The sequence below is a fragment of the Microtus pennsylvanicus genome, chromosome 22 (genome assembly GCF_037038515.1).
Source record: "Microtus pennsylvanicus isolate mMicPen1 chromosome 22, mMicPen1.hap1, whole genome shotgun sequence".
NCBI classification, from domain to species: domain Eukaryota; kingdom Metazoa; phylum Chordata; class Mammalia; order Rodentia; family Cricetidae; genus Microtus; species Microtus pennsylvanicus.
In genome coordinates this window covers 19,628,503-19,916,860 of record NC_134600.1, presented here as the reverse complement: position 1 = coordinate 19,916,860, position 288,358 = coordinate 19,628,503, and the positions used below count along the sequence as shown (strand labels likewise).

The following is a 288,358-nucleotide window of genomic DNA, read 5'->3' as shown; positions in this document are numbered from 1 at the left end:
TCTAGAGATGCATATTCCAGCCCTGAGAAAGGGGGTGCCTAATATTTTTGTCATTGATTTACAGTAATGATCTCTTTAGGTAATCTTCCATGAAAAATAATTGCACATCACTTTTGTTATGAAGCAGAAGGGTGAATGCCATCTGTAGAGCTTCGTTTAATTGGCAGAATGTTCCAAATGTTTAATTTTAAGCATGAAAAGTTTAAGAATTTCCAAAACGCTACAAACCATTCAGTCTTATTAAGAAATCACACTTTTGCTTATTTATATTTTTAGTACTTCTGAAGCGTGGCCTGTTGCATAAGAACTCGGGTGACGATCGTGCATTTTGTGTCGAAGAAGTTGCAGCTCTTAGGAAGGCATATTCTTAACGTGCTCAGATCACACCTTTTTAGTGCTGTTTTAAATTGATTTGCCAATATTGCTATCGTTTAAGAAGGTGCTTCCTCATATTAAGGAAAACAAAATGCAAAAAGAACCACTCATTCTTGAGCATCTCATAGTAAAATATTGCTGTAAAAATTCTTGTTAGAACATCTGTAATAAATGCTTTCCCCGATTTAAGTAACTTCATTTCCTGCTCAGATATGTGCTAAAGGTTTGGGAGTGTGAATGGCTCTTCCTGTTCCCTCATGTCGTTCTTGAAGTAGCCTTCTTGGGCACGGCTAGTGCCATCTTTAATTTTGGAGGACTGCACACTGCCTTTCCTCCACACCAGCTGTGCACAAGCACCCCACTTTCTTTAATCCTCAGTGCTTGTTCTGCTCGGTTTTGATTGGAGACACGGGTTTTGTGATGAGCAGGACACTTGTTTTATTGGTGGGAGCATTTCCAGACAGTGTCTCACTCTGTCGCCTCGGCTAGCTTGAAACTTACTCTGTAGCCTAGGCTAGACTGAAATTCACAGGAGTCCTTCTGCCTCAGTTTACCCCAGCTGGATTGTATGTCTAAGTCCCCATGCTCAGCTCTGACTGTGGATTTCATCTGCATTTCTTTCTGATAGTGGTGTTGCCCTTCTCAGAGCTCCTTAGCCACCTGTCTTTGCTGAAGAGCATTTACCTTTGCCCAGCTTTTAACCAGTGTCCTCTTTCTTGTCCCTTTTGCCTCCCTTTAGGACTGTGCTCCTGGGTGCCACAAAGGAAAGCTCCCAGAAAGTGATGGCTAGGGACCCTGCCCTCTGCTGGCTCCTTGTGTGCCCTGCAGTTGAAACAACCGCAGTGATGTCTGTGACCCCGAAACTGGGCAGTGTCTGGTATGTTTGCTTGTGTGGGAACGTTCACACTGAGTGATCAGTGAGACCTGAAAGACAGCCAGGAACCAGGCAGACCCTCCAGCTGGTCCTTGCCACATTGCTGCCACCATGCAGTCTCAAAGACATTGAAACCTCCTCCTCCTGTCACTGGGAAACTGGCAGGGTTTGTTTCTGTGTCTGCCTCAGCCATGGATGCCTCCCTCACTCTAGTCCTCAGTAGCTGGTCTTTGTTTCTCCGCTACTCCCTGGGGTGGCTCGTTCTGTAGGACAGCAGGCCCCAGGAAGCCAGGATCCATGGTCTGCTAAGGGAAGCACTTCATACTGGTCATGCTGGGATTGACAGTCATCAGGGCCAATGCCTAGAGCTGTTTCCATCTTAGCTCGTCATCTACTACTCGGCCCTTGTCTGTGTTGTGCCATGTTGATGAAACGAGTATTTATTACAGTTTATTTTTGAAGAGAGTGCAGATAGTTCTTCGAAAGGGAGATCTATTTGAGAGATCGAGCAGATCCTAATCATACCTATCTTTAGCAGATGAAGCAGGAATAAAACTTAAATGAAAGGGCTCGAATGTTTTCTATTTGCAAAGAGTCTATAAAAATAGGTTTTTTAAAAAATATTTATTTGGTAGCGATTTCTCGCTCTATCATTTCTTGCTACCAAGGGGGACTTGGTAGAGCAGGGGTCACCAGCTGCGCAGGGTCTCTGCTTTGCTGTTGTTCCTCCTTGGCTGCATCATACGCGGAGCCCTGTGCACTGCAGCCAAGCCAATAGTGAGGGAATAGCAAGGTCTCCTAAGAAGTGGGTATCAGGGAATTGGGAAAGGTTTTTACTTTCATTCTGTGACTGTTAGAAGCAAGCACGCCCCCAGGTGTGTTCTCTGCTGCTCTCTGCTGGAGGAGGAAGTACTGGCACACACTGAGACCGTGGGGGTGGACTTTGGAGGGGATACTGAGACAGCTGTAGCCAGGCCCAATTCTAGATGAGCCATGGCACTGTAAAGGTTCAAGTGGTGGGAAGGCATGATGCCTCGGCCACTCTGAGGCTCGGCTCCTCCTTTCCCTGTTGACTTGCTGAGTTTCCGTTACTATAGGAGAATTGCAGCTCCTCTGTGCCTGGAGTGAGAATGAGGTGTGTGGTGCATGGAGCCCCACTGTGTGTTCTCTTTATAACACCCTGACTCGGTCGCACAGTGTTCAAAGGCTATTTGTGTTAGCTTTTGTTTTCTCCCCGTTTTCTCTTCAAGCCTGCGATGATGAGTGTGTGGGCCCCTTGCTGAATGACCTGGATGCTATTGGCAACGCTGTTCTGTCTGTGAACCTCACTGGCGTCTCTTCTGCTCCTTATGGGATCTTGTCAAGTCTGGAAAACACAACTAAATATTTCCAGGTAGGTACTAAGGGTGTGGAGATGGTGGATAGAAACACCTGTCTCTGAGAGAGAAGGAGTATGGGGGTGGTCATTTGTCTGCCCTGCCTTTCGATCCCCCATGGGTGTCAAGTGACAGTGTCTTCATCGCAGACCTCACTGGGGTCTCTGGGGAGCTCTGATGGAGCTGCTTCATGGACACCTCCTTGGAATTTCTGCCCACGGATTTTGTCCCACTCTCTGGAAGTCAGCAGCAGCCCTCCTTCCTCTTTGATAGACCTTTGGGTATTTGAGAAAGCTATCCAGATACAAATACTAGGAGTAAATCTGTCCTGTATCCTTGTTAGTGCTGGTTTATGCCAAACAAGTATTTTCTGTTATGTGTTGCTATTTTAACTGGAGTTCAAGGATATAAAAATAGTCTTCCTCTGAAGATGGTTTAAGTCTCAAAGGGTTAATCTTTTGTTTGTGTTTTATCAGAAGATCTGACCAAAAGGAGAGTAAAGTTAAGAAATTGAATCATAGACAGTACCTTCTCTGGAATGTTAATTCAATTGGAAAATATTGCTAAATTATACTTTTTACCTTCACATTACAATTTACAATAATCTATCCACCATGACATGCAGTAGGACAATGGATGGTCGTTACTAAATAGTATTTTATAGAAGGAGGCTCTTCTTGTGCGTGCTCACCCCCCAACACACTTACACTCAAACATACACACACAGTCACACACATTATTACACACAAACTCAGTCACACACTCACATAGACTCACTTTCAGACACACTGATGCACATACACTCACACACTCACATTCACACACATTATTACACACACAGTCACACACATTCACATACAGTCATACACACACATTCATACATATACTCACTTTCAGACACACTGATGCACATACACTCACACACTCTCAAACTCACATACACACACATATACTCACACACATGCATATACACACACACTCACACATTACCATACACACACTCACACTGGTGTGAGGAGGAGCTTATGGACTCCAAGAAATATTTTTTTTCAAAGATTTATTTATTTATTTATTATGTATACAGTGTTCTGTCTGTCTGTATGCTTGCTGGCCAGAAGAGGGCACCAGATCTCATTATAGATGGCTGTGAGCCACCATGTGGTTGCTGGGAATTGAACTCAGGACCTCTGAAAGAGCAGTCAGTGCTCTTAACTTCTGAGCCATCTCTCCAGCCCTCCAAGAAATATTTTTATATTACTTTTTATCAAATAGCAAAATGTGCTTTTGAAAGATGGGTGATTCTGCATTCATTAAGAAAATTCTACAAAAAGAAAGGAGAGAAAAAGATATTCTAATATCTCCTCCAGCCATCATCTACACAGTCAATAAATGATGTGCCCTGCCAGTTAGGTCCCAGGGATAGTACTGTACTGAAGTGCATAGTTCGTTCAGACTGTAACTAACCTTGAGTGGTTTACTCTAATGTAGTCCATTCATCTATCCCCTTAACAATGCTTTGTGTTCGTACCCAATACTCTCCGGAGGGCAGGGATGTGAACTGAATTGTTTCTATTTTTTACCAACAGAGTGAAATTGGACAAGGTAAATACACTTTTCCTAAATAGTAATGTAGCTATTTCATAGCGCTGTGAAAGGTTTGCATAGCTAAACAAGAGGTTAGGTTGTTGGGATGGATTAAACACTTAATTACAAATAATCTTAAAAATCTTTTCCTTATTGAATACGTTTTAATTTTCTTAGTAAGTACTTTCTTGTGTATTGACAGTTATAGTTAATATTTATAATGTTGACACTGAAACCAAGCAGTATTTGGTCTATGATGCCATCTGTTCGGAGTCTGCTTACTAGACCAGAGTTTGAATTTATGAGAGCAACCCAGAAAGTGATAGCAAGGAATAACATTGCTGTCATTGACAGTTGGTGATGAATGAGTGAGCCCTTTTGCTTTTAAGTAACTATTAAAAGCAATTACAAAACCCAGTGCCATTGTCCTTGACTTCTCAGTCAGCCCTCATTGTCAGCCACATTCAGAGAGTCCGGTTTGAACACATGCTCGTTCAGTCCCAGTCTAGCTGGCCTTGGTGAGCTCCCATTAGATTAGTCCCGCCGTCTCAGTGGGTGGACGCACCCCTCGCCTTCTGGTCTTTATTTGGACCTTGAGAGCTCAGTCCAGTGCTCCAATGTAGGTCTCTGTCTCTATCTCCATCCATTGCCAGATGAAGGTTTTATGGTGATAATGCAAGATATTCATCAGTGTGGCTATGGGATAAGGCCAGTTCAGGCACCCTCTCCTCTGCAGCCCAAGGAACAAGCTGGGGACATCTCCTTGGACACCTGGGAACCCCTATAGAGTCAAGTCTCTTGCTAACCCTAAAATGGCTCCCTTAATTAAGATATCTTCTTCCCTGCTCCCATATCCACCCTTCTTCCACCTCAACCATGCCATTCCCCCAAGCTCTCCCCAATCCTCCCCTTCTCCCTTCTCTCTCCCAACCCCAGCCCCATCCCCGTACTCCCAACTTTTGCCTGGAAATCTTGTCTACTTCCAATATCCAGGAGGATAGATTTTACTGCATGGACTGGCTTTGTGGGAGCCTAGTCTGTTTAGATGCTCACCTTCCTAGACCTGGATGGAGGGGGGAGGACCTTGGACTTCCCACAGGGCAGGGAACCCTGACTGCTCTTAGGACTGGAGAGGGAGGGGGAGGGGGAGTGGAGGGAGTGGGAGGTAAATGGGAAGAAGGGAGGAGGTGGAAATTTTTAATAAATTTAAAAAAAGCAATTACAATGTCTTTCTGTAAACCAAAAAGCAATTAGCCCATAATTCTCTGAAGAATGGAATATTTTAATGTGATACAGTAAACAATGTAATATTGCTTCTTTTTTTTCCCCCTTAGAGGTATTTATTAAAAGAAAATGCTAAGAAGATTCAGGCAGAAATTCAGCTTGAAGGTGTTGCAGAACAAACAGAAAACTTGCAAAAGGAGGTAAGTTCTTTGCAAAAAAAAAAAAACAAAAAACCAGCTCCCCTCGAGCCTCTCAGGCAGCTCCCAGAAGCCTTTTGGTTCTCACCAACCTCCCTGGACAGCCCTGGGAGCCTTCAGGTCTTCTCTATCCTCCCAGGGCTGTTGGCTGCTTGTTCTTCCTGGCCACCCGGCTAGCTTAGACCCAAAATAATCACACAGAAACTGTATTAATTAAATCACTGTTTGGCCCATTATCTCTAACTTATTACTGGCTCTTAATTTAACCCATTTCTATTAATCTGTGCATCACCAAGAGGTCATGGCCTACCAGCAAAGTTTCAGCACGTCTGTTTCCTGAGGCTCCATGGTCTCTCTCTGACTCCGCTCTTCTTCCTCTCAGCATTCAGCCTAGCTTTCCCTGCCTACGTAAGTTCTGCCTTGCTATAGGTCCAAAGCAGTTTAGTTTCTTTATTCATTAATGGTAATCACAGCACACAGAGAGGACTCCCACATCACAGGGCAGCTCTTGGGAGCCTTTGGGTTCCATCTGGTGGGTTCCAGGAGGCCCCAGATGTCGATCATCAAATGGTTCTAACCCCATGATCCTCTGTAGAGAAAAAGGTTCCTAAGCAGATCACAGTTGCCATGCATGGTAAGGAAGAAACGCGTGGTTCACTTAGCTGCTTGCCTTCTCTCCTTAACCTAAGGGGAACTAAAAGATTGTTGAGGTTTTCTCCTTTTCCTAAATCCAGTCATCGTGGAGTTTGTGAGGTGGAGTGGCTTTGGTACTTAGTGGTTCTTGACCATTGAATCTGATGGTTTTAGGTCCTAGATAGAATTAGCTTGGTCTTCATGTCAGTAGGGAACTATTTATTTTGTTTATCTCATGGCAGGGTAAACATATTCTGATTTCTAGCGGGTGAGAGGGGCCTGTTATCAAATATATTTTATTATAGATTTCTCGATATGTTCAGACATACACAGCCATGCATGCAGAAAAAAGTACTGTCTTGACGCCAGGAAATTTGAAACCAAAGATGATATGAGAAGAACTTGCATGTTTAAGTGAGGACTTTGGGTCCCTCAGCAATCAGATACTGTCTAGAAAATAATCTGATTAAAATCCTTGTTCTCTCATTGTGAAAGAAGCTTCTCTTTGGTGTTAAGGAGAAAATGCCTGCAGGCCCAATCCTGTTATTTTATAGTCTTTGATATTACAATCACAATCTTCTTTTGACTTATGAAATTACCAAAAAGAAATGACAGCTGAGGGCAGTTATGTCAGCATCAGGGCTGAGAGTTTTGTGGTCACAGCCTCATTCCCACTCCTAAGGAGGTGCTGGTGTGACACACTGCCTTCTACCCAGCATCCTGTTCTGTCTACTCTGCCCACCTAATTTTCTGCCCTATCAAAAGGCCAAGGCAGTTTATTTATTTAACCAATGAAATTAACACAAAACAGAAGACCCTCCTACATCATTCTGTCAGCTATCTCGCCACTCTGATGCTCGTCCCCTTTGAGGTGCAGACACTCCTTGATTTCATGGTTAGTCCTTAACAATTTTATGACCTGTGAGAATGCAAAGTTAGAATGATCAGTTATCTCTAAATAGTCTATATTATCTATGTGATTTACTGATGAAATACATTGGAGGAGTACTTACTAAGTGTTATACAGTTATGATTTACTGTAGAGTAACACAGTATTCCCAGCATCAGCAGCTGTATAATACATGTAGTAACTACAGTCTCATTATAACTAGAAAGTCATAGATAAGATGACCATTATAGTAAAAATTTGTGCATACTCAAATGTGATTTTTGTGCAACTTTCATGTATCACAAAATTTTCTTCTTTGGGTCCCTTTTCAACTAGTGAAACAAGGTAACAATTATTCTACGTCAATGGGATGTATTAAAAACATGGGGCAGAATATGTTTGACTTGCATATACTATTTTATTAATTATAATTTAGAATATTGTGCCATAATATGGAAAATGTTCATAACACATTGAATGTGAGAACACAGGTCATAAAGCATGTACATTGAATGTGACGACATCTCTGTTAACAATATCCAACAAGATAGCCAGCCTTGGGTGATGGATGCTATATCAAAATATTTACAGGTCTACCTTGGTTAGATTATGGGCAAATATAATTCTCCGTGTGTTTGTATATTCTGAATTTGTATAATGATTGTTTATTGCCTTGTTTTAAAAATATTCTGATATCAGAAAATGTTACTTATTCGTTGTCACCAAATTGGTACTGAAACAATCTGTTTTGTTTTGCCACTGTTTTGTGTTTAGCCAACAACCCAAGTTTGGAAAAGCTGATTCCTATGAAAAACTGGAGAAACTAGGAGAAGGACTTTATGCAACAGTCTAAAAAGGGAGAAGCAAGTAAGTTAAATATTTTAAAGAACAAGTCAAGGGAGAGAGAGAGGGCAGCTGAGGCCTCGGAGTCGGAATGGCAGCACCTGGGATCGCGCCTGGATCCCACGCACCAGGCCTTGGGCCAGAGGAGTCGGTGGCTCTGATGCTGCATCGCGCCTCAGGCTGGGAAGTTGTCGCTCAAGTCTCCCGGCTGCCACCTGTGCTGCGGCCTTGCGGCTCTGCCTTACAAAGGAGGGCGAAAGAGCCTGTCCTTGTCTGGGCTGCGCGCTGGACCACTTTCACAAAGTTGACTGGACCCAGCGCCACCCAGATGTATGAGCCGCAGCCGAGCCAGAAGATCCGCAGGATGAAGAACTTAGTCAGAGAGTTTCAGCAGCATTGGTGAGTGTGCTTCTCTGTCTCCCCCCACCCCAGTGCACTGCCGGCTGTCCCAGGGCTCGCTCCCTAGGCTCAGTGCCTCCACCTGTGCTCCATGCTTCCAGCACCTTCCAGGCAGCTGCTACCTCTGGGCAAACTGTGGACCAGGGATGGAGGGGGACATTACTCGGAGAGCGGTCCCTTCTTCCCCAGGATCTGGGCTTCATTTGTAGACCTTCCCAAGCCTTTAATTTGGGTTCCTCCTCTCTGCCACTAGTATCTTTTGCACCCACAGTGTACTGCAAGGGGACACCCAGTCATCACCACCATTGGGGGTCCTGCGGCCACCACGTTATTTGTTATTTTTAAAGCGCTTCGGTATTAGGTGTTTAACTAGTAAGATAGCTTTGAGAATCGCCGAAACCTTGATGTGTGCCTGATGCTGTTTAACGTAGCCAACCTAAAGGAAGTGGGACAGATACCTTGAGACCTTTTGTTCAATACCTTGAGTACTTCAGGTCCTATAAATGGAGGTTTGGGTGTTCAGTTCTTAGGACGCTGAACCTTCCAGCTGCTGTAGAGAAATGTGAGCTATGAAGCTGTGGGGACTCTATGAATCAGTCTCCTGAACTGCTGCAGTAGTACTGTTCAGAGACGGTTGACTTTTTAAAAGAGCAATGGACTTAACAAAGAACAAACAAACAACAACAAGATCAGGGAATGTTTAGGATACTTAAAAAGAAAGATCCGTGTTCTAGGGAACAGCAAGATGACAACAGTGTCATGTGGAATGGGTTTGTTAATCTTGAGGTTTACTGGCAGGAAGTGCGCCTCTTAACCTGGAGGTGTAGCTGCCTCCTCAACTGTCACAACTTTCTTTGACACAGGTAACTGTGCCAAGCAAGGGATCCCCACAGAGTCTCAGACAAACCTATCAGAGCGTCCAAGCGTACCTTCTGTCCTTTGGTTCGCTGTGATCATGTCCATGAAAGTGTTCATTAATTAATCATAAACAAGCTAATTCCTTAAAACCCTGATGTGCCAGGGAATGTCAGCTGTCTGTCCATGCATGCAAACTGTCTTCAAGTGAAAGTAAATATTTAGTCAAGCTTATTATTGTTAATAATTATTATTATTACCATTATTTTGGTCCAATTCGTTAATATTATTTCTGAGAACACTAAGTTATGTGCAGAAGGCAGATTAACCCAGCCTTTCCATATTGTGTTTGAATGCACACAAACTCACTCTTCTGGATTAGGCATTCCAGTGTGGAATCTTTCATTGAAATCAAGTTTGAAGCCCAGAGGAGTGGAGTCCTGTGCATTATTCACAAGGATGTTTCCGTGCTGGGCCCAAATCACCGCCCATGCGGGTTCTGGAGTCCATTAGGGCCTGTGCTAAAGCACATCAACTAGATATTTACTAATGCTAATGATTCTGTTGGAGCCCCTCCAGTTTTGTGTTAAAAAATCCATTGCAGTTGAGACTCAGTAAGAAGCCAAGGGCATTAGTAGAAAAATTCTGTATGTCGAAATAATTTAGGGTTTGATGGCCAATCACTAAAATTTGGGGTAACTGCAATATTGGCAAATGGGTATTATAGTTAATTGGGCTTCCTAGATTATTGAGATTCAGTGATGGGAAAGCTCCTTTTGACTCGAACTCTTCCCACAAATGCCTTCTATGATTATGTGGTGATTACATCCAGGCTTCAGGTAATAACAGCTCAGTAAAGGAAACACGTCATGTCATGTATTGAAAGAGGACCCGTGACTCAGAAGAGAGTCATACTGTGTTATATTGTGGAAGAAATTATCGGCATTTTTAGTGATTTTAATGTTGGGTGTGCACCAGAGCCAGGGTGTTTATTAGAAACAGCACTGCCGAACGCGTATTGTTCTCCTCTGCTTTTCTTCACACTCAGAGGCAGTGAACTTTGGTCATTCTGATGTCTGAACGAGTTTTTGAGGAGCTGAAGGCAATAGAATGAGAGTTTGTGCAGGGAATGTGGTCTGTGTATCAGATGGGGTTCCTGGTGTTGCCAGTCTGAGCTCAGTGACCTTGGATAGGTCCCTTAACTTTTCTGAGTCTCAGTTTTCAGTTTGTTTGTTGGCATTTAGTGAAATAACGATTCGATGTCTTGTGTGACGTGCAGTGTGGACTCAATAAATGTCTGCACCGTGTTGTCGTCATCAGGCCCTAGACCATACTGGCGTGACTCTATAGAAAGCAAGGAAAAGAGAAGCGCTGACAGATTTGTCCTATAGCAGCCGGAAATTGGGGTAGAATTGGACCGAGCTGGGCCTGGCCATCTCTTGTCCCGCTCGACTTGGGCAACCAGTAATCCTCTTAAAGGCCTGCATTCTCATACATCATAGATGATGCTAACTTGGTTACCATCTTCCCCAAACATAACTGATCTGAGATTACTATATTATAAAAGGTCAGATCAAACACATTGGGTTTCAAGCCACAGGGCTCTAAGTATGCCATCTGCTAGGCAATGACTCTAGTCTAGGTGGAGTTCCTATATAAGACGAGTGTGATTGAATTCTACAGTCAACTGTCCATTTCACGGTGAGTGTTCACAGCTTCCTGCTCAGTGATGTCAGTGTGGTCACTATTTAGGAATCACTATTCTTGTCTAATACGATTCCCTCCTGTTTCCCACTTAGGACTTTTAGGCTAGCTGAGCAAACAGGAGCTTCAATGTTAGATAGCTGAACTCTGCTACAGCCTCTTTCCCATAGGTTCTTTTTCTTTTTCGAGACAGGGTTTCTCTGTAGCTTTGGAGCCTGTTCTGCAACTAGCTCTTGTAGACCAGGCTGGCCACGAACTCCCAGATAGCCACCTGCAGCTGCCTCTGGAGGTTGGGATTAAAGGCCTGCTCCACCACCACCAGACTATTTTTTTTCTAATGTAAGCACTTACAAGTTTTCCTTTTAGGACTGTGATTAGTACGCCCCAGAGGTTATTTTGCTGTGTGCTTTCATTAATTTACAGAAATACTTTGATGTTCTTCTTACGTTATCTTGTGAACCACCCTTTATTTAGTAGTGTGTTATTTCTTCTGCCAAAATTGCCTAATTTCTAAACCTTCATTGTTCCTTATTTCATCACGGTCATCTAATAAAATCATGAAGTCATTTGCATTTTTATTTGTGGAAAAAAATAGGTTGTAAGCAGACCAAGGACCGAGTACTCTGTTTACCAAAGGCCAGGGTAGTCACCTACAGTGATATCTCTGTCACCCAGAGACAGGACAGGGGGAACACACAGGAGTCCTGACTTCTGGAAGTTCCAGGGGGCAGTTTCAGCTTTTGCACTTGACCCCATTAAAACGGGGCCTCTCCCTCCCTTTGGAGCATTCGCTTTCTCTGTAAATTCAACTTTACCAAGCAATTCCATAAAGTCTGTCCTAAAGTGACCAGGTCCCTGAGGACAGCTAGCATAGGCTCGCACCCTCCCCAACCCCTCTGTACCAGGGACCACAAGGAACCCACTGCAGCAGGTGGGCTGGGTCTGCATGGCACCCAGCAAGGCTGGCCCTCCCTCCAAGGGCCTCTGTGGTGGAGTGAGGCAGTGGAGTCCAGGGGGTGAGAGGCTGCAGGGGCCAGAGCAGGACCAGCTGAGAAGGCACAGGGCAGGTCCTGGAGGGAGGGAGAGAGGGAGGGCAGGCAGAGGCCCAGGAGTCCCAGTGGCAGTGGAGTTGTGCTGGGGTCCTGACTGCCAGGATACCTTTCCATCTGAGCTGTAACAGACTTAGCCCACTGGGGGTTGTGATAACACTGGGCAGGATGCCCTGGGAGGTAGAGGAAGCTGGCTTGGTCAGTCAGTGAAAACAAGACTGTCAGCAGCACTCACTCCTCTGAGGTCTCCATTCCATTTCCTACCTCCTGGTCCCTGCCCTGGTTGTGTTCCTCCCTTGACTGCCCTTCAATGATGGTCAATTATAGTGAATGTTTTGTTTGGTTTTTAAAAATAAAGCTAGCCTGGAGATCAGAGGTCAGAGCCACCAGAGGCCAGGCAGTGATGGCTCACACCTTTAATCTCATTACTTGGGAGTTCATGCCCTTAAATCCATTACTTGCGTGTCTCCTGCCTTTAAATCCAGCACTAGGGAGGTGGAGATGGGAAGGGATGTGGCTGGGCAGAGAGAAATTTAAGGAGGGGAGGAGACAAGAGCTCACTGCAGTCTGAGGCTTGGTGGAGACAGATGCATTCTGTAATGTAGGACAGGATCTCCCTTCCTTTCTGAGCATAAGAACTCTAGGGCTTGGCCCCTTACTTCCCTGATCCTCAGCATTAACCCCTATATCTGACTCTGGGTTTTTATTAAGAACAACTAGAATTTGTGTTAGAGTAAATGAAAGGATGTGTGAGTCAAATAACCCTTCTCCACCCCAAGTTACTTTCCTTGGTGATGTTTGTGACATTAATGCAAAGTAACCTAGGACAGACGTGTTTGACCATTGGTCCTGCTCAGGGGCAGGGGATACTTTGGTGACAGAGAATGAAGGTGAAAGGGAGGCTGAGAGGCAGGCCCCATTTGGGAATGGCAGTTGGTGGGCAGAACTGTGGGGGATGGGCAAGTCGCAACTGCCACAAGCAACTCACTTTATGTGACCACTTCTGCAGAGGTGGTCCTCATATAGGAGGCTCTATCTCCTCATGACATTTCTAGTTTCTACACACATCTCAAAAGCATGAAGATAATTTCATGTCATTTCTGACTTTTAGGAAGGAGGTTTCGGAGGGGATGGGCAATAATAAACCTACCGAGCTTGGATGCCTATGAAGCACAGCAATGACCAGCACGGTCAGCTATCTTGCTCCTTGGGGAGTTCCTGAAATGAGCTTTGCTAAGCTGAAACCAGGGCTGGAACCGGCATCATGGGCTGCAGCTGCCCTTGACTCTCCAAAGCCGAGTCATGCTCAGGGGGCAGAGCTAGAAGTGGGGCTCTTCTTCTGGGGACCACACAGAGGCATGGAAGTGTCAGGACATCAGGCGGGTGCTGTTGTTGAAAAGGCTGGGTGTTGAAAAGGCCAGAAGTAGGGTCACTCACTGTCTCTTCGTTACAGGTGAAGACCAGATATATGAAGGAGCTATCAGAGAAGGTGGAGGTGCATGGCCAGCCCCTCATGTACCAATTCTTTGAATGTTAGTTATGACCTCATAATCTCATCCATCCATCTTGTCGGCAGCAAACCCATGGGGAAGGAGCATGTCTACAATTACAGGATCTGGGGGTTTGGGCTCATTAGGGATGTTTCCTTCAGGGTTCTTGACCCATGGATGTTGCTGAATATCTCTAATGGAGGGTCTCTTATTTAGGGCAACTGTTCAAATTTGGTTAATGAGAAATTTAGGTTGGCCAGGGATGTGAACTGGGATGTTACATGTGCCATTGTTTGTGTTCTTTTCGGTCTCTTTCAGGGTCCTTCCTCTGAAGGGGTGGGTGCCCCGTGCTGATAAAATAGAACAGTACAGAGTCCAGACATCTGCCTTCCTCCCATCGTAGCCTTCCCTAGGAACCAGTTCTGGGGCATCGCAGCTCTTGTTCTCACAGCACAGTGCCAGCTCCACACCTGGTAGTAAGGCCAGAGTCTCCCAGCTTCACATTGCCCTCTGCATCTAATCTAACAGCATGTTCTGGGACTTGCGGTCTCGCTGAGCGAAGTCATGGTCATGGGCAGCATTTTACGGCTGACGCTAGCTGCCCAAATATTTTCTGCACCTTTTCCTCATGGAGCTTGCCTTCTTCCAATATTTGCTCCTTCATATTTCCTCCTGACACATTCTCCATCAATATAAAAGTATAATTTTTCTGCATTTAAAATTGGAAGAGATGAATGATGCGTGGCTGTTGCACGGTTTCCAGTACCGCCATCTCTGATATAGTTAGACGTGGGTGCTTCTTCAGATTTTCGAAAACTCCCTGATTCTATCATCCAGGCTCTACACGTCTGCCATCCTCCCATCGTATTCTTCTCTCTGAAGCAGTTCTGGGGCATTGCTGCTCTTGGTCCCACAGCTCCCTTGCAGCTCAGGGCCAGCTCCACATCTGGTGGCTAGGCCCACAGTCTCCCAGCTTCAAATTGACCTCTGCGTCTAGTTTCAGGCCTTGGTGGACGATATCAAGGTCCTGGCAAATCTTGATGGCTTAAACTAGGTGCCTGAATATTTTGTGCACCTGTTCTTCCTGCAGTGTGCCGTCTCCCACTACAAGCTGGTACAAGGCTCCCCCCTGGGGTGTGTTCAGTCATAAAGAAGGAATGCACGGTTGGTGCTGTCGTGGAAGAGGCTAGTAACGTTCTGATTTTGCACTATTTACCCTATTGCCATCTCTGCAGGGATGAGCTAAAGGTGCTGCTTTATCATTTCTACAGCTATTATGCCACCTAGGTACCAGTGAGGACACGACAGGCCATTTCTAGAGATCCACGTGCACCCTGGCCGATGGTACATAGCACCTTGAACTGACTCTTCAGTCCCCTCTTTCGGGGGGGTGGGGTCAGACATAGGGCTAGGTGGTCACCATGCTCCTCCTATCCGGACAGGTTGAGGAGACGCCTCGGCTCAGCAACCATAATACTTGATACAAAGGTCCCCAAAATCAGGGTGTTTTCCAGTAGCAAGGACATTGCTCCTGGTAGTTTACCAAATCTCAAAAAGCCCAAGCACAGATGAACATGGGGAAGATGGGAATGTACTTTCTAGGATAACAGGAAAAAGAAAGAAAGAAAAAAAAAGCAGGGAGACGCTCTTGACCCTGTGACACGTCCTCAGACAGGTGCTCATCTGCGCGCCCGGATCGCCAGATTTCTCCCATTTAAAAAACAACCCGTGATCTGAAAAGACAGGACCTATGTCCATGTGGCCCTTTGCCAAGTCCCATCTTCAGAGAGATTCTAGGTCTAGGCATTGAAAAGAATGACCTGTGTCATAGTACACAGTGGTAGGGGGAGGAAGAGAGAGGCCGGCACCCATTTACCTCCATACTAGAGATGGTGATGACGATGCAGATGATGATGTCTGACCTAGCGATGACGGCCTCCTGTCCTGCACACAGAGACCATGGCTGCCAGGGGTCCATGTGCACCAGGAGGCTGAGGGAGAAGTGAGAGGGTGGAAAACCATGGGATGAGAAGGACGGTGATTCCCAAGAACCCTGAACATAAGCCAGCCCACACCTTCCTGAGGCCCTGACAGTGAACAGATAGATCCTGAAGGAAGATGAGGGCACAGACAAAGGGAGGAAATTATCCACACAGTGAGTCACAGGGGACAGAGTGCTTAGAGAGGACAGCAGAGACCGCACAGATGGCGTGGGAATATAGGCCCTCCCCATGTTCCTGGATTGGCAAGGCTTGCCCTAGGACCAGGCAATGGCTGTTCAGAGAAGACAAGGTAACTGAAGATGAAAGCAGAGAACACTAAAGTTAAAAGATGTTCACGAGGTCTTCACTGATGAGAGACGCAGCTGATGCAGATCCAGGTGTCCTGTCTGGCGCAGGCTCTTGGCATCAGGGAAGTCTAGCTGATCAATGCACTATGTCAGTGGGTTGTTTGCCCACACAAAACACCTCCTATGGAGAAGGCAGCTGGGACCCACAAGTTAAAGAGTGCGCTTATTTTTAGTGCAACAGCAGCAGTCTCCACACACAATCCCTGGTTGTCCTTATCAGTGCCCTGAAACACCCAATGTTGTGAGCCAAAGATGGTCCAGGTGGCAAGGGCACATTGTGTCTGCAGCCGACACATGGGACAGATGCAGCCTTAGTCAATGGGGCATGGCTAGAAGTGGGGATCTTCTTCTGGGAACACCATAGAGGCATGGGGGCCCTTCTGGCCATCATCTGCCCTGATAGGTCAAAAGTGGGCTCACGCGCTTTGTTCCAGGTAACGACCAGTTGTTGAAGGAGGTACCAGAAATGGTGGAGAGGCAGGGTCTGCCCACGTGGCTGAGGTAGTGGAGTGAAGCCTGTGGTCTGCCAGTTCTTTTAATATTCAATACATTCCCATTATTTTGTCACATTTCCTGTTCCTCAGGGACTCCAAGATGATGTTTCTTGGAAAGCCATGATTAATAGGTTGTCTATAATTTTGGATCTGGATGTTTATTTTAGGACTCTTGACCCATGGGTTTTGGATGATGGTTTCGAAGAAGGGTCTCCTCTCTGGGGCAACTGTTAGAATTTGATGAATTAGTTTTTCTTCATGTGCAGAATTGTCATCTGGGATGTCATAGTTGCCAATGACAATTGTTTTCCTCAACTTCTTTCAGGGTGCTTCCTCTGAAAGGGTGATACCCAGTGGTAGCAAAATACAGAACCACTCCAAGGCTCTACACGTCTGCCTTCCTTCCTTCCATCATATTCTTTACTTAGTACCAGTTCTGGGGCCTAATAGATTTTGGTTTCAAACGCCCTTTTAGCACAGTGCCAGCTGCACATCTGGTAGCAAGGCCGAAGTCCAAGTTTTATTTTGTTCTCTGCGTCTAGCAGATGTTATCAGGTTTTAGGTCTCTGTGGATGATGTTTTGGTCGTGGCAATACTTTAAGGCTGAAACTAGCTGTCCAGATGTTGTTCTTGCCTTTTCTTCGGGAAGCCTGCCTTCCAATATCTGTTCTTTCAGAGTTCCTCCCTGCGCATACTCCTGTACCAAAAACGTAAATTTCTTTCCATTTAAAATCTCAAAAAGATGAATGATATTTTTGGGTGGGAAAGTTTTGTGAAGACTTCAATTTCGAGGAGACGAAAATGTTTCCTTCCCATCATTTTTATTGCCACGAGCATTTGAATGCGTCGTTGCACCGCCAATAAAACAGTGCCAAATCCACCCTTGCCAATGGGGCACACCCCATGAATTGGCTGTGTAGGTCATCATACTTTGAACAGACGTCCATGAACCCCGTTGTTCACTGCCCTCCTTTCCAGAAAGGTCTATATATCTCAGATAAATAGCTCCAGTTACTGTGCCAGTGATGTGGTCTCACAGGTCACTGAAATCAACTCCCTAGTCTTTTGGGACAGAAATGTAGCCCAGCCTACAGCCTTTTATGTACAGGATACTTGTTCTTCTATCTTAGTCACTATTTTTGAGGTAAAAGCTTGAAATGTTCCAGTCCCAACAGGCTATAGCCTGTAGAGTGATTGTCTCCATGTTGGGCCACAGGCAGCTTTCCCCTACTTAGGAAAATGCCACTAGCGTCCCCCCGCTTCTGCTTAAGTGGAGCAGAGAGACAGACAGATGCTTATTTGTTTAGAAATTCCAACCAGCACATTGGCAGTGGCCTTTGTAGCTGGATCCTGAGAACCTCAAACCATGTCTGGCTTCTTAAGGATGTGTGCAGTTTGAACAGGCGTCCTACAAAGAAACCAAGTCATTAGCAGATTCTGTCAAGGCCATGTTTACAGTCTTCCATTCTTGGGGCCAGGGGAATAAAGGGCATGGGCATGGGGAGCTCTTGGACACTCTCTATCCTGAACCTGTTAGTCCTGGTCCTGGTCCAGGGGCCACTGTTGTGGAGGAAGGGGGCACTTTAAGTATGAATGCTCAGAAAGTAGGACGTGCCCCCTGGGGTCTCTTGGGCATGGGGTTGCTTTCTTCTTTAGGAAGCAGTGGTAGTTGGAAGAAGAGGGCCCTACGCTGTTTTTGTGCCTGTTCACCTCATGGCGTCCTGGGCAACCACTGTGGCGACTCAGCTCCTTATAGATAGGAGATCTTATTTCTCTCTTGTAATCCTGAGTGTTGATTGGCCTTCTGACCAGTGACCAGGGACAATCAGGACAGCTTCTAGAGCACGGTTGCCCCCTCTCATCTGCTTCTCGGGCCACCTCCAGCCAATCCTATCTCACAGTTCCTTCGAGTCTCTATTCTGGATCTTGCCTCTGAACCAGATTTTAATCTCTTGCTGTCTTTGAGACAAACATAAACTAGTTCATAAGGAGTGGTGGGAACCGAGAGACCAAAGTAAAACGTCCGCTCTGTTCCGACTCATCTTCCCAATCGTGAGCACACCTCCTCCTCCTGAAGGAAGGGACTAGGGCACTCCATGGCAGTGGGGCCAGCATTCATGTGCTTGCTGTCCCACACTATGAACAACAGCATCTTAGGGAGGAAAGGGTTTATTTAGCTTGTATATCCCAATCAAAGCCCATCACCGAGGAAAGTCAGGGTGAAGACTCAAGCAGGGGCAGAGGCAAGAGCCCTGGGGTAAAGTTAGCTTGCTCAGCTTGGTTTCTCATATGAAACAGGACCACTGCCCAGGGCTGCCCCCCCCCCCACAGCGAGCTGGTAGAGCCTCATCAATGATGAAGGAAATGGTCCACAGACATGACCACAGGACAAAGTGATGGAGGCAATTTCTTACTGAGTTTCCCCTCCCCTGTGACTCATTTGTGTAAAGTTGGCAGAACCAACCAGTGCTTCTGCCCTCTCTGTCAGAGACTACTTCCTTCCTGTTCTGCATACTGAGAAGTGGCAGTGACTCTAAGAATTTGGTGGCTCCAGGATCAAGATGTATTTATTATCCACACAATGTCAGCAACATCTTCCCGGGCAGGAGCTGACTCAGCTTGACTCTGCAGGTTTTCCAGATCATCCTTCTGTGCCCTCCCCTACCCTCGTTAAGCCCTCCCGTTTCTTGGCCTGAAGTGATTTTTGTGAAATTTTTTTCTTCCCTTTAAGCGCACCTTGGATTCCCAGACCTGAACCTGCTCTGGGTACTATGACAGGCTCTAGGTTTGCTTAAGAGGCAGATACCTGGGCACATATCTGAGGGTGTTTCTGAAAGAAGTGTCTCTGAGTTAGTAAGACCCACCCTGAAGATTATGTGTGGAACAGTTCCTCAGGCTGCATCACCAGCAGTGAAAATCCGAGAAAACTACTGGAACCTCAACAGTCAGCTGTCTGGGACTCCTGACTGTGACACACAGTATGACCAGTTGCTCTCACCGGAATCTCAGCAGTCAGCTGACAGGGACTCCTGACTGTGACACAGTGTGACCAGTTGCTGTCACTGGAACCTCAGCAGTCAGCTGACAGGGACTCCTGACTGTGACACAGTGTGACCAGTTGTGAAAATCTGAGAAAACTACCGGAACCTCAGCAGTCAGCTGTCTGGGACTCCTGACTGTGACACGCTGTGACCAGTTGCTGTCACTGGAACCTCAGCAGTCAGCTGTCTGGGACTCCTGACTGTGACACAATGTGACCAGTTGCTCTCTCTCCTTTGACCTGCTTTCCCCACCATGATGTACTGTGGCAACAAAGTCTGAGCCAGAGCATACCCTCCTTCTTGGGTTGCTTTTCTTAGGTGTCTTCTCATAGCAAGAAGAAAAGTAAGTCCCAGGTGTCCCCATCAAAGCTGGAGATGTGCTCTCGTCCTTCTTCCTTTCCCTTTTCCAAGTCACAGAGGGATCACCAAAGCCTCCCCAACTGTGTACAGAACCTCACCCTTTGAGACCACACACATTTCCACCGATTTTCCCTCCCTCTCCTTGTACTGACCCAGAGGCAAGTCTGCTGCAGACCCTTACATGGATCTACACAGATGTGGCTGAGCAGAGAAAGAAAGTTGAGGGAGGAGACAAGAGCTCACTGCAGTCTGAGGCTTGGTGGAGACAGATGCATTCTGTAATGCAGGACAGGATCCCCTTCCTTTCTGAGCATAAGAACTCTAGGGCTTGGCCTCTTACTTCCCTGATCCTCAGCATTAACCCCTATATCTGACTCTGGGTTTTTATTAAGAACAACTAGAATTTGTGTTACAGTAAATGATAAGGATGTGTGAGTCAAATAACCCTTCTCCACCCCAAGTTACTTTCCTTGGTGATGTTTGTGACATTAATGCAAAGTAACCTAGGACAGATGTGTTTGACCATTGGTCCTGCTCAGGGGCAGAGGATACTTTGGTGGCAGAGAATGAAGGTGAAAGGGAGGCTGAGAGGCAGGCCCCATTTGGGAATGGCAGTTAGTGGGCAGGACTGTGGGGGATGGGCAAGCCCTAACTGCCACAAGCTGGGGTTGGTTCAACTCACTTTATGTGGCCACTCTGCGGAGGTGGTCCTCATATAGGGGGCTCTAGCTCCTCATGGCATTTCTAGCTTCTACACACATCTCAAAAGCATGAAGATAATTTCCTTTGCTAGTCTGGGGGTTTCTTGAAGAATTTGCCAGTGTAGCATGCTGACTGCATTTGGGGAGAGGCAGGGAGGGGAGCAGAGAAAAATGTAGAGCTCAGTAATGAAAAAGAGTTAAAAGTTGGTTAGGTAGAGGATCTTTACCTCCTTTTTTAGTTATATTTCTAGATCATAAGCTTTACTAAAGCTATTGTGCACAGATGTTGAAATGATCACTTTCTCTGCATGCTTGTTGTTATAGGTATAAAAGTACTAATGATGTTTGTTAGTGATTTCATCTTCTGGATACCCTTCTGGATGCATTAATAATTTCTAGGGGTTTTAGTTTTTGATATTATGAATAATATAATATCATCTACAAATATAGATGGTACAAAATTCTTCTTTTGCTGCTTGGATCCCTTTAATTTGTTTATCTTCCATGACTGATGTTTCTCAGGCTCCAAGCAATATGCTGAAAATGAATGGGAACAGTGGACAGCTCTGTCTCTTTACAGATTTTAATGTAATTAATTGCTTTGAGTTTTGCTCCATTTAGAATGACAGTGTCTATGAGTTTGGGATCTAAAAACCTTTATTACATTAAAATATGATGACCCCTATATTACTACTCTCCTTGGGTCACTTATCATGAATCATCAGATTTGTCAAAGGGCTTTCCTTTCTCAGTAGAAAATATTGTGTAATATTCGCCTTTCAACTAATTTCTGTAATTTTTAAATGTATAAATTTAAGTATGTAAATTTATATTTCCTGGGAAAAACCAAAATGTTTGTGGTAGATAATCATTTTGATGTATGCCTTCCTTCAGTTTGCAAGTATTTTGCTGAAAATTTTTGCACCTATGGTTTTATGTCTTTAAGGATATTGGCTTATTTTTCCATTTTTCTTGTAATTTTTATCTTGTTAGGGTAGTGGAATTTTACTGGTATCATAGAAGGAACTTGAAGTGTCCAGCATGAGTAGGCTGATAGGGCCTCCATAGCCACCCACAGGGATGATCCCCAGGTCAAGGATTCCACTGTAGTTGAGGACATGAGCTGATGGGGGAGAGTCTTCTGTTTTGTGTTAATTTCATTGGTTAAATAAAGAGACTGCCTTGGCCCTTTAATAGGACATAAAATTAGGTAGGCGGAGTAAACAGAACAGAATGCTGGGAGAAAGAAGCTGAGTCAAGGAGTTGCCATGATTCTCCCACTCCAGACAGATGCAGGTTAAGATCATTCCTGGTAAGCCAGCTCGTGGGCTACACAGCTTATTAGAAATGGGTTGGGCTGACACCGGTGCGCAGACACGGCAAGAAGCGGCGGATGCGGAATAGTCCAAGCATGAAACAGTGAAGCCCACACTGAGAGCAGATCGCCACACTACAACTAAATCAAGTAGGTTTTTGGGGGCCTGGCCTGCAGAGTGGTAGAACGTTTATTGGCGAGGTCCACGGGCGAACGGGGAGCCTGGTCCTGTCCCTGAAGACCACCCTGAGTGGGGAGAGTGTTCTTGGCCCGTGGCGGGACACAGGAAAAGGAGCGGGGGCATTCCCCGACTCCCTTGATCCCCCCCAGTTAGCCTGCGAGAGCTGGTACTCTCTGCTGGGGCTGCTCCTCCTCTGCTGCGACCTCCCTCTCCCTGGCACATCCCAGCTTGCCCCCAGGGACCTCCTTCACTCCCCCTCCCTTCCGCAGGGCCGAGGGATCACCCAGTTTAGCCTGTTTGGGCACTGGATAGGGAGCTAGGGGCAGAGGGCAGTGGGAGTTCCTCTGTTTTGGTGGCTGGCCTGCAGAGGGGTAGGCCTTTTGTTGGCGAGGTCCCTGGCGAACGGGGAGCCTGGTCCTGGTCCTGAAGACCCTTCTGAGTGGTGAAAGAGACCTTGGCCAGCGACAGGACCCAGGAAACGGAAAGAAGGCATTTTGTAACCTTCATCAGGCGATGAAAAGAGACAGAGACAGAGACCCACATTGGAGCACCAGACTAAAATCTTAAGGTCCAAATCAGGAGCAGAAGGAGAGAGAGCACGAGCAAGGAACTCAGGACCGCGAGGGGTGCACCCACACACTGAGACATTGGGGATGTTCTATCGGGAACTCACCAAGGCCAGCTGGCCTGGGTCTGAAAGGCGTAGGATAAAACCGGACTTGCTGAACATAGTGGACAATGAGGACTACTGAGAACTCAAGAACAATGGCAATGGGTTTTTATCTTACTGCACTACTGGCTTTGTGGGAGCCTAGGAAGTTGGGAAGCTTACCTTACTAGACCTGGATGGAGGTGGGTGGTCCTTGGACTTCCCACATGTCAGGGAACCCTGATTGCTCTTCGGGCTGATGAGGGAGGGGGACTTAGTGGGGGAGGGAGAGGGAAATGGGATGCGGTTGTGGGGAGAAGGCAGAAATCTTTAATAAATAAGTTACAATAAAATAAAATAAAAAGAATCCCACAAAAAAAATGGGTTAGGTCAATATGTAAGAGCTAGCCAATAACAAACTGAAACTAATGGGCCAGGCAATGTTTAAAAGAATACAGTTTCCGTGTAATTATTTTCGGGGTAAAGCTAGCCGGGTGGCAGGACGCAGCCCAGCCCGCCAATCTTATTACAACAATGAGCACAATCGTAGTGAGATGCATTCCTGGGGATTCTTTAAGACTGGGTTCGGGCTGTACTCCCGGTAGTAGAAAGGAAAGAAATTTCAGGAAGCTGTAGTCACAGTCTGAAGAGGACAGGGACCCATGCACTGAAATGCTGTCAGAACTGGGGGGACAAGTGGGATGGGCACAAAGCCTGTCTACACTCAGAAGAAGCCTGCCAGAGGGAAAAATACATTGTCTGACTCTTCAAAACTAGCTTGGTCGTTCTCTCCATGGGAAATCCACTGCCTATAAAACATCCGGAAAGACTCCCGAAAGGCAGAAAATTATCAAGTGTCTTGAAAGCACTTTTCCTTCCTTGATGTGTCCTGGTCTTCAGCCCCTTAGTGATTGCTCAGGGACTAGAGGAAAATGCCTCGAAGCTAGAAGGCATCAGGTAACAGAGAGTGGGTCTTCAGCCCCTTAGTGATTGCTCAGGGACTAGAGGAAAATGCCTCGCAGCTAGAAGGCGTCAGGTAACAGAGAGTGGGCTCCTGGTGGGGACCCTTCCTGCTCTGCAGGGGCTGTTTCTCTCTTGGTCCTCCTAGGACAGGGACTTCTTTCTAGCTGCACTTAAGTGCCTGCTCAAATTCTTGCCCTCAGGCTGGAGAGATGGCTCAGAGGTTAAGAGCACTGGCTGCTCTTCCTGAGGACCTGAGTTTAATTCCCAGCAACCACATGGTGGCTCACAATCATCTGTAATGAGATCTGGTGCCCTCTTCTGGCATGCAGGCAGAACACTATACATAATAAACAAATTAAAAAAAAACAAAAACGTGTCCTCATCGCAAAAATCTGTCCCTGCCTCCCTCCTGAAGGCCCGTCTGGAAACTATTACACAGGTTGAGGGCCTGGCCATTTAATCCCGGAGGATGGCAGTACATATCCCTTTTGAGCTGCAGCAGCAGAGCTGTGAAAGGCAGGCCTTCATTCTGCAGCCCTCCTTCTGGAGCACCTTCAGAGGTGGAAGCAGATTGCACATCAAGGTGCTGCTCAGGTGACAAGGGCATTGCTTCTGAGAGTTGCTGCATCTCATGCAAAGGGCAGGCGCAGCTGAACATGGGGGAGCTGGGCTCTACCAGGGGAGAACTGGGAGGAATTCCTTCCTGGGAAAATAGAAGTAAATAAAAACAAGGGGACGCTTTTATGCAGCAGAGGTGCCCATTGCTGAAAACTCAGAGAGGATCCTGCCAAAACTCCACCCATCATTCTTATTACATCCTCGTCTTAGAATATGGGAGCAGTGAAGGGTCAGTTCTAGCATCCATATCTACCCTTAGAATTGAGTCCAATGTCAGTGGCCTTGAAATTGTAGTCTGTATCCAAGTGGGTGGTTTCAGCTTTGATCTGAGGCAGTATCTGATCGCTGTGATGATCTGTTGAGATTGGTTCACGCCTCTTCTTCCTGCAACCGTCTGGATCCTCTCTAACACGTTCAGTTACTAAGTGAAAATCGATACCACCGTGATGTGGAGAAGGCAGGCTTGGTTCAGATGCTGTGAGCTTTGGAGAGTGGGCGTTTCTGATGAAGATGTAGCACAGATCCTTCTCCGTGCTTTCTATTCATGCGTCCGACAACTTTTCTGGCCACCGGGTTGTCTCTTAGATGATAATAATGCAGACTGAAAAAGCCAAATGCAATTTGGCCAGTCATGCATAGAACTTTAAATTGATTTTTCAGGCTGTTCATTCAGGGGATGCAGGCCATGAAGCTAGATGGTCAATGTGGTCCTGTGCAGACAGGTCCTGGTGAAGTCTCACCCCGATATTATGGGGGAGCTGGAGTCAGCCTGATGAGTCTCCCTCTTTGGACAACAAAAGAGAATGAAAATTAAGGAGACACTTCCCACCCCTGTGACATTTCCTCTGGCACTCCAAGCAAGAATAACGCTTCAGTGGCCTTTTCAGTGAGAATCTCATGTCATTTCTGGCTTTTAGGAAGGACGTTTGTAAGGGGAGGTGCAATAATAGACCTAGACCTATCAAGCCTGGATGCCAATGAACCACAGCAATGGGCAGCATGGTACGATATCTATCTCCTCGGGGAGTTCCTGAAATGAGCTGTTCTAAGCTGAAACTGAAGCTGGAACAGGCATCATGGGCTCCAGCTGCCCTTGACTCTCCAGAGCTGACCTTGCTCGGGGCAGAGCTTCTTCTGGAGCCTGCACAGAAGCATGGAGGCACTTGTGGTCATCTGCCCTGGTTTCATATCAGGCGTGTGCTGTGGTGAACGCTGGTTCTGGAAAAGGTCAGAGTGGGGTCACTCAGTGACTCTGCTTTAAGTGAGGTCCTGACGTAGAAAGGAGGTACCAGACATAGTAAAGGCACAGGGCCAGGGGCTGCCGGCTCGGCTCTGAAAACTGAGAATGATACGGGAATGTTCAGGAGGGAAGAGTTCATAACCCCCTAACCCATACTCCCCCACACAGGTACCCCGATGCTCAAAGAATACAGAGGAACAAGAGGTCAAACAGGAGGGATTCGAAAGATCCCCAGTCACGGACTCAGGAATCCCTTACTGGGCTCCTCCTGCTGCCTCTCTCAGAGGGGCCACTCTGTGGTTGAACACACACACCAGGGTTGTACATTTGGCGCCCCCTGGAAGCAGCACAGTCTTGACAGGCCGGCCCCTATTGCCCTTCTCAGTATCCAGCAGCACCAGGTGTTGTGAGCAGAAGACGCTGTCTCAGAGTCAGGTGTGGGTGGCAGGGGCATTTCCGCTTCCAAAGTGCTGCGACAGACACACGGGGCAGATGCAGCCTCGGTCAGTGGGGCATGGCTCGAAGTACGGCTCCCCCTACGGGGACACCTTAGAGGTGTAGGGACCCTTCTGGTCATCCTCTGCCCTGATATTGTCAAAACATTAGGCATAACCCCTTCTGAAGACTCGGTGTGGAAAAGGACAAAGGTGGGTGGGCTCACTGGCTCCTCTTCTCAGGTGCTGACCACAAGGATATACCAGAGATGGTGGAGGTGAAATCCCAGGGTTACAGGCTTGAATGAGGTGGTAGAATCAAACACCTCATGTTCCCTTTCTCATAATAGGTATGTTCCAGTTATCTCATTATATTTTCTCACATATGACGGGTGAGTTATCTTTCTGATACCAAACCCGTACATAAGACAGGAGTTCTTGTACAATTACAGGATCTGGGTAGGGCATACTAGGGATGTTTTCCTGAGGGTTCTTGACCATAAATGTTCCCAAGTATCTTCCATGTTGGGCCTCCTCTCTGTGGCAACACTGAGTATTTTAACATAAGATCACAAAGGTGTTTGGAAATGTAAGCTGGGTGTCATAGCTTCCTTTTTTTATATTACTCTCAAGTCTCTTCCAAGGTCCTTCCTCTGAAGGGGTGGTGCCTGTGGTGGATAAAATAGAGCATTATACCCAGACTCCAGATAATCTGCCTTCCTCCCATCATACCCTTTCCTCAGAACCAGTTCTGGAGCATTGGAGATCTCAGTCCCACTGCGCCCTTGCAGCACGGTGCCTGCTCCTCACTTGGAAGCGAGGCCAGAGTCTCCCAGCTTTATGTTGCCCTACTGCATCGAGCAGGATGCTCTCGGGTTTCAAGTCTCTATGGACAGTACCATCCGTGGTCATGGCAACCCTCTATGGCTGACACTAGCTACCCAAACATTTCCTCACTCAGGCAGCCTGCCTCTTCTAGTTATCTGCTTTCTCAGATGTCCTCCCGTCGCATACTCCATCCCTTTGGAAGTGTAACGTTGCGTATTTAAAATCTGGGAGAGGCAAATGATATGTCGCTTCATAACCATTCCTTAGGGCTGCCACTTAAGTCATGACTAGATGACGATGTCCGTTTGTCTCCTTCCACTGCTCTTATTGCCGTTAGGATGTAAACGCCATGACGGGAGGCCAATGCCACAGTGCCAAGTCCATCCTGGCTGATGGTGCACACACAACACATTATTAAATTGCCTATCTAGGTCCTTATTCCTGGGGAAAGCAGGTCATGAGGCTTGTTACCGGCCGCCTGTCCAGAAACAGTTGTGCCAAAGCCTGAAACCCACAATTAGAATGGAGATATTTACCAAGGAGTCTCACTGATCACCAAAATCGGCTCACTGGTCTATTGGGACAGAAATGTAGCCCAGCCTACGTCCTTTATATACAGGGTATTCGTTCTTCTATCTCAGTGCCAGCTCCACACCTGGCAGCAAGGGCAAAGTCTCCCAGCTTCACGTTGCCCTCTGAGTCTAGCAGGATGTCTTGGGGCATCAGGTCTAGATGAACGGTGTGACCGCCATGACAGCACTTTCAGGCTGATGCTAGCTGTCGAAATGTTCTTTTCTTCACAAAGCCTGCCTTTTGTGATTATGTGTTCCTTCGAGTATCTCCCTGCGCATACTCCTGTACAAGAAATGTAAATTTTCCATGTAAAATCTCAGAGAGACGAATATAATATTAAAAGAACTGGCAGACCTCAGGCTTCACTCCACCACCTCAGCCATGAGGGCAGACCCTGCCCCTCCACCATTTCCGGTACCTTCTTCAACAACTTGCCATTACCTGGAAGGAAGCTGAGTAAGCCCACCTTTGACCTATCAGGGCAGATGATGGCCAGAAGGGCCCCCATACCTCTCTATGGTGTTCCCAGAAGAAGATCCCCACTTCTAGCCATGCCCTACTGACTAAGGCTGCATCTGCCCCATGTGTCAGCTGCCGAAACAACATGCCCTTGCCACCTGGACCATCTTCGTCTCACAACATCGGGTGTTTCAGGTCACTGATGAGGGCAACCAGGGATTGCCTGTGGAGACTCTGCTGTGCGAGGGTGCTGAATAGGCAGGCATTGCCTTTGACTAACACCAGAGTGGCCCCACTGGAAGAGGCAGCAGGAGGAGGAGCCCAGTAAGGGATCCCTGAATGGAAACCTTTCACATGCCTCTGGTGGGATCTGTTCTTTTCCCTGAACTTTGAAACTTCCATTTTCAGCCAAGCTCCCTTCCCCTCCATTAAAAATAAGTACACTCTTTAACTTGTGGGTCCCAGCTGCCTTCTCCATAGGAGGTGTTTTGTGTGGGCAAACAACCCACTGACATAGTGCATTGATCAGCTAGACTTCCCTGATGCCAAGAGCCTGCACCAGACAGGACACCTGGATCTGCATCAGCTGCGTCTCTCACCAGCGAAGACCTCGAGAACATCTTTTAACTTTAGTATTCTCTGCTTTCATCTTCAGTTACCTTGTCTTCTCTGAACAGCCATTGCCTGGTCCTAGGGTAAGCCTTGCCAATCCAGGAACATGGGGAGGGCCTATATTCCCACGCCATCTGTGCGGTCTCTGCTGTCCTCTCCTTCTGAGCACTCTGTCCCCTGTGACTCACTGTGTGGATAATTCCTCCCTTTGTCTGTGCCCTCATCTTCCTTCAGGATCTATCTGTTCACTGTCAGGGCCTCAGGAAGGTGTGGGCTGGCTTATGTTCAGGGTTCTTGGGAATCACCGTCCTTCTCATCCCATGGTTTTCCACCCTCTCACTTCTCCCTCAGCCTCCTGGTGCACGTGGACCCCTGGCAGCCATGGTCTCTGTGTGCAGGACAGGAGGCCATCATCGCTAGGTCAAACACCCTCACCTGCATCGTCACCACCATCTCTAGTATGGAGGTAAATGGGTGCCAGCCTCTCTCTTCCTCCCCCTACCACTGTGTACTGTGACACAGGTCATTTCTTTCGATGCCTAGACCTAGAATCTCTCTGGAGATGGGATTTGGCAAAGGGCCACCTGGGCAGAGGTCCTGTCTTTTCAGATCACTGGTTATTTTTTAAATGGGAGAAATCTTGGAATCTGTGCTCTTCACCCGTGCTTCAGTCAGCATGCTGGGGACAAGTTCCCTCAGTGGAATGGCGGTGAGAGCAGCAAGAAGAGGCTCACAGGCTTTCCTCTCGTTGTAACCGCTTCTCCTTGGAAGGTCACTACTGGAGGATGCTCAGGGCCTCTGAAAGCTCCTCCTTGCTGTCTCTTGTCACGTGCCATGCACTGACAGACATCCCTCAGCTCCTTGTCAGAATTCCTTAGGCTGTGTACCCTGGGTGCCACAGAGCCCAAGTTGGGAGCCAAAGCTTGTTATTGCCGGAAGTAAGAGAACCATCAGTCACCTGTTTTCCCTGGGTTGTCAGGGTGATGATCCGGAACAAAGCCATTCTATTTTCTTTGCCTTTGTGCAGATGGTGACTTACCCTTCCAGGTTACACTGCGTTATCACAGTGAGTCAAGGCACACATGCAAAGTGGCCACTCATCCCATATCCACAGTCAAGAGCAGGGAGAAGTTTACTTGCTTGTGCTGCCCTAGAGTTTCCCCTTCCTATGCAATCTGGGATTCTCTCCATATCAATTAAGATAAGGAAATCACTCCTCTTCAGGCAGGCTCATAGCTGAGCCTTTTCTTGGGAATCCTCCATGCCGACTGGAGTCCCAGGTCACTCTCAGCAGCACTATTGCTCCCAGTGAACTCCCCAGCTCCCAGCACTGAGAACTGTCAGTCAGTTCCATGGCCAGAGGCTTCAGCCTCTTGGTTTTGCCTGGCTCAAAGTGAACACCCAGGATCACGTCAATAGACATCACTGTGCTGTTCCACTTGGTCTTTGCCTGATGCTTCCTAGACTTAGATTTTTTTTTCCCACCAGGCTACACTGCCTTTAGGTCAACTCTTTCTTCTCTTTCCAGCTCTGTCTGGCCAACCTCAAGCTGTGACACACCTCCTTCCCGGAATGGTTAGCGACTTCAGTCCACACCTACCAGTACCCTGTGCTAGCCTGGACTTAGCAGTCAGTCGATTTCGGCTCCGTTTTGGTATGTATGTTGCCTCCAACCTTAGCCTGTTTCAGACAGATGGTTGAGCTCTGAGAGCCAGGACGCCTTGTCAAACACTTAAAATCGTTTACATTGTCTCACATATTTCTCTGTCTCCCCTCTTCTCCCTGCCTGTCTCTCCTGTCCATCTGTGTGTGCCCGCACCTATGTGCTATGTTTAGCATGTAAGGTTGCAGAACAACCCTATAAATTCATTCTCTCCAACCGCTTTGTAGATTGAACTCTCTTGCTTCCTCCCCCGAATGTTTTTGCCTGTGGAGACCCTGAAGGGTATGAAGCAATGCCAGAACTTGCTGGAGAAGTCCATGACGGCTCTGAAGAAAGCCTGTGAGGAGTGGGCCTTGGCCTTGGCCCGCACGTGTGCTGCTCTCCTTCCTCGGATGCCAGTCAGGACAATGAGACCGTCTCGGTCCCTCAAAATTGCCTTGCTTGTTGTTTTGGGGAATCCTCAACCTCTTGGCTTACTTCTCTGACTTTAGATCTTATTGAATCTTAGTGTCCTAGCCTACTTCTCCTTTTCTTTATGCCTAGTTTAGTTTTCTGTGGCTGTACCAGTAAGTATGTAGCATTTTAGGCCATTGCTCCTCGCGATAGCATACTCAGAGCCCTTGCCCAAGGGTGCTCTTGCTTACTGCTCTTATGTAAGCAAGAGTTTGTGTTGTCCAGTGTCAGTGCTGTGTGGTCCTTTCCTCAGAGACTGGGACATTCAAGCCGGCAGGGAAGCTCCTTAAACAGGAAGGTCAGCAATTCAAAACAGCTTCAGGAAGGAACTCTCTAAAACTGACCAAATTCTCTCTTTCTCTCCTCCCCAAGATTTTACAAGCCAAGCTTCTCAGAGTTACTCTCAGACAAGTCAAGCTACAAAGATGACTATAAGATCAGACCAGCTGCCAGGAAGAAGCAGAAAACAGCCATGGTGCTTGAAAGGGGCTTAGACCAGCTTGGACTTAAAAGGACACTCGTCTACCTGTGGAGCTGCTGGTAGGCTGTGCAGTGTGCTCCAGGTTCCGTTCCTAGCTCTTGCGAGCTTGTCACCCATGCCAGGGTAAGCTTTGATGGTGCAACTATCTTTGAATTTCCATGAACCTGTAAGTCACCTCTCACCCAGATTCCTGTAAACAATGCCCATAAAGCTCATTGGCTCACCAAGCTGGACGTGGTGGCATCTGTATTTGGTCCCTCGTGGGCTTCCTGTCTGGTGTGAGGAGCCATGTATGTTACATCTTCCAGGGAACGGACTAGTCACACAACAGGTGGGAAGGCAAGGGAGGATAGAAAGAGTGATTATGAGAGGGTAAAGAGGGTGGTTATGTCTGGGGCCGTTCAGGCATTCACCAGTCTGACAGTGAGATTTACTATGAAGAGAAATTTATTTAGATTCTTGTGGCAGATCTTCTTGGCACCAGGACTGACTGCATCTGAGAGGGCTCCGAAAATGCAGCATTTAACCACATTAGCCCAGGTTTTATAAAGGAAAGAAACCACAAAGGACCGATTTGGGGGGTGGAGTTAACTCACACCTGTCTGAATGTAGGGGAATCCTATCTTAACATCTATGTCCTGCAGTTGTCCTGGTCAGCTTGTTGAGCTGGAAGCAAGCTTGACTACGAAGCAGAAATAGCAGTTGGCCTTCTCATCTGTTATCTTGCAATAACAGTGAAATGGACAAGGTCAGCGGATTTCAGGAATAGTTTAGTGAAGTGTGCTGCTAGGGTACAGCTTGTACAACCTAGGGGCTTGCATGCTAATGGCATCTTTGCTTTTTGTCTCTCAAGCATAAGGAGTTTAAACCTTAAACATAATGTTCATCATCACAATGGGAGTATTTGGTGGAGAGGGTGATGAATATGGTCGAAATACATCATCTGAAATTCTCAGAGAATTAAAATTAGCTTTTAAAAGAAAAGAAAGCAGCTAATACTGGCAACAGGGGCCCTTACACAGTGCTAATGGGACTGTAACCTGGTCTAGCCGCTGTGAGAGTCCGTACACACATTTCTCAAAACAAAACACATGGGAAATAAATCATCCATATGACCCAGCTGTGCTCCGCTGGAATAATCAGGCAGAGGACCCTATGATACACAGAGGTACTTTACACCCATGGTCACTGCAACACTAAGTACAAAAGCCAATTAGTAAACAAGACAGCCCTGGACATGGACAGAGGCTTAGACAAAGAAAAGGTGCTGTCTATACAAGATGGGATTAGAAGTATGTTGTTTTCAGGAGAGTGAACCCAGCTGAGAAAGATCCCATTACGTGGTTAAGCCAGCTGCAGTCCTGGATTCTATATACATACACGAAAGCCCTACATACAGGACACAGTGCTGAAGTAACACTGTCTGTGGAGACAGTGGGGACCACAGGGAGGAAAAGGAGGGTGGATAGAGTGTTGTAGTTGGAGGCCACCAGAGAAAGAACACCACCAACTTTAAATTGAAAAGACTACAGAAGTCTCCTTCCTAGCACTGTTGCCACAACACTCCTCTGCCAGGCTGGGGCTGCTGCACGAGGGAGAGATGCAGGCTGCAGTTTCTAAAGGCACAGCGCACAACTGTCTCAATTCTGGGGATGTCTTCCTATGTGAGGCATTATTGTGGGTTTTGTTTGTTTTGTTTTTCCTATCAAGCAGCATTTAAGTGAGATCATAGAAGAAGAATGAGCGCTTGGTTAGTATTTTGGGATAAAATCACACAACAAGAGAACGAGGAACATTTTGGGAGATGAGCCTGGGGCTCTGAGACCAGTCAGCCCTTTAGATTGTTGTCAAGACTCAGCTGCTGATGAGAATGACATTTGGGTATGGCTCACTCATCCTGTGGTTAATAATCCCTAGGCTAAGCATGGGGCCCTACTAACTCCTAGGGTTTTTCTTGTTTGTTTTTTACACAGTAAGTTAGTTTAAATATCAGTTTACCCTAAGTCCAGTCAAAGAGAGGGAAGACCAATAATATGAGCAAAGGGATCAAGACCATGATGGGAATACCCACTGAAATAGCTAATGAGAGCTCACTGACTCTGGCCTAACAGCGGGGAACCAACATAGGACCAAACTAGGCCCTCTGAATGTGAGTGACAGTTGTGTGGCTGGGGCAGACTGTGGGGCCACTGACAGTGGGACCAGGATTTATCCCTATTGCTTGTACTGGCATTTTGGAGTCCATTCTCTTTGGAGGGAAACCTTGCCCAGCCTAGGTATAGGGGGGAGAGCCTTGTGCAACACTTTGTTGACTCCCCTTGGGAAGTCTTACTCTCTCTCTGAGGAATGGATGGGGAGTGTGTGGAGGGAGTGGGAGGAAGGGAGGGAGTGGAAACTTGGATTAGTATACAAAATCAGAAAAGATAGCTTTTCAAAAAAATTAATAAAAAAAGAAAATTCAGTTTAAGATGGAACTAGATTTTAACCATTACAATAGTGATATACAAGGAGGAAAACCGTCAACATATATATACACACACAAAATCTTTTATTAAACTTTGGGAGCTGGAGAGATGACCCCATGGGTAAGAGCTCTCATTGCATTGCAGAGGACCTGGTTTGGTTCCCTGTAACCACATGGTGACTAACAGTCTCTAACTCCAGTGGGGTCACTCATTAAGACTACACTGGAGGACTGGAGAGATGGGTCAGGAGTTAGGCCGCTGGCTACTCTTCCAGAGGACCTCCTGTTGGTTTACAGCCATCTGTAAATCCAGTTCCAGGGGATCCAGTGTCTTCTTATGGCATCCATGGACACTACCCAAATAGACCACAGACGTACATACTATAAAAAAAAAACCAAATCTTACTTTAAAATGAGTCTCCTAAGTAAGACCCCATGCCAATGAGGGTGATAACTGTTATGTAGGATGGCAAGGCAGGGCCCTGGCTGACAGGCAACTTTGGCTCTTGCTCCTGGCACAGTGTCTGGCTTGAACATGGCGGGTACTGTTGTTTCTCTGGCAAGAGTCGGGTGAGCTTGGGGAAGAGTCTGGGCCAGGTTGTCCTGGGTCGTGGGGATCACAGTTGTCTCTCGTGGTCCTGGATTCACAGTTTTAACATTCAGGAATAAACCCACTTAGCCACAGGAGAAATTCTGTGTGTTGTCATACAACGATGACCAGTGCTGTGATGGATGGAAATTCGCACATGCTCAGACCAGGCGGTCGGGACCCATGCCTGCCTCCCTGCCCTCCTTTCGTCTCACTTCCCTTAGCCCACTCTGCTCTGTACATGAGAGAATTCATTTCCTGGAAACTGACCACTTCCCCGTCTTAGCGCCGTTTACAAGAGCAGCGTCTGTTCCTGGAAGGCTTCCTGCCGTCTTCCCATGTAAAGATCTTCTCAGTGTTCAGTCAGAACCTAAAGAGCTCTGCTTGAGAAGAACTTCCTGACACAGCCATGCAGTTCAAAAATAACCACTCCTGAAGTAGAGCGTGAAGGGTGTGTGTGTGGTGGTCTGGAGCAGAACGTAGTGGGTAGGAGCATGGAGTGTTCATGCAGACTGGATCCTATCAGTCTAGAGACTCACGGTCAGCTGTAGATGCAGCTCAGTGGTGTTCCAGCACCCTCTTCTGGCCATGATAGGTAACTGCATCCACATGGGGGACCTCAGGTTTGGGCGCACACAAGCACAGGCACCCTCACACACAGACACAGAGAGCTAAAAGTAACGCTTTTAAAGAGGAAAATACTAAATGGACGTTTGCAGAAATAAGCACTTCAGACATTTTAGATTTTATGCCAATCTGAGTAGCACAGTTAGAACTCAGGCTTCCTATGTCCTTCCCTGGAGATCACTAGGAGCTACCATGTTTATCAGTTGGACGCACTCTTCGGCACAATGCAGGAAAACACATCATCAAAATGCCATCTGACAGCCCACAAGTTAACACAGCATTAGGGATTAGCCTTAATGAGATCATACACATGTTGGCACATGTACATGCAAGACAGTGCAGTGGTTTAGCTCACTTGCAGAGACCCAGGTTTGATTGTCAGCTCCCGCATGGCAGCTCACAACCCCTTGAAACTTCAGTTATGGAGGATCCACTACCGACTTCTAGCCTCCTCAGTAACCAGGCACTGGGGTGGTACACAGACATCCATGCTGGCAAAACACCGTTATACCCCAAATAAATCCCACGTGTGCCTCACAAGGCAGCTGTGACTAGTGGGAGGAGACCATAACATAACCACAGGCCTGTTCTGGAGGATTCTTGTCCTGTGCTCCCCTTCTTCTTGTCCCTGTTCATTCTTACCCGCAGAAAAGGCAAAAGCAAAAAGGAGCATCCAGTTCCTGAACCGCCCGCTGAGGAGACCGGCTTCTTCTCAGCGGCCCATCGGGAACGTCTGTGCACCACAGGAACCTAAACCGACAAGCAGAAGGTTGGCCTTTCCCTGTCTCTGTAATTCCTTAAACGTAGCATTGCACACGCCAAATTTTCTGTCTTAGAATCCTTATGTACCTATGGTGAAGTCTACAAATGATGGAATTTGTTGGTACCCACCTCACAGTCCCTGGGAGTGAAAAGTGGAGAAATGCAAAGGACTTCATCCTGCCCCTTGGACACGCTCTTTTGCAACATCAGGAAGCATTTGACAGCAGAACCGCTTTTGCAGTTAGAATAATGAATGGCCTGTTCAGTTTAGGTATTCCTCCCATTTTAAGTAGAATACTTAATTATACCATAGAAATATGATTTAAAAAGGACTCAGATCTAGAAACACTGTTTCTTTTTTTTTTTTTTTTTTTTTTTTTGGTTTTTTCGAGACAGGGTTTATCTGTGGTTTTGGAGCCTGTCCTGGAACTAGCTCTTGTAGACCAGGCTGGTCTCGAACTCACAGAGATCCGCCTGCTTCTGCCTCCCGAGTGCTGGGATTAAAGGCGTGCGCCACCACCGCCCGGCTTAGAAACACTGTTTCTAAACCCAGCGTTCGAGTACAGTGTGCACAGCATTTAATTGGCAGGAGTACGCAGTGTTCCTGCTAGGAAGGACTCTTCGGACTGTGCCGGACTAAAATGTAGCGAGCAGCATAGAGCCACACCTGATGGAGATGTATAATCAACTCCTATGGCTAAAGTCTGACTTATGCCTGATCACGCAATGATCATCAGCTGCCTGCATATGCGTGAACCTATGGGCAGTGCCCACCTGGCAGTTCGGGGTTGGCAGCCCATGCCTACTTAAGGGCTGGGAGAGGTTTGCCCGGGGAGAGAGGTCAAAGAGAGAGAGAGGGAGAGAGGGAGGGAAAGAGAATTGTAAAAGGTCCTGGAATAAAACTGCAGTGAGAAGAGCTCCGGTGTGTCGCGTCATCCTTGCGGGACGAGGGTGGGGCGTGACACTAAAACCCATGTTTCCCCTCAGTGACACACCATTCTATAGCAAACGTTTTTATTCTTCTGTTTGCCAGGCTAATATGTGTTTGCAAAATTCATGTGACATAAGAATATAAGTAGCAAAGGAGAAAGGATTCAGAAGTTCCTCTGCCTACTTCACAAACGATGACCAAGCTGGGAGTGTGCAGTGATAGAGTGTCCCCTATCATGCATGGGGTTCTGGGTTCCATGGAAGGCACAGAGTACAAATTAAACAGAAGTAAAAGTAATGGCTTCCAAGCAAATATTGAAAGACCCTCAGAGTGGTCCTTCCCTCAGGAGGAGACGCCTAACTCAAGGAACAGTCGAGACCACTGGCTGCAATTAGCAAGAGGTTTATTGGATGGGCACAGGTACCTGTGGGCGACAAAGTCCTTTCGGAGGACTTGCGCGCCTGCAGGCTGGGAGAAGGTCTTTTTATAGATAAAGGGTGGCAAAAGCAGGCATACAGAAGCAATGCATGGTTACAGGGATCTCATTGGTCAGTTCGAATGAGGCGATGGGTTCATTTAGGTGACAAGTTTCCTGGAGACGTGAAGGTCTGATAATAATAGCAGACTTGGCCCTATTTAGGGTACATGTAGTTTTTCCCAGAACTGTTCGTTCCCCCTCCTAGGCCTGGTGTCTGACCACAGATATCCTGTTTGACCGCCTAGGAGTACTGACTTTACCTTGAACTTACATTTGTTTGTGTGAAGGCTTTGCAAAATGGCATTACAGCAGCTAAGCTGGGGTCTTTCAATATGAGTAAGTTTTATGGATAGTAGAAATTCTGTGGGATTTTAAGTGTTTCCATATGTCATTATTTCAGAAGATAACATTACACGAAGTTTAATGTTTTGTTTGGGATCACTCACGACTCATCATTGGAGAGCCGCTCCAGAGACGGCTGTGTGATTTGTGAGGTCTGTCCTTATAGTTGAGCAGTAAAACCCAAAATCCCTGCCACGTATGTCCTGTGTCTTTACGGCGAGCGATAAAGTAAGAAACAAAGAAGTTGCTGACAGAGGAAAATGACGCCAAAGAACCAGGGCATTTCTTTATTAGTACCGGATGGAAGAAGCCAGGCAGAGAGGAAAGGCTGCTGGTGGAGGCTTCCCGGGACAACAGCAGTGCAGAGGAAAGAGAATGTTTACCAATTGTAAAAGCCAGCCTATCGGCAAGAACGAAGTAACCATCCAGGGACAGCACGAGAAAATACAGTAGCCTGCTGGGAACATGGTGTGGTGACTAGCGTGCACCACGTTCCTCTCACTTCTGCCCTACACTGCCATCTAGTGGACAATGGTCTGCCCGGTCCTTGGCGAATCTGCTTCAGAGGATGTGATTGATGGTCTGGGCTTTGGAGCTGAGTTCTGTCATTTGAGACACAACAATCTGTGTTGTGAGAGGGCCACTTGCTTCCCAGCTGCTCAGCCCTGAAAACCACACAAACTATATTATTAAAATCACTGCTTGGCCCATTAGCTCTAACCTCTTATTGGCTAACTCTCACATCTTGATTTAACCCATTTCTATTAATCTATGTGTTGCCACGTAGCTGTGGCTTACCAGGAAAGATTCAGTATGTCTGACTCTGGAGCCTCCATGGCAGCTCTCTCTTCCTCAGCCCTTCCTCCTCCCAGCACTGAGTTCTGTCTTCTCCGCCTACCTAAGTTCTTCCCTATCAGGCTTATTTATTTATTTGGGGGAACATTTTTTTTTTCTTTTTTTGACATTTAGAAAAACAGTTTAATAAAAAATACACTAGGTTCTACAAGCAGCTTTTATGATCATTTCTGTTAAAATAATTACTGTCCTCTTGTTAAAAAAGAAGTCTCGTGTCACAAGAAAAGTAACTGACATTTGCTCAAGTGTCTCCCTGCGTGTGTCTCCCTACCACTTCTCAGCAGATGCTGAGGGAGGTGAGACGCGTCCTCACCCTGACAGAAGCTCGCTTTCTCTGCCCCAGAATCTTTGTGAGTGTCTGAGAGGAAATCCTCGTGCTGAACTCAGTGTACCTCTTTTTCGGTTCCTTAGGACCGGCAAAGAAACTGTCTTCACCTAGAGGCTATGCGGTCCAAACCAGTAGGGAGAATGTTCTAGCAGCAGCTACAGATGGCTTTTTCGGGTTTTTTGTTTGTTTGTTTGTTTTGTTTTGTTTTGTTTTTCGAGACAGGGTTTCTCTGTGGTTTTGGAGCCTGTCCTGGAACTAGCTCTGTAGACCAGGCTGGTCTCGAACTCACAGAGATCCGCCTGCCTCTGCCTCCTCCCGAGTGCTGGGATTAAAGGCATGTGCCACGATCGCCCGGCCAGATGGCTTTTTCTTTTTACTGATTCAAGACCCAGGCGCTTTGCAGTGAAGCAGGGACCTCCGGCTGCCGCGGGCGGTCAGTGCTACACAGCTCTGGCTGGATTAGTGTTGTAGTTGGGAGCTCAGCACGTGGCAGGATGGACCTCAACATGCACATAGGCCGTGCAGTTAGGAGGGAATGTCCGTTCCTTGTTCCAGTGCCTTTGAGTAATAAAGTTAATACAAATAATAAAGTATTCAAAAAACAAAACCGAGTGATTCCTATAGCAGTCTCAGACTCCGACCCTGTAGAAGTTCCTCGGGCTGGTGAGTGTCTGGTGCTGACGCCGCCAGCCTGCAGAGGCAGCTACCTGAGTTCTCGGCTGTGGGACTGCGTTCATCACTCATATAATTTCCCAGCTTTCATGTACATGGGGATGGAGCCACGCTGAGTCAGCCCTTCAAACCTTTTATAGGTGTAATTGAGAAAAACCCAGTCTTTGGATTTGTAGTCGGGCTCTGTGGTATTCGGCACCGGCTGTAAGATCTCAGACTCAGGGAAGTCATGGAAGTTGGAGGTGTCGTCGATACTCTTGATTTTTATCGGGATGGCTGCCGGCCTTTCCCTGATATACCCCCACCCCACTCCCTCACTCCCTCTACCCCCTCAAAGAAGGGGTGACATTTGATCTCTTCCACACCAGCGTTCCCAATTCTGTTTTCAAAATCAGTACAAAAGCCGGGCGGTGGTGGCGCACGCCTTTAATCCCAGCACTCGGGAGGCAGAGGCAGGCGGATCTCTGTGAGTTCGAGGCCAGCCCGGTCTACAAGAGCTAGTTCCAGGACAGGAACCAAAAGCTACAGAGAAACCCTGTCTTGAAAATAAAAAAAAAAAAATCCATACAAAATCAGTACAAAATCTGAGAATCAAGTCCTTCAAGTCCTTGGCTTTCTCAAAGACGGGCACTTCTGGAGGAAACGCCAGTGTCTCCTTCCAGCTCCTAACTTTTCTGTGTGTCTCCTGAGGTGTCTCAGAGCAGAAAGGTGGGAAGCCTATTAGCATTTCATACATGATCACTCCCAAGGACCACCAGTAGTCACACAGTTTGTTGTAGCAAGTCTGCATGAAGACTACTGGAGCAATGTAGTCTGGTGTTCCAATAGCTGCCGCCTGTTCTTTTTCTACGTCTCTGCTTTCCGCTTTGAGTTCATGTTGTGGAACAAGAAGTCGCTTGGTGGGTTGTGTGAGAGGTTTCTATAAAATTCAGTCCTGTGCGTTTTCTTTAACCCCGTGCACAAACCAAAATCAGGCAATTTTTTTAAAAGATTTATTTATTATGTAGTATACAACATTCCTTCCATGTATGTTTGTATGCCAGAAGAGGGAACCGGATCTCATTATAGATGGTTGTGAGCCACCATGTGGTTGCTGGGAATTGAACTCAGGACCTCTGGAAGAGCAATCAGTGCTCTTAACCTCTGAGCCATCTCTCCAGCCCCCAAAATCAGGCAATTTTACATGTCCCTTGGCATCCAGTGAAAGGTTGTCTGGCTTCATGTCCCGGTGGATGAAGCCCAGCTGGTGGGTTGCATCAATCGCCAAGACAGTCTCTGAGATGTAGAACTGCGTCTGCTCTTCTGTCAAGGTGTCCTTTTTCATCAGCAATGACATCACGTCACCTCCAGGAAGAAATTCCATGATCAGATAGAGGTTCCGCTTGTCCTGAAAACTGTAGAACATCTTCACCACCCAGGCACTGTCTGCTTCCACCAAAAATGTCTCTTTCTGCTCGAATATGAGCCACCTGCTCTTTCTCCAGCATGTCGGCTCTCCTCAAGATCTTCATGGCGTAGATGTGCCCTGTGTCTTTCTTCTGGACCAGCCGCACCTCTCCGAAAGCTCCTCTCCCGATCACCTTCAGAGACTCAAAAGTCATCCAGGCCAAGTCTGGTCCTCTTGAGGCTTAAGAACTCTGTTTCTTTACGAGCATGTTGTGATCGGCGTAACTTTTTCTCCTCATCTGCCAATCCTTCTTCTTCCATGGCCACTTCTAATTTCTTCTGGTTTCTCTCTCTTCATGCTACAAAATCAGGTTGCTGTAAAAATTCTCCAGTATGAGCTTAGCCACAGTCACTCTTTCCCTGGTATGGTTGCTCATAGGAAAGGTGGTTGTTGCCCCTGCAGTCATTTCCATAGTAACAGGAACTGCCCGAGTGCCGCAGCTGATCAGCCTCCTCAGCCACCGCAGCCGGTGGCAAGCATCTACAGCGCCAAGCCCCGCCCCGAGAGGCGGGGCCACTGTGGAGTCTTGTGAGGCTTGACTCCAGTTTTTTTTTTTTTAAGTCAGTGTCAGGCTGTTTTGTTGCGACAGATCTTAGCACTGCTCACAAATGAGGCGTTTTAATGACCTCAAGTTTCATCCTTTTCTGGAGCTCGCAGGCCTGGAGAGATGGCTCCACAGATAAACATTCTTGCTGCTCTTGCAGAGTACCTGAGTTCAGTTTCTGCTACCCACATCTCAGGACTCTGAAGAACCTGTAATTCCAGCTCCTGGGACTTAGTACCTTCTTCTACTCAATTCAGGCACCCGCAGACATGAACACACACACACACACACATCAGTAAAAAGAAAATTCTTTAAAAAAAAGATTGCTGGGCTGGAGAGATGGCTCAGTGGTTAAGAACACTGGTTGTTCTTCCAGAGGTCCTGAGTTCAATTCCCAGCAACCACATGGTGGCTCACAACCATCTGTAATGAGATCTGGTACCCTCTTCTGGCCTGCAGGCATACATGCAGACAGAACACTGTATACAAAAAAAATAAATAGATCTTTTAAAAAAAAAGTTGCTTGGGCAACTCTTGTGTTTCAATATGCCTTTCAGAATTATTTCCTCTAGTTCTATGAAGGATGTCATTGGTTCTTTAATGGGGTTGTATTAAAACAAAATTACTTTGGGTAATACAGATTTTTAGAAAATCCATATGAATTCTTCTACATGAGGGAACTCTATGTTTGTATAGGCTTCTGTGCACGTGTCTCCTTCAGTTTCTTTCATGAGTGTTAATTTGTATTGCACGTCTTCAGTTAAACTTACTCCTAGACTTTGATTCTTCTCTCTTCCCCACTGCTCTCTCCTTTCTTCCCCTTTCGTCCTTCACTCCCCATTTCTCTCCCTCCTCCCTCTCTCTTTTCTTCGTAGTTACTGTGAATTGCATTATTTTCACATTTCTCATAATTCTTGTTATTGTAATGAAAATGCTACTGATATTTACATGTTCATTTTATAACCAGCAACATTACTGAATTTATCACTTTTTTTAGGTGTCTGAGTTTTCTTTATTTTTTTAAATTTCTTAATGGCCAAATTTCTTATTTAATGGTTTATGCTCCTTAACATTTGTTTTATAATGACATAGTTTTTTTATTTATTTAAACTTCTTTTTTCCAAATTCCCACTCCCTCCCCTCCTTTCACTCTCCTCCCTCCACAGACCTTCCCACCCTACCCCCTCCATTCCTGAGAGGGCGATGTACCCTGCCCTGTGGAAAGCCCCAGGCTCTCCTTACTACATCTAGGTTGATCCAAAGAGAATAGGATCCCAAGAAGCCGGTATATGGAGTAGAGACACATCCCAGTGTCACTATCAGTGGCCCCTCAGCCTGCCCCAGCTGTTAACCCTCTTCAGGGGGGCTTGGTTGTTCCCATGTTCTTTCACTCCCAGTCCAGTTGGAGTTGGTGAGCTACCGTTAGCTCAAGCAAACTGTCTCAGTGGATGACCCCCTCATGGTCTTGAATTCCTTGCTCATACTCTCATTCTTTCTACTCCTCAACTGGATCTTGGGAGCTCAGTCCAGTGCTTTGATGTCGGCCATTGCCTCTGTTCCCATGTGTTGCTGGATGAAGGTTCTATAGTGATATTTAAGACAATGATCAGTCTGACTACAGGGTAAGGCCAGTTCAGACACCCTCTCTTCTATTGCTTAGGGTCTTATCTGGGTTCATCCCTGGGGGTTCTTGGGCATTTTTCTAGAGCCGGGATTCTTGCTAACTCCATAATGGCTCCCTCAATCAAGATATCTCTTTCCTTGCTCTTTTCCATATGAAGTTGAGTATTGTTCTTTCGAAGTCTATGAAGAATTTTGTTGGAATTTTGATGGGCATTGCATTGAGTCTGTAGATTGCTTTTCATAAAAGGCCTGCTCTGGTGGAGATTGCTGATTCAGGCCTGCTCCAGTAGAGGTTGCTGGCTTGGTCCTGTTACCTCAGAAGTTGCTGATTTACGCCCAGTCCTACAGAGGTCTCTGGCTTGGGTCTGCTTTCTCAGCAGTGGCCCCAATAACAATTTATAATCAACACCTTAAACAATAATAAGCATGCATAACCCACTGAATGACCAAAAACAGCCATCCCACCTTTTGGGAATGTGGGTGTTTCCTTTAGACTGTTTCATGTTTTCTGGGGACCCTGGAGTGTTTAGGGACCTGGAGAAAATTAAGAAAATGGTCAAATTCTGGCTAAAATAGTTTTGAGGCTGGACCATCTCAGCCAGCAGCCTGGAAGCTGTTCTGTATGTGGAGCTCTGAGGAAACTACCAGAGAAACACTCTGAGAGGCTGGATCACCCGGGCCACCTACTTCACTGGTGTCTGGTCCTTAGCTCGTGCTGTGCTGGCTGTTGAAGCCCTCAGGCATTGGCCGAGGAAATGTGTCTGTTCCTTGGCCTGCCTGAGAGACTGAAGGACCAGGAAGTCACAGCAGTCCTCTGCTCGAACAGGAAGTCTAGCAGCCAGAAGCAGGCCAGGCCAGGCATGTTTACTGCTGCTTTTACAGTACAAGAGACCACGCCCAAGTGGGCTGGTATCTTAAAGACTACTGGCTGAAGGAGCAGAAGGTGCTCCAACACCACACACCTTTAATCCCAGCACTTGGGAGGCAGAGCAGATGGATCTCTGTAAATTTGAGGCAAGCCTGGTCTACAGAATGAGTTCCAGAACAGTCAGAGCTGTTACCCAGAGGAACCCTATCTTGAACACCCAAAATAAATAGATAAAGACAGACAGACAGATAAAGACATTTTAGTTTAGAGGTTTAGCTCAATGGCACAATGCCTGCCTATTGTAAGTGAATCCCTGGATTCAGTCCTGGATTTAGTCCTTAGCACTAAAGGAAAAAAGAAAGAAAGAGAGAGAGAGAGAGAGAGAGAGAGAGAGAGAGAGAGAGAGAGAGAGAGAGAGAGAGAAAACAAGAGAAAAAGGAAAACACCTTGGTAGAAAAATATTTATTTGTGTAAAAATCTACAATCTAAACAGCTTTTCACAACTATAAGCAGTGTTTACTTCTTGACTCCTATAAGAAACATCTTTAAGTTGTCTTCTAGAAAAAGGCAAAATAAAGACATGCTTAAACAGTGACCCTAAACGCAATGGAAACATTCCCAAATTGATCAACACATACATATACCAACTACCTAGCCAGCACTTTTTCTGATATAGCAGAGGCTGCAAATTCAGACCAGACAGGAGCCACAGAAATAACACAAAGAAGCAGCATGGCAGAAGCTGCACCCTGGGAGAGTGGAGAGCGCATGGCCCTTCCCAGTTAAACTGCCACCACCGGGTACTGCAAATTGATGCCACCCAAAGACACCGGCTCCAAGGGAGCTGGAGTTTCTGATGTTTAAACACATGCAGACATCTGGACTCAGGTAATATTTTCTGATTCTTTCTGGAATAAGGCTTCCATTTATTTATTTGGATTTTTCGAGACAGGGTTTCTCCGTAGCTTTTGGTTCCTGTCCTGGAACTAGCTCTTGTAGACCAGGCTGGCCTCGAACTCACAAAGATCTTCCTGCCTCTGCCTCCCGGGTGCTGGGATTAAAGGCATGCGCCACCACCACCCGGCTTTCCATTTATTTTTTAATACCACCAAATAAACAATCTCCATAGGCAAGTCCATGACCTGAAGTCCACAGTCAGTACATGCTTTCTGAATTCATTCAGCAGCAGAGGCAGGTCTTTCTACCAATTGCTTACCTCTTTAATTGTAGAGAATCTAGGATGGTGTGGGATATCAGTGCAACTGAAGAAGAATTCATCTCAAAATTACAGAAAGGATGGCCCCTTGTTGGAAAGCGCATTTCTAAGCACACTGATTAGTATAAAAATTGATATGTCTGTGTGCACTGGCTGGTCCAAGGAGGCATGAGTCTGAAGGAGCTGGGTAAAGGCAGCACAATTTTAAAGTCAGTGTCCAGACTCCAGAGCAATGAAATAATCCACGTGCTGAAACTTGAGGACTTCGTTGCCCCAACTCATCCAGCCTGGCTGTAAATTCCGAGCAAACAGTTCCAAACACTGCCCGCCTGGCTTGATGTAGTCTTTCAGTACTTCTGTACAAAAAGAAAAGAAAAAATCAGCAGTAAGGAAGAAATCAGTTTACTTTTTAAAAGCAGAGAAGAAATAGAAGAGGCAGATCTTTCAGCTTTTAAGACGGACAGCAAATTAGAGTCGAGCATGGCACGGTCGGCTCTGGCATTCTTGTCAGGAATGCAAAGGGGGAAGCACCTGCAGGCTTGGGAGCAGCACCACTGTGACCGCACTAGTTCTGATTCACTGCAATGCATTTACAGACAAGAAGCGAGGCGTTCATGTCCACACACATCTTTCCAGTTTTCCAATAATGCTCACACCTCTCCTGAGAAATAATTTACTTTATTGTTTAATCCATGAATTCAAAAAACTGTACAAACAATATAAAGACAGCCTGCTTGAAACTGAAGATGAACTATAAGTCTAGCTTTAGTACATACTTTAGTGAAATAATTAAGAAAAGAGTTGTAAGCCAGGCGGTGGTGGCGCACGGGAGGCAGAGGCAGGCAGATCTCTGTGAGTTTGAGGCCAGCCTGGTCTACAAGAGCTAGTTCCAGGACAGGAACCAAAAGCTATGGAGAAACCCTGTCTCGAAAATTAAAAAAAAAAAAAAAAGAGTTGTATACAGACAAATGTATTTAACCGTCATAACAACATCCCATGACTGGAACTTGCATGTCATAAGATTACTCCCACACTAGAGTTCTTTGCCTAAATTTCACCATGCTATTTCCAGTTAAGGAGCCCTTATTTATATATTCAAGCTACAACACTGAAAATCATCTTTTTTGAAGAGAAGACACTTCATTTAGATTAGTTAAGTAAATGTGGTCTGCACTGCCTGAGAGAAAGGAAAACCACGTCAACTTGTTTTTAAAAAGCGCTCATTCCCTTCGAGGACAAAAGAATCATTCTAACCCTGATTGGGTTCTGGTTGCTCTATTAACCACATAACAGGAATGGGTATAAAAGTAGTTCCAAGAAGAAAGTACTTTAGCAAGCAGAATACAGTGGACAGTTGCCATGTTAGATTGGCCTTAGAAGAATGACAAACAAGGCTTCTTCAGGATTGTTTGGTTTTCCTTGGAAATAAGGATCCAGCCCAGGGCCTGTACATGCTAGGCAGGGACTCCATTTCTGAGCTACACCTCCATTCTCAGACTTCCTTGGGAATAACTGAAGGTTTAAGGGATAACAATTGTAAAGTTAGAAACACAATACAGCAGGGTGGATCTGGGAGGAGCTGGGGGAGAGGAAGTGAAAATGGTCAAAACATATTATATGAAACTCTCAAATAACAAAGCTATTACATTATTTTTAAAAACATTTTGAGTTTCAGATTGTTCTTTGTCCAAGAATAATATTCTTACTTACCAAAAATCAAAGAGAAATTAAAAGCTGTTATTGGCCGGGCGGTGGTGGCGCACGCCTTTAATCCCTGCACTCGGGAGGCAGAGGCAGGCGGATCTCTGGGAGTTCGAGGCCAGCCTGGTCTACAAGAGCGAGTTCCGGGACGGGCACCAAAGCTACAGAGAAACCCTGTCTCAAAAAACCAAAAAAAAAAAAGCTGTTATTGCCTGCAATTGACTAACTCAAATTTAGGCTTTGGGAAGATTCTAGATGTTGACATAAAAGACTGTATTCATTTCAAAAGTATGGAACTAAACACAGGGCAACTGAAAAGAGAAAACTTTCCCCGAGACATAACAGAAAATCCTAACTCCCCTTCTGTTTTCTAGAAGTTGGCATGGGCTAAGCTATAGTGCTAAGACTGTGCTAACCACCCCTCCCATGTGTTTTCTAGAAGTTAACATAAGCTCAGGTGCAGTGGTTTTACTTAGGTTCTGCAGTCTTTCAGCCATTAGCAGCCCTTGCTGCACCTGTGAGAATGAGAGGGTTTCTGTCTCTTGCCCGTTCCTGGGACTCTTTTCCTCCTGCTGGGTTTTAAGTCCAACTTCGATGCGAGTATTTTTGCTTTGCATTGTTGTATTTTATTTTGTCGTGTTTTGCTGTTATCTGCAGGAGCTCTATTTTTTTCTGATGAGAAATTGATGAGGAGTGGATCTGGAGGGGAGACGAGGAAGTGAGGAACTGGAAGTAGTTGAGGGAGGGGAATTATGATTGAGCTGTATTGTATGAGAAGGGAATCTATTTTCAATAAAAGGGGGGAAACACTTGCTGCTCTTATAGAGGAGCAGGATTTGATTCCCAGCACCCACATGGTGGTCCAGAAGCATCTATAATTCTAGTTCTAGAGGATCCAATGTCCTTTTCTGACCTTTGCAGGCATCTGGGATGCATATGGTATACAGACAAACATGCAAACCAAACACCCACACATGTAAAATTTTTTTTTTAATTTAAAAGATATATCTTGAGGTTTTGGAGCAAGAGAGAACAGTTCATGTTTTGAGTGTACATAAAGCAGTTTCATCAGATTCACAGGACAACGTTCTAAGTGTATGTAGATACACATATCCTGCCAACCCCAGAGTTAGGATTTCACTGTAAAATTTACCACCAGAATCCTTAAGGTTTTGACTTGTACCTCTCTATAGCTAAGATGCATGCGCTAACCTAATATGAACTCAAAACAAGGCACCACATATATTTCATGTATGTGATGACAATGTAAAAGGCTTGGAAATTAGCTATATTGGGTCCTTCAGATTTTCCCCACAAGTACAACTTTGAGTTGAAATGTTTTCAATTTTAAATGTGCTTTGGCCCTGTCTCGAAAAACCACACACACACACACACACACACACACACACACACACACACACACAAAAGAGTGTTTGCGCTGCTCTCTACTGGCAGTACATGAGAACTGCACTTTATAGACTATTCAGGGCAAGACTGATTTTAATCCACAGTCTTTAAATCTTTTCTCTTCAGCATAATCTTTACATGTAGTTTTATTCTATTGAAAAGAAATGGCAAATAAATTAAAATTATTCCAGAATAAAAGGCTTGGGATATTAGATATTTTTTGTAATTTTTTTAAATTTTATGATTTATTTATCTTTATTTTATGTGAATTGGTGTGAAGGTGTCAGATATCCTGGAACTAGATTTTCAGACAGTTGTGAACTGCCATGTGGGTGCTGGGAATTGACCCCGGGTCCTCTGGAAGAGCAGTCAGTGCTTTTAACCGCTGAGCCATTTCTCCACCCTGTAAATTTTTTTTTTATAACTATAAACCCTCAAACAAAAGACTTATAAATTAAGCTTTGGTACATACCAAATGATAAACAAAATTCAAGTATACGAATTAGATTTCATTAAAGTACAACTGGTATTAAATAATTTTTTTCAAGAAACAATAGAGTTCACTTTCATCCAGGTCACAAACTAATGCATTGGCATTTATAGAGTGTCAGGTATGAGATTTCAGAGTATCCTTCTAAGCCAAAGAATAGTCAAACACATCTGAGTATTTCTCAAATTAAAGGTACCTTAAGGACTCCTTTGCAAAGTTATTTGAGGCAAGAGTTCACTATCTTCTGTTGGTTGTGTATCTGTGTTTTCAGGTGTGCTATAAGCACCGAGCATCTGAATTCCAGAGTGCACTTGCCAAGGTCAGAGTAGATGTCCTCCTTCAGGGCTCCCTGCCTTACTCCTTGGGGCAGGTTCTCATTGAACTGGAAGCACAACCTCTGGCTAGACTGGCTGGCCAGGGAGCTCTCTGTGAAGAAGCGCCTGTCTCAGCCCCAGTGATGGGGCTTTAGGCACACAAACACAGCCACACCCGCCTTTTTACATGAATACTGAGGACTTGAATTCATTCTTCCTGAGCAAGCACTCTTACCCACTGCGCCATCTCCCCAGCTTTCTTATATTCTCATTTCCAGGCTCACAAACTACATTCTGCAAAAGTAAAACTGATAATCGGCCCATAGATTTTGAGTAGTAATGATCAAAATAGTAAAATATCTTCCTGAAGAAATTTTCAAAAAATAAACTTGGAATATCAAAGTCAGGCTCTCAAGAACTTCCATGAGCAAGTCTTTAAACTCTCACTTGAAAAACAACGAGCATTTATTGCCTTTTAAATACACCGTAAACAATGCAATCACTCCTTACCACTCTGTGGTATTAGACATCATTACTCACTCTGGGAATGAGGGTGGCAAGGAAAGGACTGAGGTAACCTTCCAGAACAGCAGAGCCAGGTCTCACACGCACATGAGCCAATGCCCATGGCTAACACTGGTCCTTGCTGCTCGGTTACACTGAACGAGGAGCACCATGCTCAGCACTCCAGCTTGAGGGAACAACAGCCTCAGCAGCTTCCTTCCCCTGTTGCAATGGTAGCCTGCCTTCTGGAGATAGAAAATCACCATGTTCGGGGGATCCTAGACATCTCTTTTATTATGCTGGGTCTGAATCCTAAACCTGAGGGCAAATAAGGCCACTCACTGAACTACATCCTCTGAACCCCAACAGCCTTCATCAGCCCAGGCTACTACTGGAGGGACAAGGACAGTAAAGAAACCCTGGGAGATGATGCTGAAGGACAGCTGAGGTAATACACACCAACATGGGCTCTATTTCATACATTCTATGAGAAGGTTTCTACACACTTCAGAATATTAAACATCCCACTCACAAACCTACAGACCATTCCAATACGAAATTCAATATCCGGCTGGGAATATTTTCCAAGTCCTCACAGCCGGGTTTCACAGACACATACCAGCAAGGGGCGGCTTGTGTGAATGAAGAAGGCAGGGCACACTGACAATCAGTTTCCGATCTGGAACCGGGGGCACTTTCACATCCGGGCTCCTCATTGAAACAGAACAAGATGACAAGCTATTACTTTAAGGATCATTTTTAATTATATGCTACAGTTGCATAATTTTCCTCGCTTAAATAGTAATTAATTCTATTAATAAATGAATTTAAAGATAGAATCAATGAGGAAAATCAATGTAAATATTCAAACATCTTTAGAATGTCATTTTTCATATTAACTACTATACTCTGCATAAAACACAAGTTAACAGAAATTTGTATTTTTTATATAACTTATACTTTTCATCTCTAGGCCATTTTTAAGATTTCAAAAGTATAAAAATTAAGAAAATCAGTGATCACCGTATTAAAAGTCTGTATTTATATAATTTTGAAAAATCACTTAGCTTACCTTAACACTAAAGCAGTTTTTTCTCGAAATCTCCCCAGTATAAGACACTCATAAGGTTTTTTGTGTGGAGAATCCAATGGGAACACGAACTCCCCTGAACGGGTGATCTGAAAGGAAGGAACCAAGGAACACCATTTTTTTTTTACTGTCACTATACAGTTTCCAGCAAAAAAGAAGTTATTAATCTTCCTGTATAATCCAATAAAAAAATAGTATGAGCCACGAGTGTGAGTCATATATATAATTTTAAATTCTCTAGTATTAACATTGGAAAGAGGTAAAAAAAAAAGAATGCAAGGTAATTAATTTTAATTGCATTCAATCTAGCATGTCTGAAACAGTATTTCCACAGGCAACCAATTGTAAAGGGTATCATAAGATATGACATTTTTCCTCCACTGTGGGTCTTTCATGCCAACAGACATTTACCACTCGACAGTACCTCTCCACTTAAAGGGCACAAGTCAAGTGCTAGAGAGCTGCATGGCACGGTGGCTATCACACTGGACATGCGCAGTGTCCATACCACAGTGGAAATGTAGCTATAAGGAATGTTTAAAAACTCACATACCATGGGTATTTTAAATATATTGTACTATCATCTCACATAAACAGTCTCTACTTTTTATGATCACTTGTTCCTAGAAACAAGGCCATTGGGAATTCAGTCATTAATTCACTCAAATAACATTCACCTGACTAAGTAGTTAAAATAAAGCCTTCTATACTCAAGATGGCAGAATGTCAAGAGCCACAGTTTAGTAGGGAAGAAAGGGGGGCAGGTGATGATGGAGAAAAGACCTGGTGCTGAGACTGGCTCTTGGCACTATAAATTCCAGGTTAGCAACTTACTATCTCCAAAATAAAATAAAACAGACTGACAGGAAAGAAGGGAGTTCAACATGGTTCAACATCATCCTCAGCTACATAGCAAATTCAAGGCTGTATAGATTACAGGAAACCCTGTCTCAAGGGGGAAACAAACAAACAAAAAACCAGAGAACAAAAGGATCCCAAATCTTCACATAACTCTCCAGTAATCTTGTTCTCTGCTCTCAGCCAAACACACAGAGGGAAGAGGAGGGGCACGCAAAGGCAATGGAGCTGTTGATGAATGGAGAAGACAGTGGAGGTAAGACAGTCCCCGAATTCTTGCTAATTCATTAAGACATCACATGGGTGCACACATATGCATTCAATGCACACCAATTTTTTTTTTTAATAAACTAGAGCTTTTTATAACTTTATTCTGATCTCTCCTTGATTTCCCCAAACCAGCCACTTGGGGCCCTACTTCAAAGACACAGGATAAAGAAACAAACATCTTGAGAATAGGAAGATTCTCCCAGGCACAAAGCATAAAAAGCTCTCATCAGAGCCTGATGAAGACACTAGTGATGCGGACGCAGTGAGGACAGTCAGTGTCTTCCCATGAGCAGTATGTGACGCTGTGTTAACAAACGAGCTAGTTTCTGAACTCACTTTTACCCAGTACCATTCCGCAATGACTTCCACAGACCACGAAGGATAAAGTTCCTCTTTCACAAAACACAGGTGCTTCTGCCTGTTGGTCACCCAAGTGACAACAAGACAGTCAGCAGCAGCCAGCTTAGGAACAGGCATGTGCTTTATCTGCTGTGGTGATAAACAACTGTACCTAAAAATGAGAAGGAAACACATAAGAAAATTAACTTCAAGAAAGAAATAAAAGCAGAGAAAAGAGCTGTAGGGCACCAACCCCACTAATACACAGCTCCAGGGTCCCTTGCACGTGGTAACTATGGAGTCACACTGACACCTGGTGGACCCACTGGCACTTACACATGCCCTGAGTTTTCCATTTTACTAGTTTTAAATTGCCAGGCTGTTTGTTTTTGTTTTTTAAATTACTTTCAAATGACTTACATTTTGGTAATTTTCCCACAGGTAATATGCTTTTCCTCCCAGTCAGACTTACACAAATATTGTCTGGATTCCATCATGATGTGTTTCACAGGAGCCCCATCAGAGAGAGCCTCGCAACTAGTGACCCGAATGGAGACACGTCTTGGTACAAAGAAGCACTGGTTTTGAGCCCAGTGATACAGAAGCCAGCCGCCTTCAGTGAGGGGCGGTACCCACTGTAAGCCTCAGTCTTGCACACACTGCTGACCCCTAGATCTCCTATCACCTTGCCCGACCTCACCTTCCCAGTGTAGCTTCAAGCCTGCCTACCACCCTGCCCCTGCTGTCCCATTTTCTCTCCCTCTGCATGCACTCATTTTAAAGGCCCACTGTCTTATACCTCCTGACCATTAACAGTACAAAGTCAACTAGTTTTGCCAGAAAGTTACTTCTTCTACAAATATCCAAAGAAATACAAGTCTTTCGCCAGCATTCCATAGACAACTGGAGATAATATGTTGGTATTCTAGACTCCATCAACTTTTGCAAAACCTCCCTTCTCTAGCCCCAGTCACACTAGCCCCAAACCTCCCTCAATGAACACATTTTGTCCTCACTCTCGCTATTCAGTGTGCTGAAGCTCTGAGATCCCTCTGTCTCAACAAGGAAAGTCTTGACACTACCCTGGGCAACTTCAAATCACAAGCCATGTAATGTGTACACAAATGTTAATTCATCTATTCAAATAATATATGCACTCACCCTCCAGTAACCCATTCCAGTGACATAACTAGGCCTTGTCATTGTGCACACATGTGGATGTATGCATGCGCATATACACGCACACAAGAGGGATGGACCTAGGGCCCTGTGCATGCAAAGCACACACTCCATCACTGAAGCGTGACCACATGCACACACAGCCAATGCCACAATGCAGTTCAACTTCTCCATACACGTAAATGAGGTGAAGAAACACATGGGGCAAAAGAATTAGACCACTGAAGGGCTCAGTCTATTCTCAGGTTCTCAAACCAGTCATGGATTCTTTCATTTACCCATGGTTACCTCTTCTCAGGTCCCTTGTCCATTATTTCCATTGGCATATGAATTTATCTCATACTCAGTTAAAATAAACCACCAAGCCTCTTCAGCTACCACACTATCTCCTCCCTCCTTTATACACTTTACTTATCTACTTCAACACACCTTCTCTTTAAGGAAACGTATGACAGCATCTATGAAGTTTATCCTTCCAACTCTGACTTTTCACTCCTACATTCCAACATCCTGCAATATTCATTATTGTTCCCTTGTTTCTGCATTGTCATCCTCCCTGGTAGTTCATCATCATACTTGGATTATGCTATTTGAAAAGAAGAGGAGAGAATGAAGACAGGAAATGAAAGAGATGGAGAGAGAAGGAAAAAGGGAGGACATATGAGGCTTTTTCGTAACATTAATTATGTGTTTTTTTATTGGCATGTGTCTGTTTTAGGGTATGTAGGGGTCAGAGAATAACTTGAGGGGATCAGTTCTTTCCTTGCATCATGTGAATTCCAGGGACTAAACTCAGGTCATCAGGCTTGGCAGCAAGTGCATTTTCCCAGTGAGCCACCTTGCAGGCCCAAGTATTATTTTAGCCTGGAATGTCTCCATAGGCTATTGCGTTGTGTGTTCAGTGTGGATTGTGGTGCCTGAGGGGTGCAGACTGCTGGCTGAAGTAGATCCCTGGGAGGGGTGGGGATCTTTGAAGGTCACGCCCAGTGCTGGTTGCCATCCAGGGCACTCTACTTCCTGTCTGCTGCTATGTGCTCCTGCATCTGACTGGGGCCATGCCTTTCCTAATGTGATGGACCGAGATTTCTAAAAGCATGAGCCCAAAACCCCTTTCCTTCCTTAAGCTGCTCCTGCTGGGGATGTCAGCTTCCTCCCATCACTAACTATTCTAGGGCTGCCATGGACTTAAGTCTCCCTACGTCCTCTCCTTTGCTTCATTCCTCTGTCAATGCCAAAGACACTTCTACAACTCTACTCACTCAGACAAAAATAAGGAGTCTCCCAAGGGGCAGGCACAGGCATCCTGTTCTGATGGAAAGCAACATCGCATTAGAGGGGTCAAGAATGCTGCCAAACTTTCCTTCGGCAGATAAACTTGGTGAAGGAACTGAAGATAAACAGGTAACAGAATCAGATGGCAAGCACCCTGGGCTCCTGCATCCACACCATCCCATTCCCAGAACACAAGGTTTCCCATTCTCATAGGGATGCTTTTCAGAGACTATTTTGTCATGGTAGAAAATGTACTAGGTCAAAACCCTGCAGTGACATGTTTTCAATAGCTGCAGATAGACTGTCTTAACTAACCTGGAGTGTTTGGAAGTGAGGAAACAGTCACACTCCTTCTGGTACCTCTAAACTCACAGAAATCACTGAGCAAATTCCAAACGATGCATCCTATGCTTTACAATGATAACTAGTCAAAGCACCTACTTCTCATACATCTTTTTAATTAGAATACAAACAGTCATTCTTATACAACTTTCACACATCCTAAGTCTTACTTGACCCTCCTTCTGTACTCTTCTCTCTCATCTCCTTGCCCCTACTCGTACCCTCCACCCCAATGTTCCCTTTTGAACACCCCTAGAGTTCAACTTCCATATCATATATGTTCTATTACCTTCCCCACTCTTCTCCCTTGAAGTGTCTTATTGATAGAGGAAGGTCATTGGCTAATAAAGGAACTGCCTTGGCCCATTTTATTGGTTAGAGTATAGGTAGGTGGAGTAAACAGAACAGAACACTGGGAGGAAGAGGAAGTGAGCTCAGACTCCACAGCTCTTCTCTCGGGAGCAGACACCTCAGAGAGACGCCATGCCCCAGCTCCGACCCAGGATGGACTTAGGCTAGAATCTTCCCGGTAAGACCGGTGCTCACAGATTATTAGAGATGGGTTGATCGGGATATCAGAATTAGCCAGTAAGGGCTAGAACTAAAGGGCCAAGCAGTGATTAAATGAATACAATTTGTGTGTTGTTATTTTGGGGCATAAGCTAGCCGAGCAGGTGGCTGGGGTGTTGGGGACGCAGCCCCGCCGCCGCTCCTTATTACTACATCTAGTGACCTTGTTTCATGTCAAAAGAAAAAAATTCTCGTTTTTTCTAAGGCAGGGTCTCACTGTGTAGCCCTGGCTAGCCTGGAACTTGCTCTTAGACTAGTCTGGCCTCAAAGTCATAGATATCAGTCTACTTCTGCCTCCCAACTGCTAGGATTAAAAATATGCACCACCATGCCTAGCCCAACAAAAGACTTTCTAAATATGACATTAAAAGCATAAGCAACATTTAAAAATGAACATACTGGTGGGCAATGGTGGTATACACCTTTAGTCCCAGCACCGGGAGGCAGAAGCAGGAGGATCTCTGTGAATACGAGACCAGCCTAGTCTACAGAATGTGTTCAGGACAGCCAAGGCTACTCAGAGAAACCCTGTCTCCCTGTCTCCAAAAACAAAAAACAAAACAAACAAACAAAAAACAAATCAAACTTCATGCTTTACATAATGCTGAAGAAAGCAAACAAAAAAAGGTAGGAGAAAATATTTGCTAATCATGTAAGAATACTAGATAAGAATCTAGCATCCAAATTATAGAAAGATCTCTTACAAACAAACAATTTTAAAGATGCAACCCTAAAATGTACATAGAAGCTTTTCTACAGAACATAAAGAACTGATAAGAACGTGAAACCGTCAGGTATGATTGGTCTTTAGAGAAACGCAGATCAAAACCATAAGATACTGCTTCATAGTAACACAGTTATAATTTGAATTATAAATAACAAGTATTGGTAAAGACATGAGGAGATGCCATTCTTGGTAGAGATGTAGAGTGATGTAGCAACTACAGAAAATGGTTTGGTGGGGCCCGAGAGTATTAAAGATGGACTCATCACAAGGCACAGCAACGTTAGACTCAGGTAAATGTCTAAGAGCATGGAAATGTATTCCCAGAGCTAGTCAAACTACAGAGTTTGAAGGCACAGTCTTCACAACTAACCCCACTTTTAAAACCAACCATCATTCTCTAAAATCACCTCAGACTCAACAGTCTGTCAGAGAATTTCACAAACTTACTAATGCTCTTGCAGGCAGTTGTGAGGAGCCACACATCTCAGTACAGGCCAGATCTACAGTCAGTGTGCTACAGAGGCCATCTGGGACAACGGGTGAATCAGAATAAATTCACGTATGACACTAATGTGTCCATAGGAGTTTTATGTTAATGTTAGCTATCTACTCCATACCTAATGTGTCCATAGGAGTTTTATATTAACGTTAGCTATCTACTCGATACCTAATGTGTCCATAGGAGTTTTATATTAACGTTAGCTATCTACTTGATACCTAATGTGTCCATAAGAGTTTTATATTAACGTTAGCTATCTACTCGGTATCTAATGTGTCCATAGGGGATTTATATTAAAGTTAGCTGTCTACTTGATATCTAATGTGTCCACAGGAGTTTTATATTAATGTTAGCTGTCTACACGATATCTAATATGTCCACAGGAGTTTTTTTTATATTAACGTTAGCTGTCTACACGATAACTGCATTGTGGTCATATAACAACACCTCTGCTTTTTTTTTTTCAAATATACTTCAAATTTTAAGAGTAACTGTCTCTTATTTCATTCTCAAATGGTTCAAAAAAACATATAGACACATATAGAGATACAGATATACTTACAAACATAGATATCTATACACTCCAGAATAGATACATGTATTCTTTGCACAACCTATACAACTTAAAAAGATAATTATCACACACCTTCTCGACAAAAATCAAAAGTAAGCTAAAGATAATTGCTGAGAGGAAGACCTTCAGTCTAAGTTTATAACAAAGCAGGAATGTGAGATCTGGGAAGCTGAAGGTGAGAAGAAGTGAAAGTATTCATCAGAAGTACAAGTTCATTCACAAGGCAGTTAGTAAGAGTAAACACCATTCCAGTAACTAGCTGCGCTTATCTTATGAGATGACATAAACTAAGTTATGATCAAATACATTGATGTGGGAGTGTCATATATCAATCTGTTGATTTCATTGGTTAAGCAATAAACAAACTGCTTGGGCTCATAGCTTAGAACATAGGTGGGTGGAGTAAACAGAACAGAATGCTGGGAGGAAGAGGAAGTGAGGTAAGACGCCTCAGACAGAGACTCCACAGCTCTCCTCTCAGGAGCAGACGCCTGAGAGAGACACCATGCCCCAGCTCCGACCCAGGATGGACTTAGGCTAGAATCTTCCCGGTAAGACCAGTGCTCACAGATTATTAGAGATGGGTTGATCGGGATATCAGAATTAGCCAGTAAGGGCTAGAGCTAAAGGGCCAAGCAGTGATTAAAAGAATACAGTGTCCGTGTAATTATTTCGGGGCATAAGCTAGCCGAGCAGGCGGCTGGAGTGCTGGGGACGCAGCCCCGCCGTTCATATTACTACAATACATGACCTAGATGATTCACTCCTAGCACATTACTGCAAGTTTCTGAATGCGACAGGGAAGAAGGCAAAAGGATGGCGCTCAGTGCTGCTGAGGGAACCATGAATGGTTCAGGCCTCGGTCACAGCAGCAGACACTGTTCCACAGATAGAGGAGTTTCAGTTCAAGTATCTAGAATCAAGGAAAGTAATTCTTTGATGAATGTTTTATCAGAAGCTTCAGATAACTGCTCTCATGTTTACAGTATACCAAACTAGAATGCACAAAGGACTGTGGCTTCCAGAAAGCAACCTAACAAACACGTTGTCCCCACTTACCTGTTACTTCTTTTAACCGATTTGTTCTGCCATGGTGGATCAATCACAATTACATCAAACGTCTTACTACCTGAAATCAAAGACATATTTTCAAAAAACATCCTCTGTATGAGTTTCCGAACTAAACACTAGGTTTGAGGAGAAGCCATAGAGCCCACACTCTCATAATCAAGCTCTGAGCTAAATCCCCAGACCCTTCAGAGATAAAAACTGAACAAATAAAGTGCACACACATACACTAATGACTAAAAATAAAATTAAGACAAAAAAATTAAGGAGGGCCCAGCAAATGCTCTGCTGATCTGGGCTGGATCCCAAACCCACACGAGGGTAGAAGAGGAGAAGAGTCCCCAGAACTATCCTCTGACCTCCACACACGCCACAGACATACACAATGATCATAAGAAATTAATACATTTCTAAAGTAAAGTACTGTTTTTTGAACCAAGGACATTGGGCATGTTCAGCAAGCTGTGTAACTGAGCTATAGCTCCAGCCCAAGGAAGGTCTTTCATTATAAACGCAAACACAACGAAAGCGTTTATGGCTTTTATTCAGATACCGTAATTCTGGACCTTTGAGAGAAGAGCAATTGCAACTGTACACACTGACTTCTACAGAGTCATCTACGGAAGGTTACAGTTCACTAAGCAAGGTCCTAAGAACTTGAAAATCCCCTTAGAAGCCGGGCAGCCTCATTCATGGTCCTCCTGATCATTACTTTTTAAACTTTCTCTTTTTTAAACATTTTTATTTTGAAATTTCAGTTTTATAGGTGATGTGGTAACCGTAAGAAAACTTCTCCAGTTATCAAAAAATTCTTAAGACTTTTCCTTTCTTATCCATACCAAAATCAGAATCACATATTGCTTTTAGTTACCCCATCTCCTATTTCAGATTATTTCAGATGTCCCTAACTTGGGCTTGGTATTTCCTCATCACTAAATTTAGATCCTGTATTTCTGGCAAGGCTGTTACCAAAGTAAGTCTGCGGCACTATACCAGAGATGCAGGTGATTTAGGATGTCAAACTGGGGCACAGCATCACTTGCTAAAGTGCTATCTGCTGGGTCTGTCCAGCTTGTTTTGCTCATAAACAATTAGCTGTGACAGAATAGGTTAAAAGCATGAGGACACTCGCTCCCCATCTCACCCACTGCTTTGCCACTCAGTGGTTTGTCAAATGGAAATTTGCTGGATCCATTATTTCATTCATACTAGTGAATTGGAATTTATTCTAAGGAGGAGATATTCTTCCCCACCAATTACATAACATAGATATATTTGATAAATGTGCAAACTCATAGGTAATCTAAAGGATACAAATTAAAATGAGGATAGAGGGAAGCAGGTGGGCTGACTGCTGGTCTTCACCTGCCCCCCCAGTCTCATCCCCAGCTCTGGAGCAGACCACCTGCTGCAGACCCCCCTCCCTCACGGCCCTCATCTTCAGTGGATCACACAGATCTTCAACTCTCCTCCCCCCCACTCACTGCTTTATCCCATCCCCTTATTCCAGCAGGCATTCCCTGAGAACTCATGGACCAAGCAGGCCAGAAAGTCAGATCGGCCACCAGAGCAAGTGGATGAGCTTCAACTCTTCTCTCTCCCTCCTGTCCTCCACATCCAATCCCCCAGCCTCATCCCAGCTCTGCAGCAGACTACCTATTGTGGCCTGTCCCCCCTCTTTGCCACCATTCTCAGGGGACTAAGCAGAACCTGGGGAAATACCACACTTTCCTCTCTCCTGTGGACCTCCTCAGGACGCTCCAAGTCCACCCCGATTCCCAAGTGTCAGCTCCCAATATTGGATTCCTACCCATGCCAATTTGAGGGTCCAATCTGAGAAGAATTCCCTGCCAGGCAACACACAGGTACCATACTCTCTCAAAAAGGGGGGTGGGGGGGGACAGAAACCAAGGAACAATACATCCAACCCAACAAAAACAAGACCAAATATCAGCACGTAGAATTAGAATGTTCCCAACCCCTGATGCCTAGACACCAGTGTAAAAACACAATAACAGCCAGGACAGTATGTCTAGAGAGCCCAGCAACCCTAGCACAGAAGGCACTGAATCTTCCAACATTGATGAAGTACATGTAAAAGACATTAAAACAGCCAGGATGAAATGATAGAGGTCCTTAAAGAAAAACAAACAAATCCCTTAAAGAGTTCTATGAAATCACAAACAGTAGAAGGAAATGAATAAAACCATTCAAGACCTAACACTAAAGAAAGTCCCCTAGCCACAAACTAGTCAAAACACTAAATGTATAGAATAAAGAAGGGTATTAAATAAAAACTTCAAGGAAATAAGACCAAGTAACATATAAATGCAGACCTAATAGAATTATACCCACATTCTCATGGAGACTCTAAAAGCCAGTAGGGGCTGCACAGATGTTTTACAGACTCTAAGAGACCACACATGCCAGCCCCACACTACTATACACAGAAAAATTCTCAATAACATTAGCTGGACAAAGTAAGACATCTACTATAAAACCAAATTTAAGCAATATCTATCTACAAGTCTAGCCCTACAGAAGGCACTAGAAGGAAAAATCCAGCCTAAAGAGGTCCACCACACCAGAGAAAACACAAGAAATAAATAATCCCAAACCAGCAAATCAAAACAGAGAAAACACATACGCACCCTCACCACCACAACAAAATAACAAGAATCAACAAACACTGCTCACTGATATCCCTAATCGATGGTCTCGATTTCCACTAACAAGACACAGACTAACAGAATGGATGCAAAAGCAGGATCCACACTTCTACAACATCCAAGAAACACACCTGAACATCAAGAATAGACATCACCTCAAGTTAAAAGAATGGAAAGAGATATAGCCAAGCAAAGGACCCAAAAAGTAAGCAGACGTAGCCATTTTAATATCTGAGAAAATAGCCTTCAAACCAAAACTAATCAGAAGAGATCAAGGACATTACAAGGAAAAATTCACCAAGAGGACATTGCAGAGTAAAGATTAATGCACCTTATACCATGGCACCCGAGTTCTTAAAAGCCTAAATCACATACTGACCCTCACACATTTTTGTGGGTAACTTCAATACCCCCACTCTCACCAATAGACAGGTCACACAGACAAAAACTAAACAGAGAAATGCTGGAGCTAACTGGTGTCATAAACAAAACGGACCTACCTGATATTTACAGAATATTTCACCCAAACACCAAAGAATAATAACTTCATCTCAGCACTTCATGGAACATTCTCCAAAAATGACCACATACTCGGCCACAAAGCAAGTCTCAACAGATACAAGAAAACCAAAACAACACCATGCATCCTCAATTAAAACTAGGTATTTTTTTGTTTGGTTGTTTGGTTTGGTTTGGTTTTTCAAGTCAGGGTTTTTCTGTGTAGCAGTCCTAGCTGTCCTGGAACTGACTTTGTAGATCAGGTTGGCCTCAAACTCACTGAGATCTACATGTTCCTGCCTCCCAAAGTGCTGGGATTAAGGCATGCACCACCACTGCCTGTTAAATCTGGACAGCAATGACAGAAACAACACAAGGTTTACAGACTCATGGGAACTGGATTCACTAATGAATGAAAAAAAATGGCTCAAGATAGAAATAAGAAAGAAATTAAAGACTTTTTGGAACTGAAAGAAAATGAAACACAACATACCCAAACTATGGGACACAACAAAAGTAGTTAGTTCTAAGAGGCAAGTTTGTAATACCAAGTACCTACATTAAAAAACAATTGAAGATGTCTTATTGCAGCAATTTAATAGCATACCTGAAGGTTCAGAACAAAAAGGAGAAATCACACCCAAAATGAATAGATAGCAAGAAATAATCAAAGTCAAGGATGAAATCAATAAAATAAAACTACAAAAACCAATGGAACAAAAAGTTAGGTTTTTGAGAAAATCAATAAGATTGACAAACCTTATCTAAATTAACTAAAAGGTGGAAAGAGAATATCAAAATTAACAAAATTAGAAATAAAAAGAGGGACATAACAACAGACACTGAGAGAATCCAGAGAATCACAAGGACATGCTTTACAAACCTGTACTCCATCAAACTAGAAAATCTAAAAGAAATGGGTAATTTTCTCTATACCACTTACGAAAGTTAAATCAAAATCAGATAAACAATTTAATTAGACCTATAACCCATAGTGAAATAGAAGCAGTCGTTAAAAGTCTAGCAATCAAAAAGAAAGCCCAGGGTCTTTATTTTTTTGTTTTAACATAAAAAATCTACCAAACTTTCAAAGAAAAAGTTAATGTCAATATTCCTCAAATTATTCCACAAAATAAAAACATAAGGAAATCGCCCAATTTGTTTTATGAGGACACAGCTACCCCGATCCCTAAACCACACAAAGACACAACAAGAAAGAGGATTACAGACCAATTTTCCTTATGAATGTAGGTGCAAAAATTCTCAATAAAAATGCTTGCAAACTGAATCCAAAAACAAATTTAAAAGTAGGCTTCATCCCAGAGATGTAGGATGGTTCAACATATAAAAATCAGTAAATGAGCCAAGTGGTGGTGGCGCACGCCTTTAGTCCCAGCACTTGGAAGGAAGAGGCAGGCGGGTTTCTGTGAGTTTGAGGCCAGCCTGGTCTACAACAGCTAGCTCCAGGACAGACTCCAAAGTTACAGAGAAACCCTGTCTCAAAAATAAAACAAAACAAAACAAAAAATCAGTAAATGTATCTATCAAATAAACAAACTGAAAGACAAAACTACATGATCATCTCATTAGATATAGAAAAGACCTTTGGGGGCTGGAGAGATGGCTCAGTGGTTAAGAGCATTGCCTGCTCTTCCAAAGGTCCTGAGTTCAATTCCCAGCAACCACATGGTGGCTCACAACCACCTGTAAAGAGGTCTGGCGCCCTCTTCTGGCCTTCAGGCATACAGACAGAATATTGTATACATAATAAATAAATAAATATTTATTTAAAAAAAAGACCTTTGACAAAATCCAACGCTCTTCATGAAAAAAGTTCTGGAGAGATTAAGGAGATATACCTCAACCTAAAAAGGGTAGTTTACATCAAGTCCATAGCCAGCATCACCTTAAATGAAGAGAAACTCAAAGCGATTCCACTAAACTCAGTAAAAAGACAAGGTGGTCCAATCTATCACCATTCAATATAGTACTTGAAGTCCTACCTAGAGCAGTAAGGCAACTAACAAGGGGATAAAATTGGAAAGGAAGAAGTGAAGGTATCTTTATTTACAGATGACATAATAGTACACATAACTGGCCCTAAAAATTTTCTGGGAAACTCCTACAGCTAATAAACACTTTCAGCAAAGTAGCTAGATACGAAATTAACCGACAAAAATCAATAGCCTTTGTGTCTACAAATGACAAATGGACTGAGAAAGAAATCAGGGAAGCAACACTTTCCCTAATAGCCTCAAATAACATAAAGTATCTTGGGACAACTAACGAAGCAAGTGAAAGACTTGTACGATAAAAATTTTAAGACACTGTCAGGCTGGGCGGTGGTGGCGCACGCCTTTAATCCCAGCACTCCGGAGGCAGAGGCAGGCGGATCTTTGGGAGTTCGAGGCCAGCCTGGTCTACAAGAGCTAGTTCTGGGATTGTCACCAAAGCTACAGAGAAACCCTGTCTTGAAAAACCAAAAAAAAAAAAAAAGACACTGTCTGGCGGTGATGGCGCACGCCTTTAATCCCAGCACTTGGGAGGCGGAGGCAGGCGGAGCTCTGTGAGTTCGAGGCCAGCCTGTCGACAGAGTGAATTAATTCCAGGACTGGCTCCATAGCAACTGAGAAACCCTGTCTCGAAAAACCAAACCGAAACAAAACTTTTAAGACACTAAAGAAATAAAATGGTGAATGAATGTATTAGAAGATGGAAAGACCTGCCATGCTCATGGATCAGTAAGAATAACATAGTAAAAAGGCCCATCCTGTCAGGAACAATCCACAGATGCAATGCACTCCCCAGCACAGTTTCAACACATTTCTTCATGGATCTTGAAAGGACAATTTTCAGCTTCATATGAAAACACATACAAAATACACATACAAAAAATAGGTTAGTTAAAATAATCCTGGGTGGTAAAAGTGCTGGATGTATCACCATCCCTTATTTAAAACTGCACTACAGAGCTATAGCAATAAAACAGCAAGGAACCGAAATAAACACAAACATGTTGATAAGTGGAATCAAATTGAGGATCCAGACAAAAATTCACATACCTATGCACACCTGATCTTTGATAAAGAAACCAGAAATACATGGGGGGAGAGACAGGATCATCATCCAATAGTGGTGGTTAAACTGGATGATTGTATGTAGAGAATTCCAAATAAATCCATACTTATCACCCTGCACAAAACTCAACTCCAAACTGATCAAAGAGCTCCATCAAGTAGAGCATGAGACTCTTACTCTCAGGGATGTGGGTCTATGCCCCACACTGGGCCCCAGGTGTAGGCAAGGGTAAGTGAGTCCATGAGAGCCCAAAATAAAAGAATATCAAATATTTATTGGGGAACACTCATGAGTAACAATAAGGTGAAGAGTCACCACTGTCCTTTGGCTTGGAAGCAATGGAAGCTGCAACCAGATCTCCAACCACCATACAGGAGAGTAAGAGAGACCATTCCTCTCCCTTATAAGAGATGATGTTGGCACACAGAAGCCACCCTAATGCTGAGACCCCACCCACACAAAAAAAATTTAGTGGAAAGGAATTCCCACACAGATCTCAACCTAAAAACAGATATCTTGAACCTAACAGAAGAAAAGGTAGGGAACAGCCTTGAACTCAATGGCACGGGAAAAGACTTTCTAAACAGAACAGTATTAACACAGACACTAAGATCAACAATTAATAAATGGGATCTCATGAAACTGAAAAGCTTCTGCAAGGCAAAAAATTCCCATTATTCAGACAAAGTGGCAGCCTACAGAATGGTAAAATATTTTTTTACCAACTACATATCTAATAAAGGGCTAATATCCAAAATTGTATAAAAAACTCAAACAAAATGTATAAAGAACTCAAAAGACTAGATATCAAGAAAACATATGACTCAATAAAAATGGGGTATAGAGCTAAACAGAGAATTCTCAATAGGGGAATCTTAAATGGCTGAGAAATACTTAAATATTCAACATTCTCCGTCATTAGTGAAATGCAAACCAAGTCTGCTTTGAGAGTCCGTTTTACACCTGTCAGAATCCCTAGCATCAATAACACAAGTGACAGCTCCTGCTGGCAAGGACGTAGAATACAGGGGACTCTCATCCACTGCTGCTGGGAGTGCAGACCACTGGGATTAAAGGCGTGCACCACCCAGTTTCTATGACAAACTAGAGTGGCTACTGAGATTAAAGGTGTGTGCTACCACTTACTCTCTGATCTTTATTAAAATACAAATGAAATATCACTACACGTAAGGCTCAGGAAACATTGTAAAGGAGGAGACACAGATTATAAGAGCCAGAGGATCATGGAGTTTGCTGTGACATTGTATCTCCTAGGAATGTCAGAAGCTACACCCACAAAATCTCATTAACATGACTGCTTAAATATGAGCTGGAGAAGGACAAGAGGCAATGCTACAGGGGACAAGGGGCCAACCAGCCCTACACAAAGAACTATAGGGAACTCACAAATGCCAGGAGTGGAGAGACAGTTTTAGTCTTACTGAGGGAAGAGTACACCGATTGCTTATCCAATACCAAACAGTGAGCCCTGAAAACATACATACAAATAACATTATACTAAGTTAAAGTATGTGTGTATTATAGTTTCTTAGGTAGTTAACAGTATGATTCCTTAGGATTTTTTCACATATCCATACTATTATTTTGCTCTCCTTTTTCCCTGTGTATTTATCTCCCTTGAACCTAATTATAACCCTGAAAGCATACAGACAAGTATCATGCAGATTGAGCAGATTACATACATATACGCATGTAACAAAATTAATGAAAAATCCATCAATTTGAAAGGGAACAAGGAGGCATATATGAGAGGGTTTGAAGAAAAAAAGTAAAAGGAGAAATGATGTTTAATTGTTGCAAAATATTTGTTTAACTATGTAAAGATTGGTGCATTTGTTTAATTATATGTAAAAATGTGTTGCTATTTTACTTGATTAGTCTAACAAAAAGCTAAATGGCCAATAGGGAGGAAGAAGTATAGGCAGGACTTGCAGGCAGGGAGACTAAGTAGGAGGAGGAATTTAGGCTTAGAAAGGAAGAAAGAAAAAGAGATACTAAGGAGAAACCAGTGGCCAGCCAGATACACACGGAGGAAGCAGGAAAGCAGGACATACAGAATGAAAGAAAGTTAAGAAGCCCCAAGGGAAAATGTAGATGAATAGAAACAGGTTAAATTAAGTTAAAAGAGCCAGCGGGACGAGCCTAAGCTAAGACTAAGCACTTATAATTAATAGTAAGCATTAATAATAAATTATTTGGGAGTTGGTTGGTGGCCCAAGGAAAATTCCAACTATACATAATACAATAAATAAAATAAGGAAGTAGTTGTTTTTAACCTCACTTAATCCTCAGTGGCCTTCAGAAGTAGGCATAGAAAGCAAGCTTGTTTTTGTGTGTCTATGACTACCAGCCTGGTGACTGTAGACTTCAACTTTTTAAACTTTATACAAAAAAAAATGTTTCAAGAAGTTTGATAAGGAATGACTTTAGAAGGACCAGTATCTGAAAACTATTTTTTTTAGCACCTGTAGAACATTAATCCTTTCTCACTGCAGTCTTCTGTAAAAAGAATACAGGAATAGTTAGTGCATAAGCCATAGCTATTATAATAGTCTTACTAATTGGCCTTGTACTGACAAAATATGGGAGAACTTGGCCAAACAGAGATAATACTTCCAATTCAACTTTCTTAGCTAAAGTGATTTTGTATTTCTTCTATAGACCCTTCTCAAACTCACAGAGATCCCCCTGCCTCTGCCTCCTAAGTGCTGGGATTAAAGGAGTGCACCACTACTGTCCCGCAAATTTTATATTTCTTAAGGCATCTTGAAACTAAGATGAGTGTAAGTCCACAGTAGTTGAAAAGAATTTTAAGGAATTTCAGTCATGACAAAACTGCATAGGAATAGTTTTTGTTTGTCTTTTTTTTAACAAAAAAAAGATCTTTATTGTTTTTATTTTATGTGTACAGTGTTTTGCCTACATGTATGTCTGTATACCACATTTGTGTCTGATGCCCACCAAGGCCAGAAGAGGGCATAAGACCTCCTGAAATTAGAATTATAGTTGTGGGTCCTGGGGATTTAACCCAGTTTTTGGAAGAGCAGGCAGTGCTCTTAACCACTGAGCCATCTCTCCAGCCCCAGGGATATTTTAAAAAAACAAAACAACAATAACAAACTCTATGGAAAACAAAAACTCTATGGACATTGCTGCAAAAGTACTTGATTGTCTCAAACACAGAAGAGTTAACCCATCTCCCAGTAGGAAACTATGTGCTTTTGCACGATGTTTGTACTCAACATTTCTTTTTCTTAAAAAAATGACATTAAAATTTAAAAGTAACATAAAAGGTAAGAAGTGAAAAAAACTTAAAGGCTAGGAAACACCTAGGAATTAATATTCACAACTAAAATATTTTCATTTTGATAAATTCTCAAACACAAGTGTGTTTTGAATTCCTGAGAACATTAAGTATTATATTTGTTTTCTCAAGTACCAATTCTTTAACCCTTTACATGTCATAAAAATGCATTTATTTTTAGAAAGCAGGAGGTAGGTATGGTGATGCAGACCTAGAATCCGAGCATCCAGGAAACTAAGGCAAAGTCGAGCACAATTGAGATATCAGGGCCATCCTGGTTTGCATACAAGTTCAATGCCAGCCTGGGCTACTTAACAAGACTGTCTCAGAAATAAACAACAGAGCAAAGTCAGCATTTGAAAACTGAACTTACACTCCAAGTTCAAACTCCTCTGAGATGACAGAAAAATTATCTTTTTCTGAAACAAACATAAAACTACTTACAGTTCAGGGCTGGAGAGATGGCTCAGCGGTTAAGAGTATTGCCTGCTCTTCCAAAGGTCCTGAGTTCAATTCCCAGCAACCACATGGTGGCTCACAACCATCTGTAATGAGGTCTGGTGCCCTCTTCTGGCCTTCAGACATTACACACAGAAAGAATATGCTATACATAATAAATGAATAAATATTAAAAAAAAAACTACTTACAGTTCAGAAGAGGCTGCATACAAGAAATGTCAGACAAGAGAAAGCTGCTGTTCGGTGGTAGCAGGTACTTCTGACCCATTAAATTAATCATTCTGGAAAAGCTAGCGTTGTTTTCAATGACCTGTGACGATAAATCCAGCTCTATAACAGACATATCATCTTCTGCCAATGGGAGCGTCTGAAGATGCATGTCTTCGAGGGAAGGCAAGTGCTTTGCCATTTCACATAATTCTGACAAGTTGCAAGCATCGAGTGGTAATGGGACGCGGCCACTATTTCCATGCTGGGTTTCAACAACGGGGCAGAGAACACCACTTTTGAGACCTTCTTGAATTAACTGCGAGGATCCACCCAAAATCAGCTCTCTGATCTATGGGGAAAAAAAAATGTTTAAAGTACATTAAAATAATGCTGGTTTAAAATTATTTTCCAGGGGCTGGAAAGATGGCTCTGCAATTAAAAGCACTCGCTGTTCTTAAAGAGAATCTGGGTTCAGTTCCCAACTCCCACGCAGTCGCTCACAATCAGCTGTCAATCCAGTTCCAGGAGCTCTATCACCTCCTCAGAGGGCACCCAAGCACACACACGACACACAGACATGCATGCAGGTGAAACATCCACACACATAAAGTAAAATTAGATTACAATTAAATTTCCAAATAATTAAATTTGTGCTGTGCTTTAAATATCTTATTTCATTTATTAAAATCTACTCTTATTAAGCTCAGAGTTATTTTAGAGTATAATGGGACTATAAGAGTGTTAAGAGACTACTTTTGAACTCTATGGAATTAAACACACCTCATAAACCCCCTATGACATAATGTGACAATATATGTATACAAAATGCTGAAGCTTCGAGCCAAAACTAACTTTTCCTTGCTTAGGTTGCTTCTCTTAGATACTTGGCTGTGGTGATGAGAAAAAAGTGACTCTGCACAGACAAACCTCACAACGTTCATGTAGGACATGGGGACAAAGGGCACCTGTCAACATAAAGCGCATGTTTTTCCTTGTGGCAGGAACCAGAGTCCTTTGTCCTGGTCTAGACATTCCACACCTTCTGCAGCATCTATGAAACTTCATGGTAGGCTAACCTGTACACTTCCTAAATCTCGGTCTTCACCGTCCTCATGGAGTGTTGGCTAATCACATCTTCAGTACAGGGGAAATACTGACCTTAGACACTGCTCTAAACCCATCTTTGAAAACCCAACAGAAAGGGTAGAACAAGTAACACAAATTCTGCAGACAGTGAAGCTCTCAATGTTACACCTAAGAGCACCATATCTAACAGTTACAGAACATAATCTTCAACCCCACATTGTAATCTCAAAGATAATGTATATGCTGGGCAATGAAACAAAGCTCTACAGACTTAAAGGAGCCAGAATTTATTTTTCTACCCAAAGGATTTAAGTTAGAAGTCAAGAACAAATTGATACTAAAATCAACCAAGAGCCGGGCGGTGGTGGCTCACGCCTTTAATCCCAGCATTTGGGAGGCAGAGGCAGGCGGATCTCTGTGAGTTTGAGACCAGCCTGGTCTACAAGAGCTAGTACCAGGACAGGCTCCAAAACCACAGAGAAACCCTGTCTTGAAAAACTAAAAATAAATAAATAAAATAAAATCAACCAAATGCAAATGAAATAGTTCTCTTCTGAATAATTCATGCAGGTCAAAGATGAAATTACAAGAGAGATTAGAAAATGTTATTCTCACAATGGAAGTAAAAATATAAAATATCAAGATACCTAGACTCATAATGTGATTTCATTTCATACCCATTAGGATGGCAATTACAAAATAAAACAAAATGTTTTGATGAAAAAGTAGAAAAACTGGTATGCAATGTTGGTGGAAATACAAAAATTGTGCAGCGGCTATGAAAACCAGGATGGCAGTTTCTGGGGGGAAAACGATTCAATGTATAATCTAACTACTCCATGACTTCTACAGTAGTGACATGATAATATCTACCAAATGTTCAAACCAAGATAATTAACAGGAAGGAGAACAAAAAAGTATGTTTTCTCTCATGCAGAATGTAGACTTGATGATCTATGCATTTATATCACTATTTAAGCCTGTGTGTATATATGCATCATGAAGGAAGAAGGGGACTACTTGGAGGGAGGAAGGGACTACCAGGAAGGGTTAAAGAGAGGGAGAAAACTAATGAGGGGGTGGAATATGAGCAAAGTACAATGATATATATATATGTATGAAAATGTCATGATGAACCTCATCACATTCTAGGCTAACTAAAACAATTAAGTCAAAAATCAGCAATTCATCGTAATACGAGACATCAAACTATGAAGGTGGAGCTGGCCCTCTGGAGCCTCCCTCCAGGCAGCGGTCATCATCTAGAGCTGTAGTATTCTTATCCTCCTGTTGAACCTGTGGGCAGGTTTCTTGCTGTTTTCAGAGGCTTAGAGGGTATTTCCCTCTAGTAATTGTCAGCATTGTTTCCATAATTCTCCATGTTATGTATTTCATCTTTACATCATTTCCAATACGGAAAGTACAAATTGTACAGACTTTTTAAAGGTTCTAATTCATTCTATGCATTTTTGGCAAATTTGACTCTGCAAAAGTACACTATCAAACTGATTTCATACATAAGACAGCCTCATTCTACTCTCCCCATCCTTCCATCCATCACTGGTCCCCTGTCTGTCCTCCAATGACCCTGTTTTCATTATATATATATATATATATATATATATATATATATATATATATATAGTCAAGTAACAGTCTATGTTCAACCGTTTTTTGTTGAACCTAAATTTAACACATGAGAAAAACCATGCAAGAGTAAAAACACTGCGACATTCTCGAAGAACCTAACCAATAGCACAAGATTAATTCATCAACTACCTAAACTAATAGAAGCATATGTAGTGTTATAAATATTGGCTTAAATTGTTCATTACTGAGAAAAAATGAACCACTTAAATTCGAATTCTGACCAAAACAATTGCTTTATTTCTAAGATATATTTTGTTCATTTTTATGCTACTTCATACTAATTTTCCATATATATATACATATATATACATATATATGTATGTGTATATATATATATATATATATATATATATAGAGAGAGAGAGAGAGAGAGAGAGAGAGAGAGAGAGTTTGTTTTTGTTTTCTGAGACAGAGTTTCTCTGTGTAACAGTCCTAGCTGTCCTGGAACTAGCTCTTGTTGACCAGGTTGGCCTATCAATAAATATTTTCTACCTACCTTTGTATGATGTTCCATGGCATCTAATTCACCTTGATTGAAAGCCAGACTTCTTTTACGCTTCTAAAGAGAAGGTGACAAGGAAAACATAATGTGGCAGTCTATCGCAAAGCGGACATTTTGTAACCTGTTAGATTTTATTTTTTGTACTACATTTTTTAATATTGCATCTATTTTTTAAAGGTAAGAAGTTCCACTGAGATTAAAATCAGTGCAAAGAGTACAAGTACCCATGGGATATGAAGGAACTGTGATTCTTCTCATAAGGTAGAATTACTCTCAACTTTTTTTATTTCTGAACATGAACCATCTATAGGCTATCAAAGACCAGTGGTCAAGAGCACTGGTTGCTCTTACAAAAGATCCAGGTGTGGTTCCCAGCACCCACATGGTGGCTCAAAACCATCTATATCTCTAGCTGCAGTGGATCTGATGCCCTCTCCTGGTCTCAGCAGATATACACATGGTGGACAGAAATATTTACAGACAAAACACTTGAACACATTAAATCAATAATTAAAAAAACCTCAAAGGCATGTATGGCTCCTTAGGTCTGCATGTATGGCTCCTCAGGTCTGCAATACTCTACTCTCACTGAACAGGTCTGTCAGACAGAAAATTAACAGAGAAATAACGGAACCAACACATGTTATGACCCGAATGGACTTAACAGACATCTATAGAACATTCGATCGAAAAACAAAAGAATATACCTTCATCTCAGCACCTCATGGAACCTTCTCTAAAACCGACCACAAATTCAGTCATAAATCTCAACAGACACACACAAATAAATTGGAATAAATCCCTGTATCTTATCAAATCCCTGTATCTTATCAGATCACCAGGGCTTAAGCAAAATCAGAAACGAAAAGAAGGACATAACAGAAACTGAGGAAATTCAGAGAATCGTCATGTTATACTTCAAAAACCTATACTCCACAAAATTGGAAAATTTAAAGGAAATGGACAGTTTTCTGGATAAGTACCACATACCAAAACTAAATCAAGAACAGACAAACAATTTAAATAGACCTATAACCCCTAAGGAAATAGAAGTAGTCATTAAAAGTCTTCCAACCAAAAATAGCACAGGACTAGATGGCTTCAGCACAGAATTTCAAAGAAGAGCTATTACCAATACTCCTCAAATTGTTCCACAAAATAGAAACAGAAGGGACATAGCCAAACTACTTTTTTGAGGCTACAGTTACCCTGATACGCAAACCATACAAAGACTCAACAGAGAAAGAGAACTACAGACCAATCTCCCTCATGAACATTGATGCAAAAATACTCAATACTGGCAAACTGAATCCAAAAACACACAAAAAAAATATTATAGTGTGTTAAATGTTAAAAATATATACAGGCTAAAGGTTAAAGTCCTTAAACATAAAAAAGAAAGAGAGTAGTTGGGTGTAGTGATACACACCTTTAATCCCAACACTTGGAGAAAGAAAGAGAGTAGTTGGGTGTGGTGGTACACACCTTTAATTTCAACACTTGGGAGGCAGAAGTAGATTAACCTCTGTGACTTCAAGGGGTAGAAGTAGATTGACCTCTGTGACTTCAAGGTGTGGTAGCACAGGCCTTTAATCCCAGTGCCTGGGAGGCAGAGACAGACAGATCTCTGTGAGTTCAAGGTGTCTTAACAGACACCTTTAATCCCAGCACTGGGGAGGCAGTGGCAAGTGCATTTCTGTGAGTTCAAGGACAGCCTGCTCTACAAAGGGAGTTCCAAGACAAAGATACACAGAGAACCTGTCTCAAAAAGCCAAGAGTTAAAAGTAAAAAATAAAAGAAATAGAGATTAAAGTAAAGCCACATAAAGATGGAAAATACACAGAGAATCTTGATACTGTATGCCATTATGCTCTCTTTGAATTGTTTGAATGCTGAGGAAGGAGCAACAGCTGCTAAAAGATATTTGCATATAAATGCTGCTGAATTAATCCAAGATAGGTATTTTGAAAATACCTTGACTTGAAAATTGAAGTCAAAAGGCATGTTACTTTGGAGAAGAGACAGATTAAAGTCTCATGCAATATCCAGCTTATTCCGAGCATCAGACAGTTGATACCCTAGGGTTACAAAGAGTCAACTGATGTAAGTATACAATCACAAGGACAAGCCAAAGGAGGTGGACAAGCCCTGGCATAGAGACACATAAACAAATAACAATAGTTTTAATGAATGCTCTGAAGTAAACTCACTCCCATCTGCTCTATCTGAGAGGGGCCCAAACCACATTCCAAGGACAATTTCCTGTTTTTGAATAAACAACAATGAGGTAACAAGGCTCACATCTTGTTCTGCGGGTGTTTTCTCACAAGCACTCAGAATTCTCACTTCACTCCATCCTTGGCCCGTGTTCCAACACGGTACTACACAAACAGTTTTGTTTCTTTTATAGATAATTTACGTCTGAGGCCATTGTTTACATTTTTTGTACATTTACTTACGTTTTCACTCTTTCGCACTGAGGGAAGGGTGCACAGCCAGGACACCCGTGTGAAAGTTAGAGGACGATCTGTGGGAGTCAATGCTCTCCTCCTCCCAAGTGGGCCCTGCTGACCAAACTCAGGTCATGAGACCCTGCAGCAAGCTCCTCTCCCTGTTGAGCTAAATCACTCCAGGCCTAGACTTACATTTTGAAACATGCAATGTGTTGTTCTAGAATGGCAGGAAATAAAATTAAAGGCAGGTGATAGCAAATGCTTATACACCAGCTCTTGGCAAATAGAGGCGGGATGATAAGAAATTTGTCATCCTTAGCCACAGTGAGTTGGAGGACAGCCCACAAGACCCTGACTCAACAATAAATAAATAATAAATAGACATATATACTGCTCTTGAGTATGCTAACACCTTCTCACATTAGTCTTTATACTTAGAAAATGCGAAGATATTTGAAATACTGGAACTAAATTTTTGTTTCGGGTAAAAAAAAAAATAAAGCTTAACACTTCCTACCTTCCCAACAGAAATGGAGACATCTTGCTTAGCACCAGTCACTAAATCCTCATTCTGGCCACTTTGCTGGCATTCTTTGTGAATTATGTAAGGTTTAGTGACATTAAATAGCTCAGGTCGGAAAGCATAGTTTTGGGTGATGATTTCATTGGCTGGCACAGCAGTAGAGTCAGGAGCAGAGCATGTAGTAGGAGCTCCAGAAGGAGATGTGGCATCCATCTGAAGAGAATCCAGGTCGACAGAAGAAGTGGAATGGTTTCTACTGCAGGAAGGCTCTCGATGCTGCTGAATTTGATAGTTGACCTTGTTAATGAAAGAAAGATGATCCAGTAGCCACCCAGGTGGCAAATGGTGCACCACAGACATTCTCCTAAAAAACCCAGAACTAGGCCTGGGAGCGAAGTTCAGTGTGGGGCTGCTGGGTTTGATAGCCAGTGCTATAACAACAAAAACAAAGAAAAAACTTTTAAAATCAGGTTCCTTTCTTCCGTTGCCCTCCATGGTCCTGTTTTGGTCCTTGGATTGAGGCACTAGTTTACATCATACAAGTATTCAAGTCACTAAATCCTTCAAAGATGAGCATCCCATCGAGTCAAAGAATGGTAATTACCTCTAAAAGATTGCTCCAGCTAAACAAAGTGCAATATGAACAGTACACCGGGAGGGCACACCTAACTAGTCTGCTAAGACAGAACTTCACAATTAAGTCTAAAGCAAACTAACTAGCTTGTTAGGTCAGAACTTCAGGATTAAAGGTGGATAATGACAATCTGTTTGAGCCACACTCCAGTGACTAGGTTCATCAGAACTACTTTATATTCATTTAAAATACATTTTACATTTCTGGATATAGCTTATTTTATTATAATGTAGTGCAAACTTTAAGAGGGCACTGAAGAAGAAATAAGTGAATAGCACAGCTAATAATAAGGTTTATAATAAAATTTCTTATAAAATTGACCGTGAACTAGTTTTTGCTTGTCAGTTTTTAAAGACAAGGTCTTACATGGCATGTAGAACAGGCTGGCCTTATTTTCAAGAGACGCACAGGGATCTGCCCGTCTCTGCCTCTGTCGTGAACCACTCCAGGTTAAGTTACTTGATTTCACTGAGCTTCAAAAGTTATCTTTGTGTCTGGCTGGGTTCTTTTGAGATAGTGTTGCTCTGGCTGTCCCGGAACTCACTATATAAACCAGGCTGGCCTGGAAATCAGAGATTCCCCCTGCCTCTGCCTCCTGAGTGCGGGAATTAAAGGCGTTCGCTATAATGCCCAACCAAAGTCTTTTTTATGTCCTACTGTCATTAGTTTGGAGAACTAAATGAGATAATCCGCATGAACTGCTGCTGATAGTGTCTGAAACATAACAGCTGGTAACACATCCGCTGACACTCGTGAGAGGATTCAGGTGATACCTGTGATTTTGGTTTCCCAGTCCACCGTGACTTGAGCTGAGGAGACACAGTGATGGCTAGGAAAGATTGAAACTCAAAAGGGCTGCTAGGGACAAAACTACAATTCTAGCTAGAGGAACAACAGCTCCGAGATTCAGAAATCTGAGCATTCGCCCTAGGCCTTCCCACCACTGTCTGGGAACTGGCAATGCCTGCTTGTAGTTCCTCTCTGGGAGAGGAGAATCCACAGCACTTGGAGCACCCTGCCGCTACTTATCCTTCCAACTCTTCCTGATCTACCAAAGGGTCAGTAGAGCTCCGCCACATTCAACAGCATCTTCTACAGTCAGAAAGGGACACGCTACCTCCCAGACTCTCGCATTGGAAACAGCACTCATCTAAACCAGGTCCTGACAGACATCCTTACAGAGTCAAAGAAAACCCTCGCTTCCCTAGTCCATGGACGCAGCCATGTTGCTGTACGGAATGAGACTCCAGGAGAGATTGGGCCGCTCCGTGCCGACGAAGCTTTCGTCCTAGGTGACAGTTTTGAGGATAGGGCCAGACTCCTCTCCGGACGAAGACACCGGCTACTAAAAGCCAGGGATCCTGGTGCGCCGCCGAGCGACCAACACACACGCACTTCCGGCCAATGGGACTGGCGTGGAGGAAACGCGTAAGCGTACTCGCCGCAGGCGTTCTGACGTCACGCGGGCGGAGATTTTAAAATCCAAACGGCTCTAAGTTGGCGTTGGCGCCTGTTTTCGTACGTAGTTGCGCTGTTTGGCCGCTGGGTCTTGCCAAGAACCACATATCTCGTCAAGAAGAGAGAAAGGTAACTGCTGACATGGGGTTAACTCTGTTCGTGCTAAAAGGCTCTGCGGTGTCAAGAGACCAGGGGTGGCGTCTGCCAGGCTCTGTGTTCAGGGATCTGTAAGTTTGTGCGGGCAGCGCCTGTAGAGGGAGGGAAAGAGGATGCCGATTGCTGACCGAGGTGTGGGGCGGGTCGGGGGGGTGCAGCGCCTGTAGAGGGAAAAGTGGGTGCCGATTGCTGACCGAGGTGTGGGGCGGGTCGGGGGGTGCAGCGCCTATAGAGGGAAAAGAGGATGCCGATTGCTGACCGAGGTGTGGGGCGTTGTGGGGGGCGGTGACTGCCGGGAGGAGCAGGTCGGAACGCTGCGTTCGCGTGGTAATGCAGCAGCTGAAAAGCCGTATAAGGAGAAAAAGTCTGGGAAACTGAAGTCTTGAGAATAAAATCTAAGTGGAATGTAAGCAGCTGAACAAGGAGGGATGTGGCTCAGTGCACAGCTAAGGGCATCTGCATTGGCCTGCCCTTAGAGCCCTGACAGGATAGATCCTCGCCTGTAGCCACCAAGAACACTTCTGTGCACATTTGTTATGTTTCCTTGTAAAAGGTGGGCCTACCCCCACCCCCTTCTCCTAGTCTCTGCCTCCTCTGCCCCTTCTCTCTCGTCTTCCAATAAACCTCCTATGCATGGTGTGACTTCTTTTCGCCGCTATTATTATTATTACAACAACAGTGAAGTTCCGTCTCACCCTCGAAGGAAGCCAGAGCAGGACCTGAAAAGGCTGAGTGGCTAGCTAGCGTCTAGCCCTGTAGAGGTGAAGACAGGGTCCGACATAGGCATGCTTATGATATTAAAATGTTTTGAGAAAGGAAGCAGTCTCTACATTATGTTGTGGACCGGATTGCTTATGTTTACTGAAATGGAGGTTAGAACGAGAAAGACAATAGTGGATATTAACTGAGAAACACAGGGTTAAACATAAAGCAAGAAACGTAGACATTAGGAAAACAGAATGATTCCTGTTTTTGAAGCCAAAGGAAACATTTTGAGGAAAGTTAAGGAGCCTGAGATTTCTTGTCAAGCAGCCTGTGAGTAACCATTGAAATAGACATAAGAGATAGCAGGGATAACGTATAGAAATTTGGCAATCAGCCGGGCGGTGGTGGCGCACGCCTTTAATCCCAGCACTCGGGAGGCAGAGGCAGGTGGATCTCTGTGAGTTCGAGGCCAGCCTCGTCTACAAGAGCTAGTTCCAGGACAGGAACCAAAAGCTACGGAGAAACCCTGTCTCGAAAATCCAAAAAGAAAAAAAAAAAGAAATTTGGCAATGATGGATTGCCTTGTGATGCGGGAATCACATACGTTCGTTTTTGCATTGCCTTGCTTGAGTGTATTGAATACTTGAAGTTGCATAGGTGTTATCTGTAGTGAGGACTTAAGTGTACATGAAAAACAAATACAGAACACAGGGAAATTACTATCGTAAAGAAACAGACTTAGTTACTCTTCTACTTCAGAATAAAAGTGATAATTGTTGCTTAATGAACCACTTGCATCTGGAACATTTTTTCTGATATTGAAATCATGAATTAGGTTCTAAAGCATGAAGCGCAGTTCTGTTTCCACCGGTGGTGCTGGCCGCCTCTCCATACTGGAATTGAGATCCCAGGACCTTGATAAACCAGGCATATATACCCCTCAAACGTAAGTGCCTCCAACTATGGATCTCAGCTGCATACTTACTGTCTAGGGTGAGGCAGATGTAAGAAATGGTTAGTACAAAAGTCTTAGTGATGTCTTAATCTTGTCTCTTCCAGCAGTGTCTGATTGGGGTCATTGAAATCTATAAAAGTGGACGTGAGGCTAGGTGGTTTGGTTCGTCTCATTGTTTACTAGCCTTGCTATTAAAGCATTGTTGACACCCTTCCAATACTCCTTGTTTTCCTCTTTTACTTCATAATTAACTGTTTAAGCAGGCAGTGTGGTATAACTTAATTTACTAAGATGTTTCCAACTACTAAAGGTAGTAATGAAATCAAAGCAATATTATTTGTTGTGATGGGAAGCTATAAAATTATTTTAAGTTTGGAGGGACTAGGGTGTGAAAAAGAACTTGCTCTTTTAGCTGTGTGTGGTCATACACACCTATAATCCTGGTATTCAAAAGACTCCAGGAAGAAGACTGAATGTGAGTTCAAGGCCGCTGTGGACCAGAAAGTAGTTCCCCAGCCTACAGAGCAAGACATAGTTCACAAAGCGACCAACCAAAGAAATTGTTATCATAAACATTAGTTTTTCACTAAGAGTGTTGCTCTTCTAGTTAATAGAAGGCTATTTCTAACCTACTGTGTACTATACTAGCATAACGTCTACATATAAGCTACTTAATCAGCCATTCTGAAGAAAGGAATTCAAACATAGTTGTCAACCTATAATCATTTTTTATATTTTCCTTAAAATCCTTATCCATATGTAAACAAATTTTAAAATTAAAAAGACATAAATTAAAACTTTTAACATTTTAAAATTTTACTGTCTTTTTGCTCCTTCCAATGAAAACAACTACCAAACACTTCTGTGATCTTGAAAATTTGTTATTGGTGGGGGAAAGAGGTTAACATGTTTCCAAAATTACTTGAACTGGTGTTTTTGTATTTGCTTTAAAGAATTTTTTTCTGTTTTCCTTTGAAGCAAAGGAAGAGCAACCTTTGGAAAGCCAAGTACAAGCAAACCTACATCTGAAAGAAAAGTCTCGATATTTAGTAAAAGGTAACAAAGTTTTTTATTTTATTTAATGAATAGATTCTTAGAACTGTGCATTGATTCCCTAGAGTCAGAAAAAAAAATTATATTGTAAAGTTGCTTTCAAGACAAAAGTTAGGACCCAGTTTTCCTGTTTTAGTAGTTAAGGTTCTAGGTGATATGATGTTTGTATAATTCTGCTTTGTGTGATGCTAGAGAAGTACAGATTCAGATCACAGTTCCATCATCCTAAGGTGATGCTCAAGTCTGTGCCGTGTTCTGTACCTAGTTCTCAGAAACTGTAGAATCAGATGGTGAAAGTGGAGCCATCCCTAGTTCAACATTGGAGTCTTTTACTCTCCGAAGGTTAAGAATGACTTCAAAGAGCTTTGGTTTTACCGTCTAAGTCTGACAGTATTAATTATATTAGAAATTAAACTAAGAAAATGTCAATATAAACTCAATTTAAAATAATAGTCTCATTATGTTGTTCCAAAAATAAAATGGCTTCATTTATTTATTTGCTTGTTTGTTTGGTTTGCTTTTTGGAGACAGGATTTCTCTATGTAGCCCTAGCTTTCCTGGAACTCACTCTGTAGACCAGGCTAGCATTGAACTTTGAGATCTACGTATCTGTGCCTCCCAAGTGCTCAGATTAAAGGTGTGTGCCACCACCGCCTACAATGCTTTGAATTTTAAAAAAATTTCTGGGTGAGCAAGATGGCTCAGCAGGTAAAGGCACTTAAAACCAAGACCTGCTTTCAATCCCCAGACCCACGTGGTAGAAGAGAAACTATTGCTTCAGGTTGTCCTCTGAACACCAGCTGCTGCGCGCTCTCTCGCTCTCTCTCTCTCTCTCTCTCTCTCTCTCTCTCTCTCTCTCTCTCTTCCTCTCTGACACACATACACACACAAATAAATAAATGTAATAAAATTAAAACATTTCCAATGCAAAACAATTTCATTGGGCAGCCAAACATGGTCTCCCACTTTTAAAGTCAGATCCCTTTAATAGCTGACTAATGAAAGATGGTTAGAATCTATGTCTGCTACTGCATTCAGACTGTCGTAGCAGCCAGTCTCGAGGAAGCAATGTACACATGAAAGGATGAGAGGGAGAAGAAGAAACATCATCTTAGTTTTGTTGTAGTGATGCCTAGATATGCCTTGGAGAACTTTTTCTAGACTAGATCAGCAGTTGTCTGGATTGGAGGTGGGGAAGTTTGATACAGATTTACAGGAAGCAGTCTGTTATGTGTATGACCTGGGGTATGACCTCACCTTTTTGTACTTTGAATCCCTAGTGTATAAGAACGGAGATAGGTTGAGTGGTGGTGCACGCCTTTAATTAGGCAGAGGCAGTCTAATCTGTGGGTTTGAGGCCAGCCTGGTCTACAGACAAGTTCCAAGACAACCAGAGCTACACAGAAAAACCTGTCTTCCAAAAAAAAAAAAACGAAAGAAAGAAAAAGGGGGGAGATACTGGGAGATGGCTCACTGGTTTAAAGTCATTCCATTTCTACCAGAGGACCCAAATTCAGTTCCCAGTAACCACATTGGACAGGTCACAACCCCCTGTAACTCCAGCTTCAGGAGATCCGATTCCCCTCTTGTGACCTCCATAGGCGCTCACATGCATGTGTGGTTATGCATACACAGACATAATATACATAAATAAAAATAGATCTTTTCACTTTTTTTTAGTGGAGATATTGGCAGACTCTCCTTTACGAGTAGTTCTTAATATTTATTGAGTGTTCATATAGGTCAACTGTTCTTAAGTTCTTCATGCATATTAATTCTTGATACTCAGAGACAATTTTCCCTTAAGGAATAATGGCAAACAAGGGAGTACAAGCAAGGGGGCAGTTAGTTATAAGGGCTTAAATAGAGGAAAGTGTTTGGGTTGTTGAATAGGCTTGTAGACTACTTGGTACTGAAGATCTATGGGCCTTAAACACACCTCTAAGGATAATGCTTGTGTTGATAATGTCATGCACAAGGATATTTGGTTTGGTATTTGTGGTGCTGAGGATTGAGCAAAGAGCACTTCACAAGCTGAACAAAACACTCACAGAGATGCCCCCCCCATCTCAGAGTATGTTTTATTACCCCCACATTTTGTGCCTAAAACTGCTGCAACCTCGTGGTGTGCTCTCCCTCTGCTTTAAGTGATACATTGTGTTTAGTTGTTTATAACTTAAAGGCTAATGTTTGATGCTGTTGTTACTATTTGTGTGTGTGTGTGTGTGTGTGTGTGTGTGTGTGTGTGTGTGTGTGTGATGGATAGCCTTGAAATAATGCAGACTTGAACACAGAAGGAAATGTTTTTGATTGCCTTCTTAAAATATTTTTCTAGGACCAGTGGGCATTCATCCAGGAATAGTCAACTTGGTATATTCTCCAGTTCTGAAAAAATCAAGGATCCAAGACCACTTAATGATAAAGCATTCATTCAGCAATGTATTCGACAGCTCTATGAGGTATTCTATAATTTAAGTTGTCTGAATTGCGTGTTTTTGCCACCTACATTTTTTCTAATCCAAAACTTTGGGTGTCTCATAAAAATGATTGTAGTTTCTTACAGAAAATGGTTATGTATATAGTGTGTCAATGAAGTCTCTCCAAGCCCCATCAACCAAAGATTTCCTAAAGATCTTTGCCTTTCTGTATGGCTTCTTATGCCCATCATATGAAATTCCTGACACAAAATTTGAAGAAGACGTTCCAAGAATTTTTAAAGACCTTGGGTATGTAATATTTTTTTTTATTAAAAATTTCCACCTCCTCCCCGCCTCCCTTTTTCCTCCGCCCACTCCCCCCACCCCTACTCCCCTCCGCCTCCTTCTAGACCTGGATGGAGGGGGGTATGTAATATTTTTATTAATCTAAGATCTTATCAGAACACAGAAGGAACACACATTATAAGTTTGTGAATCCTTTGAATTAATAGGTTCAGTTTTAGGATGAGCACTGTGAACAGTATGTGTAAGATGCACTGAAGAGAAAGGAAAATTGATAGATTGTAGCACAGTCAACTATTTTTGTTCCTGTAACAAAACACCAATGCTTGGTAATTGGTAAATATAGGAGTTATTGAGCTAAAGAGATGGCTCAGTGGTTAAGAGAACTGGCTGCTCTTCCAGAGGACTCAGCTTAGGTTCTCAGCACCCACATGGTGCCTCACAGTCATAAACAGTGATTCCTCTTTTGACCTCCACAGCCACCAGGCACACACATGTTATGCATATCTGTAGGCAAAACATCCATATACATAAATTTTAAATGTATGATACAGGAGGCTGGAGAGATGGCTCAGTGGTTAAGGGCATTGCCTGCTTTTCCAAAGGTCCTGAGTTCAATTCCCAGCAATCACATGGTGGCTCACAACCATCTGTAAAGAGGTCTGGCGCCCTCTTCTGGCCTTCAGGCATACAGACAGAATATTGTATACATAATAAACAAATAAATATTAAAAAAATAAATAAATATATCATACATATATATTTATGTGATATATATATATATACATTGTAGACTACTTGGTACGGAAGATCTATGGGCTTAAACACACCATATATTTATAAACACACCCCCACATACACGCACACACGCATGCACACACACGTGTGACTGGCTTAACTCATGGTTATAAAGGCTGGAAAGGCCAAAAGCATGGCATCAGCATGTACTCAGCCTCTAATAAGGAAGGACCGTCTTGGTGGGTGATGACTTGCCAGAAGGTACCATATGGCAAGGAGGAGCGTGTGTCAGAAAAGGATTACCTTTATAACAAGGCCATGCCTTCAAACACCCACGTGTATTGGAGTAGATTCGTCCATAGGGCTCTCACCTGCCAGAAGTCTCATGTCTTTGTATCATTAGTATCTGACTCTGGGGACTAAGTTCCCAGTAGGAATTCTGCAGAACAAACATTGAAACCGTAGCAGTCCATTGTAACGGAGGTTTAGGTGATAGACCATAAAGCTCAAACCATGAGGAATATAAAGTACAGCCTGGTATGGTGGTAGGCCTTTAATCCCAGAATTCCAAAGGCCAAGGCAAATAGATCCTCGAATTCAAGGCTACCCTGATCTACATGATGAATACCAGGCTAGTCAAAGCTACTCAGTCCCGGTCTCAAGAAAACATAAAGTGCAGCCTGGTTTCCACAAATTGTAGTGGCTACCACAGCAGTAAGGTCTGATGAAAACAATGAGATTGGCTGTATTTTGATTTGCTGATACTTGAATAAAACTAACGGAGGGGGCTGGAGAGATGGCTCAGAGGTTAAGAGCGCTGCCTGCTCTTCCCAGGAACCACGTGGTGGCTCACAACATCTGTAATGAGATCTGGCACTCTCTCCGGCTGTGTGGGCATACATGCCAGAAGCACGTTGTATGCAGAATAAATAAATAAATCTTAAAAAAAACTAACGGAGGGAAGAGTTTTTTACATTAATCATCAAGGGAAGTAAGGGCAGAAACTCGAGCAGGAACAGAGATGGGAACTATGAAGCCAAGCTGTTCACTGACTAGTTCTCCATAGCTTGCTCAGCTTGCTTTCTCCTACAGTCCAGTACTACCTACTCGGGTGGCACTGCCCACAGTGGACTAGCCTTCTCCTGTCAGTCATGAGTTAAGGAAGTGCTCCATGGATATGCCCACGAACCAGTCTAATGGAGACATTTCCTTTATTGAGGTTCTGTCTTTCCAGATGACTCTAGTTTGTGTCTGGTTGACAGAGTTAACCAGCAGAGAGATGAAGTTTAAAAGCATTATAAATAGAGACAAGCACAGATCAGATGTGGCGCTGCACGCTGTGATTTCAACACTTGGGGAAACTGAGGAAGGAAAGCTGTTTGGAGATTTAGTGACAGATAATCACTGATGTGTAATAGAAGTACATTGAATGTAGGAAAATTAAAAGGTTTTTTAGGAGAATCCTCCTATACTCAGCTTTTAAACACCATGCAAAGTAATCTGTGGAATGTGAAAAATCATTGATGAATAAGATCTTCAGAGTAGACTCAAATATCTTCACAGCAGGTGTATGTGCAGCTTTAAAATACATCTTTACTGTAGCCTTTATGCTTACTAACACGGTTGCTCCTTATCTTCCTGTTTCTCATAGGTATCCCTTTGCACTGTCCAAGAGCTCCCTGTATGCAGTGGGAGCCCCTCATACCTGGCCTCACATCGTGGCAGCCTTGGTATGGCTGATAGACTGCATCAAGGTATTTGATTGATAGTTTAAATCTTACCTTTAAACATTTAATTTTTGTTTTGTTTTGTTTTTCCTCCAAAGATTTTCTTTTTCTCTCCCAATCTGACTTTTGCAACTTGTCTCAAAACCTGCTTCTGCTTTCAAAGCACGTTTGATTTGAAGTTCTTCAAACTGTTAGTGTAAGAACGGTGAGCAGGGAGAAGCTCTGCTTGACAGATTTTTTTTACTGGGGTGTTACAGTTTAGAAAAAAATGAGCCCATCGTTTTGTCTTTGCAAAATTTGTTTTCTCCTTTTTAAAAGATAAAATCAGTATTAATCACAACAAAATAGGGAAATATAAAATGAATATTCTCCCAACTTACAGATAACTTTTAAGTCATTTTCTTTGGATCTAGTTTTATTTGGTTTTGTGGTATTAGGTGTTGAACCGTGGATGGCTCTACCATTGAGGTGCACTTGATCCCTGGATATAGGTTTCAAAGTCCTGTTTACTCTAAAAATGTGTACAGTCATTTTTCACATGCTGATGTTCAGTCATTGATGGATTGCATGGTGGTCCCAATAGATTATCACAGATATGAACTAATTTCTGTCACTTAGTGATGGAGCCATTGCAAAATTGCTCATCTCTGGTGATGCTGATATAAACCTGTGCTGCAGCCATAGAAAAGTATAGCACATGAGTTAATGTTGCCTAACATGTTTACCCTACTTATTTTTAAACAGATAATTTTTACTGTAAAACAGTGCCATGTTAATCTGTAGCAGCTTCATGTGTCACGTTTCCTGATTAGATCAAGGGGCCACAAGGAATGACTTTCTTACACCGCCTAGGTTTTTGTAAGTGTGCTGAAGTGTTCACAAAACAAAATCACCTAGTCATTCCTCAGAATATGTCACAAATTAAGCAATGCATGACTGTATTTTTTTTTAATATTAATTTATTTATTATGTATACAATATTCTGTCTATGTATATGCCTGCTGGCCAGAGGAGGGCACCAGACCTCATTACAGATGGTTGTGAGCCACCATGTGGTTGCTGGGAATTGAACTCAGAACCTTTGGAAGAGCAGGCAATGCTCTTAACCTCTGAGCCATCTCTCCAGCCCCGACTGTATATTTTTTAAGCTTTTTCTACATACTAACAAATTTTCCTCCAATAAACTTATAGCAATTAAAAATACTCAGCCTCCAGATGTGATGGCACAGCCCTTTAGTCCTAGCACTTGGGACAGAGGCAGGCAGATCTCTTCGTTCAGGGACAGCCTGGTCTACGCAGAGAAACCCTGTCTCTACACAGCCATGTGTGAGCATTGCTTGCCTATGGAGAGGCATTACTGTTTCAAACTCTTCCTATGTGGAAACTTTAAAGCTGTTTGTTTTCTCAGTTTTACGTCTCTCTATGTGCTTTTGCTATTAATTTGAAACTTTTTTCCTTTGGTTGGTTGGTTGGTTTTTCTGATAGTGAATCTCACCATGTTGCCTAGTCTGTGCTCTGGGGTCAAATAATCTTCCCACTACAATCTGGTAAATAGGGCTGGAGAGATGGCTCAGCGGTTAAGAGCATTGCCTGCTCTTCCAAAGGTCCTGAGTTCAATTCCCGGCAACCACATGGTGGCTCACAACCATCTGTAATGAGGTCTGGTGCCCTCTTCTGGCCTGCAGACATACACGCAGAAAGAATATAATAAATAAATAAATAAAGTTTAAAAAAATAAAAAAACAATCTGGTAAATAGCTGGAACTACAGGTATGTGCCACTGCATCCAGCTTTAATCCAGCATTTAATCTGAACCTTTACGTATGAAATCCCTTCTGTCTCAAACTGAGCCAATGATTTGGGAAGGGGTATTGTTGGGTTGGGTTGGGTTTGCTTCTGTTGTCAGGTTACTTTGCATTTGAGAAAGGAATGGCTGGGATATGGTGACTGGTTGTTTTGGTTCAGCATTTTGGAACAGAAACTGTATTTCACTGGTAGTCTTAACTGGGACCACCAGTCCTTGGCATTATATCCAGGTTTGTTTTTTGTTGTTGTTTTGTTTTGCTTTTCCTTTGGACTTGACTTTGCATTCCCTAGGTTTATGTTCCCCCGTGTTAGTGTTTGAGCCTCTTTTATTCTGTGTAAGCACTCTTCAGCTGAACCGCACTCCCCACTCCTCATGATGCCTTTGAAGGCTTTAACTTGTTATTTCTGTGTGTGTGAGCGATGTGCAGACATGTTCATGCTGTGTGTGAGCGATGTGCAGACATGCTTATGCCATGAAACACATGTGAAAGTCATAGCATAATTTTTTGGAGTTGGTTAGTGAGCCTGCTCTGTTGTTCATGTTTGTAATAACTGACAACACGACAAAAATAATATTGCTAATTTAAAAATGTATAAATAAATAAAAAATATATATATAAATGAATAATAAATTAAAAAATAAATGTGTATATATACACATTTATTTATTTTAAAGTTGAACTTAAAAGTTTCACACAAGAGTAATTTCCTGGGCTGGTGAGATGTCACAGAGGTTAAGAACATTGACTGCTTTTTTAGAGGTCCTAAGTTCAGTTCTCAGGAACAACATGGTTGCCCACAACGATCTATAATGAGATCTGATACCCTCTTCTGACATGCAGACAGAACACTGTATACGTAGCAAATAATTCTTTATTGAAAAAAAGAGTAATGGCCTGTCATTTCCTTTTTTCCTTTTGCATCATTATTATTATTACTGTGTATTTACGTGTGCATGTGCACATGTATACATGCTACAACATATATGTGGAATCAAGTCCAGACTGTATATCATGCTTTTACCTCCTTCTCGCTAGCCCTTTTTTCCTCTTTTCTTATCACTTTACAAAAACTTGTCTCCACTTCCTAGCACTGGAACTGCAAATGCTCATCTCTACATTCAGCTTTTACATGGTTACCTTAGCAGGAATTCAAATAAAAACCTGGAGTCAGCTATCAGGGTAAGCTGAGCAATCCGGGAAGCAGAGTGGCCAGGCACTAGAGAGACCTTTAACCTCTACCTATGCTTAGACCTTAGGGGCAATTCCCTCCTCAGGCTCCCTCCTCAGGCTCTCTCCTCAGGCTCTCTCCTCAGGCTCTCTCCTCAGAACGAAGGGAGAATCCTCAGAATGCACTGAGCTCTTGTCTCCTCCCCTCTCATATTCCTCTCTCCATCCAGCCCTATCCGTCCTGTCTCCACCTCTCTAGCGCTGGCCTTAAAAATGTGGGCTCACCTTTTCGGGAGCTCTGCTTCTCTTTTAGACATTGAGTCTCGTGTAACCCAGGGTGGTCTTGAACTAACAGATCTTCTGCCTCTGTCTCCTGAGTCCTGGGATTAAAGGTGTGTGCCACCACTCCATGGCTTCTAGTGGTTTACTCTGCACTCTGATCTTCAGGCAAGCTTTCTTTGTTAAAACATAAAATATCACTGCAGTCATTGGGCCTCCAAACTCCCGTCCTCATGCTTGTATAGTAAGCATTTTATCCACAGAACATTTTTCCAGCCTATCGATATTATTTAAAATTCTGTGTTTTGTTTACCCCCCCCCCACTGGTTTCAAATTGCATTCATAAACATTAGAGAAAAATTCCCATCTTGACAATATTTAACATTATCATCTGGGGAAGTATTAATTTTCTTATTTATTCATCTCTGTTTCTTCAGTCAGATATAGCTTTCTTAATATCAAGTACCATGTTTTTAAGTTCCATTTGTTTTGATGTTTTCTTAACTATATTTCTAAGTTATTAATGCTGAGACTTGTAGTGATATTTCAAGACTTTCTTGTCTCACTACTCTTAATAAACTATCTTACCCCATTCTAAATTATTTTCTATTACTACCACTGTTTACAAAAAAGGGGTTTTTGTTATTTAGTCATGATATATTCAGATCAAAGGTAGTGTTTTTCCTACAGAAGTGGGTCTGCTATTATCTCAGAAATGGCTTTTGAAGCCAGGCTTAGTGATTCCGGCCTGTAATCTCATTTAATTAGGAAGCTAAGGCAGAAGAATCACAGGCATCTGTCCTTACAAGTGCTTCTACAAAGAGAGGTTTAGGCCAGCCTGCACAACTTAGATCCTGTCTCAAGATAAACAGGAAAAGAGAATTTGAGAATAGCTCAGTGATAGGTTGCTGGTCTAGCATACATAAGACTGTTAATTCAGCCCCCAATGAAGTTACTGATGCCTGGTGATGGAACGGAGTGATAGGGAGCTTGTCTAAGCAAGTACAAGATCCTGACATAATGGTTGTAGGAACTATTGAAAATATTCCTTAAAATATTATTTTTACTTATTTATGTGTGTGAATCTCTATGCGAGGCCAGAAGAGAGCATTGGGTCCACTAGAACCAATGTCACAGGCATTTGTAAGCTATGCAACATGGGTGCTGGGAAACGAACTCGAGTCCTCAAGAAAAGCAACAAATACTCTTAACAATTTGAGCCCTCCCTCCAATACTGAAAATATAATCATTCTCTTCGCCTACATATATAATATATTGATGGATGGCCTCTGTCCATTATTTGTTGTTTTGCTCTGATCCCAAATTGCTTTATAATATTTTATAAGTGGCTTGATACTTTCTCTCATTCTTCACTGTGCCTCTTTACTCAGAGCTTGGCACACAGTCTGTCTGCATAGCAGCAGTTGGACCGTGGCCCCATCTCTTTTAGAGACCTAATAACAAGGTTGCATGAGCTCCAAAATAATTTTTGGTTGGGCCTGGCTTGGATCTCCTGTGCCCTGAACAATGCTCAAAAATAGTATTTTGTTAGAGAATACCACCTTCACCTGGTGGGAGCTCCATTCTATAGCTTTAGGTGAAGACCCTGTCTCTACACAATGTCAGCAAAGGGCTTGAGAGATGACATGGTTAAAAGAACTTCCTACCCTTCCAGAGAACCAGACTCCCAGCACCCACACCAGGTAACTCTTAACTACCTATAACTCCAGCAACAGGGAGGCCAGTGCCCTCTTCTGACCTCGCAGAACACTGTATATATAATAAACAAATCTTTAAAAAAGAATGAATTTTACAAACTATCAAACCACTAATCTAATGTGTTGTTTGTGTACTAATTAGATTTATCGTGCCATGAAAGAAAGCGCACCTTCATTTGATGATGGGCAGCCTTGGGGAGAAGAAACAGAAGATGGGATTATACATAATAAGGTACTACATATTATTATAAACAATATATAAAGAGGATGCTTTTATATTCTTCACTAAAAGTATTTGTTTATAGAACTTGTCTTTTGCTTTCTAGGAAATTTCTGAGGTTGATTTTTTTTTTTTTAAACCAGATTTAATTCATTAATTTTTTTCTGTGTAAAATCCCTCATGTGGTGGCCACAGCTAGATCCTATGTCCTCTGAGCATAGACTCTGTTGTGTGTTTTCACAGATGGTCAATGAATTCCCGATAAAAAGACTTGGTGAATATAGTCTCTTTCCAAAGGTTAGGGGTCAGGTAACTATAGGTCATGGACATGGCCTCAAAGGTGGCCTTGGCAAGGTTGCTCAAATTCTTACTACATATTCCTGACTGCCCTAGAACTTTCTATGTAGACCAGGCTGCTCCTGAACTCAAAGAGATGTCCCTACTTGGCTTCCAAATGCTGGGATTGACAACATGGAAAGCCATTCCCAAGCAAAATGCATATAAAATAGATCAATCTAAAGGAAAATATTTTTAGTAAAATAAAATTGTTCTGAGCGATGACTCAGAGGTTGACTTCTCTTCCAAAGGTCCTGAGTTCAATTCCCAGCAACTACATGGTGGCTCACAACCGTCTGTAATGAGATCTGGTGCCCTCTTCTGGCATGGAGCTGTACAGGCAGAAAATTTCACCTGAAGTTTCTGACTTTCATAATTAGTCCCTGTCTGTCTAATTGGAATTAGACAATCATAATCATTTCAATTTTTCATAAGATACAAATCCTTCTTTTTTTTCTGCCAGTCTTATAGACGCATAGTAGTGACTCAGAGCTTTTGTTTTGGCTTGTTTGTTTGAGTCTTTGTTTAAAAATATACTATTGAGCCTGGTGGTGGTGGCACATGCCTTTCATCTCAGCACTTGGGAGGCAGAGGCAGGCAGATCTCTGTGAGTTCTAGACCAGCCTGGTCTACAAGAGCTAGTTCCAGGACAGGCTCCAAAACCACAGAGAAACCCTGTCTCGAAAAACAAAAATATATATATATATATATATATACTATTATTTTATGTGTGTGGATGATTTGTCTGCATGTAAGTCTGTGTGCCATATGTGTGCAGTGCCCCTGGAGGCCAAAAGAGAATGTCAGATCCTCTGGACTAGCATGACAAAGAGTTGTGAGCCACCATGTGGGTGCAGAGAACCAAAACCAGCTGCTCTACATTAGCAACAATTACTCTCAACCACTGAGCTATCTCTGTAGCCTCCGCTTCGTCATCATCATCATGTTATTGTTATGTTTTGTTTGTTTTTCTTGTGTTTGGACATATTTTGCCTGTATATATGTGTAAACCACATAATGTGCCTATTGCCCCAGGAAGTCAGAGAGAGGGCATCAGATCCTCTGGGACTGCTGCTGTGAATAGTTATGTGGCGCCGTGTTGGTGATGGGAACAAACCAGGTCTTGTACAGGAGGACCACTGAGCCTCGCCAGCCGCAGCATTCTTCTTAAAGAAGACAACTTTTGCATTTTGTGTTGAATTACATTTTTTAGTAAGCTTCCTGGGTTAACTTCAAAATATCTAACCAAATTGTATATTTTCATCCCTATTCATGTTTAGAAGTAATAGATTGTGTACATCTTTATAGCACAGTTAATAGCAGGTTTTCAATCTGTTATTCTAAGGAATTTATATAACTGCCTACCCCATTTTTATTCAAATTTAAATTTCCAATTTGAAAAAAATGAAACAAACTAAATAGAGAATCATGTCTTTGTTTTTAAAATCTACTCATCACAATCAGTTGTTTCTGGACTACACCATCAAATGCTATGAGAAGTTCATGAGTGGTGCTGACACCTTTGAAGAGGAGAATGCAGAGCTGCAGTCGAAGCTGAGTAAGTGCCCTCCCTGCTAGGCTGCCACTTAACTCTGGGTGCTTGCTTGTTGTGTCATGTCTGATTTTTTCATTAGCTACTTTATGACGTGGGTACCTATGAATTGTTCTTTGATGGTTCTTTAATGGGGACAAGTATTATTTAAGCAAAAAAAAAAAGTCAGCCCTGAGTCATACCCCTTTGTGGCTATGTGAATTCAAGATATGTCTGACCTCTTTGAAACTTAGTGAACTGGAAAGCAATGTAATAAAATACCAAATGAGCCTTTAATCCAAGCACTTGGGAGGCAGAGTTCGAGGCCAGCCTGGTCTACAAAGTAAGTTCCAGGAGAGTCAAGGCTTCACAGAGAAACCCTGTTTCAGGAAAAAGGAAGGAAAAAAAAAGAAAGAAAAGTTAGAGGAAGTTAACAAGCCATTATATTTCCATATAAATTATTTTTCCCTCGGTGTTATGTAGTGATGGGGGAATATCACTTTGACACCTATGGCACAAAAGGTCAGAGGGAAAACCAACATTCCTCAGGATGCGCTAGGGATGTAAGAGCAGAGAACAGTCCAGCTGTTGTAAGTATCCCCCCTCTGTCCAGGGAGCACATAGACATAAAAATGTCAAGTGTAGCAGGTGGAAAGGTAGAGACTTGAGATCCCTAGAGCTTGTCAGTGAGCCAAACTGACCAAACCAGGGAGAGATCTTATCTGAGACATTAGATGAAAACAGCTGAGTAAGGCTCACAATGTAACCTCTGACTTCTGTATGCACACATGCACACTCATGCCCACATAAACACGCATAACACACACAAGGGAAAATTCATTGTGATCTAATGTGGAAAACATTTAGTGAGTTATTTAATGTTTCTATATTCAATTAAACATATAAATTAATCTACTCAAATATTTTTTACTTACCTACTGTGTGCCAGGCACAGTAATGAAGAACAGAAAATCTTGACTTTATTTTTTTAGAAAGAAAGTATGATAATCACATGAGGAACCATAAGGCAAATAACAACAGGTGCTATGAAAGAAAGCTTAAGCAGGTTGAGGGCCATAGGCTATTCCATGGAGTAAAAATAGACTTGCTATTTTAGAAGGTAGTATCTACTGCATTGGGGGAAGGGAGAGAATAAGGTACTGAAAACATGAAGGATGCTGTAGGTTGATTCTGATGAAGTGTTTCGGCTTTTTTTCCCAGAGGATTTATATAGGGTAGATGCATCCAAGCTGGAGTCATTAGCAGCAGAAAACAAAGCACTCAATGAACAAATTGCAAGATTGGAGGAAGAAAGAGAAAAAGAACCGGTTAGTAACCGTGTTTTTGAACTCACTTGACAGCTCTTTAGACTCTTGAGCCTGTTTTAAAAGACCCTCTTATGGAAGGTGTTTTTAAATGGGTTAACAAATAAGCTTCTTAAAGGTAGGATAGTACAGACTTTCAGTGAAGCCATGGGTGGTATCTGCGGTGCTTTGTTTCCCTTGTGGTCTATCAGTCATGGACTAATGGTACTCAGAATATGATGAAAGACTTCTGCCTGTTTACATAAGGCCCAAACTCCCCTTTGGACAGGGTCCCTGGGTATTTACTTGCAAGGAACATTGTTCTCAAGAGGCCCTGAGTTTATGTAGTGAAAACACAGTAGTATACTGTATACTTATAGAGGATACTGTAACATGCATGCTTTTATAAAAGCAAGATGATAATGTGGGTGTTTATTTTATATGTGAGGGTATTTTGCCTACATGCATATCTGTGTACCACATGCTCACAGTGATCGTGGAAAACAGAAGAAGACATCAAATCTGAACTCAAGATGCAGAGAGTTGTTAAATTAAATCCAGGTCCTGTGAAAGCAGGCAGCGCTCGTAACCCTAAGAGCCAGCTCTCCAACCCTGATAGCAGAATCTTAACTTTATCTTGGTTTTATTAGTGGAGCACCTAGATTGTTCTTAAAAGTAATCAGATATTAAGTATTTGTGCTTCTACTTTATCTTTGGTTTTATCCTATCCTAAACTGAAATCTTTCATTAAATTATTACAATAGTAATACCAAAGTTCTATTTTAGTTTTTTTGACTTCCTCTAAGAGAAGTGTAAATAATATTGCCTTCTTTAAAATACAGAATGCTTCTTGGTAAAAATAACTAATATGTTTTTTTCTTCAAGAATCGTCTAGTTTCATTGAAGAAATTGAAAATGTCCTTGCAAACAGATGTTCAAAAGTATAAAGCATACATCAGCAGTTTGGAGTCACATTCGTCCATCTTAGACCAAAAACTGAGTGGTCTTGATGAAGAAATTAGTAGACTAGGTAAGCAGAGCTAAGGGATCATTTAGATTGGCCTATGGGACTCTGTGAACAGCTATGTGATCTTTTCCTCCTTTGAAAACTTTCTGTAGTAGTTATGAAGTTTTCAATATTAGTTCTTCCAACCACCTTTAATCCTAGCATGTGGGAAGCAGAGGCAGGTGGAACTCTGTTGAGTTTGCAGCCAGCCTGGTCTACAAAATGAGTTCCAGGACAACCAGAGCTGTATTGTGAGACCCTGTCTCAAAAAAAAACCAAAATAATAATTGTCTGCGTTTTTGTCCTGCCCGGTTTCTGTCCCACAGCCATTTATCCTCAAAGAAATCACTCAGAGGCCTATATTAATGATAAACTGATTGGCCCATTAGCTCAGGCTTCTTATTAACTCTTATAAGTTATATTAACCCATTATTCTTATCTGTGTTAGCCACATGGCTCGGTACCTTTTTCAGTGGGGCGATCACATCTTCCTTCTGTGGTTGGGACAGGCCTGGGGAGGAATCTGCTTCTTCCTTCCCAGAATTATTCTGTCCTCCTTGACCCACCTCTACTTCCTGCCTGGCTACTGGCCAATCTGTGTTTATTTAAAACATAATTGACAGAATATAGACTATTGTCCCGCACCAAATAATTATTTTTTTTTCTCTCATAGCTCCAAATGTAATCTAAAAGCCAATGAATATGTGCTTGCCAAAGGACTCAGGAAGAATCTGTTTTTCCAGCTTGTATGGCTGAAAGCATACCTGGGCTTATGTCCACATCACTCTAATCTCTACCTCCACCTTCTTACTGTCTTTTCTCTGCATCCTCTTTTTTCTTCCTTTTTTAAGACTATATTTGTATCCCATGCTGGTTTTGAATTGAAGATCCTCTGGCCCCAGCCTCCAGGAGGCTGTAATCCTACATAGCCCAAGCTCGCCTCAAACTCAAAATCTTGCCTCCAAAAATTAGAATGATAAATTGCCACCACACCCTTCTCTCTTCTGTCCTCTTTCTTTGTCTTTTCTTTTTTCTTTTTTTTCTCTTTTTTCATTTGGTTTGTTGATTTGGTTTTTTTCTTCCTAGATAGGGTTTCCCTGTGTAGTCCTGGCTGTCCTGAAACTCTCTTTGTAGACCAGGCTGGCCTTGAACTCACAGAGATCCGCCTCCTGAGTGCTGGGACTAAAGATGTGTGCCATCACTGCCCAGCTTTTTTTCTTAAGTTTTATGTGTATGTTAAGTTTATGTGTACCACATGTGTACCTGATACCCTCAGGTCAGAAGAGGGTGTCAGATCTGCTGGAACTGGAGTCACAGATGGTTGTAAGCCACCCATATAGGCCCTGGGAACTAAACCTGGGCCCTCTAGAAGAGCACTAAGTCCTGCAACTGCTGAGCATCTCTCTGGTCCCTATGTCTTCATCTTCCTATCTACATGAACTCCATTTGCCTCTATCTTACAGTGATACCTATGGTGATATTTAAGGCCCTTTCCAGCCCATTGCAGTTAAGCTTTGGAAAATACTATGACACATAGTACTTGCTAACGTCTGTGACGCCAGAAACAGAGCAGAAGTTGACTGAAGTCACAGAGCCATTAAACTACAGTTTAAAAATAAATATAAGGAGAGCTGCAGTTTTCCTAGAATTCAGCAATTTTTTCCTTTAGGATTTCCTAATTTATGTCTATCATATGTAGATTGTGAAGATGATCTTTAGAGTTATGGATTTAACTCTTAGTCTATGTAGTTCTGATCATCTACAAGAGTGTATAGGATGTGGCATACATATGTCTATGTGTGGGTTTATGTTCATGTGTGGTATGTGCATACATGTGGATGGAACCTGGAGATCAACACCAAGGTCTTCCTTGATCACTCTGCGCCTTTGAAACATGGCATCTCTCTAAATTTGGTGCTCATCTGTTCAGCTAGGCTGGCTGCCACTGACCTCTAGGGATCTGTGTCTGTCCACCTTCCACCCATAACATGAGGGTCACAGACACGTGCCCCATGACCAACTTTTTTTTTTAATGTATTTATTTATTTTATTATGTATACAATTGTGTATGTCTGCGGGCCAGAAGAGGGCACCAGACCTCATTACAGATGGTTGTGAGCCACCATGTGGTTGCCAGGAATTGAACTCAGGACCTTTGGAAGAGCAGTCAGTGCTCTTAACCACTGAGCCATCTCTCCAGCCCCCATGACCAACTTTTATGTGGGTGCTGGATCTAAACTCAGGCCCTCCTTCTCGCACCACAGACTCTTTACCAAGCACACCACTTTAGCACCTCCTTATTCTTAGGAGAATATTACATCCAAAGTTGCCGGCTGAGTAGATGAGAGAGTAATATCATCTGTCATTTGTTTGAATTCTCTGACTAGGTGAACTTCCTGGATTACTTAACTATATATCTACATCCATAACTACAAATGAGTAGGACACACTTAGATTATGTAGATCTATCATGCTTTTGTGCAGAGACATAATAGAGGCATAAAGTTACTTAAGCCAGCTCAGAGGTAAAGTTTACAAACTATTGTGTAAAAACCACATTTCTGAATCGTTCAAGTTGTATGGCTTATGTCATTAATGAGGTAGAATCGCTTATCTAAAAGAAAGGATGTATATGTATAAAGTTGATATTTAAACAATCTTAAATGGTGACATCAGTTTCTCTGTAGGGTCTTTTTTTAAAAAAATTTTTGAAAGCTTTTGTTTCTTCTCTTGCAGAATTAGAATGTGAAGCAATGAGACAGGAGAACGCTCGGCTACAGAATATTGTTGATAACCAAAAGTACTCAGTTACAGACATCGAGAGAATAAACCATGAAAAAAATGAATTGCAGCAGACCATCAATAAATTAACTAAAGACCTAGAGACTGAACAACAACAAATGTGGAATGAGGAATTAAAATATGCCAGAGGCAAAGAGGCGGTAAGTCATGAATATCCGCTCATCACGGAAGACCTTACTAAAGGCCTGTGTAACCAAGGGGAATTCAGTAAGTGGAGGGATAAATTTACTAACACTGACATTTAGCACAGCTAAAACACTCATATCCTTATGCCAGCTCATCAACACCTCTAATATTTATCAGTCAAATTTAAGATAAACTCGGTTTTCTGAGGATGAACTAAGATCTCAGCAAATAAATAAATGTATGTATGTGATTCTAACATAGAGTGAGCAAGCAGTTCACTGTGAGTAGTCATCTGTCTTCTCTTATCTCCTAACCCTGGTAGGTAAGCTCCATCTCTGGGTATAAAGGAAATAGGTATACATCTGTATACACATTAGAGGTCTATCTAATGATGGAACACAAGCTTAGCATGCTCAGGGTATCAAGTTCAATACATAATCCTAATGAAAAGGATGTGGCACCCAGTCTTTGAGCCTAGAATTTGGTCAAACTTGATTTAGCTTTAGCCTGTAATTTCTTATTAACAGCATGCGTAGTCTACATCATTTAACCTTTTTATAGCCTCCACTTGCTTCCTTAGAAAATGAAGTGTAAGAGGCAGGGGGAGGCGGATGTCTGTGAGTTCAAGGCCAGCCTAGTCTACAGAGAGAGTTCCAGGACAGTCTCAAAAGCTACAGAGAAACCCTGTCTTGGAAAAAAAGAAGAAGAAAGAAAAAATGAAGTGTAATTAGACCACATCAGTTAATCTGAAGTGAGTTACTTCAGGGTACCTTATCTCTCAGAGGCTGTGTAAGAAAGGAACGGTTATAAATCTCTAAAGTAAGTAAACATTGGGTTTATGAAACTAAAAGGAATAGCATTTTTTTTGGTTGAACGTGCTGAAAGAAGAAAATAATCTAGGAGGTAGGTAAGCAGTGGCCTAGGGAGGAGTCCAACTCTGGCCATGAGAAAAGAACTTAGTGGGCTGGGTACCCGAGAGCTGAGAGTATCAAAGGTCTGTCTAAATTAGAAAAACTCACCTACACAATGCATCTGTAACCTTTTTTCTGTACTAAATTTTGCCCTGGTAGTATAGCAGAACTCTTGTGAAATATAACTATAAGTATATATTTATATAAATATAAAATCTAGAACTCTTGTGAAATATAATGGTTGCAACTGCATCTAGATCATCAGAAGTGTTGACTGTGGGAACTGATAATGGGAGAAAGAACTAGAGACATAAGCAGTGCACTCCTGGATGCTCTTTCATTAGACTGAAAAGAGGAGCAGGAAGCCGTAGAACAGACCACTGATTGGGCCTAGAGAGTAACAGAAGAGAAGAGAAAGTGCCAGGCTATGTTCTAGGGCTGGGGAGGAGACACACACACACACAGAGAGAGAGAGAGAGAGAGAGAGAAAGAGAGAGAGAGAGAGAGAGAGAGAGAGAGAGAGAGAGATCTGATTCTATAGAGCTTATATTCAGCTAGTAAAAGTGAACAGATATGTCACATTGTAAAGTAAATTAAGAGTTTGGGAAAACTGGGGACTCCATTAGAGGGAAAGCACACCATCCTGGTAACAGATGTACCCTTGAAGGGCAGAGAAATGTGAACTACTAAAAAATTTTTTCAATATAGTTAAGATAATACTTTGAAGTGTAAATTATCTATTTCTTTTACTTAGGGTAATTAAAATGTGTTAATATATATACTGTCAAATGTAAGTTTTAGGTTCCCCCTCACACTGGGTTTTTTGTTTTGTTTTTGGTTGTTTTGTTTGTGTGTGTGTGTGTGTGTGTGTGTTTCTGTATGTAACCCTGGTTGTCCTGGAACTCTCTGTAGAACAGTCTAGCCTCAAACTCACAGAGATCTGCCTGCCTGTGCCTCCCAAGTGTTGGGATTAAACGTGTGCCCAGCTCTAAACTTTGGTCTTATTTCATATTTTTATCTAGGTTTGAGAATATAAGTTTAAGTTGATAACTAAACATGGATTTACTCTAGTTTATATGGAGTATGAACACTGGTATACTGCTCACCAATTCCAGCCTTAGAATTATTGTCGAAACTTTTCATTTATATATTTTAATATTACTGTCCGTTAATTATCAAACTACTAAAAACTGGCATAACCACTTGTGTAGAGTTACAGAAATGACCATTGAAAGCCACACGGTCTAGGACTGCTTTATTTTTAACATTTCTTTTTGTGTTCTCTTCCAGATCGAAGCACAATTAGCAGACTACCACAAATTGGCTAGAAAATTAAAGCTTATTCCCAAAGGTGCTGAGAATTCCAAAGGTTATGACTTTGAAATTAAGTTTAATCCTGAAGCTGGTGCCAAATGCCTTGTCAAATACAGGGCTCAAGTTTATGTAAGTCTATGTCTGAACCTCACCTTACCATAAGGCCATAGGACTAGACTAAGAAGGAGCACTTTCTTCTGAGTGGTAGATGTCTTATTTCACAGCTGACTTTACTTTAAGAGCCTTCTCTCTACCTCCTTTACTTCGTCCAACTATCCATTAAAATGTTGGTTACAAGTAAAATCTGTCAGGACTATGTCAACAATCTGAGGTAAGATTTGTTGTCTAGCTACCTTCAGCCCCTCTCGGGAGAAGGGAGATGATCATTAGCAAATGTCAGGTGCCTGCTTTACTGATGGTAAAACTTACAAGGTTAGTTACCAGATCAGTTCTTCTAGCCAGACTGGAGCATGGTAGCCATTCAGAAAAATCTTGAAAGATGAAATAAATATCTGTGGTACGCCTGTGGGAATAGTTATAGTCCAAACACACACAGTAAGGTATGAAGTATAATGAATTATTTTTCAAGGCAGAAAAAGGAAAAAAGTCAGTAATCAACAACAAAAAACTGTTCCTAATTTTGAAACGACCAAGGAGATAATTTTGAGAAAACATTTGTTACAATTTTAGATTTATTCACAAGTGTCACAGATTTATTGCCAATACTAAAATACCACCTTTAAAATACTTACCTTTGGAATTCAAATTTGTTGAGTCTAATGCTATAGGTTTTTCCCTTGAGAATTGTTCATCCAGACTATGTCCATCCCACTGAACCTGCTTTATCTAATCAAAAGCTAAGCAGGTCAGGTCTGCTTAATACTGGGATGGGAGAACTGATCACCTACCATGTGTCTGCTGTGTACAGACTGTGTTCCAGCCCAGCTGTGTGCTGGAGATGAAATAGCCAAGGAGAACCATATCAGAGATAGCGGTTTGCTGATGAAAAGACATTGCTTACATCAAGCCAGCTCCATTCACACATACACACCACTTTTCAGTAGCATTTAGACGAGATCTTACTGTGAATCCTGGCCTGCAACTCCCCATGCAGCCTGGCTGGGTCTCAACTCAAGACAGTGCTGCTGTCTCAGCCTCCTAAGTGCTGGGACTGCGGATGTGTGCCACAGCAACTCCACTTCCACATCTGCTTCAGGATGTCACTGTACTTCCTGTTGGCCTGGAACTGCCTGTTAGACCAGATTGACCTCAGTCTCCTCCAGGTGCTGGGATTGAAGGGGTACAACACTACACTCAGTTTAGATTTACTGTCAATTAAGAAAAGAAAGTAGACACAGTAAATCATTGCTTACTGGTTTTGCAAGCCATTAGTTGTCAAACTACGCATATTGACTTCTTTTGCTTTTTGTTTTTCAAGACAGAGTTTCTCTGTGTAGTCCTGGCTGTCCTGGAACTCACTCTGTAGACCAGGCTGGCCTCAAACTCACAGAGACCCACCTGCCTCTGCCTCTGCCTCTGACTCTCAAGGGCTGAGATTGAAGGCATGCGCCACTACCGCCCGCTGGTACATTGATTTCTGTCAGTAGCCAGGTAGCTGGCTGATTTTGCACATCACTACTTTGAATGGTTTTATATTGCTGCAGCAAGAAAATAATTACCTGATTTAAATAATGTTGTAAAAGGTATTTAGGCACAAAGAATATGTTCAGAAAATTTACTTTTACTCTAGAAATATTTTATACAGTAGTGAGCAATGGACGTAGAAGTAGAATGCTGTAGAGAAAGCTCAGTGGTTAAGAACATGCATTGCCTGTAAAGACATCCCAAATTAGAAGTCCAGTGCCTACCGCAACTAATTCACACCTGATTTTACTCCAGCTCCAGGAGAATCCTGTGTCTCTGGCCTTTATAGGCATCTGCATTCAACATGCACATGTATCCACAAAATTAATATAAATAAGTCCATAAGGGAGAAAGCAGAAATAGTTAGGAATGATGGAGAGCATCTGTCATCCCAGCCAGTTGGGAGAGAGTTGTAAAAAGGCATTGAGTCCTTCAAAAAACAGGCCTGGGGTGGTTTTGTGTTTCATCGTGTTGTGCTGTCTGGGGTCTGGCAAGGGTTTTCATCTGTTTTGCTTTTAATTAGACTGTGAAAAGACGTGTGGGAGAGTACACGCAGTGACACACATGTGCAGGTCAGTTCTCGCCTCCACCTTAGGTGGTTTCTGAGGATCAAACTCAGGTCTCCAGGCTTGCTCAGCAAGCTCTTTACTCACTGAGCCATCTTTCACATCCTGTTTTTGTTTTGTTGAAACTGTAACTCGTAGTCCAGAGTGGCCTCAGACTGCTGTGCTTAGAGGCTTGTGCAACCACACCCAGTACCAGGAGTTGGGTTTATATTCAGTGGTAGAGCCCATGTTTGTTGTAGAATATCTGGGTTTGGTGGACAGCATAAGAAAGGAACTGATCAAAATTAGAAGTCAATAGTAGCTTTAAAAGACTTACTCAAGAGCCAGGTGTAATGACACAAGGCTGTACTCCCAGCACTCAGGAGGCAGGGGAACGTAGATCTCTAACTTTGAGGCCAGGCTGATCTACATAGTGAGTTCTAGGACAGCCAGGGCTACATAGAGAATCCCTGTCTCCTAAAATCAGAAGCAAAAAAGACTTAATACATAATGATATATGGCATTTTCTTTTTGGAGTAATGAAATATGTTTAAAGTACAATGGCATTTAAATAACAATGTGAGTATAGTACAGCCACTGAATTGTATACTGTTTGTATACACTAGTTGTATAGAAAGTTTAGTTTCAGGTTACATTTAACAGAACTATTTCTGTTTAATCATTTTAAAGTGAGTATTACCTCAGTTTTCTCAATACAGTGGGAAACAATGCAGTATGGTGTTGAAGTAAAATCAGCAGGTTAGTAGACAAATAGAAGGAATAAAGAGAAATGGGGTCTGGAGAGATGGCTCATAGTTAAGACTGTGTCCTGCTCTTGGCGGAGGCCAGGTTCCGTCAGCATCCACATCAGTCACCTCACAGCCTCCTGTAGCTCCAGCTCCAAGGAGACACAACTCTGGCCTCTGCAAGGACCTGCACTCATGCGTACATACATACAAACAGATAGAAAGAAGTGGACTGTCAGGCACTGTAATGGATACCCATAATCCTAGCACTTGGAAGAAGGTTGAGACCAGCTGTTTTTTCTTTCCTAAACCTTGACTTCAAAAAAATGTGATGTTTTCTCACCAATGGTATATTATATTTAAAATGTCCTGGCTTTATTTTTTTCCTCTGAAACTGTCTTCGATCATAATATAATCATACCTGGTGGGAATTTTTAATATATCTTGACTCCCATATTTCATATATTTTCTAGGTACCTCTCAAAGAGCTCTTGAATGAAAGCGAGGAAGAAATTAGCAAAGCTTTAAATAAAAAGATTGCACTGGAGGACACTTTAGAGCAGGTAAGTGGTGCACATAATGCAGCCTAGCCTCGAGTGTGACTTGTGATTGCTGAGCAACGTGGTTTAAATTCTGGTTTATCTGAGACAGGGTTTCTCTGTGTAGCTCTGACTGTAGGTGGAACTCACTCTGTAGATCGCGCTGGCCTTGAACTCACTGAGATCTTCCTGCCTCTGGCTCCTGAGTGCTGGGATTTGCTGGGATTAAAGGTGTGAGCCACTACCACCCAGTTTTATTCTTTTGTTTAAAGCAATCTGTAAGTAAAACCCATGGCTTTACATAAATAGCTATTCAAGTAATCCACACAAAGTTGTTTTCACTGTTAACATTCTATGGCATCTGACTTTATGGGCCACAAACATGGCCCTGTGGTAAAGTACTTTCTTAGCATGTGGCTGCAGCCCTGGGTTCAATTCCCAGTACCACCAAAAAAAAAAAAAAACAAAACAAAACAAATACTTTTTACTAGGAAGACCTTTTTTCTCCTCAATAAAATAGAGGTCAGGAGTGTGCCTTGTACCTGCAATTCCAGCACTTTGTTATCAGAGGCTGGGAGGGTTGCAGGTTCCAGGCCAGGCTGGGTCACATGTTAAGACCCTATCTAAAAAACATAACAGCCAGGAAATCTTAAAATGAAAAATGGTCTATGTTTAGTAATAGTGCAAGTTAGTTTGAGTCATGAAAAATTTAAACAAAAATCAGTCTTTAAGAAAAAGTTGATGAGGGGCTGAAGAGATGGCTCAGTGGCTAGGAACACTGCTTACTCTTCCAGAGGTGCTGAGTTCGGTTCCCAGCAACCACATGGTGGCTCACAACCGTCTATAGTGGGATCCCATGCCCTCGTCTGACGTAAAGTTGTACGTGCAGATGGAGTACTCATATACATAAAAATAAGTCTTTTTTTTATGAGAAAGGAAACTTCTTCCCTGTTCTCTCTCTTTTTTATTAAAGACTTATTTATTAATTATGTATACAGTGTTCTTCCTGCTTATATGCATTCAGGCCAGAAGAGGGCACCAGATCTCATTACTGATGGTTGTGAGCCACCATGTGGTTGCGGGGAATTGAACTCAGGACCTCTGGAAGAGCAGTCAGTGCTCTTAACCTCTGAGCCATTTCTCCAGCCCACGTAAAAATAAGTCTTTAAAGAGAAAAAGGAAGTAAGGAAGGAAAAGAAAAGAAGGAAGGAAAAAAAAAGGTGGTAGCGGTAGCAGCACACACCTTTAATCCCAGCACTCAGGAGCCAGAGGCAGGAGGAGCTCCATGAGGACAGCCAAGGCTGCACAGAGAAACCTTGTCTCAAAAAACCAAAAGAGTTGATGACCTAAACATTTGTGCAGTAGGACATACCTATAATCCCAGATTTGGAAAGCAGGAAAATCCAGTGTTCTGGGCTACATAAACCCATGACTCAAAAAAAAAAGAAAAAAGAAAGAAAAAGAAAAACTATATGTATGTGGGACTGGAAGGTTTTTTCAGTGATTAAGAGCACTGGTTGCTCTTGCAGAGGACCTGAATTCAATTTCTGGCACTCACACAGAAACTCAAAGCCATCTGTAATTCCAGTTCTTCTGATTCTAGGAGCACATGACACACATGCTGACATGCAGGGAAGACGTTTATATACATAAATAAATACATATATATGTACATAATAATTGATGATAGGCTGAAGCGGTAGCTCAGCAGTTAAGAGCACTTGTTCTTCCAAAGGGGCTGTGTTCATTCCCAGCACCCGCTTGATTGATCACAACCCTCAGTAACTCCAGTCCCACAGATCTGATGCCCTCTTCTGGCCTCCATGAACATGATGTACACTTGCTTACAAAACACCTAGACACATAATTTACTTTAAAAATAATTGAGCTAGACACGGTGGTGCATACCAGTAATCCCAGCACTCTGGAAGCTGAGAAGAGAATCTTGAGTTCAAGGTTAGCCTCAGCTACATAACAAGTCCAAGGTTACCCTGGTATGTATAGCAAAAACCTTTCTAAATTTTAGAAAATAGATATTAAGATGGATTACTGCATAAACAATAAAATATCAAAATGGAAAAGTCAAAATAACCAGAAAAAAATAAAATTGATTAACTCTCAAAAAAAGATTTCATTAACAAATTATTTTACCAATGAATGCTTTCAAATATTAAAGGTCAGATGATTTTTAGACATGAAAGTTGTCATAAAATATAAACATATAATTATCAAGAGGCTACTATAGGCCTGTACAACAATTTATAGGCATCACAATAAAATTAAACCAATCACCGACAGACATAAAATGCAATGATTGCCATTGAAATGTATTTGGCAAATAGGCATTTCTTATTTAAGACAAGGTCTTGCTCAGTATAGGTGAGTCTCTAGCCACAATCTTCGGGCCTTCCTTAGTCCTCTCAATGCTGGAATTAGATGCATGCATGGCAACAACTGGCTCAGCAAATGCTTTACGCATGACCATATGCCTGGTCCTGTAATAGATGTCTCTCTACTAATACAGCACAACACCTGCCCACGGACTCCACTTCGAGTGGGACGGTGGCTACAAGAATAAGTATTTTCCATTACAAGATTATTAAGGTAGCTACAAATTAGTAGATTTCATAATGGCATTTTTACACATGCTTTCTTCCACACCCTGCCCTCTGGCCTTTGCCTTCCCCTCCCCTGTTTTTCCATTGCCCACAGCAACCTACTTTCTGCTGTCCCAGTACAATATTGCATTATCTTCTTTCAGTGCCCCTGTACCCGAATCCTTCAGGTCTCTTTTTTCCTTCTCCCATTTCTCTAGTTTCATGAGTCATCCACACATGTACACCAACCCCTCACACATAGAAACTTAAATCAAGGCTCCACACATGAGTGAAAACATAGTACTTATCTGAATACAGTTTATTTCAGTTAACATTCTGAATTGCAGTTTGACCCATTTTCCTATAAATGTCATTTTTATTACTTTTAAATATGTGTATATAAGCATGTGAGTGTATGTGTGCCCACAGAGATGAGAGATGTCAGACCCTCCTGGTGCTGGTGTTACAGGTGGTTGTGAACCGCCTGGTGTGAGTGTTGGGAATCAAATGCTGGTCCTCTGGAAGAACAAGAAGTGCTCTTAATCACTGAGGCATATAGGCAGATGATATGATAGTTTTGGTTGTAGTTTTTTTCAAAGATTTGTTTATCTTTATTTTTATGTGTGTGAATATTTTTCCTGCATATATGTGTACATCCTTGGTGACTGTGGAGGCCAGAAGAGAATCCCTAGAACTGGAGTCATAGATGGTTGTGAGCCACCAAGTGGGTGCTGGGAACCGAACCCAGGTCCTCTGTAAGAGCAGCCAGTGCTCTTCACTGAGCCGTCTCCCCCACCGCTTTCTTATTTTTGACAAACCTACTTACTGATTTCCACAGTAGCTGCAATATATATGCTCACTAGCAGTGATAAAGGTTCCTCTTTCCCAGATTCCTGCCAGCATTTGCTGTCATCTGTTTTCTTGATGAAAGTCATTCCGAGCTAGTAAGGTGGCATTATAATCATTTTTAATTCACCTTTCCCTGATGGCTTAGGATGTTGAACCCGTCATCAAATATCATTGGCCATTTCTATTTCTTCCTTTGAGAACGGACTGCTCACTTCATTACTTCATGTATGGATTGGATTTGGTTTAATCTTGGCTGTTTTTACATAATAGACCCCTATCTGATACAGAGTTGGCAATGATTCCTCAAATCTGTAAGCTGTCTCGAGTTGTGAGGTTGTTTCCATTGTTAGGCAGGTTTTTGATTTGCTATAATCCCATGTGTCAGTCCTTGGGTTGTGTTCTCTGCTGTCACAGTCCATTCAGAAGTTCCTGCCTCTGCATAGGATGATTGTTGACACTGGGCATAGTTGATGTGTCTTCCCTGCAGTTTCAGCATGTCCTGTCTTCACATGAAGTCTGTGATCTATTTTCAGTGTCTCATGTAGTGTGAGACTCGAGACCTGATTTCATTCTTCTACAGGTACATACCCAGTTTTCTCAGCACCATCTGTTAAAGAGGCTCTTTGCTAATGTATGGTTTTGACATCTGTGTTTAAAGAAAAAAAAATGAAGTAGCTGCTAGGGCTGGAACGATGACTCCATGATTAAGAGCACTTGCCACTCTTGCAGAGGACACAGGTTCAGTTACCAGCACCCACATGGCAGCTCACAGTCCCTTGTAGCTGTAATTCCAAGGTATCTGATGTCATCTTCTGGACTCCATAGGCACCTGGTGTGCACATGGTGTACATACATACATATACATACATACGTACATGCAAAACACTCTTACACATAAAATAGTACAAAAAAATAGTACTAAATAGTAAAAAAAATAGACAAACAAGGTGCTCATCAGTTAAGAGTACTTGTTGCTCTCGAAAAGAGCCCAGGTTTGATTCCCAACATCCACATGGCAGCTTACAACCATCTGTTAACACCAGTCTCAAAGAATCTGGCTCCCTCTTACCTCCTTGGTCACCAGGCATACCCATGCTCGCAGAACGCTCACATACACAATAAATAAATATGCATAAAAGCAAATATAGAAGTCCTATAATGTTAAATGTTAATTTTGATGTCTGTCAAGATGAACACCATGAAGACGGAGAGCAGGAGAAATGTGAGGATGCTGAAGGAAGAGGTGCACAAGCTGGACGACCTTTACCAACAAACTGTGAAGGTAGGAGCTGGACCGGTGTGTTCATCTGACTCGAGTCTGATCTTAGCTGGATGTGGCGGTATACAAAAGCTGACAGGAGCCCTCAAAACTCAGCCAAAAAAGCCAGGTGTGGTGTCCTCATACCTGTAGTCCCAACATTTAGAAGACCCTGTGGGAGGATTGACACAGCTTTGAGACCCACCTGGGCATAAGTAACTGTCCATTAAGAATCATTGCAAAGCACTGGAGAGATGGCTCAGAGGTTAAGAGCCCTGGCTGCTCTCCCAGTGGTCCTGAGTTCCATTGTCCCATTGTGGTCCCAGCATCCACATAGTGGCTCACAACCATCTATAATGAGATCTTGTGCCTTCTTCTGTTATGCAGGCAGAACACTATGTACATGATAAATAAATAAGTCTTGAAAAAAAATCATTGCAAACTTACTTTCCCAGCTAAATTTCCGTCTATTCATATTCACCATGCGTGTCATGTGTGCCATACCTGTCGTGCGTGTCATGTTTGTCATGCGTGTCGTGTGCGTCGTGCGTGCCACTGTTCTGTCCGACCCTGAATTTTCAGACAGGCATTGAGACCCCATTCACGGGCCATCATACAATTAAGTTTTACAACTGTGTCATTATTAGTTATACCAGCAACGTATCACAAATAGAAACATTTGTATTGCCCTATATATGGGATGCTTTTTGAGCAGTGTAGAAGTTTTGGAAATTGTAACACCAAATATGATCTGCACATGAAGTGTGAAATGTGTGCCTATTAATTTTACTGTTATCATATTCCTTGCATAAAAGGTTAAGTTTATTCTTAAAAGCACTCAAGTGAAAGACTTTGTAAGTCCATACTTCAGCATCACAAACCTAGGAATCTGAGAATGACTGGAACTAATTTTGCTAAACATAGTTAATATGTGTGTGAAATTTTAATCAAAGTACCAGGTTTCCTTAAATTAGACTTGAAACATTGTTAAATAGAGTGCTACACAGAATCTTCCTGGAGGGGGCACATTTGTGTTTATCATATGGAGTCCCCACTGGAACAGTTAAAGGAGGCAGTCAACAGCTTGGAAATATAAATGATGCAACGTTCTGGTTTTTTGTTTGTTTTTAATGCTTAACCTACTTTACTTAAATCTGCCTTTAGCAAATGGAATATGAATGGAAAAAATGATTTTTCTCCGATAGGAGGCTGAGGCACAAGATGAGAAGTGTGACAGGGAGCTTGAATCCCTGGAGAAACACAAGCACCTACTGGAGAGTGCTGTGAACGAGGGCCTCAGCGAAGCCATGGATGAGCTAGAGGCTGTCCAGCGAGAGTAAGTTCACCTCGCCAAGATCTGATTCTTTAAACTTTGTAAAGCTGCTTCCTGTTTTTTATCTTTAATTCCTATTATGAAACTATTTGTGGTGCAAAGAATGATATTTTAAGAATTTAAGTCAAAAAATTAAGATACCTTATGCCACTATTAGAGTTATTGCCCAGCTAGATTATTAAATAGCTTTTAATGCCTGGAAATGAATCCATTTTTTGTTTGTTTGGTTGGTTGGTTTGAGTTTTTTTTTAATATTTATTTATTTATTTATTTATTATACAATATTCTGTCTGTGTGTATGCCTGCACACCAGAAGAGGGCACCAGACCCCATTACAGATGGTTGTGAGCCACCATGTGGTTGCTGGGAATTGAACTCAGGACCTTTGGAAGAACAGGCAATGCTCTTAGCCTCTGAGCCATCTCTCCAGCCCCTGGTTTGAGTTTTTTGTTATTTTTGTTCTTGTTATTGTTTTTTGTTTGTTTGTTTGTTTTATGGGGTTTTCGTTCTTTTTGGTTTTGGTTTTTCGAGACAGGGTTTCTTTGTGTAGCTTTGGAGCCTGTCCTGGTCTGTAGACCAGGCTGGCCTTGACTCACAGAGGTATGCTTGCCTCAGCCTCCCAAGTTCTGGTATTCCAGATGTGAGCCACCACCAAGCAGCCATTGTTTTGTTTTTGAGATAGGGTCTTTCTTTATATGTAGCCCTGGCTATTGTGGAACACATTGTGTAGTTCAGACTGCCTGTCTTTGCTGGGATTAAAGGTGTGCTCCACCACACCTGGCTGTAGACATCTTAATAATTCCGAAATGCGTAAGTAATACAATAAATACGGAACTCTTCAACTCAGGACCTACAAGGCCAGGTAGGCACCATAGCCTAGAGCTTGGGCGAAGAGGTGCAAGGTTCGTCTGAAATGGAATGGAGGGTCATTCATCAGGGTAGCTGACCACACAGCGAGTGACCAGAAGCAGCTGGGAGAGATCTGAGCTGTGTGCTTACACAATGGCATTTGGGTGGATTCTACCAGGCATGGTTTTCTTGGGAGTGGGGGTGGACAGGGTTTCTCTATAGCTTTGGAGCCTGTCCTGGAACTCCACTCTATAGATCAGGCTGGCCTCAAACTCACAGAGATCCGCCCATCTCTGCCTTCTGAGAGCTGGGATTAAAGGCGTGCGCCACCACTTCTGGCCAGGCATGGTTTTCTATATCCACCAAATATTTCTCAGGGAAAATAGTAACATATATAAATGCAAAATTTGCATTTTGCTCAGGTTACTACACTGTAGTAATTTATTCACTTATTTTCTAGATATTAAACAAGTCGTTTTATTTTAATTCTGTAGATACCAACTGGTTCTACAAAGCACAGCTGAAGAAAGGAGAAAAGTGGGAAGTAATTTACAGCATCTTTTAGAGATGGTTGCTACACATGTAGGGTCTTTGGAAGTAAGTATGAAGCTCTTATTTATTTATTTGAAAAAACCCTATCTTTTAACATTTTACATACCAATCCCAGTTCCCACTGCCCCCCTCCTCCTGCTCCCTCCAACATCCTCCCATCCCATTCCCTGTCCACTCCAGAGAAGGTAAGGCTTCCCGTGGGAAGTCAACAAAGTCTAGCAGTTGCTTTGAGGCAGGACCACTGCTCTCCCCGCTACCTAGGCTGAGCAGAGTATCCCTACAAAGAGAATGGGTTCCAGAAAGCCAGTACAGGCAGTAGAGATAAAGCTTGCTCTCACTGCCAGTCGCCCCACAGTCTGCCCCAGCCACTCAACTGCCACCCACATTCAGTGGGCCTAGATCCCCCCACTGTCAGACTGGTGTCTCTAATCTTAGGACCAGGGCACATTTCTTTGTCTCCCTCTGATTCTAGGGACAGTGTGTGTTTCTTTGACACTAGTTTCAGAGTCAGAGCACATGTCTTTAGTCCTGGGTTCAGGAATAACAATGTTTCTTTCCCTGGCCCAGGTCTCAAATCCAAGGTGTGTTTCTCTCACTGGCTCTGGGTTCAGAGTCAGGGTGCTCCGTGATTGGTTGGTTTCCTATTCCAGTTGTCCCTTTTACCCTGCACTCCCCCTTTTTATTTGTTAATAAATAACAGGGGGATTAGAAGTGGGCGATGTTTTCATGAGACTACTTCCTGCTGCTTTGGGGCATTGAAGTTCTTGGGACAATCTTGATCTTCATCCCCGGGATATAACTGGATGTACAGGCCTCTGGCTATGTAGCTATAGGCTGGTAATCCTGCAATAGTAACTTGTTCAATGTCTGGTTAGAAATCTTTGGATTTGTTATTAAAGAAATTTAGACAAGAGGTTTATGAGACAGGGCATAATTAATAGCACTAAGAGAAATAACGAAAGAGGGGTTAGGAAGGGAAGCATCCAGTACCATATCTGACTATTAGTGATCCACTGGCTAGGTTTTGAAATAGATGGATAGATGTTGCACCAGCCCTGCATCTCTAGGATGAAGCTAACTTGATCATGGTGGATTTTTTTTTATGTGTCCTTGATTAGTTTGCCAGTGTTTTTGTTTTTGTTTCTGTTTTTGAGTATTTTTGCATCAAATTCATGAGGCAGTTTGGTCTGTAATTCTCTTTGATTGAGTCTTTGTGTGGTTTCATTATCAGGGTAACTGTAGCATCATAATTGGCAATGTTCCTTCTGTTTCTATTTTGTGGAACAATTTGATGAGTATAGGTATTAGCTCTTCTTTGAAGTTCTGAATACTGCACTGAAACCACCCGGCCCTGGACTCTTTTTGGTTGGGAGACTCAGTGACTGCGTCTATTTTCTTGCAGGTTAGAGGTCTATTTAAATTGAGACTTCATCTTGATGAATTTTTCCTGTGATGAGTTTGAAGTGTCCCTCTCCATATCGTCTGATTGATTTTAGTTTGAAGTCTATTTTGTTAGATATTAGGATTGCTACACCTGCTTGTTTCTTAGGTCCATTTGATTGGAAAATATTTTCCCAACCATTTACTCTGAAGTAATGTCTGTCTTTGAGGTTGAGGTGTCTTGTATGTAGCAGAAGGATGGATCCTGGTTTCATATCCATTCTGTTAGCCTGTGTCTTTTTATGTTTTGTGTTTTCTTTATTGTTTCCTTTTCAGTTTTCAAGTCCTGGATAGTTTCTTTTATATGTTTGATTTCTTTTTCTTGGTTTTCTTTGAGTGATTTGCTGATATCTTCCAATTTTTTGTTTGTCTTTTCCTCAATTTCTTTAAGGGAATTTCTCATTTCATCTTTAAGAATTTCAAACATTCTCTTGAAGTTATATTTTAGGTCATTTTCTTCTGGTTCATCCATATTTGGTTGTTCAGGTATTGCTGTTGTAGGGTCTTTAGGTTTTACTGGTGTTGTCTTGTTCTTTGTGGTGTAGCATGTGATCTTACCTTTTCTACTCATCTTTTCCTCTATTAGGTGTGGTTGGGCTGTCTGAGATTCTGTTGAATAATATTCTAGATGCCAGTGAATCAAAAAAAAGAAAAGCTCAGATAGTTGTTCCTCGTGGTACAGTCAGGGTCACAGTTCTAGTTACCCTGTTGGTTACTCCTGTTCCTGGAGATAGCTCAGTGTTCTTGTGCTTTGCTATGCTCCCTTGGAGTTGTCTGTCTCTGGCCTACTTTAGCCTAGATTGCTGGCTTTGATCTGTTTCTGTAAATCCTGGTCTGGATCCCCTCCTGCAGAAGTCCCTGGCTTGGAGTTGGACCTGTTCTGGTGGAGATCGCTGGATCTGGTCACTGGTTCAATCCTGATCTGCCAGTGTTATGGGACTGGGTTGGCTCCCAGGACTAGATTTGCTCCCTGTGGAGCTTGTTTCCTCTGGCTCTCTCTGTCCTAGGTGGCTTACAGTCCCACTCCTGTGGAATCTGTTTCCCAAACAGATTTCCTTGCCTGGGGCCTACTTTGGCCTAAATTGCTGGCTTTGATCTTTATCTGTAAATCCTGATCTGGATTCCCTCCTGCAGAAGTCCCTGGGTTGGAGTTGGACCTAGAAAGGTTTCTGGTTCCAGTCAATTGCCTTGGAAGTCTCAGGCTCGGGTGAGCCTTACTTCCTCAGAGGTCACACTCGGACCAGCCGAGGTTCCAGGTTCCTGCCTATTCCCTTTGATGTCCCAGACCAATGCCCTAACCCACAGAGGTCCTGGCTCAGGCCTACTCTCTCTGATGTCCCAGACTCACGCCTAGGCTCGCCGAGATCTCTGGTTCCTGCCTATTCCCTTGAAGGACCCAGGTTCACTCATACCCAGACTGGCAGAGGTCCTGGAGACTGAATTTGCTCCTGGTGGAGCTTGCTCTCTCTCTCTTTCTCTGGTCTTTCTTAGCAGTCCAGACTGGTGTGAAACTGGGATCCTCCTGTCTCAGCCTCTCACATGCTGAGTTTACAGTCATCTACTATTACATCCACCTGGTTCTCCTCTTCATTTGCAAATGTCATTCTTGTAGGTAAATGTCACACTTGTTTGTACATTAAGAGTTGTGAATTGTTTCCACTAGAAACACCTTGAAGAACAGACTGCTAAAGTGGACGCAGAGTATGAAGGAAGCATGTCTGAAGATCTCTTGGAAAATATCAAAGAGATTGCAGAGAAGTACAAGAGCAGCGCTGCTCTATTTAAGACTCCTGGTGAATGAAGATAAATCGACGGTGGCTGTCTTCTATCTGTCATAGATGTATATTAACTAAAAATGTATATATCCCAAAACTGTGGTAAGGTGGTAGATTAGCCTTTTCGGTGTAACAGACAGTTAATAAAGTACATTAGTAAAGTGAGAGTTTCCCTTCATTTCTCTGACTCACTTCTGATGAAAGAACATGGTGTGGGCTAAACCGGGAGTTAGCAACTACAGTGTGAACCGAGTAAGACATGCTGACTTTCTGCAAGTGCTTGCCCACTGTGATGGTGTCAAACAATCTAAAGAAGACACCACTTGGCCAGCAGAGCCAGACATATTGACTCTCAGGTCCTTGTGACTTTTCCTCGGATGGTGGGAAGAAGCATCTGTTCACCCTTCCTTCACCCGAATGAAAAAGGTAACAAAAAACAAAGAAAAAGGATTCCATCCCAATCCGGGTAGTGAATCAGTGAGTTCATTGGGGTCACTCGTTTTTTTGGTTTTTTTTTTTAATATTTATTTATTTATTATGCATATAATATTCTGTCCGTGTGTATGTCTACAGGCCAGAAGAGGGCACCAGACCTCATGACAGATGGTTGTGAGCCACTATGTGGTTGCCAGGAATTGAACTCAGGCCCTTTGGAAGAGCAGGCAATGCTCTTAGCCACTGAGCCATCTCTCCAGCCCCCTATTGGGGTCACTTGTAGGATCACAAATGACTCAAGGCAGCTACAGCACCAGGAATCCTCCAGGACAGCACACCAGCACTTAGACCAGGAAGAGTGCCGCAGCACCAGGAATCCTCCAGGACAGCACACCAGCACTTAGACCAGGAAGAGTGCCGCCGATAGCATGGGCAGCTCATAAACACCTTCACACTGAAGAGCTTTGGGCAGCTTAAGGGAGGCTACACTACCACAAAGTTCCCCACTCCAGTCAATTATGTACGTCTTATAGAACCTCTGGGCAGGGACCCCCAAGCTCCCTAAGCTCCCTACTCTATCCGTGAGGAAATGTCGATGAAAAGACAGTTATCTGCAGATAGAGCTAAATGAACACAGTCTAGAGGTGGTTTTAACACTCAGGAGAACCTGCCAGGGAAGAGGAAGACTCTGCCTGTTCAAGTCAAGCAGAACAATGTATGGGGCACCACGGTGGCCTTAGAGTCAGAAACAAGTCGTGTGCAAACCCTGTGGAGGGGACTACTCACTGAGGGTGATGGGGTTACTGCTGCTCCTGAGAACAGTGGCCTTAGAGTCAGAAACAAGTCGTGTGCAAACCCTGTGGGAGGGACTACTCACTGAGGGTGATGGGGTTATTGCTGCTCCTGAGAACAGTGGCCTTAGAGTCAGAAACAAGTCGTGTGCAAACCCTGTGGGGGGGACTACTCACTGAGGGTGATGGGGTTACTGCTGCTCCTGAGAACAGTGGCCTTAGAGTCAGAAACAAGTCGTGTGGAAACCCTGTGGGGGGGACTACTCACTGAGGGTGATGGGGTTACTGCTGCTCCTGAGAACAGTGGCCTTAGAGTCAGAAACAAGTCGTGTGGAAACCCTGTGGGGGGGACTACTCACTGAGGGTGATGGGGTTACTGCTGCTCCTGAGAGCTCACGGAGCAGCAGAGCAGCACTGACCGAGACCAACTGGGCACTTGGTAACAAGCAGGCTCCATGAGGTGTCTCCCAGCCTCGTGGAGCCAGGACTTGAATATTCAACAGGCTGGCCTGTCTGAGAAACGGAAACAGTGAAAATAGTCTGGAAAAACGTGAGCTGCCGAACTATTGCTAGACATAAAGTATGGGCGGCTAAAATCTTAAAACTGCATTGTTAATAAAGTGGGACCAGAGGAAAATCCATAGCTTTGAAATTCATTTTCTTTACATGATCTAGTGTAACTGGCGAGTACACTAAGGTTGTGTCTCAAAAAATAGCCAGAAAAAATAAAATTTAAGAGCATTGCCTGCTCTTCCAAAGGTCCTGAGTTGAATTCCCAGCAACCACATGGTGGCTCACAACCATCTGTAATGAGGTCTGGCGCCCTCTTCTGGCCTGCAGGCATACAGACACATTGTATACATAATAAATAAATAAATATTAAAAAAAAAAAGAAGTGGGGGGAGAAGGGAGAGTGGAATCTGTGAGTTTCTAATCAGTAGAAATTGCCTCAGAAATAAGGTATAGGGAAAGAAAGGAGGCTAGCTATAGTAGACCTCTGGTTTCCATATATACACACAGATATGTGCATGAACACACACATGCACACATAAAAAATGCAAACTGAGAAGCATGGACTAATGAGAAAACTTGTCCTTGCTTACCTTTCGACATCACAAGGAAAGTGTCTTCTCTCAAGAAATTAGGTAGTAAATTAGTTACAGCCCCTCAGCTCACAGTCATCCTGCCTCAGACTCCAGACTGCTGCGATCACAGGCATGTCGTAGCAGACCTGGTTTGGTCTGCATCTTTGGATACATATATATTGAATGTGAAATACCCCCTCACGGGTTCATATCTGGAATGCTTGGCCCCTAGCTGGTGGCACTGTTAGGGGAGGTGGTAGGAGCTTTAGGTGACACCAAGCTGGAGGAAGTATGTCACTGATGGAGGAAGGTCATTGGCTAATAAAGAAACTGCCTTGGCCCATTTGATAGGCCAGCCTTTAGGTAGGTGGAGTAAACAGAACAGAATGCTGGGAGGAAGAAGGCAGTGAGGTAAGATGCCATGCCTCCTCCTCCAGGGCAGACACGATGAAGCAAGCCACCAGGTCAGACATGCTGAATCTTTCCCGGTAAGACTGGTGCTACACAGATTACTAAATATGGGTTAGGCAAGATATGAGAAGAGGCTAGAGCTAATGGGCTAAGCAGTGTTTAAAAGAATACAGTTTGTGTGTTGTTATTTCGGGACATAAGCTAGCCAGGTGGCCGGGAGCCAAGCAGCAGGAACACAGCCCGCAGCTCCTTCAACATGTCACTAGTGAGGGAGTAGCTGTGTAGGCTATACCTAGTGCACTCCTTCTGTTTCCTGGCACTCATGAGACGAGTTATCTTCCGATGACCACAGACTGATAGCTACAGATGGCATGCCCATAAGAAAGTGTCTGTCTATCCCATGGCAAAGAAAAGGAGCTGGGGGCTAGGGGCATCCCTCAGTTGGTAGAGCACTTGCGTAACATGCTTGAAACCCATAAACTGGCTGTAGTGGCTTGAATGAGAATGTGCCCCCTTAGACTCATATATTTGAATGTTTGCCCCCCCCCCCACCAGTTTGTGGAACAGTTTGGGAAGAATAGGGAGAATTGCTACTGAATGTGAGTTTTGAGTTGTTTTTTTTTTTTTCATTTAAACAATGCTTGGCCCATTAGCTCTAGCCCTCACTGGCTAATTCTGATATCCCAATCAACCCATCTCTAATAAACTGTGTAGCTCCGGTCTTACCGGGAAGTGTTTTGAGTTTTAAAAAGGCCACACGATTCCCACTTGTGTCTCAAGATCTGAGCTCTCAGCTACTTCTCCAGTGCCATTCTTGCCTGCCTACTGCCATGGAACTCACCATCTGAAACTTTAAGCCCCAAATTAAACATTTTCTTCTATAAATTGCATTGTCTGCAATTCCTTCTCACACCAATAGAAATGTAACTAAAATATTGGGTGTCGTGGTATCCACCTATAATCTCAGCACTGGGCATGAATTCAATGATATGCTGGGCTACGTGGTGAATTTGAAGCCAACCTGGAATAAATGAGAGAAAAGCAGGAAGAGGAGGAATGGGGGAGATTCAATCAAATAAGAGAGAGAGAAAAAAGAAGATTCAGGGGACTCCAAATCTATGGGAAAGTCACTGAGAATTAAGAAGACATCCAGTAAACAATAAATTTTTGAAGCCAAACCCATCTGTAGTACAAACTTGGGAAGCACAGGATATCTTGAGCTTAAAATCTAGAGAATATTATTCTAGAGAACAGTAAGAGCAACATAGTAATACTTCACTTGGCTGTCCTGGAACTCAGTCTGTAGACCTGCATGGCCTTGAACTCACAGAGGTTCCCCTGGCCTCTGCCTCCCTGAGAGCTGGAATTAAAGGCATGGGCCACCATCTCCCTGTGTTTTTTGTTTTTGTTTTTTCCATTAAATGCAGTGGCTGCCTCTTAAACAACTGCGGTCCTAAGCAGCAATTGCTGTTATGGAATATTATTTTAAATGTGTAAAGGTGTGCTACTTTTTTTTTTTGCTGCTTTTGTTAACAATGCAAAGATGTGTTACATTTGTTTGATTAAATAAAATTAACCTGGGGACTGAATCAACAGCTAGCAGACAGGAAGTGGTAGGGAGGGTTCTTAAGTGGGGGTTGAGCAGAAGAACGCCCCCTCACCAGAAAGGAGAGGATAGCTATTTGCTTTTTAGCCTCTCTGGGTGAGCCTAATGTCACATCAGTTTTTGAGTCCTGAGTTCTGTAGAAGGATAGAGATCTAGATAAAGTTCCTTTATTGGTTGTGATAGAATCGGCGCCTGGGGACACAGGATTCCCACATGGCTGTGGCCAGTGCAGCTGCTGGTAGCTGCTGGAGTTGCAATTGCTGTTTAAGAGAGCAGTTGTTTCAGAGGCAGCCACTGTATTTAATGAAAAACAACAGGGGAAGTGGTGACCCATGACTTTGATCCCACCACTCAGAAGGCAGAGGCAAGGGGAATCTCTGTGAGTTCAAGGCCACCCTGGTCTATAGAGTGAGTTCCAGGACAGCCAAGGCTACACAGTAAAACCCTCATCTCAAACAAGCAATAGAAAGATGAGAGAGAGAGAGAGAGAGAGAGAGAGAGAGAGAGAGAGAGAGAGAGAGAGAGTTGGAAAGATGGCTCTCAGCAGTTAAGGGCATATCAGGAGGCTTCACACAGACACACACACACACACAGAGAGAGAGACAGAGACAGAGAGACAGAGAGAGGGAGGGAGGGAGAGGGAGAGAGGGAAGAAGGGAGAGAGAGTTGGTTGGAAATAGCAGTCAAGGGCATATCAGGAGGCTTCACAGTCACCTCTAACTCCAGCTCCATTGCATCCAATCCCCCTTCTGGCCTCTATGGACACCCACATGCATGTATGCATACATACACAGACATACCAAAATGAACTAAAATTAAATACACCTCAGTACCAATAGGAAATTCCATATACCAAGCCATTCTTGTGGATAACTGACTGAGGGATTTCTCAATAGAATCAACTGAAGAGGACCTTACCATGAGGTTTGCTATGGGTTGACCCACTAAGGAATTTCTAGTCATGATTTTACAAATGCAGTACAGTGTTGATTATGTTTGGTTAGAATCGTGTTTCCATGTCCAGAGAAAAACATCATTTATCTCCGTTATCAGTGTTTCCCCAGTCCTGCTTAGAGGACACGGTGCTGATTGGAGAAGTGATTTTGCTGGCTAAAGAGCTACAGAGAAGCCTGGCAGGGATGGAGCTCCAAGGCTCCTGGATGGACAGAGGAAAATGGGAGCTCTGATTTGTGTAGAGCATAAACTGTTAAATATATGGGGGACGTTTTTCTTCCCATTCTACTGGCTGTTTCCCATTGGAGCACAGTTCTCCCCTGGGAGCAGGTTTAGAGGCTTGGGAAACACAGAGTAGAGAAAACACAATTAAACCAGTAAAGGCCTCTATTGTCTCTTCCTTGTGTGTTGCTTTGAGAGAGGGAATCTTAAGGAATGTGGCTTTGAGTCCGAAGCAGTGTTTAGGTTGTAGACTTGTAAAGCTGAAACAATATGCTATTTAATGCAACTTTTTTTGTCCTGCAGGAAGGCAAAAACATTCTCCAAAACAGAAAGGGCTGAGACCCTGTAGATCTAAGATGGGACCCTGTAAGCAAACAGTGGGTGTGTGAAAATGTGTGAGCTTAGAACTTGACTTTAAGATCTTCATTCTTTTTCAAGATTCCTTTTTTAGGTTTAGATCACAGGAACAGGAGAAGGGACACACCCAGCAGCTGTAGAGGCAGGAAACAGCTATTCTAAAACCAAGAAAAGAAAACCACGAAAACTCAAGAGTATCTCTGCCCTTTTGTCCTGGGTAGCTTGCCTTTCAAAGTGGGCCATGTGTGTGTGTGTGTGTGTGTGTGTGTGTTGAGTGTGTGTGTGTGTGCGTGTGTGTGTGTGTTGAGTGTGAGTGTGTGTGTGTGTGCATGTGTTGAGTGTGAGTGTGTGTGTGCGTGTGTGTGTGTGTGTTGAATGTGAGTGTGTGTGTGTGTGCGTGTGTGTGTGTAACAAAGGATGATGATGTCTGACTCTCTGTGTGTAGCACATCCAGGGTGATTTGTGTAACTCTATCTTTGCAAATCTGTTTCCTCTAGAAAAACATTTCTAACCCAGATCACCTTCCAATCGTGCTAGGCGTGCTAGGCGCTAACTCCCCAGGGGCAACAGAAGGGCACTTAGAAGAGCTGGAGCCACTTCAAGTCAGATAATGACTGAGAGGAGAAACGGGCCTGGGTTTGGTGAAATTTCACCTGATTGGGCATTTAACTCTAAACCTTACAGGCTTTGAGGAGGGCAAGAAAGAAAACTGTGTTCATCTCTCGTGTTTCCCATGGCCACCCAGAACCAAATGATGCCCGCTTGTGCTGTTGCTCAACTTCCGGGGATGCTGCAATAACAAGCTAATGGTCCTACAAGAGGAATGCAAGAAACAGTCAGTTTTCACTGAACGGATGACTTCTCTTTTAGGAAACCAAAACCTAGATGAGAAACAAAACTCAGTCTACAGGAAAGAGAGGGATGCTGCTTTCTTTCTGTTGTCGTGAGACAGTGTCTGAAATAATGTAAGTACGTAGGCGTCACCACTGTCGGATAAGGAGTTATAAGCTGCAAATCAGGCACCTTTTCACTCATGCCAAATGCTCTTTTAAAAGGGTTTTAATCCTAATGTGTAGATATTCCACACTTTCTTTATCCATTCTTCCATTGAGGGGCATCTAGGTTGTTTCCAGGTTCTGGCTATTACAAATAATGCCGCTATGAACATAGTTGAACAGATGCTTTTGTAGTATGATTGGGCATCTCTTGGGTATATTCCCAAGAGTGGTATTGCTGGATCCTGAGGTAGGTTGATTCTCAATTTCCTGAGAAACCACCACACTGATTTCCAAAGTGGTTGTACAAGTTTGCATTCCCACCAGCTATGGATGAGTGTTCCCCTTACAGCACATCATCTCCAGCAAAGGCTATCATTGGTGTTTTTGATTTTAGCTATTCTGATCAGTGGGGGTTGACTGAGAAGCCATTGATAAAGGCACTGGGACTTGTTTTTACGGCATGTTCTGGCTTTTTGGGACCCTAGTCTATATGGATGCACAGCTTTCTAGGCCTGGATATAGGGGGGAGGGCCTTAGACTTCCCACAGGGCAGGGTTCCCTGCCCTCTCTCAAGCAGGGAGGGAGAGGGAGGAGGAAGTGTGGAGGAGCGAGAGGGGATTAGGAGGTGTAAATATTTGAATGAAAAAATAAAAAAAGGAGGTTTAAATCTGATTGTACACATCTCCTCACTCTGACAGCTCTCGTACCGTATCAAACTGGCTTCTGCTTCTGCTAGCAATGTTTATTAAACCCAAAAGTCAAACTGTTAGAATTTAAAAGAAATCCAGTTGTGAAGTTGAGAAGAATTACCTGTAGTCTACGTTTAAAAAGTGAGAGCTGGCCGGGCGGTGGTGGCACACGCCTTTAATCCCAGCACTCGGGAGGCAGAGGCAGGCGGATCTCTGTGAGTTCGAGGCCAGCCTGGTCCACAAGATCTAGTTCCAGGACAGGAACCAAAAGCTACGGAGAAACCCTGTCTCGAAAATCCAAAAAAAAAAAAAAAAAAACAACAAAAAAAAACCAAAACAGTGAGAGCTGTTTCATGTTACTTTATACGCTCTTCTCATCCACACAAAAATGAGGCAACGTTTTTGGTTCTTAATTATTATTTTTTTTATGTGTATAGATGTTCTGCCATGGATGTTGGGTCCCCTGAAACTGTAATTACAGACAGTTGTGAGCTGCCATGTGGGTGCTAGGAATTGAATCGAATCCGGGTCCTCTGGAAGAGTAGTCAGTGCTCTTAACCACTGAGTCTCCAGCCCCAAACCTAGGCAGTTTTAACACAGGCAAACATGAACACCGATGTACGTGAACAATCCCTCACACCTGGATACTCACCCATGTGTACTTTTACAAAAATAATGAACATGATGGCTCACACCTGTAATCCTGTAAACCTGGAGATGGAGGCCGGAGGATGAGAAGTTGAAGGCCACCCTTTTCTACGTATTGAGTTGAGTCCAGTCTGGGCTAAAGGAAAACCTGTCTCAATCAATCAAACTATTTAAATTTCCTAAAGAAGTTTCTGGTTTACAGCAAAAATTGGAAGGAATTTAGATACTTCTCTCCCTCTCACAGATTTTTCTCCACGTATGTTCGGTCTCCCCATAGTTAATTTCCTCTACCAGAAGGGGACACTTGTTACAACTGAGAAGCCATCACCTGCACATCATTGTCACCAAAGAATAATTTATGTTAGCATTTATGTTGTGTGTGTCACAGAATGTGTGGAGGGCGGTCAGAGGACAGCCTCAAACGCTGTCCTCCCTTTCCATCTTGTCTGAGAGAGGGTCTCTTTGCTATCTTCCTGCTGAGTACACTGAACTAGCTGACCCCATCCTCCCCACAGGAGCACTGCGATTGCAGATGCTCTTGGCCCAGGTTCATGTGGGTTCTAGAGATTCAGACGCAGGTTCTCAGACTTGCACAGTGAGTGCTTTTACCCATGGCACCTTCTTCCTGTTCTTGGTGTTTTTCATTTATAGGTGTGGACCTATGTACAATGAAGTGCACCCACCAATACAGTACCTCAAATATTCCTCTTTCTTCAGCCTCATTCTCTTCAATCATTGGGTCAAAAGAGCATTGATTTTTTTTTTTTAAATTAGGAATACCTTTTATTCTTTGACAATGGCACAGACAGGCCAAGGAAAAGAGTAAAAAAAAAAAAGAGAGAGAGACAATTTCATATATGTAAACAGCATACCCTCCTCAAACATCCCCTTTCAACTTCATGTCCTTTTTTTCCTTTTTCTTTCTTTCTCTTTTTCTTTTTTTTTCAAATTAGTGCTGCCTGTTGGTATGTTTATTGCTTTTTTTTGTTTGTTTTGTTTTTCGAGACAGGGTTTCTCTATGGTTTTGGAGCCTGTCCTGGAATTAGTTCTTGTAGACCAGGCTGGTCTCGAACTCACAGAGATCCGCCTGCCTCTGCCTCCCGAGTGCTGGGATTAAAGGCGTGTGCCACCACCGCCCGGCTTTTTTTATTATTATTATTTTTTGAGATAGGGTTTCTCTGTGAAACAGTCCTGGCTGTCCTGGAATTCACTCTATAGACCAAACTGGCCTTGAACTCACAGAGATCTGCCTGCCTCTGCCTTCCAAGTGCTAGGATTATAGGTGTGCACCACCACTGCCTGCCCAGTTGTTGACTCTCTTGGTGTGTCTTGTGCAAGTAACAGACTAAAATAAGCTTATGAATTCAATGGCCACATCCTGTCCAGACACAGAAATGGACATAAGTTATGATGAAAGTGATCTTCCCAAGTTTAATTTGTTTTTTTTTTTTTTGATTTATTTATTTATTAAGTATACAGGCCAGAAGAGGGCACCAGATCTCATTACAGGTGGCTGTGAGCCACCATGTGGTTGCTGGGAATTGAACTCAGGACCTTTGGTAGAGCAGGCAGTGCTCTTAACCACTGAGCCATCTCTCCAGCCCCCCAAGTTTAATTTGTAACTGAGAGTTCCTCTCGTAGAGTCTACCTGCTGGGACTGGGAAAGGATTGAATGTGAGCCTTTCTATTCCCATCCAATCTAGTGCCACAGGCAGAGAAGGCGAGGAAGCTCAGCTTTTCAGCAATGAGGGAGATGAGCTCTCTATCAGAAAGCAGTCAGCTTTGCCCTCTGTTGGCTTCTCATACTTGTCTTTATGGTTTTATGTTGTTAATGTTGTTTTGTTGTTTATAGTCCAGGGGAATGTCAAAGTCCATGTCCAAATTATACTCCATAGTGGACACAGACTTCACAGGTGTGGTCTGCATCACGCACTGCTCATAACTCTTATTGCAGTTGATGGCAGTCCTATCCCAGATTGTCACATAGGCAAAGTCCCTCTCAACATATTTTTTTTTTCGTTTTTCGAGACAGGGTTTCTCTGTGGCTTTGGAGCCTGTCCTGGAACTAGCTCTGTAGACCAGGCTGGTCTCGAACTCACAGAGATCCGCCTGCCTCTGCCTCCCGAGTGCTGGGATTAAAGGCGTGCGCCACCGTCGCCCGGCTCAACATATTTTCTAGTGCTGCTTTGAGTTTGGTAAAATCCAGGAAGGCCAGGCTCTGAGGCTGCAATTTGGTATAAGGTCAGTTGCACGTTGATATTCTCCACCTGGACCACAACACAGCATATTCTGCATCGTCTAGTTGGGGTTAGTAGTAAATGTCAACAACAAGACCCCTTAACATACCGCAGGTGTCGGTCAACTGCATGGACAAGAGCTGACCTGTCTCTAGGCCCTGCTCACAAAGACATAGAATCAGTGATGCTGTGGAGTGTGGAAGACTTTGAGGAATGACTGATTATGTTGAAAGAACTTGATGGACAATGCTTTGCAGACACCATTTCTGTGACCCTTAAACTAGAAACCTGGGAAATTTTCTTCATAGTTGCTACTGCACTCAGGCTTGATGTTTTGTTTTGTTTTGTTTTGTTTTTTTTTGAGACAGGGTTTCTCTGTGTAACATTCTTGGCTGTCATGGAACTCACTTTATAAACTAGACTGGCCTAAAACTCACTGATGTCCACCTGCCTCTGACTTGGTTGAAAGCTGTGAGCCACCACCACCTGGCTTGATTTTTGAGACAAGGTCTTCATGTAGTTTGGGTGGCCTGGAACTCGCGTGTATTACAGGCTGGCCTTGAATTCTCAGTTCCCTGCCTTAGTCTCTGTGCTGGGGTCCAGATGTGCACCACCTCAGTGTCTGTGCTGGGATTCCAGATGTGCACCACCTCAGTCTCTGTGCTGGGATTCCAGATGTGCACCACCTCAGTCTCTGTGCTGGGATTCCAGATGTGCACCACCTCAGTCTCTGTGCTGGGATTCCAGATGTGCACCACCTCAGTCTCTGTGCTGGGATTCCAGATGTGCACCACCTCAGTCTCTGTGCTGGGATTCCAGATGTGCACCACCTCAGTCTCTGCGCTGGGATTGCAGATGTGCACCACCTCAGTCTCTGTGCTGGGATTCCAGATGTGCACCACCACGCTCAGTTAACTGAATATGGTTTTCCTTATTATAGAGTTCTGTGTTGGTTGCATTTTTTTTAATTTGTCAAGCAAAAAGGGCAGCCATCTTTTAGGGGGGCAGGAGAGGTTTCTAAATCTAATTACGTCTCTAAGGGTGGGATGGGAATGGAAGGGGAAGAGGCAACAGCCAATCTAAGAGCTCTTGACATTGTAGCTGCTCAGTCACACAAGGCTGGGTGTCTCAGCTGGTCTGCTGGATCCCGGAGAAGGAATGGATGTGCTGACTAGAAGGGACAAGCAGGTGAAGAACAAAGCCTTCCTCCTTCCCTTGTCCTTATATAGGCTTTCGGCAGAAAGCGTGGCCCAGATTAAAGGTCTGCCTTCTAGACTCAAGGTCAAGATTAAAGGCTTGTGGTGTCGTCCTGTCTCTAGATCTGGATCACAAATGTGGCCTCCACTTCTGGCTTATATTTCACTCCAGTTATGGTTACACTGACAACCAAGAATAGCCATCACATCTAGTAATATGTCATTAAACAAAAAAGGTAAGAAACCTAGGGACAAACCACTCAAGATTCAGTGTCCTGTTACTCCACACGTCCTGCAATACAAATGCTGATGGAGAAACAACAAACTAAGAAAAACAAAGAGGCTGCAAAGCATGCTAAATTTTTTGGCCAGCGAATGAAGCCAAAGAAAACACCAGGAACAGATTGCCAAGAAACGTAGGCTTGCCCTGGCTGATAGCTTCTATTTCTGAAGCCAGGCCATAATAAAGAGTCTTTAAGAGTAGTAAATAACTGATGAGACCCTGCAGGAAAAAGCACTGCTTCTGAAATTGCTCAGTGGGTACAAGCACTTGCCTCCAAGCTCTTACAGCTTGCATTTGAAATTCCCACAAGTTGTTCTTTGACTTTTCACGCACATGCCATATTTCAGCGTCCCCATAGGCGAGTGCACATGCTTTAGTGGTTCCCAAAATTTATGGTATGTTTGCGCATATTGTAGTTCTTACACCTATAGTATGAGATGGTCTCAAGACACTCTCCACCCACTGGCTTTTCAGAGCAGAACTAGGGCTGGGCAGTGGTGGTGCACACATTTAATTCCAGCCTTGGAAGGCAGAGTTCGAGGCCAGCCTGGTCTATAAAAGTGAGTTCCAGGACAGCTAGGACTGTTTCACAGAGAAACCCTGTCTTGAAAAACAAAAACAAAGACCAGAACTAGGTTGTGAGGCAGTCTGTTACTCGGCAATTCATAATTAGAACAGTGGAGAGTTGGGAAGATGCTTTTTGTTGGGGACGTATTTCCAAAAGCCTAAACCTTTAGGTTCTCAGACATAAAAAGAGCAGGGAGAGAGTGTGCAATGACCAAGTGAAAGGAGGCTGAGGGTGTCGCTCAATGGTCTACCAGTGTGATGCTCTGGGTTTAGTTTAAATGATTCGCAGTGTGATGCACTGGGTTTAGTTTGAATGATTCAAGGTGTGATGCTCTGGGTTTAGTTTGAATGATTCGCAGTGTGATGCACTGGGTTTAGTTTGAATGATTCAAGGTGGAGCTGGAGAGATGGCTCAGCGGTTAAGAGCACTGATTGCTCTTCCAGAGGACCTGAGTTCAATTCCCAGCAACCACATGGTGGCTCACAACCATCTGTAATGAGATCTGGTGCCCTCTGGCCTGCAGGCATACATAGAGGCAGACTTCCTATACATAATAAATAAATAAATAAAATCTTTAAAAAAAAAAAAAAAGAATGATTCAAGGTGTGATGCACTGGGTTTAGTTTGAATGATTTGCTGTAGGTAGGCTAAAAGAAGTGGTTCTCCAGGGGGCTGGAGAGATGGCTCAGTGGTTAAGAGCATTGCCTGCTCTTCCAAAGGTCCTGAGTTCAATTCCCGGCAACCACATGGTGGCTCACAACCATCTGTAAAGAGGTCTGGTACCCTCTTCTGGCCTGCAGACATGCACACAGACAGAATATTGTATACATAATAAATAAATATTTAAAAAAAAGAAAAAAAAGAAGTGGTTTTCCAAACATGGTATGGAGTCACTTAGAAGTGGATATTAGCTGTAAAGAAAGGGATAATCAGGTTACAATCCACAGACCCAGAGAGGCTAAGTAACAAGGAAAGTTCAAGGGGGGCGATATTTAGGGTAAGGTAGCGTCCTAGTGTAATGGAAACTCTCAGGAATTCACTACGGGGACCCTAGCTAAGGCTCCTAGTGACAGGGATAAGGAGCAAGAACTGGCCTTTTTCTGTAACCAGGCAAGACTTCCAGTTGACGGATTGAGACACCAAACCAGCCACAAAACTTTTTACCTACAATTTGTCCTGCCTGTTAGATGTGCTGGGATAAAGGTGGCGCAGAACCTGTGGGAGTGGCCAACCAATGGCTGGTCCAGCTGGAGACCCATTCCCAGAACGGGAGCCCATGCCTGATGCTACCTAAAGGGCCAGGAACCAGAAGCCTAGGATAGACCCAAACACGAGTGGCCAAAAAAGTAAGAAGCCAATGAAATGATTCCTAATGATACTCTGTTATACTCGTAGATTGGGACCTAGCATAATTGTCATCAGAGAGGCTTCATTCAGCAACTGATGGGAGCAGATGCAGAGACCCACAGCCAAATACTAGGTGTAGCTCAGGGAATCCTGCAGAAGAGTGGGGGGGGGGAGCGTTGTAGGAGCCAGAGGGGTCAAGGACACCACAAGAAAATGACCTGCAGAATCAACTAACCAGGGTTCATAGGAGGCTCACAGAGACTAAATCGACAACCAGGGAGCCTGCATCCATCTGTTCTCAGTCCTCTGCATCATGTAGCTCTTGTGTTTTTTGTGGGACTCCTAATAGAGGAATTAGGGACTGTCTCTGACTATTTTGCCTGCTTTTGGGACCCTTCTTCCTACTGGGTTGCCCCATCAAGCCTTAATATGAGGGGGATGTGCTTAATCATGTTGCAATTTGATATGCCATGTTTGATTGATGTCCCTAGGAGGCCTGCCCTTTTCTACAGGAGGAGAAGTGAATCTGGGGGAAGAAGGGAAGTGTGGAGGAGAAACTGGGAGGAGAGGAAGGAGGGAAACTGACATATGAGAGGAGAATAAAAAGGAAAGGAAAAGAAATGATCCTCCCCCATCAAATAGTTATATAACTGGATAAGCAGAAGGGATCAAAAGAAACCTCGTAAATTATTCTCTTGTCCCAAACAATACAAAACCAACAGGCAACCGACACGTTCTCGAGCTCATTTGCTAGTCCATGACTCCCTACTTAGACATACAACCTCCACCTGAAACATGGAAATTGTTGAGGCTGGAATGAGAAGGGATCCTAAAATGCTCTTTACCAGCTTGGTAGGTCTGGGGCTCAGAGTCCCACAGCATTTTAACTGGAAAAGTCTGCATTTATGCCATTGAAATTGCCCTTCATTTTTCAGAACGAAATAAAACTAACATTTGAGAAGATAAGGACATTGGAAAGACATCCTTCGGGCGCTTTTTAGAGCCCTGTATTTAATTTGGAGGATTAGCCAGTTATGTTTGAATGTTTGTCTTCAGGGAAATTCCTGCTGGAGCTTAATCACTATTTTAAGTTGTTAAGAGGGTGGAAATTTAATCCAATTAAGGTGTTTAGGTGCTGGGCCATAGGGAGGTGATAAAGTCATCAAAGCTGGGAAGGGGAGTGTCAGGTGAGTGTGCAGGAGACAGATGCTCATTCCTAGCCCCTTACCAGGTGATTCCCTGCACTGCAGCGGGACTTTGCCAGCAAGAAGATATCACCAGGTGTGGCCCCTTGAACCTCTAAACCAGCTGCGCAAAAAGAAACATCTTTTCCTTTAGAGACTCTGGGCTACTGTTTCTTAACAAGAAACCCCTGACTTAAAGTGTTACTGTTGCCAATCAACTCCTTTTTGTTTTTCTCCTTTCTAACATAATCCCTTTCCTCTTTTTTTCTTTCTTTCCTTTATCTGGTATGATGAGGTCCCCTCATTCATACGACCTGTGAAGTGTTACCGCTGAATTATATATCACCTCTCAAACCTGACAGACACAGAATGCTTCCCCAAATCACTAGGGATGTTTGTATACCTCTGGGAGGGGAATCACACAGGGGGGATAGCTATGTGGCTATCTTTGGCTACTCCTACATTAGCATACATGAGGCAATCAGGGCCTTGATAAATACTTGCACTGATGTTTTTGTTTTTGCAACGTTGAGGATCAGGTAAGAAATGAGGCCATCCTGGTAGAGCTCTCTAATTAGAAGAGCACTCCTGCAATTAAGCCAACAGCCTCAGCTAACTGCCTGCCAGCCACGGAGGTGAGCCCATCCTGTAGCAGGCACCTTATTTAAACTGCTGGTGACTACGGTATGTAAGCAGTCTCACGTGAGGCCAGCAGAACTGCACAGCCAGGCTCGGCCACTACGTGAATCATGAGCCATAAACGGTTCCTGTTTTAAGCCACTACATTATAGTTTTAGAAAAATTAAAAAATATGGCCGGGGTGTGCAGATCTCTGAATTCAGGTCAGTGTGGTTTACAGAGCAAGTTTCAGAATGGCCAGAGCTACATAAGGGAAATCCTGCCAGAAAACAACAGCAACAACAGAAGAAGAAACTAATTTAATTTTTGATCATTTTAAATGTATCTTGTTCATACTCACCCTCACTCCCCTCTCTTACCCACTTCCTACTCCAGAACCTTCTTCCCAACTTGGCCCCTCCTACTTTCATGTCTTTTCTGTTTCTTTACTATCCACTGAGTGAGGGCTGCTTGCATGCATGTGCGTGGGTGTGGTTTTATTTACCAGATCACGGACAACTTCCCAGGGCTAAGGCACTACATTTAGATACACGAACACATGCAACCATAAACATTGGGTGTGGAGAGGCAAGTGTGAAAGTTCAGCTCTCAGGAAGTAGAACCTGAAGCACCGAGATAGAAAAGTCATCTTGGTTATATTAGCAAGAACCTGTCTCAAAGCAAACACCACACACACACACACACACACCTGACACTCACACAATCTAGCACTTATAATAATCAATATTCAGACTATGGTATTTTTTTTCTAGCTTCTTCTTCTAAGCCATTAATAAATACTAAAAATTAGGAAATGGGTAATAAAGGAAAAAATGCAGACTAACCAATAGCATAGATAGTAACAGTCTGTCTATGTCTGTGTGCCAACAGTTCTAAAAGACCACCACCTAGTTAATTTCATAAGCAAAGACATTCCGTGAATCATTAGCTCTCTAGAAGGAACCTTTGCCACTTCAGTCTTGCTCAGCTAATTTGTCAACTTTCCTCCTCTGAATGTTGCTGCTGATAGGGATGAAACAGCTTCCCATCAAGTATTGCAAATAAACTGATGAATTTATATGCCTACAGTTAAGTTGTCGACACAAATTCTGTTTATGGAGCTGAAAAAAATGACTCAGTAGTTAAGAGCAATGGTGGCTCTTCCAGAGGCGCTGGGTTTCTTTCCTATCATCCAAATAGCAGCTCATACCTCTGTAACTCTAGTCCTAGGGCATCTGATGCCCTTTCTGGCTTCCACAGGCACTGTGGGCACATAATGCATAGCCATACACTCATGCCCAATGTACGAACCCTATATCCTCAAGTTGCAAGGGCAGTTCTTAAATTTAAGCTCCTCCTGCCTCAGTCTTCCGGGTAGTTTAGACTATAGGATTGAAACCCTATATGGCCCAACTTATTGTAGTTCATCATCATCATCTTCTTCTTCATCATTGTCATCATCATCTATACTATGGCGATGCTTAAGCATACACGGGCAGCTTGTTTATGTCGGTTCTCCAGTTGTTCTTATCCTAGGCAGTCCTAGATACTTGTGTTATTGTCATACCCAGGTTCGACAGTCTTCCTTTATTCTGTCTATCCAGTGATTTTTGGGCCTTCCTCTTCACTTTATCCCATGCACTCCTCCAAGCAGTGCTATCTTCGGGTACCTGCTGTCATTCATTCTCCTAACATGACCAAAGTATCTCAACCACCATTACTGTATCCTGTGGTTTACTTCCTTCTGTAGATGGAGATGTTTCTTAATTGAGCAGCCTACCTTTTCATGTGACGCCTAGAATCCTCCTGAGACATGCCATCTCAAACACATTCAGCTGCTGCTCTGAGGAGTGTTCATTGTCCAGGTTTCAGAGTTATAAAGAAGGCAGCTCAAGACAAGTGTCTCATATACTTGTAATTTTGTTGTCGTTATGTCTCTTGCTGACCAAGCATTTCCTAGTGCCTAGAATGCAGCCCTCGTTATCCCTTTCTGCCTCTTGACGTCTGAAATAGTTCTCTCCTTTGAACTGAGGTTTCAAGATATTTCCAGATAGACAAAGCTGACTTGAGGTTCTGATTCTTTATTACAATGACTTATTGTGGTTAGGTAAACAAAATACAGTAAGCTTGTATAAATGGGTTCGTGTATATAAAAATAGCAAACAAATGGAAGTCCAAAGGTGTTGTTTTTAACTTTCTTTTGAGAAAGTCATTGCATGGATCCCTGGCTGGCCTGGAACTCAGAATGGACACTGGGCTGGTCTTTAACTTGTGGCGATCCTCCTTGCTTCTGACTCCAGGCGATGAGATTAATGGCCTGCATCATTAGGCCCCACAAATAACATGTGCGTTGCTGGATTTCCCCTTTAAAAACATTTTTACTTATCATTATCTCTAGGGAGATGTGCCAGAAGGCATATGTGGAAGTCATAACTTTTTACAGTTGGTTCTCTCTCCTTCTTTATGTGGGTCCAATGATAGAATTCGGGTTCCCAGGCTTGTTTGGCAAGCAGTATTAGCCATTGAACCAATTCTTTGGCCTTCTTTTCTTTTTTGTGAATTATTTATTAGAAACTACTTAAATTTGATTCTCCCCCCCCCTCGGTTTTTCAAGACAGTGTATCTCTGTGTATCCCTGGCTGTCCTGGAACTCATTCTGTAGACCAGGCTGGCCTCGAATGTACAGACATCACCTGCCTCCTGAATGCTAGGACTAAAGGTGTGTACCACTGCCACTCAGCTAATTTAATTGTCTTTAGATGAGTCTCCTTTAGCTTGAACTCTTGGACTCAAGCCATATTCCTATGGTAGGCACCCGAGAAGCCCAATCTAATTATAGCTAGGTACATCACTAAGCATGTCTCAATAGGCTTGAGGGAGGGTCTCACTACATAGCCTTGGCTAGTCTAGAATTCAGTTTATAGACTTGGCTACTTTTAAACTCAGAGACCTCTGAGTCCTAAATTCTTTTTTCTTTTTTTCTTTTTTTTTTTTTGGTTTTCCAAACAAAACTAGCTCTTGTAGACCAGGCTGGTCTCGAACTCACAGTGATCCGCCTGCCTCTGCCTTCCAAGTGCTGGGATTAAAGGCGTGCGCCACCACAGCCCGGCTGCCTCCTAAATTCTTGGACTAAGGCATTTACTACCATTTCTGGCTTTTAACTGGGTGTTTTTGTTTGTTTGTTTTTTTCCAAGACAAGGTTTCACTGTGTAGTTCTGATTGTCCTGTCACTTGCTCTGTAGACCAGGCTGGCCTCAGACTCAGAGAACTACCTGCCTCTGCTTCCCTGGTGATGGGATTAAAGACATGCACACCTTTAATCCAAGCACTTGTGAGGAAGAAATGGACAACTCTCTGTGAGTTTGAGGCCAGCCTGGTCTACAGAGTGAGTTCCACGACAGCCAGGGCTGTTACAGAGAAACCCTATCTCAAAAAACCAAACCAAAACCAAAACAAGCAAACTAGGTCCAACCCAAGATTCATTATTATTTTTACTATGTGTGTGTGTGTTTTGCCTGCATGTACGTGCATGCACACATGTACCACATGTGTGCCTGATGCCTTCAGAGGCTAGCAAAGGGCACTGTATTCCATGGAACTAGTTCCAGGTGGTTATGAGCCATTATGCAAATACTGGGAATGGAATCTGGGACCTCTGCAAGAGCAATGCATGCTCCTAACCACTTAGACATCTCTCCAGCCCCAGAATTGACATTTCCACACAAGAGCCACACAAAAATAACAAAAAACAAAGTATGCAAAGTGCAAGTGAGGCTGAGTCCTGCTTGCCTCCACTGGGTCATCTCTGTCTAAATTCAGTGGTGTGGCCGGGTGGTGGTGGCGCACGCCTTTAATCCCAGCACTCGGGAGGCAGAGGCAGGCGGATTTCTGTGAGATTGAGGCCAGCCTGGTCTACAAGAGCTAGTGCCAGGACAGGCTCCAAAGCTGCAGAGAAACCCTGTCTCGAAAAACCAAAAAAAAAAAAAAAAAAAGTGTTCTCTAAATAATGAAAACAAACATAAGATCCACATTAGGACCTGATGTTAAAAGCTTGATTCTCTGCACCCACATCTTGTGAGTCATAACCACCTGCAACTCCAACTCCATCCTTCAAGGGGCACCTCACGCATGTGCACACACTTACACATATATACAGTGCTTCTCTTTGTGTTCATGAGATCTATAACTTGGTATGACAGAGAAATTGCACTGTTGACCCTCTGGCTGTTAAGTCCCCATTTGCTGAAGCACAAAGGCAATTCATCTCGCTCATTAACTGAGATTTAGGGAAACAATTTGTTTTTCTATTCCTTCCTCCCTCTCTCCCTCCCCCATCCCTCTCAAATCAGGGTTTCTCTGTGTAGCCGAGGCTGACCTCAAACTCAGAGATCTGCCTGCCTCTGCCTCCCAAGCAGAAGGATTAAAGATGTGGAGTACAACTGCCCAGCAATTTGTTTTTCTTGAGTCATTTAAATCAAACATAGTACAGAAAAGGATAGAAGGAAATGGTTATGAGCTTTTAAGACAAAAACGTGAATGGTCCACCAGGTGCAGTGACTCACACCTCCCCAGCATTCCTGAGGTTAAGGCAGGAGGATCAAAGTTCGAGGTTAGCCTGTGTACCATAGGAAGGCTGACAAAAAAACCAGACTACAATGAGGCATCACAGAAATCCCATGATAGCTGGGATTTTCTGTCTTCTGTCTCCGGTGCTCCTTTTCAGGAACATGAACGGCTTTTGACCGCAATTTCACAGACTATCTACTGCCGCATTCTCTCTTCTCCCAGTCATACTACTTATGCCGCCCAACACAGCGGTCATACTTTTGATCCGTATCATTTTCTACTGGTAACAATCTTCAATTCTGTCCTTGGTGTCAACAACCAGGTACTTTTTCTAAGGTGCTCTGACTTTCGTGAGTCTGGTTTTATCATTAACCATAAAGGAATCAGTAAACTTTCTAATCCATTTTCTGGAAAGCTGAAAGAACTCTCTAAACCATTCCTTTGGGTTTCATTAATTTACGTTTTGCTCTCAAGTACAAAACTCCCGGGTTTAAGACCCAGAGAGCAAATCTAGTCTTCCGCAAGGTCACTTTTGTTGTTTCTGGTTATCCGTAGAGCTCTGATGCGTGTCCCCCAGTAATGGTGCTGAAGTTTCCAAAGAGGGTGATGCACTTAGGAGAAAATCTAACTCAGCCTCGGTGAGTTGGGTTAGGCGTTGTTCCGTAAATGTGCACCGACCTAGTAAGCGTGGGACCCGCAGACACTGAGCCTCAGAGCCTAGCCGACCCGGGGCGAGCAAGGAGGCCTCGGTGACGTCAGAAGCCTGGTTCTTCCTCCAGGCCCAGCTTTGTCTCATTGTCCCACACTAGAACCCACTCATGACGGCAAAGGAAGCGGACGCGCAAGGCGGAACGCGGTGTTACAGAGACAGTGTCGGACGCGTGGAGATCCGCGTGACCCGTGCACGCTTCCCGCCACCGCGTCCGCTCGACTCAGTCGCGCCCTGGAGACCGCGTGGCGTAGTGAGAAGGAACCAGGACTCCAGAACCTGAGCCAAGAGAGCCCCTGGGGCGACGCGCCTGCGAGCCGCCTTTCCCCCGCGAAGGCCCCCGAGGCGCTGGGAGCCGTATTCCGGCGGTCACCAGTCCCCGCGGCCCGCGTGAGGCCCGGGGGCGTGATCAGAGGGAGGAGGACACGCACGAAGCCCCGTCCCACCAGGGCGTGGCCTGGGAAACGCGCGAAGCCCCGCCCCGCCCCGCGGCCTGCCGTACTCGCCGGTCCCGCCCGCCGCCCTCTTCCTCCTGCGCATTAGCCGCGGTGGCGGCCTGCTCTCGGGTCACGGAGCCAGGCTCTCGTGGGTGGCTGGGGGGTGCAGCCAGCCGATTCCGAGGCGCGCGCAGCGCGTCCCTGCCTCCGCGATTCGCGGAAGTGACGTGCGGCACCCCGGCAAGAGAGCGTTTGAATCGGTTCCCGGGTTGCTTCCAGGCCGCAGCCCAAGAGGTGCTGCGCGGCCCGCCGAGGCCCCGAGCCGGGACGGCTGGAGCCGAGGGCACGCGCGGAGTGGACGTCGCCGCGAAGTGCTCCCGAGGGAGGGCCGTGGGGTGTTCACTGCAATATGGCAGCGACGGGCGCCAGCAGTCCCGGAGGCCTCTCGGCGGGCTCTGGGACAGACGGAGGCGTCGACGGCTGCAGGACCGTGTACTTGTTTGACCGGCGCGGGAAGGAGTCGGAGCTCGGGGAGCGCGCACTGCAGGTCTCCAACCGCGCAGGCTACGCGGAGTTCCGCGCTGCTGTGTGTCAGGTACGCGGCCGGGCAGAGGAGGGATGCTTGCGAGGAGGTGGGGGTAGGCGGCCCGAAGCCAGGGTGGGTCACCGCCGTAAACTTGTCAGACGGCCCTGGTCCAGCGTCCTTGGCCTATACTGGGAGCTCGCCTTACGGATGATCCCACCCCTCGCATTGGAATAGCCGCTGGCCTGGCTTTGGCCAGGGAGCACGGGGTCCCGCCCCTCCGTGGGCCTCTGCTGGCCTAACGTTAGGGCCCTCGAAGTTAGAGGGCGCTTATCGGGTTTAGCAACTGCTTGATCGCTGCCAAGGAGTTCATCATCCTGTAGCAGAGGAACCTGCGTTTGTCTTTAGTTTGTAACTTCACTAGTCCGCAGAGTTGTATCCACTGTATAGTCAGAGGTACGAGGATTGCGATGTTAGAGGTGGTGAAATTCCGGGAGTCCGGGCAGCCCGGATTCAGTGTAGTCATTTCTTGTCAGAAAGGTTCGCCTGCAATTCTTTACACAGCAACTGTGGAGTTAGCTCAGTATGGATGGCTGCCCTGCTGGTTTTCTGAGCGCCAACCTTGGGAGTTCCTGAACTACCTCCTAGTGTCCATAGGGACAACAAAGAACGTGTATATTGGCTTGAAAAACGAAAAACTATGTAGCAAAACCTGTCTTAAATTGCGAGGTGCTTTATGGATTTGTGGTGTTACTTTTGCCTGAGATTGCGACTATGTTTGGGGAAAGGGGTGTTGTGGGGTTTTGTTTTGAGACAAGGTCTTGCCATTTAGCTCTAGAAGTCTCTATGTTGACCAGGTTGGCCTCGAACTTTTGATCATCCTGCCTTTGCTGTCCAGTGTTGTTAGTCACAGGCCCGACTGCCGCAGTTCTGGGTTCTGAGCTTTTCAAAGAAGGAATATAGTAATTTCTGAATTAACCACAGAAACAGCTTCAAAAGAAAGACATTTGAGCTGATGTTTTTCCTCCAGAAGACTTAAGAAGTTTAGGAATGGCCTATGACTGTGGTTCTCGGCCTTCCACAGTTCTTCATGTTGTGGTGACCCCTAACCATAAAGGTTTTTTGTTTGTTTGTTTTTGTTTTTTTAAGACAGGGTTTCTCTGTAGCTTTGGTGCCTGTCCTGGAACTAGCTCTTGTAGACCAGTCTGGCCTCGAACTCACAGAGATCCGCCTGTCTCTGCCTCCCGAGTGCTAGGATTAAAGGCATGCAGGCCACTACTGCCCGGCTCTGTAAAGTTATTTTTCTTGCTACTTCGTAATTATATTTTTGTTATTGTTACGAATTATAATGTAAATATCTATGTTTCCATATGATCTTAGGCGACCCCCGAGAAAGGGTCATTTGACCAGTACCGACCCACATGTTGGAACACATTGGCCTTGGACATAATTTTGTACAGTTGTTGAAAAAATTCAAATTGAGATTGACTTTGCCAGGAGAACTCTCCCCTGTTTGTAGCTCTCTTCCCAGTGTCTTGCCACGTGGAAACACAAATTGATACACGAATTAGGAGAAAACTAGGCGAACTCCTAAGTTCATTTTATGCCTGTGTATATATGGTGGTAGATTCTCTGTCTTGTTTTAAGACTGATTCTTGCCAGGCAGTGGTGGCACAGCCTTTCATCCCAGTACTGATGAGGCAGAGGCAGGCAGATCTCTGAGTTCCAGGCCAGTCTGGTCTACAGAATGAGTTCCCGACTCCAAAGCTACACAGAGAAACCCTGTCTCAAAAAAACACGCACACAAAACAAAACAAAAAAAGCAAGTAATTCTCTGTAGCCAAGGCTGACCAGGAGCGCTGCATGTTTCCAGGTGCCAGGAGTTTGTTAGAGAACCTCAGTATTACTCCCGCGAGTCCCTCTTTTTGTGTCAGTGTGATACGTACTTTACGTTTAGTTTCTTTTTTTCAGTTAATATTGTCAGGAAAGTCTATTTTTTAAAACAAAGTTATTACTTTCTGTGTATGGGTGTTTGCATGCATGCATGTCTCTGTGCACCGATTCATGCCTGGTGCCTTCAGAGAGCAGAAGAGGTGTCTTGCGAGCAGGCATGGGCGCTGGGAACCAAACATGGTCCTCTGCAAGACCCAGTGCTGTCAGTGCAGAGCCCGCTCTCCAGCCACAGAAGTGTCATCCTAATGCAGAATTCACAGAATCTCTTCGGTATTACTATTCATGTAACAACTGGAATTTACTTTCAGAATTGTAATTTTTGGTACTGCTACGATGAGCATTTTTGAATTCATATCTTTTTTGTTCATTGTTTCGGGAGCATTTTTAAAGTTCCCTCCCTTGCGTGTGCTGTGGCCCGCGTGGAGGGCAGCAAATTAGCTGTTTCCTTCTCAGTCCTCAGACTCTGCAGTGCTCCATCACCAGACCACCCCGTGCCCCCTTTTTCTTCTTAATAATCTTTGGAGACAAGGTATTTATTATGTATACAATATTCTGTCTGTGTATATGCCTGCAGGCCAGAAGAGGGCACCAGATCCCTTTACAGATGGTTGTGAGCCACCATGTGGTTGCTGGGAACTGAACTCAGGACCTTTGTTTTTTTTTTTTTTTGGTTTTTCGAGACAGGGTTTCTCTGTGGCTTTGGAGCCTGTCCTGGAACTAGCTCTGTAGACCAGGCTGGTCTCGAACTCACAGAGATCCGCCTGCCTCTGCCTCCCGAGTGCTGGGATTAAAGGCGTGCGCCACCACCGCCCGGCTGAACTCAGGACCTTTGGAAGAGCAGGCAATGCTCTTAACCTCTGAGCCATCTCTCCAGCCCCCTCTTCTCCTTTTTGTAACCGAGGCTGACCCAGACTTGTGGCATTCCTCATGCCTCAGACTTCAGAGTGTCAAAGTTACAGGTGTCTCTGTGTTAGGCACCATGCTGCATATGATAAGTATTTTTAAATCACTTTTCAAAAAATGATTTCCTTTTCCTCTGAAAATTTGCCATTTCTCCCTATCCCCCGTGAAATAAATGTCTAACTCTCTTAAATTGGATACTAAAAGGTGATTTAGTATCCAAGCCCTGTAATTTGTGTTGGATCTTTCCATCTTTCTGCTTCCTTTTCACTATACAAAGCGTGGGTTTTTTTTTTGTTGTTGTTGTTTTTTTTTAAACTAGCTCTGGTAGACCAGGCTGGCCTCAAACTCATAGAGATCAACCTGCTTCTGCCTCCCGACTGCTGGGATTAAAGGTGTGTGCAACCGCAGTAAACGTGAATTTTTATAACCCTTTTAATTTCCAGTTTAACACCAAGGAAGATATTTCTTTTAATTTCCTTTTTCTTGTTTATTCTAGAGCTGGTGAAGGTTAGAATTGAACAGAAGTGAGGGGAGTGGAGAACTAGTAAAAGGAAAAGCTAGGTTAAAGATAGGAAGACTAACTTTTAAAAATCACTCTATCTGCTAAAAAACTTACTTTTATGTGTAAGTTTTGCCTGTACGTATGTTTGTGTACCACATGAATGTCTGGTGCCTGTGGAGGCCAGAAGAGGCCGTCAGATCCCCTGGAACTTAATTACAGACTATTGTGAGCCATCTTGTGGGTGCTGGGGACCAAACAGGTTCTTGGCAAGAGTAGCAGGTGGCTCCTTAACCACGGAGCCACCTGAGCCCCTTGATCTGCCTGTTATGCCCTACACATCCTGTGGCATCGTTTCCATTACACAGGTGGACTGAATCAAGTACCTCAATTACATACAATATTGCATAGTTATCTTCGTGTGCTTTCTATTGATGTGATAGAGCACTGTGACCAAAAGCAACATGGGGAGGAAAGGTTTATTTGGTCACATATCCCAGTCACAGTGCATCATTGAGGGGAGCAGGGCAGGAAGTAAAGGCAGGAAATGAAACGGACTATGAAGAATGCTGCTTACTGGCTTTCTCTCCGTGGCTTCAGCTTGCTTTTACATGCACATGCACACACACGCATGCTCGGCTGGGTCTTGCCATAGCAGTAAGAAAATGCTCTACAGACTAGCCAGCAGGACAGTCTAATGGAAGCATTTTCTCTGATGAGCCTTTCTTCCTAGATGACTCTAGCTTGTGTCAAGTTGACAAAAAACTAACCAGCACAGAGCTTAACAAGTAAAATCAGCAGACTTGGTCATTTGTTGTTTGTGACCGATGGAGCACAATTGGTCTGGAACACATGTGTAGTCTAGCCTGGCCTTGAACTCTCCTGCTGTCTCGCCCTCCATAGTTTAGATCAGTTTGATTACAAAGAAAAAATCTCCCTTACATTGCTGCTACCTCCACTTCTTCCTGCTCTTGTTGACAGAGCACACTAGTTTTTAGCTGTGGTTTAGGATGTGCTTTGTACTCTGGGCTGGCTTCAAACTGTGAGCAGACCTTCTGCTTATCCTCCAAGTGTTAGAATTACAGACACGGCTACAGTGTCCATCTTAAATCATACCATTTACCATACATGTCTTTTTACTTTGGGGGCAAGAACACTGTAAATTTACTCAAAGATAATGCTTTTTTTTTTAACCCATGAGATTTATTTCTATGAATGTATGTGGTATATGTATGTGTTTATTCACATGTATGGAGATCAGAGAACAGCTTGTAGGAGTGGATTCTTGCCTTATGTGGGTCCTGACCCCTGAACTCTATGTAGTCTTCGTTGTTCTCCAACTTCTGATCCTTCTGCTTTAAGCTTCTGAGTGGTGGAGTCATAGGCATGTGACATATGATTATTTTTTAAATAAAAATTGTGTGTGCATTGCTCTTTTGCCTGCATGTATGTCTGTGAGGATGCCAGATACCCTGACACAGTCTGGAGTTAGAGACAGGTGTGAGCTGCTGTGTGGGACCTGGGAACCCAAGTCCTCTGGAATGCTCTTAACTGCTGAGCCATCTCTCCACCCTCACCCCCAATGCTCTAAACTACTGAGCCATCTCTCCACCCACCCCCCATCATGTGTGTGAGTTTTTTGTTTTGGATTTGTTTCTGTTGGATGGTATTTTGTTGTTGTTGTTTTATTTGTTTTTGGAGACAGGGCTGTTTTCATTGTAGTCCTGGATGTCCTGGAACTCACTCTATACCAGGCTTGCCTTGAACTCAGAGATTTGTGTGCCTCTACCTCTTGAGTGCTATGATTAAATGTGTGTGTCACCACTGCCCTGGTTGATTTTTTTTTTTTGAATGTAGATTAAAAACTCTTCAATGGAGGAAAGTGTAGGCAGTCTTTAATTTAGAATGTGAATGATTGACTTAGGATTTTTCAACATTGTGGTACAAAAAAGACACATTCAGCAGAAAGAAAGTCTGCTTTAAATTTTGAATTCTGTTTTTTTGTGTTTTGTTCTTTCTTTCTTTCTTTCTTTCTTTCTTTCTTTCTTTCTTTCTTTCTTCTTTCTTTCTTTTTTTTTTTTTTTTGGGACAGGGTCTGTGTAGCCCTGACTGGTTTGGAACTCACTAGTATAACAAACTGACTTACAGAGATCAGCCTGTCCTCGGTTTGTTGAGTGCTAGGATTAAAGACATTCACCTTGCCCAGCTTGACCCCTTGTCTTTAAGAAAATATTTAATATCAATGTATAATGTGCATGCCTTCTTCCCTGATACTGTGATATTCACAGAGATCAGAAGGTGTCAGATCCCTTGGGTCTCAAGTGGTAGACAGTTGTGAGCCACCCTGTTAGGGTACTGGGAATTAAACCTGGGTCCTTTGGAGGACCAGCCAGTGCTCTTAACCACTGAGCCATCATTCCAGCCCTACCAACATATATGCAGGCAAAATACCAATATGCATAAATTGTACAAGAGAATATTTTGTGTAGTATTTATATATGCATGTAATAAATTTGAGTCAGATCCACCCCTCCAGTCCTCCATGCCCTTCACCGTTTAATGTGGTACCTTTCTTTTAAAAATATACTCAGTGCCCACTTAGTACGACATGACTGGAGCATGGGCAGCCTGTCAGGGACCTCTCCCCGAGCACCCATCAATTGCCAGTTGAGTGCTGGGATTAAAGGTGTGTACCATCACTACCCGGCTCTAGAAGAATTCTTAAGAAAACTTAAATAACAGTAGATTTATGGGAATATTGCATGAAATAATTAGATACATATAATACTTTGTAGTTGTAAATTGTCTTAGGATTTCTGTTATTGTGAAGAGACACCATGACCATAGTAACTCTTATAAAGGAAAATATTTTATTGGGGCTGATTACAGTTCAGAGGTTCAGTCCATTATCATGGTGTAAAACATGGTAGCGTGAAGCCAGCCAGTGGTGGCACACATCTTTAATTCCAGCACTCGGGAGGCAGAGGCAGGCAGATCTCTGTGAGTTTGAGGCCAGCCTGGTCTACAAGAGCTAGTTCCAGGACAGGTGCCAAAGTTACAGAGAAACCTTGTCTCGAAAAAACAAAACAAAACAAAACAAAGCAAAACAAAAAACATGTTAGTGTGCAGGCAGATGTGGTGCTGGAGAGGTAATTGAGAGAGTCCTACATCTTGATCTATAGGCAACAGGAAGTGAACTGTGTCTTTGGTTTTTTTTTTTTTTTTGGTTTTTCGAGACAGGGTTTCTCTTTGGTTTTGGAGCCTGTCCTGGAACTAGCTCTTGTAGACCAGGCTGGTCTCGAACTCACAGAGATCCGCCTGCCTCTGCCTCCCGAGTGCTGGGATTAAAGGCGTGCGCCACCACCGCCCGGCTTGTGTCTTTGTTTCTTTGTTTGAGACAAGGTTTTTTTGTGTAGTTTGGAGCCTGTCCTGGAACTTGCTCTGTAAACCATACTGGCATCAAACTCACAGAGTTCATCCGGAGTACTGGGATTAAAGGTTTGCGCCTCTATCACCCGGTTTGAACTGTGTCTTACTCTGGTATGTTTGAGCATATGAGACTTCAAAGCACACCTCCACAGTGACACACTTTCTCCAATAAGGCCACTCCCACTCCAACAAGGCCACACCTCCTAATAGTACCACTCTCCATAGGTCAAGCGCTCAAACACGTGAGTCTATGGGGATCATATTTATTCAAACCACCATACAGAGGTTCCCACTGACCTAGAGTTGCCAAGTGGGGAGGCTGGCTTCTTTTACTGTGAGGATCATGGGGATTAAACTCAAGTTGTCTGACTTGGCAGCAAGCACCTTTAGTAGCTGAGCCATCTCACTGGCTCTAGGTTTGTATTTGAGACAGAGTTTCATGTGTTCTTGGGTAGCTTTTGTATAGCTGAGGATGACCTTTCTCTGAATGTTGAATGCTGGGATTACATGGGTAAGATACTATTTCTTAATTTTGTGGTATTAACATGACCTGTCCCCTGGTCTTACAGTATTAAATGACTTACCTATTTCCATATGTACCTTATAATCTAGATTTCAACTGAAAGTCATTAAATTTAATTTAGATTTGATGGGAATTGAGTGGTTTCAGCTAGATTTTTCTATTCTGATTTAATGTTCCTGTTTTGTTTTGTTTTAGACAAGGTCTTGCTATGTAATTTTGGCTGGCCTGGCCTGGGTTTTCTGGCAGTTCGCCTGCCTCTGACTCCTAAATTCTGTTATAACAGATATCTGCCAACACCCAATTTTTATCTATCTCTCTGTCCTCTATCTATCTACCTGCATTTCTTTATTTATTTTCAGGATGGTGTCTTACTCTATAACTGAGCCTTGCCTGACATCACTCTAGCCCAGGATGGCCTCAAATTTAAAGTAGTCCTCCTGTCTCATCCTCAGTTGCAATTACAAGTGTGAGCCACAGTATCTTATTGGGTGGTTCATCTGGTGATAGTGTTATTTTGATTGTCCTTCTCTGCTTATTTGTTAGAAGACCTCCAACCCCACCACGTGCGGATTTAAACCTAGGGTCCCCTGCAGGAAGATGGTGTATAGCAGTAGAGCTGTATCTCTAGTCCAAGCCGGGATTCTTTAATGAGCACCTTTTAAGCTGAGAGATTGGTGGTGTATACACCTTTAATCATTGTAATTGGAGATTGAGGCAGGAGGATTGTTGCAAGTTTGGGCCAAATGAGAGCCCTGTTTTTAAAAAGTAAACAAATAAAGCCACATTCCCTCCCCTTGGTGGGGAAAAACACATTGCTTATCATGAAACATAATTAGTACTAAGGAAAGAAGAAGTGGTTTAGGGGTTGGCATCCCAGCTCTGTAAACAACCCTGAGAATTTCGAGGGGTTGGAGAGGTGGCTCAGCAGTTAAGAGAGCACTTGGTGCTCTTCCGCAGGACCTGAAATTGGTTCCCTATACCCATGGGTGGCTCAACCACCTGCAACTCCAGCCTCAGAATCTGATGTCATCGACTGGCCTTTGGGGCTAAACACACACACATCTTTGAGAAAAGTAATTATTCTGTAATAATGGAAGATTTGTTCATCCATAATTTAAAGTTTTCTTAGACACCTTTAGATAGAAAGGTTTGTTCTAGAAAATAGTCTGTCACCACCCAAGGGGAGTTCTCTCTCAACTGCTCATTGTTGTGCTTCATTTCAGGAATACATGTATTTTCTTTTTAATTTAAATAAGAGTGTGTTAATTCACCTTTCCAAGTGTTTTTTGGTAGTTTTTTACAGTTCATATTATCATTGTTACTTTTTTAAACAATATTTTTATTATATTTAATCATTTAGTTATTTAGTAATGCTTTTAGGAAGATGTCAGGCTTCTTTAGATATCCTGTAGCCTACGTATTCATACCTTACTGCGATGAAATACCTATTTTCTTCCAACATACTTACATATCTAATTTGTATAGAGTAGGTGTTCTGTTAATGCTTTGTTTCAAATATGGTGACTCCTTATAGAATGTAATGAAAAGTGTGTCTTTGGGTGCTTCCTCTTGATGAACCAAGAAGGGCTTTTGAGATGGTTCAGTAGGCAAGGGTGGTTGCCACCAAGCCTAAGGACCCGAGTTCATGCTCAGGAGCCACACGGTCGGAGAGAATGATTTTCTCAGGTTGTTCTCTGACACCCTACATGTCCCCCATAAATGAATTAAATAATAAATGTAAAAAAGTTAATCCTTCCAGAATGGCTCAACTAGTTACTACTGAGTTTTCTCATAAGATCTTTTAATTTATTCTTTAACAATTTTGTATGTGTATACAATGTATCCTGATTTTATCCAGCCTAAATCTTCCTTCCCTCTACCCTGTACCTCCTGACTGACCCCCTCCCATGCTTGAGTCTAACTTCCCAAATCCAGTTATGCTGCTTCCATGCTCAAGTGAGAGGCTATCCACCAGAGCATGAGTAACCTACCACCAACCATACCTCAGAGAAAAATGACACCTCCTTCCCAGTTGAAATCACTTGCCAGTAGCTCCTTAGTTCTGGGTGGAGCCTTTCAGCTCCTTTTTTATCCACACTGGAATGTTCACTGGCTGATTTCTGTGGAGGTCGTATGCAGGTAAGGTTAGCTGCTGTGTGCAATGACTTTGTCATGCCCAGTAAATAACTATTCATAGACTTTCTCTTCCAGCTCTTGCATTTTGCTTCCTCTTCCAGTATGTTCCCTCAGGAGGCTGTGGAGCCTTGATAGAAATGTCCCATGTAGGGCTGAACATAGTCACTTTTTTCTCAGCACTTTGGCCAATTATGAGTCTCTTCATTGACTGCTGCCTACTGCAAAAACAAGTTTCTCTGGCCATGAGTATAAACATAGATATTTAGAAGGCAGTTTGACAGCAGCATGTCCATTTAATACAATAGGTTTGTTCCCCCCTAAATCCTGTGACCTCCCAAGTCATAGTCATTTAACTGCATTTACAGTACCAGGCATGAATTCCCTCCTGTGGAGGGTTCAGGTCCCCTCAGAAGCAGTGTTGCCACTATTGTATCGGATGGCATGTATTGTCTGGCAGGTCAGTATTGTTCCATGTGGAGTCAACTTCTGGTGAGTCCATTGTGACTTTTCCTATTCACTGACACTATGAAAGCTCACCATCAGAAAGGAAGCTTCCCAGTCACTTCCTGTTTGGTCTCCGTCCTGTAACCAAAGTGTGTTGCATTTTCAGTAATAGGGTCTTAACATCCAGTTATGGTGGGCAAATAAGAGAAACACCAATAGACTGTGCTGTTTTTGAAAGACTTTGGGGCCTCCCTGACTATTAGCTTGTAGGAAGGTAACCTCTGCCTGGCACTGAGATTTTCTTTTAATAACCCATGTCTTCTGGGGGAAGCATTATTCTTCTATTCAGGGTACCGATGTTCGAATGCCTTAAATAGTCTTAACAAATTACATATTACACACAAACCACACATAACACACACACACACACCCTGTTCTTTGATAATTTAGATAATTTTGACTACATCCAGTCTCTTTCCCTACTCACCCAACTTTGTGTCCTCTTTGTTTGTTTGTTTGTTTTAACTCATCAAGTCCACTTTTGCTCCCTGTAAACTTTTGGGTTTGGGGCTAGCTGCTGGAGCACAGGAGCTATAACCTTAAATCTGAGTCTTCCTTTCCTAGCAGCTGTCAATCATCATTATCACTTCAGCCAGGGGAAGGACTTAATGCTTACCTCCCCTTTCCATGCTGGGCTGGCTTGGCTTGTGTAGGCCAGTGTAATTCTTTTACAACTAGTAGGAGATCATGTGTGCAGCTGCTTTATTCTATCTGGAAAATACTATTTCCTTGTAGTCACCTGCACCCCTTGCACGGTGATCCCTGAACCTCGAGAAGACTAGGTATGATGTAGATGGACCATCTTGGGCTGAGCATCCATAGTCTCTTACCCTCTGTACCTTGATACTTGTGGGTTAGTGTTAATCATTGTTTACCACAGGAAGAACCTTCTTTGATGAGGGTTGAGATATAAACTCATTAAAAGACAGTTTAACACTATGTCAGTTCAGCGGAAGAATAGTAGGTCCTCCTCTAGGGGCTGTGTCATATTTAGCCACAGGTTCTTTGCCCTGATAAGGGTTTCATCTTGTCGAGTGGGCCTTAAACCCAATTAGAAAGTGTTTCATTCTCATCTCACTGAATAGCCCTGGCTGGCCTGGAACTCAAAGATCTGCATGCTTCTGCTTTCCAAGTGCTGGGATTAAAGGTGTGTTCCACACCCACAGTACATGATATATTTGTAATTAGCATACAAAGTAGTTGGGTTCTATGAGACTTTATGTTTTAAAATACACCCTTAGTGCTGGTTAGCAAACCTTCCGCCCCTTCCTTCACACCATTCCATTGTCCATCCCACATAGACCTTTAACTCCGCTTCCCTCTATTTCAGTATCATGTCTGTTCTGTACTCTCCTTTCCTGTCAGGGCCGTGTCCCCTCCCTTTTTGGCTTCCTGAACCTCCGCAGACATCCAGACTAATTGTAGAAATCTTACACATCTGAAGCAGAATTATGTATGAAAGAAAACGTGTTTGTTTTCCTGCGCTTGAGTTATGCCACTAATATATTTTTTTTATTTCATCCATTTTCCTGAAAATTTCATAAGTTCACTTTTCTTTATAGATGAGTAAAATTCTACTGTGTATATATCACATTTTCATTATTTGATGATCGTCACATGTGTTCTTAGCAAATAGCAGAAAAGTTAAGCAATTTACATGGCTTAGAGTGCTTAATTTTACAAAGTCAAAATTTAAAAATGCTGAGTTTATTTCCTAGACAAGTAAGTGTAGTAGCTGTTGCAAGGCTGTAGTATCAGTATGTGCACATTCTGCAAATGTAAATAGTACATTTATTTCCTTTATGTAATATATATTTTTTTTAAATTTTGGATAGACAATTGGTATTTCATCTGAAGAAAAGTTTGTTATTACAACTACGAGCAGGAAAGAAATTACCCGTGATAATTTTGGTAAGTAAGCAATGTCCATTTGTATTTATTTCCTGTGTAGATAGAGCAGTAGCTGTGCATCACCATCTGTCCAAAGGATTGATAATCTGGAGGTCTTTGTTCTCAAGGGATCACTTTTTCCTGCTCTCAGTTGGGTCCAGGAGAAATCAAGCCGTACCACTTAGCTTTATTTGGACAACCACAAAACTGAGCTCTTAGCAAACTTGTATTCTTTCATTATTTTTTAAATCCTTTGTTTTAAGTTTCCATAAGTGCTGGATTGCATGCTCTTTCCCCTCTATCATAGGATTTCCATACGTTAGTAACCCCAAGTGCCCTGGACCTAGAGTCTCCTGAGTATCTGGGGATTACAGGTGGACTCCACCATGCCTAGGTTGATTGCTTTTCTTTTTAACAAGGTGTGCTTTTACTAGTTTTTAATTTTGTGTATGTATCCGTGTCTGTGTGTGGATATAGACATGTGAGTGTAGGTATCTACGGAGTCCAGAAGAGGGTGTTAGATTTGTTGGAGCTGGAGTTGCAGGTGGTTGTGTCTCCTAACATGGGCGCTGAGAACTCATCTGGGAAGAGCAGCAAGTGTTCTTAATTGCTGAGCTATCTCTGCAGTCCTCTTTTCTTTCTCCTGAAAGGAAACAGTGAGGAATTCTCCCTTCCTGTTGATACCACACTAATGCAAATCCTCATCTGATGGTCATGTGATAATTTAACTCACTGGGAATTGAGTGTTGGGACTGAAGACACGGGTCAGTGGTTAAGAGCACTTGCTGCTCTTTCAGAGGACACAGGTTCAGTTCTCAGCACTCATGTGCTAGTTTTACAACCATCCCTTACTCTGTTTCTAGGGGATTTGATGCCTTCTGACCTCCACAGGCATCAGCAAAGCCGTTGGTGCACAGGCATGCATGCCAGCAAAACACTCAATACACATAAAATAAATCTTTATTTTATTTTATTGGGCTTTTGGAGATAGGGTTTCTCTGTGTAACAGCCCTAGCTGTCCTGGAATTCACTTTGTAGACCAGACCAGAGTGGCTACAAACTTGTAGAGATTCACCTGCCTCTGCCTCTTAGTGCTATGATTAAAGGTGTTGTGCTACAGCAGGGCGGTGGTGGCGCACGCCTCTAATCCCAGCACTCTGGAGGCAGAGGCAGGTGAATCTTTTGAGTTTGAGGATAGTCAGGCTGCTTACACTGAGAAACCCTGTCTCAACAAACAAAAGTGTGTGCCACCACACCCAGCTATAAAATGAACCTGGAAGAAGAAAGAAGGAAGGAAGGAAGGAAGGAAGGAAGGAAGGAAGGAAGGAAGGAAGGAAGGAAGGAAGGAAGGAAGGAAGGAAAGAAAAAAGGAAAAGAAAGAAAAGAATTGAGTGTTTAAAATTGTATGCAAGTAGTGGTGACTCACGTCTTAATCCCTGCACTTGGGAGGCAGAGATAGGCAGATATCTATGAGTTTGAAGACAGCCTAGTCTGCAGAGCTAGTTCCAGGACAGCCAGGTTCACACAAGGAAACCCAGTCTTCAAAACAAAACCAAGCAGAACACCCTGGGTATATGGTACATGCCTATAACCTGAGCTGGGATGTAGAGGCAGAAGAATAAGGAATTCAAGGCCAGCTTGGGCTACATGAAACTCCATATCTCAAAAATACCGAGGTTTCTGACTTTTCATCTTGTGAGGACACAGAAGACTCCACTTATGAAGAAACAGGCCTTCACTAGGCACCAGTCTTGGACTTTCCAAAATTTACCAAATTGTGAGATGTAAACTTGTATTTCTGTATTTTTAAATATTTTCGGACTTATACTTCTTTATTTAAACATGTGTGTATTAATGCAGAGGTCAGAGGATAACTTTGGCAATAGTGTTTCTCCTGCAGTGTGGGTCCCAGAGATTGAACTTAGGTTGTCAGATTTGCTCAGCTGATACCTTTACCCATTGAACAATCTTGCTGGCTCAACCTGTAATGGTTTTTTAAAAAACTGAAAATAAAAAAGAAATGCTTTTCAGCTGCCGTGGTAGTTTACACCTATAATCATGCCACTCAGGAAATTTAGGTGTTTTATAGTGAGTCCGAGGGAAGCTCAGACTCCAGTGAGATCCTGTTTCAACAAACAAATGATATTGGACATGGTGATGTACACTTGTAAAGCAGGAGAATCTCCCCAAGTTCAAGGCCATCTATCTGCATAGTGAATTCCAGGCCAGCCAGGACTCCCCAGTTTCCAATAAAGAAATAAACATTTCAAAGCAACACACAATTCTACACATTTAGGAGACTGAGGCAGGAAGGTAAGTTTGAGGCCAGACAGAGATGAGACCCTGACATTTTGAAAAACAAAGCAAACCAACCAGACAAACAAACACAAAGGGCCAAAAACACTTACCTCGAAAGCTTGAAAACCTGAGATAGATCCCACAGTGGAAGAGAACTAACTTCAGAAAGACATCCTCAGACTTCTCCTCCCCTCACCCTTCCCCCAGGCAGGGTTTCTCAGTAGCTATGGAGCCAGCTCTGGAACTCACTCTGTAGACCAGGCTGGCCTCATAGACATCCACCTGCCTCTGCCTCCTGAGTGCTGGGATTAAAGTGTGTACACCACCACCCGGCTGTCTTCAGACCTACGTGTGTACTGTGACATGCATTTGCCCACCACCCCCCGGCTATCTTCAGACCTACGTGTGTACTGTGACATGCATTTGCCCCCATTTGTGCTCATGTGCACACATACACATTAATAACAACAACAAAATAAATTTAGATATTTATTTGAGTATTTTAGAATTGTGGAAATGTTTATGCCTGTTGTATTGATGCTCTTTGTATTCACAACTGGAATGTGTTAGGTAGAGCCATTGACAGTTTACCTATACTGTTAAGTGCATTTCATACATGAGATAGATATGTGTATTCAGAATAAATTCATTGCGTTTCTGATCTACCCTAGCAGTTAACAATTGTAACTCTCAATTACAGATGAAGCTGTTAAAGATGGAGTCACTCTGTACCTGCTACAGTCAGTTGACCAATCGCTATTAACAGCAACAAAAGAAAGAATTGACTTCCTGCCTCACTATGACACTCTGGTTAAAAGTGGCATGTATGAATATTATGCAAGTGAAGGACAGAATCCTTTGCGTAAGTAATTTGTACAATTTTTGATTTTTTAAAAAATTTCATGTATTTTCATTCTGTATACATTGATGTTTTTCTTGGGTGTTTGGTCCTCCGGAACTGGAGTTATACACAGTTGTGAGCTACCATGTGTGTACTGCGCATTGAACCCAGGTTCTCTGAGAGAGCAGTCAGTGCTCTTAACCACTGAGCCAGCTCTCCAGCCCCTGCACAGTATTTGGAAGTTGTTAATGCCATTCCTTCATATTCTGTAGATCATTTCATTCTACTTTATTATAAGGCCGTGGGAAACTCCTTTTGATCTACTTTTTAGTTTCTTTGTATAGATCCAACTGAAATATGGATTTTTTTCTTTGTTTTAAAACTATTTAAATTTATTCACGTATATGTGTATGCATTTGTGTGGATGTATGCCACAGGGAGCCCTGAAAACCAACCTGGGGCTTTCCTCAAAAGCAGCAACTGCTCTGAACTGCTGGTCTGTCTCTCTAGCCCAACCTTTTTTTTATTTATTTACTTTTGGTTTTTCGGAACAGGGTTTCTCTGTAGCTTTGGCGCTTGTCCTGGAACTCATTCTGTAGATCAGGCTGGTCTTGAAGTCACAGAGATCCCCCTGCCTCTGCCTTCTGAGTGCTGGGATTAAAGGTATACACCACTGCCTGGCTTTTTTTCTTTTTATGTGTGTGCCACAGTGTACATGTGAAAGTCAGAAGACAACTTGTCTTGTCTTCTACCACATGCACTGCTATGGCTGCCAGAGTCTCTAGTCTGTGCTGTAGGAGCACAGAGGTTACAGGTGCGTGCATTACTGCACACCGGCTTTCACGTGGGTTCTGGGGATCCAAAGTTATTAAGCTTGCACAGGAGATGTTTTACCCGTTGAGCCCTCTCTCCAGCACAGAAGTCAACTTTAAGTAAAAATAAAGTAAACATTGAGCCCATTAATAGGGCTGGATGCACTTTATCTTGCAGTTTAGCATCTTCCTGTCTTGCTGTAAACTGCCTCCAGATATGAAAATGCCCTTTACCTTCCATTTATTTATTTGTATTTAGTAACTGTGGATTAAATCCAGAGCCTTGCACATAATAAGATAAACATTCTATTGCTGAGTTATAATCAGTTCTTACTTTGTAAATTTACACAGATAAAATATAAAAAATAGATGTCTTTAATCTTTTCCTAAACCTTTATAGCCTTACTGGTTTATCCTTATAGACTATATGAGATGGTTTACCGGAACTTCTTCCTAGACTCTGTCAAAGTACTTTATGCTATTAATATGTTCGTTATAAATCATATTAAAATTATTTATTTGTAATGTACATTGGGTTTTGCCTGCATGTCTGTGTGAGGATGCCAGATCCCCTGGAACTGCAGTTAGAGACAGTTGTGTACTGCCATGTGGGTGCTAGGAATTGAACTCAGGTCCTTTGGAAGAGCAGCCAGTACTGTTAATAGACTGAGCCATCTTTCCAGCCCCAAATTCTTTTTTCTTAAATGTGTTTTATTGTTAGAAATTAAAAAATTAGAGATAAGTTAATAGAATATGAAAATAACCATATTGCTACGATCTGAATATAATCATCACTAACACTTTGGTGCTTATCATTTCAGAACTTTTCCTATTAGTTGATTTTTTGTTGGTTTGTTTTGTTTTACCATACAGGGTTTCACTGTGTAGTCCTGACTGTCCTGGAACTCGCTCTGTAGACCAGGCTGACCTCAAACTCACAGAGATCCTCCCGACTCTTCCTCCTGAGTGCTGGAATTAAAGGCATATGACAGCACATCCAGCTTAAACTTTAAAGATTTATTTTTATTTTAAATTAGGTGTACACCTGTGCCTTTGCTATTTGATCTCTTTGCTCATTTTACTCTATAGCACGTGCTACTTTGTAATTGGCTGTAGAATTTATCTACCTACTGTCTTAATTGCTTTTCTGTTGCTGTGAAGAGACACCATGGCTGGCCAAGACCACTTAAAAAGAAAGCATTTAAGTTGGGGCTAAGAGTTCCAGAGGGTGTGGAACAGGCAGACATGGTGCTGGAGCAGTAGCTGAGAGTTTATATCTAACCCACAAGTTGGAGGTGGGAAAGAAGCTGAATGGAATGGTATGGGCCTTTGAAACTTTGGAGTCCAGGCTTAATGACATGCCTCCTTCAGCAGGGTCATACCTCCTAGTCCTTTTTCAAATAGTTCCACCGACTGGGGAGGGATCAAGTCTGTAGTGGCTGTTATTATTCAAACCACCATATTTACTGTAATCATTTATTTTCTCTCTCTTTTCTCTTCTGTTTTTAGCCCCCTTTGTTTTTAAGGCAGGATTTCACTTTGTAGCAGGACCCCCTCCCCCCAGATCCCCTGCTGTGTAGACCAATCTGACCTCATACTCATAGAGATCCTCCTGTTTCTGTATCCTGAGTGCTGGGATAAAGATTGGCACCACCACATCCGACTGTGATTATGTTATTTTTTAATTTTATATATTTATTTATTTAGGGTTTCTCTATGTGGCCAGGCTGTTGACCAGGCTGAGCTTGAACTCACAGAGATCCACCTGCCTCTGCCTCCTGAGTGCTGAGAATGAAGGTGTGATTATAGTTTTTAAACTTTACATTTATTTATTTACTTGTATGTGTGAGGGCATATGTACAGAGGTGCGCATGTGTGCATGTGGAGATCAGAGGGCAGCTCATAGGAGCTGCTTCTCTCCTACCATGTGAGCCTAGCGATGGAACCCGGGTAGTCAGGCTTGATGACATGCACCTTTACGTAATGAGCTGTCTACCTATCCATGATTGCATTTTATTTCCCATCTTCGTGTGAAATATTGAACTCATAGGAATAGGATCTTTGCATTATGCAGTCCCTGGAGCAGTGCCTGGCAGATGAGAGGTGCTTAAATGTGTGAATTCTGAGTCAACTTTAAATAACTTCTTTGGGGATAAATTTCTGAATATTTACTGTGTACTCAACAAATACATTCATTGTAAAAACTGTCAATGTAGCTTAGTTACTAGTGTACAGATTCACTGTACCGGTTTTCAGCTATGCCATGATGACATCAATATGGGAGAATCTCTGCTGAAACTCTGATTTTGACTTCTTCAACTCTTCAGTGTGTCCCAAGATCTTTTCTTTCTTTTCTTTGCTTCCGGTTCTTCCTTGCTTTGTTGCAGCCATGTCTTCAAGTCATGTTCATCATTTCTTTTATATATTTTCTTTGAGTAGACAGATCTGATTTTCATTGTATGTATGTCGGTGAAACAAAAGCTTTACCTCTGACTTTCTAGCCTCTTTGTCATTAAGGAGAGTGTCTGTTCTTGCTTCCTATGTAACATTGCTATTGGTTGAATTTGATAGAGTAAGCATTGTATTTAAATTGTATATAGTTTTAGAGGCAGAAATTCAAACTTGTCTCAGTGTTCCATTTCCCTTTCCTTTTGTGGAGGTGAGATGGTGAAAGGAGGTGTGGTGTTTTGAGACAGGGTTTCTTCTGTGTAGCCTTGACTGTCCTGGAACTAGGACCAGGCTAGCCACAACTCACAGAGATCCAGTTGCCTTTGCCTCCCAAGTGCTGGGATTAAAGGTGTGTCCCACCACCTGGACCTTTTTCCTTTTGTAAATTAAGTTCTGTACTTTTTTCTTTCTTATGTCTTTATTTCCTAGTTATTGTTGTCAGAAGCCTGATCCATATGCATACCTAATTTGTGGTAAATTTGCTTACCAATCTGGTTGTCACTTAAGTACTTAGAGCACTTGCCAGAGAGCTATCATGTTGGTCAGTGAGTTTTAGTTGGGTTAAATTTCTGTGAAATGAAGATAAAATTTGGTATAACCATCCTTCCTTTCTCTTTCTGTTTTGTATTTTGAGATGGGTCTCACTGTGTAGCCCAGGCTTGCTCCCAAACTCATCTTGCTTTAGTCTTCCAAGTTCTTAGATAACAGGCATGTATTCTTTCTTTTTCTTCTTTACTTCTTTTGTTTGTTTGTTTTGTTTGGTTTTCTTGTGTATCCCTGGCTGTCCTCAAACTTGGAGAGCTGCTGAGTGCTGGGATTAAAGGTGTGCTCCGCCACCACCCTGTGTATTGTTTCTTTTTAGAGAAATAAAAGTGAGAAATGATTGAATGGTTGCTTTTTAGGGAGGAGAATATAAAATAGTGCTGCCAATAATGAATTGAATGTAAAGTTGGCAGTATGCCGGGAATCAGTAGCATGGACACATGTCTTGACACTTGTATGGATTTTCTGGAAGAGGTGTGAACAGATGCAACCAAAGAAACCATCCCAACATAGTCTAGCTTAGCAAAGCCCTGTGACTTTATTATGGTGCTTATAGGAGCATGAGCGATTTAAAAGCAGCTGTGTCACTAAGAAGCCCACTTTGCATGGCGATTGAAAGCTGTTATCTTGCAGCTCCCTGTGCAACTTAGAGATAGCTCAGCTCAACTGCCTATTGCTTTTATAACGTTGGAGATAACTCTGGGGAATCTTGTAAAATTCAAGAGCTTTCTGGGCCTAGTTTGTTTTTTTGTTTGTTTATTGTTTTTTGAGACAGAATTTCACTTTGTAGCTCTGGCTGGCTTAAAACTCACTATGTAGACCAGGATGGCTTCACATTGACACAAATCTCCCTGTTTCTGCCCTGAGTCCTGAGATTAAAGATGTGTGCCACCATGCCTGGCTTGGGCCTATTGAGTCTAGAGCCTTGTCAGTTTTACTTCCTAGGTCTTGAGGGTTTGTAGGAGGGAATGTTTTAATTTGGAGAAAATAGTGAAAGCATTATGTAACACATTGTTTTTGGTTTTGTTTGTATAGTAAAAATATAAAATTCTTTCTGTTACTATGATAAAATACCTGGCAAAAAATAATTTAAGGAAAAGCGTGTTTTCAGTTTTACATTTCATCACAGACAAAAAGACATAGCAGGAACAGGAAGCAGGCTGGTCCTGGTCTTCCCCGTCAGAAAGCAGAGAAGGCTGAACATTCATACTCCCCTAGTGTCTTAGTTTGTTGCAGTTCTGATAAACACTATAACCTGAATCAACTTAAGGGAGAAGAGGATTGATTTTTATCTTTAGCTTCCAGGTCAAAATCCATTGAGAGAAGTCAGGCCAGGAATTCAGGCGGAACTCAAGGAGAAACCATGAAGAAATGGTGCTGACTGACTCACTCTCTGGCTTTCTCACTGGCTCCTTCTGCTACCATCTACCTAGAGATGGAGTCACCTTAGGGGCCGGGCCCTCCCACATCAGTCACAATAAAGACAGTGTCTCACAGGCATGCCCACAGGCCACTCTCATTGGGCAGGTCCTCTAGGAAGGCTTCCTCTTCCTGGCTACTTTAGATTGTGTCAGGTTCACAATAAAAACTAGCATACCTGGCTTTATCCATTTTATTCAGCCTGGCCGCTAGGGTGGGTCTTTTTACTTAATTAATTTAATCTTAAAAAAAAAATGCACTCACAGATAGATATTCCCACAGTCTCCAAACTGATTCTAGATCCTGCAGAACTGATGATTTAAACCATCATAGGAACTGTGGTTGGGAGTGCAAGTTCTCTTTGAACTCCTGGCAGTCTTCCTGCCTCAGCCTCTGGTGTGCTCACATTCCAGGTGCCTTAGTTCCTTTTCTGTTGCTGCAACAAATCACCATGGTCAAGGCATTCATTGGGCTTATGATTTCAGAGGGGTAGCATTTTTGATGGCAGTGTGAGGGCCCAGAAGTGGGCAGCTGAGAGCTGACACCTTGATCTTCAGACATGAAGCAGAGGGCACGCTGCTGTAGTCGGAGACTGCTTGTTCGTTCCCGGCCGCCCAGCTCCTGAAATAATCACTCAGAAACTATATTATTTTTTTTAATTTATTTATTCATTTATTATGTATACAATATCCTGTCTGCATGTATGCCTGAAGGCCAGAAGAGGGCACCAGACCTCATTACAGATGGTTGTGAGCCACCATGTGGTTGCTGGGAATCAAACTCAGGACCTTTGGAAGAGCAGGCAATGCTCTTAACCACTGAGCCATCTCTCAGCCCCAGAAACTATATTATTAAATCACTGCCTGGCCAATAGCTTAAGCATATTTCTAGCTCTTCCTTCTCTCTTAAATTCACCCATTTCTTTCCTTTTTTAAAATTGATTTTATTGAGCTATACATTTTTCTCTGCTCCCCTCCCTAAAGTAACCCATTTCTATTATTTTATATTTTACCAAGAGGTTTGTGGCCTACCGGCAGGGTTCTAACTGGCAGCTCACGTCTTTCCCCTCTGGTGGCTACATGGCTTCTCACTGACTCTGCCTTCTTTCTTCCAGCATTCAGCTTAGTTTTCCTCGCCTATCTATGTTCTGCCCTGCTATAGGCTCAAGCTAGCTTTCTTTATTAACCAATGATATTCATAGCATAGCACCCCACATCACGCTGGGAATGACAGGAGTCTTTTCAGACCTCATACCCTACCTCCAGTGACATCTCCACAAGGCCACACCTCATAATCCTTTCCAAACAGTTCCACCAACTATAGACCAAGCATTCAAACACATGAGCCTATGGGTGACATTCAAATTGCTACAACTGGCTGACATTTAACATGATACATTAGTCTTTAGAATTCTTTTTTTTATGATTTATTTATCTTTATTTTATGTGCATTGGTGTGAAGGTGTCATATCCCCTGGAACTGGATTTTCAGACAGTTGTGAACTGCCATGTGGGTGCTGGGAATTGAACCTGGGTCCTCTGAAAGAGCAATCAGTGCTCTTAACCGCTGAGCCATCTCTCCAGCCCCTAGTCTTTAGAATTCTATAACCGTGTGTGTGTGTATGTGTGTGTGTGTGTGTGTGTGTACACGTGCATGTTCTCACTAATTATAGGCTGGTCTTGGACACACTTTGTAACCCAGGCAGACCTTGAATTTATAATCCTCTTCTCTTAGCCTCCTGGTAAAGACTACAGGCCTTTCTCCACTAGACTAGCTTCTCAAATGAGCCCCTTTCCCTTTTATTTGGGGGTGGGGTGGATTGAAATAGAGTTTCTTTGTGTAGCTTTGGAGCCTGTCACTCTGTTAGACCAGGTTGGTCTGGAATTCACAGAGATCTGGCTGCCTCTGCCTCCCAAATGCTGGTATTAAAAGCATGGACCACCACCGCCCGGCTTAAACCAGCACCTTTTCACTGCTGCTGTTTTGGTACAGGATTTATTGGGTTGCTCAGATTAGTGCCTAATCTTTTTCATGCTTGTAGTGGTTGTGATGAAACTTTTTATTATGCATAACATTAGACTCAGGGTGATACTTAATTCTTGCAGCTCTTTGGGAAATAAACAGTGGTTGCTTGAGAGTTCCTTTTACTGGAATGTTTATATAAACTGTTTGGGATGAAAGGGTTAAATGGTGTTTTCTCAATCTCTTCCAGCATTTGCTCTTGCAGAATTAATTGACAATTCATTGTCAGCTACTTCTCACAATGTTGGTGTTAGAAGAATTCAGATCAAATTGGTAAGAAAATTATGCATAAAAATTGTTTTTTTAGTAGTACATTGGAAAAATTAGAAATAAAACTTAGAACTAATTATCTGATGTCTTGTTATAATTTTTATAGTTTCTTTTATGTAAGTGCTTATTTATATATGTATTTATGTACTTACGTTTTATAATTTCTTTTGTAACACTGCAGTTATAAATATGACATGAATATTTTCCGATATTAATGCAGAGGGTTTTGTTAGCTACAGTGTTAGTTATGGAGTCTGTCTTCTTTTTCTTCCTGTATTTTGCCATGAGAAGCAATGTGGGAATAGTGTATATTTATACCTTGATTCTTTCCTTAAGTTTACTTCTAAGACATGCTATTTCTAGGTTAAAAACATTAAGAAATCTAGGGTTTTTGCTAGATATAACTCAGTGCTTTAAGAGAGTTGTAATTTTTATACTTATACCAGTGATATGAGTGATCCTTTGAATTTTATACTCAACCTCATGTTTTAAGTGTTGATTGGCATTTCCTGTCGCTTTATTTCGTAGCTTTTTGATGAAACTCAAGGAAAACCTGCCGTTGCAGTGGTCGATAATGGGAGAGGAATGACCTCTAAACAACTTAACAACTGGGCTGTGTACAGGCTGTCAAAGTTTACAAGACAAGGTGACTTTGAAAGGTTAGCAAAACCATGCTTTTTCCTTTTTAGTGATGTCTGGGTGCCCTTAGTTATAGAGGATTTTTTTTTTTAAAGATTTATTTATTTATTATGTATACAACATTCCTTCCATGTATGTTTGTATGCCAGAAGAGGGAACCGGATCTCATTACAGATGGTTGTGAGCCACCATGTGGTTGCTGGGAATTGAACTCAGGACCTCTGGAAGAGCAATCAGTGCTCTTAACCTCTGAGCCATCTCTCCAGCCCCCAGTTATAGAGGATTTTATGGGCTTGGTTTTATTACAGGGCTTTGTGATAAATATTCCAAAACAGAACACTGTGCTTTTCTCCTGAACAGTTTTGTATTTCCTGAGGTCTGTGAGAGTTATATTAACATATTGAATACTGTTAGGACAATAGAATGGTGTTTAGGGTAATCTATATAAATCATGTCATACTTCTTGAAAATGTCTAGAATTACATATGATTCACTAGTATTCTGTATTTTTACTTTGAGGCTCAGTTTTTCAGATTGTCACAGCTATTTCGGAATAGAATCCATGTTTGTATCAGAACACGCTTGTAGACAGTGCTTTCAGCACAGGAAAGCTGGGCATGGCAACTCGGCTGGTAATCCATTTTAGCCTTCTTGGGATTTCATCATATGAGCAAAGATTTTCAGTGACTCACCTCATTTTGTGGTGTGGGCAGTGAAGCCAGGATGTAGTGCATGCTAGGCAGGGGCCCGACACTGAGCGGCACCTCGGTCCTCCAGCCCTGTGTGACAGATAGTGGAGAGAAAAACAAAGATTACAGTGTCCTTTGATTGGTCTGGTTTGCCTGGCCATTTATTTTTGGGCACTTTACCTCTCTGTATGTCACGTTACGTACTTAGAAAATGTGCACAGTCTCTCAAGGTTTTGTGGAAACTGAGCTATTGTTCTGATACGAAAACGTAAAATTTTGAGATAGTGCCTGTCATACAGTAAGCATTTAATAGCCACGAGCTGTTATTTTAGTTATTTCTTACTCCTGGTATAGCACTCATCTATAATCATTCTTTTCTGATATTTTCATGAATATATGACACTTAAAAGAGTGTTTAAAAAGCCATTGTGAAGTGGCATGGTGGTGCATACCTTCACTCCCAGCACTCAGTGGCAGATCTCTGTTGAGGCTAGCCTGATCTGCAGAGCAGGTTCCAGGACAGCCAGGGCTACACAGAGAAACCGGGCCTCAGAAAAGAGGGAAAAATATGTCAACACAAACTTAACACTTACATGAAAACACTATGCTTTTATAGTCTGAGGACAGGATTTTGTATCTGTTTGGCATAAACAAAAAGATAAAGGAAGTTGACAATAAACTCGGGGAAGGGATCCAGAAAATTAACTTTCCGCCTTTCTGATAGATTTAACTGGTCCATCTAAATTACTAAAATTAAACCTTCACTGGACTCAAAGGATACTGAGTTTTCTCTACACCATAACCAGTTTTTTTTAACAACTTAAAAGTTAAATTTCTATTTTTGGTAAAAGTCATCCTTTGCTCAGTTTAATTATGTATGTGTGTATGTGTGTTACACACATGCATGTTTAATTATGTATGTGTGTGTTACACACATGTATGTTTAATTATGTATGTGTGTATGTGTGTTACACACATGCATGTTTAATTATGTATGTGTGTGTATTACACACATGCATGTTTAATTGTGTATGTGTGTTACACACATGCATGTTTAATTATGTATGTGTTACACACATGCATGTTTAATTATGTGTGTGTGTTACATACATGCATGTTTAATTATGTATGTGTGTATGTGTGTTACATACAGGCATGTTTAATTATGTGTGTGTGTGTGTGTGTGTGTGTGTGTGTGTGTGTTACATACATGCATATTTAGTACCTGGAAATAATTTCGGATCCAGTCCTAGTCCGTGACCCACTCCAACTTCTGCAGCATCATCATGTGTTATCCTTGAGACCATGGCATCCACTTACGTAGATATAATTATTAGTTCTTTTTCTCCTTGCATTTCAGTTTCAGTTTGATGCAAGGGTGATGTTATAAGAGACAGGCTATGGAAAAAAGAAGACCATAGCTTTATAATTTGTTTTATTAAGAAAAACAAATATTAACTCATGTCATAGTTATAAACATTTTAAATTCTGATTAGAACTGAAGAAAATGTAATGTTGTTGAATATTAGTTTAATATGTGTTACATTTGTTTATGCTGGGCAACATTTGTTTGTTGATGCAAAGATGTGTTGCATTCTTTATGTTATATTTGTTTATCTCTGTGAAGTTGTGATACTTTGCCTGTCTAAAACACCTGATGATGTACAGCATGAGAAAGGGTATGTGGGGCTGGCAGGCAGAGAGAATAAATAGGAAAAATCTGGGATAAGGGAGATCAAGGAACAAGAAAGGGAAGGAACGAGGAGAAAAGGGGCTAACCACCCAGGCAGACATGGAGTAAGAAGTAAAGAAAGGCATATAAAAATAGAGAATGCAGTGAAGAGGCGAGCAGGCCTGCTTTTCATCCTGCCCTGCTCCCACACGGCTAGCTTGGCCCCAGAATAATTACACGGAAACTGTAATTACTTAACATTTAAACACTGCCTGACCCATTAGTTCCAGCCTCTTATTGGCTAACTCTCCCATCTGCTTTAACCCGTATTTAGTAATCTGTGTAGCACCACAAGGTGGTAGCTTACTAGGAAAGATCCTAACTTGCGTCCGTCTCGGGTCGGAGAATCATGGCATCTGCCTGACTCTGCTTCTTTCTCCCAGCATTCTGTTCTGTCTGCTCTGCCTATCTAAGCTGCTGTTCTATCAAAGGCCAAGGCAGTCTCTTTATTTGACCAATGAAAGTAACACATAGACAGAAGACCCACCTACATCAAGAGAAAGGTAAAACCAGGGGTCAAAAAGTAGATGAGATAACTTAAGTTGAAAAGTTGGCTAGCAATAAGCCACACAAAGACTGGGCATTCATAGGAAAGAATAAGCCTCTATGTGTATTTACTTGGTAGCTGGGAGCCGGGCCCCCCAAGAACAAAGAGCCGAAAGAATAAAAACAACCAACTACAGTAAGGTGTGGTGTCAGAACTGATGGATGTTTCCTTTGCTTAGCTTAGGTGGTTGGAGAAAAGGCTGTTGTGACGTTTGCGTTGAGACTTCTCCAAGAAAGAAGGCAGTTTGCATGTAATTCTAATACTTGTAGATTTAACGTGTGCACTCCAGCATGAGTGTATGTGCATGTATCTTCAAGTGCCCAGTGAGGCCTAAAGAGGGTGTCAGATCCCCTGGAGCTAGAGTTATAGGGGTCTGTGAGCTGCTTGATGTTGGTGCTGGAGATTGAGTCCCTGTATTCTGAGGAGCACCAAGTGTTCTTAACTGCAGAGCCATCTTTCTAGTCCCCAGTACTCTCAATTCACGTTGAAGGAACGAGGATTACCCAGCTAACCTCTGCCATAGTGTGAGACTGTCCAGGTAGGTGGGTGGATGAAGGAAGAAAACCTAACAAAAACAAAGTTGGTTTTGAGCACCGATGTCTGGGGGCCAACTCCAGCTCTAGAGAGATGCCTCTCTATCATATATCTGTCTGTCATCTGTCTATTTTTCATCTATCTATCCATCCATCTATACACCTACATTTATTCTAGTGTTTTATTTAGATTCTTTTTCTCTTTTCCATCTATCCAGGCTTCTTCATTCTTTGATAGGTGTTTCTATGTTTTCTTTTTTGTGTGTTTTCCTTTTTTGCATGTGGGGTAGAATTCAATTTTTCTAGAATGGTTGACAATCTTTCTTAGCACTGTTCATTTCCTTAATATTTTATGTGAATATTTTCAAACATGTAAAAGTTGAAATTCTGTAGTAATATACCCACATGTGAGTCCTACCATCAGTTCTTATTTTATTTTATGTGTATGCTTACTATGTATGTGTAGGTACCCATGGGGTCCAGGAGAGTCTGATCCCTTAGAGTTGTAGTTATAGTTAGTTGTGAGTCATGTTCAGTTCCTAATACCTATATATTCATGTAAGAACATTATATACATATGTATATGCACACACACATATATACATATATGTATTATTTTATTTTACACGTATGAGTGTGTTGTCCGTAGGTATGCCAATCCACCATTTGTGCATTACCCTCAGACTCCAGAAGAAGGCATCAGATTCCTAGGCTTAGAACTACATATGATTGTGATCCACTATGTGGGTTCTGGGAGTCAAACTCAGGTCCTCTCTAAGAGAGCAGCTAGTACACTTATCTGCTGAGCCATCTCTCCAGTCCCACTAATACATTTTTAACAGGTGGCAGTGGTTTGTTTTTCAGTTTTTAGTTTTTCTAGGTATGATCAGCACCTTGCTTTATAATAATCTAGTCTGGCTTACTGCTGACTTGCTGTCTCTAGTGCACAGAGATGTTTCCTTCTCTTCTGCTCTCACTCGCTTTTGAGGAAGAGTCTCATATAGACCAGGATGGCTCTGAACTCACAGAAGTCCACCTGCTTCTTCCTCCCAAGTTGTGGAATTATCCACATATCCACCAGCTTGGTTTCTTTCTCTGATTTTCAGAAGTTAAACTTTGATGTGTCTAGGCTATGGCTCTTTATCATTTCATTCTCTGGAATTAATTCAAGTTCTCTCTTTTTTTTCTTTTTTTCTTTTTTTTTATTGAGAAAAGAAAAAAAAAACAAGTTTCCACCTCCTCCCAGCCTCCCATTTCCCTCCCCCTCCTCCCACCCTTCTCCCCCTCCCCCCACTCCTTTCCCCCTCCCTCTCCAGTCCAAAGAGCAGTCAGGGTTCCCTGCCCTGTGGTAAGTCCTAGGTCCTCCCCCCTCTGTCCATATCTAGGAAGGTAAACATCCAAACTGGCTAGGCTCCCACAAAGCCAGCACATTGCATAGGATCAAAACCCCGTGCCATTGTCCTTGGCTTCTCATTAGCCCTCATTGTTCGTCATGTTCAGAGAGTCCAGTTTTAACCCATGCTTTTTCAGTCACAGTCCAGCTGGCCTTGGTGAGCTCCCAGTAGGTCAGCTCCACTGTCTCAGTGGGTGGGTGCACCCCTCGTTGTCCCGACTTCTTTGCTCATGTTCTCCCTCCTTCTGCTCCTCATTGGGACCTTGGGAGCTCAGTCCAGTGCTCCAGTGTGGGTCTCTGTCTCTATCTCCATCCATCACCAGATGAAGGTTCTATGATGATATGCAAGATATTCGTCAGTATTGCTATAGGATAGGGTCATTTCAGGTTTCCTATCCTCAGCTGCCCAAGGAACTAACTGGGGACCTCGGCTTGGGCTCCTGGGAGCCACTCTAGGTTCAAGTCTCTTGCCAACCCTAAGGTGGCTCCCTTAACTAAGAATTGTGCTTCCGTGCTCCCCTATCCAACCTTCCTTTATCCCAATCCTCCTTTTTCCTCAAGTTCCCCCCATCCTCCCCTTCTCCCTTTTCTCTCCCCATCTCCCCTTACCCCCACCCCACCCCACCCCCAAGATCCCAATTTTCTCCCCGGCAATTTTGTCTACTTCCCATAGCCAAGAGGATAACTATATGTTTTTCCTTTGGTTCACCTTCTTACTTAGCTTCTTTAGGATCACCAATTGTAGACTCTGTGACCCTTATTTATGGCTAGAAACCAATTATGAGTGAGTACATCCCATATTCATCTTTTTGGGTCTGGGTTACCTCACTCAGAATAGTGCAAAAATTCTCAACAAAATACTGGCAAACCGAATCCAAGAACACAACAGAAAAATTATCCATTATGATCAAGTAGGCTTCATCCCAGGAATGCAGGGCTGGTTCAACATACGAAAATCTATCAATGTAATCCATCATATAAATAAACTGAAAGAAAAAAACCATAAGATCATTTCATTAGATGCTGAAAAAGCATTTGACAAAATTCAACATCCCTTTATGATAAAAGTATTGGAGAGATTAGGGATACAAGGGTCATACCTAAATATAATAAAAGCTATATACAGCAAGCCGACAGCTAACATCAAATTAAATGGAGAGAAACTCAAAGCCATCCCACTAAACTCAGGAACACGACAAGGCTGTCCACTCTCACCATACCTCTTCAATATAGTGCTTGAAGTTCTAGCAATAGCAATAAGACAACATAAGGGGATCAAGGGGATTCGAATTGGAAAGGAAGCAGTGAAACTTTCGTTATTTGCAGATGATATGATAGTGTACATAAGCAACCCCCAAAACTCCACCAAAGAACTTTTACAGTTGATAAACACCTTTAGTAATGTGGCAGGATACAAGATCAACTCCAAAAAATCAGTCGCCCTCTTATACACAAAGGATATGGAAGCAGAGAGGGAAATCAGAGAAGCTTCACCTTTCATGATAGCCACAAACAGCATAAAATATCTTGGGGTAAATCTAACCAAGGAAGTGAAAGACCTATTTGACAAGAACTTTAAGGTATTGAAGAAAGAAATTGAGGAGTATACCAGAAAATGGAAGGACCTCCCTTGCTCTTGGATTGGGAGGATCAACATAGTAAAAATGGCAAGTCTACCAAAGGCAATTTATAGATTCAATGCAATCCCCATCAAGGTCCCATCAAAATTCTTCACAGATCTTGAGAGGACAATAATCAACTTTATATGGAAAAACAAAAAACCCAGGATAGTCAAGTTCTCTTATTTGTTAAGTAAGTCTCCTTATTTGGTAAGCATAGCCTATCATTTCTCCAAATACTTTTCTATCTTTTGCAGTTCCTTACATTTTAGGTGTTATGGTAATCTGTAGACTTCAGATACCTTGTGTTCATCTTCCTTCCTCTTCCACTTTCTGCACTGAAGAGTAAACCTGTAGCTTCACACATACAAGGCGGATTCTATACTAGTAAACTGCTTTATTCTTCCAATTAAATAAACTCAACTTGTGTATAAGTTTATAGGGTCACTCTGCTACCAATTTAAAGCTGTTCATGATCCATCAACTTCCATGAATTTAGTTATTATTTCCAAATGCAAATTGTAGATTTAAAATTTTTATTGATATATTTACTGGAACACTTATTTTTAAAATGATTTTTATTATGTATACAGTGTTCTGCGTGCATACATGCTTGCACATCAAGGGGCACCAGATCTCATCCTACACACCTGTGAGCCACCATGTGGTTGCCAGGAATTGAACTCAGGACCTCTAGAGGAGCAGCCGGTTCTCTTAACATTTGAGCCATCTATTTAGCCACCTGGCTGGATCACTTTTATGGTTTCTGTTATTTGGACATGAAATAGAGTTTTTTAAATTTGTTTTTAGTGAATTATTTCTTTGATAGTATTCATCAGAATGATTTTTAAAATTTTATTTTATGTTCTTGTACCATGTGCATGCCTGGTGTCCATGGAGAACTGAAGAGAACTTTAGATCTAGTGGAACTGCAGTTACAGTTGTGAGCCATCTTGTAGGTACTGGGAACTGAACCTCAGTCCTGACAGAGCAGCCAGTGCTTTTAACCACTGAGCCATCTTTTCAGTTCTTCTATGATGGTTTTCTCAGCTGCCCTATTACCTGTCAGGGACTGTATGTCAAAATTTGTTTGTTTGCAATTGGCTTGTAATTTGTTTTTTTTTTTTTGAGAACTAGAAATTTTAAGTAGCTTGCTATTCTGTATTACCACTGAAGTCTGCTTGCTCACTGAACTTTTGTGATCAGCTGATTTCACATTTCATGCAGTGAAACCCCAAATCTTCCCTTGCTGAGGTTTCTGTGGCTATAATGGAATCCCCTGCCCCAAAGGTCAGTCTTGGCTTTGCTAGGCAAATGCTCTATTTCTGAATTGCATCATTAGTCCTAGAATGCATTTGGTGATTTTGGTTGAGTTTTTGGTAGTAGGTTTAAGGTAGTGTTTTATTATATACATACATACATATATATATTATTATATACATACACACACACACACACACACACACACACACACACACACACACACACATATATATATATCTCCCATGCTGTCCTCTAACCCAGGATGTTCCTACCTCTCTCTCTTAAGTAGATTGTTTAAAGACTGACTAATACAATGTTTTCTTCTAGTGATCATTCAGGGTATGTTCGGCCAGTACCAGTACCACGCAGCTTGAACAGTGATATTTCCTATTTTGGTGTTGGAGGCAAACAGGCTGTTTTCTTTGTTGGACAGTCAGCCAGAGTAAGTGATTTTTTTTTTCAGTAAAAACCTATGAAGTATTTTGGGATTGACAAATCTCACTAGTAAGGGGTTAATGTATCTTTTCAATTGTTGGACAGATGATAAGCAAGCCTGCAGACTCCCAGGATGTTCATGAGCTTGTGCTTTCTAAAGAAGACTTTGAGAAAAAGGAAAAAAATAAAGAGGCAATATATAGTGGATACATTAGAAACAGAAAGGTACAGTACATTTTTACAGCTCACCATTAATTACACATATATTCTTTTGACCGCATAATGGGACAGAATGTTTTTCTGATTTTAAAGACTTGACTTATAGTTTTATATTTTACTTTGGAAAGTAGCAAAATAATCATTAGTGGTGATTTTTTTTTTTTTAGCTAAAACTTTCCACATAAGTTAACTTAGGAAACTTTCTGTAAACTACTTAAAAAGTTGCAGACCTTGGTTGAAATTTGTGTGAACATTTTTTTGATATTTTATTCATTTATTTTGTGTGTGTGTCGGTGGACAGCATGATTAGTGTGTTTCAGGGATCAGACGCAGGTAATCAGGGTTGGTGTCAGGTGCCTTTCTGACTGAGCTATCTTTCTGGCCCAGATAGGAATTTTAAAATTTTATTTATAAAATAATAATAGAAACCATGTAAGAAAATAGTGTTTGAAATAATGTATTTTGAGGAAGTTGGAACTTTAGAGGCATGAGATTTTGTTACAACTGTGTCCTAACACTTGCATGTATCCCTCCACATATACATCTACACATGATAAAAAAAATCTTTAAAACACAAGCAATAATTTAAAAATGTCTTATTTGAAATGAATAATGTGTGGGAAAGCAAACAAAATACTCGCAAGTATCAGAGAAAGGTGTTACCATTTTGGTAAGTTTCTTTATATTTATAGTCCAGTGCTTTGAAAATATGTGTGCATAGAGCTCTGACCCCACATATCCTACATCAGCATCTTGAGAATTCCTCATTTAGAAAATGTTTTTATATGCGGTGCATTCGAAAAAGAGTACGGGTGTTTTGTTTGCATGTTTGTATCTGTACTACATGTGTGCATGGTACCTGAGACCAGAAGAAGGTATTTAAATAGCCTTATAATATTTCTATTCTGGTTGTAATGTCACCTTATTTGAGCATTTAGTGTTCCTGAAAGGTTTCCTTGTAATTATAAACAGTGTTTGGTTATCTTTGGGTAGCATTTTTCCCAAATTGCAGATATTTTTTTCCCTACAGATTGTTAGAATTTGAATAGCTGTGAAGATTTGAACTCCTTGGCTTTTCGAGACAGGGTTTCTATGAAACAACAGCCCTTGCTGGCCTGGAACTAGACAGGGTTCCTATGTAATAATAGCCCTTGCTGGCCTGGAACTAGCTCTATAGACCAAGCTGGCCTTGGATTCACAGAGATCCACCTGCCTCTGTCTTCCAAGTGCAAGGCGTGTTCCACCACTTCCTGGCTGGCAATGTGAACTTTGAATATGTTCATGATATGTTAAAGTTTTTTTTTGTCTGAGAATGAGACTCAGAAATCAGTGATTTTTGTATTGAAATACCTACTTGACCAATTCCTTATTTTCTTGTTGTTTGTGGCCTGCATAGGCTCATATTTGAATCTTTGGGAAAGGGTTAGGGGCTATAGCCTTGTTGGAGGAGGTATATCACTGAGGGTTGGATATGGGGTTTCAAAAGCCCATGTCATTCCTAGTTAGCTGTTTCTGCCTCGTACTCCACAGACTTCAGCGACTTCACCAGCACCATGGCTGCTGTTGCTTGATGTCATGTTCCCCACTGTGATGGTCATGGACCCTACCACCTTCTGAAACCATGGGCCCCAATTAAATGCTTTCTTCTGTGAGTTGCCATAGACATGGTGTTTAAATCACAGCAGTAATAACCAAGCCGGGAGTGGTGGTGCAAGTCTTTAACCCCAGCACTTGGGAGGCAGACGCCAGCCTGGCCTACAGAGCAAGTCCAGGACAGCCAAGGTTACAGAAAGCAACCCTGTCTCTAAAAACCAAAAACCCCCTACAAAAAAAAGGGGAGTGCAGAGGTGGGGAGGAGAGGGCCAGAAGTTTGTACATATAGTATTATGGCATTGCTATGACAGGCCTGACTAAGCTGTGCTCTGTCTGTCTGTCTGTTTGGGAAAAGTGGAGACACTTTAGGACTTAGGATTTAAAAAAGCAGTTGAATGCTGTAAGTAGTGCTTAAAGGGCCATCTTTGTATGAGCCTGGAAAAAAGTAATGCTGGGAGAAAGCCCAACTTCACATTTTAGAGGGGAACACTATTACCAACTGGGCTAGAGACCATTCTTGTGATATTTTGGCAAGGAATATGGCAGCTTTGCCCCTGCCCTAAGAATCTGCCTGAGGCTAAACTAAAATGTTTGAATAATTTCCTTAGATTTCAGGACAGACTAATATTGGCTCTGTCTTTACATATTAGTTCTCACTTTTATGCAGATCTAGAGCAAAACAGAGTAAAAAGTATAAAATGTAACAGTTTGAGGAGACTTTTTAAAAAATTTTATTTATTTATTATGTACATAGTGTTCCACCTGCACGTATGTCTCCGTGCCAGAAAAAAAGCACCAGATCTCATTACAGATGGTTGTGAGCCACCATGTAGTTGGTGGGAATTGAACTCGGGACCTCTGGAAGAGCAGTCAGTGCTCTTAACCTCTGAACCATCTCTCCAATCCGACTTTTTTTTTTTTTTTTAAAGAGTTGAGAGGGCATTCTAGTGAATACTGAATCTGCTTCAAGTTTATTTTTCATAGCCCTTTTATACCCCAAGCCAAAGGGGAAGACGAAAGGACATTTTTAAAATCATGATACAAGGAGCAAACAAGGGTGATTACTTTCTTATTATTCAAAATACCTAATAGCTATGTCCTAAGTCAAACATCCTGTTATTTGGAGCAAAACATCCAGTAGCTCCTCCTTAGACCAAACATCCTGTTATCTAGGCAGGACATATAGTAACTTTACCTCATGCTAAATATCCTGTTGCTTGAGCAATAATAGGCTTAAACTCTGACCTTATGTCAAGATGGAGCCACTTATATGGGCCTCCATGCTTGACTCCACGAGGAAAGCCTGTGAGAGGCTATAGGTGAAAGTGCAGCCCCGTTGCAATAGAAGACCTCGACATTTTGGAGATGCTAGTACCATGGGATGATCACCAAGGACGGTGGTATACCAGTGGAGTGGAGCTAGTCGGAGCCTAGTGGATCATGAGTGGATCCCAGATGATTGAACATTGAATTATTTATACTGCTGGATTTTAGTTTTTCTTGGTTGAGATTGTGATAGTGCCCTGGTTCTTCCCTCTTTTTTTTCTCTTTAATTTTTTTTTTGTTTTGTTTTATTGAGTTATATATTTTCTTCTGCTACCCCTCTCTTCCCCCCCCCCTTCTACCCTCTTATAAGATCCCCATGCTTCTAATTTACTCAGGACATCTTGTCTTTTTCTACTTCCCATGTTGGTTAGATCCATGTATGTCTCTCTTATGGTCCTCTTGTTGTCTATGTTCTCTGCGATTGTGAATTGTAGGCTTTATGTATTTCTGGGTCTGTTACTTCACTCAATATGATATTTTCTAGATTCATCCATTTGCCTGCAAGTTTCAAGATGGCACACTTAAACATAATAAAGACAATATATAACATCAAACTAAATGGAGAGACACTCAAAGCGATCCCACTGAAATCAGGAACAAGATAAGGTTGTCCCCTCTCTCCATATCTAGTCAACATAGTACTTGAGGTTCTAGTTAGAGCAATAAGACAACAAAGGAGATCAAGGGGATACAAATCGGAAAAGAGGAAATCAAACTATCATTATTTGCTGATATGATAGTTTACATGTGTGACTCCCAAAATTCTACCAAGGGACTTCTACAGTTGATAAATACTTTTAGTAATGTAACAGGATACAAGATTAACTAAAAGAGAAAAGTAAGAAAGAAACCCAGTAGCCCTACTTTATACAGATGATAAATGGGCTTCGAAAGAAATAAGAAAACATCACCATTCACAATTGCCCCAAATAGCATAAAATATCTTAACTAAACAAATGGAAGACTTGTATGACAAGTACTTTAAATCTTTGAAGAAAGAAATTGAAGAAGACACCAGAAAATGGAAAGAGACCTTTTTATCTGTCTGTCTGTCTGTCTTTGGTTTTTTTTTTTTAATGTATTTATTATGTATACAGTATTCTCAGTGCTCTGCCTGCAGGCCAGAAGAGGGCACCAGATCCCATTACAGATAGCCGTGAGCCACCATGTGGTTACTGGGAATTGAACTCAGGACCTTTGGAAGAGCAGGCGGTGCTCTTAACCACTGAGCCATCTCTCCAGCCCCTGTCTTTGGTTTTTTGAGACAGGGTTTCTCTGTAGCTTTGGAGCCTGTCCTGGAGCTCACTCTGGAGATCCAGCTGGCGTAAAACTCAGAGATCTGTCTGTCTCTGCCTCCCGAGTGCTGGGATTAAAGGCGCTGTCCGTCTGACCTTGGAGACTTTAGTGGACTGGGCTTCTTTTGCAATATGATTGGGCTACAAGCTGTGGGAACATGGGAGTGGAATGCAGTGGTTTAAGAGTGGTCGTCCCAGCTGGTAGAACTGTTCGTGTAGGAGGTATAGCCTTGTTGGAGGACGTGTGTCACTGGAAATGTCAAACGCACCAGTTTGCATCATGCTTGTGGAGCAGCTGTAAGCTCTCAGCTACTGCTCAGTGCCATGCTCCCCACCATGATGCTCATGGACTCTACTAAGGAATCCTTGGAAGCATGAGTTCCCCAAGCTAAATATACTTTGTTTTCTGAGTTGCTGTGGTCGTGTTGTCCCTTCACAGCAATAGAGAGGAATCCAGACAGTTTGTTCATATATTTGCTTTTTGCTTGTTTGACTGAGTCAGGGCCTTACGTGTTAGTCTGTGATAGTCTGGTACTCATATAGCCCAAGCTGTCATTGAACTCAGTAATCTGCCTCAGTTTGCAGAGGGCTGAGCTTAGTCTCCAGACATGCTGCATATATTGGCTGCTGTTTTGTTGAATGTCTTTTCTATTGCTGTGATACAGTGTGCTGACAAAAGCAACTTAATCAAGAATAAGTTTATTCTGGCTCACCATTGTAGACTAAAGTTCATCCAACTAGGGAGGTCTCTGGGAGGCAAGAGTTTGGGGCAGCCTGCCACATTGCATCCTCGGTTCTGAAGTAGTGCTCAGCTCTCTAAATGTTTAGTTCAGTATCCTGGCATCTTAAGGTGGGTCTTCTAACACTGTAATTAGCCCAATCTCCCTGAGGGTAACCTAATCAAGACAGTTCCTCATAGGTGTGCTTGGCTAGCTTGCCTCTGGGAAGTCTAGAGTCCGTCAGGTTGACAGCAGCTCTGCTTTTTGTTGTTTCCCCCGAGTGTTAAGGATTGAATTCAGAGCTGCAAACACTTCTTGGGTACCAGTGGTACTTACTCTTGTTTTTATTTATAATCTTGTTGTGCGGGGGCTGTGTTTGTGCATGGGCTTGCAGTTGTGCATACAGACCAGAAGAAGCGTCTGATCCCCTGGAACTTGAGATGTTGGTGGTTAACCAGAAGACACCTGATGAGGGTGCTGGGAAACGAACACATTGCTCTCTTTCTGTCACATCATCCCTCCTGCCCCTTTTGAGTAGTTCTTTCCAGCTGTTTCAGTTGAACTTCCCTCCCCTTGATTTGCTATTTCCAGAATGTGAGTGGATTTGAGGCTCTTTGTAGGGAGCAAATGGAGTCCTTAGCAGATGTGCGCTGTTGACATGAGCAAAGCCTCTGACCTGTGGGAGAATGGCAGTGCCTTCCCTGAAGGTTAGGTTCATGGAAATGGCAGTATCTCCTCTTGATCAGAGAGTGCTCACAAAATGTCTACTGTAGCTTCCTCCCTCTAAAGCTAATGGCTTGAGGACTGTTCCTGTACAGAGACTGTTCATTTTAGGAAATTGTCCGTTTCCTTGTTCAGCTGTATATAGTAACACCCCCTCCCTGTTCAACTGTACATAATAACCTTCTGGGGTCCTGTTGCTTTGCCCTCAGCCTAGTTTACTGATCTCAGCTTCTCTGTGTGTCTTGTCTATTTACCCCATTTTTATTCCTAGCTTTGTCTGGCCTGGAACTGATTGTAGCTTAAGCTGGATTCAAATTCAGAGATCAGCCTGCCTTTATGTCCCAAATGTTTGGATTAGAGGCATACACTACCATGCCCAGTATTAAAGATTGTTTTTGAAGCATTAAAAATAAACTATCTGAATCACTTTAAAACTTAAATATAATTTTAATTATAGATGATTAAATCTGTTGTGTTTGTATTCACCCTTTTAGCCAGCTGATTCTGTTCACATTACAAATGATGATGAAAGATTCCTACACAATCTTATTGTAGAGGAGAAAAAGAAAGATAGCTTTACTGCTGTGGTTATTACAGGGGTGCAACCAGAACACATACAGTACTTGAAAAATTATTTCCATCTTTGGACACGACAGTTAACGTAAGTAATTTGGTTCTAGAAATGTTTCTGCTTACTTTTTTTTTTTTTTTTTTTTTTGAGACAAGGTGTTGCTATGAATCCCCACTGATCTGGAACCCTTCCCATTTTTTCCCTTCTGACTTCCAAGTATTAGGATTACAGGCATGGAAACCTAGCTTAAAATTCACCCTTTGCCCCTTTTAGAGACAGAAATAATTAGAGATATATTGACCTCTCTTTGGTCTAGTATTCTTCACATTGGTACATTGTACACTATTCTCATGTTGAATTTTAAAGGGTTATTCATTTATTTATTCAAAAATAAAATAGATTTCTTCATGTTTTCAGTATTGATCTTGAAGCACAAGTGTTTTGACACCTGCTACAAGGTAAAGAACAGTTTGAGAGTTGGTCCTGCTCCAGGGCCATTCTCACGTCACACTCTTGTGCTTCTTCCCATAGGTGTAATCGTCCAGACTGTTTCTGGTTTTTTCTGTTTTCTCTCACTGTAATCCTTTGATTCATGTCTATATCTTCAGTGTCTACAAGAATATCTACTACGTAGTAATAAGCGCTTAACAGATTAATACATTTAGCTCATTGAAATAAGAAATATATAACCATTTCTTAAAAATGTCCTATGTTAATAATAAATAATACTAGATACTAAAATATCATTTTATTATTCCAATGAAATCTATGATTGTATATCTGATTGTATATTGACCAAATCAAAAGATTTACTTTAATTTTTCCTTTATCTCTAAATATTTACTCTTATTAGATTGTTTACATAGTTTTCATTAGTCTGGAGTCCTTTCAAATGGGTATATCTTCACAAGATTAACATTTAAAAATCATCTAGTGTTCACTCCAAAGTCTGTATTATATACACTTACATATTAACTGAGTTTACATTTTTTGTTTTTTTATAGGAAAAAATTGACTCAGGAATACCTTTTTTTCTTGAGATTTCTGTTTAATTGCCTGACATATTTATGTAAGAAATTGGATTCTCTTTTCTAAGTATATAGTAGCTGCCCTTTATAGTTTCTTTCCACTGAAGAAATTATGTATACAAAATGTATATAGTATGTTCTAATAAAGAATAACATAGCCTATTTTGTTCTTTAAATATGGTCTCAAACATTGACAATTTTGAAGAAAAATAATGATGTTTTAGTGTTTTCTTTATGTTAGTATTATTTTAGAGAGTAGCTAGGGTGATAAGCATTGTTCTCTCTGCCTCTCTCCCTTGCTTTTTCCTACCCTCTCTTTGCCTCTCGTTCTTTAGAGAAAAGTTCTCACTGTGTATCTCAGGATGGCCTGGAACTTGTGACCTCTTCTTAGCTCTGCCTTTGAGTCCTGGGATTACAAGTGTGTACTACCATGCCTGGCAAACCTAATTTTTAATTTATGAGAAGGAAGTATGTAAATTTCTACTTAAGGAATAATTAGAGAAACATTTTAATGTCTTAAATAAAATACACTTTGTTTAACCTTTATTTTAAAAATAAGGCAGCAAAGATTTCTGGTGATCTTTTAAATGGAATTTTGTTGAAATATTAACTTTTTAAAATGTTGGTATAATTTTAATGCCAAGGTTGAGAAACCACACAAATTGTAGAGTAACCCCCTACTCTGAGGATTGTTAACAAAGTTCTCCCAGGTCTTTGAGAACTTTCTAGAACAACCTTAACAGGCAGAATTTGGGACGCTTACCTTCTTTTGTTAAAATTTATAGGATAAAGACTGAATTAACTAAAGCTGAGTTTATCCTAGTTCTGTGACCCTAGATAAACTCTGTGTCTGAATTTATAAACAGATTTCAGAGGTTATTTTACCTTTGGATGTTATTCTTAAAAGATGCGGGGAGTACATGTCTAGATAATGTAGTTAAATGGTAGGCGGCCCCCACGTGAGACCCTAGTGCTTCGTCTCCAGTGATGAAGTGCTTGACTAGTAAATGTATTAAATTGTGGAAATACATTTTTTTTTTTTGGTGGAAGATGTGAACCATGGTGTTCTGCTAATTAAGTATGTTTTTCTTTATTTTAGGCATATTTATCATTACTATATTCATGGACCAAAAGGGAATGAAATAAGTACTGCTAAAGAAGTTGGACCTTTCAACAATCTTGATATTGAAGTAAGACAAAAGTCCACCTTAGGATATTATAGATTATCATCCCAAATTATACTGAATATAAAGTTAGCCAGTACTTAGACTAATGTGCTCTCTCTTTTCTTTTTTTTGGTTTTGTTTTTTAAATCAACTTTCTTTGGTTATTTGAATACCTAATGAGGAGATGGTCTATTTATTTATTTAAGATTTCTTTATTTATTATGTATACAACAGTCTGCCTCCATGTATGCCTGTACGCCAGAAGAGGGCACCAGATCTCGTGACAGATGGCTCAGAACCTCTCTGTGGTTTCTGGGAATTGAACTCAGGACCTCTGAAAGAGCGCTCTTAACTGCTGAGCCATCTCTGACCTCCACCCTGGAGAAATAGTTCTTAGATTTTTTTTTTTAAGCCTTGGATACAGCTCTTGGTTTCCCTTTTATTCACTCTTCTATAGAGATAAAATTGTTGTTGAGCATAATGCTTTTGAAAGCAAGGAGAGAGAGATAACGTCTGCTTATGACATCTTATTTGTTCATGAAAGTCTTGTGGTACATAGAACATTTTAGTACTGGACTCTGCATTTACTTGTCCATACATTGGGAAGACTCTCACGTAAAATGTTCCACTTCTTACCTCTGACAAGAAGGCTAAAATATAATACTGGAGACCTGGCCCAGTGGTTAAGAACACTGCCTGTTCTTCCAAAAGTTCTGAGTTCAATTCCCAGCAAACACGTGGTGACTCACAGCCATCTGTAATGAGATCTGGTGCCCTCTTCTGGTCTGTAGGCATACATCCAGGCAGAACACTGTACATATAATAAATAAATCTTTGATAAAATGTGCTTATGACCTACCTGTTTTTCAGTTCTGATTTACTCCTTTCTGTTTTATAATTGTATAGTCCTTACTGAGTATTGACTCATGTACAAATATGTATATTTTGTTAACTTTACAAGTGAAGGTAGTCTTGCCTATTTTGTTGTTGGAGCTTGGCTGAGAAAAGTATTGTTACCATAGAATTTAATTATTTTTATTTATTTTTATTTTAGATTTCTTTATTTGAAAAAGGAAAGACACCTAAGATTGTCAACCTAAGGGAAATACACGATGACATGCAGACATTGTATATCAACACAGCATCTGATAGTTTTGAGTTCAAGGCTCATGTTGAAGGAGATGGTGTGGTGGAAGGGGTTATCCGGTACCATCCCTTCTTATATGATAGAGAAACTTATCCTGATGATCCATGCTTCCCATCAAGTATGTCAATCTGATCTGTTACCTGAAAATAGAATGTTGTGATTTATGAGGGTATTCTTTTAGTGATTTCTAGTGGTCTAGTAAAACTAGTTAAAAGTTCTAACAGTTTTTCCTTACATACTATAGTGTTTATAATTTTTATAATTCCTGATAGTCTTTTGTTTTTGTTTTAAAAATGAATTTATGGACTATCATTGTTTAACTTATATACCTGCTTTTCTTTATTTATTTCACAGTTTCATACATTTATACAAATATTTACTTTTTGTGTATATAAATTCCAGGTTGGAAAAAAAGCTCTTACCTTTCATAAACTTTTACTTTCTGGGTTCATAGTGAATTTCAGGACAGACAGAGAAGCCCTGTCTGAACCAACAAAAACAAACAATAAAGGAAAGAAAAGAAAGAAAGAAACAGTTTTAAAGACCACGGTCTTGCTGGGTGGTGGTGGTGCAGCCCAGCACTTGGGAGGCAGAGGCAGGTGGATCTCTGTGAGTTGGAGGTCAGCCTTGCCTACAAGAGCTACTTCCAGGATAGCCACAGAGAAGCCTTGTCACAGTCTTGTCAGCTGGTGTGGCATTCCTACTTGATATTAGATAGTGTTTACGCAATCGTTTATAGTAGTTGTGAACTCTTGGAAATCTGTCTTTTTTAACTACAAGTTTTCCGTATGTGGTATTTATCTGAAGCAGGTTTGATATGCCCTTACAGAAATTGATGTCAATGTAGCAAAAATTGTTCCTGCTTTATAGACATGAAAATGTTGTCTCACCCTTTTACTGCAGAATTAAGAGATGAAGAAGATGATGATGATTGCTTAATACTTGAGAAAGCAGCAAGAGGGAAAAGACCTATTTTTGAGTGCTTTTGGAATGGACGATTAATACCATATACATCAGTTGAAGAGTGAGTTTTCATTGTTGTGGAATACATTTTTTAGCCTAATCTGTTTCTAATTAAAAATAGATTTTTATACATTATATTCTCATTGCAGTTAATCCTTTCCCCAATTTCTCCCAGATCCTCCCACCCACCTGAGTCTATATCCTTTCTTACTCTCATTAGAAAACAGGCATCTTAAAAAAAAAAGAAGAAAAATAATAAAGTAAGGTAAAATAATAACAAACAAATCTGGCCGGGCAATGGTGGCACACACCTTTAATCCCAGCACTTGGGAGGCAGAGGCAGGTGGATCTCTGTGAGTTCGAGACCAGCCTGTCTACAGAGCTAGTTCCAGGACAGGCTCCAAAGCCACAGAGAAACCCTGTCTCGAAAAACCAAAAAAAAAAACAAAAAAAAAAAAACAAAACAAAAACCCCAAAAAACAAACAAATCTGAATAGGACAAAACAAAATGAGTAGTTAGCCACAGAGACACACATATTCACACACAGAAGAATTACATAAAAACACAAAACCAGAAACCATAATATATATGCAAAAGGCCTGTAAGGTCAAAAAAAATTTTTTAAGGCCCACACAAAGCATAATGAGACAAAACAAAAACAAAAACCTTCTAAACTCTGAAAATCCCATTGAGTTTATTTTGTGTTAGCCATCTGCCGCTTGACTTGTGCCTAGTCTTTAGTGTGTTCTGTAGACCCAGTGATACTCTGTTGGAGAAAACTAATTTTCCATTTATAAATAGTTATTAATTGGAAGATTGCCAATTCTGAGTTAGGAATGGGGGCTTGTGTCCTCTTCCCTCTCATCCTTGGAAGCCATCTAGCTTTCATACATGCCATGACAGTCTCTGAGTTCATTTGTGTTTAGAGGCATGTCCTCCCTTCCCTCCGACTCTTACACTCTTTCTACCTCCTCTTACAGATCCTTCCCTAAGCCCTGAGGGAAGGGATTTGATAGAGACATTTCTTTTAGGACTGAGTGTCCCAAGGCCCTTCCCTCTCCACACACTCTGCAGTTGTGGATCTTGGTATTTGTTCCCATCTCCTGCAGGAGGAAAGCGTCTCTGATGGTTGAGCTTTGAGTAGTGCAGAAGGTAATTAGGAGTAGTTGTGTTGCTGTGTTCTTCTAGCAGAACAGTAGTATTTGGTTTCGCTCAAATCCATGACCTGTCTAGTCGCAGGTTCTAGGCCACCTGAGCTGCATGAAGCATGGGTTCCATCTCATGGAGTGGGCCTTCAAGCCAGTCAGACAGTGGTTGGTTGCTCCTACATCCCTTGTGCTACTGTTTCGCTGGCATATTTTGCAGACAAGTCACCATTGTAGATGCAAGGGTTTGTAACAAGCAGGCTGGTGTTTCTCTTTCTCCTCTGGTAGTGTGCAGAGAGTACCTTCCAGTGCCATGAACACTAGTCAGTAGCGGTGAAGGCACCAGCTTGACTTCTCTGTGTTCTGTGAGTTCTATACATGCTTCTGGAAAGCAACCAATAACCTAGGAAGCTTGGGGGTTTCCGTTGGGCCCCTTTAGCAAACAGCTCGATTACATGTAACCTATTCTGACACTGGAGGTTCATCTCATAGCTAGAGATGTCTGGTGGGGGCTTTGTCTCCCTATTTGGTGATTCCTTTTAGAGTTCTTTTGTATATGTGTATATTTTAAGATGCTTTTACCATAAAATGACCATTTTAATGGCTCTTAGTTTTAACTGTCTCTCCCTGTCTTCCTCCCTTACCCTGCCCTTTCTTCCCCCTTTCCATTTAATCCTTCCGTTCTTGGTCTCACTGCCCCCATCCACCCATAACTGTCTATTCTATTTCCTCTTCCTAGGAAGACTCCATTCCCTGCCTCTAGTCACTTAACTAACCTCTGTGTTACCAGATTAGAGCCTGGTTAGTGAAGACTTAGCAGCTAATATCCACATATAAGAAAAAATACATACCATTTTCTTTTGGGGGTCTGGGTTTGTTAACTTGGGATGAATTTTTTCTAAATCTATTTACCTGCAAGTTTGTTTCATTCCCTCCCTTCCCCCCTCCCTCCCTTCTCCTTCCCTCCCTTGTTCTTTCCGACAGCTGAATAATATCCCATTGTGTAAATGTACAACATTTTTTTTCATCTGTTTATCTGTTGAGGACATTTAGGCTGTTTCCAATTTCTGGGTATTATGAATAAAAATCATGGTTGAGCAAACATCTCTGTAGTAGGTTGCTGAACTCTTAGTGTATGTGCTCACGAGTGCTATAGCTGGACATTGGGGTACACTGATTCCCAGCTTCCTGAGGACTTGCCATACTAATCTCCATCGTGGCTTTATAAATTTGCACTCCTACCGGCAATGGATGAGTTCCCCTTGCCCTACACTCTTGCCAACATTAGCTGTTACTCATTTTATTGATCTTGGCTCTTCAGGCTGGTGTAAGGTGAAATCTCAAAGTAGTTTTGATTTGCCTTACCTTGATGACTAAGGATGTTGAACATTTTTTAAGTGTTCCTCAGCCATTTGAGCTTCCTCTTTTGAGAATTCTCTGCTTAGCTTTGTACCTCATTTTAAAAATTGAGTTGTTTACTTTACATATTTTAGATATCATCCCTCTATTTGATGCATGATTTGTAAAGATATTTTTTCATTCTGTAGGCTCCTCCTGTGTCCAAATTATGGTGTCCTTTGCCATATAGATGGTTTTGTGTTTCATGAAGTCCCATTTATTAATTGTGGATATTAGTGCCTGTGTTAACTATATTCTGTTCAGAAAGTCTTTTCCTGTGCCAGTGAGTTTAAGGCTATCCTCCACTTTCTTTTCTGCCAGGTTCAAGGTATCTGTTTTTAAGTTGAGCTCTTTGATCTATTTGGAGTTGAGTTTTATGCAGGATGATAAATATCTTTCTATATGGATTCTTCACAACCATACAGTTTAACCATTTGTTTAAGATGCTGTCCTTTTTCCAGTATGTTATTTCTGGTTTCTTTGTCAAAAAAATCAGGTGTCCCTAGGTGTGTGGATTTATGTCTGGATCTTCAATCTAATTCTATTTATCAGTATGTCTGTGTTTATGCCAATGCCATGCTATTTTTATTACTATAGTGCAGTTTTGAATAAGGGATGGTGATCTCTCCAGCAGTTATTCATCATCCAGGATTGTTTAGATATCCTGGGTTTTTTGAGTTTCCACATGATGCCGAAAATTGCCCTTTCAAATCCATGAAGAATTGCATTGGAATTTTGATAGGGAGTTCATTGAATTTGTAGATTGTTCTTGGTAGGATAGCTACCCCCCCCCCCCGTATTAATCCATGTGGATGGGCCATCTTTCCAGTCTTCTAATATCTTTGTCGATTTCTTTCTTCAGTGCATTAAAGTTTTTAACATACAAGTCTTTCACTTGCTTGGTTAGAGATACCTCAAAATATTTAATATTATTTGAAGCTATTCTAAAAGGTGATGTTTCCATGATTGCTTTCTTAGTACATTTGTGATTTGTATGTAGGATGTCTGCTCATTTTTGAAAGTAAATTTTATATACAGCTACTTTGCTGGAAGTGTTTATCAGCTGTAGGAGTTCCCTAGTGGAATTTTAAATAGTACCTACTTTTATTTTGTGTGCGTTGGTGTTTTGCTTACATGTATGTCTGTCCGTGGGTGTCAGATCCCCTGCACCTGGAGCTACAGACAGTTATGAGCCACCATGTGGGTGTTAGGAATTGAACCCAGGTCCTCTGGAAGAGCAACCAGTGCTCTTAATTGCTGAGCCATCTCCTCAACCCCCAGCCCCAGTGAAATATTTCAAGTCATTTATTTGTACTATTATATCTTCTGCAAATGAAGATACTTTGGCTTCTTCCTTGATTTCCTTAAGTGTCTTAATTGTTCTAGCTAGGATTTCAAGAGCTATATTGAAGAGATATTGGAGAGAGTGAGCTTTTTGTTTTGTTCCTGATTTTAGTAGAATTTTGATTTTCTGTCCATTTAAGTTGATGTTGGCTAGGAGTTGCAGTAAATTGCTTTTATTATGTTCGGTCATGTCCCTTGTATCTCTCTCCAGGAATTTTAACATCATGGGTGACAGATTTTTGTCAAAGACTTTTTTGGCATACATTGAGATTATTGTTGTTATTGTTTTCTTTCAATTTATTTATAAGATAGGTTACATTTACTAGTTTTCATATGTTGAACCATCCCTGCATCTCTAGGATGAAGCCTACTTGATCATGGTGGTTGATTGCTTTGATGTGTTCTTGGATTTGGTTTGCAAGTGTTTTTTTTTTTTGAGTATTTTTGCATCTATATTCATAAGGAAAATTGGTCTATAATTCTCTTTCATTGTTAATTATGTTGTTTGCGTATCTTGGGTAACTATGGCCTCATAAAGTGAATTGGCCATCGTTCCTTCTGTTTCTATTTTGTGGAATACTTTAGGAGTATTGGTATTGACTCTTCTTTGAAAATCTGATAGAATTCTTTGCTAAAACTGTCTGCTCCTGGATTTTTTTTTTGACGGGGGGGGGCTTTCAATTACTGCTTCTGTTTCACTAGGGGTTATATAGGTCTATTTAAATTATTTACCTGATCTTCATTTAACTTTGGTAAGTAGTACCTATTGAGAAAATTATGTGTTTCTTTTAATGTTTTAGATTTTCCAGTTTGATGGAGTACAGATTTTTAAATATGCCTTTATAATTCTGTGAATTTCCTGTCTTGTGAATTTTCTTTCTTGACACATTTTTTTTTTCAATTTTGAGTTGTTCAGTTTCCAGGAGTTTGTAAATTGTGTGTTGTTTCTATTGTTGATAGCCAGCCTTAGTCTATGGTGATCTTATAGGATCACCTGATTTTCTGATTTCTTGTAGCTTTTGAGATTTTTTGTTTCCAAGTATGTCGTTAGTTTTGGAGAGAGTTCCATGAGGTGCAGAGAAGAAGGTATATTTTTTTTAGTTTGGGTGAGATGGTTTGTAAATATCAGTTAGGTCCACTTGGTTTATGATTTCAGTTTGCTCCAGCATTTCTCCCATTTAGTTTTTTTTTCTTTCTGGATAACCTGACTCTTGGTAAGAGTGAAGTCTCTCGCTATCCGTGTGTGAGGTCAGACTGTGGATTTAGCTGTGGTACTGTTTCTTTTATGAACTTGGGTGCCTTCATGTTTGGTGCACAGCTGTTAAGAACTGAAATGTCGTCTTGGTGAATTTTTCTGAGTGCATAGTGTCCTTCCCTATCTCTTCTAATTAATTTTGGTTTGAAGTCTATTTTTGTCAGATATTAATTTGGCTAAACTTGTTTCTTAGGTCCATTTACTTGAATATTTTTGCCCAAATTTTTGCCCTGAGGTAATATCTATCCTTGAGGTTAAGGTGTGTTTCTTTGACACAGCAGAAAGATTGATCCTCTTTCCATTCTTTAAGTTTGTGTCTTTTTATTGGGAAATTGTGACATTGATGTTAAGAGAGAAATCAGTGATCAGTGTTTATTGATTCCTGTTATGTTATTATGGTGTGAGTTACCCCCCCCCCCTTTGATATTTTTGTCTGGGATTATTTATTCCTTGAGTTCCTTGGGTGTAATTAACATCTTCAGTGTTGCTGTACAAAAGAGTTCCACACTAGCCTGGATAGAATATAACAAAGGTTTACTTATTAAGGGTAAACTGACAGAAAGACTAGTGATCCGCAGTCTTCTGTGTGTGCTGGGAACTGGACCTGAATCCAGCAGTGAAGCGCCCCCCCCCCCCCGCCCCATGCTTTCTGTTTGCATTTTTAATAGTACATAAGACGACCATGCCCAAAGTGAGCCAGAATCTTAAAAGCTGTTGGCTGAAGGAGTTCCCACAGCACTTCAGGTTGAGGTTTTCCTTCTAGTGCTTTCTGTAGAGCTGTATTTGTTTTTTGTTTTCTTTCTTTCTTTCTTTCTTTTTTTTTTTTGGTTTTTCGAGACAGGGTTTCTCTGTGGTTTTGGAGCCTGTCCTGGAACTAGCTCTTGTAGACCAGGCTGGCCTCGAACTCACAGAGATCCACCTGCCTCTGCCTCCCGAGTGCTGGGATTAAAGGTGTGCGCCACCACCGCCCGGCTAGAGCTGTATTTGTAAATACAATTAAATTTGGTTTCATAGTACAATGTTTTTTTTTTTCTCCATATGTTGTAATTGAACATTTTGCTGGGTATAGTAGTCTGGGCTGGCATTTGTTAACCTAATCTTTTTACTGACCAATAATTTTGTTCTGTTGCAGTTTTGACTGGTGTGCTCCTCCTAAGAAGAGAGGGCTTGCCCCAATTGAGTGCTTTAATAGAATATCTGGTGCATTGTTCACTAATGACAAATTTCAGGTCAGCACAAATAAACTGACATTTATGGATCTTGAGCTGAAATTGAAAGATAAGAACACCCTTTTTACAAGAATCTTAAATGGACAGGTATGCCTTTTAAATGTCAAGCTTTGAATATTTGCCAATGATCTCTTCTTAAATAAATGCAGACCTGTACATTAAGCAGCTTTTTACTAATATTTTGTATATTTAGATTCATTTTCTCAAAAGACTACTCTGTTTCAATAATTGAGTTTGTTGAAATAAACATTAAACTCTGTATGTGTGTGCATGTGCATATTCAAGTACACATATCCATGAAGGCCAAAGGAGGGCATCAGTTCTCATACAACTAGACTTACAAGCGTCGACTCACCCAAAGAGCAGCAAGTGCGCTTAACAGCTAAGTCATTTCCTCAGCCCGTTTAATCAGACTTGAATATCATATAATCTCTCTGTCTCTATCTACATACATATATATGTGTGTGTTCAATATTACATAGTACCCCATCAATGTGTAGAACCTTTTTGCTTTGCTGTATCAGTTAAGGTTTTTTTTTAAGGCTTTGGTGATTTTTTTCTTAAGCTTTTAACTGGTCATTACACTAAAATTTTCAAGTTGATTAAATTGTGGATAAAATTTACCTGCCTTTATTAGACACCCTCTACATATATGCACATGCGTGCATGCGCACACACAAACACACACACACATTTGAGAAAAGTCTCATTATGGCAGGCTTGCCTCAAACCTTTTATAGCCTAACCTGGCCTTGAACTCCTGGTCCTCCTGTCTCTGTCTCCCAAGAGTTGGAATTATATGCATATACCACCATACGCAGCTTTAGTAGATCTTAATATTGAGACTTTGTAATCATCAAGCATCTCCACTTAATAACAGCTACCTGTAATTGTGTTGCATGGGAACTGAACATTAACTACTCTCTAAGGCTTTAATAATTTTTTTTTTTTTTACACGGGTTCATGTGCATGTTCCAGGGCATGCATGTAGAGATGAGAGGACAACTTGCTAGAGTCAATTTTTTCTTTCCACTATGTGAGTTCTAAAGATGGAATTTGAGTTTCTGTGCTTGATGATAAGTGTCTTTACTGGCTGAGCTACTTCACTACCCCTTAACTGTTCAAATTTGGTCTTGTTTTGCGAGTTACCAAAGGGTGCATATGCTTATGAAATACTTTTGGATGAAATGTGATTTGAGATTGATCAGATTTAAAATGCATGCACTGGTAATGAAACAAAGTGATCCCATTGTGTATAAATTTTTAAAAGTTTAATAAGACAATTGTGCTCTTTTATACCTACATACCTCAGAGTCATTTACTGTGTGCTACTCTTTCAGTAATGTAATGTAGTGACGAGGCAAGCAGGCCTGCTTTTCATCCCGCACAGGTCCCGCACGGCTAGCTTTACACCCAAAATAACAACACACAAATTGTATTCATTTAAACATTGCCTGGCCCATTAGCTCTAGCCTCTTACTGGCTAACTCTCACATCTTGATTAACCCATTTCTAATAATCTGTGTAGCACCACAAGGTGGTGATTTACCGGGAAGATTCTAACCTGCGTCCATCTTGGGCCAGAGCTTCATGGTGTCTGCCTGACTCTGCTTTCTTTCTCTCAGCATTCTGTTTGGTCTACTCCGCCTATCTAAATTCTGCCTTATCAAAAAGCCCAGGCAGTTTCTTTATTAACCAATGAAAGTAACACATAGACAGATGACCCTCCTACATCAATGTAATACTTAGCTGCCAAAGTACATCACATAACAGTTTCTGTAGGTGTTCATTCTTGTAAGTTAAGTCATTTTAAATTTTGCTTCATTTTTCTGTATAAATATGGCATAAAGAATGTCACAAGGAAAACCTTATTTTATGAAATTTCATAAATTGTTGAAAAGATCTGGCAAGATATTTTAATTTTTACCTAGGTTTTTTGACATGTGATATGTGAAAGGAAAATGAAATGAGCGACTGGTTTCTAAAGCTGTATCTGTTTATCAATATTTCATAGAACATTTTAAATCTTTACAGGAGCAGAGAATGAAAATTGACAGAGAATTTGCTTTATGGCTGAAGGACTGCCATGAAAAGTATGACAAACAAATAAAATTTACACTTTTTAAAGGAGTGATTACACGTCCTGATCTTCCCTCCAAAAAGCAAGGCCCCTGGGCAACATACTCAGCAATAGAGTGGGATGGAAAAATATACAAAGCGGGACAACTGGTAGGTGCAGCCTACGTTCAAATTAAGTTCTTAGTAGAATTGCCAACTATGTTAGGTGCACCAGAGTCTATCAACTACAACAATGCTTATGTTTCTTTGAAGCCTGTAAAGAGTGAAAAAGAAATCAATTTCAATATACAATTTATTGTGCCTTAAAAATTGTGTTTATTGCCAAAGCTGCATTAACAAAGTATTCTTACGTTGTCTTTATTCACTTGGAGTGGCAGTGTTGGATTAATATGTGGTAAAGTAATTTTTAGTTTTAGTTTGTTTTTTTTTTTTTGAGGTTGGATATTTATTTAGTGGGTTATGGAAGGGAAAGGGGAGAAGAGGAGAAAGAGAGAGACAGAGGGGGAAGGGGAGAAGGGAGAGACAGAAGCTGCCTCTTTGAGAAGGAGACTGAAAAGAGTAGTTTTAGTTTTTTAGTTGTATTTTGCTGCTGAAAAGTATTTTCTGATTTTAAATGCATTGTGAACATACAGAGATTGAAATGTGCTTTGTTCTTAGAATATTCTAACCTAAAATTGGGAACAGTAAAGACCTAGGTAAAACAAAGGTGATTTGAATGAAGAGAATGATTAGGAGAGGAGAGAATTTTCTGCCATTGGATGATGCCAGGACTTAGAAGAGCAAATCTATAACATGCTTTGGGTCAAACGTAGTATTTGCAGTAACTTCAAGTGGAAGAAGCTTGGAAATACTCAACAGTTGCCAATTAGGAAGACATGACTTCCCTCTGACTGTGAGGGATGCCATGATAAAGTCCTAGAAGTAGTGAGGGTGGCTAAAGAAGCCGAGGACTGGGGTTTTTATGACATTTAGATGAGGACAGAGGGAGCTGGTGTCAGATGGAAAGGGTATCTGGTGGGCTGAGAGGGAACTAGGAGAACTTAGAGTACCCCTGAAGCCAGGTCAGGTGTTGCAGGGCTGTGATAGAGTAATCAGCTTATCAGCTGCTTCATGGACTTGAGCAAATGCTTTTTAGATATTTCAGCATGGACACACACAATCTTTTCTGAAAAATAAAAAGCATTAAGTTGGTTGTTTTTTTCTTGCTACCTAATGTACATATGAATCAAGATAGCTTATAGTGGTTTTGATTTATTTTAAATTTCTGAAGCTATTGATTCTAGGGAAGACATAGAGATTTTGAGTTTTGAGAGACAATGTCACCATGTGACTTAGGCTGACCTGTGACTGAGTGATCTACTGCCCAGCTCCAAGTGCAGTGATTATAAATAGACCCATCAGACCTGACGCAAAAAGTTCCAAGCCTTTTTTTCTGCAATTCTCTCTGCAGATCAGTTTTCTCTCTCCCTCTCCCCCTCTCCTGTTCTCTCTTCCCTTCCCATTTCTTCTATCTCAAAGTACACACACACACACACACACACACACACACACACACACACACACAGGTTTTGAGCTAATGTATTTGATGGAAATGTTAACTTGTCAAAGTCTATGAACACATGCTTAGATTGACATATCTGCATGAAGAAGCTCCTGTCTTAACACAGATTTGCCACCAGTAAGTGCTAAATCTCACATCTAATTTTCTTGCTTCATTGGTATGAAGTCATTGTGAACAAGAGTGGTTTTCAAATGCATAGCAGTTACATTATTAAACCTTCTTTCTCTTAGAAAATATTAATCTGAGAATTTATGTTAAATATAAGGTCAAGACAGTCAAGACACTGCCTCTCTTTTATGGAAGCATAGTAAGGTTCTTCCTTTATGGTGATCATGATGGAGAAGTGTACGCTACAGGAGGTGAAGTTCAGATCGCAATGGTAAGAAAGCAAGTGACCGATGAGTATTGAAAGTCTCGTGGCACCACTTTTATGTAAATATTGGAATAAAGGGAATGATATTTTAAAATTGGCTTGCGTTTTTCCCTATTTAATGAAGTGATTGCTGTCAGCATAGTTTTCTTTCTGTTCCATAAATTTGCATGTCTTATATATATGCATATAAGTATAAAGTACTTGTACAAAAGGCAAATTTCCACCAGGTTCAGAGACGAGTAATCACTAGACAGAATTTTATTTTTTAAGAATATGTAACTCCACTGGGCAGTTGTGGTGCATGTCTTTAATCCCACCACGTGGGAGTCAGAGGTAGGTGGATCTCTGTGAGTTCAAGGCCAGCCTGGCCTACAGAGCGAGTTCCAGGACAACCAGAGCTAAACAGTGAGATCCTGTCTCGAAAAACAAAACAGAACAAAAATGTAACTCCAGGATAAAAGTTTTCCCCTTACACTTGTTTCTTGTAATTTGGATTTTATAGGATTGTGCAGGTTAAATAGAAACATGAAAACAGGTGCTAGAAGTGGAAGGGGAGGATTGACTCCACACATGCGCCCACGCACGTACTCTATGCAAATGCACCATAATAAATATCTACTTACTATATACAGTGTGCTCTGCCAGCCTGTATGTCTGCATGCCAGACATGGAGCACCAGATCTCATAGATGGCTGTGAGCCACCATGTGGTTTCTGGAAACTTGAACTCAGGACTTCTGAAAGAGCAGCTAGTGTTCTTAAACTCTGAGCCATCTCTAAAGCCCAGTAATAATAATTTTTAAAGATAGATTTTTTTAAAAGTGAAAATAGTCAAGTGTAAGAATAGTTACCCTCATTTGTGTACTTAATTAGGATAAAATTGATGTCTTTGAGAGAAATAAATGGGTTGGTTTGTTTAGTAACAGCTTACTTTAAGTTGTTATCTTTGCAATGTTGGTGTAAATTCTTATTCAGGAACCCCAGGCGCTGTACGATGAAATAAGAACTGTGCCTATTGCAAAGCTGGACAGGACTGTTGCTGAGAAAACAGTAAAAAAATATGTAGAAGATGAAATGGCAAGGTAAGTCAAGTTTCAAAAATCAAGCCTAAACAAAATAATAATTTGGGTTGGGCACAGTGGTACATGTGGGATGCAGAGTCAGGTGAATCTCTATTGAGATTAAAAGCTAGCCTAGTCTACATGGCCGGCCAGCCAGGCCTCCGTAATGATAGCCTGTCTCAAAAAGAAGGGAAATATATATTATAGTTTTTTAATATTAGTACAATATATAATATATAATGCAATATATATAGTATAATTTTTGAATATATTTATTTAAATTCTTGGATCTAAATATATATTTGGAAGTACTATTTAGTATTCTCATACATGTTATGTGCTCTGAAGTGAACTCTTTGACATTAAATATTGAGAGTTGTAGTTAGACAGGAACCTAGATTTTTAGAAAAAGAGAAAACTTGTCTAAAGTGTCACATTTATTTATACCTTAACACAGGCATTGGGGTGGGGGGACTGAAAGCTGGAGGAAACCAGCAATTGTAAGAAATGAAGAACACTAAAAGGAAGAAGCCAGTAAGGTAGAAGCAGCTGTCCCCCTGCCCCAGGACACTGAGGTGAGGGACATTGATGACCAGCCTGAGCTATGCCATATGTTCCAGGACAGCACGTATTGATGTAGAGGATCCTATCGCTGTCACCTTAAAATTGAACAGGAAAAGTAAAGAAAATGAAGTGGATGATGTTTCTATTTCTGGATCAAGCTAGTGATGCTTATTTTATTTTGTCTTTAAAGGGACATTTGTACTGTAAATAAAGAAAAATCACATCTAAGTGTTACTATCAAGGTGGATTTTTATCTTAGCTTTTTATTAGGCATAACAAGATTAGGTTTAACTTCTCAGAATGTAGCAGTAGTACCTAATCTGGTAATTTGCATTTTTCAAATTAATGCTGTAAGTAACTAGATTCACAAAACATTAATGTGCTGTTTTTGTAACAGGCTCCCTGATAGGCTGTCTATAACTTGGCCTGAAGGAGATGAATTATTGCCAAATGAAATTAGGCCTGCCGGAACCCCAATTGGTATGTTTTCTAATATCTCCTCTGTTGGTTTTGTCTGTCTTTTAAAAAATTTGTCTACTTCTAATGTATAAAAACTATAGACTATTGAAATATTACAAGAAGACCTTCCAGACTATTGGTGGGTGGTTGTGACTGTCTTTCTTTTCACATTGGGCATTCTCACAGGTGCACTAAGAATTGAAATACTAAACAAGAAGGGGGAAGCAATGCAGAAGCTCCCAGGGACAAGTCACGGAGGATCAAAGAAGCTGCTGGTGGAACTTAAAGTCATATTACACAGTAAGAATATATATGAGTGTGGACCTTTAGTGAATAGATAAGAAGAATTGAATATCTTAATTTTTGATGACTTTAATCTGGTTAATATAGCAGACTTGGTTAAAGGTACGAAGTAGAAATTAAGGTGCACTCTTCCAAAAAGTCAGGTTGGGCATCTCAAGTGAGTGCCCAAAACTTGGGGGGAAAAGGAGGGGTTTTTGTTTGTTTGTTTGTTTTGTTCTATTATTTTTATTTAGCTATACATTTTTTGCCCACTCTCCTTCCACCCTCCCCTCTGCCCCCCATGTTCCCAATTTACTCAGGACATCTTGTCTTTTTATCCTTCATGCGTAGATCCATGTATGTTAGGGTCTTCTTTGTTATCTAGGTTCTCTAGGGTTGTGGACTGTAGGCTTGTTATTCTTGGCTTTATGAGTGAGTACTTATTAGTGAATACATATTATATTTCTCTTTCTTTATCTGGGTTACCTCATTCAATTTTTTTTGTTACTTTTTTTTATTTTTTAAAATTTCAAGCTATATCAATTAGTGCTCTGTAATGATGCTCAGTGAAGGGGAGGGGCGGAGTTTTAATGTATGGAATTTGATCTGTTTAACACAGTTGGTTTCTTGTTCTTGTTTTCCTTTGGCAAGTCCCTTCTTGTTTTATCCCATGTCTCCAAGTGAAAGCATTGCAATGAGCTAAATAAACTTTCATTGTTTTTCCTCGTTTGCATACATAGTATTGACTAGTTTGAGGCTTCAGAACAGTTTTATGATGTGTATAGCAAATATAAATAACTGAATTTGCCGGCAGTGGGGGTGCACGCCTTTAACCCCAGCACTCAGGAGGCAGAGGCAGGTACATCTCTGTGAGTTTGAGGATAGCCTGGTCTACAGAGTGAGTTCCAGGACAGGCTCCAAAGCTACAAGAGAAATCCTGTCTTGGAAAAAAAAAAAAAAAAGGAACTGCATGTGATCTATTGCAACACATATTTTCATTTTATACTCAGTTTCTCAAGGCAGTATTTCTATTTTCCTTTATCAAGCTTCAAGTGGAAACAAAGAAATCATTTCACATATCAGTCAGCATGGAGGAAAATGGCCTTACTGGTTTAAAAAAATGGGTGAGTTACTCTTAATTTCAATTATTTTTATTTTATTTTTTTTACTTATTTTGGTTTCAAATTTTTATTTTATGTGTATGAGTGTTTTGCCTGCATGTATATATATGCACACAGTGTGCTTGCCTCGTGCTAGTGGAGATCAGAAGGCAGCATCAGATGCCTGAAACTGAAGTTATGGATGACTGTGAACCAAACCCAGTCCTTCTCTTAGAGCAACAAGTGATGCTCACTGCTGAGCATCTTTCCAGCCCCTCCGGTGCCTGCCTATCATGGCTGAGGTCCTGGGTTTGATCCCCATCATCTCTGTAATCAGTACACACCATGCATGGTACTTCACCTCTGGTAGAACTTCTCCAGGAGCTCAGCAGGAGAGCTGCTGGAGTGTACTGATTTGAGAACAGGCTAGGCATATCCTTGGGAAAGAAAGTTATATATGATTCAGTATACGTTGATATGATATTTAATCTCTTCTTAATTTATCTAGAAAATATCCAGAAACTGGGTAATTATACATTGAAATTACAAGTGGTATTGAATGAAAGTAATGCAGATACCTATGCAGGAAGATCGCTACCTTCTAAAGCAATAAAATTTTCTGTTAAAGGTGAGTGAATGTATAATTTACTATATGTATAATTCCATCTCCTGGTGGTACCTTTTAAATCAGGGTGGGGGCAGGGCTTTGTATAATTCAGTAAAAGATACATAATGGAGTAAACATCTTGGTTTTTAAATGGCTATAAAAGTACCTAGTCATTTATGTTCTTTCTTAATTCTGAAGATGTCATTTAAAAATTTTAGTTAGTTTTTTACTTTATGTCGTTTACAACTAGTCTGATTCTTAACCCTTTGGATGATTTCAGCTGTTTGGGGAATTTTTTCCCCTCAGTTTCTAAAATTCCAAGTTTCATGATTATAAAATCATTTTCATCAGCTGCTGTGTACTCATAACCTTTTTAGTTTTGAAACAAATTTTATTTTCTAGGCATTTTTCTTAAAATACTTGACTTTTTAGCTTTTTAAATATCTGATATGAAAATACTCAGTCTCCAGACTGGTATTCTAATTAATTTTTTTCTCCTTTACATTCCTTATTTCTATTTATTTTACTTGATATTGCTTTAACATTTCTTTATATTGAATTTTCCCACCTTGCTGTATCATTCTGTGTTATTCCCTTTTTAAAGCATTATATTCCCACTTCATGGACTGAGTATCTTGTTCCCGGGTTTTTGTTTTTTTTTCTTGATAGTGTGCTTCCTTGTTCATAGTCTGTCTCACACCAGCTGTTTTGTGTGCTTGTTTATTTGCTGTGTTTATCTTCCATGTCATACTGCTCAAATTACAAAATAAAATATATAAAACATGTTAATTACATTGTGAGAGTTTTTAGGTTTTTGCATTTTGGCTGTTGAGATTCTCCAGGGTGGGACCTTCCAGTCTTCTGCTAGGGAAGGTTATAGCCTGGCACCCAGTGGGAAGAAAGTCAGGCTGCAAAGACCACTGAGAGGAGAGAGGTCTGCCCTGCTATGTACGTCATTCTCCAGCTGGTTTTGCAGTTTTCAGTGAACTGTGCATCCTTTCCTAGTGCTGGGTCTCTCCTTCCTTAGACCTACCTCTTTTGTTCTCTGGAGAATAGGCCTCTGTCTCGTGTTGGGGGCTCTCTGTGCGGAGGAATGGTGATTCCGAGACCCAGTTTCAACAGATCTTCCCATTGTGTTGTTTGTTGTTTTGTAGATTTAGGTCTCCTACAAATCTATAGCATCATTACTATGGTTTTTTTTTTTTTTCCCATTCAAAAATTTACACTTCCTCCCCTCCTCCCATTCTCCTCCAGCTCCCCCACTCATCCTCCTCCCTCCCCCTCCCTCCTTAAGAGAGGGCAGGGCACCCTTCCCTGTGGGAAGTCCAAGGTCCTCCCCCCTACATCCAGGCCTAGGAAGCTTTGCATCCAAATAGACTAGGGTCCCAAAAAACCAGTACATGCAGTAGAAACAAGTCCCAGTGCCTTTATCAATGGCTTCTCAGTCAGTCCTTATTGTCAGCCACATTCAGAGATTTTGGTTTGATCGCATGCTCATTCAGTCCCAGTCCAGCTGGCTTTGGTGAGCTCCCATTAGAACAGGCACACTGTCTCAGTGGGTTGACCAACCTCTCACGGTCCAGACTTCCTTGCTCATCTTCTCTTTCCTTCTGCTCTTCAATTGGACCTTGGGAGCTCAGTCCGTTGCTCTGATGAGGGTCTCTGTCTCTATCTCCATCCGTAGCCAGGTGAAGATTCTGTGGTGATATTCGAGATAAACAACAGTGTGATAGTGGGGCAAGGCCAGTTCAGGCTCCCTCTGCTCTGCTGCCCAAGGACCTAGCTGGGGACATCCCCGTGGACACCTGGGATTCCCTCAACAGCCAAGTCTCTTGTTAACCCTATAATGGCTCCCTTAATGTAGATATCTTCTTCCCTGCTCCTATATCTGCCCTTCCTCCATCTCCACCCTCCCATTCCCCCAAGCTCTCTCCAGTCTTTCCTTTCTCCCTCCCCTCCTTCCCCCCATCCTCCTTCCCCCACCCCCATGCTCCCAACTTTTGCCTGGCAATCTTGTTTCCGTCCATTTTCCAGGAGGATCTATATATGTTTTTCTTTGGATTCACCTTGTTATTTGGCTTTTCTAAGCTTGTGAACTATAGGCTTAATGTTCTTTGTTTATGGCTTGAGTCCACTAATGAGTGAGTACATACCATATTCATTTTTTTGGTCTGGGTTATCTCACTCAGGATAGTGTTTTCTATTTCCATCCATTTGCATACAAAATTCAAAATGTCATTATTTTTTACCGCTGAGTAGTACTCTAATGTGTATATATTCCACACTTTCTTTATCCATTCTTCCATTGAGGGGCATCTAGGTTGTTTCCAGGATCTGGCAATTACAAATAATGCTGATATGAACGTAGTTGAACAGATGCTTTTGTAGTATGATTGGGCATCTCTTGGGTATATTCCCAAGAGTGGTATTGCTGGATCCTGAGCTAGATTGATTCCCAATTTCCTGAGAAACCGCCACACTGATTTCCAAAGTGGTTGTACAAGTTTGCATTCCCACCAGCAATGGATGAGTGTTCTTACTCCACATCCTCTCCAGCAAAAGCTGTCATTGGTGTTTTTGATTTTAGCCATTCTGACAGGTGTAAGATGGTATCTCAAAGTTGTTTTGATTTGCATTTCCCTGATTGCTAAGGAAGTTGAACATGACCTTAAGTGTCTTTTGGCCATTTGAACTTTGTCTGCTGAGAATTCTCTTTTTAGTTCAGTACCCCATTTTTTAATTGGGTTAATTAGAATTTTCATGTCCAGTTTCTTGAGTTCTTTATATATTTTGGAGATCAGACCTTTGTCTGATGCAGGGTTGGTGAAGATCTCCCAGTCAGTAGGTTGCCTTTTTGTCTTAATGTCAGTGTCCTTTGCTTTACAGAAGCTTCTTGGTTTCAGGAGGTCCCATTTATTCACTGTTGCTCTTGTTGTCTGTTTTTCTTTGTTTTTTTGTTGTTGTGGTGGTGGTGGTCGTTGTAGTTTTTGGAGAAGTTGGAGCTGCATGTTTTTTTTAGTCAGAAGGACCACTAGAAGGTTTCATGTATTCATGTATCTGTGCACTGTATTTGTGTCTCGTGCCTATGGAGGCCACAATAAACCCGAATCCCTAGATCTGGTGTTACATATGTTTGTGAACTGCTTGGAATTGGATTTGGATCCTCCACCAGTGCTTTTAACCACTGAGCCATCTCTCCAGGCCCAAGGTTTTATTTCTTAAAAAATAATTCTTGTTCTAGAAATCTGCTTCATGGTGTAGATTTATTATATTTTAGTTTCCTGTTGAAACATTTATATTGTTCCAATTTTTGACTAAAAAAAGCTTTTTTGTTTGTTTAAACGTGCTAGTTTCTTCTGTACATTTGATACCAAGAATTCTCAAACACTGTGGCTAGAACACTCAGCTGTAGACTGAGGATTCATTTCCCACGAGCTTATTCCTTTTAGCTTCAACATTTACACAGTAAAATTAGTGGTTAAGCAATTTCTCTATTAAGGTGTGTGCTCCTTCTCATCCATGTATGTCATCTGAAAGCTTGTTCATTTACAGTGTTTATCAGTTTGAATTTGTGCTTCTCAACTTGAGCTTGTAAGTGAACTACCTCAAAGGACTTATTCAAGCACAGCCTGCTGAATGTCTCTCCAAAAATGTCTTGGTGTATGTTTACTTTTACTAGGGATTGGACCTAGGGCCTCATGTATGGTAGACAAGCCCTTGCCAGAGGGATAGCCCCAGTCATTTTTATTTTTAGACAGGATCTCAATAAGGCACCTAGGCCAGCCTTGAGCTTACTCTGTAGCTCAGGCAGCTTCCTTCCTGAATATCTCTGTCAGTAGGCATGACTGTTCACAGAGTTTCTGATTTGGCGTGTTTAAGGGTGGATTCTTACGTTTCATTTCCATAAATTCCAAGGAATAGTCAAGATTAGTAGATTAGAGATCACACTCCTAGGTAGACTGTAAGCTCAGAGAGAGCACATATATTGCTGAATTGGTTCCTAATACTGTGTGAATATGTACACACAAGAAATTGTATGTATACACAGTAAATAAATGAGACTATGAGAATAGGTAATTCTTTTCTTGCCTTTGAATTTCTTATTACTTGTGTTATAATTATTTTCATGTATGTACCTTGTTGTAAGCTCATCAAATCCATTTTGAGAAATTTGAAGTTTTCAATTAAGGGCATAAGCAAAACTGGGGAGTGGTGGCGCACACCATTAATCCCAGCACTTGGGAGGCAGAGGCAGCCAGATCTTTGTGAGTCGAGGCCAGCCTGGTCTACAAGAGCTAGTTCCAGGACAGGCTCCAAAACTACAGAGAAACCCTGTCTCATTAAACCAAATAAATAAATAAAAATAAATTAAGGGCATAAACATTCTTCATTCTAACAATTTGATAGCTTAAAACCTATTTTAGGTTTGGCATGATGGTGCACACCTATAATCTATCCCTTGGCAGTTAGATTGGAGGATCGCAACAAGTTTAAGGGCAGCCTGGTGTGCCCAGCCTACATAGTAAGACTGTTTCCATGATAGTAATAAGAATAAAAGGAAATAAAAGAAACACTTTGATATCTACCCCTTGAATTTTTGTTTACATATGTTGTGAGATAAAATTTTATACTTATTTGCGTGTGTTGGTTGTTGAAATAGTTAAATCTACACAGATTACTTTTTAAGTTTTGTTTTTAATTTTATATCAGTGTGTGGGTATGTGTACAAGTGCCCACAGAGGCCAGAAGAAGGCATCAGATATCCTGGAGCTGCAGCTACAGGCATTGTGAGTCACTTGACAGTAGTGCTGGGAACCAGATTTAGGTCTTCTGCAAGAGCAGCGCAGGTGTTTTAACTGCTGAGCCGTCTTCGCAGTTCTGCACAGATTTAAACGCCATCTTCTTTGGAGTTGTCATTTCCAGTAAATGTCTGAGTCTGTTTATGATGTCCCAATAAAATTTCTCAATACTTTCCCCTTTTGTTTTTGGTAAAGAGGGCAAGCCAGAGAAGTTTTCATTTGGTCTTCTGGATTCTCCTTTTCGTGTTGGAGTTCCATTCAATATTCCTTTGGAGTTACAGGATGAATTTGGTCACACAACCCAGCTATCATCTGATATTCAGCCAGTTCTTGAAGCAAGGTAATTGAAGGATTTATTTGTATTTGTGTTTTTGCTAAGTATTTACTCTTTTTGTGTAAATTATATAGGGTTAGCATTGGCATTAATGTTTTAAATGAATTTTATGACTCCTAGTGATTTATTTGGCTCCAAACCATCCTCTGCAATTACAATATCATGTGCAAATTATTTCACAGAAGTTTATTTTGAATTTACTGCTGTAGTCGTTGCGTTTTATTCCATTTTCTTTTTTCAAGTGTGGCATGCTGTCTGCTAGTTGCTATTGTTTCCTTAGGGACTGCAGCTGAGGCCTGAAGGATGGTTCAGTCAGTAGACTGCTTGCCTTGGAAGCCCAAGGACCTCAGTTCCATCCCCAAGACCCAGATAACTGAGCTTGTGTTTGAACATGGAAGACGTTGCTTTTTTTGTTTTGTTTTGATTTTGGATTATTGAAACAGTCTTGTTATATGGTCCTGGCTGACCTGGAACTCACTGTGTAGATCAGGCAGGTCTTGAACTTGGGACAATCCTCCTACATATCTGCCTCCTGAGTGTTAGGATTTCAGGTATACACTACCATGCCTAGTTGATTGTTTCTTTAATTTTATAATTGTTCTCTCATTTTTCTTCCACTTTCATCTCTGAGGTTTCTTTATTTTCTCTTCTGTATTGGATGTTCAGGAAAGAGAATTGTGCCCAAATCCTATTTCCCAGTCCAGAAAACAAAGATAAATGTAAAAGAAAAGTTCTATTATTGAATAAATGATAAGCCACCATGTGATCACAGGCAACCTGCTCAGGAAGTTTGCAAAACCGGAAGGAAATATTTTACTCTTTGGTTGTTGTTGTTGTTCTATTTTAATAGCTGAATAAATACAAACCATTCAATTGATGCCTTTCATATGATTTTGTTGGAGATGATGGACTAGAGGTAACCATCACTTTAATGGTTCTCTGAATGTTTAAAACAAAACATGAAGTGCTGGACTCCAGGAAGAGCTGGGTACAGTGGAAAGGTATTGAAGTACAGTAAAGAGCTGACAGAGCAAAAGAAATCCAAAAGTGATGGACAAAGAAATGAACACCCTGAACTTACGGAGTTAGGTGACAGTGGGAAGGGTAGAATCCCCTTATGGAACTGCGGACAAAGGTGAAATAGAATTCCTAGACACACACAGCCCAGCACTCTGTAGAATATACACCAGAAGGTCTGTGACCTGCACAACAATGAGGAGACACTTATAGCTTGGTAACCAAAGATGTGGTGGGAAATCTGAAGATTGATCTTAACATCAGACCTGGGGGAGCAAGTGGAAGCCTTTGCATTTATCTTCTACCAATGGCTTCCTGTCTGCTGGGTAAGCACTTGTCCACCTTGAGAATCAGTGTGGACCCAAGGAATCTGATTGTGACTTGGATGCAGACTTGGGAAGGTGGGTCTCTGTGGTGGGCGGTGCAGCCCTGTTTCCTCAACGATTAATTTTTCAGTCTTTTTCTTACAGGAGCTAATATTTTGGTTCCTAACTAGTCAAGGAACAAGAGGACCAGGGTAGGAATGGAGGTTTTCATTCAGTGTTATCGTTCTTAATTTTTTTTTTTAGCTTCTGCCTCTAATTCAATGATCTTTTGCTTTAATCTGTTCAAATATAAACTTTAACATACATGTTAATGTTGGAGAGAGGAATTCTGGGATTTAAATATCCACCATTCCCTCCTATCCCCCGTATGCCTTTTCTCTCTTCTTTTCTGCCCATTTCTCTGAATCTGCTGGCATTATCAGCTTCTGGGTAGTATCTGCGACACATTTTGATTTCCAACCTTTTTCACAGCTGCTTTAGGCTTTCAGCTTTGTTGCAACTATGAATTGATTTTTCATTGGCCTGGATTTTGTTGTCTTTGTCCCTTCTTACATTCCACGTTTTATTTGTATTTGCTTTAGTAGTAAAAGTTTTTCTTTTATATATTAGGGGATTTCAAGAGCCAGCAAAACCATATAATACATGGCATATGATTAAGAGCTATTTTGTATGCCACTTTGCATTGTTAATGTTGATTTTGTTAAATATGTAGCAAGATGCCATTGTTTTAGAGTAGGCTTCTGCAGTAGGCCCCAACAGACTAGAATAGAATCAAAAGGAGTCACTTCTGCTAAAACTCTAGTAACCAAGGTAAAACTAAGTTGTTAATCTGAACTCCTAACACCTCGGAATGAGCTAATAGATAGTTCAGATGGGAGGCCCACTTGGCACATTACTGAAGTGCTTTCTGTCTTAACTCCTGAACCTCTGGGTACTATGAAATAACTTGCTTTTTACTAATCAGTTACTGTCCTGGTGCCCTGCCATTACTTTTTAAAAAAGCTTTTATCTCACTTTTAATTCTGTGTGCGTTGGGCATGTGTACACGTGAGTGCAGATGCTCAAGGAGAGCAGAGGACACGTGTGCACGTGAGTGTGTGAGTGCAGATGCTCAAGGACAGCAGAGGACACGTGTGCACGTGAGTGTGAGTGCAGATGCTCAAGGACAGCAGAGGACACGTGTGCACGTGAGTGTGTGAGTGCAGATGCTCAAGGACAGCAGAGGACACGTGTGCACGTGAGTGTGTGAGTGCAGATGCTCAAGGACAGCAGAGCTTCAGATTCCCGTTGAGCTGGGTCTGGGGCTGTGAGCTGGCCCCTTGCGGATGCTGCATCTGACATCTGGCCATCTGTAAGAGCAGTACATGTGCTTAATTATTGAGTCATTCTCTGGACCAAAGGACTTAAAGTGATCAGTCTGGACCATCAGGGTAGCTCAGTGGGTAAGATTATTGCCACCCATCCTGAAGGTGTGCATTAATCACTGGAATCCACATGGTAGAAGGAGCTAGCCTCTGACCTACACACACACACACACACACACACACACACACACACACACACACCCCATGGTTTGCATATATACCATGGACTGCAGGCATACACACATTATATACACACAAACAATAAATTTTAAATTGCTGATATGCTTTTTTCCCTTCTTTATCTTTTTCTCTGTGTAGAACAAGCCTTGTTATTTTGTTTATTGGAACACTTTGTTAGAATGAATTGAAATGAAATAGTGTTACTCGATTATAAAATCAAACACTCTTAAGGTCTTTGTTGTTAAATCTTACTGTCTGTTCGGAAAATACCTATAAGCCCTTGAATTCTGTGCTTGAGAAAAATGAGCTTTTTCTTTCCTTGATGTACCTTTTCTCTTTCTTTCTCTGGGCGTCGTAGCTAACCTAGGCATTACTTGCACGCTGCGATGGAAAAGGTATTCAGCATCTCTAGTAACAAGTGTACAGCAGCATGAAAGCCACTTTGTTAGTGAGACTTCTCTGACGCCGTTCTGCTTACTAGGTAGCAGATACTGCCTAAAATTTTACTGTGGGAAAGACGTGCATAGAAAAGAGTGAGGATTCCATGGTACACCCTGTGAGGTGTACTGGAGGGTTTCTCTGCTAAGGGATATAGTGTGGTCTACCTTTGTATTCTTTTCTCTTTTGATTTTTGTTTTGTTTTTTGAGACAGGGTTTCTCTGTGTAGCTTTGGAGCCTGTCCTGGCACTCACTCTGTTGATGAGGCTAGTCTTAAATTCTTAAAGATCTGCCTGCCTCTGCCTCCTGAGTGCTGGGATTAAAGGTGTGTGCCACCACCGCCCGGCTCTACCTTTGTATTCTTTCTTATTGTATCCACAGTGAGAGTCCGGGTTGATCCACAGTCAAGGCTTGTATTTGATCTTCTTACCAACTCTAACTTTTATGGACAAGCCTAATGAAAGGAAGCTAAGGTAGATTCCAGGGGTAGTTGCAAGTAGGGTTTCTCATGCAGGGTATACTTGTTGTTTGTATCTGCCTTTTTGTGGGGTTTTTGGTTGTTGTTGCTTTAAAATACTTTTATGGTATTTATAAATGCATAGTGAAAAAGGCTAATTATATAAGACTACTTCTGTGGAGATTCTGTTACAGTGAAGTAAAGAATAATCAGCAGTTATCCCTGTGTTTGTACAGTGACAGACTTTTGTTGGCCATGTAACTTGCCTTATGTCAACATGTGTGGTTTTTAATCTTAGCAGTCTGTCACATTATTTTCAGTTTTTATCCCATTAGTGTCACTTCTATTATAGAATATTTGTAGCTAATTAGAGTAGCACACATCTGTAATCTTAGTAATAGGGATGCTGAGATGGGAGGATTATGAATTTGAGGCAAACTTGGCTATATATGGAATTCTTGACTCAAGGGGGGAAAAGACGCTTTTAGGAATTTTCTTCTCTTTTTTTAAATTTTTTTCATTTTATTCATTTATTTTATGTGCGTTGGTGTTTTGCCTGCACACATGTCTGTATGAAGGCACTGGATCCTGGAACTGGAGTTACAGACAGAGCTGCCATGTGGGTACTGGGAACTGAACCCCGGGCCTTTGGAAGAGCTGCCAAGTGCTTTTAAACGCTGAGCCATCTCTCCAACCCCAAATTTTCTTCTCTTTACTTCCTATTTAAATTAAATTAGAAATTTTATTAGAAAGATGAATTAAACATGCCTGTAGCACATTTGCAGCCTCGTTTGTAGAGAACTCAGAGGAATTTATAAATAATCTTTTTTTTTCCCCAGTGGTCTGTCTTTACATTATGAAGAAATAACCAGAGGCCCAAATTGTGTAATTCAAGGTGTCGTAGCTAAAGGTCTGGTTAACTCTTGTCAAGGCAAGGTAAGCATTATACATAAATGTTACAATACTTATTATTTGTTTCCTATTATGGTAAATTGGAAATTGATTGTTGACTGACCTGGGTTTATTTTCCTTTGTTTTGTATTTTGTAAACAAGATCACAGTAATTCCGAGTTGTTAGAAATTCGTCAATGCTATGTTACCTCAGAGCGGTGTGACGATGTCACGTGTACGGCTGTAGTCATTTCAGCATCCTCGAGTTAAATGTTTTCTAGCTGTCTTCTTCATTCAGAACCATTTATTCAGCATTTCTGGTAGTATTCCAGTGTTTCTCCCTTCTATTCTTTGATTTTTCTTAGAACAGAAACTACAGTTTTAAATCAGTGAGACTGTAGCTGACTATTTTTACATGTTTTGATAATTAACAGGGAAGCATTTAGCAGGGATGTCTATGGTTAAGAAAGATACAGGTATGTCCTCTCAATGTTATGTTTAAATTAGAGCTTCCTGGGGCCTGAGTCTGTGATAGAGCGCTTGAAAGGCACTGGGTTTAAAAGCACCAGCCCAAAGAAGAGAGGAACATCTGCTTTCTTCAGACAGTTCAGCTAGAGTAGCTCCGATCTGAAATGTTTTGAATATTAACATGATGACACAGGTAACAAGTCTAAACCTGACCTTGTTTGAGAAATGTCAGTCAAAATGGGCACGCCAGAATTGCTGTAGAGAAGTTGATTGAAGATGATATATTTAAGGCAGAAAATAGATGAATTTCATGTTTAGACTTGCTTCATTACTCGGATACCTTTGTTTATAGAGATGCTCCAAAATTCGAAATGCTTCTAATTCAAATATTTTTATGTTGTGCGGAGGTGTTTAGTCTGTATGTAAGTCTGTACCATGTGTGTGCCTGGTGCCTGAGGAGGTCATAAGAAGGATCAGGGCCCCTGGAAACTGGAGTTAAAAGTTGTGAGCTGCCATGTGGGTGCTGGGATTCAGAGCGAGGTTCTCGAGTAGAGCAGCCAGTGCTCTTAACCATCTCTCTAGTGTGTAATAGGAAACATTTCAGGTGTTACTTAACTTGTACACTCTTGTTTCATACTATCAAATTATCAGGTTTAAATATGCATCTTTCTTGTTTGAGATTTGGGTCAAATTTTAAATGTTAGATGAACTTTAAAATGCTTTCTAGATTCTCAGTTTACCTTAAAATAAGTAAATTTATAGAAGGGTTTAAAGGTAACAAGAGCTTACAGATTCATTCTCTCTCTCTCTCTCTCTCTCTCTCTCTCTCTCTCTCTCTCTCTCTCTTTTGAGGCAGGATTTCTCTGTGTATTAGCCCTAGCTGTCTTGGATCTCGCTCTGTAGACCAGACTGCCTCTGCCTCTCCAGTGTTGGGATAATAGGCCTGTGTCACCACCGCCTGGCTCATAAGCTCACAGAGTTTCCATGTTAACATCAGAGCCACATATGTTTATGTTATGTTAAGAAACATTAGGGCAGTACTAGTGAGAAAACTAGACTTTATTTAGATGTCTCCAGTTACTGTTACCTTTCTGTTCAAAATCCAGGCAAGAACATTCCATTCCATTCAGAGGTTTTTAGATGTAGTTTTTTTTTTTTTAACTTTGTTACATTGAAATGTTATTACAGCCTTTTCCTCCTTTCAGTCCCTCCCATGTCCCCACTCCCTGCTCGCTCTCAAATTCTTGGAATTTTTTTAATCTATTTTTCTGTGTGCTTTCTGGTCACCGCGTGATCTCTTGTTCTGTGCTTTTTGATTGGTCTTGGTTTTCTGTAATGACCTGTCTATGATGCAAAGAGATTTTTTTGATGCAACAAGATGTGGGCTACATTTAGCTGTAGGTGTAAGGATACGTGTTTAGAGTGTTGTTAGGAATTATGCTCGCTAAGTAACTTTACTTAGTAAACTTTACTAAGTAACTCTACTTAGTGGTTGTAGATTCTCCAAGATCTATGACCTTACTAACCTAGAATAGTTGGGTAGGTTTCTGATACCAGACATGGTTTCCCTTTTGTTGAGTAAGCCTTAAGTCTAAATAGAAAGCTGTTGTTTATCAACAAATCATGCATGCCACTGTTGAACCTTTAAGGACATTGCACCGGGATGATCACAATGCAGATGATAGGCATCATAGTTTCGTAGGAGTATTAAAACTTGCATGGTACCCTCTGATACCATGAAATCTAGTCCTCAAGGGAGGAAGCTTTCAAATCAGAGCCAGCTCAGTGTTGGAAGTGCATGGTGTCTTGGGCAGTAAGGATTTAAAGAGAACAACAATGGACATGGCTGAGTAAGTATTCATGGAGTATGATGTTGAGTTCTATACCTGACTCATATGGAGTATTTATTTTTAGCTTCTTGAGGATTCTTCACACTGGTTTCCAGGGTAGATGGACCATCTTGATTGAAAGTTCCCTTTTTTCCACATCCCTTTTAGCATTTATTGTCTGAGGTTGTTCCATTACTCTTTGCCATTCTGATAGAGATAAGATGAAATCTCAAAGTTGTTTTGATATTCATCTCCCTAATTGGTAGGGATGGTGAACATTTTCTACTACTTATCCAATTTTATTTCTTCTTTTGGGGAGCTCTGTTTAGATCCATGCCCATATGCTAAATGTCTTTTACTTAGATCCCTTTAGTTACTATTACCTTTCTGTTCAGAGTTCAATCCGTTTTTTTCCTACTCCTTGTTTCACTTAAAAAGTATTTTTTTTGTTTTTCATGTGATCTTTATGACTGCTTTGCCTGTGTGTGCGTATGTGCACGTCATGAGTGCCTGGTGTCTGGAGATCCCCTGGAACTTGTAGTGGAATTGGATGCTGATACCTGAACTTGGGTCCCTTGCAAGAGCAGCAAGTGCTGTTCACCACTGAGCTGTCTTTCTACCCCTGCTTTACATCTTTATAAAACCCTTCTGATTCTGATAATTACCTGAGGTACACCGTTTGAGGAAAGTTTTTTTTTCCTCCTGGGATTTTTAAATATTTGTAATAATTTTGGAGACTAAATTATGAGTAAATTTATACAATGATAAGGCAATTAGAAAGCAAACAATCAGAATTGAAATGGTAAGCTACTTAAAATTTAGGTTTAATTTTTGCTGTTTTTTTTTTCAACAGAATTTTAATCTGAAGGTTATTATTCCGGGCTTAAAAGAAGATTCACAGATTTTGAAAATTAGATTGCTACCTGGTAATATTATTTTAACTCTTTTAATATTCTTAGGTTGCTGTGGTGGTGAATGGCCAGAATATAGGAGGTTGGGCAGTAAAAGAGTACAACTTAATTATGTATATGGGGGTAGCATACGCACATGGATGCTGTGCCTGCAGCAGTCAGGGGTGACAGATCCCCCAGAAATGGATTGCAATTTTGATACTATCCTGGGCTGCAATAATGAGATTTTGTCAAAAATACAAACAAAGAAGAAATGACATTATGATAAAAGTATAGTGATGCTTTTATGCAGTTTGATGTTTGAGATTATTAGTCCCTCCAAGTCTCTGTATCTTAAAAAAAAAATTGAGACAGTCTAGACCAGGCGACCTCAGAGACTCTATATATAACCAACTAAGGATGGATGACCTAGAGTTTACAATCCTCCTGCCTCAACCTCCAAAGTTAGACATGTAACACATGCTTGGTTTATGTGGTGTAGAGAGTGAACTCAGGCCTATGTTCAAGGCAAATACCCTAGTCAGTGGAGCTACACCCCAAGCTCCAGTATAAGTCTCAAAAATACATTTAGAGTTACTAAACATAACTCAGTCTTGGGGAAATTTTTTAAGTACAGTGTATTAGGAAACATCTAGAGATAAGCTTATTAGACTTAGGTTTAAACTCCTATATCAATCTTACTGGTATAACATTCATGTTTTAAGAATTATAGATCCTTGTTAATTTGATAAGAATTCATCTTGGGACAATGAAATTGTATTCAACTTACATAGGCTGGAATTTGCTGTTTAATTCAAGGGATAGTCTGTTTTAAGGATCCAAAAAGAGTATTTTGTAATCAGGCCATTTGGGTTTCAGTATAGGTAGACTTGGTCTGGCTGCGTTTTCACGCGATCATTGGAATGTTACCTGCTCTCGTAGGGTTGTAGCTGTAGAATGGGATCAAATGCAGTCCTCACTCTGCTTGGTTGTGCACTCGTTGAAGAGAGAACACAATACTGGTTACATATGAGCTTTCTTTAACACTGTCCTGTGCAGAGTGAGACCTGCCAGTATTTGTGATGCCTAGGGTTATGTTTATTGAGTGTTTTATACTTGATCCTAAACAAAAGGCCAAGGAACAGTTGGCATGCAAGTTTTAGTTATGATCCTTAGAAACCTTGGCTATAACAGCTTGCCCATGGATGTTCATTTGTCCTGGATGACAGCAGAAGGAAACAATGACTTATTTGCATTTACAATTTGAAGTTCTTGCAGGTTTTACAGAGTCATAAATTGATAAAGAAGTGAAAGCTAGTACAACCAAGGGGAAAAAAGTTCATTTAGAGTAATAAATATGTATGCTTTTAGAAGTAAGCTAAACCAAATGAACTGACTTGTAGAAATCTCATTACTTAGGTATGTTTTTTGGTACTTTTTAATTTGATAGAAATAACAAATTAGAAAATAGCACAGTATTGCGGTAGGAGAGAAAGAAACCTTTTCACAAACCAGGATTTAAGCTTGACTTTGCCACTTTCTGACCTTGGGTCCAGCACATCTCTTTATATTGAATATTTTTTATGTGTTTCTTTGATTAAATATTTTCTGTTCCATTTGTATAAAATGGAAGTGATAGAACCTTGTGTTCTGTATAATGCACATAGCAGTGCTGACTTAAAACATGACATCGTAGTTGACAGTTATGAATACTCACTGTTAACCAATATTATAAACTAAAATAATTGTGTCTAGTAACTGTTTTGTATACTTTTATTAACAGTATTTAGCATAAATTGAATTTTCAAGTATTAAGGATTGTACATATAGTTTGTTGTTGAAGTATAGATCCATCTTGTTAACCTTATAAGAAATGTATGATATAGCTTGTTCATGATATCAAAGACAGTGAGCAATATACTTACCTGCTTATGTAATTGCTTAATCACCAGGTGTTTGTTTATAACATAGCCCAATGCTAGTCTGCAGCTCTCAGATGCTGAGATTACAGGATTGTACCATCATGCTGGACCCGGACTCAGCATGTTATTTCCTGTGCTGGAGCCAGCAGTCATTCACTGTATAAAGCTAAAGATGATAAATAAACAGTATTTTTTAGTAAACTTATTTTGCTTCTTGAATACTTTCCCTCCTAATATTTTCAAGGTTTCTCAGGACTGTTTAGGACGTTTCTAGCATGAGCTAATCAGTGTCTATAGCTTGCATGTCTAACCTAGACATCTCCTTTATTTATTTATTTTTTGCAAGATAGTATTTTTCTGTGTAGTCCTAGCTATTCTAGAACTTTGTAGATCAGTCTGGTCTGAACTCAGAGATCTGCCTCCTGGGTGCTAGGATTAAGGATGTGCACCACCTCTCCCCCAGACATCAGACATTCAATTATGCTATTGAGACAGCTCCATCATACACACTAAGTATGTTTGGAAGATAGAATTTATCAAATTCTGTATTTTTTCTTTGTTTGTCGGTCATAAATATTAATACAAAAGATATCTTAGTCTATTTAATCTACTGAATATGAACTTTATTATGTAATTTCCTGATAGGTCCCCCTCATCGACTAAAAGTGAAACCTGACTCGGAAATTCTAGTTATAGAGAATGGAACAGTGTTCCCATTTCAGGTGGAAGTTGTGGATGAGTCAGACAACGTAACAGCACAACCGAAGCTGATTGTCCACTGCAAGGTGAGCTTATTGTGATGCACAGTTATGAGTACTTAGAGCTTGTGCTAGTGCAAGGCAATGAAGGTCTTAAATAGTAAACTTTTATGTTGTTTTTGTTTTTTAATTGTGTACATTGCAACATTTAGTTGAAACCAAAGGAAGTAAGTCAGACTCTGTCTTTTGTCCTTTTTATTTGTTTTGGTTTGATTGTTTATTTTGGATTTCTTTTTTCAAGACTGAGTTTCTCTGTGTAGACCAGGCTGGCTTCGAACTCAAGAGATCTGCCTGCTTCTGCTTCCCGAGTACAGGTGTTAAATGTGTGGCTGCCATTCAGTCAAGTCCTAATAAGTATTCCATAGAAGATTTCTTAGAACATTTCCTTGGGTTGGGGGCATTGTTGTTGTTTTGTTTTGTTTACTTCGAGACAGGGTTTCTCTCTGAAGCCTGTCCTGGAACTTGTTCTGTAGGCCAGGCTGGTCTCGAACTCACAGAGATCCGCCTGCCTCTGCCTCCCGAGTGCTGGGATTAAAGGCGTGCGCCACCATTGTCCAGAGAGACAGGATTTCATAAAATTGTTCAAGCTGGCCTTGAACTCACCCTGTAGATCAAGAAGGCTTGAATTCATGATTGTTTCTACTGCCTTAACCTCTTGAGTATTTGGATAAAAGGCTTTCACTACCAGGCCCATCGAAGCAGTTTCATAAATTTTCTCCCTTCTCTTTCCTCTACCCCCTCGTATACATGTCTCTGTCTATGTCAATTTTCGTGTGTCTGAATGCATATGGCAGAGTAGCTGGGCAGCTAGATTCAGGAAATTCCTCTGTCTCTGTCTCCGACCCTGCTTTAGGAGCACTGGGATTGGAGAGGTGCACTGTAGTGACTAGTTTGATGTGCTCTCTGGGGATTCAAACTCATGTTGTCCTTTATCAACTACCGAGCCACCTCCCCACATTCCTCCCTGGACTTTAGAGAAACTGTTTCACTTATTAAAGAGAATGATAAAGCTCTCTGAGAGTTTTTGATTAACACAGAAACAAAGGTGGGATAAGATCTACAACAAAGGAAACTCAAGACAGTAAAAAAGAGAGCCAGTGAGATGGCTATAACTTCTGTAATCCCAGCTCCAGGACATCCCATAGCCTCTTCTTTCCTTAGACACACACACTCAGATATACACGTGATCTTTTTTTAAGTTAAAAAACAGAATAGTGTTTGAGGAATTTAGTTTTCCTCAATGGTAAATTTTATGTAACATAGAAAATTACTTTTTATTAAAAAATTCTAGTGTCTTGAGTTTTACTTAGAATTTTCCAATGTCCAGCCCAAAAGCTATGGTAAATTATTCATGAATTTGAACAGTTAGTGAGTAGTTATGGATTGGTTCATTAATGACTTTTCTGTCCTCCCTCTAGTTTCTAGGTGCTCCAAGTCTGCCAGTCTACACTGTGGATTGTAGTAGCTCTGGGACCAGCATCCTAACAGGGTCAGCAATTCACGTTAAGAACATTAAGAAAGACCAGACACTGACTGCTAGGATTGAGATACCTGTAAGCTACCATTCTCCTTGGTATTATGCCGAGTCTTTAACAGCTGTGGAGTAGTTATGCAAAATTGTTTGATGCTAAATGTGTAATACTTTTGTTCTCTTAAGAAAAACAATGTGAAGTGTAATAGTATTTAGCATTATCTATTTTGTATTAATAATTTTCTTGATCCAGTCTCTTACAATGTTTATAACTACTAGTGAGTATATTTTCCTTTTATAAAGGTATATTTTAAACTGGATGTGTGTGGGGGTATCTATATGGGGGTAAGTATATGTAAGAGCAGATACGCTCGGAGACCCAGAGTCCTTGGATTCCTTAAAACTAGAGTTCTAGGCAGTTGTGACCCACCTGGTTTAGGCAATGAAGCTGAACTCAGCTGGATCACAAAAGTAGTATGTGCTCTAAACCACTGAGTCATCTCTCTAACCCAGCAAATAGTTTCTTAAAACTTACCTAACATTAAAGCACACCATTGTGTTTTATTCTTGTTTGTTTCTTTGAAAGTTTTGTAAAGATTCCTACTTGAACTACCACTGAAAGACATGAAGACCTTTATCTTGTATGCATGAGTGTAACTTTTGTAAGCGTACATGGCTAGTAGAGGGTACTAGAAACAGTCTGTACAATTGCCAGATGAGGTAACAAACATTAAGACGTGAATAGATTTCTTAGCAGTTGATGTGGGAGAGGAATCAATCAGCTGGTTAACTCATACTTACCTACTAATTTATCCAATACTGATATAGTGACCCTTATATATCTAATATTAATGCCTTGATACTTTATTTTAATTTTTGAGACAGGGTCTCTCTGTGTGGCTTTGATTATCCCGGAACGCACTCTAGAGCTCAGGGTGGCCTCGATCTCACAGAGATCTGCCTGTCTCTGCCTCCCGAATGCTGGGAATAGAGATAGACACTACCACCACCTGGCACTGCTTAATATTTTATAATGTAGAGTTTTTAAATAAACTAATAAATTTTAAATAACCTTAATGGTTATCTATAGGAATACTTGTAGATAGACAAGAAAGAAAGCAAAATAAGTAACATTTAAAGTTATTTTAGAATTAATAACTTTGTGCTGTTGAAGGTATTATAGTTTAAGAAGTGGTGGTGTAATGATTTAATGCGCTTCTTTATGATGGATCTTGTACTACTGATGTGCTAGTAATCAGTATAAATTTCTCAGTATGTTGATAAGCTCAGGTTTTGAGGCATCTAAAGCCCTTCTGGCTATGAAGAAGTTGTTTGATTTATCCCAGTGTGCTATTAACTGAAAAAAACAAGCCCATAAATTTCAATACAGCTTAATACTTGCAGTATCTTCGGTGGCAGCAATTTGTCTTCAGTTTAATGGAAAGTTCTTGGTTTCTTCTTTCCTGAATCTGTGACTTAACTTAAATCTTGTGACTTTATAATAATTTTAAATGAATTTAAAAAACAAGAAAGAAGGCATTCTTGTTAGTAGTTTTCAGCATGTAGCCTATGCAATTTATGCCTGACGGTATAAAATTCATATTATTAAAAATATAATACTTTTTTTTGTTTGTTTGTTTTAAAGGCAAGGTCTCCTGTATATTCCAGGCTGACCTTGAACTTACTGTGTAGCTGAGAATGGCTTGAACTCCTGACCTCCTGCCCACACCTCCCAAGTTCTGAGATTGCAGGTGGGTGCCACCACATCTGGCTTATAATGCCTATGTAATGATAAAACCTGATTACAGAGTTACAAGTGTAACTGTGATGAGATGCCCTTTTCTATTACAGAAGCTAAATTGTTAAATCTAATGGCCATGGATTTGCCATTAGAGAAAAGAGAAAACGAATACATAGGTCACTCAGAGTATATTCATCTTTTCTCTTCTAGAGTTGTAAAAATGTGTCACCTGTGGAAAAGACTATCAAGTTACTTCCCAGTAGCCACGTTGCTCGACTACAGATATTTAGTGTGGAAGGACAAAAGGCGATCCAGGTCAAGCATCAGGATGAGGTTAATTGGGTCGCAGGGGATGTAATGCAGAATCTGATTTTTCAAATGTATGATGAAGGAGAAAGAGAAATCAATATTACACCATCCTTGGCAGAAAAAATCAAAGTAAGTATTTTAAACAAGTTGTTTATTTGTAAAAAGTCTTATGTTTAGAAATTTGAAATATTGTGGATTTGACAAGAAATTATCAAAGAAAAAGACTGTTATTAGGATGGTATTAAAAGAATTGTAGTATTTGACTGTGAGTTTTAAATCATAATTAGACTCTGACACATTTTTGCCAGTGGGAAATAAGCTTGTGTGTTCCTGTAAAATAAAAATAGAAATTCTGCGAACTCATGGAAAGCATAAGAGAGGACAGCAGCTGAGCTGGTCAGTTTTCTTCTCAGTAAGCTCTCTGGGCTTTCTTGCTGAGCTTCCTCCTCAGTTGGTTTTACATACATAGCCATTGAGAGTGACATTGGAGTATTGGCATCCATTCTTGCTCTCAGATGGTCATTGTCTACTTCTGATGCCTAGTTACTGTGTACCTTGACTTCAAGACTTTTTCCTCAGAAAACTTTTTGAACCACAGCTGCAGGGTATGGACTGGCAGTGTTTCAAGTTTTCTCTGCTGCTTGACAACTCATTTTCATCTGGAATAAGAAAATCACTCAAGGCAGGTGTGATAGCCTTTAATCCCAGTACTTAGGAGCAAAGGTAGGAAGATCTCTATTGAGTTTAAGGCCAATCTGATCTACATAGTACATTTAGGACAGCCAGGGCTATGTAGAGAGATCTGATACATAGGTACTTAGGTAGGTGGATGGGTGGAAGGAAGGAAGGAAGGAAGGAAGGAAGGAAGGAAGGAAGGAAGGAAGGAAGGAAGGGATTACTCAGATTTAAATCTTGCCTAACATTTCCATAGTACAATACATAAAAACCAGCAGGTCATGAATAATGTACAGAATAAAATACACTGAGAATGCACATTAAGGTAATGTATACCTGGGCAGTGCTGGTGCACACCTTTAATCCTAGCACTCAGGAGACAGAGGAAGGTGGATGTCTGTGAGTTCGAGGCCAGCCTAGCCTACACAGCTAGTTCCAGGACAATCTGGGCTAAACAAAGGAACACTGTCTTGAAAAACAAACTAACAAAAAAAGATGATGTATAACATAACCATCATTATTTAAAAATGTACTTCAATATCAGACAACAAATTTCAATAGTAAGTTGTTTTTGCACTAACTTGATACTTTAAATTATGGACTAGATAGGTTTTGGGTGTATGATGAGGCAAGCAGGCCTGCTTTTTGTCCCGCCCAGCTCCCGCAGTTTAGCCCCAGAAATAATAACACAGAAACTGTATTCATTTAAACACTGCCTGGCCCATTAGTTCAAGCTTCTTATTGGCTAATTCTCACATCTTGATTAACCCATTTCTAATAATCTGTGTAGCACCACAAGGTAGTGGCTTACCAGGAAGATTCTAACCTGTGTCCATCTTGGGCCGGAGCTTTATGGCGTCTGCCTGACTCTGCTTTCTTTCTCCCAGCATCCTGTTCTGTCTACTCCACCTATCTAAGCTGCTGTCCTATCAAAAAGCACATAGAAGACCCTTCTACATCATTTGGGTTTTGTTTTGTTTGGTTTGGTTTGGTTTGGTTTATTTTTTGGCATGGACTTGATTGAAATGTGGATGATGTACATGTGAAAAACTTGTACTTAGAGAAATGGTTTTCAGGTTGACAAGATGGCTCAGCAAGTAAAGGACCTAGGGCTTGAGCCCATTTTCCTGAGTTCTGTCCCTAGGACCCACATGATGGAAAGAGAGAACTGATTCCTACATCTAGATCTCTGATTTTCTTTCTTTCTTTCTTTCTTTCTTTCTTTCTTTCTTTCTTTCTTTCTTTCTTTCTTTCTTTCTTTCTTTCTCCTTCCTTCCTTCCTTCCTTCCTTCCTTCCTTCCTTCCTTCCTTCCTTCCTTCCTTCCTTCCTTCCTTCCTTCTTTCTTTCTTTCTTTCTTTCTTTCTTTCTTTCTTTCTTTCAAGACAGGTTTCTCTGTAGCTTTGAAGCCTGTCCTGGAACTAGCTCTTGTAGACCAAGCTGGCCTCAAACTCACAGAGATCCATCTGCCTCTGCCTCCTGAGTACTGGGATTATAGGTGCGCCACCACCGCCTGTCTAGATCTCTGATTTTCATGTCCCATAGCATGCTCATACATATATCCCCTTGCAAGCATACATGTGCACATCCATACAAAAATAATTAATTTTAAAAACTTAAAAAATATTTTCATGGTTTAACAAATTTCCAGGCTTTGGTTTTCTACTTAGTTGGGTGCTTTGTGACCTTAAACCCAGCACTTGAGAATTGACTAACTTATCCACATAGATGGTGGCACACTTTTACTCTTGTTGTGTATAAAAATAAATATCAAATCACAAGAGGAAAATAGTTTTTAAGAAAAGCATCTAGGGGCTGGAAAGACGGCTTAGCGGTTAAGAGCACTGGCTGCTCTACCGTAGGTCCTAAGTTCAATTCCCAGACAACACGTTGTGGCTCACAACCATCCATAACGAGATCTGGTGCCCTCTTGCTCTCTTCTGGCCTGTAGGCATACGTGCAGGCAGAACACTGGATGCATAATAAATAAATAGATCATTAAGGTTTTAACTTTAACATAGTAAAATATATAACAAAGCTGAACCTCAGCTGTGGGGCAGCCACAGGAGAGCACGCAGGGGTGGGAAGTAGAGGGGAGCCGAGCCACAGGTTGAGGACAGGTGGCAGGGAGGCAGGGAGCAGTGGGAGCTGTAATCCGGCCGCAGTGGATGGAGAATGTGGCATAATTAAAGGAAGGCCCACAGGAGCACATAACAAAGGATTACAAATGTTTATTGGGGATCACTCGAAATAAGAGAGCCACTGTGTTCCTCTGCTGTGTGGGCACTGGAGTGAACTGACCTCCGACCACCAACCAGGTGAAAGGAAAAAAGGCCTGAGCGTGCCTTGGTCTGTGCTTATAATACCTCACACCACACCCTAATGGTCTGGTACCTAAAGGCTATTGGCTGAATGAATTCCGCAACATCAACCCTTTTTTCTTATCAAAACGTTTTTCACAGTGTTAAGAAAAATGTACAGGTGTCTTTTTTCTTTTCTTTCTCAGAGCTACAGTCTTTGAGGTAGTTGTATATCTTCAGAGACTTAACAATGGTTGCAGGAAGTCAGGCCTCCCATTTTGTAACATGAGAGTGGGTAGGACACAGCCTTTGTCGTATATACTTCTTTCTTATCCCCTGCCATTCAAACAACATCAAGTAGAAAACAGTATCAATGATTTTTGAACTCCCAATCAAAGGCTAAAAACAGCAAGTTGAGCTAAAACTGTCTTTTTTTTATGATATCTCTGTTCATTCTTTTTGTTTATTGTGATAGAGTCTGACTATGTAGTCCAAAATAGGCCAGAATTTTTTATCCTCCTGCCACTCTTTTTTAAAAGTAGTTTATTTTTATTTCATGTGTTTTTTTGGTTTCTCGAGACAGGGTTTCTCTGTAGCTTTGGAGCCTGTCCTGCAACTAGCACTTGCAGACCAGGCTGGTCTCAAACTCAGAGAGATCCGCCTGCCTCTGCCTCCCCAGTGCTGGGATTAAAGGCGTGCACCACCCCACAGCCTATTTTGCCTGCTTGTATGACTGTGAAAGTATCAGATCCCCCGAAACTGGGATCACAGACCATTACGAGCTTCCATGTGTCTTCTGGAAGAGTAGCCAGTGCTCTTAACTGCTGAGCCATTTCTCCATCCCTGAACTAACAAATCTTCAATAGAAATCAAAAGTTTAAAAGTAAGATATAGCCAGGCAGAGGTAGGCAGATCTCTGTGAGTTCGAGGCCAACCTGGTCTACAAGAGCTAGTTCCAAGACAGGCTCCAAAGCCACAGAGAAACCCTGTCTTGAAAAACCAAAAAAAAAAAAAAAAAAAAAGTTGGATATAGTGTGGTAATTTAAAAGAATAGAATAAACGTCACATTAACACATGTAATTCTGGCCAGGCGGTGGTGGCGCATGCCTTTAATCCCAGCACTCGGAAGGCAGAGGCAGGCGGATCTCTGAGTTTGAGACCAGCCTGGTCTACAGAGCGAGTTCCAGGACAGGCTCCAAAGCTACAGAGAAACCTTGTTTCAAAAAAACAAAAACAAACAAACAGACAAAACACATGTAATTCAAAGGATGAAAAATTTAAGATAGAAATCTATAGAAAGGTTTAGCCCCAAAGGAAGGTAGAAAGGAAAAACAGCAGGGAGACTCCCTTTCCTCTCCTCACAGAGTACCGTCCACAGGGACCACATTCAGAGCCCTGCCCAGACCCCTCCGTGATGGCAGAAATACACATCGTGTTGCTTTCTTTTAGGGCGCTCACACTCAGTTAGGTTAGTTTTTTAGATATGTGTCTCGTGTAGGCCGAGCTGGCCTGTAACTGCTAACAATCGTGCCTGTATCTCCCAACCCCTAGGACTGCTTGCATAGACTACACTATGGGTCTTTTTGGTTTTTTGGTTTTGTTTTTTCAAAGAACAATATCTTGATATTTAACTCATTCAGTCTTCCAACCTGGAATCATCTGCTCAGACTCCTGGAAGTGCCATCAGGTCTAACCCATCTCCACTTTACACTATAATAGCCACATTAACAGCCTGCAACAAAGCTTTAAAAATATTTGTCTTAGTGGCTTTTAATTTTTACTCTGAAGATTGGAAATACTTTCAGCAAACACAACAATGCTTTGTCATATGATATACTATTGTTTCTGATTATAAAGAGACTGCCTAGCTGGACACGGAGTGTGTGCTTTTAATCCCAGGATTTGGAGACAGAAGGAGATAGATCTCTGATTGTGAGGTGTTGTAGAAGTCCACTTGTGTGTTCCTGGCTGCCCAGACTCCTGAAATAACCACATAGAAACCATATTATTTACAATACTGTTTGGCCAATAGCTTAAGCATATTTCTGGCTAACTCTTATATCCTAAACTAACCCCAATTCCATTAATCTGTGTATTGCCACATGGCTGTGGCTTACCGGTAAAGTTTGGCATGCCTGACTCTGGCAGTGGCTGCATGGCTTCTCTCTGACTCCGTTTTCTTTCTCCCAGCATTTAGTTTAGTCCCTACCCACCCCACCCCAAGCTCTGTTCTGCCCTACTCTGCTAAAGGCTCAAAGCAGTTTCTTTATTAACCAGTGGTATTATTCACAGCATACAGAGGGGAATCCCACATCAGTGAGGGCAAACCTGATCTGTGTAGAGTATTCGGTATAGTTAAGGCTGCATAGAATCTGTGTCAAGAAAATACAAAAGAAAAAGGAAAAAAGTCTTTTTTTGGTGTGTGCTTTGGGGTTGGGGAGTTTATAAATTTAACTTTAAGCTTCTTTAGTAATTGCAATATGGTGGTGCATTCCTATAATCCTAGCAGTTTGGAGGTTGAGGATCATGAGTTCATGTCCGTCCTAAATGACATAAATTTGGGGGCAGCCTGTTCTCCCTGGAACCCTGCTTCAGTCTTTAGAAAACAGTGGTTGTGAGAAGACTTTGTGCGAAGCCTCTCAGCTGTGTCTTACGTGTGTTCTCTCCTAGGTTAACTGGACTCCTGAGGTTAACAGAGAACATTTGCTACAAGGTTTGCTTCCTGGTGTGCAAGTACCAACATCTGTGAAAGATGTGCGCTACTGCCAGGTTTCTTTCCAAGATGACCATGTGTCTCTGGAAAGTGCATTTACAATCAGGTTTGTGAACTTGTGCTTTGAGATGCTTGTGGTATTTTGAATTATTTGAACTACCGCAACAAGATAGTCTTTTGCAGCACATACATGTGAAAAAAAAGTTGCTTTTAAGATGAAAAATAAATATACCTTCTAGTTCTATAACATATGGTCGATTGTCTTTACAGTGAAGCTTCACTGTACACAGTGGTTGATTGTTGGACTTTGTTGGAGAGAGTCCTGCCATGCAGCCCAGGCTGGCTTCAAACTCACTGTTGTTCTTTGGTCATCACAGAGGCTGTGTGTTAATCTGCTGCTGTTCCAGGCAGTAATTGCTGCTTCGCAGTTCCTGGCCTGCTTCTCTGGCAGCCGTGGCCTGGCAGGAATTCTGTTCCCGCAGGCACCAGCTCATTGCAGCCAAGTATAGCTTTTAATTAAATCTACCATTCTGTGTATCAGTATGAGTAGGGAGTCAGAGGCTGGGGTGAAGAGCTGCTGTCTCAGAGGCTGAGTAGCTGAACTAGCTGGCCCCTCTTTGCTGCCCTCTCTAAAGATCCTGTCCTTCCTCCACCAAAACAAAAAAATCAAGGCCTACCTACTAATTCCTGTGTGTGTCTCTGTGGTCTTCCAGATACCCTCTGACTCTCCACCATCATTACTTACTGTCAACTAGTTGTTAACTCAGCCTGCTGACCCAACTTGGATTTTATGTAATTAACACAAATGCAAACTTGGGATTCACAGTGCTATCAAATATCCCGCAACAGCCACAGTCCTCCTGCCTCAGCTTTCCAAGGGCTGGGATTACAAGTGGTGTCACTGTATATTGAGTGATAGTGATTAATCTTTATCATGATTATGACCTTGTACTTCATTGGTCCATTAATAACTGTAAAAATCCACCGAAGGAAGGTCCTTCAGTTGAAAGCAGCAGTGGCCTGAAACATACAAAAGTGTGAGTTTCAGTGATGAATTTTGGAACGGTTCAGTCAAAGTTAACATACAAAAGTGTGAGTTTCAGTGATGAATTTGGAACGGTTCAATCAAAGTTAACATAGACAACTCATAGAAAAGAGCAGAGCTTAGTGTAAAGGAGCAAAGGTCTGGCTTCCCGTACCCGCGCCTTGACCACCCTTCCCAGTCACTCCTAGCATTGAAGTTCTTCTACCTCTGTCTGTGCTCTCTCTGCACCAAGAGCAGTTGTTCTGCTCTGACCAAAACTCATCGGTAGGATTTATTCTTACCTCCCTGTTGATGTAGTTCTTTATTAGAATTTATTTTAAATTAATATAAAGACTACAATGTAACTATTTTGCAGTCAATAGCTATCTGAGAATGAGAAGTTTGGAGGAGCTGCTGTGTCTGAACTAGGGCATTAGTACATGTGTGTAGGGAGCTGCTGTGTCTGAATTAGGACATTACATGTGTGTAGGGAGCTGCTGTGTCTGAATTAGGACATTACATGTGTGTAGCTGCTGTGTCTGAATTAGGACATTGCATGTGTGTAGCTGCTGTGTCTGAATTAGGACATTGCATGTGTGTAGCTGCTGTGTCTGAATTAGGACATTACATGTGTGTAGGGAGCTGCTGTGTCTGAATTAGGACATAGCATGTGTGTAGCTGCTGTGTCTGACTGGGCGTTACAATTATATTGCTCTTCACCTTTTCTGCAATTAATTAACGCCTTTAACCAAACCAATTCTAGACCACTTCCTGATGAACCCAAACATTTAAAATGTGAGTTAAAAGGAGGAAAAACGGTGCAGATGGGCCAAGAGCTTCAAGGAGAAATAGGTTAGTATACCTACTTTTTTCATGTTGTCTTTCATTAGTGTTTTAAAAATGGATGGTCTGAAAGATACTTTTTGGCACATATTGAAACTCAGTTTTATAAGATAGCTTGTTTAAAAATCTTGCCTTCTTTTATAGGATATATGGTCACTATTAAGGTGTGGATGAACTAAGTTGATCCCTGTCTGGTTTTATGTTTCCTTATAGCTACGAAATTCAATACTATTAAATATTTCCTTTAAATTTTAACTATGAAAAAGTCCTATGAGGTGTAGGGATGTAACTCATTTGTAGAGCGTATCTGCCCTGTATGCAGGCTGGTGTTCAGTCCCTAGCACCTCACAAATAAGAATAGTACCAACAGTGGCGTATCTCAGAAAATAAAAGATCCTTGGTTCATAGCAGTATTTAGTCATTCCTGCACAGGTAATACAGTTTTAATGATTATAAGAGGAATAAGTATAATTTTCTATGTATGACAGTAAATTAAAGCTTCAAAGTATATTTTATGTATAAGTTCTATCTTTAAAAAGATTTTAACTTAAAGATTTTTTCTTTTTTAAGTTGTTATGGTTGCAGATCAGTATGGAAATCAGATTTCAGCATTTTCACCAGATTCTTTATCTGCTTTGTCAATTGCTGGAGTTGGACTTGATAACTCTAACTTGAAAACCACTCTGGAGGTAAAACTACCTTATAAAACTGGTTTTGTATTTGACAAAAGCTGGAGAAAAATGAAGATGATAAAAGTGACTTTGCATATACTATTTTTCATTTTTCAAAACGGTGTTTTATCTGTATGTTTATATGTACTACACATGGCTAAACGCTTGACGTACGTAGCACACGTGTGACGATCAAAGGAGAGCTTATGGGATCCCAAATACTGAACTCGGACTTGGCAGCCGGTTCCCTTTTACCTGATGAATCATCTTGCCAGCCTTGACCTTGTACCTAAATTCTTCATAGAAATTAAAACTGTTATTTAAAAAATTGTAGGGGTAGCATTTGTGAGGTCCAATGCTTTCAAAATAAAGTTAATTTTCACCTTTGCAAGCAAAAGTAGCCAGAAGAGCAGATGTTTCCTCTGATCCATCATCACTTTCAGCCATCTTCGTGTTCCCATTGAACATTTCCCTTTAGAACAAGTTGTAGTTGTTACATAACAACCATAGGTGTTTAAATACACACATGTTGACCTGTGTGTGCACAGTATGTAAATTTTCAGTTAGTGCTTACTCCCTGCATTGCAACCGGATATTGAGGAGAAAACTCACTGTATGACTTTGCCCTGTGCTGTTAATTCAATCTAGCTTGAAATGCAAAGGCCCTGATAGAATAGAACTTGAAACAAGCATAAAGCACTCTTCCTAAGAAGGTCAAAGCCAGTATCAGATAAAAGAATGTTCTGGAATTAGGTCCTGACGAGACCTGCCAGACAGTGTAGGTTAGAAAAAGGAGTTCTCCCAGTTGTACTGCATCATGCTTTGTACTTGACAGGATAACCATGAGAATAGCCTCTTTTGTTGCCTTTCCTCACTAGTCTCCGCCTCCGGAGTAGTGTTTGTGTGAAGTCTGCTCTTCCCGACCTCAGAGCACCCTATTATCTCCTTTCTGTTCTGTGTGTTGGTGAGATGAGAGGATGAACGCACGACTGTTGTTGCTATGTGTAGGCAGTCTGCTTCTTGTCACCCTGTAGACACGTGTGCTGGGGTCCTCTCGTCTTTGACCTCATTGGTCCTGAAATGTAACCTGCTGTTGTATACTTTCAGTGTTCCCAGGCCATTAGATTATTTGCATCAGCACATAAGCATGCTTGTAGAGTCGTCCATATACAGTGCATAGGGGAAATTGGGCCCAGTAAACAATTAACACACTGTAGTGCTGCGGGAAAAACCCCTAAGCTGTAAAGTGAGGGAAAGAGCTCTTCACACAAGCAGTGTGCAGTGAGGACAGCTAACACACTCAGAAGGCAATATTTCTTACCACCTCCTAAACAAGGGATCGCCATCAGCTGTGCATCTCTGGTGACAGTACTCCTCATCACCTTCTGAATGAGTCTGTCCTCCATGAGATAAGCATCTCTGATGGGTTGACCCCTGAAGTACGTGCTGAACTCTCACTGCATATCTCTGTGGTCCCTAGCAGTTTAGGACATGGGATCATTAACAGCCACTATTCAAATGTGAGTGCTTCTGTGTTCTTTCTGGTCTAGAACCAGTTTAGTGCAAAGGTTAATAGCTAGTTTTAGTGACTAGTTGGGTGTGGTAACCATTATTGTGAATAATTGGTAAGCAGCAGCAAAAGCCCTCGTCCATCTACAAGTCAGTGCAAATATCACCTTGACCAAGGGGAGAGCATGTAAAAAACTAGTAAAGACAGCAGTATTTTACTATGTAGGATGTTCAGAAAAGGCCATTGTTGTTAAATTAAGATATCATCTATAAAAATATCTAAAGAAAAGCCATGGAAAAAATTACAAACTGAGACACAAACACAAGAGCCAAGTGCTTGCTTTAAAGAAAAGCACAAATACAGATTGAGTATCCCTAATAGAAAATTTGAAATGTTCTGAAATCCAAAGAATTTTGACTACTAAAATGACACTCAAAACATTGCTGGTTTTTGGAGTATCTCATATATAGAGATTAGAAATATTTTTGGGAGGGATTGGAGAGGTGCCAGACAAGGTGTCTCTGTGTAATAATGCTGGCTGTCCTGGAACTCACTCTGTAGACCAGGCTGGCCTTGAACTCACAGAGGTCTGTCTGCCTCTGCCTCCTAGTGCTGGTATTGAAGGTGTGCACCACCAGTGCCTGGCTACATTAGGAATCTTAACCAATTCATGCAAATATTATGAAATTCAGAGAGCTCAGGCCAGACTGGGTGTAGCGTAGTGGCATATGCCTTTAGCCCCAGCACCAGGGAGCACGCATAAATAGGCAAATCTGTTTAAATTTGAGGAGTATGTGGGAATCTCTTTGCGTTCAAGGCTAATTTGGTCTATATAGTGAGGTTCCAGTCCAGATACATAGATTCTATCTCAAACAAACAAATAAATTTTGAGAACTCCAAAATCTGAAATATTTGGTCTTAAGCATTTTGATCAAAAGATACCTGTACAAGAAAAGAGGAAATTAGGAGAAGATAAGGTAAAAAGTCATATTCACAGTGTTTTAGATCTTTGCCACTGATATAAGAGAAATAGCAGTAGGTAAATGATGCAACTATTTTTTTTTTTAAACTAAGCGACAGCAACCTGTGTTTTCTCACTGTGTTTTTCTTCACTAGACCAAGACACAGAGTATAATTGTACGAGGCATCAGATTCGTTCCAGGTCCTCCTGGACATAAGGATCTTTGTTTTACTTGGCGAGAGTTTTCTGACTTTATTCGTGTCCACCTCATTTCTGGACCTCCAACCAAGCTGCATCTTATCGACTGGCCAGAGCTAAAAGAGGTATGCACTTTATGTGTCTTTATGGAATAGTTAATAGTGCAGGCTCTTTGCTTTCAGAGCCTTAGTGGACTAGAAGAGAGAGATGTTATTTTCAAAGAAATAATAACTGTAGCTAATAGTAGCAAAACAAGTTAAGTATCAGTTAACTGATTTTTGCTAAATTTGTTTCTTTGTCTTATATAGTAATATAAATATTTTATTGCAGGTTTTTTCTTCCTTTGATGATTAGTCTGTTTGTGTGTGAGGTTGTTTGTGTGTCTAAGTGAATGTGCACTGGTATGCACATGTGCTAGAGTGTACACACGGGACAGAAGAGGTCAGCATGGTTGTCCTCCTCTGTCACTCTGCCTCCTCCTTTTAGGGTATGGTATCTACCTAAACCTGGAACTTGTCTTTGCTAAGCTGGAAGCCAGCAAGCCCCAGAACCATCCTGGCTCTGCCTCCCTCATAGCTGAGGTTACAGGCGTGTGTTAAACCCCCATGTGGTTGCTGGGAAATTAACTCAGGACCTTTGGAAGAGCAACCACTGCTCTTAACTGCTCAGCCATCTCTCTAGTCCCTAGCAATGTTCTTAATAGTTAGCCATCTCTCCAACCGTGTTGAAGTTTTTGTAAATCATATTTGAAAAGTCAGATCATTGGACCAATACAAATGAACTTTTATGAAAATACTTAAGTCTTAAATACTCATTTTGCAAACATATTTACTGATAATTTCAGAATCCAGTGAATTTGGCCTGTTGCATGGTGGCACATAGCTCTAATGTCAGCACTCAGAGTTAGAAACAGGGTGACTTCTGGGAATTCAAGGCCAGCCTGAATCTAGTTTTAAAAATTTAATCACTTTTTTTAAAGATTTATTTATTTATTATGTATACAGTGTTCTGCTGCATGTATGCTCGCAGGTGAGAAGAGGGCACCAGATCTTACTACAAGTGGTTGTGAGCCATCATGTGGTTGCTGGGAATTGAACTCAGGACCTCTAGAAGAGCAGGGAGTGCTCTTAATTGCTGAGCCATCTCTCCAGCCCCAAATTTTGAACATTTTGTTGATCAATAAAAATTGTACATAAAATGTTTAATGTGAAATGACAAAGGGGATTTAATGATAGTATATGTACTAGCTTATGTGCTGTTTTATGGTGAGGACATTGTTAAAATGCAGTGGATTTTTTTTTGAGGGGAATTTTCTTTACAAAACATTGTGCTTTTAATAATTTATGCTCACTCCCTTTAACTCTGTAGTTTTCAACCTGTGGGTCGCACCACCTTAGAGAATTGAATCACCCTTTTACAGGGGTTGCCTAAGAGACCAGAAGACATAGATAAAGTTTATATTACAATTCATAAGTAGCAAAATTACAGTTATGAAAGAATTTTATGGTTGGGGTCACCACAACATGAGGAATTATATTAAAGGGTAGCAACATTAGGAAGCTTGAGAGCCATTGATTTAACTCTTTGCAGATCCATACGCACCTCCAACTTAATATCCTTTTTTAAGAAATAGCCTACCACCAGCTCATTTTGTGCTTCCCATAGACTCACGTATTTGAATCACCCCTGGAGTGTGGTCGACCTGCCAGGGGCCTCATCCTTAAAGAAAACTTACTTTACCTCTCCCAGAAGCTGTCTGCTGTCAGTAGTTCCTTCATCGGTGATGGAGGCACATGAGCCCCTCTCCTCCACACTGGAATATCGACTGGTTTGGTCTTTCTCAGCTTTCATGCTGGCATCCACAGCTGCTTGAGTTCATGAGAATAACAGTCCTGTCAAGTTCAGAGGATACTGTTCCACCTAGGTCCTTCCCTGGCTCTGGCTTTTATTTAGTCTTTATGCCCTCTTATCCATAATGGTTCCTCAACCTTGATGGGGAGGGAGTATGGAATAGAGATGCCACGATTATGGCTGAGCACTCCACAGATACTTTATCTCTGTATTTAAACCGTTTGTAAGTTTCTGCAGTAAAATATCATCCACAAAGAAATTTCTCTGAGTCTGAAAGCTACACTAATAAATGAGTTTGAAGATAGGAATGTAGAAGCCAGTTTGATACTATGTCCATTTAGCAGAATAAGAATAGTAGTCTCACCCCTGTGGCCCATGAATGAGTTCATCAGCCATGGATTTCTTTTTATAACTACTTAAGTTTAGTTTTATAAAAAAACAAAACAATTTGAAAAAAAGAGCCATGTAAAAATACTGCAATAATTTCAGGGTTTTAATTAATGAGAATAGAAATGTTATAAATAACAAGAACAAGCATATGATTTAAACAGACTTGAGCCAGTGAATTGGATGGTAAACATTAAGAATCTCCCAAACCCATCCCAATAGCAGTCTAGACTCTAGTAGAGTAGAGATGTTGGCTTTGAGAGAACAAAGACACAACATTCTCTAGAACTCAGATTCTTGTCCATCAGTGCCTTCCAGTCTCCCTATCTTTTTGACCTCCCCCTTTCCCATAATGCTTTTCTGTGTAAGTACTTTTAGTTTGGCACAGCTTTCTTTTTTATTATTGGGAAGCTGTGTTTAATGTTTAGACATTTCTACAGAATGCCTGTAATCAGTACTTGAGAGGATTCCGAGTTCAAATCTAGACTGAACTGTGTTGAGACCCTGTCTGTAGGCCAACTTCCTCTGTTCTGCCAGCTGGCTTCCCAAATAAACACACAGAGACTTATTGTTAATTATAAATGCTCGACTGATAGCTCAGGCTTGTTACTAACTAGCTCTCACATTTTAAATTAACCCATTCTATTCCTTTACTTGCTGTCACATGGCTCTTGACTTGTCACCTTTTTAGACACATCCTGCTTCTTTTGCATGGCTGGTAACTCTTGAGACTTTGCCCTTCTTTTTCCCAGCATCCTTAGTCTGGCTCTCCTGCCCATTCTCTTCCTGCTCAGCTGGAAACATAATCATTTAATGTCTGATCATTCTAGCAGTTCCTGACTCAATTGTTGCTCTCTCTCGTGGGTGCTAAGCAGAAAGGGAAACTGAAAGATCAGATAGTGTGGTCATTAGGGAAAATTGTGTAACTGTATTATCTTAGTCAGTGGTCTGCTTCTATGGTTGGCCACTCTCATAAAGAAAAGCATTTAACTGAGGGAGCAAGGTGGCATGTCGGCAGACTTGATGCTGGAGAAGTGATTGGACATTCTACGCCTGAGTCCACAGGCAACAGAAAGAAAGACTTTGGACTTGGGACAGGCTTTTGGAAACCTCAAAGCCCACCACAGTGATAGCACTTCCTTATCCTCAACAAGGCTACACCTCTTAACCTTTCGAATAGTGCCACTCTCTGGTGACCAAGTATTCAACTTTGTGTACCTATGGCTGGAAGGTATTCTCATTCAAATCACCACATATATGCGTGTATTATTCAATTTTATAAATGAGAAAACTGAAATATTAACTTGCTAAAATGTAAAAGTGACAGAATGTTCAGAGACATTTGATGTTGGAATTTGTCATTTTCCACTATTCTGAAAAACTAGTGTAGCATCATTTAAAGTCTTAATTAGTGAGAAGCACCCTTTAGAAGCAGTTAGGGTGGGGCTGGACTGATGAGCCCCATCTGCACTCATGTTTAGGAAGCAGAGTAGGCTGGGACTAGTGGGTACACTTGTATCCACATTTAGGAAAGCTTGCCTGCACCCACGTTTAGGATGCAGGCTAGACTACGTCTGTAAAACTATCAGTGATTTATAAATCTAAACTGTTGATCATCTTTGGTGATCGTCATCTGTAGCCTTGTAAACCAAGCATTGTATATAACCACTGTCGAGATTCTTATTTGTTTGGATAACTTATCCATAGAAAATCATTATGTTTTCTTCCAGTTTTGGCAGCCTGCAACCTAGTTTGATTAATTAGTTAGATTAGACAGGAGGGTAGAGGAAGTAAAAGATACATGGATAGGAGTGAGATCAGCTTCCATGTTTTTACTCTTTTATTTCTCTCCCACTTAAGTTTTAAAATCTTAACATGAAGCCTGGCAGTGGTGGCGTACGCCTTTAATCCCAGCACTTGGGAGGCAGAGGCAGGTGGATCTCTGTGAGTTCGAGGCCACACTGGTCTATAAGAGCTAGTTCCAGGACAGGCTCCAAAGCTACAGAGAAACCCTGTCCCGAAAAACCAACCGACAAACAAACTAACAAATAAATAAATAAGTAAATAAAATCTTACATGAGATTGATGCCTTATGTGGTATTTTGCTAAACAATGTGTCCTTTGAATATATCCATTAATACATCACTACATGGAAATCTGGAGTTGCACAAGCTTTCCATACTTGCTAGAGAGAAAACAAGAAGCATTTGTACTTATGAAATAGATTGTTAGTACCGTCTTTAATTAGGGGCTAAAAGTTATTGCTAAATGCCATTATGCAAAACCTTGAAAATTGATGGAAGTATTAAAACTACAGATTGGTGCTACAAGCAAATAATGTCAAATGCTGTTTATCTTTTTAACAGATTATTAATCTTTCCTATAAAATAGTCATTTATGATACTTAAATTGGCTTTCCAGGTTTATTTTCAATGAAGAAAGAAGCAATTTATAAATATAACATTACTATAGAAGTAATCATATTGACACATATTTGTTTGTGTTTACTAAAATGTTTGTATCTGTTTCAGTCCATGCCAGTGATCAATGGAAGACAGTTACCTAACCCTCTCGTTGTTCAACTCTGTGACCAGTGGGATAATCCTGCATTGGTCTCAAATGTTAAAATAAGTCTCATAAAAACTAGCAATTTGAAGGTAAGTTTCAAACTTCCTTAGATATCTTTCACTGAAAAGTCTGTATTTCAGGGCTTGAGCATTGGCTCGGGAGTTAATAGCAGTTGCTGCTCTCGTAGTGGACACAGGTTCAGTTCCTAGCATCTATAACTCCTGTCACAGAAGATCTGGTGCCCTCTTCTGGCCTCCACAGGCATGAAAGTGGAACATAGGCATGCATGCAGACAAAAACACCCATACACATAAAATAAAAATCAATTAAGACAGTGTAATTCAGCAGGAAAGTGATTTCTAGAGTGCACAAAAGTCTGTGTTTGATATCTAGCACCTCCTCCCCCTTGCACTCCTCAAAGATCAGCATTTTATCCTCATGATAGTATCAGGTGTCAGATTTCCTTCTCTTTTAAAAAATGCAATACTCTGTCATCTTTATTAGTGTCTAATATAAATCAGAATCTTTATATTTGATAAAGTGAAGTTTATAGTGAGGTGCCATCATTGCACTGTTAGGATGGTTCCTCTCATCTCACAAAGAGATGCCTGGTCCTGGACAGGGCTGCTAGACATGGGCTGGATTGGTGTCTGGGGTGATGGTCCTCTGCTCTTCACTCTTTACTGGAGCAATTATGAGCATAGCGCGTAGTTCACGTATTAACTGTTGCCATGTACACTGGGAGAGCCAACTGTTGAGAATTGAGTAGAAACTTCAGTCACCTTGTGCAAGCTGGAGACCCTTTTTACTCAAGGTTAAAGAAGAGAAGCTTTCGGTTCTTATACTTTTTTTTTTAATTTTTACAATGCACCAATAGATGAAGGAAGTTAATAACTCACTTGTTGCCAGTCAGTTCCAAGAATGCTCCTGAGATTATGCTCAGATAGTCTGAAGTATCTATCCAACTAAGTTTAATAAATAATAATAGCACAGCTGATACTGTACAAAACTGGCAGAGCTCTTAAATTTAATTAATTCAGACAGAATCCCAACCCACATTTCCCAAGATCTTACAAGTTGATTCTAAAAGCTGATGTGGGAAATTAAAGTACCAAATAAATGTGATATGGTATTTATGATATGTGTCCCTAGTTAAGTGATGAGAATCAAGATTTTTTTTTGTTGTTTTTTTTTTTTGTGGGGTTTTGTTTGTTTGTTTTTTGAGACAGGGTTTCTCTGTGTAAAAGTCCTGGCTATCCTGAAACTCACTCTGTAGACCAGGCTGGCCTTGAACTCACTGAGATCCACCTGCCTCTGGTGGGCACGCTTTTAATCCCAGGGAGGCAGAGACAAGCAGATCTCAGTGAGTTCGAGGCCAGCCTGGCCTACAGAGTGAGGATCAGGAAGGTTCCAAAGCTACAGAGAAACCCTGTACCTAGTGAGGGAGGGGCACACAAAACAAATGAAAATTTAAGACGTAACCATTATTAGGAGAAGTGGCCACTGACAATCTGTTAAGCATTGGTTATTACTGTGAAGTAGTCTTGCAGCAGTGATCAAAAAAGCATACATGCCCAAATGAATAAGCAGCAAGCACGGTAAAGGAAAAAGAATGAGGATAGTTTGTGATGCCCACACTTGAGTATGTGTGTATATATATATATATTTATTTCTCCTATGCTTTCTCCTGTACTTCCCAGGTACAAACAATTTATTTGACATTTAGCTGATATCAATACAACCAACATAGAATTCTGCAGCTTAACTACATTTTGAATATTTTTTAGAGCATTTGCATGTTTTTCAACTAAATTTAGGTTTAAAAATTTTACTTGCAGGCCGGGCAGTGGTGGCACACACCTTTAATCCCAGCACTCGGGAGGCAGAGGCAGGCGAATCTCTGTGAGTTCGAGGCTAGCCTGGTCTACAAGAGCTAGTTCCAGGACAGGAACCAAAAGCTACGGAGAAACCCTGTCTCGAAAAATCAAAAAAAAAAAAATTACTTGCAAATATAGCTTAAAAATAACATTTTAGAAACATGATAATAGAAAAGAACCTGATAGATTTCTAGAATTTTTCTCTTTTTTGTTTTGTTTTGTTTTGGTTTTGGTTTTGCTTTTGAGACAGGGTTTCTCTGTCCTAGAACTCTGTTGACCAGGCTGACCTTCAGCTCACAGAGATCTGTCTTCTTTTGCCCCGAGTGCTAGGATTAAAAGTGTGTGCCACCTCTGCCCAGCTGATTTCTAAAATTTTCTAATCAACCCTTTTATTTTGTCTTATTTGTAGCTAATACCTTCAAACCAGCAGCATAAAACAGATGATAAGGGCAGAGCTAATTTGGGGGTTTTTACTGTTTTTGCTCCAAGGTAAGAACTAAAAGTTTTACGGTTTTACAGAGATTGAGTTTTCTTATAATTTCTGAATTTAAGATTAATAACTGTTTAGTGTTAGACAAGAAATGTAATGGAGTAGGAATATTAATGTTAATTTTTATATTAGTTATCTGTGAAGTTCTCAGTTGTGACAATGTCATTTGAACCTTGCCCCTCTTTTTTCCCATTGTTGTTAGGGGAGAACACACTCTCCAGGTTAAAGGCGTCTATAATAAGAGTGCTATAGAAGGACCTACAATTCAGTTAATGGTTCTTCCAGACCCTGAAAAGCCTGTTCGTCTCAATGTTAAATATGATAAAGATGCCTCTTTTATAGCAGGTGACATATTCACGGGTAAGTACCAAAAAGTATTAATAAACCTTTAGTGATAATGTTCCTTATAGTATTATTAGTGGGATAAATTATGTTTGGTGTTCAGCATGATTTAAAAAAAAGACATGCGTGTCATTACCTTTAAATGAAAACACAACTGAGCAATTCTTCCCTCATCCTGTGTTTCATAGTCTTTCACTTTAAGAATGACTGAAAGTCCATGTATAAAATGGTAGGTAGTCTGAGGTATTTCAAATGGGAGCCAAAGACTGGTGTAGCACTTTGGAGCTGAGGCCAAAGGACTGCAGCGAATTTGGGCCAACTTTGTCTACAGAGTGAAAGTGTCTCACAGGAATGAAAAACAAAACAAAGAAATAAGAACTAAATGGTATGTAGCTCAACTCGGTTACATATGCTTTTATGCTATCTTACAGCCATCGATACCAGGACCATTTAGCTTAAATTAGGTAGAAATAAATTGCATCAGGTTGTATTAAAATGTTTCAGAACAACAACCATCCATTAAATAACTTCTCAGAATCTTTGTTTTAGTCACGAATATTACAGTTTTAAGTAAATACAGACTAATGTAGGACGTGACTCAGTATTCATATTCTCTGGCTATTGTTGTCAATAGGAGATTAGTATGTGCTTTATTCAAGCATTTTCTACAAAGCTTCTCTGTTCTTGAAGAGGTGAATGCCTGTATGTACTTAGATGCGCAAAAGAAGCACACCAAAAAGTTATGGTTAAAATTGTTTAACAGTAGCTTTTAGTAATTAAAATACAAATATCCATAGATTTTATACTTCATAAATTTTGTGTTCAATCTTGGCAAAATAAAACTTTTTTCTTTGAATTTATAAAGTATAACAGGTACAACATGTTACATATAGCTGGTAAATATAATGGAAATGTTAATGTTACATATAATACATTAGCTACTTTACCTAGTTAAAGCATAAAAGAAAGTAAATATACATATATGTATGTATGTAATTTTTTTTTTTGAGAGGGTTTCTCTATGTAGCCCTGGCTGTGCTGGAACTCACTCTGTAGACCAGACTGGTCTCAAACTCAGAGATGTGTCTCTTGCCGCTGTCTCCTGAGTGCTGGGATTAAAGGCGCACACCACCACCACCTGGCTAAAAATATTTTTGTTCTAGAAATACATATGGCATCCAGTGTTGTGACCAGTCGGCCTAATTTTCATGTACTAAGCACATACAGCCACACCATTCTGGTTTTCCATGCCAGATTTGCATCATGGAAAACTGAAGCTAAGACAACGAAATGCTAGTAGCAAAGATAAACTTGTCTAGGAGAACTTCACATTCAGACTCAGCCCCAGAATATTGTCTGTCATAATCGACAGTTTCCTATAATCATTTTTTGAAGATTCCTGGTTAAGTAATGATCTCAAATTACTTTGTTTTTCATGTCTTTGAAAAGTCTTATTGTCTTTGCCAGAATATTACTAATAAATAAATAAGTAAATTTTATGTTTACTTGACAGATTTTATGGTGAGTGTGATCTCTGAAGATGGTAGTGTCATCAAAAATATTAATCCAACACGCATTTCCATGAAACTGTGGAAGCTGTCTAGCGGCATGAGCCGGGCACCAACAAATGTGAGTAAAAATCAATGGGTTAAGAAACTGAAAATAATATAATCTGTTTGACCATCAAGGCATGGTGGCACATGCCTTTAATCCCAGTGCTAGGGACACAGCTCTCTGTGATGTTGAGGCCAGTCTTGTCTACATAGTGAATTCCAGGACAGCCAGGACAGCCAGGAAAGCATAGAGATTCTGTCTCAAATAACAACAAATAAACACAAAAGTGACAAAAAGAAGTAAGATAATTTAAATATTATTCAGCTAATATATCAAAAGTTACCTTCTCAGCATGTCCTCGGTATTTTGAAATTCCAGTATGTGCATTCTTTGACTAGTTAAATTGTGTGTGCATGTGTGTGCGCTACATACGTTGGAGTGCACAGACAGTGTATACTTCCATGCACACCCACGCTGGTACATGATGTCAGTTGTGTACCTTTGTTGCTCTATTATCTCTTTATTCCCGAGATGGGGGTCTGTCACCAACCAAAACTCGCTTGCTGTGCTAGCCACCCAGTGAGACCTTGGATCCCTTTTCCACCCCACCAATCCTTAGACTACAGGTACACACAACCATGCCCAGCTTTTTATGTTAGTTCTGGGATTTGAACTCAGGTCTTCATGCTTACACAGCAAGATCTCTTATGTTCCTAGCCTGATATTTTCAAAATTATTCAGTCATGAGAATGCATCTAGCTGCATTTCAGAAACCAGATTTCAGGCATGCAGTAGTCACACAGAGCTGTTGGCTCCTTGTAGTACAAATGAGAGAACTCTTAGAGTGGAAACCAGACCCTAGAACTTGTTAGAGTCCCCAACTTAATAACCCACTTCAGAGTTGATGGTTCATTTCAACATTGTGTTTTAAAAGTTAGCAGCTGGGCAAGCTGAGCCTTTACTACTTTAGGACCAGCAGTCCAGTGGTACTTGTAAATGTATAAATCCAGATGCAGTCTCTTCATCTTTCATATCTGGACATTTTCATCCTGAATATACTCTTGGTTTTTGAAGACAGTGTTAGTCTCTGTAGCTTTGAAGCTTGTCCTGGAACTTGCTCTTGTAGACCAGGCTGGCTTCGAACTCACAGAGATCCGCCTGTCTCTGCCTCCCGAGTGCTGGGATTAAAGGCATGTGCCACCACCACCCTGCCCTGAATATACTCTTTTAACATTTGTTTTCTCCTTCTTCTGTTCCTCTTTCTAGGCAGAAACATTTAGTTGTAATAAAATAAAAGACAATGACAAAGAAGATGGCTGCTTCTGTTTCAGGTACCATCTACATCATTTTATATTTTTGTGTGTGCTCAGTGTAGAATAATTCATGTTAGTGGTATTTGCATTTCTTACCTAAGAAAAAGTAGTTTATAATCAAGAAGAAACTGTTGACTTTATTTCTTAACATTCATAGTCAGAAGATATTTTTAGAAAAAGATGTTTTTCGTTTTGGTTTTTAAATGTTGCTCTGTAAAAATGGTTTTGAGGAAGGTTGTTGTGATGTTAACATTAGAATTTAGAAAATACATGAAAAGAATTTCTTTATGATATCAGAGCACCTTAGTATAAGCATTTATTTTAGTGTGTTGTATGAATGTGTGTGTAGGTACACATGAGGCCAGAAGTGTATGTACATCGGCTGCTTTTCTCTATTGCACTCTCCACCCCCCCCCACCCCCCCTTTTTTTTTAATTTTTGAGACAGGGCCTCAGTGAACCTGCAATTTCCCTTTGCCTAGGCTTGCCAGCCATTGAACAGTGCTGGGGTGCAGATGTGTATTACCACATCCTCCTTTTCCATGGGTGCTCGGAATCTGAACTCAAGCCTTCATGCTTGTACAGTGAACACTTTACCCACTGAGCAGACGCAGACCGGGCTTGACCTTTAGAGCCTCCTGCTATTAGCGTCCTTAGTGCTGTGTTGCAGTCATGTAATACTGTGCCTTCTGTTAGATATCTGTGCTCATTGTGAGGCTAGTGTTCGCACTCTTTCTGGTCTCTTGGACAGAAGTTCCAGATCTTTATGAACTCAGATGATTTGAGACTTTCTTTTATAATTAATCCTCTTTAAGTAGTCTTTATACTTGGATTATAAAAATATTCTCCTGTGTTATGGTGTCGGCAATTTATGACCAATTGGTTTGGTGATTCACTAGTAGAGGACCCACTGAACTTAGTATAATTTCACTCACTGCTGTGAGTTATTGTGGTAAAGGTCACAGAACAACATCTGCAGAGAGAAGATTCATGTAACTATGTCCAAGAGAAAGCAGTTAGAAGCTTCAAAGTGTCCTCTCCTAGTGGATCTCATAAGGTGTGCTTTAATTCTCCATTATCAAGTTAATCAGGGGAGCAGAGTTAGACTTTTATGGGGTGCTGATATAGCCAATCCCTGAATGACACATAGCCATATTTGCAGGTTTCCAGGAGAAAAGTAAGCCTTTCATAGGAACTGTGGTAATACAAGTGTGTGAAATCAGTATAACCCATGCTGACAAGTACCTCCCAGATGCCAGACATGGGCTAAGATTGTAAACAGGTCTTCCTAAGAAGAACACTTCGGATCTGCTGTGTTAACTCTCGTTATACTTAAACCTGGAATTTATTCTGCTTTGGTCTTTTGGGTTGATTTTCTGAGGTGGGGGGTAACAGGGGTTCTGGGGCGAGAAAGGGCAAATATGATTAGGTATTGAGCCTAGAATCTCAGATTCATTAAATACATTCTTTCTGAACTACGCCCCCAGTCATGAGTATTTCCTTAGAACATGGTATAAATTTAGTGACCATGATGGTCTTCCAGAATATGTAGTCAGGATTATTTGGTGAAGTGATAAGCATTCTTCAGTGATAGTTGTGTTACAAATCATAAATGCATTTCTAAATAGTTGGGTATGGGATTTTGTTTGTGTATGGCCTTTTTAATTTTGATTATGGAAATCTAGTTGGTTTGTGTCTGTTGATCTTGTAGCAAGTATCTTTGCTCAGCTCCTTAGTTTCTAGTTGTATTTGGCGTTTCTTTCAAATGTCTATAAATTGTGATTGGTTTGTTTGCCTTCTCTTCCTATGTGTACTATTTGTTGGTTGTTGTTGTTTGGTTTTGGTATTATTTTTTGTTTGTTTTTTTGTTTTTGCTATTGAACTAGGAGTTTAAAGTTTTTATGCTGATAGTGGTCATCTTATATCATTCTCAACCTAAAGGGGAACATTTGACTGTTTTCTTTGGGTAGGTATCTTTTATCTAACTCTTCATTTCTGAAGGCTGGGAATATAGCTTAGTTGGTAAAATATTTGTCATGTAAGCATGGTGGCCTGACTTGTTTTGAGATTACTAGCTAACAACTCATGTTACTATCTTGTACTTGGCACTGGGATTTTTATTTGATTACTCACGGCTTCTTGTATACATTATCTATATAGCTTTTTCCTTAGTATGTAATAAAAATTGGTATTTAAAAATGTTCATACATTTGTGTGTATGTGTTTAAAATTACCTTATAAAATAGTAAGCCTATTTTCTTTTGCTTTGATTAAATGACATGACCGAGAGAACTTACCAAACGGTTTATCTAGGTTTAAGGTTTCAGAGGGATGAGTCGTTAGTTATGGCAGCAAATGCATGGTGGCAGGCATATAGGCAGGAGAAGGAATTTGAAAGACAATATCTTCCAACACAAGCATGAAAAACTGAGAGGGAACTGGAACTGGTGTAGGTGTTTAAACTCTCAAGGCCCTCCTCCAGTGACACTTTCCAGGAAACCTGGACCTTTTAAACTACCTCAAGCATCTTCACCAATTGGGATCAAGTGTTCAAATATCTGAGCCTATAATGAATACTCTCATTTCCCTACATCTTTAGTCTTGTGTTTTCTTTCCCCTCCTTCCACTGTTCCTCATCCCTATCCGCATGCCCTCTTCCTCATTTTAATCATGCATCCCCAACGTACTGCCCACTTTCAGGCCTCCCTTATCCCCATAGCCCCTCTCTAGCTAGATTCATGACCCCTCTATACATATATATTCCAAGTTAAACACGTAGACCTAAAACTTCAGAGCTGTGACCCACATGAGAGATAACATGGGGCATTTGTCTTTCTGGGCCTAGGTTAATTTCATTTAATATATTTTCCAGCTATAGCCATCTTCTAGCACATTTAGTTTTATAGTGGAATAAAATTTATTTTATTGTCTATCTGTACCATATTTTCTTTTTTTTTTTTTAAAGATTTTATTTATTTATTATAAATAAATACAACATTCTGTCTCCATGTATGCCCACATGCCAGAAGAGGGCGCCAGATCTCATTACAGATGGCTGTGAGCCACCATGTGGTTGCTGGGAACTGAACTCAGGACCTCTGGAAGAGCAGCCAGTGCTCTTAACCACTGAGCCATCTCTCCAGCCCCTGTACCATATTTTCATTATCCAGTATTTTTTTTTTTTGGAGACAGGATTTCTCTCTGTAGCTCTGGTTGTCCTAGAACTCACTCTGTAGACCAGGCTGACCTCAAACTGACAGAGATCGCCTTGCCTCTGCCCCCCAAGTTCTGTGTATGAACTCAGCCCGGCTACCTAGTAATCATTTGTTGGACATCCAGACTGGTTCAGTTCCCTAGCCATTATGATTACAGAAGCAATAAACATGGTTGTGTAGTTACCTCTGTAGTCAGGATATGGAGTCCTTTGTCCTAAGAATCTGCCTGAGGCTAAATTCAAAAGGAATAGGCAAAGAAGAGTTCAAGACAGCCTAATGTTGACTCTGTCGTGTATGTTAGTAATCAGTCTTAGGCACATCTATAATGAAAAAGAGCGGGTAGGCCAAAAGAAATAAATACACAGTTTAAAGAGAATAAAAGCACCAGAAGATTTAATGTAGGAGTCAAGACTTGTGCTGAAAGAGAAAAGAAGGTTAAAGAGAGGCCTGATCAACAGTGGAATAAAGGGAGCAGTGCTCTTAGCCTTGGGAAAGATTGGGAGGTATGGCCTTGTTTGTGAAGGTCTTGTTAGAGAAGGTGTGTCAATAGGGGCAGACTTTGAAGTTTCCAAAAAGTCAAGTCATTCTCAGTGTCTATCCGTCTGCCATCATGGACACTAACCCTCTGAAACCATAAGCCAATTAAGTGCTTTCTCTTACAAACTGCCTTTGTCATGGTGTTTTATCACAGCAACAGAAAAGGAACTAAGATAAGCTCCCATATACCATCCTGAATACGCTCAAATCTTGGAAGCTAAGTAGGGTAGAGCCTGCCCCGTGCTTAAGTGGGAGAAAATCTGTGCCTGTTGTTCTCTGTGTTGAAGTGTACTCCTTTTCCTCCAGCATTTTCAGAGCTGCTGTTAAGGCTGGCTTTGGGTTAACAATTTCTGATGAACAGTTTTAGTTCTAGTACTTTTATTTCACTCTTCAGTGTTTGTTATTTGAAAGGTCTGTTATGTTCAAGTTGGGCTCAAGCTTCTCGACTCAAATGATCCTCCTGTCTCCACCCCTCTGAATCCCTTGGACTACAGGCATGATCAGCTGATATTCTCCCCACCTTGTGTGTGTGTGTGTGTGTGTGTGCGCGCGTGCGCGCGTGCTCACGCATGCATGCATGTGTGTGTGTTTTGCTGTATCACCCAATCCATCCTCCATTTATTTTTTTTAATGGCTTTTTAAGGTAAGATTTTCTGTAGCCCTGACTGCCCTGGAACTATTTTTGTTTATTTGTTTGTTTGTACATACATACATACATACATACATCTATGGCTTTTTGAGACAGGCTTTTTCTGTAGCCCTTCCTGTCCTGGAACTATTCTTTCCATCCATCCATCCATCCATCCGTCCATCCATCCATCCATCCATCCATCCATGAGTTTTAGACAGGGTTTTTCTGTAGCCCTGGCTGTCCTGGAACTAGCTCTGAAGACCAGGCTGGCCTCAAACTTACACACATTCACCTACCTCTGCCTCCCGAGTGCTGCATTAAAGGTGTGCACCACCACCACATGGCTCCGGCCTCCAATTCTTGTTCAGTCTCTGTCAGACTAGGACTACAGTTTGTACCACTTCTTTTATGTGTTTAGTCTTTTATGAAGGTTCACTGCTTTGTTTTTTAAAGTCTTTTCTGTTATCAGCCTGAAAAGCAAAAGTCTGTCTAGAGTTCCCTTAGGTTCTTGGGGATCTATTGGTTTTGTTCATTTTCAGTCTAGTTCGTTTGTTTCTTCATATACTTGATTGTTTTGGGGGGATTATTTTGTTATTTTGCTTAATTTTAGACATTACTGTTAAAGAGATGATTGTCTGTTGAGAGTAACAGTCTTGCCCAGAGAAGGTTTATGTTTGCTTCTCTTGTTAGAGATGAAGGTGTTGGGCTGCACCACCCTTGGGAATCCATCTGCCTTATGTTTAGCTGTGCTCTAGAATTGGCTCCCAGGAGGAATGTAAGCCTAGGAGTGAAACTCAGTGCCTCTGGGGTCCCATGCTATTGTATTATACGTTTTAGCTGTTAACTTGTAAACATCTGCAAGCAACTTTTTGATATAGCTGTTTGCTTCAGGGAAAGTTTTCGGTTTTCAGTTTTTGGTGTGTTTTTGTTTTTGTTTGTGCCCTTTGGAGGCAAATCTGTTTAATTTTTACTGTCACTTTCTTATTTTCATTATGGTTGAATATGGTTTAAATAGACTAAGTATATCTCTAGGCCCTCAATTTCTTATTGATGATTAAATCACAATAAACAAATTGAATATATAAAGTCAGACATTAAAAATACTGCCTGACTGGGCAACAGTGGTGCACTCCTTTAATCCCAGCCCTTGGGAGGCAGAGGTAGACAGATCTCTGTGAGTATAGGCCAGCCTGGTCTACAAGTGAGTTCCAGGACAGGCTCCCAAGCTAGAGAAACCATGCCCCGAAAAAAACAATAAATAAGTGAAGGAATTAATTAATTAATTAAAGCTTGAAAAGAAAGTCACTGGAAGGTTAGTAAGGTGGTTTTTTGAGACAGGGTTTCCCTGTAGCTGATCTGACAGCTTTTATTGACTTCTTCTGGTACACACATGTTGTATATACAAGCATGAAGGGGAAACACTCGGATATAATAAGTAAACCTAAAATAAATATTTCGTTAATGAAAGTATTGCAGTATTAGTAATTCTCTTATTCATTTGCTTGTTGTGAAAGGAAACAAATGTTAATGCTTTGAACTCATTCACTCTTGGTTAAATAAAGTATTGCTTTTACCTCTTTATTTTAGGGAAAAAGCAACCCCTAGCAAAGTCGGGACATACTGTATCCAGTTTGACTTTATGATTGATAAAACAAATACGCTCAGCAGCGAGCAGGTTTGTAACTTTAGTTTATGTACCATGGTGTTTACTCATTTTATAAGTGAAGTTTCTGGTTTTAAAGTGAATTAATTATTGGATACAAAATATAAATGCAAAAGCCATTTATTTTCCTTCACATGGGAGGCCTTTTAGGACTCAGTCGGTCCCTGAAACCACAAGCTAGTGCTAACTACGTTTTCTCCTGCGTACACTTTCTTATGATTAAGTTGAATAAAGTAGACACACTGTCGCATTAGCAATAACAATAAAATCAAAAGATTATAATAATATACTGAAGTAAACTATGTAATCTTATAAAATAATTATTTCTAGAATTTTCCATTTAATATATCCAGAGCAATGATTGATGACAGGTAACTGAAACCCATTGCAAGTAAAACTGGTTAAGCAAGGATTTTTATAATGTGATTTTTCAGAAAAATTAGGATAGAATAAACTTATTTTAAGAAATTAATGGAATTTTTGAGGATAAAATTTTATTTAGTATATGCAGTCCTTTGTCTCCCCCCGAAAGAGTATTTATAAGAATGCATTGTCAATATGAATGTTGCTTTTGTTTTTAAGGTTATAGTTGATGTTCTGCCTAATCAGCCTATGAAGTTGGTTCCTGACGTCCAACCTGCTACCCCAGCTGTTTCTAATGTTCGCTCTATTGCCAGCAGGACCTTGGTCAGAGACCTACATCTCAGTATCACAGTAATGTCTATGTCTTCTTCAAACACTACAGAGTTTAACAAGAGTAATTGGCTTTGATATTCAGGTTCAGAATGGCTATTACAGAGTAGTATCGATAATTCAGTTTAAACCTACAGGAAAAGCTTGAATGAGTGAATTAAATATTTAAAAGCGTTTTTATACTGAGCTCTCAATAAATAGAGAATGTGTCTTGTTTCTGATTTATTTGTGCTCTTGGTTGTCGTCTTCTAATTAGCTCTTTCCCACTGTGTATTTTAAGGATAATTATGGTAATCATACTGGAATGGATTTGGTTGGCACTGTAGTAGCTACCATTAAAGGTTTTAATGAGGAGGACACTGATACCCCACTCTTCATCGGGAAAGTTAGGACACTTGAATTTCCCTTTGTGAACGGTTCTGCTGAAATCACGGTAAGTTTCTTAGATCTTTTCCAACTTCCATAACACACCTATTTTTTGTATATAGTCCTAGGAAGATTTTCTGATATTTTATGTTTAGTGCAGTAAATCTAAAAATCAGTTGAAATATTTGTGATTTTGCTATTACAGTTGGATCCAGAACCATCATTACTCAGATCTTCCATGTGGGATGACAGATTTCAATTATTGTGCTGATTTTTCAGCTTTAGTGACAATATGTTTGTTGTTTGTCATAAGGTTACTACTATTATACAAACAGAAGCAGTAAAATAAAGGTTAGGTAAAAACTTAATAAATTATTAGCCTGTCATTTTTTTAAAAATAGTTTGTCTTATAATTTTAAAAATGCAGTACTTAAAAAACTGTATAAGTAATTATTACATTTTTAACCTTCAGAAATCATGGTATGTGGCCGATTACTGCAAAGTCATCTAAAGATATATTATGCACATTAGTATAGCATAGTGCTTTCAACATATGATGAGGGATATTAAGTTTTGAATTTTGTTAATGTAATAGGGTTATGCTTTTGCAAGAATTTTCTAGCTAGTTTACTAGATATACCAAATATAGATATATCAAAAGATATATTTCTTTGTTAAACAAAAGCCTATATCATTAATAAAGTGACTACACATATTTTTATCAGTCCTTGGTATAAATTTATTTCATTTCCAAGGTTTATTTTTTATCACTAATGTTTCTTCTATGTGTTGATTTAGAATGGTTGGTTGGTAGGTATATAGATAAATTGATACTGATTTATAGGTTGAGTTAAGAAATAACTAGAAAGAGAAGTGATTGGTCATAAAATAATACACACATTTTAAATATTGTATCATTATTGCAATTTTTAGTTTACATTTCTACCAAAACTTTGTGTTCTTTCTTTCTTTCTTTTTTTTTTTTTGCGCGGAGGGTATTCATCTTTTTGGGGGAGAGTGGCTTTCAGGATGACCTTGACCTCATATCTTTTTGCTGGGCACTGGGATTACAGGAATGTGCCACCACACCAAGTACTTCTTACTTGCAACATTGGATATAAACAGGTCTTTTTAAAATTTTAATCAAATTTGCAATTTATTTTTGTGGGCATGTTGATGTAGGCTTGTAAACCTGACAGAGGGTCAGGGTTGCTGGAACAGAAAGGTTGGCTTTGTCTGTGATACAGACTGAGGTTAAGGCCATTCTTGGGAAGTGAGTGTATTGAGGTTCTTTATCAAAATTTAAGTTTAAAGTGGGCTGGGAGTGGCTGGGGTTGTAGCTCTTGTTGGAGCACTCAGTTGTGAGGCCCTAGCTTAGAAGTATTCTTTGTTAAAGATTGGACAGTGCTAGTTTTAAGTATTTGTTTTGTTTTTAGATTTTTTTATTTGTATATTGTTGGTACATACATTGTTTTTGTTGTTTTCCTTTTTTTTTTTTAATCTTTGACTTAGGGGTGGAGAGATGGCTCAGCAGTTAAGTATGCTTACCTGATCTTTCAGAGTACTGGGATTTAATTTCAAGGTCACAACCACCTATACTCCAGCTCCAGTGCCTCTGTCCCCTGTAGGCATCTGCACTTGAGTGTGCCTACCTCCTTGCAAATGCACACACTTACCTACACATAATCAAAAATAATGTTAATTTTTTTCTTAAATCTTTAAACAGGCAAAAAAATTTCATTTTATTTTGATCCTTTTTCCAATTTGTTAATTTTTTTAGAGTCTTTATTGAGTAGTTCAGTGTATGCCAACAAGTGCCAATAGTACCTTTTCTTAGGTTTTCTTGTTGCCCACCCTTGCGTATAATTCATCTCAAATATTACATTATTTCAATACTCTAGCTTGTAAATTGGGAGTCTCTCAGCTGTCTCTATCCCAGAGACTGTTGGTCTTTTGGGCAGTGACTGGCCAAAACATTTTCATTAATTGAAGTGTTACCAGCATTCAAAAGTGTCTAGTTTTTATGGAAAGCTCTGCACTTGTAATTTTTTATTTGTAGTTGTGAGATCTAAAGAGTTGACATCTCCTTGAATCTTTTAAGACAGCCTTGCGTGAGGCTTGAACAGTGGCCGTTCTTCCCAGTCTGTTGTGTACTGTGGCGCTTTCAGTGTCTTCCTGTGGAGGACAAGTGTCGGCTGCCACTGCTGGCAGCTCTTCATAGCTGTTCTAGTGTGATGAGAGAGGAGGGTGGGCTTCTCCTACACCACAATGAAAGTTAGTCATGAAAGCCACACACCGTTTTTGGGTTTTATTTATTTACTTTTTTAGGAAGGAAGCTTGTGTAACGTGGAAAATGAGCTGGAGATGGAAGAGCACACCTCTTCTTCCCCATGTGCATTTGAAATTGTTCTGCCTGTTAGGACAGAGACTTAGCTGTTTCCCAGAAGCTACGTATAAAATGTGAACTTGATAGATACATCTGGTTTTCCCTCGCCACCAGAGGTCCTTACTGTGAACTTGATAGATACATCTGGTTTTCCCTCTCCACCAGAGGTCCTTACTGTTCCTCTAAGTAAATAGCAGAGTCTTGCCTGACTTGGCTTCCACATACCCAATACTGAATGAACGAGAGAAAGTGTTAGTTTATGTTTGTTTCAGGTTTGTTTTGGTGGCTGGATGCTAAGAGTTGAACACTGTGTCTCCATTCTTTACTACTGAATACTACTATTACTCCCAGGCCATCATTTTCAAGAATATGTAGGAAACACTGACCAGAATACAGCTAGTATTTGTATGAAATGTTCACATATACTTTGTTTGAAATAAAAAAATCTGATGTTGTAATTTATCAAGTTCATTAGTTGTATCATTTTACAGTCTATATTATTTGCCTATATGATCTGAACAAGCCTCATTTTCATTCCTGTATCATGTATCCGTCTATATGCCAAATTCCTATTCATATAGTATATTTAACTACATTACAAATTAAGCTTTGTAGTAAGCATGTCATAAACAGTTAAAAGAAGTAGCAGTGTGTTGATTAAAAACAGAATTAAAAGAGAAGTAGCAAGGTGTTGATAATTTTTGACACTAGGTCATGGGTATCAAAGTACTCCTTACCAGAAAGAAAAAGTTTAATGATAGTAAAAGAGGGTTTGTCTTATGTATGGCTAAGCGTATATCAGATTAATACGTTGAGCTTTTTTTGAAACCCGACAAACTGCAAGATCTATTTTAAAAGGCATTCTAGTATAAAGATAAATGAGTAAAAAAATGAGTAATTTTTTGATCATAGAAAATAAATAGCCTTTAAAAACAAAAATGATGGCTTGGTAATGCCCGGGAAGCTAGTTAAAGCAGTAATTATTAGACTGAAGTGTGTCCCTCACCAGGGAGATTGTATTTTTATACAATGCCGATGATGAAAAGGTAAACTGATATAGCCTCTTCCCTCTTTTTAAGGGAAACTTGATATCTAATAAAATAAACTTTTAATTAGCTATATTTCTCATCCTAGAAAACAAATTTGCAAGGGAACAATCAGTGATTTTCTTATTAGGGAACCTGTTTCTTAGGTTATTGTAAAATTTTCAAACTAAGTCTTCCCCACCCAAAGACTGAGTGCTGTAGTGTGGTTTAACTGTATTATTCATAAATATTTTAAATTGGTAACATTTTATGAATTGCCATTAACAAGTCAAGTTTAAGCAGACAAGTGCAAGTATATGTTCTTTCTTAAATAGAAACTACTTTTATATGTACTTAGATTCCTGTATATACATTGCTGATAGCTTTTAAAATCTGTGTTGAATTGAGAATTGACTTATTCGTAACTTATGTTCTTTAATTTTTGAGAAACAGAATTGTAATTAAGATTATAATTTTATGTTTTATGCCCCATAGTGTTCTATTAGTTAAGAGTGTTTTTAAATTGTATTCTATTCTGAAAAACAAAGAACCTAAGGTCTCTTTTTACAGAACTAAAAAATACATTCAAGCTGAAATATTTATAATTGCATCAGTTGCTAGTTATATGTTTTGATCTTAAGCTCAGGTATACTTTTTGTGACTTGAAAAAATATAAAAGTTAAAAAAACAAGTCTTTAAGCATTTTCAGGGGCCTCTTGTTCTGTCCCCGTGGGATTGGTCTCCCATGGTAACAGCTGTAACTTAAACTGAGTGTTGTGCTTTGCGTATTTCTTTGTGGTTTTTTTTTTTTTTAACTTTCACTCCACAAGCTGTTTTACCTCACCTTAGCCTAAAGGTTTGGGTACAGATGGACTCTTTGTTCTGATTGCCCACTCTGTATCACTGTCGCGCAGTCGTGCTCAGTGCATCACTGGGTCCAGTCATCTCGAAGGTAAGACAGTGGTAGTGATGGTCTGTTACTCTGAAGACCCAGCCAGTGTCCATGTTCGCATTGTCCTGCTTGTTTGGTAGCCGTACGGCAACACATGTAACATTGGAATGTCTCTTTTTTAATTCTTGTTTTTCTCATTCCCTTTCACTTACACAGACTCTAGTGCTGGCAGAAAACAGTCCTGGAAGGGATAGTACTGAATATTTTATTATCTTTGAGCCTCGACTGTCAACTTTATCAAGAACATTAGAATCCTATAGCCTGCCATTTATGTTTTACAATGGTAAGTCTTAGGGATATAGGTTAGTAAGCTCTGTTGTTAATGGAACTTCAGTTAACCCTGCTTTGCTTTCTGTATGCATCATATTATGGCATTGGAGAAGTCAGTTTCTAAGTTGTTTAAATTATCTGAAATTTTTTTCTCAGATGTTAAAAAGCAGCAACAAATGGCAGCACTCACGAAGGAAAAGGACCAGTTATCTAGGTCCATCATTATGTATAGAAGTCTCTTTGATGCCAACAAGCAACTTGTTGATGAAATGAAATGTAAGTCACCCTGTGTGTGCAGGCATTGTCTTTGAGCAGGTGAGGTGGGCGAGACTGTCTCTCTGTCTGCTTGAAAGAAAAGGGTGGTAAAGATAGTTGTTCCTGGGTTGTTGGCAGTTGCTAACATGAAGTGTTCCTTACTTTAATCAAGCTCGTAGCAGACTTACACATTTTAAAAATTGGCAGTTTTTCCTCTAGAAATGTGGACCTGTGGAAAGTTTAAAGCTTTTGACAATATTGATAACTAATTTATCTAGCTCTAGTTTCTGGCAAAAGATGTCACTAGGGAATTGATAAGTGATCTAATTCTTAGTTTTAATCATGAGCTCTTTGCATTTTACATACAACAGTAGCATGTGGGCCCACAAGCACTGAAAATGGAATATTTAATGTATTCTTCCATTAGTCCAGAAAATGTTTGCTGTCTTTTAAAATGATATTCGTATGCAATTAAGATAAGACATTTGTTAAGTTGTACCATGTTGCCTGTTTTTCATTTGTCAGATGTTTTGTTATAGGTTTTAACTTGTGTTAGCTTTATACCTAACCCCCCCCCGCCGCCGCCCCTTTTCCGAGACAGGATTTTCTGTGTAGTCCAGGAAATCCTGGAACTCACTCTGTAGACCAGGTTGACCTCAAACTTCACAGAGATCTGCCTGCAACTGGCTCCTGAGTGCTAGGATTTAAAGGTGTGCACCACCACTGCCTAGCAAAAGGTTTTTTATTTTGCCTGTGTGTATGTCTGTGCCTCTTGTCTGTAGAGACCAGAAGAAGGTTTCTAGATCCCATGAAACTGGGGTTACAGGCAGTTGAACTGCCATATGAGCACTGGGATTTGAGCCCAGGTTGAATGTAAGAGCAGCCAGTGCTCTTAACCATTCATGTCAGTTATGTAGACTGTTTGTAGATTGTCAACTGTACTCTGAGAGTGTATCTGCAGTTCCACATGTGCGTGTGATGCCAGGGCGTCTTCCAGTATATTCATTCTGTTTCTCTTGTCATGTATCATTGAACCTTGGGATTTATAACTTAATTGACCATGATCAACTATCAGTTTTTATTTTAATATCAAACATTAAAAGGAAAAAGTAGTTGTAAATTTTTAGAAAGGTATATTTTAAGTACTATTTAAGAAAGCAAAACAAACAAACAATGACAAAAAAAAAAAACAAAACCAAGGACCTGGACAGATAGCTCAGTCGTTATACACACTGTCTGCTCTTCTAGAAAACCCGGATTCAGTTCCCAGCACCACATGCAACTCAGAACTGTCTGTAACTGCAGTTGCAGGGGCCCCAACACCCTCATGCAGATATGCATGTGGACAAACCACCAATGCACATAAAATCAAATAAAATCTTTAAAAAAAAAAAAGAATTTTTTTCTTTTCTATTTTAGGCCAAGTTGAAGAAGCAAAATTAAAAGAGGTCCAGCTGCGAAATGAACTAAAAGCATGCAATATTGATATTCCTACAACACAACAGGTATAATTTCTAAGTGTATATTAAATTTTTTTTTCTTTTTTTTTTTTTTTTGGTTTTTTTTTTTTTGAGACAGGGTTTCTCTGCGGCTTTGGAGCCTGTCCTGGAACTAGCTCTGTAGACCAGGCTGGTCTCGAACTCACAGAGATCCGCCTGCCTCTGCCTCCCGAGTGCTGGGATTAAAGGCGTGAGCCACCACCGCCCGGCTAAATTTCTTTATTAAATTCAACTACTATCTTATTAAAAATTCTATAGACTTTTTTAACTTTATGTACTGTGTGCTGTGTGTGTACATACATGTACAATGATCTAAACATGAAAGTTAGAGGACAGCTTTGGAATTTGTTCTCGCCTTCCATCTTCTGAATTTGGGGACTCAAACTTAAGCCATCAGGCTTGGGAGCAAACATTTGTCCTCTAGTCTCTACGTGTGTACCATGGTACATATACATAATACACACACTCGGTATGTTTGATTGGTTTAGTTAGTTATTTTGTGCATATGAGTGTTTTACCTGCGTGCAGACTAGATTACCTGGAACTGGGGCCTTGAATTGATTGTGAGCCATTGTGATATGGGTTCTGGAAACTGAACCCTAATCCTTTGCAAGAATAATAAATGCTCTTAACTGCTGAGGCATCTCTTCAGCCCCGTGATGTTTTTAAGTAATTCAGAATAGTATAGAAGTCTTCTTAGCTTATTGTCTTCTGTGCGTGATTCAGTTTTAGGGAGAAGACAACTACATTGTATATTTATTTATGTATATCTTTTCCTGTGTCATGTTTGGTGGGGTTTGTTTTGTTTGCTTTTTGGTAGACAGTCTTGCTATGGTTCAGACTAGGTTCAGACTCTTTCTCCCACCATCTTGTGATTGCTGGGATTACCAATAGATCTGGCTATATTTATATTATAAATATATTGATAAAATCTTATATTTCATAAGATTTAGAAAATCATTGAATGTATAGCTCAGTGGTAGAGTTTATGGTGTATAAGAGCCTAACTTAAATCCTAGTATTGCCCTTTTTCCTCCTCAAAGAAGGCTTTCTCTCTTTGGGAATATAATTTAATAATAGAGTACTTTCCTACCATGTCATGATCTTAAGTTTGTGACCAAATATCCCTGATAGATATTTTCTATCAGTATTAACTATAGTTTTGTTGCTTATAATATATTGTCTATTTTAATAACTGGGCAGTGGTGGTGCACACCTTTAATCCCAACACTTGGGAGGCAGAGGCAGGGGGGAATCTCTTGTCAGTTTGAGGCCAGCCTGGTTTGCAGAGTAAGTTTTAGAACATCCAGGGATACACAAAGAAACCGTGTCTCAGAAAACCACCATAATTAAAGAAAAACAACTTTCTCAAGTACTCCAAATTACTGGTTTTTCACTGTCTTAGCTGCCTGTTATTTAAAAAAAAAATTGACCTTGTAGATAAATTTTCTTTAATTACAGATACCTCATATTGAAGCACTTTTGGAAAAAAAGATAGCAGAACAAAGTGAACTTAAAAAAAAGCCCAGGAGATCATGCACTCTTCCAAACTACACCAAGCTCAGTGGAGATGTTTTGGGAAAGGTTTGTGATTTAAGTTTTAAGAAATAGTTCATCGTTGTTACTTGTTTTGTTTAAAATGTCTGTCCTCCCTCCCAAGCCCAGTTCTGAGGGCTGAGTCCAGATCCTTCCATACACTAGGCAGCACTCTCCTACTGAGCTACACCGCCAGTCAGCATGTCAGTTTCTTACTTTTTCCCATTAGTACCTTATAAAGTTAGAAAACCAGGGCAGATGCTATGATATGTCTATGGTGAAATAAAAGCCTTATTTCTAGACAAGTTTGTGATACCAGGTCAGAGAACAATAAATGGTAGGCCCAATTTCACCAACACAATGCCTAGATTTTAGAGGTGTGGTAATTTCCCAATAGGTTTAAAGCAAGAATGCTTGTGACCTCAGCAAGTATTTGTCAGTAAGAAAATGATTTGTTCTGATTCTCAATAAAGCAATGCTATTTATTTGTAACATTTAAATAGCTTAAAGGTATTTTAAATAATATGCTTAATGAATCTTGAACCTCTGTTTTTTATTGCATATCTTTAAGTGTACTTCATGGTTACCAAGACCTTCCCTATTGGAGACATTGAAGTGTAAAATAAGTGTGTGTTTAATTAGTTGACAAACTTTGCATTATTGTTATTTGCTTATTTTGCAAATTTGCTATTGGTTAATCTATAGAAAATTATTCTAAAGATTTAACAGAATAGGCAGTTTGATGGATTCCAGTCAGTGTAAATTTTCCAGCTTGAGGAATCTTGTTTTTATTTTTATTTTTCTATTTGTTTTTCTTTTTGTGTAGCTTGAACTAGTCTTAACCTCTATAATCCTTCTGTCTCAGCCTGCTAATTGCTGGGGTTGTAGATGGGTGCCAAAACATTTGACTGATGTTTCTTTTATTCATGTTTCATTCTTACTGCTGTTCTCTTGTGGTAAGAGTTTTAAAAATTATTTTATTTTTATTTTTTTTTTATACATTTCTGTTAAAATGGCTTCAGATCGCACATCTAGCACAGATTGAAGATGATCGCGCCGCAGTGGTTATCTCTTGGCATCTGGCAAGTGACATGGACTGTGTGGTCACTCTGACCACTAATGCTGCACGCTCTATCTATGATGAAACGCAAGGTCGTCAGCAGGTGTTGCCCCTTGATTCTATTTATAGGAAAACTGTTCCAGATTGGAAAAGGTTAGGAAAAAAATAAGAAAGTAATGTTTTGTAGTGCTTGGGGTCAAACCCAGGGCCTCACACATGCTGAATACAAGTTAAACTACCTTCTCAGTAAGCCTTTGAATTTAAATAATGTGAATTTTATTGACATAACAGACTTGTGTTTGAGTTCCTACTTTTCTTTGACATTCTAACTCATAATCCATTACAAGCCTTTACCTACCATACTGCTATTAAATTTGTACTCATTAGACAGCATAGGAAATCAACACATCAAAATAACTCTGTTGATAAGGGCAATAATTTGTGTGTTTGGGTGTGTGCAAGTACACATGCACATGTGTGTGCTTGTATGTGTAGGCCAGGAGTGGACCTTGGGTACCATTTGTCAGGAGGCATTCATCTCTTTGTGAGACAATTTCACTAGCTTTGAGACTCACAGATTCTGCTAGATTGGCTAACTAGTGAGCTTCAGAGATCCAGCTGTTGCCACCTGACTTTACCAAGTTCTCTCTCCAACCCTAAAGGTAATACTTTCTATGAGAAAACATTTCCATTGAGGAAGGCCTGTTATATCTTTGTAATTGCTGAAGACCCAGTGGGCAGGTGCTAGAGAGATAGCTCAGTCAGTAAAGTGTTCATTGCTCTGTCATAAAGAACTGGGTTGGGACTCCCAGCAGCACCCACATGAAAACCAGATTGGCACACATCTATCTACGATTCCTTGTAAGAATAGGCCTATAGGACATAGCACACGCTGTTTGCTGGGTTGTTAAGAGAGTCACTATAGCAGATCCTCATGGCAGTCCTCATTGCTAGGGAGAATGTGTGATCATTTAGGAATATGATTTGGGTCATATAGGTGGGTCACATATCACAATATGCATATATTTATTTTTTCTAAGTGTATTTATTGATTATAAATAGTTATGTATGCTTTATTTAATACTTTTTTGTTATTTTGTTTTTGTTTCTTAATTTAGACCTCTACCTCATATCCGAAATGGTAAATTACATTTTAAACCCTTTGGAAATCCAGTCTTTGCCCGAGATTTGTTAACATTCCCGGATAACGTTGAACACTGTGAAACAGGTAAAAGACTGTGACTTCATTTTGTTCAGCTGTTCATTTGTAATAGAAATCTAAAAATTGTTAACTGTGAAAAATTACATTCTTATAAATATTACTTTCATCAATATTTATTTCTGTATATTTTGATGTTTTTAGTTTTTGGTATGCTGTTAGGAGACACCATTATTTTGGATAATCTAGATGCAGCCAATCATTATAGAAGAGAGGTATGTACTTTATTTTTTTTTCAAGTCACTTTATTTAAAGAACTGGGAAATAAAAAGAAGACATCACACAGCTATATTAGTATGGCCACGTAGCCAAGCCTGTGCTTAGACCCAAAGTCTGTGCGTCTCAGCGAGCTCCTTGCGGAACAGCTGCTCACAGGCTTTCTGCTTTCACTACCAGTTGCATTTCTATGCACATTCTCCTTTGTTTTCTTTTACCCACGCTGTACTCACACCCATATGTTCGCTTGTTTGTACACTGTAGGCTAGGGATCCACATAGACAGAAAAAATTTGTTTTATTTTGCTTTTTCTTTGGGTGACCTTGCTTAATATTTTGAATTCTTTGTAAGCCTACCTATTTTCCTGAAACTTTTGATTCTGTTTTCTTTCTTTTCTTTCTTTTCTTTTTTTAAAATTTATTTTATAGCTAAATTGTGTGCTAGATTTTTTTTGGGGTGGGGGGAGGGTCATTCATCTTTTGGGCAACATGGTGAGTTCTTGGCCAGCCTATTATGTACTGAAGAAAAACAGTGTATCATACCTAAAGACCATATCATCAGGTTAGAGCAGTGGCTCTCAGCTTTTCAATAGAGCTCCTCATGTTGCTGTGACCCAACTATAAAATTATTTAGTTGCTACTTCATAACTGCAGTTTTGCTACTGTTATGAATTGATATGTTACCACTGTGGATCAAAACCCAAAGATTGAGAACCACTAGATCATAGAGCCAAGTGCCTAATGGGTTTTAGCGTAATGACTTTGAGAGAACACGCTTCTCGTTTCTTTGGACCTTTGAAGGCAGCTATACTCACAAGCACTTAACATCTTTAGAAGAGAGGAGTTTGCCATTGTATGTGTTCTGAATTGTTGCATAACAAACATCCTTTCGGTTCATAGACTTTTGTATTAGTTAAGGATTTTTTCTTTTTGTTTTTTTGTTGTTGTTGTTTTGAGACAGAGTTTCTCTCCATAGTCCTGGCTGTCCTGGTACTCGCTTGCTCTGTAGACTAGGCTGGCCTTGAACTGTAGAGAACCACCTGCTTCTGCTTCCTGAGTGCTGGGAATAAAGGTGTGCACCACCAATACCTGGCTCTACCAATTTCTTTTTAATAAGTCATTTATAATTGTTTCAAAGCTGAGAAAAAAAGATTCATCAATATCTTAGTAACATTGTTAAGTTTCAGTAACTTTGTTATTTTTATTTCAAAATTTTTCATGTTATTTATAACATTTCAACTCTTGATATTACTCCTTTTCAGTCTCTCCAACAGTTATAAGCATTCTCCAGATTTGTTCAGTAAACAGTTCACTCTTAGAACCTGAACTCCTAACTGTATGTTTGTTGATAATAGTGCAGTGAGATAGGATCATGAAAATTGAAGAAAAAATGACGGTAATCTTTTCAAAATTGTCACAAAAGAAAGCCCAGTTCTTTCTACTTGAGACTTACAACTATCCCCTCCCATATTGTGTTTATCTTCTAATAAGGGCATAATAAGTCTGTAAACCTAGGTGTTTGTTACTGAATATGATAATATATCTTTAAAACTGGCTGAGCATTGATAAATGGATGGTATTTTGTGTGTGTGCACATATGTGCATATGTATATAGAGGACAGATGTCTTCCTCAATTGCTTCCCCACCATTTTTTTTAAAACAAGACTTCTCACTGAACCTGGAGCTTATCAGTTGACCAAAATAACTGACCAGCAAGTCCCAAGAACCCACCTCTACCCTTACAGATGTGTGCCTCTGCACCTGGCCACTTAAAATAGTCTTGGGGACCCAAACTTGGGTCCTCTTAGCACAATCTTTTCTGAGTGACCATCTCTCCAGCCCCCATTTATCTGTCTGTCTGTTTTGTGTGATGGATTGTTTTGCCTACATGTATATCTGTGTACCACTTTTATGTCCAATCCCAGAAGAATTTAGAAGGGAATGTTAGAGCCCATGGGATTAGAACCACCATATGGGTCCTGAGAATTGAACCTGGATTCTATGGAAGGACAGCTGAGCCATCTCTGCAGCCCCAATCCCAGTTACTGTCTTTTATGTTAATCATTAGAAAGCACATAAATCCAAATAAAAACCAAGAATAAATCGTAATTATTTCTTTTACCAAGCAAGTGTCTTAGTTAGGGTTACTATTGCTGTGAAGAGACACCTTGACCATGGCAACTTTTATAAGAAAAACATTTAATAGGGGTGACTTACAGTTTCAGAGGTATAGTCCATTGTCATTATGGAAAAACAAGACAGCATGTAGGTAGGCATGGTTCTGAGGAAGTAGCTGAGAGTCCTACATCTTGCTGGCAACAAGAAATGGTCTCTGACACTGGGAGTAGCTTGGCAATATAAGCAACCTCAAAAGCCAACCCCCACAGTGGCACACGTTTTCCACCTGCTTTTAGGGGACATTTTCTTTCAATCCTCCCACCCCCCAGTAACTTTGAATCTGCAAATTCTTGGCTCACTAAATATAAGATTTTTTTTCAACTAAGCCATGCATGGTAGCATGTGCTTGTAGTCCTAGCCCTCAGCTGGCCCAGAAGAGGAGTGTGAGGTCAAGACCAGTTCAGTCACATGGTGACACTACACATACACCAAAACAAAACAGAAATGAGTGATTACTTTAGTTGTTTTATTGCATTTTAGGCTTTTTTTTAAAGCTAGGTTCAAATACATACATACATACACACACACATACATACATACATACATACATACATACATACCAAAACTAAAAGTGCCAGTTTTCTGGAAGGGCTCTAGGAAGTGCCTCTGGGATTGTGTTTCCTCTCTTTTTTACTTCTATAAATTGTATATAATTTATGTAAATACTTACTGTTAGATATTTGAAATGTGCTGAATTATAGTGCTCTTGAGTTACATTTGGAGCAGGGTGCGCACACTGGCCAGAGGAGGGTGTTAGGTGTGGTGCTGCAGTTATTGACCATCCAGCTTTTCCCTTGAATCCGGGTCTCATTGAACCTGGAACTTGCTTTGGGGGGGTGGGGGGAGGCTGACTGATCAACAAATGCCACTGATCCTCCTGTTTCCGTAGCCTCTCACCCCTCGCAGTAGGGATTGTGAGTACAACCACCTTACCTGTTTTATGTGGGTGCTGGAAATCCAGACTCTAATCCTCATGCTTTTTTTTATGGCAAAACATTCTTACCACTGCACTGTGTCTCCTGCCCCCTCAGTCACTTGTTAATGTGTTCTGTTTCATTGTGTGGATGTGCTACAATGTATGTAACTTACTCAGACATGTTAGCTTACTAGATTTCATGAAGACTGTTTGAGTACACATACTTGTAATTATTTTGAGGATTTAAATGCTTGTAAGAGGAATTACTGACAACTCCTTTAGAGATCATGAAATGCTAAATACAGTGAGATATTTTTATTCTAATTGGCGAACTTAGTTCTTGGCTCCTTCTCCCCCTTGTTGTTGAAGCCAGCGTTTGAAAACTGACTGGGGCTCTGCTTGTCTAGGGACTTCACCAGTCCATTTTTACACACCCTTAGATTATAATTTTGTGAAAGCACTACTCCCAATTATGTCATTTATTTCTTTACTTGCTTTCTTGATTATTTATTGGGTTTTTTTTTTTTGATGCATTGTCTCTCTACAGAGCCCTAGCTGTCCTAGAACTCAGTATGTAAATCAGGGTAGCCTCAAATTTATTGAGAGCTACGGACCCCTGCCTCCTGAGTTTTGGGATCAAAGGCATGTGGTACCATGCCCAGCAATCCTGTCATTTATAAGTTGAGATGTGATAATTTCTCTTTAAAGCAATCGGAGTTGGTTTCTTTCTAATTAGTATCTGTGTGCCTTCAATAGGTTGTTAAAATCACACACTGTCCCACATTACTGACCAGAGATGGAGATCGTATTAGAAGTAATGGAAAGTTTGGGGGCCTTCAGAATAAAGCTCCTCCAATGGACAAACTTCGGGGAATGGTCTTCGGAGCTCCAGTACCAAAACAGTGTATGGTCTTGGGGAAAGAAATCGGTAGGTGAAATATGGGGTGAGTTTTTGTTTAGTTTATTTGCATTGTTTTGAGACAGAGTCTTTTGTATCTCAAACTGGCCGGGAATTCACCATATAATTTAGTATGGCCTTGAGTTTATTGACCTCCTGTCTCCATCTCAGGCATTTATCACAGCACACCTAGTATCTGGTGCTGGGGACTGACCTGAGGACCTCGCGCATGCTAGGAAAGCCACCTGCCAGCCAGGCTACAGCCCCAGCTCCAGAAGATAGCTTAGTTTTTCCTTTTCTTTCATTTTTTTCTTCAGATGACAGAAGTATCTCTTGAGGATTTCCTATTATTTATCTTTCTGTTTGGTTTTGTTTTTCTTTTTAGTGCTGGGGGGGGGGTCAAACCTGGGTTCTTACGTTTGTTAAATGAACATTTTATCACCGAACTACATCTGAATGAGTATCTAAATGCAATTTCTGATTTGACTTAACATTCTCTTTAAGGGTTTATGTTTTCAGAATCTAATGTGACAAATTAACCAGTAACCAATATAAATAATGTAAAATACTTTTGTTCTTACAAAAATCTATTGTATATCAAGTAGTTGAAATACTACTTCTTCCTTTGAAATACTACTTCTTCCTTTCTTTATTGAATTATTAAAAGAGAGAGGTGGTTCAGGGAGTAAATAGAGTACTTACTTATCTGCCTCTTTTTTACTATGTAGTAAGGAATATTCTGCCTTGTTGAATTAACAGTTTGTCAGACAATCATTTGTTTTTGTCTCAGTTCATTCATATAGTTAAGAGTTTTTGAGCCAGCCATGGTACTGTATACCTGCATGACTACTTGGTAGACTGAGTCAGGAAAGCTCACTTGAGCCTATGAATTTGAGATTAGCTTGGTTCAAATAGCAAAACCCTATCCAAAAACATATTTTTCTCCTAATGTATATAATATGGACCCTTCACCACTTCTATTATCTCCCAGCCTCCTTCAGGTCAGCCCGTGTATCACCCGAATCTGCTCTGAAATGCATGTATACTCAACAGGTAGTCCCTGCATGCGATTACCTTATAGATTTCCTGTTTTTAGTTTATGAAGTTGTACTGTGCTTGACTATCTATATTTACTACCCTCAGTAATTTCTTAATTTAGCCTTTTTTTATAGGTATCATAAAATTTGCCTCTCCTTTTCAGGGGGCGGGGAGCGCGGGGGTTCGAGACAGGGAGTAGCTTTGGAGCCTGTCCTGGAACTAGCTCTTGTAGACCAGGCTGGCCTCAAATGCACAGAGATCTGCCTGCCTTTGACTCCCGAGTGCTGAGATTAAAGGCGTGTAACACTACCACCTGGCTAAAATTTGCCATCATAACTTCATTGTACATAACTTCATTTAGTATTAAATACTCTAACTTTGCTGTACAGAGTATCCCCCAAAGTACATTTTGCAGAACTGAAACTTAGTGTCTTCCCATCCCTTTCTCCTTTCTGTATCATTCTACTTGGAATTCTCTATGAAATTGACTATTCTAGATAACCCATAAAGAGGAAAGTGTATGTTAATGTGAGGTCAGGGCTTATCCACTGTAGCAAGTGGTTGAGTTTCCCTTCCTGGTAACAAGGATTGATCCTCCACTGTATTATGTGTGTCATAGTTTGCTCTTTTGGTTAGTTGAGGCCATTTTTATTCTGTTGCCCTGGGTGGCTTGACCCTCACTGTGTAACCCAGGCTTTCCTAGAATTCACGGTAATTCTTCTACCTTAATCTCCTAAGTGTTGGGACTACAAGATGACACACTACCCCAGGCTACACTTTTGTTCTTGTAGTAATGTATAATACAGACATAAAAAAATACACATTTTACAAACATGGAGCTGGTAAATTTTAGCAAAAGAACACCATACTTAGAAGAATTAAAAATAAGGCTTGGGGATGTAGCTCAGGGGTAGAACACTTGGCTAGTGTTTTTAATCTGAAGTACCACACACAATTTAAAATGAATAGAATATTATCAGCTCTACAGAAAATTGCTCATTTTTCTCTTCAAGTCTCCATATGATATGACTTTGTTTACTTACCATAGCATAGGTTACTTTCATCTGTTCTTGTACTTTATATATAACTAGACTCTTAGAATGCACAGCTTATATCTGCTTTTATTCCTTCTGTGCTGTGTATGTCGATAGCTGTAGTTTATTTTCATTACAGAATAGTATTTTATTATGTAATTAGACTGTTATTTATTCAGCTGATGAACTAGGGTGGCTTCCAGCTTTGAGATAATTTGGCCTTGACAGTTTTAAAAGCACCACTAGTTGAAAAAACCATAGGAGGCCTTTAATCCCAGCACTCAGGAGGCAGAGGCAGGTGGATCTCTGTGAGTTCAAGGCCAGGGAGGCAGAGGCAGGTGGATCTCTGTGAGTTCGAGGCCAACCTGGTCTACAAGAGCTAGTTCCAGGACAGGCTCCAAAGCTACAGAGAAACCCTGTCTCAAAAAAAAAGAAAAAAGAAAGAAAAGACCATAGGAAAAGGTTCATGCATCTGCTTATTATGTTAATGACTATAGACAAAACTATCAATAAAAATTACATTAAGATCCATCTCACTCCAGTCAGAAAAGGGTGTCATCAAAATAAATGACAAATGCTGATAAGGACATGAACAAAACAGGAATTCTTGTGTACCTCTGGCCACTATTGAAACCAATATGGAAGTTTATTAAAAAAAAAAACAACTAAAAATAGACTTAACATATGAACCAACACCCCTCCTGAAGATTATCCAAGACTTCATTAGCATATTTATAGACAGTTGCCTGCCTTTGCTGCACTTTTCACAATAGCCAAGTTCTAGAGCCATCCGACCTGTCCACTGACAAAAGAAATGGGCACAGAAGAGTGAAGTCGTGTCGTTTGCAAGAGAATAGATTCGGATGGAGACAGGTAAATTAAGTCTGTCGTAGAAAATAATGTTTTCTCTCTTGTGAGTCGTAGATTTACATACAGCTGTGTAAGATCACATGGGTGTAGATAACAAAGTAGAAATGAGCTGGGCAGTGGTGGTGCACACCTTTAATCCCAGCACTTGGGAGTCAGAGACAGGCAAATCTGTCACCAGACAGACTCCAAAGCTACAGAGAAACCCTGTCTGGGGGATAGAGAGGAGAGTAGGGATAGAAGAGTCTGTGAGGAACAGAAAGAACTTAGGGAAGGAGACAGGAAACAATAAAGAATATAGCAGGGTAGAGAGCAGGATATTTCCAGTGTATTATATATTTGCATGAAAACAATTTTTTTATAACCCAGGATGATACAATTAATTAAAATTTAAAATCTGCACTTAAAAAAAAAAGCAGTGAATACCCAACGAAGCTGATAATTAGAGAAAACAGAGACAGTGGATTAACCAAACAGCCTTACTAACCCAATTTGTAGAGCTGCATTTTAAAATGGTAGTATCAACAATAAAAAAGAATTACTTAAAAAAATAGATGCTATATTTACAGAATTCCTGGAAATTTACTAATAGTAAATTATTATAATAGTAAGGCCATCTCCGTAGACCTTTGAGAAAAAAAAACATTTATTAAAGGCGTGGTCTACTTATTTGTAGATAGATATCTACATATAGGTAACATATATTGCAAGGATGTAAAAAGGTTTTAGCTGTATGTATATATTTATATGCATGCAGAACATATGGAAGGACAAATACCAATTTTTTTTCTTGTGGTTTTTCGAGACAGGGTGTCTCTGTAGCTTTGCAGCCTGTCCTGGAACTCAATCTGTAGACCAGGCTGGCCTCGATTAGTACAGTTATTGTAACATGTGTCTTATTTTCTTATTCCCTGTGAATCCCACACTGCGTACCCCAATCCCACCCACCTCCCGGTCCATCCATACCTGCTTTCCTCTTTCAGTGTCACTTCTCCCACCCCAAGAAAATAAAACAAAACATTAAATAAGCGTCTGACCTTCCCACCTGTCCATCACATCACTCCTCCTAGTGGCATTGAGACCGTGGTGTTCTAACAGCTTGACTTGAAGATGTTTACTAGAATGAGGGTTTGGTCTGGTTCAAGGCCTCTAGCCCTCACCAGATAGCCTGCTGTTGCCCCAACTCATGGACATCTTACAGCTGTGGTTCCACAGAACCGGTCCTTCCATGCCCACTCCAGCAAGTCACAGATACGATAGATGTTGGAGTGGGCCGGCTCAAATCACCTGCCCTGGGATCGCTCCCCTCAGGTGAGGGGTAGAGCCAGCTCCCCTGTGCCTAAGCCATCAGGCTCGTGTCCATGATGAGGGATGGGGCCAGATTTCCCAGGGCCAGCAAAAGGCAGGGCCAGCTCAGCTTGGCCTTCAGATTTCAACACACATGCTTCACATGGTCCCTGGTGGTAAAAGGGACACATATCAACACAGAACCCAGCAGGACCACGGATCCAGACATGGCCCTCTGCAGCCCAGGCCTGGATGTCACCATTTCTCCCTGCCTTCACCTCTGTAGTTCCAGCTCTCTCCACAGCACACGAACCACTGTGCTTCCCTCCCATTTCTCCACCAGACATTTGCTCCTCGTCATAGTGCCCGTCTGGGGCCTCGAGGCGTCAGGCGGGCCAGAGGAAGGTAATTTTTATTTTATTTTAGGTTTTTCGAGACAGGGTTTCACTGTGTAGCCCTGACTGTCCTGGAACTCACAGAGATACACCTGCCTCCCTCTGCCTCCCGAGTGCTGGGATTAAAGGCATATGCCACCAATGCCTGACGAAAATCACACTTTTACATACAAAAAAACCTTAAATCCTCATGAATGCTGGGATTAGTAATTGGTCATCAGATATGGCTCACACATAGTTTTAAAACCTCAGATAAGAAAAGAAACACCTTAGACACTGTATGTACGAGGCTAAGCAATGGGAAAAGTGATTCTAGAACCATCTAAACTGTAGCCACTTAAAACTGGACAGGGTATAGAATATAATCTCTGCATTATTTAATATCTAGTAAGTCATACAGATAGGCAATAATAGTCTCAAAGCTGAGTAAAAGGAGTTTTGTACAGAGTAAATGCTCTGAAAGCCACATGCTTTAGCAAGTGTGTAAATGGCCTGTTGGTTGAAATAGTGGCTCGGTTCACTTGCTCCCTCTTCTCTTTCTTCCTCTGGTGTACTGAGAACGTGCATGAGGGCTTACTGTCTGTGCAGCAGCAGTTAATACTGTGTTTTATTACAAGTCAGGGAGTAGTGATTTTGGGCAGTACAATTGAGTGTTCTTCCTCTTTCATATCTTCTCTGACTGTCTGTGTTGAATAATATTGAATGCTTTGTGTCAGCCCGCATGTAAAAATGTCCAAGCACTTTCATATAGAAAACTCTAAGTATCTTGGGTTGTGATTCGGTGGGGTGGCATTTGTCTAATATGTTCAAGGTCCTGGGTTCTAGCCCCAGAACTACAAAAAATGAAATAAAAAGAGAGTGGTAATTGAAAATTCATTCCTGATCCAGAAATAAATTCAGTCAAAGAAAATTAAAATGTAACTATCAGGTGTTGTCTCTACTATACTTGTTTGTTTTTTTTTTTAAAAGGCATTGCTCATGGGTTACTCAGTGATGCTGTTCTTTTTTCTAAAACATGGATTTGTTGTGACAATTAGCTTTTTATTTAAATATCTGCTTCTTTGCAGATCTTATTCAGCAGTACCGCACTGCTGTGTGCAAGCTGAACACTGTGAACAAGGATTTGAGCAATCAGTTACAGTACCTTCACACTCCTGATATGAAGAAGAAGAAACAAGAACTTGATGAACAGGAAAAGAGTCTGAAACTAATAGAGCAAAAGCTCGGTATATGTTTACTTTCTGTTACCTTCATGTTTGACAGTAGATGACGAGTCCACCGTGAAAGGAAAGACTGCAAATGGTTCAGAACCACCGCGCTCTCTGATAAATGCTTAAGACTATTCTCTCAGGAATAGTGTCTGAGTTAAGGTTTCTGTAGCTGTGGTAAACACATGACCAAAGGCAAATTGGGAAGGAAAGGGTTTATTTCAGCTCCCATCTTACAACCAGTCATCCAGGAAAGCTGGGGAAAGAGAGGCCATGGAGAAACACTTCCGACCATCTTGCTTCCCATGGCTAGTTTAACTTTCTTCTATAACATAGGACTCCTTAGGGGTGACACCACCCACAGTGGCCTGGGTTCTTCCACACCAAGACAGTGCCCTACAGACATGCCTGCAGGCCAATCTGATGGAGGAATTCCCCAGTTGTAGGCCCCTAATTCCAGATGGCTCTAGTTGATATTTGTTAGGAGATTCTTGGTATTGTTCGTTGCTTTTCATAAGTTACTGTATATGTTTGCTTTTCCTGTTCTCCAGTTTGTTACCTTTTCTTACAGGTATGTCTCCTGCATGGAAGTGTAATGACTCATTTTGTCACTCACCAAAAATTGAGTTGACGGAGTGTCCAATTCCTACAAAAAGAATGAGAAGAGAATCCACCAGACAGAATAGGTGAGCATATTGTGACCCAATTACCATTGATTAGTTTATCAAAACCCTGTGTTGTTGTACTTTCAAATCATTGTAGGTTTATTTCTAAATTTCCTGAGGTAAGATTTGTATTTTAAAAACAAAAGCAGGTTTGGGGTGATAACTCAGTAATAAAGGGCTTGCCTGGTGTGTGAGCTCCTCCCAGTTTTGATCAGTGTCACCAGGGCACAACACATGGTATTTCTGTATTATTAAGTCACAGAATCATTGTATTCTCTTAGACTGTTTGGAAATGTTACGTGTTTTTCTGTTATTGAAAGTCACTAGAGAATGAAGTTGCTTTTATATTTGGAGTGAGTTTCCGTATACTGCACTCTATTATGGAATCACCAATTTTTAAAATAGTAGTATGTGCAGCATGAATTCTAACTGGTCTTAATAAATAAAACAGGGAATCAGATATTAAGGGGTGAAAACTGAAGGATCAGAGAAGCAGTGTGGACAGCCACTAGGGAGACCTTTTACCTGTACGAATGCTCAGACTGAAGGGGCAATCCTGTCCTCAGACTGTCCTCTCAGACTGCACTGAGCTCTTGGCTCATCCTGCCTTACTTTCCTTTCTCCACCCAGCCATATCCCTCCCTGTCTCCACCTCCCTAGTGCTAGGTTTAAAGGCATGGGACTATCGAATAATGGGATTAAAGGTATGAGTGACCACTGCTTGGTCTCAAGTGACTTAACTCTACACGCTGATCTTCAGACAAGCTTTATTTGTTAAAACGGAAACAAATATCAGTCACTGTATTTCCCCTTTATGTCTAAAATTTAAAAAGAAGACTATAGCTAATATAAGAAAAACTATGTTCAAGAAATATAACTATATACAATATATACAGGCAATAATTATATCAACAATGTCTAGTCCATATGCATTCAACAAATTCAGAGAAAATACTCAATTATCTGAGTCTGTAAACAAGGAAGACTATAACTTTCTAGTCTTCTACTCCCTTAGAGACCCAAGAAGGAAATAATATTAACTGAGTAAGCAGGAAGTATGAGCCAGCAACTTCCAAAAAATGTGAGAAATGACAAAAACAGCTGACTGCATGGACAGTCACCCAAGGTTCCTCTGCAACATTGTGGGCATCCATCTTTGGCCTACCGGCCTAGAATATTTGACAGACTTTTCTGTGAAGCAGGATTTTTGAAAGACTGTTCCGCCTTGGCAAGGCTTTGGAGTCACTCTCCTTTGTGCCCTGCTGTGCGGTTTGTAAGCATACCATCAGCAATCAAGGCAAGGGCACTTTCTTGCCCAGTGGCTTACTTTTGCCACAAAGAAATTAAACTCCATGTGGAGTTTACCCAGTGCCCATCATCCTCTCTAAAGTAGGTCAGTGCTGCCAGGAGCAGACATGTCTCATTGTTATTTAAAAAAATGTTATTAAAACATCTTAGATGCCATACGCTGTAGCTCTCTGAAGTGATAACATTTCTATTTAAAATATTTCTGTTTGACTTTGAAAGCATAGCTAATATGACTATAAGTTTATTTGTAATAGGTGACTTAACCTGCACTTCCTTATTATCCTAAATAGTTGATAATAATAACTTTCAATGACTACTAGAAATTTGCATTACATTGTTAAATGAACTGTATAGGTATAGTATCTTGAACAAGACTAGAAATGTATGTTCTAAAAATCTAATCTCAAATTTGTATACAATATACAAAATTCCAATCCAATGTGAAGTATTTAAAACTAGTAGTTGCTTTTGAAAGTAGATTCAGTAATCTGCCTTTTTATCTTCTATCTATATCTTTCCTTTTTTCTTTTTCAAGTAGATTGAGTAATCTGCCCTTTTATCCTATCATATCTGTAGCCTCCTATTTTTATTCCAAATAAGAACCCTGAATCTTACCTCCTTTGCTTAGCTTTTTTTCCTGACCATTACCAGTAACAATGACAAATATCCATAACCCAATAAAAGACCAAAAGTCACCAGCCTCACCTTTTGGGAATGTGGGTGTCATGTTCTTAAATTACTTCCTGCTGTCTTGGGGCAACAACATCTTTAGCACATTCTGAAAAGAAAAATTGGGGCTAATTGTCCAATCCTGGGAAAGGTAGCTGTATCATTTATTATTCAGTCTCTTTGTATGGGAAGGTACAGAGTTTGTCTCACGTCCTGGCTAGAGTAGTCTGAAGGCTGGATCATCTCAGCTAGCCAACTCGAGGTTGCTCTGAGCAGTTTGTAGTCCAAAGCTGATCTTTCTTTCTATATATATACACATACACACATTTTTTTATTGATATTTATTGAGCTTTACATTTTCCTCTGCTCCCCTCCCTGCCTCTCCTCTTCCCCCTTCAATCCTCCCCCAAGGTCCCCATGCTCCCAATTTACTCAAGAGATCTTGTCATTTTATACTTTCTACTTCCCATGTAGATCTATGTAAGTCTCTCTTAGTGTCCTCATTGTTGTCTAAGTTCTCTGGGATTGTGGTTTGTAGGCTGGCTTTCTTTGCTTTATGTTTAAAAACCACCTATGAGTGAGTACATGTGATAATTGTCTTTCTGTGTCTGGGTTACCTCACTCAAAATAATGTTTTCTAGCTCCTTCCATTTTCCTACAAAATTCAAGATGTTATTTTTTCCTGGTGTGTAGTACTCCATTGTGTAAATGTACTACAGTTTTCTTATCCATTCTTTGGTCGAGGGGCATTTAGGTAGTTTCCAGGCTCTGGCTATGACAAACAAAGCTTCAATGAACATAGTTGAGCATATGTCCATATATATACCCAAAGTGATATTACTAGGTCTTGAGGAAGCTTGTTTCCTAATTTTCTGAGAAATTGCTACACTGACATCAAAGGAGTTGTGCCAGCTTGCATTCCCACCAGCAATACAGAAGTGTTCCCTTTTCCCCACAACCTCTCCAGCATAAGTTGTCATCAGTGTTTTTGATCTTGGCCATTCTTACAGATGTAAGGTGGAATCTCAGAGTTGTTTTGATTTACATTTCTCTGATGACTAAGGATATTGAATATTTCCTTAAGTGTCTTTCAGCCATTTTAGATTCCTCTGTTGAGAGTTCTCTGTTTAGGTCTCTACTCTTTTTTTTTTTTTTTTTTTTTGATTATGTGATCATTTGGTGCTCAGTTTCTTGAGTTCTTTGTATATTTTGGAGATCAGACCTCTGACTGATGTGAGGTTAGTGAAGATCTTTTCCCGTTCTGTAGGCTGTTGTTTTGTCTTGTTGACCGTGTCCTTTGCTTTACAGAAGCTTTTCAGTTTCAGGAGGTTCCATTTATTAATTGTTTCTCTCAGTGTCTGTGCTGCTGGGGTTATATTTAGGAAGCGGTTCCCTGTGCCAATGCATTCAAGTGTACTTCCCACTTTCTCTTCTATAAGGTTCAGTGTGGCTGGCTCTATGTTGAGGTCTCTGATCCATTTGAACTTGAGTTTTGTGCATGGTGATAGATATGGGTCTATTTTCATTATTCTATATGTTGATATCCATTTATGCCAGCACCACTTGTTAAATATGCTTTCTTTTTTCCATTTGATATTTTTTTTGCTTTTTTTTATCAAAGACCAGGTCTTCCAAGATGTGTGAATTGATATCCGGGTCTTCTATCCGGTTCCATTGGTCCTCCTGTCTATTCTTATGCCAATACCAGGCTGTTTTCAGTACTGTAGCTCTGTAGTAGAGTTTGAAGTCAGGGATTGTGATGCCTTCAGAAGTTCCTTTGTTGTACAGGATTGTTTTGGCTATCCTGGGGTTTTTGCTTTTCCATATGAAGTTGAATACCGTTCTTTCGTGGTCTTTTAAGAATTTTGCTTGGATTTTGATAGGCATTGCATTGAACAAAGCTGATCTTTCAGTGGTGTTTTTCAGCTTAGTGGTGTTACAGGTCTGGGCGAATTGTCATTGTGGGATTCCATTCTTCTTTTGGAAACTTCAGAGTCACTGTTAAGTGTGGGCATAGTTCACCACAGAAAACTGATAGAGACTCAAACCTGAAATCATATACAGAAAGGTAGATAAAGCCTTTTTCTAGAATTAGTACTCTATATATGACCATTAATTTCATGTCTATGCTATATGACCATTAATTTCATGATATAATTTGCTGTAACAAATCACGTCCCCAGAAATTCATTGCTATGTTAGCTACATATGGCTTTAATTTTTCTCTCTATTCTTCTGGCCCTATATATTCAACCCATCTCGTGCTCTCTTTTACCTGATTGGAGAGTTCCAATCCCTAAAAACTGAACATTTACCTCCTGAAGAGGTCAATTTGGATGGCAGAATTCTGGTGCAATTATTGTTACATCTGCACCTGTGCCTACCAGACCGTCAATGACAATGTCATTTATTTGTATTTTTTAATTTTGGTCTTTGTTCATTTATAGAAGTTTACCAAAATATTCACTTTATGCTTTCTCCTGAATTTTTTGTTCTCTCTTCTGTCATCCAGAGAAGTATGGTTTCCTACAATAGACATTAGGTTCTTTAATTGCTCTGGGAAGACTTGTCCAGGATGACAGGAAACAACTGAACTTGATTTGGTGTGGGGGCCTTCAAGAGGCCCTTCAAGGAGTTTCCCAACGGCAAAGGGTTACCTTGAATGGTCTTGTTGATCTACATTCATTAGTCCATTGCCTGCCTATGTCACACCTGCTTAATCCGGAAGGGAGAGGCATTCTGTTTGGATTATGCTTAGAAATAACTTCGTTTCTGGGAACACCCTGTTTACAGTCCCTTTTAAGATGACCTTGTTTGCCACAGTTGAAACCCTTGATATTTCAATTTTTCCTTAACCCTCTGGAAATCACCTCTCCTATCTAAGCATCATCATGGTCATGAGATTCAGCATACCTCACATCCACTCTTCCAAGGCCACTGATCTTGCCTTTAAAGGCCTAATTATCCTTTTGCATTGAGAATTAGCATTTTAAAAGTCAGAGATTTAATTATTATTCTATCTAGCTTCTGATTTTGGTATCATTATGTTTACTGATGTCAGTCTTTGTAAGAAATCTGTGAAGATTTCTTTGGGGCCCTGTATGACTTTAGTTAATGATTCAATCTTCTTTCCTTCTTCAGTTCTGTCACAAGCATTCAGAGCTTCTGCACAGCACAAAGCCATGATTGCCTCTCTATATTAGACTAATCTTCTCCAAGAAGTTGATTTCGGGAGACTTCCATACCTCTAGTTCTACTCCATCATTCAGTGTTCTTAACTTCTTCTTTGAATCAGGTCCTCCATGGTAATTGTGGATCAGGCTCCAAGACTGCTGTAACCAAATCTCTCCAGTGTTGAGGGATAATTCTATTACAGGTTGACCATGAGTTTAACATCTGCTTCACACAAGGTGAATGCATACTATATGAGACTATCACTTCCTTTAATCTCCTTAAAGCTAACATTGCCACAGGAGTCCATTCAGCTCTTACAGAGCCTCTATCATTTGGCAGTTTCTGTAAGGTTTCTGGATTTATGAAGGTTGGTTGTTTGAAAATCTTAAGCTGTTCCTCTCTATCTTTATGCTGCAACAATGCTGAAATTGGTTCTCCTTTAAATTCCTGTCTGGATTTGAATATGTCAGTGACCTGTTTTATCAAGTTTTTCTAAGGCCTGTATCTTGGCACGCATACCGAATAACTTTTTTGTTTTTTCAAGACAGGGTTTCTCTGGATCTTTGTAACCTATCCTGGAACTGTCTCTTGATCTACCTGCCTCTGCCTCCCAGGTGCTGGGGTTAAAGGCATGTGCTACCACCACTTGGCCCCAAACAACTTTTTAAGAGATAACAAGAATTATCAAAATGACAGCAAGGATTATCAAAATGATAATTAATAGTATGTCAATCCCAGTTGATTATCCCAAATTTAATTGTTCCATTTTAAAGATATGCATTATGTAATCATACAAAGACCTAACTTTCTCTGTTGTAATTGTGTTTTCTATTCTTTAGTGTGTATGGAGGGGGACCTCTTTAATTCCTTAATAACTTTAACAGTTCCCAATTTTCTCACCAGAGGCCAGTCCAGAATACTATTAAATGAGAGATCCTTATCTCATTTTCCCCACAAGATTTTACAATAATCTAGAAGAGATAAGGTTTAAAATTGTTTACTAGTTGTTAGTAGTCATAGTTAGAATAGTGTATTACCTTCAACCAAAGTCATACATGAATAAAAATTAAAGGTTTAGACTTACAGTGTACTAAGTAGCATAAGCCACATATGTATCTAAAATACTGTTTAAACATGTAAACATTGTAAAGAAAATTTTAGTTTTTGAGGTCTCACTATGTAGACAAGGCTGTCCTATAACTTAACTGTGCAGACCATGCTGTCTGCAAACTCACAGAGATCTCGCCCACCTCTGCCCTATATGCTGGAATTAAAGGCATGCCACCACCATGCCTTGATTCAGTGTTAAAATTATTAATGAACTATTTACATTTTGTTTTCATGCAAAGTCTTTTGAAATTCACAGGCTACCTAATCTGAGCTACAACTGATTACATTGCAAGTACAGCGTCTATGTTGAGCAGTAGAGCTCTAGAAGGAGCTTACAGTACTGAGTCATGGGCTTGTGCGTCTTTCCCATTTCATCCCTGAGATGCAGCCTCTAAGTGTCATCCTATTGTGGCCTCCCTTTTTTTTTTTTTTTTTTTTTTTTTTTTTTGGTTTTTCGAGACAGGGTTTCTCTGTGGTTTTGGAGCCTGTCCTGGAACTAGCTCTGTAGACCAGGCTGGTCTCGAACTCACAGAGATCCGCCTGCCTCTGCCTCCCGAGTGCTGGGATTAAAGGCGTGCGCCACCACCGCCCGGCTGGCCTCCCTTTTTTTAAGTTTTATTGAATTTTGTATGAGTGACCTTGCCTGCATACCTGTGTGTATGTGCACCACATGGTTGCCTGGTTACCCTCAGAGACCCAAAGAGAAAGTCAGATGCCCTGGGATTAGAGTTTACAGATGGCTGTGAGCCACCACAGGGTACTGGGAACAAAACCCAGGTCCTCTGCAAATAACAGCACATTTTTTAAACATTGATCCTACTCTCTAGCCTCTCCTTTTTTTAAAATGACCTTCTGGGGCTGAAGAGACGCCTCAGCAGTTAAGAGCCCTTGTTCTTATAAAGAACCCATGTGGCAGCTCACAACATTCTGTGGCTCCAGCTCCTGGGGATCCAGTGTCTGCTGTCCTCCACAGCCACCATGTATGCACATGAGGACACATACATACATGTAAACAAGATACTTAAAATAAGTAAATCTAACAGATGAAATAACAGTGGACTCTGTCTTTAACAGCTTTAGATAGAGCTAAGCAGATTTTGTCAGCTGTGTGATTGTGATGTCATGACCTCTACATAGGCCACCGGTCCCAAACATCAGATGGAAATAAATCTCTGTGCTCCGTCATTCTTAAAGTCCTTCTAAATTTTATTCTGTTTGTTACTTAGACTTCCTATATGCTGATTTTTCTGGCTTTCAGTTGTCTCTTTTGTTTCTTTCACTGTATATCTTGATCACATCATATTCCTCCCAAGCTAGTGCTAGTAGCTGTGGGCTTCCTGCCATGCTGTATCTTGGGAAGATTACTCCTGTGTTGAATGTCTTGGTTCTGGCTTTATCTGTCATAACTTCCTTAGGAAAAAATGTGCCAAAAAAGAGTGAATCCCTTCCATGCCTGAAACTGTCTTTATACTGCCTAAATTCAAGGAAAGCTTCCTGAAAGTAACAGCACGAGAGGCAAGGGGGGAATATTCTAGAGGCCAGGGATCAGAAAGTAGCTTAGGAATGGGAAAGAGTTTGACAGAGCTCCTCACAAAAGTGGTCCAGCCACGAGGGATAACGGGAAGAGGCTGAGAAGACGGAGCAGCAGCTGGACGGCACTGGTGACGCTGGGATAGCTTGTTCTCTGTCTCGTGCGTAAGCGGGCGGGGCCGCCAGTTAGATAGTGGTGTGGTGCCCCGGGGCAGCTGCTGAGAGACCAGAGACCGTCTGATGTTTCCTCTAGAAACCAGCTGTTGGTGATTGACTCTTCACCACGGTGAAAGCCAAGCCACAGCCCCGCCACCCTGCTCTGCCTGTGTCGCTTCCAGTTCTCACCCAGAAGCTACTGAGTGGGGAAACAATTTGGTTTTTATGGCAGCAGACGAAGTCTAAGCCAACAGCAGTCCTTTTTCTTAAGTGTAAATACAATCCAGAGTCGCTATGGGAGAGAAGCCGACAACATGAGCAGAAAAATAACTCAAAAAACAGCCCCCATGGTCATGCTGGGCAGTGGTGACTGGCCTTAATCCCAGCACAGGTAGAGGCAGGAGGATCTCCATGAGTTCAAGGACAGGCTTGGTCTACAGAGCGAGTTCCAGACAGCCAGGACTACACAGAGAAACTCTGCCTTGAAAAACCAAAAGAAATTAAAAAACAACAACAACAAAACAAAACAGGATTACAAAGTAGGAGATGGGAATGACCAGGGTACCTTTATAGAAAGAGGTCACAGTAAAAGGACTAAAATCTAAAAGCTTCAGTGATAAGTAGGGAAATATGAAGAGTTAGGAGACACCGAAAATTAATTCAGACTACTAGAAGCCCCGAAAGAAGAAAATGGCAAAGAAAAGGAAGTGTGTGCCGGGCAGTGGTGGTGCACGCCTTTAATCCCAGCACTCGGGAGGCAGAGGCAGGGGGATCTCTGTGAGTTCGAGACCAGCCTGGTCTACAGAGCTAGTTCCAGGACAGGCTTCAAAGCCACAGAGAAACCTTGTCTCGAAAAAAAAAAAAAAAAAAAAAAAGCTATGGAGAAACCCTGTCTCGAAAATTCAAAAAAAGAAAGAAAAAAAGAAAGAAAAAAAGAAAAGGAAGTGTGTATGTGGTGTATAAAGTGGTTTCCCAGGGAGGAATGGAAGAACACAGACCCTTCGAGCACCCAGCACAGTGACTGATAGAAGATGCAAAGAGGCGGCACCGTGAATGTATATGATCTCAAGGGAAGATATAAATGTTTGCATCGAGAAAAACATTTTTAAAGAACTACATTTGCCAATATGGCCTTTAATATGTAGGAAGAAGCTCATATAGAAAATTAGCCGTCCTTGTTTAACGCAGTGGTGCTAGGGTTAAAGGCAGTGGTGGAAGCTCCTCCCTTTGCATCCTTGTGTCTTTTGTTAAACAAGACACAAGGAAAAATTGTCTAAATGACTGATTAGTGACTTTGTATCCTGCCCTCAGCCTGTCCTTTCCATTTTTGTCAGTGTGAGAGTGTTTGAAGCTAAGTATTTAGAAATTCGTTTTGTTTCCTTGAACTCCATGGTTCGCTTATGCACGTCAGAGAGTGGTTTGCAGCGGTTCAGCTGCCTTCCACGGTGCCAACCCTGGGGACCAAGCTCAAGTTGTCATGTTACCTGCTGGCCCGAAATAACCTTAATAGTATTCAAATAGCAAATTGGATTTGTGTATTTGTAAATTTTTTACTTGTCATGCTAATTTAACAAAAATCCCATATCGTGTTTTGTCAGCCCCAGCATGTTATTGGCTGGAAAAAAACACTTTATATTCTATGAAACATTACAGAACTATAACTTAACCGTGGTATTTGAGGGTGTGTAGTGATATTTCATTTGTGTTTTAATAAAGAAAACAACTTGAAGGTCAGAAAAGCAAAACAGTCAACCGCTGACTCTTAGCTCTACCTCAGTCTGAAATGACAGTCCTGCCTCCAGGATCTCAGAATGAGACTTTGTGTGAGCGCTGTCTCCTCCCATTTTATAATCCTCCCTAGGGCTTGGATTAAAGGCGTGCACCACCCTGTTTCTGTGACAAACTAGTGTGGCTACTGGGATTAAAGGGTGTGTCACCACTGCCTGGTCTGTAAGGCTGACCACTGCGGCTGTTTTACTCTCCTGATCCCCAGGCAAGCTTTGTTTATTAAAATACAAATGGAATATCACTACAGAGGTGTCTGAGTTTAAAGGGTGTTAATGTGAAAGAACATGACTCCTAGTTTATACTTGAGATAGGGTTTCGTCATTCAGTAAAGGGCTTGGTGGTCAGGAGCACTTGTTCTTGAGAGCATGACATGATGGCTCACCATTGTCTGTAACTCCAGTTTCAGGGAATTAGACACCTCTCCTGATCTCTGTGATCCTGTGTGCATGTGATGCACACATGTAACTCAGGCATGCACGCTAAAACACAGAAATGTAGATACTTTTGCAATCATAAGTTAGCATTTTTTAAAATGTTTACCTCTGTTTCGAGGTACCGTCATTAGAAAATTTGGTATTCAGTTGTATCTGCATAAAAACACATACATACCAAGGCACTCGTTGTGTACGTGAGAGCTGGGGTGGTCGGAGAGCAGCTGAGGCCATTGGGCACTCTGGCCATGGCCTCACACACACGAGGCAAACCTCTCCGCACTCACCTGCATCCCCAGCCAGTTCTTGAACAGTCAGGTAGTAAATAATGTACAGTTTTTATCTCAGATTGTACTGCTCAGAGAACTGGAATTCAGATTGTTCATGTATCTATAGACATAGCATACACTACTGATTGTTTGCATGCATATAGATATGTGTGATTACTACATAATTAAAGATTGTATTAATTGTTTATACTAGGGATCAGAATTAGAGCATAATTCCGTGTGATATCTAAGCATTCTGAGATGACCAAGGAATTTAGGAGAGTAAGTCACTGGTATATAAATCATGGTTTTTGTTTTTCTGCTTCAGCCAGGATTGTAACTAAAGCAGATGCATGAAAGGAGGTGGGGAATAAAGACAGTGAGCTCACTAAGAGTACCTTGCTTCTTTATCTCTTTCAGAAGACCAAAAGGTGATGTACCAAACTGAGCGTTCCTGAAGATAGTAAAAGAATCCTAGCAAGAATTTCCTGTTCCTCCAGATGGGCCTGGAAGCAGCTGTTCAGTGACAGAGTCCCATTGGGCTGTACAGATTTACTGGAACGAGTCCAGCCATCATGTCCTTTGGGTGTTAGCTTGCAAGTGTACATTCTTAACCACAGATGGCCAAGCTGGCACAGAAGCATTTATCACCCTGAAGATGTGTAAACCTCCTGTTTCTCAGCGCAATCATGGCTGTATGAGAACTGTTTCTTAAAAATAACCTTTTTTATTGCTTCTTTGTGAACTTATTTAACAAACACATTTTGTCCTTTTGTGTAAGGAAAGTTCTAGAGCTAGATATTTAATTGTAAATATGTGTGGAAAGTTGAATCTGCATTAAAATGGAGGAAGTGCAGGTGTCTGGGACTTTACATGGAAAATGAATAGAGGGTGATAGGAGAGCCTGAAGATTGTATACTGGCTCTGAGTAAGGTGCACAATTTTTATAATATTTGAATTTATTAATACTAGAGCTATAGATTCAGCTTTAATTCTTCATTTACATTATTTTCTAATTTTTTACTGCTATTTTTAAGAGGTTAAAGAAAATATACATGAATGCAATATGAGTTTGTTAGCAAGCTGTTGTATAAACATTTAATTGTGTATTAACCCAAACTAACATGCTGTGTGTGTCTCCGTAAGTTCAAGACTTTTGGTCTGTGATGTTATTTTGTAAGGAATACTTTTGGTACAGTTTTCTGTCCCAGGAAATGTATGTTTTTTAATCCTTTTTGATTATGCAGCAAGGTTAATAAACAGTCATTTCTCTTCCCAAATTAGTGTTTTCCTTTATTTCTTCTGTATAAGCTACCTTAGTAAGAGGTATTGGCACAGCTCCTCTGTGTTGTTGGACTCAATATGTTGAAGAAAGAAATAAAACAGCAATAATAGAATCAGTTACCATGAAGACTGGCTTCCTGGCTGTGGAGGAGCACTCCTGTAATCCTAATACTTGATATTTCAAAACCAGAAGATCAAGATCCAAGGCGTTTCTCTCTGTCATAGGGAGGAATGGGCAGCCCCAGGCGGATCAACAGGGGACTCACGTGCTTCCCCCTCTGCAAACTAATTCCTGTTGGTCGGAAGCTTGGCAAAGGACGCTGCCCGCTTGGCAAAGGACAAGGCAACGCTGCTCTAGCTGAGGAGTCTCTGAATCTTTAAACTGTTGACAAGGACCAGCCTGGTCTACAAGAGCTAGTTCCAGGATAGGCTCCAAAACCACAGAGAAACCCTGTCTCGAAAAACAAAAACAAAAAAAACTGTTGACAAGGGTTGGAGCGAGGGAATTTGAGAGAAAGCTTTAGTGAATGTGGAATGGATTATTTGTCAAGAGTGAGAGAGAAGCAGAAGAGAAAAGTAATAGACACGTAGACCTTGAAGATGAAAAACTCAGAAAAGGAGTGAGAATGAAGAAGAGAAGAAGCCGGGCAGTGGTGGCGCACGCCTTTAATCCCAGCACTCGGGAGGCAGAGGCAGGGGGATCTCTGTGAGTTCGAGGCCAGCCTGGTCTACAAGAGCTAGTTCCAGGACAGGCTCCAAAGCTACAGAGAAACCCTGTCTCGAAAAATAAATAAATAAAAAAAAAAGGAGAAGAAAGGAAAGCATGACCGAAGAGATCCTTCATGAACTCTGCACCCCAGATGACCAGAAGGACTCAGTAATGTGAGAAATACACATTTCCTCAACACACAAATACCAGTGACCAGAGAACTAATAAAAGACTTGAAAATGTCTGGAATGATTGTGGAAATTCAGCCAACCTGGTTTTGGTACTCAAAGCCTTCAAAAGTAAACCTTGAGCCTCCAGGCCCACTTTAACCCTGAGCCACTTTCTTTTCTGTTTGTTTTTTTTTTTCTTTTCCTGTCTGCTTCCCACCATGATAACCATGGACTAACCCTCTAAAATGTAAGCAAGACTGTTGTAGAATATTAGTTTAAGATGTGTTACATTTGTTTATGCTGAGACATTTGTTTTAATGATGCAAAGATGTGTTGCATTCTTTTATGTTACATTTTTTTATGAATCTGAAGCTATTATTTCTTTGCCTGTTATTAGACACCTAATAGTCTAATTTATTAGGTGTCTAATAATTAATAGTCACTTTATTAGTCTAATAAAGAGCTGAAGGGCCAATAGTGAGGCAGGAGAAAGGAAGGCTGGGCCGGCAGGCAGAAATTTGGGAGGAGGAAAAGAAGGGGCAAGAGAGAACAAGGAGAGAAGGACCCTAGGGGCCAAACACTCAGCCGCACTGCAGGCTACAGAGTAAGAAATAACGAAAGGTATACCGAAACAGAGAAAGGTAAAAGTGCAGAAGCAAAAGGTGGATGGGATAATTTGAGTTAAGGAAAGCAGGCTAGAAACAAGCCAAACTGAGACCGGGTGTTTGTAAGAAAGACTAAGACTCTGAGTGTGGTTTATTTGGGAGCTGGGTGGCAGTCCCCCTCTCCCCCCCCCCCAGAAAAAAAGCCCAAAGAGTAAAAAACAGCATACACCTCCAATTAAATTCTTCCTTTTACAAGTTGCTTTGGTCCTGGCGTCTCTTGGCAGCAGGAGAACAGCATCTAAGACAATGGGTTCCGCGGAGAAGGCTGGCCCCTCTTTTCAGTAGGAGGCAAGAACCTGTCACACACCAGAGGCAGGTGCCCCAGTGCTACCCACAGGCAACAAGATGTAGGCGCATGTCATTGCCTGGTCCACCCCACCTCCAGATTTCTTTCTCAGACATGGGGTGGGGGTGGCATCTGTTTCTCTAAGAGCCGGATGCTAAGTGTCTTAGACCTCAGGGCAAAAAGAAGACTATGCAAAAATAGAAAGGGGGTGTGTTTGGGGGGGTTCTGGGATGGTGGACAGGAAGCTACACATGGGCCCCTCGCTGTTGGCTCTCAATTCTAGGCAGAAAGGACAGTGGACAGCGATAAACTCCCACCCCACAGAGGGTAACTGATAAGAATACTCATTTTTTTGGCGCCATTAGAAGGATGGCTCTCACTTTGTGATGTCCTCTTAGTGAAAGGACAGCCAAGGTCCCGGGAGGTCACCCTCCACAGCGACCGTGGACAGTGAGTTTAATTGATAAAGGTCTAAGGAGACCTTTATCACACAGGTTTAGATTGACTCCACTTGTTGACATTTGTTAAACAGTAGCTAAGGGGGAGAGCATTCACCTGCTGTTCCCAGTACTTGAATGAATATCAAACTGGTTTATTCTTCTGTTCAAAGTTGGAATTTTCAACTTGCTTTCAAGTTAGCATGCCCAGGTCAGAATTCCACCCAAATTACGTACCACTTCCCTGGATTCCACTGTGTACTCTGAATGTCACTATCCACTCCACCCCCGCCCCACCCTCTCCATACCCCACAGGCCTTGGGATTAATTGACCAGCAGTCTTTAGAGGTCTAATACCTCTCTGCTTTCTTTCCCTCTTTGAACCAATAAGTGCTAAGAACATGTATCTCTCGTTTATGTTCAAGGCGGAGGGCGAGGTTAGATACTTAGGTGCTTGTCATTTAAGTGTGAAGACGGGAGTCCTGGTCCCCAGAACCCATATGGAATATGGCGCGGTAGTCCCCCTATAATCACAGATTTAGGGGTTTGAATAAAATGGCTCCCATTGGCTCACAGAGAGTGGCACTAATACGTGTGGCCTTGTTGGAGTAGGCATTGCCTTGTAGGAAGTGTGTGACTGGAGGTGGGCTCTGAGGTTTCATGCTCGAGAGGCCCGGTGTCACTTCCTGCCGCCTGCAGATCCGGATGTAGAACTCTCAGCTCCTTCTCCAGACCATGTCTGCCTGCATGCTGCCCTGCTTCCTGCCATAATGATAATGGACTAAACCTCTGAACCTATAAACCAGCCCCAATTAAATGTTTTCCTTTATTGAGAGTTGCATGGTGTCTCTTCATAGCAGTAGAAACCCTTTAGGGAGGTGGAGACAGAACGAGACTAGCGTCACAGGGCTGGAATGGCCTGGTGGTTAAGAGCACTCGCTGCTCTTTAAGACGACCTGGATTTCATGCCCACCATCCACAGCGGGTGCCTCGTAACTGCCTGGAACTCAAGTCCCAGGGTGTCTGATGTCCTCTGACCTCTGTGGGCACTGCAAACAGTACAAACTCATGCAGCCTCACATATATAGACATAAATAACAGTTTTTAGAAATATTCTTTCAAACCCATATTGAACTCGAGTTGGAAGATACGAGTCTGGTCTCAAAACTGAGGCCCACGCTCCAAAGGAACCAGAACAGCTGAGAAAACTTTACTAGTGGTCTGAGCTTCACAACCACAGATGGTAGCTTAAGAGGGCGTTTTGAGAGATGGAGCATACAGACTGTGTGGTAGTGAGAGATCCCCAAACAAAACACTCCAGGGGCTTCGGTTTCCTGAGCCTTGAAGAGGTGGATGCTGCGGTGTGTGCTCAGCCACACAAGGTTGCTGGGCGTGTGGGGGAACCCGAGAGCCGTTTCTGGAGAGGATTCTGTAGAGCCTGGTGTCCATTCAACAGTGAAGGAAAGCTTTGTTGGTGGTATTAAAGAGGATACAGACGAACATAACCTGAGAGACTTCTTGGAAAAGTGTGGCAAGATTGGAACCATAGAACTATGGAAGCCAGGCAGAGTGGGAAAAAGAGAGGATTTGCTTTTGTGACTTTTAATGATGTCACAGTTCATTGCATAACTGTGGAGTGCGAAGGGCTCCTTCTAAACGAGAGATGCAGTCTGTGGGATCACAGAGAGGTCGTGGAGGTGGATCAGGCAATTTTATGGGTCATGGAGGAAACTTTGGTGGAAGAGGAGGCTATGGTGGTGGAGGTGGTGGCGATGATGGAGGTGATGGATTTGGAGGTGATGGTGGCAGCTATGGCCGTGGTCCTGGTGACAGCAATAGAGGAAGGAGGAGGCTATGGTGGTGGTGGACCAGGCAATGGAAACCAAGGAGCTGGATATGGTGGCAGAGGATATGATGGTTACAATGAAGGAGGTAACTATGGTGGCGATCGGATCTATAATGACTTTGGTAATTACAGTGGACAACCGGAAGGGGGCAGTTTGGGTGGAAGAAGCTCAGGCAGTCCCCGTGGTGGTGGCTATGGATCCGGTGCTGGAAGCGGTGCATATGGTAGCAGACGGTTTTCAAAAAGCAGCAGAAAAGGGCTGCGGATCTTAGCAGGAGAGAGAGCGAGGAGTTGCCAGGAAAGCCGCGGGTTACTTTGAGACAGCCGTCCCAAATGCATTGGAGGAACTGTAACAATCCGCCACAGAAGGAGCGCTGATCCAGGCAGAAAAGCCCCTGCAGCTTGAGCAGGAGACCCTTGTTGCTCAGGACCGCCACAGCCACAGTCTGCAAAAAGTGCGGTTGTTGATTAATGCGAGGCAGTGTCGAGTAGATGTGCAATCCTGAGCACTTTCATCTGCTGTAGCTTTGTCTTTTCTCTCTCTCTTCATCACAACAGGTGCATTGCCCTGGAAACTGTGTTAGTAGTACTAGGAATAAAAAATTATGAAATTTTTCATTTAAAAAATTTTTTTTTTCAAAAAAGACTAGTCACGTCGATGAGCTCTTAGTTTAACTTCAGGATCTACCTCAGCAAGCAAGATGGAAGGTGCTTGAAATTGACTCCCAACATTGACCCTGGGGCACTACACACATACACATTTACCCCCATGCACACCTACATATCTGCAAACATGCCTACACACACATGCATACCATACATATGCACGCGCATGTGCATACACACACACACACACACCTGTCAAGGGAAAAGAAAAACAAAAGTTATCAGTATGTTCAAGGTCATGACTATTTGTTTTGAAACAGGCTTTCTCTGTGTAGCCCTGGCTGTCCTGGAACTCACTCTGTAGACCAGACTGGCCTCGAACTCACAGAGATCCCCCTGCTTCTGCCTCCAAGTGCTGGGACTAAAGGAATGTGACTTTAAGAATAATGGCAACAGGAGGAGCCATGGCGCATGGGGGCTCAGTCCCCTTTCTGAAGATTTGTCAAGCTGAATGTTTATGAAGTGTGTGTGTGTTGCTGGGGATGGAACAGGTCTTTGCACATGCTAGGCGAAAGAATCCATCTCATCTAGGTCCAGGTGGATTTACACTTATTATTTATTTATTTATTTGGTTTTTGAGATGTTATTTCTATGTGTAGCCTTGGTTTGGTTGTCCTGGAACTAGCTCTGTAGACCAGGCTGCTCTTGAACTCACAGAGATCTGCCTGCTTCTGCCTCCTGAGTGCTGAGATTAAAGGCGTGTGTCACTACCACCACTGGGCTTGATTTATACATTTTTTTTATTGACAACATTACACTTAAGAAAACCCTAATTTAGGGTACTGCAGATGCAACTTAGTGAGAGAAAGCTTGTTTAGCTGTGCAGAGCTGTTGGCTTGATCCCCTATAGTAAGCAGGAAGGCAGGAGGACACAGCCCTGCTGTTTGGGTCATACCTATCATCCCAGCACGCTCGGGAGACAGGAAAGAGTGGTAAGTCACCCACCCTGAGCTACATATTAAGATCCAAGCTATTCTAGGCTATAAAGCAAGGCCTGGGTGGGGGATAGGACACTCTGTCCATAAACATCTGTCTTATCTGCTTAAACTTAATTGCTGGGTGGTGGTAGCACACGCTTTAATCCCAGCACTTGGGAGGCAGAGGCAGGCAGATCTCTATGAATTCGAGGCCAGCCTGGTCTGCAGAGCAGGTTCCAGGACAGGCAGGGCTGTTACACAGAGAAACCCTGTCTTGAAAAACAAATAAAAAGACTTTATTTATTTGCCTGTGTGTTTCCTTGCATGACTGCATGTGCACCAAGCTTGTAGCAGCCTCAGACTAGGGCACTGGATCTCCTGCAACTGGAGGCAGTTGTGAGCTACTGTGTAGGTGCTGGGAACCCAAACCCTGGTCCTCTGCAAGAGCACTGAGTGCTCTTAACCACTGAGCCATGTTCCGGCCCTGATTTACCTGTTTAAATCCCCAGTAGCGACTGAACGGTCCTTTCAGGATTGAACCGTCTGGACCATGTTCTGAACCCCCTGTTGTAAAGCTCCTCCTATTTCTCCCAGGAATTGGGGCACCAGTGTGCCCCCAACCAGCGCTTTAGAGAGGATGACCTCAGAATAGTGGAGAAACTAAACACTGTGTTTTTATATTTTGGAAAGTTGGGAGGAGATGAGAGTGTAATAGGTAATAGTAAACCAGGGTGCTTTCTTCCTTGACCCTCCATGGTGCCTGAATATTAAACGACGGTCTCACCTCCTATTTTCCATCAGTCAATAGCAATTAGAGACTTTTATGTGCCTAGAACAAATGCTTTTGTTGACTTAGTCTTCTTACGACACCAAGTGTCCTGAGATGCCAGTGGCACCACAGCCAGACCGGACGTTGAAGAGGAGCGCCGTCGCCCGGAGCTTAAAGCGCGGGAAAATGAGGCGTCTCTGAGTATTTATTTGTAATCCGATTCAATGGAAGAAAACCGGCCAAGGAAAACCCATGTAAATATCCAGCGCCATGAAGAATTAAGTAAACAAGCCAGTCTCAGGGAACTGGGTTGATTTCTTGTAGTGTTGGAGGCAACGTCTTCTGATGAAGGCCAGGCTGGCCCCGAACCCACCACCCTGAGTCAGCTCTCTGAGGGCTGCGATCACAGTTGCATGGCACCGTACCTAGTCTACTCTTTTTTTAATAATATAAATACCAACCGTTCTCAGAATGAACTAGGCAGTCAGAGCACAGGAGAACTCTTGAGTGCAAAGATGAAGCTCACTGCAGCTCTGTCCTGATTTCTGATTTCACTGTTTACACCGACATGTAAGGATGCTTTAACCTTTAAAAAGGCAAGTGTTGGACAAACATCATGTGACTTTCGGTTCATTTCAGTTCTCTTTGAACGACCATAATATAATTTATTCTTAAATCCCAAGCGCTTTGAAAGATCAAAAGAGACACTAAAAATAATTAACAGTGTTAACAGATATTCAACAGCAGCGACCTCGGACTCACACAGGCAAATCAGGTCTCTGGTTATCCTATCTGTCTTAAGATAAGGAGAAAAACAGAGTGTTGTCCCCCACAGCTTTTCCAGTGACCTCAGCCTCACCTTTCCAACCCACCTCTGATAGCTTGTCACTGAGCTATGTCCCTTTATGGAGACATTTAATGCTGGCATCTGTACACACTTTCCTCAGGCTCATGAGCTACTCAGTTGTACCAAGCTGAGTTGCATTCTTCTCTTCCTGGCTACTTAAAGGCCATGTGTTTTGGCTTAGCTAATCTTCACTACAACTGTAGGAGCTCGCGTAATCCCAGCCTGTTCCCAGTGCCTGCGATTCCAGCACTCAGGAGGAGAAAGCAGGAAGACTGAAAGAAAGCTCATGACCGGCATGGGAGCCGGAGCAGCGCCGACTCGGTGGTTAGGAGTTCTTTCTGTTGTTATAGAGCGTTCAGCAACTCACAACTGACTGTAACTCCTGCCCCAGGGCATCTGACATCCTTTCTGGCTTCTTTGGGCTCTTGCACAAGTGTGGCATATACTCTTCAGATACAAACATATACATTGTAAACAAAAATAAATCTTTCAAAAATGCTTTACAGTCGAGCATGGGATACATAGTAAGATACTATCTCAAAACAAATAAACAGAAACAACACACACAAGTTTTGGCTCTGAGTATTAGTGGGGGAGCTTCCCTAGTGTGGTCAAAACCCTGAGTTCAACCCACAACACCACAATAAATATTTTAAATGCCCATATACATTAAGTGTATATGGTCCCACTCATTATTTTTTTCTGCATTCCATCTGGACATTATGGTTGATTTAAAACAGGACCAAACAGAAGAGCAAATTGCTATAAGTTAATGCTCTTGTACACTGTTAAGATTTGTCTTAACAAATCTTAAATTTAATAAAATGTTGATTGGACAATAGCCAGACAGGAATAGACAGCAGGGCAACCAGACTAAGAATTCTGGGAAGAAGAAAGGCAGAGATTCAGTCACAGGTCAGACACAGAGGAAGTGAGATAAGAATGCTGCACTGAGAAAAGGTACCAAGCCATGTGGCTAAACATAGACAAGAATTATGGGTTAATTTAAGTTGTAAGAGCTAGTTAACAATAACACTGAGCTAATAGGCCAAACAGTTTATAATCACTATAAGCCTCTGTGTGTTTCTTTGAGACTGAATGTCGGCCAGGACAGAAACTTCCATCTACAAATGGCACCAAACATTCGGCAACTATATCCACATAAAACCTGAGAGAACTTGGGAAGGGATTCTAGACACAAAAGAACAGAGTTAAGCACAGTTTCTTGGTAGTGGCACTTTTCTCAGGTGGGCTCTGTTTGCTACATGCAAGCAGAGATGAGACTCTTTTAAGAGAGGCTTCTTGACTCAGTGTTAGCAGCAAAACCCTCACATCTCTTTTAAGAGGTCCTGCCACCAAATACTTAAATAGTGTTGGTTGTGGCATGGACCTAGAAACTCCATAGAGTTGTAGCAATAAACATGACTCCCGTCTGTACCTCTGCCATGAAGCTAGACTCTCAGGAAGCAAAGGAATGGAGTGAAACCAGCCGCCAAAGCTGCAACTTTAATCCTAGCCATGCCAGTTAGCAGATTCATGTGCTCAGAAAAAAAAAAATGATATACAGTAAAGACATATTCAGATGGAAAAGAAACCTATAAAGAGTTTATAGTTTGTTTAAAAATATACATAGGCCTTCGAGAGAAAAGAAAAAGGATAGAGAAAGTCCTTAAGAAAAGAAATAGAGGGGCTGGAGAGATGGCTCAGAGGTTAAGAGCATTGCCTGTTCTTCCGTAGGTCCTGAGTTCAATTCCCGGCAACCACATGGTGGCTCACAACCATCTGTAGTGAGGTCTGGTGCCCTCTTCTGGCCTGCAGGCATACACACAGACAGAATATTGTATACATAATAAATAAATATTTTTTTAAAAAAGAAAAGAAATAGAGTAGCAGGCATGGTGGCACACACCTTTAATCCTAGCACTTAGAAGGCAGAGGCAGGTGAATCTCTGTGAGCTCGAGGCTAGCCTGGTCTACAGAGTAAGCTCCAGGACAGACAAAGATACACAGAGAAACCCTGTCTCAAAAAATAAAAATAAAGGCAATAGAGTTTTTTTTAAGCCACATAAAGATAAAAAATACACAGGGAATCTGAATACTGCATGTTATTGTGTTGTCTTTGAATTGTTTGACTTCTGAAGAAGGAGCAACACTGCTGAGAGACACTTGATTATAAATGCTGCTGGATTGATCCAATCTATATATTTTGAAAATGACTTCACTTCATAATTTAAAGATATGTTACTTTGGAGAAGAGGTTTTGCTTTTGTTTCCACAGGAAATGAGAGGCTATGGATTCATTCTTGGTTAAGGAAAATAAGGTTTGATGGAGGAAGACCCCCTGAAAAGTCTCCAATGGGAATGGATGGTTCAGATGATCCAACACTTCAGAGCACCTCTGTTGCAGTTTCTTCTAAGTTCTACATCCAGAACAGCTTCAAGACTGCTGGCTGAGATGATCCAGCCTCACAGAATTCTCCAGTCAGGACTTTTCCATAATCCTAAATTTTCTTTGGGCTCCCTTAAGATTATCAGCAATCCCAATCAGCAGAAAGTAGCCTAGAAAACTATGCCCACATTACCCCCCCAAAAATAGATTATGGATATTTGTCTTTGTTTAGCGTGTTTGTTATAAGTTGTTATAGATAATGATCAGGAAAAAAAAGCTAAACAAAAGAGATTAGATTCAGGGTCTTGTTTTGAAACGAAAAAGGGGGAAATTCTGTGGGATAATGCTCTTCTACACTGTAAAGATTTGTCACTTGTATTGGTTTTTTTTTTTTTTTTTAATATTTTTATGGTTTATTTAACTTTATTTTATGTGCATTGGTGTGAAGGTGTCAGATCCCCTGCAACTGGATCTTCAGACAGTTGTGAGCTGCCATGTGGGTGCTGGGAATTGAACCCAGGTCCTCTGGAAGAGCAGACAGTGCTCTTAACCACTGAGCCATTTCTCCAGCCCCTTGTATTGGTTTTTTAAAACACTTACTGGCCAGTAGCCAGGCTGGAAGTATAGGCAGGGCAGCCAGACTAGGAAAATCCTGGGAAGAGAAAAGGCAGAGAGATGCAATCACCAGTCAGACACAAAGAAAGCAAGATGAGACTGCCAAACTGAGAAAAGGTAACAGGTCACATGGCTAAACATAGACATGAATTATGGGTCAATTTAAGTTAATAAGAGCTCGTTAATATTAAGCCTGAGCTAATAAGACAAAGAGTTCATAATTAATAAAATTATATTATATTATTGTGTTTCTTTGGGACTGGATGGTTCTGGGACCGGGCGGGCAGAAACATCCATCTACAGCAAATAAATCAACTTTGTCCCACTCTGGTCTTTCCTAATCAATACTCCACTCCTCAGAGCCTCGCTCTCCATTTCTCCAACAGAACCTGTATCGTTTTGTTCTTTACTATTCTATCATCTTCTGGTTAGGGGACCATGCCAATAAAGGGAAGAAGGAACTAGACAGTTTTGTTTTTCGTTTTCTTTTTAGTATCATGTTGCCTGGCAACAGCCAATGCACAAAACATCCTTCACAGTGTGTCTAAACACATATTTCAAGTGCGGCACCAAGAGCAGGCAGGGTCCCTGCGTGCCGGGCAAGTGCTCTACCAGCCCTAGGCAATTTCCCAGCTACAAGCTGCTGCGTTTCCCCGCGTTCCCTCACTGTCGTTGAAGTATGATGAGTCCTCATCACTTACAGACTTTCTCCTTGTGAACTTCATTACAGTAAAGTTTATTTGTAGCTTAAGAACATTCATTGCACCGGGTGGTGGTGGCGCACGCCTTTAATCTCAGCACTCGGGAGGCAGAGGCAGGCGGATCTCTGAGTTCGAGACCAGCCTGGTCTACAAGAGCTAGTTCCAGGACAGGCACCAAAGCTACAGAGAAACCCTGTCTCAAAAAAAAAAAAACCCAAAAAAAACAAGAACATTCATTGCATCCTAGGTCCTGGGGGCTGAGGTCTGTGCTGGTGGGGGCAACGGGTTGGAGGGCAAGAGGGAGTAGGGGGGTTGGTGTCTTGCACAGAGTGAATATGTGCTCTCCTTGGTAAATTTGGAGTCACCTTTTTTTGCACTTTTGTGCACTTTTTGCATAAAATTTGGACTTTGGAAACAAAACGAAGCATGTAAAATTATTTTCTATTACACTTGACTTTTATTTTTTTCCATCAATTCTGTGTTTTGTTAGTGGTGTTACTGTTTAAAATGGTTGCCAAGTGTGGTGCCGAGTGCTCTCTGATGTTCTCAAGAGCAAGAAGACTGTGCTGTGTCTTGTGGATGAAATACGTGTATCAGATCCACTCCATGCAGCCACAAAGTAAAATGGTGTTGGCCCTGTGCTCACTACGTTATGAACCCACAGTCTATGCTGCCTTAGATTTCTGTTGCTGTGATAGGGTACCCCGCCAAAGCAACTCCATGGATAAAATGTTTGTTTTGGTTCAATTTCAGAGGGATGGGTTTTTTTCATGATGAAGAAGACATGGTAGAAGAAAGCAGAAAATGAAAGGAAATGGAGCCAGGAATACAGCTTCTAGGCAGCTTCACCTTCTAAAGGTTTCAAGGTGTTTCCAAACAGCGCCACCTTCTGGAAAGAAAGTGGTCAAACACCTGAGCCTATAAAGGACATTTCTTGTTCGAACCACAAAATATATATCTTGTCAGCCATTCAGTGATGGTGCACTCCTTTAATCCTAGCACTCAGGAGGCAGAGGCAGGCAGATCGCTGTGAGTTCGAGGCTAGAGTTTCAGGAGAGACAGAGTAGTTGCACAGGGAAACCCTGCCTCAATAAAACAGTCTTTAGTAAGAAACAGGTTATGTATGTATGTATGTATGTATGTATTGTATGTATGTATGTATGAACTGATCGTTCAATTGATATATTGACAAGACATTGTATCTGGATATTTGTAGGAACCTAAGCCTGCATGTCTTCTAGGCACAAATGTTCAACATTTGCCAATTCAAGATAGCCGGAAACTTCATAGGTAAGTCATACAAAACATACTATTTAGCATTGCCCGGTCTGAAATAGTAGCGTTAATTTGTACATTACTATGACATGCTATTCTGAGCAGTGACAAGCCTCTACTAAAATATGATTTATTCCATAGTCAATAAACACATTACGCCCACTTAGAACATTTTGTTTATTCTAGAACAGTCAAGGCCAGTCTATAGATCAGTGATGTCTACAACATAGTTTGATGCAGCTCATTTGTATGATGATGTCACTGCCCGACTTCTTTGTACAGTGATCCACTGGAGTCTCAGAAACAGCCCAAAAAGCCTGTTTTTGTCACTTCTTATGGTAGAAATGATGTATTTAGAATCACAATGCATTGAGAATGATGGCGCATTGCCAGAGCCCAGGGGGCAGAAGTCAGAATGCTGAGGGTTTGAGGCCAGGGTGAGCCGGCATAACCCTGTCTCAACACACCCGAACATCAAACTGAGCCAGCAAAACCCTGTCTCAAAACACCTGAACATCAAACTGAACAAAACCAGAAATGGCATCTCACATGTGACATCTGGTATACAGGTATCTTTCCTAGGCCAAAGAAGCATGGGACAGAGAGAGGCCATGAAATTAATAACTAATTTCCTTTTTAAGACAGGGTTTCTTTCTCTGTATGGTCTTGGTTGTCCTAGAATTTGCTCTGTAGAGCAGGCTAGCCTCAAACTCGCCTGCCTCTGCCTCCCCAGTGCTGAGATTAAAGGCGTGTGCCATCACCGCCTGGTTTACTAATTTCCTTTTAGAGGAAAAAAGATATTTACTATTAAATGGCACAGTGTTCTGAGTTTATTTACAAAGGGTTATTAATTCTCCTAAACAGCTTATTAAATCACTCAAGAATAAATTCCTTTGCAATATGGAGCAGAAAGTCCATAAGCTGAGTGTTCCTTGGGGAGCAATGGGGAAAGAGTCAAGAGCCCAACTCGCTCGCTCTCTCTCCCCCAAGCCCGTGGTGTGTGTGTGTCTTGAGTGTACATGTGTGCATGGTAGCCAGAGGTCATTATTAGGTGTCTTTCTCAATCAATCACTCCCCATCTTTTATTTATTTGGGACAGTGTCTCATTATATAACCCCATTGTACTCATTAGATAGACCAGGCCAGACTCAAACTCACAGAGATCCACCTGCCTCTGCCTCTTGAGTGCTGGTTTTAAAGGCGTGCGCCACCACTGCCCAGTAGTCTAGTTACTTTTTGAGGCAGTCAAAAAGTCAGTGAACCTTAAGCTCAGTGAGTCAGCTAGACCGACTGGCCAATAAGCCCCAAGGCTTCTCGTGTCTCTTTTTCCCCAGTGCTGACGTAACAGGCCTGTGCCCCTGCTCCCTGTTTCTTGGGGGCTGGGGATCTGAACTCAGGACCTCACGCTTGCACAGCCAACACTGTGCTGACTGAGACAACTCTCTCGTGCGCGCGTCGAAGAGTATGTACACGCTTTCCATACCTCGTGTTTGCAAAGGTGGTTGGCTTTACCAATGGTTGACATAAAAAAAGAAAGAATGTTAAAGCCGCTAGACCTTGTCACATATATGCTCCACTGTCTGATGTGGTGATGCTGTTCTTGCTGTCCACTCTGGCTTTGCATATGATCGATCACGAATACAGAGGAGGAAAACTGAGGATGGAGACTTCACTTTGCAAAGTCAGTGAAGATGAATGGGATGCTAACTCTATTGCGTGAACGACACATATCTTTCCTCTTTTCAGCTTCTCATGGCTTGGCTTTCCGAGGGAACAGTGTAAATGACATGAGGACACACACCCCGAATCCATCTTTCAAAGTTTCTCCTTTGCTGTGTAGTCTTCAAGGACCTGTCTTCCCATCATTAGACGAGCAAAGCAAAGACATAGAAATGACACCATCAAGACGACCAAGAAATTCAGACAAAAAAACAAAATCAAACAATATTGAGTTCTAGCAAGCATAAAGAAACATCTGGGAGCCCGGGAGCTTGGCAGTCTTAACCATATCCTATGTACAAATCAGTTCATCTCATTAAATGTCCCAGGCTCTGATGACTGGGATGGGATGGGATGGGATGGGGTGAGGAGTGTACCAGCCTGGTGTTGTTGGCGTCATCCTCGTCCACCTCCTCCTCCTCCCAGGCAGATGAGTGTCTGGGTTTGCTGGGGGAAGTTCTGGCAGGCCCTCTGCTTCCACAGACTGTCCCAAACACGGACCCGATGAGTGTCTCATTTCATTTTATTTATTTAGGGATTCTTTTCTTCTTTCAAGACAGGGTTTCTCTAATGGCCCTGGCTGACCTGGAACTCACTTTGTAGAACAGGCTGGCCTCGAACTCACAGAGCTCCACCTGCTTCTGCCTCCCGAGTGTTGGGATTAACAGTGTGCACTAACACCATTCAGCTCCTTCCTTTCTTTCTCCCTTTCTCCCTTCCTTTCTTTCTTCCTCCCTCCCTCCCTCCCTCCCTCCCTCCCTCCCTCCCTCCCTCCCTCCCTCCCTCCCTCCCTCCATCCCTCCTTCCCTCCCTCCCTCCCTCCTTTCCTTCCTTCCTTCTTTCTTTTGAGACAGGGTTTCTCTGTGTAGCCTTGGCTATCCTGGAAGTATATGTTCTTGGACACCTTTAAAGAAAGCTGACTCTCCTTCTCCCAGAATCCATCAGCTAACAGCAGTTCCTCGGCTGCTCCCTGCTGCAATGCTGGCTGGTGGGTTCATGCACCTCTTCCCGCTCCCTGCTGCAATGCTGGCTGGTGGGTTCATGCACCTCTTCCCGCTCCCTGCTGAAATGCTCGCTGGTGGGTTCGTGCACCTCTTCCCGCTCCCTGCTGCACTGGTGGCTGGTTTCATCTTTGCAGATCTTGTACAGGCAGCCACAGCTGCTGTTCTGACGTCATGAGTTCAATGGTTCTCTCCAGCCCTTTTTTCCCTTTTTTTAAAATATTTCTTTCTTTCTTTCTTTCTTTCTTTCTTTCTTTCTTTCTTTCTTTCTTTCTTTATTATGTATATAATATTTTGTCCATGTGTATGCCTGCAGGCCAGAAGAGGGCACCAGACCCCATTACAGATGGTTGTGAGTCACCATGTGGTTGCTGGGAATTGAACTCAGGACCTTTGGAAGAGCAGGCAATGCTCTTAACCTCTGAGCCATCTCTCCAGCCCCAATGCTTTGTTTCTTAATGCGCTTAAAGCCTCCCTCCATACAAAGCTCTGTTTCTTGTGGAATGTCCTCGACTCCTGAGTTTGTGGCATTCTCTTGTCCGACTGAAAGAAAATGGAAGCTGGCCCTTGCACCTATTGTGTGCTGAGTCTTCTTAGAGGTGTCCTATGCCAGGTGTTCAGGGCCTCTGTCTAGAGAAACCTGAGTAATGAACACTGGCGTACTCACTGACTGTGCGCTTGGCTACTCACTCGCTCCAGGGCACAGGAATCGCCTGGAACCTCTTGTGGAGATACGACCGTGGCAGTTTGGACTTCCTCATGGAAACCAGTAGGGTTTTCACAATACCTAGCATGTACCAGATCCCACAGTAGCCAGGCATGTTGCCACAAGCCTATAATTCCAGTGATGGAAGCTGAAGTCACGAGTTCAAAGACAACCCGAACTTCATAATCAGACTCAGTCTCAAAAACCAAACCAATCAAACAGAAAGCCTAGCATACAACTGGAGCTCAGAATAAACCTATCTACTGAGAAGCATCATTTTTTTTTGCTGATCAAATATAGTTGTCTCCTGTGGTCTTGGGGATTGCTGCCACTACCCTTGAGGTTGCTAAAGTCTTTGAGTGCTAAGAGCTCTATGTAAAATGGCATTTGCCTATCACCTGAGCAACTGTTCCCTTACGATTCAGTAGCTCCAGATTACTTATGATATACAATGTAATCTACTTATGTAAATCTACGTGCAAGCACACACACATGTGCATGTGTATACACACACACACACACAATTTAAAAAAGGTCGGGGCTGGAGAGTTGGCTCAGGATTAGGAGCGGAGGACCTGAGGGTGGCTCCTAGCACCCCCAACTTGAGGCTCCCTGTGGCCTGTACCTCCAGCTCCAGGGGCTCTGACACCCTCATGACTTGCTTCCCAGCTACTGAACTCGTGTACACAATTCTAAACAAGCACACATATGCATAAGTATCTTAATAAAAGTTAATTCTTCTTAATTTCTTTTAAAAAAAGGAAGTTGTAGAGGAACATAATCTGTGGGTCGCCTCCTAATTTTCCCTTCACTCAGTTTCCATCTCTAGACCTCTATGACCCCATGACACCCAACGGACAGAACGGAGGTTAGAACATGAGGGACAGAGAAGTCACCCAGATCGCCTTACACAGGACAGCCTTTCATC

General features: G+C 41.5%; 3 protein-coding genes and 2 pseudogenes across 6 annotated transcripts; 3 read left to right on the top strand and 2 right to left on the bottom strand.

Annotated features, from left to right (window-relative positions):
* Positions 1–39,019: 39,019 nt before the first annotated feature.
* On the bottom strand, positions 39,020–40,825 carry LOC142839827 (serine/threonine-protein kinase 38-like pseudogene; annotated as a pseudogene).
* Positions 40,826–44,361: 3,536 nt separating this feature from the next.
* On the bottom strand, positions 44,362–76,342 carry Mettl4 (methyltransferase 4, N6-adenosine). Of its 4 annotated transcripts, none has more exons than XM_075956222.1 (9): positions 75,311–76,342; positions 74,305–74,741; positions 71,329–71,391; positions 68,076–68,445; positions 57,849–57,918; positions 51,624–51,798; positions 50,142–50,248; positions 49,689–49,780; positions 44,362–45,009 (listed from the first exon to the last, which is right to left on the bottom strand). In XM_075956222.1, exons 1-9 carry the CDS (start codon positions 75,315–75,317, stop codon positions 44,864–44,866), a joined length of 1,467 nt encoding a protein of 488 aa, XP_075812337.1. In that variant the 5' UTR covers positions 75,318–76,342; the 3' UTR covers positions 44,362–44,863. The 4 variants fall into 4 exon arrangements, with proteins under 4 accessions (XP_075812337.1, XP_075812339.1, XP_075812336.1 ...); XM_075956224.1 differs by having other exon boundaries at positions 76,217–76,312; XM_075956223.1 differs by having other exon boundaries at positions 44,724–45,009; positions 49,689–49,777; positions 75,311–75,434.
* A 79-nt stretch (positions 76,343–76,421) lies between these two features.
* On the top strand, positions 76,422–113,267 carry Ndc80 (NDC80 kinetochore complex component). Its single transcript, XM_075956220.1, has 17 exons — positions 76,422–76,531; positions 78,099–78,209; positions 79,197–79,274; positions 81,607–81,730; positions 81,825–81,997; positions 84,381–84,483; positions 89,571–89,660; positions 91,449–91,542; positions 92,737–92,843; positions 93,705–93,849; positions 96,562–96,767; positions 98,955–99,107; positions 102,387–102,476; positions 107,088–107,180; positions 108,362–108,492; positions 109,833–109,935; positions 112,994–113,267. The coding sequence occupies exons 2-17, from the start codon at positions 78,109–78,111 to the stop codon at positions 113,129–113,131; spliced, it is 1,929 nt and encodes a 642-aa protein (XP_075812335.1). The 5' UTR covers positions 76,422–76,531; positions 78,099–78,108; the 3' UTR covers positions 113,132–113,267.
* Positions 113,268–134,507: 21,240 nt separating this feature from the next.
* On the top strand, positions 134,508–271,708 carry Smchd1 (structural maintenance of chromosomes flexible hinge domain containing 1). The gene is made up of 48 exons (XM_075956462.1): positions 134,508–135,041; positions 146,752–146,827; positions 149,805–149,966; positions 157,380–157,462; positions 157,988–158,118; positions 166,202–166,316; positions 166,415–166,534; positions 172,679–172,845; positions 174,883–174,973; positions 176,004–176,214; positions 177,000–177,120; positions 183,335–183,518; positions 185,466–185,660; positions 187,337–187,450; positions 188,419–188,525; positions 189,466–189,548; positions 189,714–189,827; positions 190,856–190,933; positions 191,418–191,537; positions 196,511–196,655; positions 201,271–201,367; positions 204,473–204,545; positions 207,077–207,216; positions 208,608–208,742; positions 210,612–210,839; positions 216,354–216,502; positions 218,184–218,272; positions 218,834–218,952; positions 221,561–221,728; positions 226,373–226,498; positions 228,696–228,775; positions 228,979–229,136; positions 230,632–230,747; positions 231,939–232,003; positions 237,955–238,042; positions 238,613–238,744; positions 239,004–239,156; positions 243,609–243,735; positions 243,879–243,998; positions 245,397–245,482; positions 246,938–247,060; positions 248,035–248,225; positions 249,191–249,300; positions 249,436–249,506; positions 253,358–253,529; positions 259,188–259,346; positions 259,900–260,014; positions 270,849–271,708. Exons 1-48 carry the CDS (start codon positions 134,856–134,858, stop codon positions 270,874–270,876), a joined length of 6,021 nt encoding a protein of 2,006 aa, XP_075812577.1. The 5' UTR covers positions 134,508–134,855; the 3' UTR covers positions 270,877–271,708.
* Positions 271,709–272,535: 827 nt separating this feature from the next.
* LOC142839826 (uncharacterized) lies at positions 272,536–278,378 on the top strand (annotated as a pseudogene).
* The last annotated feature ends 9,980 nt before the right edge of the window (positions 278,379–288,358 follow it).

What these genes read in the sequence shown, in the direction of transcription:
- Mettl4 (XM_075956221.1), bottom strand. An exon ending in TATGCAGCCTCTTCTGAACT is followed by an intron (nt 57,919 to 68,075) that starts GTAAGTAGTTTT and finishes CTTTGATTTCAG; the next exon opens with GTAGTAAGACGTTTGATGTA. An exon ending in AAAACTGCTTTAGTGTTAAG is followed by an intron (nt 45,010 to 50,141) that starts GTAAGCTAAGTG and finishes CTTTTTGTACAG; the next exon opens with AAGTACTGAAAGACTACATC.
- Ndc80 (XM_075956220.1), top strand. Translation starts at nt 78,109, where the DNA reads ATGAAGCGCAGTTCTGTTTCCACCGGTGGTGCTGGCCGCCTCTCCATA. An exon ending in ATGGGATTATACATAATAAG is followed by an intron (nt 89,661 to 91,448) that starts GTACTACATATT and finishes CATCACAATCAG; the next exon opens with TTGTTTCTGGACTACACCAT. An exon ending in TGAAGAAATTAGTAGACTAG is followed by an intron (nt 93,850 to 96,561) that starts GTAAGCAGAGCT and finishes CTTCTCTTGCAG; the next exon opens with AATTAGAATGTGAAGCAATG.
- Smchd1 (XM_075956462.1), top strand. Translation starts at nt 134,856, where the DNA reads ATGGCAGCGACGGGCGCCAGCAGTCCCGGAGGCCTCTCGGCGGGCTCT. An exon ending in ACTTGAAAACCACTCTGGAG is followed by an intron (nt 218,953 to 221,560) that starts GTAAAACTACCT and finishes TTTCTTCACTAG; the next exon opens with ACCAAGACACAGAGTATAAT. An exon ending in GTGGAGATGTTTTGGGAAAG is followed by an intron (nt 247,061 to 248,034) that starts GTTTGTGATTTA and finishes AAATGGCTTCAG; the next exon opens with ATCGCACATCTAGCACAGAT.